Source organism: Microcaecilia unicolor, chromosome 8 (genome assembly GCF_901765095.1).
Source record: "Microcaecilia unicolor chromosome 8, aMicUni1.1, whole genome shotgun sequence".
NCBI classification, from domain to species: domain Eukaryota; kingdom Metazoa; phylum Chordata; class Amphibia; order Gymnophiona; family Siphonopidae; genus Microcaecilia; species Microcaecilia unicolor.
In genome coordinates, this window is record NC_044038.1 from 84,430,301 (window position 1) to 84,718,658 (window position 288,358).

Consider the following 288,358-nt stretch of genomic DNA (forward strand, 5'->3'; position numbering starts at 1 on the left):
TACACGCAGGCCTCTAGGACTTGTTACTTGGCACACCAGTTTACACCTGAAGACTAATCTCTCCGAAAACGTCCTTTATTGGAATAAGCACGTTTACTCACAGTTAATTGCAGATCAGAGGTTGTGCCCCACTGGCAACGAGTCTCCCTGGTACTGAGATTAGCAGTAGGTCAGAGCTGGCAGAATGCTGTACAATGCCCTCTTTCAGCCACATTCAAGGGAAGAACTAAGTTCTGTAGCATGGCTAACACACGGAAGGGATCTAAAACTGGCTTACAAAAATGGCCACTACCTCATGGACTAGCGGAAACAAAACTGGACACACTTTGACCCAGTAGGCAGGGGGAAAAGCACCATGGGAGAAGAGCCTACCAACTACCAACATCGTGAGACTTTAACACAAGCTAATGAAATCACGGAGCCCAATACCCTACACCCACCACAATGCAATGCTGATGTGACCCTGTAGTGCACCCAAGAGCCACATTTGACCCAGGGAAAGGCTCTCAGAGAATACAACACATTCTGCTGTCATGGAGGTGGGTACGGCATTTGAGGCTGGCATAGAGGCTGGAAAAAAGTTTTTAAAGTGGGGTTTTTTTTTGGTGGGGGGAGGGTTAGTGACAACTGGGGGAGTCCAGGGAGGTCATCCCCGATTCCCTCCAGTGGTTATCTGGGCAGTTGGGACACTTTTTTGGGACTTGTTCGTGAAAAAAACTGGTCCAAAAAAAGTGACCCAAAATCACGGTAAAAACGCCTTTTTTTTTCGATTATCAGCTAAAGACGCCCATCTCTCTTTGGCTGATAACCACGCCCCAGTTCCGCCTCCGACATGCCTCTGACACGCCCCCGTCAACTTTATTTGTTTCCGTGATGGAGTGCAGTTGGAAACGCCCAAAATCGGCTTTCGATTATACCGATTTGGGCGCCTTTGCGAGATAAACGTCTATCTCCCGATTTAGGTCGCACTATAGGCGTTTTTCTCTTTCGAAAATAAGCAGGATAGTATTTTATATGCATGGTTTGCTTTTAGAATTCACATTGGGCCCTGTTTGCTAAGGTGCGCTAGCATTTTTGCGCTTACTAAAAACTAGCATGCGCTACCGCTAAAGACACCCATATGAGTTTATGACACTGCACCATTTGAAATGATACACACACTGTTTGATATCGGTCATTTATAAATACATGTAAAAGACTTTACACACAGGTATTGGTTCATTTTCAAATCTCAGTATGTTATGTATTGAATGCCACATTATTGACGTTTTATTATATGTGTCACAAAGCTGTAATATTATTTATTATAATTTAATATTTATGATCACATTATTATTAATATGACTTTAATTACAATTCTTGTTGCTATCAATTCTTACCCCTGCCGCATCCTGAGGATGAAATGTGACCACGTTGGAGCATTGTCTTAGCAAACACAGCACTATTGGTCTGCTTGTTTGTTGACATCTACGTCTGATTGCAGATCATTGCCTCTTTTTTCTGTCGGCTAATTATGCATGCTGATTTTCTTAAAATTTATTTGAATTTTTTTATATTGATTAAAAACTTGAATACAGAGTATCCTGAATCTGACTGGCACACAATTTAGGTAAACTACAGGCCACAAATTCCAGAGTGCTGGAGCTTAACAGCTGTGAACCTACTTGGTGCCTCCTGAAACAGCTGAGGGAAGTAGAAAGACTGTCCCTAAATCCGTTACCGGTATTGTATGTATTTGAATGGTTAATTTAAGGGTGTTTCATGTAAGTCTGATACTTTCATTATTTGACTACCCTATATAACACTAACATATAACCGTTAACGGTTATATGTAAGCCACAATGAGCCTGCAAAAGGTGGGAAAATGTGGGATACAAATGTAACAAATAATAAATAATAATAATATAGTGTTTAAAAATAACCATTACACTATGGAAAACACTTGGTATTTAACTTAAAGTATGATACTTACACTGCACTAATAAGGATAGTGGAAGAACAGCAGATCTCAATCCATCTCTTACATCAGGACCTGCTAAAATGATCCAGGTAACAGTTAAAATGAAACTGAAACAGTACTACATTTATTGTGCAAAAATATATACCTTGTGTAAACATATATAGATGAATATCTGTCATGTATTTGTGTTTCCCTTTCTTTTCTCTGTGCGTATATATGAAGAAATGTCAATGCATAAATAATATTTCATGTATAGGTCTAGAGAGCAACTAGAGGTTTTGATATACTGAAATGTTGCCCAGTTCCTTGCACATATATAATTTTGAGGGGACTCACATCCATAAATTCTTATATCACTAATTACTACTTTTAGAAATATGACAGTTTTGAATCAGGCTTGTGGACATTCTGTAACAATATTATTTATTTATTATATTTGTATCCCGCATTTTCCTACTAAAAGCAGGCTCAATGCGGCTTACATAGTAATAGGTAACACAGAAGTTTGTTATGTAAAGTAGGAAATTAAGTATAACATAATAGAAGGATGGATGGGTAGTAATAGGATGGGTAGGTAGGTAGAGACAGGTGATAGAGAGAGGAGGGTAAGGTGGGAGATAGATTCTGGGTCAATGTCGTTTTCTCTTCAGTATATGTAAGGTAGATGGGTTCATGAGATTAATCTGGGTTTGGGTAGGCTTGTTTGAATAGATGGGTTTTTAGTGCTTTTCTGAATGGTAGGTGGTCATGGATTGCTCGGATAGGTCTAGGGAGAGCTTTCCATAGACGGCTGCCCAGGAAGGAGAAATTGGATCCATAATAAATTTTGTACTTGAGACCTTTACAGCTGGGGTAGTGCAGGTTGAGGTACTTTTGTGAGGATACAGACGTTTCTTGCTGGAAGGTCGACCAGATTTATCATATAGTTCAGAGATTCTCCGTGTATTATCTTGTGGATTAAAGTCTGGGCTTTGAAATTGATACGTTCTTTGATTGGGAGCCAGGGTAGTCTTGCATGGAGAGGAGTTGCACTCTCAAAACGTGATCTGCTGCTGTATTTTGGGCGGTCTGAAGTTTTTTTTAGGATATAGGCTTTGCAGCCTAAGAAAATACTGTTGCAGTAATCAGCATGGGTAAGTACCGTGTATTGCACTAAATTCTGGAATGTTTTCTGGGGTAGATATGGTTTTACACGTTTCAATATCCACATCATTGTGAACATTTTCTTTGTGGTGGATGAGGCGTGATTGTCGAGGGAGAGGTGGCTGTCTAGTGTCACTCCAAGGATTTTCAGGTTTTCAGAAATGGGGATTGTAGTGCCAGAGATGGTGAGATTAGATGGGGGAATTGTGGAGTGCTGAGATGAAAGGATGAGGCACTGTGTTTTTTCTTTGTTCAATTTCATCCTAAAGGCATTGGCCCAGGAGGTTAAGATGTTCATGCCCATGGATATTCTATCACAGATTTCTGTTAGGTTTTATTTAAAGGGAATGAATATAGTAACATCATCAGCATAAATGAAAGGGTTTAGACCATGTCTGAATAGGGCTTTGGCTAGTGGGATCATCATTAGATTGAAGAGTATCGGTGATAAAGGGGATCCTTGAGGTACTCCACAGATAGGTGACCAGGGGGATGAGATATCAGTGGGTGATTTAATTTGATAGGATCTTGAGGTGATGAATCCTTTTATCCAGTTAATAATGTTACCACCGATTCCAAGTTTGTCCAATAGTTTGGTTAGTATGTTGTGATCTACCATGTCAAATGCACTTTTCAAATTGTAGGAGGATGCTGTTTCCAAATGCAATTTCTTGTCTGAATTTGGATATTAGGGTGAGTAGGACAGTTTCTGTGCTGTGGGCTGGACGGAAGCCCGATTGTGACTCATGTAGAATGGAGAATTTTTGTATGTAGTCGTTGATTTGAGAGGTCACCCTGTTTTCCATCAATTTAATTAGTAGAGGAATGGAGGCAATGGGGCGGTAGTTGGTGACATCGCTCGCAGGTTTCTTAGGATTTTTTGGTATTGGTGTAAGCAGTATCTTGCCATGTTCAGTGGGGAATGAACCTTGCTGTAGCAGAAGGTTTAGGTGGGAGGTAAGATCGATGATAAAGCGTTCTGGGGCATTTTTCATTAAGTAGTTGGGGCATGGGTCGAGATGGCAGTGAGATTTGGAAAGTTTGGTGAGTGCCACAGAGACTTCTTTCGTAGTAAGGAGGGTGAAGTTTGTCCATGAACGGTCGGCTGGAATTTCATCTCCATAGGTGTCCAATTCGTCGAGAAAGGAATCAATGTTAGTACAGTCTTGTGGAACTGTGCTGCAAAGATTGGTGATTTTGTTGTTGAAGTAATTTGCCAGCTGGTCAGCCGATGGGCAGTTTGTGGAGGATGATGTGACTGGGTTGGTATTAATAAGATTCTTTATGAGTTGGTATTGTTTTTTTTATGTCTGTACCGCTGGTTAGAATTGTTTGTGTGTAGTAGGATCTTTTTGCTTGTTTGATGGCATTTTTGTATTTCCTGTGTGACTGTTCCCATGCATTGTAGGTGTGTGTATCTCTAGTTTTGTTCCATGCCTTTTCTAGTTTCCTGGTTTGTGATTTTAGGGTTTTTAGTATGTCATTGAACCATGGTGTGAGGTTGCGTCTGTGTAGGGTTTTTGTACATAATGGGGCTATTTCATCCAGTATAGTTTTGCATCTGTTGTCCCATTCAGTGAGGAAGTGATTTGAGTTAGGTTGTGTAGACCAATTGTTGTTATATATTTGTTGCCAAAACCTTTCCTTGTCGATCCGTCCTCTAGTGGTGATTATTTTGGGTCTTGTTTAATAAGCTGACCTTTTTTCCGCCATAATAGGGATAGAGTTGCTTTGTGATGGTCTGACCAGGGGGTGGAGGACCAGTTAATATCAGAAATATGGATTTTCTGGTTTGTGGAGAATTTGTAAGAGATGGTGTCTAGTGAGTGACCTTTGTTGTGGGTAGGTTGTATGGGAGGGAGGTCAAGGTCGCAGAGATGAAGGAGTTCTTTGAATTCTTGAGTGTGGATATAGTTAGGGTCCTCTAGGTGTAGGTTCAGGTCCCCAATCAGTAGTATATTGGAGTTATTGATGCAAGTGTTTGATATGAAATCCATGAGGGTGGATTGGTTGTCGTTCCAGTTAGAAGGAGGTCTGTAGAATAGGATGACGGTTAGGTGGTCATATAACAAGGAGCTGGAAAGTTTGATTGATACAATTTCAAGCTGGGGCACAATGGTTTCAGATAAGGGTTCTGCAGAAAAGCTTGATTTGTATATAAGCGCTATTCCTCCGCCTCTTCTCTCTTTCCTGGTCCAGAGTAAGATTTTATAGCCAGGGGGGGCATAGTTCGAGTATGATGGGGTCTTTTGGGTCCCGGATCCAGGTTTCTGTGATGAATAGGAGGTCCAGATTATCTGACTTAATCCAATCTGTGATAGTTTCAGTTTTATTAACTACTGATCTTGCATTGATATATCCTACACGGGTAGTTTGATATGGTTCATCATCTAGGATTATAGGGTGGATATCGATGATTTGTCTTGTTGCAGATATTTTGGGTTTAGCTGAGATTGTTTTTGTTTTAAGTGTTGTTTGTCTGCTTGATGGTTGGATGTTTTGATTGTTGATGGTACGTGGAGATGCGTTTGGCTTGGTTGGTCTTTTATGGTGGTGGAGGACTGGGATAGCATTGAATTCTGAGGGGGTAGTGGTAAGTGTTGCATGGATGAACGTGAAGGAGAGGATGAAGATGAGTATTTTTAGATCTAGTGAGGTTCCAAGTGAAAGCACTTTCTTACTTTCTCAGGAACTACCTATTGACTACCAACAATGAAGCCCAGGTTGCATTTTTCCTGCTTGAGACATCATCGAGTTTCTGAACCATTGCTCCATGATCTCCTAAACAGGGAAAATGAAGCTTGAGCTTCTGCATCCATGTTTATTGTATAGGAGCCAAAGGAACAATTATATTTATTTCTGGCATCCCAGTGGCTGCCTATTGAAAATGGATAAAATGTTCATGTTCCATTTTTCCTGCCTGTGACATCATTAAGCAATTTCTGGCCCATTGCTTCATGATCTCCTAAACGGGGAAAATGCAGCCTGAGCTTCAGTATCCATGTTTATTTTACAGGAGTCAAAGGAACAATTATATTTATTTTTTGCCTTGCAGTGCTTGCCTATTGAAGATAGATGATATAGTTCAGGTTGTGTTTTCCCTGCTTGTGACATCATTAGGCAATTTCTGGCCCATTGCTTCATGATCTCCTGAGCAGGAGAAATGTAGCTCGAGCTTTTCCATCCATGTACTTAGTGATTTATTTTGCTCTAAATAATATTGATTTGGCTTATATCACTATATTTTACACAACTGGAGCTGTATTCCGGTCCTGCGGGCCTCATTGCATCTCCACGTATGCATGTGTGAGTGCCTAGGTGTGTTTGTGTGTGTATGTGAGTGTGAATGTGTGTGTGAAAGAGTGAAGGCATCTGCTTCTCCAGCAGTGGTGTCTCTATAGAGGAGGCACCTTCAGTACCACTGTTTTCCTCTAGCCAAGTGAGACAGAAGAAGAAGGAGCAGGTGCCTCCAGGTGAATGGGTATGAATGGCCAACAGACAGGGAAATGGACCTTGACGCGGTTCTGTTGCTCACATTTCAGGAAAATGTGCTAATGCATTCCCTATCACTGTAAAGAAGGAAATATTTAATAAAGTCTCACTGACACCTTCTAATGACTTGTTCCGGGAAGTGGAGGATTTTAAATAAAGCTTTTTTACTTTAGGGACATCTATTTTATGGTATCCTTTTTTTTTAAAAAAACTTTCTTTATTAGCAAAGTTTGGAGTCCTTTTAGTAAGCCGCTGTAATATTATTTTCTACCATGGGAAACAGCTTACGGCAAAAGCAGAACTACCTCAGGGCGCCTGGGTGCACCTGGCAGTAGTGCTGTTTTGGTACATGCTATCTTCGTGGTAGCCCTAGCACGCTTTTGTAAAAGGGCCTCAGAGTGCAGTACAACAGCACACATAGAAAAACAAGCAAAAATTCAATAAAACAGCCAGAAAAGTAATATAAGGGCAGTTGTACAGTAAATGCACCCTATTCATTTTTCAAATAGTTCTCCCCTCCCAAATCCTCATCCCACCCGCCCTCTCTCTCCTTACCCCTATACCTGGAATCAAAGCTGCAAATAATTCCCTGAATCACTTCTAAAGAATGCAATACTGTTTAGACTTCTCCTTGCACTGTTGAGCTAAGCACTGACATTGGTACCAATGATTCAATGGAGGTGGCCCTGGTCCTGCCCAGTGTTGTAGAATGACCTTCTTCTCCGAGGACAAGCAGGCTGCTTGTTCTCACTGATGGGTTGACGTCCTCGGCAGCCCCCTCCATCGGAAAGTTTACTAGCAAAGGCCTTTGCTAGTCCTCGCGTGCCCATGCGCACCGCGCATGCGCGGCCGTCTTCCCGCCCGAAACCGGCTCGAGCCGGCCAGTCTTCTTTCGTCCGCACTCGGTACGGTTGTGTTACGCCGTTCATGCCCCAGAGAGTCGACCTCGCGCGTCCTTTTCGACGTGGTTTTGTCCTTTTTTTTCCTTGAAAAGTTCGGGAAGCGCTCCGGTAGTGTTCCGGAAGACCCTTTCGGGTTTTCTGCCCTTCCCGTATTTCTCAGTTTTTGCCCCGTAAGTTTTCTTTCGTTGTCGGGGTAGGCCTCTTTTGGCCTCGGTCGAGATTTTTCTCCCTCTAAATTTTGGTGCTTCAATTTTCGCCATTTCGGCTTTTGATTTCGCCGGCGTGATTTTTCCGCCCATGACATCGAAGCCTTCTAGCGGCTTCAAGAAGTGCACCCAGTGCGCCCGGGTAATCTCGCTCACTGATAGGCACTCTGCGTGTCTTCAGTGTCTAGGGGCCCAGCACCGCCCTCAGAACTGCAGTCTGTGTTCCCTGTTACAAAGGCGGACTCAGGTAGCGAGATTAGCCCAGTGGAACGTTTTGTTCTCGGGCTCTTCGTCGGCATCGGCACCGGAGGCTTCGAGTGCATCGACGTCGTCAGCGTCCGGACCATCTTCCTTGGCTGCCGCTCCATCGACTGCATCGAGGCATCGGACCTCTGCATCGGCGCCGAGGCATCGGGCGACTGTATCGACGTCGGTGGTACCGAGACTTCGTCTGCTGATGTCGTCGGACGGAGGTGCATCGTCAGGAGTGCAGGTGAGGGCTGTCCATTCCCCTGCTGGTGGCGGTGAGCCTTCGGGTGGGTCTCCTCCTACCCTGAGGGCTCCTGCGGTACAGCCCCCCCGGGATCGACCCTCTTCGGTCTCAGCCCCGAGGAAGCGACGGATGGATTCTACGTCCTCCTCGTCGGTGCCGGGGAGCTCCGGTGACATGCTTCGGAAGAAGTCGAAGAAGCATCGACACCGGTCTCCTCCCCATGTCGGCACCGAGAGCTCTGGGTCGCCGAGGGATTCGGCACCCAGCAGGCATCGGCACCGAGAGGACCGCTCACCCTCTGTTCAGGAGGTGTCGATGCGCTCCACTCTGGACAGCCCGGAACAGCCTCCTCGCCCGGAACAGGTTCTGACGTCGACGCCTGCATCGGCCTCCATGCCTTTCTCTGCAGCCGCTCTAAACGAGAGCCTCCGGGCCGTTCTCCCAGAGATTCTGGGAGAGCTGTTGCGCCCTACCCCTCCGGTACCGGCGGTGCTTGCGCCTCCGGTACCGTCGAGCGTGGCACCGGCTGGCCCATCGCCCAGGTTGAGGTCCCCGACGTCGGTACCGCGTGCGGTGCCGACCGCGGCCACCTCCCAGGAAGGCTCCCCGACTACGTCGGCGGAGGGAGCTTCGCCGATGCGGGCGAGGGAGTCTACCTCTCGACGCCCCCACCGTGGACGGGGTTCCACCGAGTCGAGCAGGGCGAGGTTGCAGACATAGGTTTGTGAACTTGTGTCTGACACCGAGGGTGAGGCCTCGTGGGAGGAAGAGGAGGACCCCAGATATTTCTCTGACGAGGAGTCTGAGGGTCTTCCTTCTGATCCCACTCCCTCTCCTGAGAGACAGCTTTCTCCTCCCGAGAGTCTGTCTTTTGCTTCCTTTGTCCGGGAGATGTCTACGGCCATCCCCTTCCCGGTGGTTGTGGAGGACGAGCCCAGGGCTGAAATGTTTGAGCTCCTGGACTATCCTTCTCCACCTAAGGAAGCGTCCACTGTTCCCTTGCACCATGTCCTGAAAAAGACATTGCTTGCGAACTGGACCAAGCCACTAAGTAATCCCCACATTCCCAAGAAGATTGAGTCCCAGTACCGGATCCATGGGGACCCAGAGCTGATGCGCACTCAGTTGCCTCATGACTCTGGAGTTGTGGATCTGGCCCTAAAGAAGGCTAAGAGTTCTAGGGAGCATGCTTCGGCGCACCCGGGCAAAGACCCTAGAACCTTAGACTCCTTTGGGAGGAAGGCCTACCATTCTTCTATGCTCGTGGCCAAGATCCAGTCTTACCAGCTCTACACGAGCATACACATGCGGAACAATGTGCGGCAGTTGGCGGGCTTGGTTGATGCTCTTCCCCCTGAGCAAGCCAAGCCTTTTCAGGAGGTGGTCAGGCAGCTGAAGGCGTGCAGAAAATTCCTGGCCAGAGGAGTTTATGACACTTTTGATGTTGCGTCCAGGGCCGCTGCTCAAGGTGTGGTGATGCGCAGGCTCTCATGGCTGCGTGCCGCCGACCTGGAGAATAGACTCCAGCAGCGGATTGCGGACTCGCCTTGCCGTGCGGACAACATTTTTGGAGAAAAAGTCGAGCAGGTGGTAGAGTCTCTCCACCAACGGGACACCGCATTCGACAAGTTCTCCCGCCGGCAGCCTTCAGCCTCTACCTCTACAGGTAGACGATTTTTCGGGGGAAGGAAGACTGGTCCCTATGCTTCTGGTAAGCGTAGGTACAATCCTCCTTCCCGACAGCCTGCGGCCCAGGCTAAGCCCCAGCGCGCTCGCTCTCGTCAGCAGCGTGCGCCTCAGCAAGGCCCCTCGGCTCCCCAGCAAAAGCAAGGGGCGAGCTTTTGGCTGGCTCCAGCAGAGCATAGCCGACATCCAAGTGTCAGTGCCGGACGACCTACCAGTCGGAGGGAGGTTGAAAGCTTTTTACCAAAGGTGGCCTCTCATAACCTCCGATCAGTGGGTTCTGCAAATAGTCCGGCAAGGATACACCCTCAATTTGGCCTCAAAACCTCCAAATTGTCCACCGGGAGCTCAATCCTACAGCTTCCAGCACAAGCAGGTACTTGCAGAGGAACTCTCCGCCCTTCTCAGCGCCAATGCGGTCGAGCCCGTGCCATCCGGGCAAGAAGGGCTGGGATTCTATTCCATGTACTTCCTTGTGGAAAAGAAAACAGGGGGGATGCGTCCCATCCTAGACCTAAGGGCCCTGAACAAATATCTCGTAAAAGAAAAGTTCAGGATGCTTTCCCTGGGCACCCTTCTCCCCATGATTCAGCAAAACGATTGGCTATGCTCTCTGGACTTGAAGGATGCCTACACACACATCCCGATACTGCCAGCTCACAGACAGTATCTGCGATTTCAGTTGGGCACACGCCACTTCCAGTACTGTGTGCTACCCTTTGGGCTCGCCTCTGCGCCCAGGGTGTTCACAAAGTGCCTAGCTGTGGTAGCAGCGGCACTTCGCAGGCTGGGGGTGCACGTGTTCCCATATCTCGACGATTGGCTGGTGAAGAACACATCCGAGGCAGGAGCCCTGCAGTCCATGCAGATGACTATTCGCCTCCTGGAGCTACTGGGGTTTGTGATAAATTATCCAAAGTCCCATCTTCTCCCAGTGCAGAAACTCGAATTCATAGGAGCTCTGCTGGATTCTCGGACGGCTCGCGCCTATCTCCCAGAGACGAGGGCCAACAACTTGTTGTCCCTCGTCTCGCGGGTGCGAGTGTCCCAGCAGATCACAGCTCGGCAGATGTTGAGATTGCTGGGCCACATGGCCTCCACAGTTCATGTGACTCCCATGGCCCGTCTTCACATGAGATCTGCTCAATGGACCCTAGCCTCCCAGTGGTATCAGGCTGCTGGGGGTCTAGAAGACGTGATCCACCTGTCCACGAGTTTTCTCGAATCCCTGTATTGGTGGACAATCTGGTCCAATTTGACTCTGGGACGTCCTTTCCAAATTCCTCAGCCACAAAAAGTGCTGACAATGGATGCGTCTCTCCTGGGATGGGGAGCTCATGTCGATGGGCATCACACCCAAGGAAGCTGGTCCCTCCAGGAACGTGGTCTACAGATCAATCTCCTGGAGTTGCGAGCGATCTGGAACGCTCTGAAGGCTTTCAGAGATCGGCTGTCCCATCAAATTATCCAAATTCAGACAGACAACCAGGTTGCCATGTACTATGTCAACAAGCAGGGGGGCACCGGATCTCGCCCCCTGTGTCAGGAAGCCGTCAGCATGTGGCTCTGGGCTCGCCGTCTCGGCATGGTGCTCCAAGCCACATATCTGGCAGGCGTAAACAACAGTCTGGCCGACAGACTGAGCCGGATTATGCAACCTCACGAGTGGTCGCTCAACTCCAGAGTGGTACGCCAGATCTTCCAAGCGTGGGGCACCCCCTTGGTGGATCTCTTCGCATCTCGAGTGAACCACAAAGTCCCTCAGTTCTGTTCCAGGCTTCAGGCCCCCGGCAGACTGGCATCGGATGCCTTCCTCCTGGATTGGGGGGAGGGCCTGCTGTATGCTTATCCTCCCATTCCTCTGGTGGGGAAGACTTTGTTGAAACTCAAGCAAGACCGAGGCACCATGATTCTGATTGCTCCTTTTGGCCGCGTCAGATCTGGTTCCCTCTTCTTCTGGAGTTATCCTCCGAAGAACCGTGGAGATTGGAGTGTTTTCCGACCCTCATCACGCAGGACGAAGGGGCTCTTCTACATCCCAGCCTCCGGTCCCTGGCTCTCACGGCCTGGATGTTGAGAGCGTAGACTTTGCCTCTTTGGGTCTGTCAGAGGGTGTCTCCCGCGTCTTGCTTGCTTCCAGGAAAGATTCCACTAAGAGGAGTTACTTCTTTCTGTGGAGGAGGTTTGCCGTCTGGTGTGACAGCAAGGCCCTAGCTCCTCGCTCTTGTCCTACACAGACCCTGCTTGAATACCTTCTGCACTTGTCTGAGTCTGGTCTCAAGACCAACTCTGTAAGAGTTCACCTTAGTGCAATCAGTGCATACCATTACCATGTGGAAGGTAAGCCGATCTCAGGACAGCCTTTAGTTGTTCGCTTCATGAGAGGTTTGCTTTTGTCAAAGCCCCCTGTCAAGCCTCCTACAGTGTCATGGGATCTCAATGTCGTTCTCACCCAGCTGATGAAACCTCCTTTTGAGCCACTGAATTCCTGCCATCTGAAGTACTTGACCTGGAAGGTCATTTTCTTGGTGGCAGTTACTTCAGCTCGTAGAGTCAGTGAGCTTCAAGCCCTGGTAGCCCAGGCCCCTTACACCAAATTTCATCATAACAGAGTAGTCCTCCGCACTCACCCTAAGTTCTTGCCAAAGGTCGTGTCGGAGTTCCATCTGAACCAGTCAATTGTCTTGCCAACATTCTTTCCCCGTCCTCATTCCTGCCCTGCTGAACGCCAGCTGCACACATTGGACTGCAAAAGAGCATTGGCCTTCTATCTGGAGCGGACACAGCCCCACAGACAGTCCGCCCAATTGTTTGTTTCTTTTGATCCCAATAGGAGGGGAGTGGCTGTAGGGAAACGCACCATATCCAATTGGCTAGCAGATTGCATTTCCTTCACTTACGCCCAGGCGGGGCTGGCTCTTGAGGGTCATGTCACGGCTCATAATGTTAGAGCCATGGCTGCGTCGGTAGCCCACTTGAAGTCAGCCTCCATTGAAGAAATTTGCAAAGCTGCGACGTGGTCATCTGTCCACACATTCACATCTCATTACTGCCTGCAGCAGGATACCCGACGCGACAGTCGGTTCGGGCAGTCAGTTCTTCAGAACCTGTTTGGGCTTTAGGATCCAACTCCACCCCCCGAGGGCCCTGTTTGTTCTGTTCCAGGCTGCACTCTCAGTTAGTTGGTAAATTTTTTAGGTCAATCTCTTTAATGTCCTCGCCGTTGCGAGGCCCAATTGACCATGGTTGTTGTTTTGAGTGAGCCTGGGGGCTAGGGATACCCCATCAGTGAGAACAAGCAGCCTGCTTGTCCTCGGAGAAAGCGAATGCTACATACCTGTAGAAGGTATTCTCCGAGGACAGCAGGCTGATTGTTCTCACAAACCCGCCCGCCTCCCCTTTGGAGTTGAGTCTTCCCTTGAAGTGTCTTGTCTTGCTACATACTGGACTGGCCGGCTCGAGCCGGTTTCGGGCGGGAAGACGGCCGCGCATGCGCGGTGCGCATGGGTGCGCGAGGACTAGCAAAGGCCTTTGCTAGTAAACTTTCCGATGGAGGGGGCTGCCGAGGACGTCAACCCATCAGTGAGAACAATCAGCCTGCTGTCCTCGGAGAATACCTTCTACAGGTATGTAGCATTCGCTTTTGCCAGGATAAGGGCCAAAAGGACAAATTATCTTTGAAAATCTAAGGCACCTGAGCCTCCAAGTCAAGATCAAGTCCTAAGTGTAGAGTCTTGTATGACCACTCAAAGGAAGATCCCCCAATACTTTCTCCAAATCCCCAAACACTCCCCCCAAAATCCTTGAAGCTTAGGGCATTCAGAAAAAGAATGAAGAAGACTACCTCAGTGAGTTCAACACTTACCACAAGTATCATTACCTTACAGACCCATGGATTTCCCCTTAAGTTTAGTGACATAAGCTCAATGTAAAAGCTTAAATTGGATCTCATGAAGCTCCCACATTGAGGATAATCTTAAAAGCTGAGAGAAAACTAAGCGACAGCTCCCTCTCGGTCACATCCTCCCCGTCTGTAGACTCCAATACTACTACTACTACTATTTAACATTTCTAAAGCGCTACCAGGATTGCACAGCGCTGTACAATTAACAAAGAAGGACAGTCCCTGCTCAAAGGAGCTTAATACTACTACTATTTAGCATTTCTATAGCGCTACAAAGCATACGCAGCGCTGCACAAACATAGAAGAACGATAGTCCCTGCTCAAAGAGCTTACAATCTAAAGGACAAAAAGTGCAGTCAATCAAGATTGAGGCAATCTAGATTTCCTGGATAGAGGTACAATGGTTAGGTGCTGAAAGTGACATTGAAGAGGTGGGCTTTGAGCAAGGATTTGAAGATGGGTAGGGAGGGGGCTTGACGTATGGGCTCAGGGAGTTTATTCCAAGTATTGGGTGAGGCGAGGCAGAAAGGGCGGAGTCTGGAGTTGGCGGTGGTGGAGAAGAGTACTGAGAGGAGGGAGTTGTCCTGTGAGCGGAGGTTACGGGTAAGAGTGTAGGGGGAGATGAGGGTAGAGAGGTAATGGGGGGCTGCAGATTGAGTGCATTTGTAGGTTAGTAGGAGAAGCTTGAACTGTATGCGGTACCTGATCGGAAGCCAGTGAAGTGACTTGAGGAGAGGGGTGATATGAGCATATCGGTCTAGGCGGATTGAAGGGGGGATAGATGGTTAAGTGGGAGGCCAGTGAGGAGTAGGTTGCAATAGTCAAGGCGAGAGGTAATGAGAGAGTGGATGAGAGTTCGGGTGGTGTGCTCAGAAAGGAAAGGGTGAATTTTGCTGATGTTATAGAGAAAGAAGCGACAGGTCTTGGCTGTCTGCTGGATATGGGCAGAGAAGGAGAGGGAGGAGTCAAAGATGACTCCAAAGTTGCGGGCAGATGAGACGGGGAGGATGAGGGTGTTATCGACTGAAATAGAGAGTGGAGGGAGAGGAGAAGTGGGTTTGGGTGGAAAGACAATGAGCTTGGTTTTGCCATGTTTAGTTTCAGGTGGTGGTTGGACATCCAGGCAGCAATGTCAGATAAGCAGGCCGATACTTTGGCCTGGGTTTCCACAGTGATGTCTGGTGTGGAAAGATAAAGCTGGGTGTCGTCAGCATAAAGATGATATTGGAAACCATGAGATGAGATCAGTGAGCCCAGGGAAGAGGTGTAGATTGAAAAAAGAAGGGGTCCAAGAACAGATCCCTGAGGAACTCCAACAGAGAGCGGGATTGGGGTGGAGGAAGATCCATGAGAATGTACTCTGAAGGTATGGTGGGAGAGATAAGAGGAGAACCAGGAGAGGACAGAGCCCTGGAACCCAAATGAGGATAGTGTAGCAAGAAGTAAATTATGATTGACAGTGTCAAAAGCGGCGGATAGGTCGAGGAGGATGAGGATGGAGTAGTGACCTTTGGATTTGGCAAGGAACAGGTCATTACAGACTTTAGTGAGTGCCGTTTCTGTCGAGTGTAGAGGCCAAAAACTGGATTGAAGTGGATCGAGGATGGCATGAGAGGAGAGAAAATCAAGGCAGTGGCTGTGAACGGCGCATTCAAGTATCTTGGAGAGGAAGGGTAGGAGGGAGATGGGGCGGTAGTTGGAAGGGTAGGTAGGGTCTAGTGATGGTTGTTTGAGGAGTGGTGTGACTACAGCATGCTTGAAGGAGTCAGGGACAGTTGCAGTGGAGAGAGAGAGGTTGAGGATATGACAGATGGGAGGGGGGTAACAGTAGGAGAGATGGTGTTTAGTAAGTTAGTGGGGATGGGATCAGAGGAACAGGTGGTGTATTTCGAGGAGGAAAGAAGGTAGGCGGTTTCCTCTTCGGTGATATCAGGAAAGAGGAGAAGGAGGCCTGGGTTGCTTGGTTGAGGGAGTGGGTTATAGGGTGAAGAGGAAGAGGTGGCTTGGTAGTGAATTCGAGGTTGATCTTCTGCACCTTGTCGCGGAAGTAGTCAGCCAGTGATTGAGGAGAGAGTGAGGGGTGGGGGGTGGGAGCGGAGGGCACTTTGAGGAGGGAGATAAGGGTGGCGAAGAGACGACGACGGTTGGAGCCGAGAGAATTAGTCAATTGGGTGTAATAGTCCTGTTTGGCAAGGAATAGGGAGGACTGGAAGGAGGATAGCATGAATATGTAATGAATGAAGTCGCTATGGGTGCGAGATTTCCTCCAGAGGCGTTCAGCAGATCGGGCGCAAGAGCGAAGGTATCGGATGCAAGGGGTCAGCCAGGGCTGGGGATTAGTACGCCTTGTGGGACAGGAGATGGATGGTGCAAGGGTGTCCAGAGCAGAGGAGAGAGTATCATTGTAAGTAGAGACAGCCTTGTCGACAGACTTGGAGGACATGATGGACGGGAGGAGAGATACTAGAGGATAAGGTGGGAGGGTCGACAGCCTGGAGATTCCTGAAAGTAGTGGTTAGTGTTGGGCGGGACTGAGGGGGAGGGTGATGAAGTGTGAAGGTGATCAGGTGATGATCTGAGAGAGGAAGAGCAGAGGCGCAGAAATTGGAGGGTGAGCAGGTAGAGGAGAGGACGAGGTCAAGACAATGGCCAGTTTGGTGAGTAGGGGTGGTGGAGCTCAGCTGGAGGTTGAAGGAGGATGTCAGAGTGAGGAATTGAGAAGCGTAAGAGTTGGATGGGTCGTCAGCGTGTATGTTAAAGTCTCCAAGAATGAGGGACAGAGATGAGGGTTCAAGAAAAACAGAGAGCCAGGCATCAAAGTCAGTAAGGAAGGAAGAGGGGGACTTATCAGGGGGGCAGTAAATGACTGCAACTCTGAGTGGCAGCGGGTAGAATAGACGGATGGAGTGAACTGCAAAGGATGAGAAGCAGTGAGACTACAGTAGAAGGAGGGGTTGAAAACTACAGGATGGCGAAAGTAGAAACCTGATGCCTCCTCCGTGGCCAACTGGGCGGGGAGTGTGGGAGAAAAGATAGCCTCCATGGCATAGGGCCGCGACTGAGGCAGAGTCGTCGGGGGTGAGCCAGGTTTCAGTTAGGGCGAGCAGTTGAAGGGAACGGGAGATGAAGAGATCATGGGTGAAGGGAAGTTTGTTGCAGACCGAGCGGGCATTCCACAGGGCACACAAGAAGGGGAGGAAAGAGGGGGGAGGAGGGGAATAGAGATGAGATTGGAGACATCCCAGAATCGTTTGCATGGATAGGACGAGAGCTGATGTGGAGGACCAGGATTGGGATTAATGTCCCCAGCGGAGAGCAGGAGAAGGAGTAAGAGAGTATGGAGAAGAGTAGGAGAGGTACGACGACAGCGACGAAGGCGACGAAGGTGAGATGTACTCAGATAGAAAGGAGATGGATGAATAGAAGGAAGGCAATGTTTAAGGTTGAGAGCTGAGAAAAAGGAAGAGGAAAAAAATTTAGATATACGGACAAGCATTAAAATAGGCAATAATTATAAAAATAAAAATGGATTTATTGTAGCAGCACATATATTATTAGAATAAAGGCGGCAACAATAAAAGGATAGCTATGCATAAATGTTAGGTCCATCTTAGAATAATGACTTGTCCTTATTAAAAAGGCCTTGTATCAACAGGAGGGATTTCATAAGAACTGCTTTTCTAATGTAATCATAAGTACGTAAGTACATAAGTATTGCCGTACTGGGAAAGACCAAAGGTCCATCAAGCCCAGCATCGTGTTTCCAATAGTGGCCAATCCAGATCAAAAATACCTGGCAAGATCCCCAAAAAAGTACAAAACATTTTATACTGCTTATCCCAGAAATAGTGGATTTTCCCCAAGTCCATTTAATAATGGTCTATAGACTTTTCCTTTAGGAAGCTGTCCAAACCTTTTTTAAACTCCTCTAAGCTAACCGCCTTTACCACATTCTCTGGCAACGAATTCCAGAGTTTAATTACATGTTGAGTGAAGAAACTTTTTCTCCGATTCGTTTTAAATTTACTGCATTGTAGCTTCATTGCATGCCCCCTAGTCCTAGTATTTTTGGAAAGCATGAACAGACGCTTCACATCTACCTGTTCAACTCCACTCATTATTTTATAGACCTCTATCATATCGTCCCTCAGCTCCTGGGGATTGGGGCAGGAATTCTCTAATAAGCATCCTAATTTAACAATGCAAAACATTTAAATTGTCGTGTTATGTACTAACAATTACAGAATTCTCCAATTCCTTTTAAATCTAGTTCCCATTACTTCTCCTTCTATAATTTACTTTTTAACAGTAAATATGTCAGACAACAAACCAGTGCATATCTGCTTTAGTGTGTGTGGAAGAGGAGAAACAGAGAAATGTAAACACCCTTATACAAAGACCACAATATAACTTAGAATTTAATATCTGTGCTAGAGTCAAACAGCAGTAAAATCTTTAAATCTTTTTGGACAGCAACACTGAAAAACAGCTTTCGGTACAACTGTATTGTTCAACACTTCACTTGAAACAAATAGTATAAGTTATCAAAGCAAGCTAAAGAAAGAGGTCTAATGCTACTGCCATTACCACATTTCAAACAAAAGACCTTTAAGTCAGTTCAGTGTGAGCCTCCCTTTCTCCCCCCTTCCCCAGCTGCAGTCAGTGGAAAATGAAAGCTAAAGCAAGGTTATAAAAGTACTTGGACTTGGACAAAATTCAGTACTTACTTAATATTGGCATTCACACTGATCCAGGCTTAACGGATGTTATAAGCCCTTCAGGTGACTGTGAGGGCTCTGTTACATCAGCATTTGCAGTGGCTCTTTTCATTCACACAATACTTACTCACATATCCAAATGATTTACTCATAAAGTCAGATATAAAGTGACAATATCAATTTGGCCGCAGCTTTAGTCTCCATTACACCAATAACTTAATTATCCATCAGTATTATCCTCTTTTCAGTGCAATAGTTGAATGCAGATCAGCAACTCATACCCATGGAGCTACCTGGTATGGAAATAGTACATATGATTGTGAACAACATAAACCCCATGTGTGTCTTGTGGTGACGCCAAGTCATGTCTCTGCTGAAGGAGGTTCTGTGCAAAAGCTCTAATAATTCTTGTTAGTTATCAGTGCAATACCACATCTTTTGCAGCATGAGCGGTGCAGTGACAGCCTAGCTTCATACCTCCCCCCCACCCCCCCCCCCCCAATAAACTACAGCTAAGCCACAGGCCTCTAATAAACCCTGATGATATTTAGAAAAATATCAAGGCCAAAATTTATTTATTTATTAAGATTTATTTACCACCTTTTTGAAGGAATTCACTCAAGGCAGTGTACATAAGCAATAGACAATTACAGCAGTAAAAACATTCAAACAACAATACAAAGTATGGTATAGTATACTACACTACAATGTCAACACAATGCACAATGAAACATTTTAATAGCATAGGGTGTAAGTAAAGATGGAACATATATAGATAAGATAGAGTAACAGGAGTAAGAAAATAAGGGACTAGTTTAAAGAAAGTTGCAAATGAGGTCAAAAAGGTACTTGAACATTATCTTAGCTAGGGTAGGAGTTGATAAACATGTCCTACTATAGTATGTGCAGCTGCTGTTGTTTACTTCTTCCATTAAAGGCCTGGTTGAAGAGTCAAGCTTTCACCTGCTTTCTGAAGTAAAGATAATCATGTGTTAAGCGAAGCCTTTCAGGGAGTGCATTCAGTTTCAAGTTTATTAGTTATTTACTAGTAAAAAAGGCCCGTTTCTGTTAGAAATGAAACGAGCGCTAGCAAGGTTTTCCTTGGAGTGTATGTTTCAGAAAGAGGGTGTGTGAGAGATGGAGCGTGTGTGTCAGAGAAAGAATGTGAGAGAGAGAGAGACAGTGTATGTGTTTGTGCGAGAGAGAGAGTGTGTGAGAGACAGTGTTTGTGTTTCTGTGTGACACTGTGCGAGAGAGAGGGACAAAGACAGTGAGTGTGTGAGAGTGTATGCGGCAGACAGAGAATGAGTGACTGCGTGTGTGGTGTGAGGAACCCCCTCACCCCCTCCCTCTTCCCCTTGCAGCCAGGCATGTGCAGCGACCCTCCTCTCCCCGTGTTCCCCCTGCAGCCACCCATGTCCAGCATCCCCCTGCAGCCACCCATGCCCATCAACCCTCCTCTCCCCCTGCTGCGTCCTTTCTGTCTCCCCTGCTCCCCCTGCAGGCACGCATGTGCAGCGTCCCTCCTCTCTCCCCTGTGCCCCCTGCAGCCAGCCATGTCCAGCGACCCTTCTGTCATCCTGCCCCCCCTGCAGCTACCCATGTCCAGCGACCCTCCTCTCCTGTGCAGCCACCCATGTCTGAGGACACTCCTCTCCTTTTTCCCTGTTCCTCCCCTGTGGCCAGCCATGTCCATCGACCCACCTGTCCCCCCTGATGACCACCAACCCTTCTGTCCCCCTGCCCGCCCTGCAGTGTCCGTCCTGTATCCCCGTCCCCCTTGCAGGCACCCATGTGGTGTGTGGAGCCCCATCCCTATCTCCCTGTTGCCTGCCCCCCCTGCAGCCACCCATGTGCAGCGACCCTCCCCTCCCCTCCCCCTGCTTCCTTCCAGCCACCCGTGTCCAGCGAGACCCCCCCTTCCCCCCCCAGCCGGCGCAGCACCCAAAGAAAGCCCCTTGTCCCCCCCCTTCGTGCATCACCCGACCCCCCCCCACCATGGCACATCACCAAGCCCCTCCCCCCCTCATCAACCCCCTCGCCACCCACAGTCGCTAATACAAACTGTGTCCGGCGGCTGCTGCTTCTGCTATTCAGCAGCAGCAGCCCGTACATAAAGAAAACCCCCCAAAAAAATCCTCCTAAAACGCACCTCCGTTGAGAAGCATCTCACATTGGCTGAAGTCTCAGCATGCGCTCCTCCTCTCCCCTCTGACGTCTCGGCGTTTCTCCGAGGTCTTCCGGCAGGGGCACTGACGTTGAGGGGAGAGGAGGAGCGGCTGCAGAGACGTCAGCCAATGTGAGATGGTTCTCCACGGAGGTGCGTTTAGGGAGGTTGTTTTTTGTTTGTTTGTTTTCTTTATGTACGGGCTGCTGCTGGTGAATAGAAGCAGCAGCAGCAGCCGCCGGACAGAGTTTGTATTAGCGGTCACGGGTGGCGAGGCGGTCGATGTGGGGGGGAGGGGCTCGGTGAAGCGGCGGGGGAGGGGTTGGGTGATGCGGCGAGGAGGGAAGGGGGGTAGGGGCTTTCTGATGCCCCGTTGCACGGGTTGTTGTGGCGATGCAGCGGGGGGGGGGGCACTTAGAGGTGCACCGTCGAGTGTGTGTGCATGTGTGTTTGTGTGTGTTTGTTTGTGTGTGTGTTTGTGTGTGTGTGTTTGTGTGTGTGTGTGTATGTGTGTGTGTTTGTGTTTCTGTGTGTGTGTGTGTTTCTGTGTGTGTGTGTGTGTTTCTGTGTGTGTTTGTGTTTCTGTGTGTGTGTGTTTGTGTTTCTGTGTGTGTGTTTTTTTTGTATGTTTGTGTTTCTGTGTGTGTATGTGTGTGTGTTTGTGTTTCTGTGTGTATTTTTGTGTGTGTGTGTTTGTGTGGTTGTGTGTTTGCATTTGTGTGTGTGCGTTTGTGTGTGCATTTGCATGTGTGTGTTTGCGTGTGTGTGTGTTTGTGTGTGTGTATGTGTTTCTGTGTGTGTTTGTGTTTCTGTGTGTGTATGTGTGTGTGTTTTGTGTGTTTGCGTGTTTGTGTGTGTGTGTGTTTGCGTGTGTGTGTTTGTGTGTGTGTTGTGTGTTTGTGTGTGTGTTGTGTGTGTGTTGTGTGTGTTTGTGTGTGTGTTTGTGTTTCTTTGTGTGTGTGTGTTTGTGTTTGTGTGTGTGTTTGTGTTTCTGTGTGTGTGTGTTTGATTTCTGTGTGTGTGTGTTTGTGTTTCTGTGTTTGTGTTTTGTGTGTGTTTGTGTGTGCTTTTGTGTGTGTGTGTTTGCGTGTGTGTGTGTTTGCGTGTGTGTGTGTTTGTGTGTGTGTGTTGTGTGTGTGTTTGTGTTTGTGTGTGTGTTTGTGTGTATTGTGTGTGTTTGTGTTTCTGTGTGTGTGTATGTGTTTTTGTGTGTGTGTGTTTGCGTTTCTGTGTTTGTGTTTTGTGTGTGTGTGTGTTTTTGTGTGTGTGTGTTTGTGTGTGTGTTTTGTTTGTGTGTGTGTGTGTTTGTGTTTCTGTGTGTGTGTGTGTGTTTCTGTGTGTGTGTTTGTTTGCGTGTGTGTGTTTGTTTGTGTGTGTGTATGTGTTTCTGTGTGTGTTTGTGTGTTTATGTGTGTGTGTTTGTGTGTGTTTGTGTGTGTGTTTGTGTTTCTGTGTGTGTTTGTGTTTCTGTGTGTGTTTGCGTGTGTGTATGTTTGCGTGTTTGTGTGTGTGTGTTTATGTGTGTGTGTGTGTTTGTGTGTGTTTGTGTGTGTGTTTGTGTTTCTGTGTGTGTTTATGTGTATGTGTGTGTGTGTGTGTTTGTGTTTCTGTGTGTGTTTGTGTGTGTGTGTTTGTGTTTCTGTGTTTGTGTGTTTTGTGTGTGTGTGTTTTTGTGTGTGTGTGTGTGTGTGTGTGTGTTTCTGTGTGTGTGTGTGTGTTTGTGTTTCTGTGTGTGTTTTTGTGTGTGTGTGTTTTTTGTCTGTGTTTGTGTGTGTGTTTGTGTTTCTGTGTGTGTGTTTCTGTGTGTGGTTGTGTTTGTGTGGTTGTGTGTGTGCGTTTGTATTTGTGTGGTTGTGTGTGCGTTTGTGCGTTTGCGTGTTTGTGTGTGTGTGTGTTTATGTGTGTGTGTTTGCGTGTGTGTGTGTGTGTTTGTGTTTCTGTGTTTGTGTGTGTTTCTGTGTGTGTTTGTTTGTGTGTTTCTGTGTGTGTTTGTGTCTGTGTTTCTGTGTGTGTTTGTTTTATGTGTTTCTGTGTGTGTGTGTTTGTGTGTGTGTGGGGGGGGGGGTTGCGGGTGGCTTTTGTGGTCGTGTGGTTGGGGAGGTTGCCAGCAGTCTGTAGCGATTCCTAGGCAGGGGGAGGAGTACGGAAACACTCCCCCTGCCTGGGTTGTTGTTTGTTGGAGGGGGTTGCCAGTTGGTAGGGGTGCCTTTATGGATCCCTTTACTCTCTGTGTTCCGCCCTCGAGGGCGGGGCAGAGAGACATGGTGAGTTGGATGGCTTCACCACCATGAACTTACGAACTGTTTAGGGATTTTGCAGATGACTTCAGCAGGTTGTCTTCAGAATGTTGAGGTAGCGTTTTACGTATAGATGGGGCGTGGCTGAGGGCGGGTCTATGAGTGAGGGTGACTGGTCCTAGCCTATGAAGACTACAGGATTTTTGTACTTCTCTGCCTTGGAGTGAGCTTCTCTGCCTTGGAGTGAGCTTCAGAATGTTCAAGGTGGGATTTATTAATATAGATTATCCCACCCAATGGTAGACCTTCTGGGCAACTTACAATCTAAGATAAGGAGGGAAAGGCAAGAAGCAAAAATAGTAAAAGGTAGACATTTAGACATGAACTACAATATTAAATAGGACAGATGGGGGAGAGTAAAAACATGAGGAAAAAAACTTGTATCTTTGAGAGTTTTCCAAGGTGCCATTTGGAAGATGTTTAATGGTATGCAACATCGAATAGATAGGTTTTTAACTCTTTCTTAAATTTCTCAAGCGATGTTTGTAAGTGAAGGAAAGCTGGAAGACTGTTCCAAAGTTGGGGGCCTTGTACACTAAAAATACTGTGTCTTGTATTCTCGTGAATTATCTCTCAATAGCTTGGGGTGACTAATTGATTTTATTGTGCTGATCTTAGTGTTTAAACGGGGCAGTAAAGAACAAAGTAGCGGAATAGATAGAGGGGGTTGTTCTGTTTGCGATGTTTTGAAGACAAGTAATAAAAGTTTATAGGTAATAGGGTGGCTTACTGGAAGCCACTGGGCTTCCTTGATATGGCATAACGTGGTCATATTCATGTGAATTGGTGAGTAGACGAATAGCAGTGTTTTGAATGTTCTGAAGACGGCGGATGTCTTTGATTCGAAGGGCTTTGTAAAGGGTGTTACAGTAATTGATTTGAGAGATGACTAATGAATGGATCAGTATATTAAGTGCAGTTGGGAGAATTCAAGTACGTAGGTACAAATCAAGGTAAGGTATACACAAAAAGTAGCACATATGAGTTTATCTTGTTGGGCAGACTGGATGGATCATGCAGGTCTTTTTCTGCCGTCATCTACTATGTTACTATCCAGCTTATAATCGAAAGAGAAAAACGCCTATATTTCGACCCAAATTGGGAGATGGGCGTTGTTCTCGCAAAGGCGCCCAAATCAGTATAATCGAAAGCCGATTTTGGGTGTTTCCAACTGCACTCCATCGCAGAAACGAATAAAGTTGACAGGGACGTGTCGGAGGCATGGTGGAGGCGGGACTGGGGCGTGGTTATCAGCCGAGGAGAGATGGGCGTCTTTAACTGATAATCGAAAAAAAAGGCGTTTTTACCGCGATTTTGGGTCACTTTTTTTGGACCCTTTTTTTTCACGAACAAGTCCCAAAAAAGTGCCCCAACTGCCCAGATGACCACTGGAGGGAATCGAGGATGACCTCCCCGGACTCCCCCAGTGGTCACTAACCCCCTCCCATCAAAAAAAAAACCCACTTTAAAAACTTTTTTCCAGCCTGTATGCCAGCCTCAAATGCTGTACCCACCTCCATGACAGCAGAATGTGTTCTATCCTGTGACAGCCTTTCCCTGGGTCAGATGTGGCTCTCGGGTGCACTACAGGGTCACATCAGCATTGCATTGTGGTGGGTGTAGGGTATTGGGCTCCGTGATTTCATTAGCTTCTGTTACAGTCTCACGATGTTGGTAGTTGGTAGGCTCTTCTCCCATGGTGCATTTCCCCCTGCCTACTGGGTCAGAGTGTGCCCTGTTGTGTTTCCGGTAGTCCATGAGGTAGTAGCCATTTTTGTAAGCCAGTTTTAGATCCCTTCCATGTGTTAGCCACGTTAGAGAACTTAGTTCTTACCTTGAATTTGGCTGAAAGAGGGCATTGTACAACATTCTGCCAGCTCTGACCTGCTAATCTCACTACCAGGGAGACTCGTTGCCAGTGGTGGGGCACAACCTCTGATCTGCAGTTAACTGTGAGTAAGCGTGCTTATTCCAATAAAGGACGTTTTCGGAGAGATTAGTCTTCAGGTGTAAACTGGTGTGCCAATGTTATACAGCAGTAACAAGTCCTAGAGGCCTGCGTGTATGCAGGTCCCTGGAGCACTTTTAGTGGGTACCGCAGTGCACTTCAGCCAGGTGGACCCAGGCCCATCCCCCCCCACCTGTAACACTTGTGCTGGTAAATGGGAGGCCTCCAAAACCCACTGTACCCACATGTAGGTGCCCCCTTCACCCCTAAGAGCTATGGTAGTGTTGTACATTTGTGGGTAGTGGGTTTTGGGGGAGGGGGGTTGGGGGCTCAGCACCCGTGGTAAGGGAGCTATGTATGTGGGAGCTTTTTCTGAAGTCCACCACACTGACCTAGGGTGCCCAGTTGGTGTCCTGGCATATCAGGGGTTGAGTGTACTACGAATCGTGGCCCCTCCCATGACCAAATGGCTCGGATTAGGACGTTTTTGAGCTGGGCGTTTTTAGTTTAACGTCCATTTTTTCGAAAATACGGTTTGGCCCGCCCCTTCACGGACCCATTCTCGGAGATAAACGCCCATGGATATAGGCGTTTCCGTTCGATTATGCCCCTCCACGTATGTTATGTATGTATAGGGCGAATTAATTGCATCTTGTAGAAACAGCATCTAATGACCTGAGAGATTTGTGGACCGAATGATAATTTGGAGTCTACAAGTATTCCAAGAATACGGATGGTTTCGACCTGGGATACGGAAATATTAGAAGAATCGGTGTAGGTAAAGTGGGACCAGGTTTATGTTGAAAAAGTATGGTTTGGGATTTATTTGGGTTAAGAGCTAATTGGTGTTGTGTAATCCAATCACTGATCTGAGCAATTTTATGGTTAACAGTAGAAATTTCAGTCGTTGAGCAGGTGTCAAGAGGAACAAGCACCTGAATGTCATCAGCATATACGAATGCAGTCATGTCAAGGGATTGAATAAGAGTCAAAAGAGGAGCCAAAATTTTTTAAATAGTGTTGGAGATAAAATAGACCCCTGTGGTACTCCTGAATTAGGACTGAAAGGGGTGGAAAAGGAGTTTTCATGCAAAACCGTATAGCAACGATTTTGCAAGTATGAGATAAACCAATTTAGCACTGTGCCTGAGATACCAATAGACTGAGCAAAAGAATCCGGTGATCCACCAATTCAAAAGCTGCAGAAAGATCAAGGGATAGAAGTAGAACGGATTTAGTTTGATCTGAAAAGCAATGTATAAAGGATGTGATTCCTTATAGAGTTGCCTCAGTAATGTGATGGTGGCGGAAAGCAGTTTGGTTAGGATGCAAATTTTCTGTTTTAGAAGTGAAATTGACCAATTTGTAAGAATGGGACTTAGAGTAATCAAAGAAAGATCTCTATGTGATCGTGTTGTGGCTGATAAGTGTGGTGTGTTTAAGGAAACAGTGAAACGAATGAGAGAATGGTCTGACCATGGCACTGTAAGAATGGAATTCACACAGACAGAGTGTGTGTAAGTTGGGATAGATAAGATAAGATCTATTATGTGTCCTCCACAGTGAGTGAAAGCAGTGACATGTTGTGTCAATCCATGATCTAGCAAAAAGGTTGAAAGACCTTTTGAGAAGGAAGAAGAGGAATCATTATAATGAATGCTAGACTCCTAGGATAACTGGGTTTGAGTTTAGGCAGAAATCTGTCATCATTGAGTATAAGAGGTCACAGCAGTGGCGTAGCCAGACCTGACATTTTGGGTGGGCCCAGAGCTAATATGGGTGGGCACTATATATATATAAGTGAGAGTAGCATTTCTTGAAATACTCCTAAATAATGCCTTAAAATACACTTGATGAAGGATTTCTAAATAAACAGTCTGCCCAACAGCTGTCCAGCATCAATATAAACCACATACATACTCAAAGCCTATGTAGCAAACTTTAACAACACCAATTCTGAACACACAAATACTAATAACAGTACCTTTAAAAAGGCAGCAGTGAATATACACAACAGCAATACGCGTCTCACTGGAAAAGTCAGACTACTCAGACTGATATAGATCCCAACACAAACCACATGCCAGAAGAATCACTTTGGTCACATGCAGAACACAGACCAACCCTCAACAATTGCCCAGCATCAGCTCTGTCCTTCCCTACTCCTTCATTCCTCCCTGTAGCCCGACATCAGTCCTACCCTTCCCTTCCCCACTCACCTCATCCATCCCTATAACCTGGCATTAGTCCTACCCTTCCTTTCCTACCTCCCCCCCCCCCATCCATCCCCGTAGCCTGGCATCAGCCCTTCCTTTCTCTACACTACCCTCATCTATCCCTATAACCTGGCATCAGCCCCATCCTACCCCCACCCCTCCCTGTAGTCTAGTATCAGCCCTGTCCTACCCCCTACTCATCCCACCATTATGATGTTAAAAAAAAAAAGCATTTACAATTGTATTACTTGCAGTGCTGGGCTGGGCTGGGCTGAGAAAGGCAGGAACAAATCAAACATGTTAAGTATCACATACCATGTAAAATGAGTTTATCTTGCTGGGCAGACTGGATGGACCCTACAGGTCTTTATCTGTTGTCATTAACTATGTTACTTTATAACACCAGGCTTCCCAAAGGCAGATTACAGAAACAATTAAGATGAACAGTTAAGATCAAGAAATAGAATATTCTCACTGAAACTTTGCCATCTGTATTGTATAGAACAGCATAGATAAATGAGCACAAAATACAAAGATTATCACTGCTATTTCTGCCAGCTATAATAATTTTTAAGCTGTTTTACTGATGTTCAATTTTTATTTTATATTTAAATCTAGATATAGGAAGGTTTCAAATAAATTAAAAGCTGTTAAATAAGTAAAAAAGAAAAAAACATCCCACCTCCACCTTTTAAGGCACTGCCTAATGCCTATCCAACCGTAACTGTTTTAGACTTTTTACAGATGGACTACATATTTATTTTGAAAATTCTTTTGCTAAAGTCCGTATAATGGACTAGATAGGAACACCCCATCTCCTGTTTTCTTCAACCTCATTGTCCTGTCCTGTGCCGTGTAGGGGACGGGTCGGGTGATAGCTCCTGCAAGTGCCGCGGAGGTGGAACCCTGCAGCCCACAAAGTCAGCGAGCCAGAGCACACACATGTGCCGTGGGAACGGTCCCTTACCTTACCTCTACTACAGCCACGGCGCCAGCCCAGCAGTCAAAGAAGAAAGAAGAACAGGTCACAGGAGTCAGCTTTGCACAACCAACGAAGATCAAGCGCCGCTGCCGCCGAACAGCTGGGCTGCTGCAGCAAGTGCAGCCTGCAACACACACCGGACCTCCCCCTCCCGTGCTGCCGGCGCCTGCACTGCTTGAAGCCAAGAGAAGGAGCAGAACGTCGTCGAGAGAGCTCATCTCAGCCGCAGCAGCCTTGTGTGGTAAGCTATTTTACTACTACACAAGGCCGCTGCAGCTGAGCTCTCTGGACGACATTCTGCACCTTCTCTTGGCTTCAAGCTGTGCAGGCAGCACAGTGAGGGGCTGGGAGACAGGAGATTGGGAGTGCGCGGACAGCAGGAGGCTGAGTGGCCTGACAAGCGGCAAGCAGGCGCCGCCGCCAACCACCTCCGAATCCGATCCAGCCAGCGTTTGGAAGTGGCACCGCGTGCACTTCAGGAACTAAACTAGCGATTTTTTCCATCCCCCTAGCTACGCCTACGCCACTGACAGGGCAGAACTGAAAGGCTGTGCAGCACTCTCACTGCAGCCTAACCTAACCGGCACCTAGAAGACCAGCACCGGACTGGAGGAGCAGGACAAATTGGGTGGGCCTGAGGTGTGATTGGGTGGGCCTGGGCCCATCCAGGCCCACCTTTAGCTACGCCCCTGGAGTTGAGGGGGGAAGGGGTGATAGAGTAGGAGAAAATCTAAAGGTGGGTGCTATGAAGATGGAATTTAAGTGATTCAAGAGTGGGATGTGTTAGAGTGGAAAAACTAGACAGAGCTAGTTTAGATGAATGAATAACTGCTATACCTTCTCCATGATGACTAGTGCTGTTTCAGACATAATAGTTGTAACCCTGGGGGACCGTTTGATTTAGATAGGCAGCATCGGTGTCAGTGAGTCAGGTTTCTAAGAGGAATAGGAGGTCTAGGGAATAAGAAAGAATTAGGTCATGTATTAAATTATGCTTACGACAGATTGACCAGCAATTGAGCAAGGCAGCTGAGAAGTTGAAGTTGCTAGAGAAGGGAGCGTGTAACATAGAAATTGAAGGGGAAACTGTAGTCAGATAGCATACCTGTCTGGGGATAGAGAGAGAATGTGCTAATGACATAAGACTGGCAGTTAGATAGCCAATGAGGGAGAGCCTAATGTTGCTGAGAGGGGTCGGCTAGTATGCGAAGTCCTGATAAACTGGGGCCATGTACTTCAGGCGCGTACAAAGGAGCATACAAAGGAGCAGGACCTGCTTCTTATGTGTGCTCCCTCGGTGCACCTAATGCAGAATGCACTGCTAATAGTTGTGAAGATAAGCAGGTACAGTGCTAAATTGGTTTATCTCATACTTGCAAAATACTGGCTGAGTGACAGTGATGATGGGCGGGACTTCCGGCAATGTTACCGCCACATTCGCAACAGTAGGGAGACAGGTAAATCAGGCAGCAGAAAAACTCAGCTGAGTGACAGTGATGATGAGTGGGACTGCCAGAGCATGACTCACTTGCGGGTATCACATTGTGATGTTCACTGGAGAGAGTGTGGTTAGGGAAACTCCTTGGGAGGACCTTAGTGACCTTGAAGGTGTATAGAGGAAGATCCTATTCTTCAAGTACTCTGGGCCATTTCCTTTAAGGACCTTGAAGGTCAAACATTAAGTTTTAAATTTGGCTCTGTATTGTACTGGTAGCCAGTGAAGCTTATGCAAAAATGGTGTGATGTGGTCACTTCACCTACAACCTTCTATTAGTCTTGCTGCGCATTCTGAATCAATTGGAGCTGGTGCAAACCCTTTGTAGTCAGACCAGTGTAGAGTGCATTACAATAATCCAGACTTGATGTTATCATGGCATACACAACTGAAACAAGGCTTGCCTTCTCAATGTAAAGAGAGAGGTAGCGTAGTTGGTCCAAGTGATAGAAGCTGCTCTTGAAGGTTGCTTGGATTTAGGGGATCAGAGTAAGTGTTGAATTGAGCTGCATTCCAAGGTTTCTGACTTGTGATTTGAGGGGGAGTTCATATTTCCCAAAAGAAATGTTGATGCCAGATATGCCCCCACTTGTGTTAGGGACCCATAGAAGCTCGTTTTTACTTGGGTTCAGGCAATGTTTGTTGTTTTCAGCCCATTCTTGAATTGATGTTAGCAGTGGCGATCCTAGCCTGCATGACACCCGGGGCGGATTGCCGATGCGCCCCCCCCCCCCCGGGTGCAGCGCGGCCCCTCCCCTGGCGAAATGACACCTCCCCCCCCCGGCGAAATGACACCCCCGGGTGCATGCCGCTGGGGGGGGGGGTGCCGCGGCGTGCGCCTGTTAGCTGAGTTTGCTAACTTCGCTGCAGCTCCCTCTGCCCTGGCCGGAACAGGAAGTAACCTGTTCCGGGGCACAGGGAGCTGCAGCGAAGTTAGCAAACTCAGCTGACAAGCGCGCGCCACGGCACCCCCCCAGCGGCGTGCACCCGGGGCGGACCGCCCCCACCGCCCCCCCCCCCCTTGGTACGCCTCTGGATGTTAGACAGGTAGTCAGTTTATTCAGGGCTGTGAGCAAGACAGTTTCAATGGGTATGAATAGCTGCACATCATCCGCATAGATGTAGAACTGAGTGTCCATTGACTGAATCAGCTTGGCTAGTGGCTTGATATAGATATTGAACAGAATAAGTGACAGTATCAATCCTGTGGTACCCAACAGGTCAGTGCCCATGGTGGTGATGAGGTGCTGCCAAACATTATGGACTGTTGCCTGTCTGATAGATAGGATCTGAACCAGGCAAGTACCGTTCCATTAATACTTGTTTCTGCCAGTCGTGCTAGTATATCATGATCCACAGTGTCAAATGCTGCTGAGAAATCTAGCAGTACTAACACTGAGGTAAATCCCCGTCTCGGTTTCTGCGAAGATCATCTAGTAGGGATACAAGGACTGTTTCTGTTACATAACCAGGTCTGAATCCAGATTGACATGGATCTAGCCAGTTTCTCTCTTCTAGCCAATCATTGAGTTCATCACTGTTAAGGCTTGATGGTACTTTGTCATGTGATTCCTAAAGTTTAGCCTGTCCTCATCCAGGCAAGATTTACGCCATCTCCTTTCCAGTTTTTGTCCTTCGTGGTTAAGGGTCCGAAGTTCTGGAGAAAACCAAGGTGAGCATTTGTGAGGGAGCATAAGACCTTTTTTAGTGGTGCTGTTTTCTCTAAGGTCTTAGCTAAGTATCCTGCTTATTTTCGAAAGAGAAAAACGCCTATAGTGCGACCTAAATCGGGAGATAGACGTTTGACTCGCAAAGGCGCCCAAATCGGGATAATCGAATGCCGATTTTGGGCATTTCCAACTGCACTCCATCGCGGAAACGAATAAAGTGGACGGGGGCATGTCGGAGGCGTGGTGAAGGCGGAACTGGGGCGTGGTTATCAGCCGAGCAGAGATGGGCATCTTTAGCTGATAATCAAAAAAAAAAAGGCGTTTTTACCGTAATTTTGGGTCACTTTTTTTGGACCCTTTTCTTTCACGAACAAGTCCCAAAAAAGTGCTCCAACTGCCCAGATGACCACTGGAGGGAATCGGGGATGGCCTCCCCGGACTCTCCCAGTGGTCACTAACCCCCTCCCACCAAAAAAAACCCACTTTACAAACTTTTTTTCCAGCCTCTATGCCAGCCTCCATGACAACAGAATGTGTTTGATCCTGTCACAGCCTTTCCCTGGGTCAGATGTGACTCTTGGGTGCAGTACAGGGTCACATCAGCATTGCATTGTGGTGGGTGTAGGGTATTGGGCTCCGTGATTTCATTAGCTTGTGTTACAGTCTCACGATGTTGGTAGTTGGTAGGCTCTTCTCCCATGGTGCTTTTCCCCCTGCCTACTGGGTCAGAGTGTGCCCTGTTGTGTTTCCTGTTGTAGTCCATGCGGTAGTGGCCATTTTTGTAAGCCAGTTTTAGTTCCCTTTCACGTGTTAGCCACGTTAGACAACTTAGTTCTTCCCTTGAATGTGGCTGAAAGAGGGCATTGTACAGCATTCTGCCAGCTCTGACCTACTGCTCATCTCAGTACCAGGGAGACTCGTTGCCAGTGGGGCACAACCTCTGATCTGCAGTTAACTGTGAGTAAAGGCGGTTATTCCAATAAAGGACGTTTTCGGAGAGATTAGTCTTCAGGTGTCAACTGGTGTGCCAATGTTATATAGCAGCAACTAGTCCTAGAGGCCTGCGTGTATGCAGGTCCCTGGAGCACTTTTAGTGGGTACCGCAGTGCACTTCAGCCAAGAGGCCCCAGGCCCATCCCCCTCCCCCCCCCACCTGTAACACTTGTGCTGGTAAATGGGAGGCCTCCAAAACCCACTGTACCCACATGTAGGTGCCCCCTTCACCTCTAAGAGCTATGGTAGTGTTGTACATTTGTGGGTAGTGGGTTTTGGGGGAGGGGGGTTGGGAGCTCAGCACCCGTGGTAAGGGAGCTATGCATGTGGGAGCTTTTTCTGAATTCCACCGCACTGACCTAGGGTGCCCAGTTGGTGTCCTGGCATATCAGGGGGGCTAGTGTACTACCAATCGTGGCCCCTCCCATGACCAAATGACTCGGATTAGGTCGTTTTTGAGCTGGGCATTTTTAGTTTCCATTATCGCTAAAAAAAACAAACACCCAGCTCAAAAACGTCCATTTTTTCGAAAATTCGGTTCGGCCCGCCCCTTCATGGACCTGTTCTCGGAGATAAATGCCCATGGAGATAGGCGTTTCCGTTCGATTATGCCCCTCCACGTATTCCAAATATCAACTTGTTATGACACTGTAGTTGTCTTTTCATCCACATGTGGGAATAGTCCAAGGTCTCTAGGAAATACTCAGCAGTCAGCTTTTTCTTGTCTCTGATCCCCTTCCAAACTCTGGGAGGTGCCATTTGTTTCAGGTGGTCACTTAGTGAAAACTTAATTAGAAAAAAGCCTCTCTATGATAGGGGTGTTATCTCCATACCATTATCCCGGTATTCTGGGATATCAACCCCTTTGTAGAATACCAAGCAGGGGCGTAGCTACGGGTGGGCCTGGGTGGGCCCAGGCCCACCCAATTTCAGCCCAGGTCCGCCCAGCGCCAGCCCCAGCACCCATTGCCGGCCACTGCTGCTTTTCCTGTTGAGCAGCAGGGCCGGCGCTACAAAAAGAAGAAGCGCTAACGGCGCTAAGGACGAGAAATGTTTAAAAAAAAAAAAAAGCGCGGCACCGGCAGGCACTGTCTCGGCAGCCTTAAGGCATTGGCTGCTGAGGCATTGGCTGCTGGCTCGCAGGCTCCTCCCGTCTGTGGGAGGAGCCTGCGAGCCAGCAGCCAATGCCTCAGCAGCCAATGCCTTAAGGCTGCCGAGACAGTGCCTGCCGGTGCCGCGCTTTTTTTTTTTTTTTTAAACATTTCTCGTCCTTAGCGCCGTTAGCGCTTCTTCTTTTTTGTAGCGCCGGCCCTGCTGCTCAACAGGAAAAGCAGCAGTGGCCGGCAATGGGGGCTGGCGCTGGCATGCAGGGCGGGCCTCGTCGAAGAAAAGAGGGAAAACATGGAAGGATGGGGAGAAAAAGAGGGAAAACAGATGGAAGGATGGGGAGAAAGAGGGAAAACATGGAAGGATGTGGAGAGAGAAGGGACACTGAACAGAAAAGGGTAGAGTGATACAGAGACACTGGTTAGAAAGAGTGAGAGAGACATTAGATGGAAGGATCAGGAGAGAGGATAGATGGATGGAAGGATGGGGAGAGAAAGAGGGAAGATGCTGGATGGAAGGGTAGGGAGAAAGAGGTGACACTGGACGGAAGGATGCAGAAAGAAAGAGGGGAGACTACTGGAAGGATGGGGAGAGAGAGAGGAGACTGGAAGGATGGGGAGAGAAAGAAGAGAGCTGCTGGATGGAAAAGGAGAGTAGTGAAAGACTGGAGAATAAGAGGAAGGGGCATGGGGAGAACAAGGGTGAGAAAAAGATGAAAAGCCATAAGTAGATGAAGGAAATTAAAGAATGGATAGTAAGAATGAATTAAATCAGGACAGAGAGAGAGAGGCAGAAAATATTGAAGAAAGCAAAGAAAAAGGAGAGAAAAATGAGAAATGGCCAGGAAACCGTGGCAGAAGAGTTAAGCGAAAACGAAGGAAAGCAGAATCTAGAGACTGGGAGCGACACAATGAGAAAAAGTAAATGGCCATACAAGAAAGGTAAAGAAAATAATTTTATTTTTAATTTAGGATAAAGTAATATGGTACCTGTGTTAATGAAGTTTCAGAGACCAATACTTCCTTCCTTAGGTCAGGCGAGGATACCGTAACAGCATTATACTGACCTGAGGCAGGAGGTTTTGGCCTCTGAAAGCTCATTGAAAAGGGTGTTAGGCTATTAAATAAATTTTCTGAAATCTGATGCACTGAAAAGCAGCACTTTACCCTGTGTGACAAATGCATCTGATTAGCGTGACTAAATTTTGCTGGGGGAGGGGGGTAGAGAGAAACTTTTGTGCCCACCCACTTTGGGTTCAGGCCCATCCAAAATTGGCAGTCTGGCTACGCCACTGATACCAAGTTTAGTATGTGACCCTTTTCATGGGTTGGTGAATTGATCACCTGTGTGAATCCTAGTGCTATCATCATGTCCAGGAAGATAGCTGTGATGGTATCTTGGATTTCAATGTGTAGATTGAAATCTCCCATGATCACCATCCTAGGATAATTCAGGGTCACTTGTGTAATCAGATCAAGGAGTTCTTGCACGAATAATGTGTTGTTACGAGGCGATTGGTATACCATGAGCAGCCAGATTGGTTTGGGAAAATCAACCAGTTTGGCCTCCTTGTCTTGCACCACTTCAACCTCATGGACATGTCCTTCAATGTGCTCCACTCTTTCTGTCAATTCCCCCATCTGTATCTCCAATTTTTTCACCACCATGTCCACAATCTCCATTTTGGCGGCACACAACTCTTGCAACACCAAGGTGAGTGCATCGGGGACAGAGTTTGGTGGTTTAGGCTACTGAGGAGCCCCCCTGGGGTATCACTTCAGCCAGCATTGTCTTACCCACAGCCTCCGGCTTAGAGGTCTTCTGGGAGTATAGCTCCTTAATGGACGGGGTACTTTTTCCCTTCAATACTTTTGAAGGGAAGCGGAGCAGAGGAGTAGCCTAGTGGTTAGTTCAGTGGACTTTGATCCTGGGGAACTGAGCTCAATTCCCACTGCAGCTCCTTGTGACTCTGGGCAAGTCACTTAACCCTCCATTGCCCCTGGTACAAAATAAGTACCTGAATATATGTAAACCACTTTGAATGTAGTTGTAAAATAAACCTCAGAAAGGCAGTATATCAAGTCCCATTTCCCTTTTGGCATTTTAGATCTCCACCATAGTGAGAGTCCAAGAATCCCCAGCTTATGCCCAGGAAACTCATACCCATTCAAAGCTCTAAAATGACATTTTCCACATTAGCTGCTTGACACAGGAACTAGCATATGTAACCTTCTCTGGTTTGGGGTCACTTAAATAGGGTACATTCTTCATGGGTGATAGCACTGATCTGCTTATGTCTACTATCCTTGGGTTTAAAGGGGTCTGGGATGGGACCAGCTTGGGCTGGGAGGCTGTTGGACTCTGAGCACAGTCTTCCACTTCCAGTACTACCCTATGCTGAGAATTCCACCTTTCTCCTTCTTTCCACGTTTACCTCTTCTCCTTGGATTTGGGTCTCAAGCAGAAGCTGTGGGTGATCCTCCCTTGAACTCTGGGCCCTGTAAAATCCTATTCTGGTCCAACACAGATGAAGCTGTAGGCTTTCATTCTACTGAACTCTGGCTCTCTTTGTCTCACACCCTAAGATTGCCCACTGACTCTTTGTCATGTATAAAACAGCTGTTGTGCAGTTCATTAGATGTCATGTTGTTTAATATTCTTCATATAATTGTGCATATATTTTTATTGTTAATTTTTTATATAATTTTCTTCATATTGTTTTATTTGTTTTATTCTTACTTTCTGATTTGATTTGTTCCTATATTTCGATCAGGATATATTTCTTAAGGTATATGCTTATAAGTAACAAATTTTTTGGATAAAGAGAAGTTCTGTAACTGTACCGTTTTACAAGTCATATATCATATTATGGAGAGGGGCATAATCGAACGCGAATGCCCATCTCCATGGGCGTTTATCTCCGAGGACGGGTCCGCGAAGGGGCGGGCCAGACTGTATTTTCGAAAAAGATGGGTGTCCCATCTTTTGTTTCGATAATGCATTTGGGTGGATTTGAGCTAGGCGGTATCGGTTTTCAGCGATAATGGAAACCGAAGGCGCCCAGCTCAAAAATGAACAAATCCAAGGCATTTGGTCGTGGGAGGGGCCAGGATTCGTAGTACACTGGTCCCCCTCACATGCCAGGACACCAACCGGGCACCCTAGGGGGCACTTGTAACAATTAAAAAAAAATTAAAATACCTCCCAAGTCCATAGCTCCCTTACCTTGGCTGCTGAGCCCCCCAAATCCCCCCCCAACCCACTGCCTACAACTCTACACCATTACCATAGCACTTATAGCTGAAGGAGGGCACCTAGATGTGGGTACAGTGGGTTTTGGGGGCGGTTTGGAGCGCTCCCATTTAGCAGCACAAGTGTAACAGGTGGGAGGGGGGTGGGCCTGGGTCCACCTGCCTGAAGTCCACTGCAACCACTAACAACTGCTCCAGGGACCTGCATACTGCTGTGATGGAGCTGGGTATGACATTTGAGGCTGGCATACAGACTGGAAAAAAAGTTTTTAAAGTTCTTTTTTTTTGGTGGGAGTCAGGGGAGGTCATCCCCGATTCCCTCCAGTGGTCATCTGGACAGTTGGGGAACTTTTTGGGGACTTGTTCGTGAAAAAAAAGGGTCCAAAAAAGTGACCCAAATTCTGGCTTCTGGCACCCTTCTTTTTTCTATTATTGGCCAAGCGCGCCCATCTCTCCTCAGCCGACAAACACACCCCAGTCCCACCTTCACCACGCCTACGACACACCCCCATCAACTTTGTCCATTCCCATGACAGACTGCAGTTGGAGGCACCCAAAATCGGCTTTCGATTTTACCAATTTGGGGGCTCATGAGAGAAAGGCGCCCATCTCCCAATTTGGGTCGAAATATGGGCGTCTTTCTCTTTTGAAAATAAGCTGGATAGTCTGTTAGGCTCCTGTTTTGCTTCAAAACATTCATGTTATTCTATTGTTATTTTATTCTATTTTATTTTACTTTTCTCAGTAAAAATTAATTGTTTTTTTGTCTTTTAACATCTGTTTATGCATTATAATTGATTTTTATGCATTATGTATGGTTTTTATATGTTTTTAGACTCTTGAGACAGGCCTGTGGCCGAAACACAGATCTGTGTCGAGTCTGCATTAAAGTTTGTACATCATTCAACGCATTTGCCCCAGTTCCTTGAGTCATTGGTCCACTTCCCACTTCTTCTGTGTGTAAAATAAGTGGGAAACATTTAATTCTCCTTTTTTCCCCCTTAGGATACATAAATTGGTACTGTAGGGTGCAGTGGCCTAAGCAATTCCCTGTCACCAAATTTAGTTGGCTAGTCAACAACTCCAACTGCTTTTGGATTTGGTCTGCATTCCATTCAAGTTTTACTTTCAAGTAAAGTCTCTTCCTCCCATTACTTACTGCAAGGAGAACCATTCTAAGTTGTGGAAACTATGGGAGACACAAACAGCTCACTGTGCAATAATTTAGTAGAACCACTAGAGGTCTCTACCATCTAAACAGGGTTGAACCTTAGGAGTCTCTACATTTGTGTAGCAGGCTGTCAAAATATTCTTTCCTGTGCAGTAGCAGGAAGAACATTTCGGGCCCCTATTCCAGAAATGTGCCAATCAAATCCAAAGAGGAGGAGGTCTGTTCTAAGAAAATGGCCAAATCTGATTAAACTTTTGGAAGGAAGTATAAAACTGTGAATTAATGGAGGAGTCTTGTTTCTTTCTCTCTGGAGATGGTCCAATAAAGAGCATGTAGAACCAGAACACCCATCTGAGCCTTAGTTTCCTACTCTAGAACCTAAGGAAGAGGGGAGAAAGAGAGAAGAAAGCACGAGAGTTGCTAGTCTGATTCAATGCTGTTCTCTGGTGTACAGCAGAGGAGAGAAGTGTGTTACCATACAGACTGAACTGATCAGGGATTAAAAGTCTGGTCCACAGCTCCCTCTAAGCTATGGAGTGCTTTGAAGGAGAAAGGTTATGGTTGTCAGGAAAACCTGATCCTGATCTGTCAAAGGGAGCAAAAGAGAGAAGTTGTAGCCATAGGACAGCCCTTGCTAGAAGCAGTGATTATGATGAGTAGTAATACCTCTAAGCAGCAGGGGATAGAACATCCATTCAAGATCTTGTCTACTAACCTGTTCACTAAGGCGAACTACAGGGAGCACTGAACAACTGAGGAAAAACACAGAAATGGAGAAAATGTAAAATGTTGGCAGATAAAGACCATATGGCAACTGGAGATCATAATAGAGTGAGAAGAGCAATACAACCCCTGTTGCCATCCAGAGTGAGAGAGGGAAAGAGGAATTTGGCATAACTATTGTCCAAAAAAAAATCTATGAACCAACAAAGGAGATAAGGGCTTCAGAGAAGCAGTAAGGACACAAAAGGCACCATCACAGGGAGTATGGAGATTTTTTTTTACAAGTCTAAAGTGTGGATGATATTGGAGTTTTAACTGAATGATACAGTTCAAAGGAGAACTAGTTCTTTTGTGAAACTATTGTATTCCTTTTGCAACTACATTAGCTTGTTTTTATGGCCTATTTGCCTTTTATTTTCATAGTCATTCTTTTGTATTGTACATTACCAGAGAGCCCATTAAGAGGGCAGTTCTATAACCTAGGCAATCACATTTATGCACAGATTGCATGTGTAAATATTTAGAATACTAGCATATATGTACATCTGTATGTATTTATGCACTTATTTATGACCCTTAAGCACCATTCTGTGACTACCTGCTTAATTTTCATAGTGCGTATCTCAGGGGCGTAGCTACGGGGGCCTGGGGCCCCGCAAATTATGTCCGGGCCCCTGGTTTGGCTGGTGGGGGTCCCCAACCCCTGCCAGCCAAAGCCTTCTTCAGTGCTGTCTCTGGCGCAGCCGCATTCCTGCCCTACTCTTCTTGTTCCTCCTGTCCTGTGCACGCTGACACTCCTTTATGTGAAACTGAGAAGGAGCGTCAGCGTGCACAGGACAGGAGGAGCAAGAAGAGCAGCGCAGGAACGCGGCTGTGCCGGAGATGGCACTGAAGAAGGCTTCGGCTGGCTGGGGTTGGGAACCCCTGCCATCAAAGGTATCTGCGAGGCGAGGGGGGTGCAAGAAGGCATGAGGCGGTGGCAGGTAGGGGGAGGTGAGGCGAAGCAAGGCGGGGTGGCGGCAGGGCGGCACTCAAAATGTGCCCCCAACCTCGGGCTCTGGCCCCCTCCCACCGTAAGGTCTGGCTACGCCCCTGGGGCTGTACACAGGGGTGGAGCATGGGAAGGACATAGGTGGGGACCGACTTACACATGTAACTTATAGAATAGTATAAATTATATATGTCTCTGCTGCACTTAAGGACCACACATATACCTGCTCAATGGCTGGCAAAAGTTCAAGTGCCTAAATGTTAGGTCATCTATATCGGGTTATGCTAGTATTTTATAACAGAATTTAGGCACATCTCGTCATAAATGCAGTTAATAAATCCCAATAAATAAATACCTTCTGTTATAGAATTGGTTCCTACTGAGCACTCTCAGGGTGCCTAAATGGAGGCTCCCACTTATAGAATTACCCTCTAAATGGAGTTTTTATTTTAAAAGCCATTAAGGCTTCCAGTTTTTTTTTCTGCCATTTATCTTTACTGTGCCTAGTAAACAGAATTCCACCGACTATATTAAGCTCAGTAGCAGGGAACTGTGTGCATTGATGTACATTATTAGCCATAGAACTTACTGTAATAATGGACCTAAATGTGAGAACTTAGAGCCGAGAACCACAGGTCACTACAATAGTATAGCCCTCTCCTACACACAGCTTCTGCAAGTTATCCAGTCTTTTAATAGTGCTTCCCAAATGAGAACAACGTATGAAAATGGTGCCACCTTATTGTGGGGAGATCTTATAAACAATAAATATGCTGAACAAACATTCCAGCTTATTTGATGTGCAGGGGCAATTTTTAAAATGAGTGCATTGTCTGTAGGTCCACACATACTCAGTACCTATAGACCTGCAAAGGACACCCCCCCCCCCAAAAAAAAAATAAAAACTTCAGAAGCCAACTGGCTCTGTGAGTACAATGTGTCCATGAACTTTGCAAATTCAGGGCATTGGTCAATCACAGGGATATGAAAATGAAATGGTCTCACCCCTTTGTAGGCATGAAAAAGAACTCACAGAGAGTGAAAATATATAAGCCTTCAAACTCCCCCATCCTCCCCCACATACACTCACACATTCAAAACTTTGGTTTTTCTGGTAATAGGGAAATGACAGCATTTCCCACTGTACCAGCAGAGAACCACAGCCACTTCACAGCAATGTTGAAAGTTTTAAGCCTGTTACTTGAGGTAGGAAAATAGCTTGTGTTAACATGTCCCCTGACCTCTCCTTGAGAAAGACCCAAAGCCCAAACTTACGCCACTTTCCAACAGTCAAAAATATGATGCAAAAGATAGAACTGGAAATGTAGTAACATTGTGAATGCTGAGGCAGGAATGACCTGGTCACACTTGGGTTACCTAGGGCTATAGGTTATGAGTTACAAGCAAAGCCAGAGCCACCTTTGCCTCATTTACACCTGTGAACCTATCATTCTTCCATTCTTAGAAAGAATTCCAGACCACAGATGTACTATTAAAATGAATAAAATTAGAATTGGTTAACTAGACCTGGAGTCTTCTGCTAACCCTGAGTTAAGCATCTATAGACCATTTCCAAAGAGAGTCCAGTTCACTGGATGAGCTGTTCCACATTTCTGAACAACACATACATTTTTGAAGGTCTTAGCCAGGTGCGTAGCCACAGTTGGGCCTGGGCCCACCCAGTTTGGGGTCAGGCCCACCCAGCAGCAGTGTCCCTAAAGTGTCCCTAAAGAGGCTGCACGGGGGGGGGGGGGGAAGATGGGAGAAATAGGCTGCACAGGGGAGGGAAAATGGGAGAAAGAGGCTGCACGGGGGAGGGAAGATGGGGGGAAAAGGCTGCATGGGGGAGGGAAGATAGGAGAAAGATGCTACATGGGGGAGGGAAGATAGGAGAAAGATGCTGCATGGTGGAGGGAAGATGGGAGAAAGATGCATGGGGGAGGGAAGAGGGGGCAAATACAGCATGGGGGGAGGAGTGGAGGAGTGGCCTAGTGGTTAGGGTGGTGGACTTTGGTCCTGGGGAACTGAGAAACTGAGTTCGATTCCCGGCACAGGCAGCTCCTTGTGACTCTGGGCAAGTCACTTAACCCTCCATTGCCCCATGTAAGCTGCATTGAGCCTGCCATGAGTGGGAAAGTGCGGGGTACAAATTAAAAAAAAAAACATGGGGAAAGATGCTGCACGGGGAGGGAAGCTGGGGTAAGATGCTGCACAGGGGAGGGAAGATGGAGGAAGATGCTGCACAGGGGAGGGAAGATGGAGAAAGATGCTGCATGGGGGTGAGAACATGGGGGAAAGATGCATGGGGGAAGGGAAGATGGGGAAAGATGCTACACAGGGGAGGGAATATGGGGGAAAGATGCTGTACAGAGGGAGGGAAGATGGAGGCAGATGCTGCACAGGGGGAAGGAACCTGGGGGAAAGATGCTGCATGGGGGAGGGAAGATGGGGTAAGATGCTGCCTGGCGGGGGAGGGGAGATGCTGCATGGGGGGAGAAGATGCATGGGGGGAAGAAGGGAGAGATGCAGCAAAGGGGTGAAGGAGTGAGAAGGGGAGAAATCTTGCATATGAGGAGGGGAGAGAGACATGCTGCATAGAAAGGGGATAGGTGGTGAGAGAGGGAGAAATGTTGGACATAGGGGTGGAGGGGAGGAAGAAATGTTGGACATGATGGTAGACAGGAGGAAGGGAGAGATGCTGCATGGGAAGGGGAGAGAGATGTTAGACCCAGAACACAAGGAAGGGGGAGAGAAAGATGTCGGACAGTGGGAATTGGAGGGGGAGATGTTGGACATAGGGGTGGATGAGAGGGAGGGAGAGGTACAGAGAAGGTGGTAAGGGGAGAAAGAAGGGAAAATGCTGGACCATGAGGGAGAGGGCAGGAGGGAAGAGAGAAGGGACAGGAAAATGTCAGGATAGTAGGGTGGGGTGTGGAGGAGAAGAAGAGGGATCAGATGCTGGCAAGAAGGGTGGAGGAAGGAAGATGATGGGAATGGTGGAACCCTGTGGGAGAGGCCAAGGGGGGAGGAGGGGGTAGCAAGGAAATAAATGAGAGGATAGTGATTACAGAGGGTAGAAATATGGTAATGGGGAGTAGATTAAAGATAAAAGAGAGTGTAGAGCTGGGGAAAGAGTGAGATAGGGAATGGGAGAGCTAGAGGGTGAAAGAAGAAGAAGAAGGAAATTTGACAGGTAGTTGAAAAGTAAAAAGGAGAAGAAGGGTGAGAGAGAGGCAGAAAAGAGCTAAAAAGGAATAATCAATATGTCAGAGGCAGGAGTAGTGAGGGAACAGACAGGAGAGAGGAGAAAACACAAATGGACTGCAGCCACTTGAAGAAGAATTAGCAGACAGACAGGAAAGCAGAAAAGAGAAACTGGAACCAGTAAGATGGAAAAATAAAATGTCCAGACAACAAAGGTAGAAACAAAGCATTTTATTTTGAATGTTTTAAATGGAATATGTTAGCTTTTGGAAATGTGCATAGCAAATGTCTTTGTATTGTGTTCAGTAGAAAAGGAAATGCATTTTTGTTTCATGTCTCCAGTGCTGCAGTAATGCTAAGTTTAACTTCTTGGGGTTCCCATTCAATTTTTGTCTAAATATTTTTATTTCTAATCTGTGATCCCTTGTTCTCTATTTGGTGAGGGTCTGTTGGTGTGATAGTAATGGCAGGTGGGAAATTGGAGGGGAGGCAGAGAGGAGAGAGAATTGAGGAGGGGGGGGGGGCTTCCTTTATTTTTCTGACCTGGGCCCAAGCAGGTCTAACACCAGTCCTGGCCCTTGCTGTATAGCTGGTGAGGATCCCCAAGCATCCACAGCTAAGGACCTCCTCCAAAGACGGCCAGAACTCTCTTCTACCAAGCTCTGCAGTTGGCAACTCATCCTTGAGCCATCGACAACTAAGCATGTGTGGGGTGCTGGCATCAGTGGCTTAGGGTCATTGCTGCTGCCTGTCATGCTTGGTAAAGAGAGTTCTGGCCACCTTCAGAGAAAGTCTTCAGCTGTCAGAGCTTGGGGATCCTCATTAGCTAAAGTATTTATATTTTGAGTCGGGGTAGGGCGGGGCAGAGAAAATTTTGTGCCTACCCACTTTGGGCTCAGGCCCACTCAAAACTGGCTCTGGCTACGCCACTGGTCTTAGCCCTACGGAATAAGCAACCATAATGCCCAGTACCAGGCAGATCACCACAATTCTCTAAAAAAACATATTTTTCATATGTAGGGCTCATCTAGATCCCTACTAGAGCAAAGTATTACTTATAGGAAGTATCATTGTGTCACAGCAATCCCTTGGGTGTTGTTGCAATGATAATTTCCACTTTTCTTATTACCCTGTGACCGTTTACATCAGTGTGGCCATTTTAAAGTAGATTTCAAGTGAGCAGGACCTTCTGTTTACCTGTAATTATTTTAATTGGGTTTTAGACAGAGCAGGAGCTGAAAGAGTGGGATCTCCTAATCCTTTTAACTATTTGTAGGAATTTAGAGAAAGAGAAAAAGAGTCACTCATACAAGTGCTCAAGTGCATATGCTGAATTGGATTCTTATCATGTATTAAAGCCAGAAGAATATGTCATTGATCTGTGGGCCCACTTATATTCATATCATCTTGGTTCAGAGAATGATAACAGCAAAGGTTAGTAATTCCTCTGAATTGCTATTTGAGCTGAAGAACCTGAAGTTTTCTATGCTCTGGGAAGGAGGATTGAGATTTACTCCTCTGTTCCTGAAGATAAAGAATAGTCTGAAGGAGATTGTAGGGTCTCTTATTTAGACATCCGTATATGTGTGTTCAGAGGCTGGCAGGATGGGTGAGCTAAATCTGTGTCAAAGGGGAGCCAGCTAGGGAGGGGTGCATGGAAGCCTGCCATGGAGCGGAGGGAAACAAAAAGCTGAGTTAAGTGAGGTGCACAGCAGGCTAAGAGGATGTAATGTGTGGAGCAGGGTGTTCTGCCCTTTCACTCAGGTGATTGGCATGCAGTTTAAACCAGAGTATAGAACATCACTATGAGAAGACTCAGAACTGTTGATCCAAATCTTCTTTAATGCAGTAATCAAACAAGGAAAAACTAACACAGTTCAGATATGCTGGACTAGAGTTTTTGCCTTGCCTCCTAGGAGTGTTCTTCACCAGATCTCTCTCTCAAGCAAAAGAGAAGCTGGGAATAATTCAACAGCACACTGAGAATAATGCTATTTATACTCTTACATGGGTAGAATCTTGATAGTGTCACACTAGCTTGAAGGGGGTCATACAGCAAAATACAGCATAGACAGTTTCAGTTCACAGAGGAGATGCTGCAGCCTAACTCTTACAGACCCGATGGGGAGAGAAAGGGAGGGGACAACTTGCCCAGCAAGCTTAGAGAACAAGGCAAGCCAATAGAAATGGTCCCATAAGGCACAGGGAACTGGACTTGTGCTCTGAAAGAACCTATTACAGGGAACTAGAGGGTTACAGGGATTTATAGTTCAAGGCCATGACCCAATTCCCTACCTCCATGCAAATGGGGACAGAAAGCTATTCAACCTTCCTACCCCAAATATAAGAGGTCACACAATATTTGTGCAGGTGAGGAAGAATTAAAAAGTGCGGTGAGAGTAGAAAGGGGAAACAAAAACAAGGAGGAGAGAGGAGGAAGAAGAAATTAGGGGAATACGAGAGTATGGGGGAGGAGAATAGGGTACAGATGGGCTGAGGGGAGAAAGAGAGAGAGACTGGTGATGACTGGTTAGGAGGAAAGGGTGGTGTGGATGGTCTGAAGGAGTGGAAAGCTTATGGTGTGCACCAGCTGCAGGAGGTGGGTGTGGGGGGAGGAAGGAATTAAGAACCTGACAATAATTTGTGTATGTCCCTAGCTTTAGATTTGGCTACATGAGTCTTCCCCAGTCCACATAATCTGCTCTGCTCTAGACATTTAGATATAGGCTGTTCATTCAAACTCACAACTAGCCATACTTTGCTTTTTCCCTTTTTGCTTGGGGGGGGGGGGGGTAAGATGAGTTCATGAGTTCAGCACCCACAATCATTTTCAAAGCTTGGTTCATATGGGCTATGATGTGGAAGTCAGTGCCTGGGGACCTGAAGCCAAATAACACAAAAACAGGTCAGCAGTGGTTTATATGTGTATATTAGCAGGACCCTTCCTTTGGTAGCTGAAGACGGATTTTCCACAGCAGAGCAAAGGTGAGCAAGCCAAGGGGCACTCGACCCCCACTGGCTGAAGAGGAGGAATTTTGTGCAGCAAGCCTATAAAATTAAAGAGTCCTCTGGCCTGAATTGGAGGTCGCCTCTCCCTGGAGGATCTCTGCTCACTGGTTGCTCAGTGGACCCAACAGAACCCCTCTCCAGTCCTATTGTGGGGCTCAAAATATTTTAAATCCCCAGTCTTGCCCCTTAACTAAGTAAAAGTGAGGGTTGGTCCACACCTTCCAACCATACCCCCAACCACCAGCACCCAACTCTACCACCAGAACTCAGAAAGAAACATAGAAACATGACGGCAGATAAAGGCCAAATGGCTCATCCAGTTTGCCCATCCTCCGTAACCACTAACACTTCCTTTTCTAAAGGGATCCCACGTGCTTGTCTCACGCTTTCTTAAATTCTGACACAGTCCTCATCCACGACCTCCACTGGGAGGCCATTCCACGCTTCTACCACCCTTTCCTTGAACGAATACTTTCTTAAATTCTTCCTAAGCCTATTTCCTCTTACCTTCATCATATGCCCCCTGATTCCAGAGTTTTTCTTCATTTAAAAAAGGCTCACTTCTTGTACATTAATGCCCTTGAGATATTTTAATGTCTCTATCATATCTCCTCTCTCCCTCCTTTCTTCCAGCACATTTATGTTGAGGCTCATAAGCCTGTCCCTATATGTTTTATGTCCAAGACTGCTTACCAATTTTGTAGCTGCCCTCTGGACCAACTCCATCCTGTTTATATCTTTCTGTAGGTGCAGTCTTCAGAATTGCACACAGTACTCTAAATCAAGGGTTTTCAACCCAATCCTCGGGGCATACCCAGCCAGTCAGGGTTTTCAGGATATCCCCACTGACTTTCTGGGTTTGCCCTGAGGACTAGGTTGAAAAGATCTGCTCTAAATGGGGCCTCACCAGAGACTTATACAAGGGCACTATCACCTCTTTGTTTCTGCTTGTCATCCCTCTCCTTATGCACCCAAGCATCCTTCTGGCGATGACCATTGATTTTATATCTGTTGAAAACTTTAAGGCCATCAGACAAAATCACCCTCAAGTCCCGCTTTTCCTTTGTACACAGAAGCACTTCACCCCCTATATTGTACCGTTCCTTTGGATTCTTGTGACCCAAGTGCATGACCCTGCAGTTTTTTGCATTAAGTCTTAGTTGCCAAATATTGGACCATTCCTGAAGCTTCGCTAGTCCTTCCTCAAACTCAAGCGTGTGAAACCATTCTTCCCGAGGGAAACATTTCGCAGCCTGATACAATCAATGGCACTAAGCCATGCAGACTACTGCAATGGAATTTATATGGAATGCAAAGAACAACTCATAAAGAAACTTCAGACCCCTCAAAACACAGCAGCCAGGCTTATATTTGGAAAAACGCGATTCGAAAGCTCTAAACCACTCCGAGAAAAACTACTTTGGCTACCAATCAAAGAACATACTGCTTTCAACATCTGCACCCTGGTCCATAAAATTATCTACGGCGAAGCCCCGGGCTACATGACAGACCTCATAGACCTACCAACAAGAAACACAATCGGAACATACCTAAATCTCCACTACCCAAGCTGCAAAGGACTCAAATACAAATGAACTTATGCATCCAGCTTCTCCTACATAAGCACACAACTGTGAAACGCATTATCAAAAGCCGTGAAAACAATGTACCACCACCAAAACTTCTGGAAATCACTAAAAACTAACCTGTTCAAAAGGCATACTCTATCGACCCAACCTAAATACCTAAACCCTGCAACACAATGTAACCAAAGCTTGTTACAGACTCTGCATAACTCTTCCTCTCTACGATTCCTAATGTGTCTACAACACATGGACCTTAATCGACCACAACAACTCCTTGTAACTGTCTCTCTACCGGAGATGGCAAACACCTCTACTGTACTATGTAAACCACATTGAGCCTGCAAATAGGTGGGAAAATGTGGGATACAAATGTAACAAATAAAATAAATAAATAAATAAAATCCACACCCTCCAGGGTGTCCATCCTGTTGCAGAGTTTGGTATCATCTGCAAAGAGACAAACCTTATCAGACAGTCCTTCTGCAATATCACTCACAGAGATGTTAAAAAAGAGCCGGTCCCAGGACCGATCCCTGCGGCACTCCATTGATAACATTCCTATCTCCAGAACAAGTTCCATTTACCACCACTCTATGTCTTCTTCCGTTCAACCAATTTTTTAATCCAGTATGTTATTCTAGGTCTCATACCGAGGGTACTTAGTTTATTTATGAGTCACCTGTGCAGAACCATGTTAAGATGGTGAAGTAAGGATGAGTGCCCTTATTTGGTCATCTGACCCCTAGTGGAAGGACTGCGAGACTACTATTAGAGGTCAGCTGGCACCATTTTGGTATAGACAGTCACTGGTGCAGGATCAAGAGGGAATTGCTGCTGCTGCCACCATCACCCTCTGGACCCTTCTGTTTTGCTTAGTTAAGGAGCAGGACTTTGAGTGGAGCTACATACATTAAAGGTATGTGACTAGCTTGCTATATTGTTTTTTTCACTTTAGATTTTAGACTTAGTTTTTGCCTTTTCCAAATCTGATGCAAGTTACAATCAGGTACACATATCATTTCCCGTCCAAGTGGATTTATAATCTAAGTTGTATCTGAATCATGATGGAGATTTCTATCTAGAATTTAAGGTGTTACCACATGTGGATCATATGGTTTGTATCATGTGTTTGCAGCATTCACTGCAGTGATATTGTTTGTAATGTCGGATATAAAAATCCCTTGCAATAAAAGTGGTGAAATATTCAAAATGCAAAAAAGAAAAAAGACTGTGTTCCAATATGCTTGGCTTAAGTTAATGACTCACATGACTGACCTGAATTGGCCACTGTTGGAAACAGGATGTTAGTCTTGATGGACCTTTGATCTGTCCCAATGTTGTGTTGCTTTTGTGCTTCTTTATTGATTTAACCACAGTTCTGTGATTTTTGGTTTTTGCTGCTAAAATGAAGTGCTCAGTTTGCATATCAGCTGTGTTACTTTCAGTAGTTTGTGTCAATTTGCCGCCAAAGCCCATATTGTGGTGGACTGTTTGATGGTGGTGTGTTTATATCTGTTTTTAAAAGTATAAGGGATTTACAAGTCCAAATGAAGTTGAGACTCCTGAGGCAGGCGTACAGCGGGCTGAAATGCATTACTGTGTTGACTCTTGAAATTACATTTTTTATGGATTTTATAGATCCCTGTGGACTATATGTTTTTTTAATGTGATTTTCAATAAATATTCCTTGGTTCGTACTTCAAAGGTCATTCTCCTTTTTGTTCTGTTTCTCCTTACTTAGGGTTTTTTTTTTTTTTTAACTAAAGCTTAGCTCGAGTTATCTGCAACAGGGCCCATTTTATTCCTATGGGCCATGCTGCAGATAGCTGGAGCTAAGCTTTATTTATTTATTTATTGCATTTGTATCCCACATTTTCCCACCTCTTTGCAGGCTCAATGTGGCTTACAATATTCATGAATGGTGGAAATACATAAGAAAATAGATATTTAGTATTACAGAAGGATTTTGGGCAGGATGATAATGACAAAACATGGCAGTAGTGTAACAAGCAAATACTGCAAGACAATTCTGGACATATGTGTAGGAGTTCACAGTTGTTGATCTTTTTGGCAGGTAGCTGCTAGCTGTTCATTTCAGAATAGCATCTGTGCCTGTTTCATGATTATGTTCTTTGTGCTAAGAGTTTGAGTGATGTCATGAAAAGCTTAGCCAACTCCGGAGGTCGTCTTGTCGCACATATATATTGAAGCACCAGGAGCAACTCATACTGTTACTATACTTAGGGAGAACTGTTAAGGGGTAGATTAAACAGGCAGTCAGTTTGTACATGTGTATGGTTCATGGTTTTATATTGCATGATACTGAAGATTTAGGATGATTTGCATTGTGTATGTTTTCTTTTACTTGCATATGTGTGTTGTTCATGGTTCTATATTGCACGATACTGAAGATTTAGGATGGTTTGCATTGTGTATGTTTTCTTTTATATGCATATTTGCCTTAATAAAAATGATTTAAATATAATTTAGCTTCTCATATAGTACATCTCTAGGTGCAAGGAGACACGACATGTTTCATAGGTGCACAACAACATCTCATGTATTAATGGTATAGTATGATCAAATGATGTCAGCACCTGCTGCAAAATTATCTATATTAAAGGTTACAGCAGTGCAAGAGAGAAATTGAGAGGCTTAAACATATGGAGCATTGCACCCACAAAAGTCTTGTATTTCTCTTGTAGTCTGTGTCATCCAGTCCTTTTCAGCGACAGACTGTGCTTCTGTGTCCATTACCTGAGCCATCTTGTATCTAGAAGTGAAAAGTTCTGTGACTTCTGTTGTAGTGCACAACCAGACTAATGAACTGCTGCCACCTGTATTCCTCAGTTCCAGATTTGTCTCTTTCAGTCTACCATTATCTACTGATTACCTATACTGACTTTTTTCATCTCTGTTCCCATTTTCTTAACTTTTTGTCCATGTTTTTCACTCTTTTGCTAATAATAGTTTATGGGCTTATCCTCCAGGAACTTGTCCAACTCCCTTTTAAACTAATTTATGTTAACTGCCTTGGCCACATCCTCTGGCAACAAATTCAACAGCTTGATTGTGCATTAAGTAAAAACATACTTTCTCTGATTTGTTTTAAATGTACTAGTTTCATGAAGTGTTCCCTTACTGTTAGTACTATTTGGAGGGGTGAGCAGTTATTTGCTATTTCCATGTTTCATCCCTCTCATGACTTACAGACCTTTATCCTATCTTCTCTCAGCTATCTCTTCTCAAAGTTGAAGAGTACATAAGCACATAAGTATTGCCATACTGGGACAGACCAAAGGTCCATCAAGCCCAGCATCTTGTTTCCAACAGTGGCCAATCCAGGTCACAAATACCTGGCAAGATCCCAAAAAAGTACATAGATAGTTTTTTGACATCCTAAGGTCTTTCTTCTCTGATTATGGAACAACGTGATATGTTGGATGGTCTTATCTGAGTGGATGAAGTGTTAAAGGTAATTAAAGACTTGCCTGCTGGTAAAGCTCCTGGGCTTGATGAGTTGCCAAATGAATTTTATAGAGCCTTTAACGGGGAGCTATCTCCTCTTTTGGTTGAAATTTTGAATGCAGTGCGGGCAGGTGATGTCTTACCGCCCTCCATGATGGAGGCTTGGATAACTGTAATCTTGAAGCCAGGTTCTGATGTGGTGAACTGTGCCTCCTATCACCTTATTTCAATCCTTAACTCTGATGTTAAAATCATAGCTTAAGTTTTGGCTAACCATTTAGCTCGGGTGCTTCCAGATTTTATCCACCCAGATCAGGTGTGTTTTGTTCTGCATAGACATGCAAAGGATAATGTTCGGCGCATGGTTAATTTGTTACATGTTGCTAGAAGGAAAGCTATTTCCTTATGTTTGTTGGGGTTGGATGCTGAAAAGGCTTTTGATTGTGTGGACTGGCCTTTCATGTTCAGTGTTTTAGACAGCATGGGATTTGGGGTAGGTTTCAGAAATTGGATTCAAGCTCTTTATTGGTCCCCTAGAGCTTGTGTGTGAATAAATGGGGGGAATTCTCTTGCGTTTCCTTTATCAAGGGGAATACGGCAGGGGTGTCCCTTTGACCTATGCTATTCGCCTTATTAATGGAAACTTTTTGCTCATCCAGATATCTCCGGGATTTCTGTAGTGGACCAGGAGTATATCATAAAAGTGGTGGTTTGGGGGTTCCTAATCTTTTTTGGTATTATAAAGCGGCTCAGGCTGTGGCTGCTTTTGAATGGTTTCATGCTTCTTCTCAGAAAAGGTGGATAGGACTAGAACAGGCCTCAGTGGGTATGTGCCCCTTGCGTTCTTTAATTTGGCTCCCACGGCGTTATCGTTCTATGTCTAGTGCAGTGTGTCCTTCAATAGTGGCAACTTTTTATTATTGGGATGGTTTATTTGACAAGCCTAATGCCCTTGTTATATAATCCACTGTTTCCACCTAGTCTTGGTGTGGGCCCTTTTTTGAGTTGGTTCTAAGTGGGTTTAGAGACTTGGGGTCAATTTTTTGATGGAGACAAATTTGTATCTTTTCAAACCTTGGTTGACACTTACTCTATTTCTCCCACGCATACTTATGCTTATGTGCTTTTTTTATGTGCAAGTGAAGCATTTCCTTACTTCTTGTGTAATCAAGCCGCTGATGACTAGGGAGGCTTCTTTTTTGGAAAATCTTTGTGAAAATTCAGGAACTACACGGGGTTTTATCTCTTGTTTATATGCTTACTTACGTGGTATGGGGCACCGTCCTGTTGAGCATCATACACATTGGCATCGGGAGCTGGGATTGACATTGGATGATGATGTCTGGTCACGTATGGAACATGCGTTATTAAAGACGTCTGTTTCAGTTCCTTTTAAAGTGAATGCAGTAAAAGTTTTATACCGGTGGTATTTGACTCCTGTTCGCCTGCATCATATGTTTAAGGCAGTTTCGTCTTTATGCTGGAGGGGTTGTGGCCAGAGGGGTACCATGGGTCATCTCTGGTGGACCTGTACTAAGGTACGAGCATTTTGGAAAGTAATTCAATATAGACTCCAGAAATGGCTTTCTAAATCTATTAAGTTGTCACCAGAATTTATTTTGTTTTCAGGAACTCCTCCAGGTCTAACCACATCTCAAGGTGTATTGGTTTGACATGTTATGTCAGCTGCTAGAGTTACGCTAGCTGCTCACTGGAAGTCTCCTCAAGTTCCTTCTTTGATTTTATGGTTGAATAAGCTGTGGTACATTTGTGAAATGGAAAGATTGTGGGCTATAAGTCATCACACTTTGTCTAAGTGGGAGGATATTTGGGTGCCTTTTATAACTCACTGTTCATTTTGAGATTTGGGGATTGGATGGGATGAGAGAGGGAGGATGGTTTTTTTTTTTAAATTTCTTTTGAGGAATGGGAAAGGGAGTACTTATAATAAAATAAAACTTAAAATATGGAAGTTCCTTTTTTGTGTTATTGTGTATTTGGATACTTTAAGAGATTTCCATTGTGTTCTCTTTTTTAAGGATGTTCTGAGAAACATATATGATGTTTTCTCTTTTTTTTTTTTAAAGAGCTGTTATGTTATATTTGCATATGATGTTGTATTTCTTTGAACATCTGCTTTTGTGTTATCTCTTCTTATTCAATAAATACTTCTTTAAATTAAAAAAAAGTACAAAACATTTTATACTGCTTATCCCAGAAATAGTGGCTTTTCCCCAATTCCATTTTAATAATGGTCTATAGACTTTTCCTTTAGGAAGTCGTCCAAACCTTTTTTAAACACCGCTAAGCTAACTGTCATTACCACATTCTGTGGCAATGAATTCCAGAGTTTAATTACACGTTGAGTGAAGAAACATTTTCTCCAATTCGTTCCAAATTTACTACATTGTAGCTTCATCGCATGCCCCCCTAGTCCTAGTATTTTTGGAAAGCGTAAACAGACGCTTCGCATCTACCCGTTCAACTCCACTCATTATTTTATAGCTACGTCATGCAAGGTTCCCAAAACCCACTATCCACAACTGTACACCACTACCATAGCCCTTAAGGGTGATGGGGGGGCACTGTTTCCTCCAGAAATGTAACAGATAGGGGGGGGGTATGGGCCTGGGTCCGCCTGTCTGAAGTGCACTGCAGTATCCACTAAAACTGCTCCAGAGACCTGCATGCTGCTGTCATGGACCTGAGTATGACATCTGAGGCTGGCATAGAGGCTGGCACGACATATTTTTAAAGATGTTTATTGAGGGTGGGAGGGGATTAGTGACCACTGGGGGAGCAACGGGAGGTCATCTCCGATTCTCTCTGGTGGTCATCTGGTCATTTCGGGCACCTTTTTGTGCCTTATTCGTAATAAAAACAGGTCCAGGTGAAAATGTACAAGTGTTCGTCAGGGATGTCCTTGTATTTTCGATTATGCGTCAAGGACGCCCTTATGTGGCTATACCACATGAACTTAATCTCATCTCAACATCATTCTGTATTTGTTTACACCGGAGTCTGCAATTGCATCTCCGGTACTATGTAAGCCACATTGAGCCTGCAAATAGGTTGGAAAATGTGGGATACAAATGTAACAAATAAATAAATAAGTGTTAGGCACGCCCAAGTCCCGCCTTCACTATGCATCTGACACGCCCCCATGAACTTTGGACATCCTTGTGACGAACTTCCGCTAGAGACATCCCAAATCGGGTTTCGATGATACCGATTTGGATGTCCCTGGGAGAAGTACGTCCATCTTCCATTTTATGTCGAACGATGGATGTCCTTCTCTTTCGAAAATGAGCCCATTAGTCTCTCAGCTATGGCATTGCCCTCCTTGAGCACCCTTTTACTCCTCAAACATCTGTTCATCCATCTGATTCTCTCGCAGGCTTCCCAATTTGAATGTGCTCGAAAATGATTTTATTATGAATTTTTGCCTCTGCAGCAAGCTTCTTTTCCAATTCACTTCTAGCCTTCCCTATACGTGCTTTCCATCTAATTTGCCAATGCTTATGCTGCTTCCTATTTTTGTCATTTGGATCCTCATTCTCTCTCTTCCTCTTGTCCTTTTTGTATGTACACTTCTCTCTGGTAAACTTAAACTTGTGGCAACTTCCTATTTTGGGAGGTATTTCTCAATAGTTTCAGAAGCTTGTTCTTACTGTTACAGTACAAAACCATAAAGGGCTCTGGATAGTCATCCATACAGCTGTCTTCCTATTTCTGTAGAGGACCCTGAGAGAACGCCATAGAACGGTAAGAAAATAAAACAGTCCTCAGTGTATCTGTATTTCTTTAGCAATGCTATCATGGTGGTAGCCATGGATGAATGGCTAGGGGGTAGACTTGACATCCACTGGGGTCTCCCTGTGCAGGTTCAAATCCTGCTGACTACAGAGCAGTAAATGTTTGTCTAGACTGTAAGGTCTGTCAAGCAGGGACTCTCTCTTCATGTTCAAGTGTACAGCACTGCAAACATCTAGTAGCATTATAGAAATAATAAGTAGTTTCAAATTTCTGCTGTGGATATCTGAGTAAGCATGGACTCAGATGCAGTTTCCTAAGATACTTTTGATAAATCTGCCTGCATGGATTACCTTTAAATTATCATATTGTTATGAATGCTTGGTAGCATATATGTACCTAAAGAAACATCAGGGAAAGGAGTATTCCAGCCAAGATTGTAGAAGGTACAAGAAATTCAAATGTTTTCTTTAATGTCTTGGTTACAGTGGTGGGATTAGAACTGGGGTTCTCCATTTCATAGTTAACCCCACCCCCTTTTACAAACCCGCGCGGTCATGCCAACACAACCTATTCACTTTGAATGGGCTATATCGGCATAACCGCACCGGCAGCCGCCAGTGCAACTTTGTAAAAGGGGGGGGGGGGGGGGGAGAGGGGAGGTTAGAGAATTTATTAAAAGAAAACCAGCAAATGTTTTGCTGTTGAATAGTGCCATTATAGGGTTAGAAAATGTTTTAATGCAGTCCTCCTGCACTGTTACTGTAGCGCTGTGCAATTTAAACACAAAACTGTACACTTGATTTCATAACAGGTTGCCTAGATCAGAAAGTCACAAAAGATGTCTATTTTACATTTAGTTTAGAAAATAGACTCCCAGAACCAGCTCCGACTGTATACAAATTCTGATGCACACATTTATACCAGCTCTGAAGCTTGTGTTAATGTGTGCATGTCCTCTATATGTGTACCTCTGTATTTTATAAAATAAAGCGCACATCGCAGATCTGCTGCTTCTCTGCTTAAGCTACACCCTGGAAACACACATGGACTTCATAAAAATAGGTGCATCTTATCAGGCAGACTAGTTGGACCATAGAGGTTTTTAAATGCCATAGAGGGGCATAATCGAACCGGCGATCTATTTTGGCGGTGGCGCAACAGCTGGCCGGAACCATATTATCGAAAAAGATGGCCGGTCATCTTTTTTTTTCAATAATACGGTTTAGCCCGGCCAAATGCCTTAGATTTCGCCAGGTTTGAGATCGCCGGTTTTGTTTTTCAGCGATAATGGGAAAAAATGCCGGCCATCTCAAACCCGGCGAAATCCAAGGCATTTGGTCATGGGAGGAGCCAGCATTTGTAGTGCACTGGTCCCCCTGACATGCCAGGACACCAACCGGGCACCATAGGGGGCACGTCTGACAATTAAAAAAAAATATACAAATACCTCCCAGGTCCATAGGTCCTTACCTTGGTGCTGAGCCCCCCAAATCCCCCCCCAACCCACTCCCCACAACTCTACACCATTACCATAGCCCTCATGGGTGAAGGGGGGGCACCTACATGTGGGTACAGTGGGTTTTGGGGGGGGGTTTGGAGGGCTCAGCACTTAGCACCACATGTGTAACTGGTAGGGGGGGGGGGGATGGACCTGGGTCTGCCTGCCTGAAGTGCACTGCACCCATTAAAAACTGCTCCATGGACTTGCATACTGCTGTCAGGGAGCTGGGTATGACATTTGAGGCTGGCAAAAAAGGTTTTTATTTTTATTTTTTTAGTGTGGGAGGGGGGTTGGTGACCACTGGGGGAGTACGGGGAGGTCATCCCCCATTCCCTTCGGTGGTCATCTGGTCAGTTGGGGCACCTTTTTGAGGCTTGGTCGTGAAAATAAAATGACCAAGTAAACCCGGCGAAATACTGCTTAACGCCGCTTTTTTTTCCATTATCCGCGAAAGCCGGCCATGTGGTAGCCACGCCCATGCCCGCCCATGTCCCGCCTTCGCTACGCCGCCAACATGCCCCCTTGAACTTTCGCCGGTGAGGTGACAGGAAAGCAGCAATGGTGTAAAAAAAGCCGCTTTCAATTATACCGATTTTGCCGCTTTTGAGAGATCGCCGGCCATCTCCCGATTTATGACGGGAAATGGCCGGCGATCACTTTCGAAAATAAGCCTGATAGTAACATAGTAAATGATGGCAGATAAAGACCTGTACGGTCCATCCAGTCTACCCAACAAGATAAACTCATTTTACAGGGCACGGACCGCAGAAGTCTGCCCAACACTGTTCTTGTACTAAAAGTTCTGAAACTAACATTGAAGCCCCTTAAAATTTACACTCCAGCCCATCCATATCTATTCAGTCACGATCAGGGCGTAGACCATAGAAGTCTGCCCAGCATCGGTTTTGCTTCCCAATTGCCAGCGTTGTCACCCAATCTCCGCTAAGATTCCGTGGATCCATTCCTTCTAAACAGGATTCCTTTGTGTTTATCCCACGCATGTTTAAATTCCATTACTGTTTTCATTTCCACCACTTTCCACGAGAGGGCATTCCATGTATCCACCACCCTCTCTGTGAAAAAATACTTCCTGACATTACTCCTGAGTCTGCCCCCCTTCAATCTCAATTCATGTCCTCTAATTCTATCGCTTTCCCGTCTCCGGAAAAGGTTTGTTTGCGGATTAATACCTTTCAAATATTTGAACATCTGTATCATGTCACCCCTGTTTTTCCTTTCCTCCAAGGTATACATGTTCAGGTCGGCAAGTCTCTCCTCATATGGTTTGCAACGCAAATCCCACACCATTTTTGTAGCTTTTCTTTGTACCGCTTCCAGTCTTTCTACATCTTTAGCAAGATAAGGCCTCCAACATAGTAAATGCCATCATTTACTAGGTTGCTGTGTTATTATTATCTAAGCTGCAGAGGATTAAAATATATACTAACACATGCTACCAGTTTTTCCTACATGAGCACGCAGCAGTGGAATGCACTACCAACAAATCTGAAAACAACGAAATCACTAACTTTCGCAAATCTCTGAAAACCTATCTCTTCAATAAAGCCTACCAAGAGAACCTATAGCTTAACTACAACACCCCACCTCTCCACCGTACTCTGACTGACGCCTTTCTATAACTGTCTGCTTAGTTCTTCTATGTCGATCTCATTGTAATTCCAACTGTATCTTCTACCCTGGAATGGCGATGCCATAACAGGTCTTTGTAAGCCACATTGAGCCTGCAACTAGGTGGGAAAATGTGGGATACAAGTGCAATAAATAAATAAATAAATTATTCGTGCGTGTATGCTTTCTGCACACATGTGCAGTTTTATAACAGCACTTTTCTGCGTATGTAACAGGCTTTATACACAGGGAAATACTTTGTAAAATTACTCTTGATGAGAGCAATTCAATGACATAGGTGCTAAAATGTACACACTCCATACACATGTAAATGAGTAGAATAATGGCATTTACACCCATATGTGTGCACATAAGCATGTAACTGCCAAAATTCCCACTAAGCGCTGTTCTGTAAATACCTTCCTAACTTTCATAGCATTTAATTGCAAAGGAGATGTACACATCTCTTGGTGGGGGGTCAAACTTAAGAACATAAGTGTTGCCATACTGGGACAGACTGAAGGTCCATCAAGCCCAGTATCCTGTTTCCAACAGTGGCCAATCCAGGTCACAAGTACCTGGATTGGCCAGAACAGCAAAACAGATTTTATGCTACTTATCCTAGAAATAAGCAGTGGATTTTCCCAAGTCCATCTTAATAATGGCTTATGGACTTTCCTTTTAGGAAATGATCCAAACCTTTTTAAAACCCTGCTGTGCTAACTGCTTTTTACCATATTCTATGGCAACAAATTCCAGAGTTTAATTACACATTGAGTGAAGAAATATTTTCTCCGGTTTGTTTTAAATTTACTACTTAGTAGCTTCACTGCACGCCCCCTAGTCCTAGCATTTTTAGAAAGAGTAAGCAAGTGATTCCTTCTACCTGTTACACTCCACTCATTATTTTATAGACCTCTATCATATCTCCCCTCAGCCATCTCTTCTCTAAGCTGAAGAGCCCTAGCTGCTGTGGCCTTTCCTCGTAGAGAAGTCGTCCCATCCCCTTCATCATTTTGGTTGTCCTTCTTCGTACTTTTTCTAACTTTGCTATATCTTTTTTGAGATGTGGTGACCAGAACAGCACACAGTATTTGAGGATATAGAAAAATAAGTGTAAGTTAATGTGTATCTGCATTTCTAAGACACTGACTTACTAGCTGTATGGCTGGTGTAAGTGCTCACTTTGGACTCCTAAGCACATATATATCCAGTTAGACTAGAATTCTATAAAGGAAAGTAGGCAACTGTTCATTCACAGAAAAGTCTCCTGCCAGACTCCCTGTTTTGGAATTGCTCTCAATGTGTCCAAAAATTCACTGTGAACGGGGAATTATTACAGCATCAGAATCAAGTGAATGATTGCTTTTGATCTGGGCATCTTAGGAGACACACAATAAGACAAACTACAGAGATTAATTTCAAATGTACCAAGACATGCAGATCTTATTAGAAACTCCAGCAAAGTAAAGAATACAGAGGCTGCTGCTAATGCCAGAGTCACTTAGAGTGCCAAAGTGCTATAGCAGTGTTCCTTGCTGTAAGACCTGGGGGGGGGGGGGGTCTGTGGCAGCCCCCATTGACCCTTAGTGTGGCCCCTGACTCTTCCCCCCCTCCCAGAATCTTGTTCCTGGCACTACATCTGTATCAGTTCTGTTTTCTACTTCCACCATTCAGTTATCTATAAGCTTGAGCCATGTGTTGCCCTTATCCTCATAAGGCTGAGAGCAGGGCAGGAGGTTGAGCACTGACTTGTTCCAAGTTGATGACACCAAAAGGAAACAGAACAGCTGCTCCAGAGGTGGCACTACCAACAAATCTATGGAGCAAGTATAAGCAGATTAAAACACTGGGGGGGGGGGGGGGGGGTGGGGGACAGCCAGCTTGAAAGAGTTGGGAAACAGGATGGTGAAGGCTGATTACTGGGGACTGGATGGGGATGGGGATGGGGACTATCTGAGGTAGAGCTGGAGAAGAGGAGCAGGGAAATAGGGATAGAGAATGTTTGGGGGAAATGGATTTAGGGAAAGAAAATTTGTGTTAAGTGTGTGGCAGGGGTGGGAGGAGTAGCCTTTATTTTAGATCTTATTTATTTTGTACAGATTACTCAGAATATGCTTGGGCTGCCAGGTTGACTGCCTCAGAACAGCTGTGTCATTGGAGAAGGACCCCCCCCCCCCCCCCAACATTGTCCAGTGTGCCATCTGCTTTGTTCAGCAGTGATCTTGGCTCTTACACTGAAGTTGCTTTAACGGGTCAATCTTTACATCAATATTTGAATCTGCTTTTACTTAACTGCTGTAAGCCACATAGAGCTGAATAATTGATGTTTGGATTATGTGGGATATAAGAACCAAAATAAATAAAGTTTTTTTTGTAACAATGTTTGTTTATCAGGAGAGAAACAGAACAAAAAGAATTAAGCCAGCAGCAACAAGGTCCCTACTAGAAAAACATTGAATTTCAGTAGTCTCTAGCAGTTCCTGTCCTGTGCATTTCTTTGCCTTTCCTTGCAGGTATATGACCTTGCACAGGGGTGGGAGGAATTTTGATGCATCAGGATGCTGCTCGTCTTATTGAAGGTGGCGATTCTGTCTCTGATCTCTCTCAGCACCTTATTCATGCTGATCTGCATTGTGTCGACTTACTGGGTGATACAAATCTTCAAGGATAATGTGACACACTGGGGTCTCTGGATGTTCTGTGACGACTATGCTTGTTATACTGCTACGGGAGGAGGTACATTTTATTTGTATTCATTCATTTATAAAAATTTGTATATACCATTTTCCTAAAAATTCATTCAAAATGGTTTACAAAGCCAACATAAAACAGAGAACAAAAAGAGGTAGAAACCATACGAAATCAAATACGACTCTCACTTTCCCATTTTCAGTAAATAACAACCCCATAAAAAACAACATAAAGTACAATAAAACCTTGTCATACTGCCCATCCCCACCTAATTTAGCATTGATAGAGTAAATATTCTTTAAACATCCTTAATATATAGAAATAAAGCAAAGCAAAATGATGATACCTTTTTTATTGGACTAACTTAATATATTTTTCAATTGGCTTTCAAAGGTAACCGTTCTTCATCAGATCAGAAATGAGCAAATGTTGACAAATATCAGAATATATGAGAAACACAAAAGCATTCCAATGACAGTCTCAGAGGAAAATGGTGGGGTGGGTTAGGTGAGAAACAGGGAGAGCTGAGTGAGTGAGAGAGACAGGGAGGGTGGATGGATGGATGATAAGAGGGTGACAAAGCAGTATATTCTTATGGTTTGTAATTTGATAGAAAACCTAGATTTTTGTTACATCCTGTCTGGTGGGTGTCAAAATATTTCATTATTTTGATTCAAAGGTCTTACGTTCCTGGATTGTCTTAAAATTTCATTTTTTGTATTCTCACCATAAAATTATCAATGTAGTGTTCTGGTTTTGTGAAGTGCTGTCCCACAGAGGTGATATCCTGGTTGGCACTATGATATTTAATATGATATCTGTGTAAATTGATTGTTGTCTTTAGCACCTGGCTTGTCTCTCCAATATAGCACCCTTCTTCACACTTTTTGCATTGAATGATATGTATCCTTGAAATGCTTCTTGAACTGCTGAACATTTACCATCACTTGTAAATCCTATGGGAGTTTATTCCAACCTTCAGGGGCTCTCCCTTGAAATGCTTTTGATCTCCACCACATTTTCCTCATCTCCCTTACTATAGCTATCACTAATATATTCCACTGAGAAGACTGACTGTAAATCCCTTTGCATACCATTACTAGGGATACCATATGTCCGGTTTTTCCCAGACATGTCCTTTTTTTGAGGACACCAGGTGGGTTTTTCCAGCCTGCCAATTTGGGGCCTCAGGGTGTCCTTCCCTCCCATACCTTATCGTGCCCTTGTGGTCTAGTGGCCCCTTCGGGGTAGGAAAGAACCTCACTCTTTCCGATCCAGGCGATGCCGCTCCCGTTTGCTGCCAGTGCCACTTCTAAATGGCTGTCGAGACTTCAAGCCGTGGCCACACGAGACTTCTGCAGAAGTCTTGTGAGGTCACACCGCTTAAAGTCTTGGCAGCCATTTTGAAGAGGTGCCGGCAGCGAGCAGCAGCCACATCACCGGGCAGGAAAGAGTGGTGTCCTTTCCTGCCCCAAAGAGGCCACTAGACCACTAGGGCACAATAAGGTATGGGAGGGAAGGACACCCTAAGGCCTGCCAGCACTAGTGCCAGTGCCAACCAGACTGCCCACTTGCCCTCAAACCCGGACAAATTTCTTCAGGAATTTTTCATGAGGTATTTTGTCAAATGCTTTCTGAAAATCCAGTTATCTCTGTCTACTCTTTTCTATTCAGCATGTCCTCTCTCTAAATATATATATCCTTCCAGTGTCTTTCCTCTTTCTCTCCCTACCCTTCAATCCAGTGTCTTCCCTCTTTATGCCCCCTGCTTCCAGCATTTTCCCTCTCTCTCCCTCCTTTCATCCAGCATTTCTCTGTCTGACCAGCTAGGGTCTCCCCCAGTTCCTCTCCAGCAGATTCTCTCTCTCTCTCCTGCCCTTTTCTATGTCCTCTCTTTCTCTCCCCATCTTTCCACTCATCTCTCTCTCTTTCTCTCTGTACCCCTCTTCCATCCAGTGTCTTCCCTCTTTCTGCCCCCTCCTTCTAGAATATTTCCTTTTTCTCTTTCTCCTTTCATCCAGCATTTCTCCTCACTCTCTCTCCATCTGACCAGCCAGGGTCTCCCCCTTGCTCCCCTTCCTTCTCCCCAGCAGCTTGTCTCTCCCCTTCCCTTTTCCTTGTCTCCTGTTTTTCACCCCATCTTTTCACTCATCTCTCTTTCTCTCTGTACTACTACTACTACTACTTAACATTTCTAGAGCGCTACTAGGGTTACGCAGCGTTGTGCAGTTTAACAAAAAGGACAGTCCCTGCTCAAAAGAGCTTACAATTTAATGGGCGAAATGTCAAATGTCAAGTGGGGGCAGTCTAGATTTCCTGAATAGAGGTATGGTGGTTAGGTGCCGAAGGCGACATTGAAGAGGAGGGCTTTGAGCAAGACTTTGAAGATGGGTAGGGAGGGGGCTTGGCGTATGGGCTCAGGGACTTTATTCCAGGCATGGGGTGAGGTGAGGCAGAAAGGGCGGAGCCTGGAGTTGGCAGTGGAGGTGAAGGGTACTGAAAGGAGGGATTTGTCTTGAGAGCGGAGGTTACGGGTAGGGACGTAAGGGGAGATGAGGGTAGAGAGGTAAGGAGGGGCTGCAGATTGAGTGCATTTGTAGGTTAATAGGAGAAGCTTGAACTGTATGCGGTACCTGATCGGAAGCCAGTGAAGTGACTTGAGGAGAGGGGTGATATGAGTATATCGGTCCAGGCGGACGATAAGACGTGCAGCAGAGTTCTGAACGAACTGAAGGAGGGATAGATGGCAAAGTGGGAGGCCAGTGAGGAGTAGGTTGCAGTAGTCAAGGCGAGAGGTAATGAGAGAATGGATGAGAGTTCGGGTGGTGTGCTCAGAGAGGAAAGGGTGAATTTTGCTAATGTTATAGAGAAAGAAGCAACAGGTCTTGGCAATCTGCTGGATATGCGCAGAGAAGGAGCGGGAGGAGTCGAAGATAACTCCGAGGTTGCGGGCGGATGAGACGGGGACGATGAGGGTGTTATCAACTGAGATAGAGAGTGGAGGGAGAGGAGAAGTGGGTTTGGGAGGGAAGACAATAAGCTCGGTCTTTGCCATGTTTAGTTTCAAGTGGCGGTTGGACATCCAGGCAGCAATGTCGGATAAGCAGGCCGATACTTTGGTCTGGGTTTCTGCAGTGATGTCTGGTGTGGAGAGATAAAGCTGGGTGTCATCAGCATAAAGATGATATTGGAAACCATGAGAGGAGATTAGGGAGCCCAGGGAAGAGGTGTAGATTGAAAAAAGAAAGGGGTCCAAGGACAGATCCCTGAGGAACTCCAACAAAGAGCGGGATGGGGGTGGAGGAAGAACCATGAGAATATACTCTAAAGGTACGGTGGGAGAGATAAGAGGAGAACCAGGAGAGGACAGAGCCCTGGAACCCAAATGAGGACAGTGTGGCGAGAAGTAGGTTGTGATTGACAGTGTCAAAAGCAGCGGATAGGTCGAGGAGGATGAAGATGGAGTAGTGACCTTTGGATTTGGCAAGGAACAGGTCATTGCAGACTTTAGATAGTGCCATTTCTGTTGAGTGTAGGGGGCGAAAGCTGGATTGAAGCGGATCGAGGATGGCATGAGAGGAGAGAAAATGAAGGCAGCGGCTGTGAACGGCGCGTTCAAGTATCTTGGAGAGGAAGGGTAGATGGAGGGACAGGTAGGGTCAAGTGATGGTTTTTTGAGGAGTGGTGTGACTACAGCATGTTTGAAGGTGTCAGGGACAGTTGCAGTGGAGAGAGAGGTTGAGGATATGACAGATGGGCGGTGGTGACAGTAGGAGTGATGGTGTTAAGTAAGTTGGTGGGGATGGGGTCTGAGGAACAGGTGGTGCATTTCGAGGAGGAGAGGAGATGGGTGGTTTCCTCTTCGGTGATATCAGGAAAAGAGGAGAAGGAGGCCTGGGTTGGTTGGTTGAGGGAGTGGGTTATAGGGTGAAGAGGAGGAGATGGTTTGGTGGTGAATTCAAGGTTGATCTTCTGCACCTTGTCGCGGAAGTAGTCAGCCAGTGATTGAGGAGAGAGTGAGGAGGAGGGGGGTGGGAGCGGAGGGCACTTTGAGGAGGGAGTTAAGGGTGGCGAAGAGACGACAAGGGTTAGAGCTGAGGGAATTAGTCAATTGGGTGTAATAGTCCTGTTTGGCGAGGAATAGGGAGGACTGCAAGCAGGATAGCATGAATTTGAAATGAATGAAATCAGTATGGGTGCTAGATTTCCTCCAGAAGCATTCAGCTGATCGGGCGCAGGAGCGAAGGTATCGGGTGCAAGGGGTCAGCCAGGGCTGGGGATTGGTACGCCTTGTGGGACGGGAGATGGACGGTGCAAGGGCATCCAGAGCAGAGGAGAGAGTGGCACTGTAAGTAGAGACAGCCTTGTCTACAGACTCGGAGGACATGATGGAAGGGAGGAGATCAGAGATACTAGAGGATAAGGTGGGAGGGTCAACAGCCTGGAGATTCCTGGAAGTAGTGGTTAGTGTTGGGCGGGACTGAGGGGGATGGTGATGAAGTGTGAAGGTGATCAGGTGGTGGTCCGAGAGAGGAAGAGCTGAGGCGCAGAAATTAGAGGGTGAGCAGGTAGAAGAGAGGACGAGGTCAAGACAGTGGCCAGATTGGTGAGTAGGGGTGGTGGAGCTCAGTTGGAGGTTGAAGGAGGAGGATAGAGTGAGGAACTGAGAAGCGTATGAGTCGGATGGGTTATCAGTGTGTATGTTAAAGTCACCAAGAATGAGGGATGGGGATGAGGGCTCAAGAAAAACGGAAAGCCAAGCATCGAAGTTGGTAAGGAAGGAAGGGAGGGACTTACCAGGGGGGCGGTAAATGACTGCAACTCTGAGTGGCAGCGGGTAGAATAGACGGATAGACTGGACTTCAAAGGATGAGAAGCAGTGAGACTGCGGTAGGAGGGGAGGTTGAAAACTGCAGGAGGGCGAAAGTAGTAGCCCGACGCCGCCACTGCGGCCAACTGGGCAGGGAGAATGAGAGAAAAGATAACCTCCGTGGCAAAGGGCCGTGACTGAGGCAGAGTCGTCAGGGGTGAGCCAGGTCTCAGTTAGGGCGAGCAGTTGAAGGGAATGGGAGATGAAGAGATCATGGGTGAAGGAAAGTTTGTTGCAGACCGAGCGGGCATTCCACAGGGCACATGAGAAGGGGAGGAGGAGGAGGAGGGGAAGGGAATAGAGATGAGATTGGAGATATCGTGGAAACATTTGCATGGATGAGACGAGGACAGGTGTGGGGGACCTGGGTTGGGATTGATGTCTCCCGCGGATAGCAGGAGAAGGAGCAAGAGAGTGCGGAGGAGGGTGGGGGAGGTAGGGTGACAAAGGCGACGAAGACGGGATGCGCTTAGGAGGAATGGGGAGGGGTTCATGGCAGGAAGGAGGTGTTGAAGGTTGAGAGCTAGGAAGGAGGAGGAGGACAGTAGGGATGGTGAGGTGGTGGGGGACAGGGGTGGGTGGGGTATTGCAGTAGTGAGCAGGACGGGAGAGGACATGGATGGGCAGTGAGTTTGTGTGGTATACATGGTGGGAGGGGGAAAAGATTAGGGAGGGACAGGGCAAGGAAGAGAATGTATATGGGGGCCATAAGTAGTGATTGAGGTGTTACGGGTGCCTATGTAGTGAATGAGGTGTTAAGCAACAGGTAGGGCAGGAAAGCCGGACTGGAGGCTTAAAACTGGAACAGCAGGCAACGATTTGGAATAGGAGGTGGGTAGGCTGGTGGGTAGGCAGGGTGAGCAGTCAGTCAGGAGAGTGATGGGCTGGCAAAGTGGCCGGCGGGGAGGCAGGTAGGTAGTTGTGCAGGCTGGGAGGCAGGCAGGTTGTTGATGGGCAGACAAGCAGGCAAGTTGAGGGGCTGACAAGCATGCAGATTGGTTGATTGGCTAGCAGGAGCAGACGGACTAGAACGAGCTGGATCAGGCGGACTGGAAGAAGCAGGAGCAGATGGACTGGAACGAGCTGAATCAGGTGGACTGGAACGAGCTGGATAAGGTGGACTGGAACAAGCAGGGAGAAGCTGGATCAGGCGGACTGGAACAAGCTGGAGCAGATGGACTGGGACAAGCAGGGAGAAGCTGGATCAGGCGGACTTGGACAAGCTGGAGCAGATGGACTAGAATAAGCAGGGAGCAGCTGGAACAGGTGGACTGGAACAAGTTGGAGCAGATGGAATGGAACAAGCAGGGAGAAGCTGGGTCAGGCGGACTAGAATAAGTTGGAGCAGATGGACTGGAACAGGCAGGGAGAAGCTGGATCAGGCAGTCTGTTACAAGCTGGAGCAGATGGACTGGAACAAGCAGGGAGAAGCTGGAGCAGGCGGACTGGAACAAGCTGGAGCAGATGGACTGGAACAAGCAGGGAGAAACTGGATCAGGCGGACTGGAACAGCTGGAGCAGATGGACTGTAACAAGCAGGGAGAAGCTGGATCAGGCGGACTGGAACAGGCTGGAGCAGATGGACTGGAACAAGCAGGGAGAAGCTGGATCAGGCGGACTGGAACAAGCTGGAGCAGATGGACTGGAACAAGCAGGGAGAAGCTGGAGCAGGCGGACTGGAACAGCTGAAGCAGGCAGACTGGAACAAGCTGGAGCAGATGGACTGGAACAAGCAGGGAGAAGCTGGATCAGGCGGACTGAAACAAGCTGGAGCGGATGGACTGGAACAAGCAGGGAGAAGCTGGATCAGGCGGACTGGAACAAGCTGGAGCAGATGGACTGAGCATCAGATTCTGAAAGTGTTTCAGTACCTAGAAGCGTTAGCCTGTACTCCTCTTCCATCCAGTGTCCACACTATTCTTTCTTTTTTTCTCCTCTGCTCTCTCCATTTATCACCTCCTTCCTCCCTCTTGATGCCCTTTCCCCCTTCCCCTACCTTTTCTACCATGTACCCCGTGTTCCATGGCTGCTGCTGCTTCTCCCGATGTCGCAGCAGTGGCCCTGGCAAAACAAGAAAACAAGCGCAGGGGCACAGCAGCCTTCAGGCATGCGCTGTTGGCTCTGCCACCCTCTGCCTCCGCTGATGTCAATTTCCCATTGTGGAGGCAGAGGACCAGCAGAACCGACAGCGCATGCATGAAGGCTGCTACAGCCCTGTGCTTGTTTTTCTTGATTTGCTGTGGTTGCTCATCAAGAGAGAGGCAGTAGAGGCGGCAGTGAATCCCTTGGCGCAGTGTGTCTGAGCGGGAGAGTGGGAGATGACCCACCAAAGCAGGAGTCTCTTGCTGAATGCGGGAGACTTGGCAGGTTTGCATTCAACCTCTCACCAACTGGGAGATAATCATACATGTGACACTCAGTACAAAAGACTGGGTAGCCTCCATCTTGCTACTGGAATGCTAGCTGCATCTTCATAATGATGGGTTGTTAATTAAGGGGCTCATTTTCGAAATAAAAAAAAAAACATCCAAAAAATGGCATAGCAGGCAGATAGACATTTTTCTAGCAGAAAAATATCTAAAGGGTATAGTCAAAAGAAAAAAAAACTCCACAAACTGCTAGTTGTTTACAAGAAAACATTCCCCAAGAGAAAGGCAGTTTCCAGACATCGAGACAGGAAGCCTAGATTTGGGGGCATCTATCTGTGGGGTACTGATACTAGCTGTTTTAAGGCCTTCACTGATGGCAGTGGCTGCACATCACCCCATGACTCATGGCCATATTTTGAGAGTGCTCGAGTGGGGGGAATAGGGAGGTTTCCATAGTGGGGTTGTGGGCCCACTATAATGTAGAGATTTCAGAGGTTCCCAGCTTGGGCCAGAGCAATGTCTCACAGGGCAGCATACCAACCTTTGGAGTAGACAATTGTATATCCAATGAGTGTGGGTTAGGGGGCAACAGAGAACATCCATTTGGGGGGCAACTGATGCTGTGATTGTTGGAATGTATTGTATTTTGCATGCATTGCCTGTCACCTATTATTTCTCTGTGATTACTCTGTGACCTCTGATGTGAATTACTTAGAGAGGTCACACAGCTATGCAACTTCCTGTGGGGGTTAGATGCAGCACATGCAGCACATGGAGCACATGGAGCTCATGATCTCTCCTAACCTGAGAGGATCTATGGTGGTGTGAGCATCCATTACCATCTAAGCACATGGAAGGAGCTGATAATACAAATGTATAGTAATATGTATATATAAGCCTGTCTGATTATAATCTAACTACAAACTGTGAGTAAACAGATGTTTTGTTACTTCAACTTTAAAGTGACTCAGCAGTGAATTATTCAGGGGTGAATGAGAGAGAGATGAAGAAAAAAATTAACATTTCTAAAGCTGAAGCTGTGTGTACTAAAATCTGCTAATTATTTACTACAAATAATCCAACAAAAGGGTTATGGGCCCAGGGCCAGGAATTGAAAAAGAAGAGAAATATTACCAGGCAAAAAAAAAAAAAAAAAAGGCCACATTTTTCTCTTAAGTTTTAAAGGAAAGATTCAGTCTGTCTCTCTCTCCCCCCACACAGCAGACAGAAGGCTAAGAAAATGGCTGAGGGAAGAAATTCACCATTGTTCTATTCTCTCAAGGTGCCTAAATTAACTGAGTTTAATTATCAGAAGTGGGAACTAAGATTCATATGTCTCCTTCGAGCAAAAAGATTAAATATATGCTTAGACCAAGACAGAACAGCTGAAAATATGGCTGAATGGGACAATGCAAACTATTATGTGAAGTGCATGCTTTTGGAAGCTCTCTCAGAGAAACAAGCCATATTAGTGGAGGGAAAAGATACACCAAAGGACATTTTATATAAACTGAGAACTATGTATGCAACTACATATGCAAAGCAGCAACCAATTTGGCTGGCAGAGTTGAATGAAACCAAATTAAGGGATAAAAGTAAATGTAATGATCACATTATGCAGCTTATGTCTTCATTTCAAAAGCTAGAACTTTCTGGAATTCCCATGTGTGATGCATTGAAAAGAGCATTTCTTTTTACCTCACTATCAAAGAAGTTTGATGTTTTTAGGTCTGTAAATGAGGCCATTGAAGGGCAATCTTTTGAACAGACAACATCAAAACTAAGGCAGGAATGCATAATAAATGATTCTGAGGAGATGTGTTCTCAAAGTCAGTCAGAGAGAAATGAAACAAATTTCTTGGCAAAGAACAGAGGAAGGCGGAGCTATGGGAAAACTCCACCCAAGGGCAAGCTGATTTGCTACTCATGTGGAAAGGAGGGACATGTATCTAAATGGTGTAAGGAAACACAAAACACTCCCTCTAGCTCACCTAAGCCAATGGAACTAAAGAATTTTCAAACCAGGAAATGTATGAAGGACAAAGATAAACACAAGGGTTTTCTAATGGCAGAAAAATCTTTGACTATGGTAAATAATAATTCAAATGAAAGTACTTGGATTTTGGATTCAGGGAGCACATGCCATTTAACCAATTGTAAGAATTTCTTTCAGGAAATGTGTCCAGAGGAAGGTATTCTTAAAACTGCAAACGCAGGGACTGCTAAGATCCAAGCAAAAGGCATTGGATTCTTAAAATGCAAAGTGTCTAATGAAGTTAAAGAAATTCCTGTAAGTGATGTCTTGTATATTCCCCAAGCAGTTTGCAATATGCTTAGTGTATCTACATTAGATAAGAAGGGATTTGTGATTCATTTTGAAAACAGTAAGTGCACAATCTCTAAAAATGATGAAGTGTATGCTGAAGCTTTTATGCATAATGATGTTTATAAGCTGAACATTTCAGGTGAAGCCTCACATATGGCGCAAGTAAGGAAGAATGATGGTAAATGTAGTCCGGAAATCTGGCACCGCCGCCTGGGACATCGTGATTTTAAGGTGATCCAGGATCTTTACAGTAAGCAACTAGCCACTGACATTCAAATCAGTGCAGATACTGGTAAAATGGAGAAATGCATAGACTGTGTTACTCAAAAAGGTGTGAGACCCTCATTTCCTGCATACACAGGAAATAGGAGTAATAAAGTACTGGACTTAATACACAGTGACTTATGTGGACCGTTTAATATCCCATCATTGGGAAATAACAGATTTGTGCTAATATTCTTGGATGATTTCTCTAGATACTGTGTGGCCTATTTGCTGAAAGAAAAAAGTCAAGTCACAGACATGCTGAAGAAATACGTAGCCATGGTGAGCAATAAATTTGAAAGAAAACCAAAGGTTCTTCAGACCGACAATGGTGGTGAGTTCATTTCACAAAGCATGCGCACATTTCTAGAACAAGAAGGCATTCAGCATATCACAACAGTAGCTTATACACCAGAACAAAATTCTGTTGCAGAGAGAAAATTTAGGTCACTTGTGGAAATGACCAGATGTATGCTGTCAGATAGCAATCTCCCTAAAAGACTATGGGGGGAAGCCATTCTCACAGCAGTGTACCTACAAAACAGAATGCCAACTAAAGGCGCTGAGCGCACACCACATGAGACATGGCATGGTAGGAAGCCAAACCTTTCACACATAAGAACATTTGGAAGTACAGCATATGCTCATGTACCAAAGCAAAGAAGGCATAAGCTGGATTCCACAACAGAAAGGGGCATTTTAGTTGGCTATACTCCAGGACACAAAGGATATAGAATTTTGAATCTGAAAACTGGCATTGTTGGCATAAGACATGTTACATATTTTGATGAAAACAAAAGGGTTGATAAAGGCTGGATTATCCCAGATGAGCCTTATTATCCAGAATATGAAACTAGAACCATAATAGACATGCCAGTGTATATAAATGCCATACCAAGGCAGATGTCTGAAAGCAACTCACCTGTATCTAACGAGGAACAGGCAGAGGAAGCAGACACAGAAAGGATCATTGAAGAAGACAGTACAGTTGGAGAAGGGGAATCAATTGGAGAAGAACTCTCAGATATAGAGGATGCGGAAAGGTCAGACCAACCTGTTGTCAGACGCTCATCCAGGGAAAACAAAGGTGTTCCACCCCCAAGACTGTCTTACCTAACAAAGTCAGCAGAAGCTCAAGAGCCCTTAACATGGGATGAGATTGAGAAAATGCCAGCAGAAGAAGCTGCTGAATGGCATAAAGCTGCACAAGAAGAAATTGATGCATTGGATAAAAATAATACTTGGATTCTTACAAAATTACCTCCTGGCAAGAAAGCTATAGGATGCAAATGGGTATTCAAGTTAAAAAGGAATGCACAAGGAAAAGTGGAAAGGTATAAAGCCAGATTAGTGGCAAAGGGATATCTTCAAAAATATGGAGAAGATTTTGATGAAGTGTTTGCACCTGTAGTGAAACACACGACAATTAGAACACTTCTGAGCATTGCAGTCTCAAAAGGCATGCAAGTCAACCACGTTGATGTGAAAACAGCGTTTCTTCATGGAGATATAACTGAAGACTTGTACATGGAACAACCAACAGGTTTCATAAATACAAAACAAAGACAGCTAGTGTGTAAATTAAACAAAGGTCTTTATGGATTAAAGCAAAGTGCAGAATGTTGGAATGAAAAATTGCATGAAATATTGACAAATTTAGGATTTAAACAAGGTGAAGCAGATAAATGCTTGTACACTAGGTGCAGAAATGGACAATATGCATACATTTTAGCTTTTGTTGATGATCTGCTCATTGCAAGCAAAAGTGAGCAAGAGTACAAGGACATTGTAAAGTGTTTAAACCAGAATGTTGAGATAAAAGAACTTGGTAATGTGTCATACTATCTTGGTATAGAAATTGAGAAACAAAATGATGGTTCTTATCTTCTAAGCCAGAAGCAGAAAATAAATGAGCTTATTGAAAGTTTAGGTATGCAAGATGCCCAAGTTGTAAGCACTCCCATGATCACTGATTTTCTGAAGGATGAAACAGTAAGAGAACCTTTACCAGATAACATCCAATATAGATCAGCCATAGGTAAGCTTTTATATCTAGCTACCACGTACAGGGCTGATATAGCAAATGCAGTAGGAATTTTGAGCAGAAGGGTCAGCTCACCTACCAAATCAGATTGGACTGCAGTTAAAAGGATGGTAAGGTATTTAAAGGGTACCATTGATTGTAAATTAAAGATTTCAGCCAATAGTAATCCAAAACTAATATGTTACTGTGATTCAGATTGGGCAGGGGATCATTCTGATTATAAATCCACAAGTGGATATGTGTTTATGTATGGAAATGTACAAATTTCATGGGCCAGTCATAAACAAAGTATTGTGAGTCTGTCTTCTACAGAAGCTGAATATGTGGCCGTATCGGAAGCGTGCAGAGAACTGATGTGGATTGAAAAACTTTTGCTGGATTTTGGAATAGCTGAAAAGAGACCAATCCAGATAATGGAAGATAATCAGAGCTGCATCCGACTGTCACAGAATGACAAGGTTCAGTCACGCACCAAGCACATCGCAACGAAATACCACAACGTGCGAGAGTTGGCGAAAGAAGGGGTCATCAGTCTACACTATTGTCACACCAGTGAGATGACAGCTGACATCATGACCAAACCGTTACCCAGAGAACGTTTTGTGAATCTGCGTATAAAGCTTGGACTTTGTATGAATAAATAATTGCATGACAGTTATGCATGAGAAGGGGTTTGTTGGAATGTATTGTATTTTGCATGCATTGCCTGTCACCTATTATTTCTCTGTGATTACTCTGTGACCTCTGATGTGAATTACTTAGAGAGGTCACACAGCTATGCAACTTCCTGTGGGGGTTAGATGCAGCACATGCAGCACATGGAGCACATGGAGCTCATGATCTCTCCTAACCTGAGAGGATCTATGGTGGTGTGAGCATCCATTACCATCTAAGCACATGGAAGGAGCTGATAATACAAATGTATAGTAATATGTATATATAAGCCTGTCTGATTATAATCTAACTACAAACTGTGAGTAAACAGATGTTTTGTTACTTCAACTTTAAAGTGACTCAGCAGTGAATTATTCAGGGGTGAATGAGAGAGAGATGAAGAAAGAAATTAACATTTCTAAAGCTGAAGCTGTGTGTACTAAAATCTGCTAATTATTTACTACAAATAATCCAACAGTGATGGCCCTCTGTGGTCAGTATTCTGTTCTCCTTGAACATTCCTTTGTCAGCTGTGTATTTAGTGCGGAGGTTAGGGCTGTCTTTCCTGAATGGAAAGGATGTGGGTTAGATTCCCACTGTGGGTGTTTGGGGTTACTGCTTTATTTCCCCTGCCATAGCAGCTGCGATGTGCTAGGTAGGTGTGTGTGAGAGGGTGGGCACTTTTGTATTGGTCACTGAAGGATGCTGACCAAAGTACTTCCCCCTCTTCCTTTCCATGTCATCTTATAGATTGGGGGTTGGCTACAGCACATTCTCAAAAAAGATATAGAGGAATTAGAAAAGATTCAGAGAAGAGCAATCTAAATGATAAAGGGGATGGAACTCCTCTTGTATGAGGAAAGGCTAAAGAGGTTAGGGCTCTTCAGCTTGGAAAAGAGACGGATGAGGGGAGATATGATTGAGATCTACAAAATCATGAGTGGTGTAGTAGAAGTAAATCGATTTTTTTTACTCATTCCAAAAGTACAAAGACTAGTGGACACTTGAGGAAGTTACATGGAAATACTTTTAAAACAAATAGGAGGAAATATTTTTTCACTCAACAAATAGTTAAACTCTGGAGCTCTTTGCTGGAGGATGTGTGTTAACAGAGGTTAGCATATCTGTGTTTAAAAAAAGGTTTGGATAAGTTCCTGGAGAAAAAGTCCACAGTCTACTATTGAGTCAGACATAGGGAAGCAACTGCTTGCCCTGGGATTTGTAGTATGGAGTGTTGCCACGATTTGGGTTTCTGCCAGGTGATATGGCTTGGCCACTGTTGGAAACAGACTACTGGGCTAGATAGACCATTGGTCTGACCCAGTATGGTTACTCTTATGTTAAAGTAACATAGTAGATGACGGCAGAAAAAGACCTGCACGGTCCATCCATTCTGCCCAACAAGATAAACTCATATGTGCTACTTTTTGTGTATACCTTACCTTGATTAGTATCTGCCATTTTCAGGGCACAGACCGTAGAAGTCTGCCCAGCACTAGCCCCGCCTCCCAACCACCAGCTCCGCCTCCCACCACCGGCTCTGCCACCCAATCTCTGCTAAGCTTCTGAGGATCCATTCCTTCTGAACAAGATTCCTTTATGTTTATCCCACGCATGTTTGAATTCCGTTACCGTTTTCATCTCCACCACCTCCCGCGGGAGGGCATTGCTCTGTATAGGTGTACAGGGTCTAGGAGATATGTGGGGTTTTTTATTGCTTGTACATACTTTTGTTGAAGTATTGTTTTGTGTTTCTTTTAATAAAAGAGTTCTCCAAATATCCACCACTCTCTCCGTGAAAAAATACTTCCTGACAATTTTCTTGAGTCTGCCCCCCTTCAGTCTCATTTCATGTCCTCTAGTTCTACCGCCTTCCCATCTTATGTAGTAGATATGGGGATTGTGGGCACACTGTAGCAAGGATAGCTGCATACTCAGGCCTTGACCCACCTTTTTTCAGCCCACACACCCCACACTCCATCCATCCATCTTTTTCCAGGCACTCTCCCCTGCTCCCTCTTGCACACACACCACTCCAGCTTGGCAAGAGGAAGTGCTGCACAGCTACACATCAGACTGCTTCCTCTTCCTCTGCCATTCTGGACCCAACTGTGCCTTTGAGCCAAATGGGTATACAGCCGCACAGCTTAAAGGAACCGATAAGGATCAAGGCAGCACAGAAGGCGGAAGCAGTCTGATGTGCAGCTTCTCCTCTTGCCATGCTAGAGTGGTGAGTGTGCAGGGAGGCAGCCAGAAACCGAGAATTTGTGCCATGCTGCATCACAACAGCAGACTGCACTGAATTCTGCTCAGGAAAGACATAATTCTGTGGAGGTGGGAGATTCTGGGTAAATTATGCATTGTACAGTAGTGCAGAATTCCCCCAGGAGTAATCATTGTAAATATTACACTGGGCATCACAACAGCAACACACCATCAGTTGAGAACACAGAACAAACAGGACTGCTGCAGATCTGTACACAGAAACTACATGCTAGCAGAATACCACACCTTGCTCAAATGCACAAAACCCAGACAGACCTTCAACAAATAAGAAACAAAGGACCACAGATTAGTAACATAGGAAGATCACCTGGCGAGTTCGAAGGTGAAGAAGGGGTGGAAAGAAGAGGGAGAGCAATGCCAGACCTCAGGGGAATGGAAAAGGAGGGTGGAGAGAGAAGGAAAAGCAATGCCGGACCGAAGGGGAAGAGGGGGTGGAGAGGCAGAGAGCGATCCCAGACCTCAGGGGAAGGGGAAAGAAGGGTGGAAAGAGGAGGAAAAGTGATACCAGTCCGCAGGGGAAGGAGAAAAGTAAAATATACAAGAGATACTGGAAAGCAGAAGATGGATGGGGGTGGGGAGAGGAGAGATAAAGATGGAGAGAGGGGGAGATGCTGGAGTGCATCATGTAAAAAGGAGAGGGGTCACAGGCTGAAGGAAAGGGCAGGCAGTGGATGGAAGGGGCAGAGAAAGCAGGCAGACACCACGTGGAAAGGGGGAGATGGCAGACACAGGATAGAAGAGAGGGCAACAGTGGATGGACGGGGCAGAGAAAGCAGGCAAACGCTGGATGGAAGGGAGAAAGAAAGAAAGAAAGAGGGCAGACGCTGGATGGAAGGGAGAGAGAAAGAGGGCAGACGCTGGGTGGAAGGGGCAGAGAAAGTGGTCAAATGCTGGATAGAAGGGAGGGAGCAGATTCTGGATAGAAGGGAGAGAGTGAAGAGAAGATGAGGAAAGCAGAAACCAGAGACAACAAAGGTAGAAAAAAGATTTATTATTATTATATTTTATTTTTTGCTTTAGGATAAAGTAGTATTATAGTTGTGGTGGTAAGTAGAAAATGAAAATAAGGTGATCTTTCTATTAGACTACTTTAATGCATTATTGACTAACTTTTAGAGACCAAAGATCAGGACAGGATAACATAACATAACATAACAGCAGTATACTGTACTGACCTGAGGAAGGAGGTTTTGGCCTCTGAAAGCTAATTGAAAAATGTATTAGTCCAATAACATGGTATCATCTTATTTTCAATTTTTTGTTTTATTTCTGTTTGTTAATTTGTAAAGTGGTGATTGGTATTTGTCAGTTTTTTCACATTTACATGTGCTATCTTTATATTGCACAGTACTAGGGGACATGCATCACTGTTTCTGTGGTGTTGCATTGTATGCAGAATCTGACTTATTGGGGGTTCAGTTTAACTTTTGTCTATATATTTCTGTTTTAGTTTGTGGTTACTTATTCTATACTTGGTGAGGATGTATCTGGACATGGTTCTGTGCTGGCAGGATCATTTTTACTAATGTCTTGTGTAGTTTTACAATTGGTGTATTGATGTTCTAGTGCTCACTGCAACATTTAAGATGCTGCCTTTTCCTAGGTGTTCTTCTGTATTTTGGTTGTTTCCCTAGGTACACCCTTGTTGTGTGAGTTGTGGATTATTATTAAAAATATTTTTTTCATACAGAGGAGGGGGGTGGTTTTTTTCGCCTTTCGCCGGCAGCGCTCTGACTGCTACCATTCACACAGGCAGCTCCGCTCCCCCAACCACGTCCATCTGGCCCTGCGTAAACAGGAAGTGCATCAGAGAGGGCCGGATAGATGCAGCAAAGGGGAGTGGAGTGCCTGTGTGAATTGCAGCGCTGCCGAGGAACGAAAAAAGCACACCTTTCTACAAGTAAAAGTTGATTTGTTTTAGTTTTGCTGGTGGTGGGGGTTTGTGTTTTATTTGTTTTATACTTTCTGCATCCAGGATGACAACTCTGACCCAGTATGGTTACCTTTATGTTTTTGCTTTTGGAATTTATGTACAACACTCTAAAATCATGAAAACAGCTGCAAAGGAAAAGTGACTTGTTACTGGAGAATAATGATGCAGCATTGTATTTTAGTATGGTGACTTATTTTGGCTTATCGTGTGTTGTGTGTGTGGTTTTTTTTTCTCTCCTGGGGCTTTAGCTACTTTTAAGAGAGCCTGAAAACTGTGCCAATTTGAATTAGTTATTCACTCACAGATTTGTAAGTTATTGGGAGTGGGGTAGGTGTGCGGTAGGAGTAGGGGCATGGGCAGGGCATATCAGGTGCCCATCCATCCAACCTGTTGGCCCACCCAAAAATTGCCTTCTGGCTACGCCACTGGTCTCCGAGAGACAAAGCCAGGCCTGGGGCAAACAATCTTAAGGGCCTCCTGCACCAACCAAAGTAATTTTATCTTTCAAACATGACCCTACCTCAGCGTGCTCCCCCTCATACCGGTTGTCTGTCTTCTCTCCTGCTGCACTCTCGCTGTGTGCTGGCCAGGACTGGATTAATGTATTAACTCTGAGTCTTCTCTGCCACTGCAGGTCCTTCCTGCCATAGTGCCAGTGGAAACAGGAAGTAGCTACAGTCAGGAGGAGGCAGGATGAGCGAGGCAGGAAGAAGGAAGGGCCTGTAGTAGCAGAGAAGACAAATGCGTTAACTAGGTTAACAAACAGTGAAGCTTTTCCAGGGTACAAATTGATTTACTGTTTTAGATGGAATCAAAAGGGAGGAGGAGTAATGGTACTTTATATGGATTGGCTTACCTTAAAAGTTAAGGAATGTTATTTTCATAGGGGTTTGGCATGTTTTTATTTTGGAATACAATTTAATGATGTAGTACACAGGGATTTTCCAGAGCAGACAAAAAGTAAATCTTCCAGAGCTAGTGGTATATGATCTAGAAAAAAAAAGTAATGTTAATCTCTTTAGAGTGCAAGTCAGTTCAGCATTCCATGATGTAGATATTTTAGACTAAATTCTATGGTAAATCAAATTGGAACTGTAAGTTAACTCATTATAAATACAGTTGCTCTTTTAAAATAAATTAAGGATCAAATTCACTTTTCACTGTGGTTCACAAAAGACCTTAACTATTTGAAGCATGGATGTAGAAAACTGGGAAGTACTTGGCTAAAATCAGGTTCACTTTTAGATAAACAAAAATGGAAAGAGTATTCATAACTATACGTATGAAATTCAAACTGCTAAAAAAATCTTATTATAGAAAACTAATTAATTCAATTGAAAGCAATGCAACCTGTACTTTGTCTTCAATAATAAACTCTTTATTTACATCATCTAGGATTATTGAACCTGAGAAGGACCCATTAGCTTCCCTCCCTCCCTGTCCAGAATTGCCCCTCTGCATCCCTGTCTCTAAGATCCTTCCCTACCAGCATCTCTTCTCTATGTCCCTGTCTCTCCCTCTATTCAGCTATTCTCCTCTCTGTTTCCTTATTCCCCCCCTCTACACACACTGTCTCTCCGTCTTTCTCCCCTGCCTTTGCCCCACGATCTTGAATTTCTCCAAATATTTAATGGAATGGGTTATATTGGATTTTCAGTTTCAGAGAAACAAGACCGCCCCCCCCCTCCCGGCAAAAAAAATTATTCAGTGTATTTTAATGAGAAAAGGAGTTCCAATTTCTGTAACAGAGAAATTTATACAGAGTGAAATGTAGCAGCTAGAAAACAAGAAATAGGCAATTTAAAAGGAGGAATTTCCTACTCTTCCAATCCTTACTGCCACTAACCCCCCCCCCCCCCAAAAAAAAAGCATCCCTTCACAACTGCTCTAGCCCTTCAAAGTGGCCCCACAGCCCAAAAACTATCTTCCCACAATTGCCCCCATATGCAAACAGCCCATTCCCTGAAAATTACCCCCTGTAACTGTCCCACCTCATCCCACAAAACTGCCTATTTTTACTGCCCCATACCTAAGAACTACTGCCTTCAACTGTCACACCACTCCTCATACTGTCCCACCCCCTAAAACTACCCTCTGGAACTATCACACCACCCAGCAAACTGTCCCACCCCCAAAACTAGCCTCCTGCAATTGCCCCATCATCCTGCAAACTAACCAACACCCCAAAAGTACCCTATCCACAACTGACACAACATTTCACAAACTGCCCTCCCACCCCTTGCAACTGCCCCATCCAGAAAACTAGTCCCTCAACTACTCCTACATGCTCTAAACTGCCCTATCCCCTAAAACTTGCCACCCTGCAAGTGCCTTCCACCCTTGCTACCTCTCCCACAGACACAACACATGCCCAGCACATACAACACATACATACATACATACATACATAAAGGGCTGGTATTAGACATGCTGGGGCACAGGGAAGAAATTAAGGAGGGGGACCCCAATCCCCTCTCTTCCCCGCCCCCTCCCTCGATTTCCCTACCCATCAGTATTACCACATATAAAATAACTTTAAATTACTTCTTCACACACAAAACACAGACAGACCTTCACCAAATACAGAACAAAGGATCACAGATTATAAATATGAACACCAAAATGGAACTGGGAACCCCAAGAAGTTAAACTCGGCAAGTACTGCCACACTGGAGAAATAAAAATAGAAATTCACTTCATTTTCTACTGAACAATCAATGGCATAACCACTAAGGGGGAGAGGACTTAGAGCCCCCAAATTAACATATCCCTTGCTGTGGCTGGTGGGGCTCCTCAAGCCTCATCAGCTGATGACCACCTCCTTCCCCTCCTCAGGTCCAGCAACCAGAACTTTCCAAGCTCTGTAGCTAGCAGCAGTATTTCAGAGATGCTGCTCCCCCCCCCCCCCCCAGCACCGTCAGCATTATGAATGGATTCAATTATGACCGTTGTATTGTTTGGTTGAAAAGCTGTGGTCTTGAAGCAGCGTATGTGAAACGGGACCTGTTGATCACAGTTTGATCACGGTCTGGGAAGAAGAAGGTTGTCAACCTGCCTAAGTTAAGTAATTTTTGAAGACTGTATGGCAGAGTAATTTTGTTTGTTAGGAATTTTAAAAAACAAAAAATAATTACAACTAGGAGGTTTTTGTATCGCCAATGATGATGATGAAATTCTAGCCCTTGTCCCGTTATAAATATGGGAGAGGTCTGTTTTGAGGCGTTTTCCTCCTTTTAGAAGGATTTTTTCCTTGCTTATGTACACATAACTGTGTTTCTGTATTTATATGTATTGATATTTGAGGAAACCAGTTCCCCTATAATACCTATAGTTTATCTCTATAATTGAGAACGACATGAGCTAAATCCATATTCAAAATCTAGTATTAGGCATATTGTGAAGTAATACAAAAACTTAAAAGTTACGCAGGACCTATAAAGCTATTCTACTATACCATAATAACACTTACTTCCAGGAGTCATACAAGGGCCTATATAGGAAACATATCAGTGGGCACTAGAATATTAATATACCTACTAAACAAATTGATTCTATACAGACATTTAATGCTGTCGGAATAACTGGCCTCTTTCACAAATGCAGAACACAGGCAGACTCTAACCAAGAATGGAATAAGTAACCACAAACTAAAGGCCCTGTTTACTAAGGCGCATTAGCGTTTTTAATGCACCTACAATTAGCATGCGAGCTAACCGTGTAGGCGCCTATAGGGATATTGTAGGCACATACACGGTTAATGCGCGTACATGATTAACACGCGTTAAAAACATTAACGTGCCTATAATGTGGCTTAGTAAACAGGGCCCTAAAAAAAAATATGTAGACAAAACTTAAACTGAAACCCCATGAAATTGGACTCTGCATATAGTGCAACACCAGAGAAATAGAAACAATGTTTTTCCTTCTGTACTGTACAAAATAAAGATAGGGGATGTAAATTTTAAAAACTGGCACCACTCACTAAATTAAAAATTAAAATATAAAAATAAAAGTAAAATAGAAAATAAGGTGATACCTTTTCATTGGATTAATCTAATAGATTTTTTGACTAGCTTTCAGAAGCCAAAGCTGTGTTCCTCAGGTCAGGATAGTTTACTTGGAGGGACATTTTCAAAAGAAACGTCTAAGTCAGAATTTGGACGTTTTACAAAGACATCCAAATTCTGAGGTGGGGAGAAGGTCATTTTCGAAAAAGATGGACGTCCATCTTTTGTGTTCGAAAATACCATGGACGTCCTTGAATTTGGACGATTTGCGATTTAGAGGTCTTTGATTTTCGAAACAAAGACGTCCAAGTCTAAAACGTCCAAAGTCAAGCCATTTGGATGTGGGAGGAGCCAGCATTTTTAGCAGACTGGTCCCCCTGACATGCCAGGACAGCAATTGGGCACCCTAGGGGGCACTGCATTGAACTTCATAAAATGCTCCCAGGTACATAGCTCCCTTACCTTGTGTGCTGAGCCCCCCCCAAAAAACCCACCACCCCCAACTGTACACCACTATCATAGCCCTTATGGGAGAAGGGGGCACTTATATGTGGGTGCAGTGGGTTTCTGGTGGCTTTTGGAGGGCTCACAGTATCCTGCACAAGTGTAACAGGTAGTGGGGGGATGGGCCTGGGCCCACCTGTCTGAAGTGTACTAAACTACTCCAGGGACCTGCATACTGCTGTCATGGACCTGAATATGACATCTGAGGCTGGCAAGTAATGTTCTTCACCAAACTTTTGGGGGGTGGGAGGGGGTTAGTGACAACTGGGGGTGTAAGGGGAGGTCATCCCTGATTCCCTCCAGTGGTCATCTGGTCATTTGGGGCACCTTTTTGTGCCTTATTTGTAGCAAAAACAGGTCCAGCTCAAAACATCCAAGTTTTAGTGCTGGACGTTTTTGCTTTGTTCCATTATGGCTTAAAGACATCCAAGTCTTAGGAATGCCCAAGTCCCGCCTTGAACACACCTCCAATACGCCCCCTTGAGATTTGGACGTCTTTCCGACGGACGTCCGAGAAAGACGTCCAAAATGCAGTTTCGATTATACCGATTTGGATGTTTCTGTGAGATGGACGTCCAAGTGCTGATTTATGTCACTTTTTGGACGTCCATCTCTTTCAAAAATGAGCCTGTTAGTCAAAAATGTATTTAGTACAATATAAATGTATCTTTATTTTCTGTTAATGTGGGCCAACACAGTTTCCATATTATTTTACCCTAAATTAAAAATAAAATTATTTTTTCTACCTTTGTCTGGGCATTTAATTTTTCTAATTGTGTAGGTTGAAGTCTCTGGTTACTGTTTTCCTATCTTCTCTTAACTCTTTCCAGGGTCTCAAATCCATTTTTCATTTTTTTTCTCTCCCACTGCATCCATCTTTGACACCGATATTTCCCATTCAGCCTTCTTGTATTTTACTGACTCTATCCACTCAGATATCATTCATTCTTAGTATTCAGTCTTCAGTCTTTTTTTTTTTACTGTTTTCTTTTTCCCTCACCCAGGCCCTCCCATTTTAATTCTCTTATAGCTCAGTCTGTCACAAACTCTTCCCTCTCTTCCCCCTGCCTTGCAGCATTTCCTCTTCATGTTTCTCTCCTCACAGCCATACAGCATCTCCCATCTGTGTGTGTCTCTCTCTCTTTTACCCCCCAATCCATACAGCACCTTCCTCTCTATTTTTCTCATCCTCAGCTATACATCTCCTGTTTAGTCTCTCTCTCTTTCTTCTCATCCTTGCAGCATATCCTCTGTGTCCTTCTTCCCTCTCCCCAGTCATATAGCATCTCCTGCCTCTCGCTCTCCCATCCAGAATCTCCTGTCTCTTTCTCCACTTTCTATGTAGCATCCCATCTCTCTCTGACTCAGCCATACAGGATTTTCTGTCCCTGCCATCAGGATCTCCTCTCTCCCCCATGCCCCTGCCATATTCATCCAGGATCTCCTCTCTTTCCCCTCCCCCATCTCAGCCCACCCCCAGCCATCCAAGATCCCTTCTCTCTGCTCCACCTCCTGCCCCATCCATGCAGGATCTCCTCTTTCTCCCCCTCCCCCTGACATATTTATCCAGGATCTCCTCTCTCTCTCCCCCTACCCCAGCCATCTAGGATCTCCTCTGTCTTTTACACCCCCCCCCCCCCATCAATATTGCCCAATGCCCCTCTGATTCTCTCACCTCCTGCCATCCAACATTACCCATCCGTCTCTTTCACCCTTTCACTTTCTTCCCCATCTAACACTGCCCTTACGTCTCTCTCTCTCTCTCATCCTCTAGTAAACACAGCATTGCCCTCTGTCCACCCCCTCCATCCAGCATAGCTTTTTCTCTGCCTCACAGTCCTGTCTTTCTTTTTTCTCCCATCCCCCACCATGCAGCATTGTTCATTTTTCTTCTCCTCACCCACCATCACCCCATCTCTCTCCCCTCCCCCTCCTAATTATCCACTCACTGGTACCTCCAAGGCAGCTGCCTTCTACAGTCTGCGAGCTTCCATTCCCTTCCTTTTCTGATTCATGCCACTGCCTCCCCAATTCGGCTGGAAGCACGCGTTCTTTCATTTTGCTTCCAGCCGAGTCGGAGAAGTAGCAGCACGAATCAGGAAGGGAAAGAAATGGAAGGTTGCTGTTCTAGGCAGTGGTAGGGAGTGTTCTACGCAGTGGTAGGGAGAGGGAGGTAGCAGTTGTAAGCCTCCCCAAGCCTCATATGGGGCACCTATGATTTTTCCCTTTCAGCTATTTCCTCCCTTTTCTGCCTCTGTCCACTCAGATTTTACCCTCTCTCATACCCTTCTTCTTTTTAATTTTAAGCAACCTATCAATTTTCCATCTCCTCTCAGTCCCTAGTTCTCCTATTTTCCATCCCACTCCTTTCCCAGCCTTCTATTTCCTTCCATCTACTACCCACTATCACATTTCTACCTCTGTACTCACCATTCTCCTCTCACTTATCTTCTTGCCCCCTTTTGACTTCTCCCGTATAGTTTCACCATTTTCAGAATCTCCTCTCCCTCTCTCCACTCTTGTAGCCCACCCCAATCTCATTACCTGACATCTCCCTGTGCCTTTCCCTCCACCCCCTAGCATCTTTCTCTCACATCTCTTTTCCCTCCCTCCCGCCCCCCCATGGGTCCATTTCTCCTCCTCTCTCGCCCCACCCCATGGTCCAACATTTCTCCCTTTCTTTTCTGTTCTTCTTCGCTCCCCCCTTGATGTAGTATCTCTTTCCTCCTTTCATCCCATTGTTCAGCATCCATCGCTCCCTTCTACCCCCAGACTCAACATTTCTCTCTCTCTCTTCCCTCCCTTCCTCCCATCCCCAGTTCCAGCATCTTTTTCTTTCTTCCAGAACGCTCTCCCATTCAGCATCTCTCCTTCCTTCCTCACCACTCCGGGTCCACCATCTCTCCCTTTCTCTTCGTAACTACCCTCCCATCTAGTATCTCTCTCCCTCCCTCTGCACCACCCCAAGGCCTCTTTCCAACTTCCCTCCCATTCACTATCTCTGTTCCCCTTCCTCCACACCTCAGGTCCAACTTCTCTCCCTTTCTCTTGCCTCCCTCCATGGTACTGTTCATCATCTCTCTCCCTCTCTTCTGTTTCCAAGCACATTATTTCTTCTCTTTCACCTTTCCCCACCACCCTCGTTCCAGCATCTCCCTCTCTCTTTGAACCCTCGCCCTCAATTTAGTTTAAAAACAGCTGCTCCAGGGTGACCCCATGGGCCACATGCCTGCCCCTTCTCTCCACCCCGTTCCAGCGTCTCCACCTTCCCAGTCTAACTTAAAAATGTTTTTTTCTAGGCAGAGGATTTCTGACGTGGGAGCAATTGAAACACGCTGCCTTTGGTGAAATTTGGCATCCTTGGCACTCTTCCTCTGCTGCTGCAGTTCACCCTACCTCTAACATAACTCCTTGTTTCCACTTGGGCGGACCGCAGCAGCAGAGGAAGAGTGCCAAGGAGGTTGAATTTCGCCAAAGGCAGAGTGTTTTTATTTATTTATTTGTAACACTTATACCCCGCACTTTCCCACTCGCTAGCAGGTTCAATGCTGCTTACATAGTACAACAAGTTTACAAAGTAACATAGAATGGATACAGCTGTAATATAATGAATGAAGAGGTGGTCATTTGGATGTGGGTAGGTGAGAAGGGCAAGGGAGGAGGATGGTAGAGGTAGGGGAGTGGGAGGCAGGTGTGTAATGGGATTATCAAGTTGTTTAGTATGGGAGAATGTGTAGGGAGGGGTTGGAAGAAGGATGTGCTTAGAAAGGATTAAACAGGGGAGCATATTCAAGGTTCTGTTATCATAGTCTAATCCGGGTAGCGTATAGTCAGGTCATTTGTGTAGGCTTGCTTGAAGAGGTAGGTTTTTAGCAGCTTCCGGAAGGGCAGAAGGTCATTGACTATTCGAATGGATCTTGGTAAGGCATTCCAGAGTTAGCTGCCTATGACAGAAAAGTTGGATGCGTAATATGTTTTGTACTTAAGACCTTTGCAATTGAGAAGATGTAAATTGAGATAAGTTCAAGAAGATTTAGAGCCGTTTCTGGCTGGAAGATCAATCAGATTGTGCATGTAGCCAGGGGCTTCTCCGTAGATAATCTTGTGAATTAGCGTGTGGATTTTGAAGTATATTCGTTCAGTAATAGGGAGCCAATGGAGCTTTTCACGGAGAGGTTTTGCACTTTCAAATTGCGACTTACCAAAAATAAGTCTGGCTGCCGTGTTTTAGGCGGTTTGAAGTTTTTTCAGTTTTAATCGCTCCTGCACCGGAAACCCTCTGCCTAGCAAAAAAAAACATTTTAAAGTTAGACTGGGAAGTTAGACTGGGAAGGTGAGGAAGACACCAGACAGAGTGGAGAGACAAGGAAGACATGCTGGCCCACAGGGGCCCTCTGGATCTTTGGGGCCCAGGGCAGCTGCCCTGTTTGTCCCCCCCTAATGCTGACCCTGCATATATATAATTTACTTATTTTTAAAAATTATTTATTTTAATATTAAAATGCAAAAGTGTTGGAAAGAATTCCATGAGCAATTCTCTGCATGCTTTTTCTGCTTGATGAACTTTTCATGAGAACGCTCTTATTTTTATTAAGGGCAAAGAGGCAAGAAAAAAGTATGAGCAATGTCCTGGAAGGATCCCTGTCATCCCCCATTAAAGCAGTAACTGCTCATTGTATATTGCTGCTTGATCAACAATATTTGGCCACTTCCACCCTCACCCTAAACACAAAATCCTAACGTCTAACATTCATGCATGCAAAACTTGGCCTGCTTCTGCTTATACCCAATGACAGAGCTTGTGGGAAACTGTAACGTATAAACCAAAAGTGAATTCATTAGTCTAACTGCAGGATCACTCATATAAGCTACATTGACTGTTTTCTAATGAGCTGCTACACTTATTAGTTCTTTGCACTTATGACTTCTTGTCAAACATTCTACAGGAAATGTTTATTTCAAACTTGCCAAATTAAAGACCCTTTGTCTATAAGGTGTTTTTTCTTTACTCTGTCACATGACTTCTATGAGAACGTCATCTTGAAAGCCCTAAGTATCATCACTTCTAAAACTGCTGTTTCTTTGACTAACTACTAGGTAAGAGCAGGACTTGGGTTTCCTTCTGTTCCCCAAGATCAGTATGAGAAATGACTCTTATTGAACTGAGGTATTTAAACAACCATTTTGAGACACTGATTACGTTTTCCTCTTTGCCATCAGGATACACCAAGACCCTTCTAATTCTTGGGTTGATTATTGGTTCCATTACCATCTTTTTTGCTGGTCTGGAGTTGAAATTTGGAGCTAATGGGACCTTGGGCTGCCTGAAGCTGTTGATTTATATGAATTTTGCTATAGGTAAGGTTTTCGCAGAACTCAAGGGTTCATGGAGGGTCTTTTGGACTGAAAGCATTTAGGGATGGATTGTTAGTAAAGCTGCATTTGATTAAAAATTTTAATTGTGATTAATCATGCAATTAAAGGCGGGACATAGCCAGCAGTTCATGGGGGGGGGGGGGGGGGGGCATAGGGATGGGCTGAGGGGGCACGCATTTCCTCTCCCTCCCCACCCCTACATTAGATACCATACCTTTGCTAGTGGGGATGCCGAAGCCAGTCGAAGAAATCCACTGCCAAAGCATCCCCCTTCCTCCTTGTGCTGCCTCAGGAGTGAGGAAGTCAGCGGGGTGCCTCCAACAAGCTGATGCATGAACTGAGCATTTTTGGAGAGTGCAAGCATTAGTGGCTGGAGGCACCCTGCTGACTTCCTCGCTGCTAAGGCAGTAGGGGGTGAGCAAATTTCTTCGGCTGGCAGGGCTTCATCTACCCCACCAGCCATTGAACAGGTACTGCAGCTTTGGAAGGGGCCTGAGCCCATTCTCTCCTTCTCTCTCATTTGTGCTCCCCTGTGCCTTCACCCATTCTCTCTCTCTCTATCTCTCTCTCTCTCTGTCTCTCATATGCTCCCCCCTGTGCCTTCACCCATTCTGTCTGTCTCATATGTGTCCCCCTGTGCCATCACCCATTCTCTCTCTCTCTCTCTCTTATATGTGCCCTCCTATGCCTTCACCCATTCTTCCTCTCTCTCTCATGTGCCCCCCATGCCTTCACTTATTCTCCCTCTGTGCCCCATGTCTTCACCCATTCTCTCTCTCTCTCTCATATGCCCCCCCATACCTTCACCCATTCTTTCTCTCATGTGCCTCTATGCCTTCACCCATTCTCTCTCTCTCTCTCTCTCTCTCTCTCTCTCTCTCAATTGTGCCTCTCCTCCCCTCCTGTGTTCTCTTTCAATTTCCTCCCTTGTCCACCCACCCGCATGCCTACATGCCCGCCCATACGCCCCTTCGGTCTGGCATCTCTCTCAAACTGCTGGCAGCTTTCCCCTCCCCCCTCTCCTCCTCTCCTAGTTTACCTTTTTAATTGCAGTAAGTCTTCCAAGGAGGTTTAATGTCTTCGCCCTGCAGCGACAGCGTATTGAAACATTGCCTCGGCCTGCACTAGGCCTTTCCTACTGACCTGTCCTGCTCCCTTCAAAACAGGAAGCAGCATCTGAAGGGGGTGGGATGAGTCAGAAAAAAGGCCTGGTGCAGGCCAAGGCAGAGTTTCAATACGCTACTACTGCAGGGCGAAGATTTACTGCGAATAAAAAGGTAAACCAGCAGGGGAGGGGAGAGGAGAGCCGCCAGTGGTTGGGAGGAGAGGAAGAGATGCTAGACTGACTAGACGTGTGGGCCTGTGGGCGGGAAGCAGGGTGGAGGGTGGTTAATTATTAATTGTGGTTAATTTTTAAAATCACAATTAATAATTAACACATTAATCATGGTGTTATGATTAATGTGTAGCCCTAATTTTTAGGGATGTGGATGTGAAGAACCACTCTTTGTTGTCTGCTGGGAGTGCATCGAATCAGGAAATGAGGCTGGTAATATTAGAGGATATGGGGGCATCGCTATGTGATAAAACATATAAGTAAACAATGATGATCATATTTTTGAGATAAAATGTTATTATACTGGGCAGTCTGAGAGCATGTCAAAACGTTTAGCAGAAAGCAGTGATATTTAGTCGCTATCTGGGATACGTTTATCCACTTGGGGAGACTGCGCAAATAGCAGTCCTAACTTAAAACACATAAGTTATCTGTTATCTAAGACTACATCTTCAACAGTCAAGACTGCTGAATATCAAATGGAAATCATCCCCTTCTCTGTATACTGCAATAGTCAGTGTCTTCATTCCTTCGCACCACTGATTTCATAAAATGGCCAGATTCTGTTATAGACTGGTTGTGGTTTTGGGGTGAGTCTCTTTATTTCTCTGGGCCTTAGGTTTATCTCCAGCCCTGCTGCTGTGTTGTCTGCATCTTATTTTTTTTTTTTATTTGACAGTATTTGATATCCCGCCACTCACAAACTATTTGGGTGAACATTCAAAGCGATTTAGGCAGGCAGGAGAGGCTCCTGCCTGCTTTCATTGTTTGTGGCTGGCTAACTGCTGATATTCAGTAACATTTAAATGGGCAGTCCTACTGAATAATAGCACTAAGTGGCCATTTTGGAACCAGACCACACAGTAGCATTATGGGATGAAGTTGAGGAGGACCTGGCAGTTATGTGGATGCCAGCAATATTCAATGCCGGTACCTATAGAGCTAAGCAGGCATATAGGGCAGCACAAAAAAGCAGTCTTAAATATGCCTGCTTAGTTATGTGGGTGCCGGTACTGAATATCAGCCAGCACCTACATACAGTAACTTACGGGTAGTGGCCTGAAGTGTTCTGATCACTTCCCCTCTTTCCCTTCCATCTCCCAGAATATCAATACATTATTCGTATTCGGCAGAATAGTGATTTAAATTCTAGTACAAATAATCCATTAGTGTGCTATATACTACTAAAATACTTGATCTCTGATTTCACGTTGTTATGCTAAAGCTCAATGTCCATTATTCTTATTCAGTATTTGTATTTGGCCGAATAATACATTTTATTATTTGTATTTAGTCGAATATTAAAATATGTAATTCGGTACAGCTCTACTTCTAATCCCCCTTCCCTCCCTTCTACCCCCCCAAGAACATCAACAGTCCTCCCTCCCTCCCTCCCTCCCTCCCCTTTCCCCAGAACATCAACAGACTCCCCCCAGGATCCCCCCAAGCCTACTTGCCTGATCTATGTTAGTCTAGTGGAGAACAAGCAGAAGTGATGCCCACTCGTCCTGCCCATCGTAGCTGCCCCTTGTAAAATACCTGTCACGACCTCTAGCAGCAGCCTCGCAGTACTACCAAAGGTAACTAGCACATGCTGAATTAGCCCTGGATATTCAATGCCAGTGCCCGGACATGGCCTGGCATTGTATATTTGGGGCTAATTCTGATCGCAATGGTCATTGTTTTAAAAAAAAACACTGACTCTCATAGGCTGAATATTGACTGGATTGCTGCTAGGCAGTATACAAAGACAAACTAAAGAAGAGAGAGGGGCAGGAGGGAAGGGTGAGGTAAGAAGAAAGCAGGTCATGTGTTTATGAATTTTGGAAAGAAAAACTAGAGGAGTGGGTAGGGGGATCAAAACCATATGTTTGTTGAAAAAAATGAGAGTTCAAGTCTGAGGACAAGATGTAAGGAGTTCCAGAGTTTAGGTCCAGATTAACTGAAGTCAGAATCACATGACATGTCAAGCCTAAGGCGAAAGGGCAATAGTAAGCAGAGAAGATCGAACTGAAGATGAGGCCATATAGGAGACCAAAAGATTATTGAGATAAAAAGGCATTAGGCATTTTGTAGTCCAGGATGAGGAGCTTGCACTCCATTCACTGGGTAAACCTCCCTTATCTGCACCCTTCTCCTCCACTGCTAACTTCAGACTTTGTTCCTTTTATCTTGCTGCACCATATGCCTGGAATAGACTTCCTGAGCCGGTACATCAAGCTCCATCTCTGGCCGTCTTCAAAGCTAGGTTAAAGGCCGACCTTTTTTATGCATCTTTTAACTCCTAACCCTTACTCATTTGTTCAGCACTCACATTTTATCACTCCCACCTTAGTAATTCCCTTATCTTTTATTTGTCCTGTTTGTCAGTCCTAATTGTAAGCTCTGTCGAGCAGGGACTTTCTATGTTCAGTGTACAGCACTGTGTACATCTAGTAGCACTATAGAAATGATAAGTAGTAGTAGTATGTGCAGAGACTGGCAGCCAGTGCTTGGAGATTGACAGAGGAGACACATTGTTGAAGCGATGGGCATTATGGAGAAGTTTAACCACTGCCTCAAAGGATAAAACCACCTAAGAATAGATGGTTCACAGTAGGCTCAGGCAGACTTTGTCATGTGACACAGAGGCATACACCCTCACAAGTGTTACCCCTACAGAATTCTTTTGCTCCATTAAAGCACTGTGAAGTTCCTAAAAATAGAACTGAGCCAGAAGAAACAGCAAAAGCAAAAGAAATTAAGGTGGAACAAAAAGATATGGAGGGACCCAAAGACAAAAAGCACACCAAAATATCAAATGTTGAAACACATACCAGGAAATGGAAATGGAAAGTGATGACCACAAATGCTCGCAGTCTTGGCAACAAAGTTCATGACCTTCAAGCCCTGATGTTGGAGGCAGACTTAGACATTGTTGCAATCACAGAGACATGGCTCAATGGTTCCCATGAATGGGATGCAAACATACCAGGCTATAATCTATTTAGGAAGGATAGAGAGGGTCGTAAAGGTGGAGGAGTAGCTCTATATGTGAGAAATGATATCACAGCAACCGAAATGACAGGGACCTGGGGTAAGGAAGAAGCGATATGGATCACCTTAAAAAGAGATGATAGAACCTCTGTCCATGTGGGTGTTGTCTATAGACCTCCAACACAATTGGAAGAATTAGATAAAGACCTGATTGCAGATATTCAAAAGTTGGGAAAGAAGAGAGAGGTGCTGTTGCTGGGAGATTTCAATCTGCCGGATGTAGATTGGAAGGTTCCGTCTGCGGAATCGGAAAGAAGTAGAGAGATTGTGGATGCTTTCCAAAGTGCTCTGCTCAGACAAATGGTCATGGAACCCACGAGGGAGGGAGCGACGCTGGATCTGGTGCTCACAAATGCGGATAGCGTGTCAAATGTCCGAGTGGGTGCCCACCTGGGCGGCAGTGACCATCAAACGGTTTGGTTTGATATGACGGCTGAAGAGGAGGGTGGCCACTGAAAACTCAAAGTCCTGGATTTCAAGCATGCTGACTTTAGTAAAATGGGGGAATACCTAAGGAAGGAGCTGATGGGCTGGGAGGACGTATGAGAAGTGGAAGGACAGTGGTCCTGGCTGAAAGAAGCTATAAATAGGGCCACAAACCTTTATGTAAGGAAAGTAAATAAAAGCAAGAGAAAAAGGAAACCGCTATGGTTCTCCAAGCAAGTGGCTGAGAAAATAAAGGCTAAAGAGTTGGCGTTCCAGAAATACAGAAAAACTCAAGACGAGGAACACGGGGAGGAATACCGGAGGAAACTGAAAGAAGCCAAGAGAGAGGTATGTCTGGCGAAAGCGCAAGCGGAAGAACAAATGGCTAGAAAGGTAAGGAGGGGTGACAAAAATTTCTTCAGGTATATTAGTGAAAGGAGAATGACTAAAAAGGGAATTGTGAGACTAAAAGATACTGCAAACCGCTATGTAGATAATGATGAAGAAAAGGCAAATTTGCTAAATAGATACTTTTGTTCTGTTTTTACTGAAGAAAATCCGGAAGAAGAACCACAATGGACTGGCAAAAGTTCATTTGAGAATGGAGTGGATATAGCACCATTCACGGAAGAGAGTGTGTATCAACAACTAGAAAAACTAAAGGTGGACAAAGCCATGGGACCGGATGGGATCCACCCCAGGATATTGAGGGAGCTCAGAGAGGTTCTGACGGGTACTCTTAAAGATTTGTTTAATAAATTCTTAGAAATGGGAGAGGTTCCGAGAGATTGGAGAATGGCGGAGGTGGTCCCTCTTCACAAAAGTGGTGATAGGGAAGAAGCTGGAAACTACAGGCCGGTAAGCCTCACTTCGATTATTGGAAAAGTAATGGAAGCGATGCTGAAGGAAAGGATAGTGAATTTCCTGGAAGAAAATGAGTTGCAAGATCTGAGACAACATGGTTTTACCAAAGGGAAATCGTGCCAAACGAATCTCATTGAATTCTTTGATTGGGTGACAGGAGAATTGAACCGTGGACGTGCTATGGACGTAATCTACTTAGATTTCAGCAAGGCTTTTGACACGGTTCCCCACAGGAGGCTCTTAAATAAACCAGATGGGCTGAAGATAGGACCCAAAGTGGTGAACTGGATTAGGAACTGGTTGACGGACAGGCGCCAGAGGGTGGTGGTGAATGGAGTTCGCTCGGCGGAGGGAAAGGTGAGTAGTGGAGTGCCTCAGGGATCGGTGCTGGGGCCGATTCTGTTCAATATATTTGTGAGTGACATTGCCGAAGGGTTAGAAGGTAAAGTTTGCCTATTTGCGGATGATACTAAGATTTGTAACACAGTGGACACCCCGGAGGGAGTGGAAAACATGAAAAAGGATCTGAAAAAGCTAGAAGAATGGTCTAAGGTTTGGCAATTAAAATTCAATGCGAAGAAATGCAAAGTTATGCACTTAGGGAGTAGAAATCCAAGAGAGGCGTATGTGTTAGGCGGTGAGAGTCTGCTAGGTACGGATGGGGAGAGGGATCTTCGGGTGATAGTATCTCAGGATCTGAAGGCGATGAAACAGTGTGACAAGGCTGTGGCCGTAGCTAGAAGGTTACTAGGCTGTATAGAGAGAGGTGTGACCAGCAGAAGAAAAGAGGTGTTGATGCCCCTGTACAAGTCATTGGTGAGGCCCCACCTGGAGTATTGTGTTCAGTTTTGGAGGCCGTATCTTGCTAAGGATGTAAAAAGAATTGAAGCGGTGCAAAGAAAAGCTACGAGGATGGTATGGGATTTGCGTTACAAGACATATGAGGAGAGACTTGCGGACCTGAACATGTATACCCTGGAGGAAAGATGAAACAGGGGTGATATGATACAGACGTTCAAATATTTGAAAGGTATTAATCCGCAAACAAACCTTTTCCGGAGATGGGAAGGCGGTAGAACGAGAGGGCATGAAATGAGATTGAAGGGGGGCAGACTCAAAAAGAATGTCAGGAAGTATTTTTTCACGGAGAGGGTGGTGGATGCTTGGAATGCCCTCCCGCGGGAGGTGGTGGGGATGAAAATGGTAACGGAATTCAAACATGCGTGGGATAAACATAAAGGAATCCTGTGCAGAAGGAAGGGATCCTCAGGAGCTTAGCCTAGAATGGGTGGCAGAGCCGGTGGTTGGGAGGCGGGGCTAGTGCTGGGCAGACTTATACGGTCTGTGCTGGGGCTGGTGGTTGGGAGGCGGGACTAGTGCTGGGCAGACTTATACGGTCTGTGCCGGGGCTGGTGGATGGGCGGCGGGGATAATGCTGGGCAGACTTATACGGTCTGTGCCAGAGCCGGTGGTGGGAGGCAGGGATAGTGCTGGGCAGACTTATACGGTCTGTGCCAGAGCTGGTGGTGGGAGGCGGGACTGGTAGTTGGGAGGCGGGGATAGTGCTGGGCAGACTTATAGGGTCTGTGCCAGAGCTGGTGGTTGGGAGGCGGGGATAGGGCTGGCCAGACTTATATGGTCTGTGCCCTGAAGAGGACAGTACAAATAAAAAAGTAGCACATATGAATTTATCTTCTTGGGCAGACTGGATGGACCGTGCAGGTCTTTTTCTGCCGTCATCTATTATGTTACTATCCAGCTTATAATCAAAAGTGATCGTCGGTCATCTTCTGCGAAAGTTGAAGGGGGCGTGTTGGTAGATTAGCGAAGGCGGGACATGGGCGGGCATGGACCTGGCTACCAGATGGCCTGCTTTCACCGATAATGGAAAAAAAAAAAGCGGCGTTAAGCAGTATTTCGCCGGGTTTACTTGGTCCTTTTATTTTCAGGACCAAGCCTCAAAAAGGTGCCCCAACTGACCAGATGACCACTGGAGGGAATGGGGGATGACATCCCCATACTCCCCCAGTGGTCACCAACCCCCTTCCATACTAAAAAAATAAAACTAAAAACCTTTTTTGCCAGCCTGTATGCCAGCCTCAAATGCGTACCCACCTCCATGATAGCAGAATGTGTTGTATCCTCCGACAGCCTTTCCCTGGTTGCGATGTTGCTCTCGGGTGAGTGTGACACCTTTTCTGTTAGGTGCCCTGCAGACTCACATTAGCAATGCATTGTGGTGGGTGTAGGGTACTGGGCTCTACTCCCATGGTGCTTTCCCCCCCTGCTAACTGGGTCAGAGTGTGCCCTGTTTTGTTTCCTATTGTAGTCCATGCGGTAGTGGCCATTTTTGTAAGCCAGTTTTAGTTCCCTTTTCTGTGTTACCCACGTTAGAGAACGTAGTTCTTACCTTGAATGGTGCTGAAAGAGGGCATTGTACACCATTGTGCCAGCTCTGACCTACTGCTCATCTTAGTACCAGGGGACTCTTTGCCAGTGGGGCACAACCTCTGATCTGCAGTTAACTGTGAGTAAACGTGCTTATTTCAAGAAAGGACTTTTTCAGAGAGATTAGTCTTCAGGTGTGAACTGGTGTGCCAAAGTTATACAGCAGCAATAAGTCCTAGAGGCTGTATGCAGGTCCCTGGAGCAATTTTAGTGGGTGCAGTACATTTGTGGGTAGTGGGTTTGGGGGGCTCAGCTCCCAAAGTAAGGGAGCTATGCACGTGGGAGCTTTTCTGAAGTCCACCGCAGTGACCCCTAGGGTGGCTGGTTGGTGTCCTGGCATGTCAGTGCACTAAAAATGCCGGCTCCTCCCACGGCCAAATGCCTTGAATTTGGCCGGGGTTTGAGATGGCCGACATAACTTTCCATTATCGCTGAAAAACAAACCCGGCCATCTCAAACCCGGTGAACTCCAAGGCATTTGGCCGGGCTAAACCATATTACTGAAAAAAAAGATGGCCGGCCATCTTTTTCAATAATATGGTTCCAGCCAGCTGTAGCGCCGCCGCCAACATAGATCGCCGGCGATCTATTTAGCCGGCGACGTTCGATTATGCCCCTCTATGTTACTATGTTAACATGTTGAACATGTCTCAAAGCAGAGGGAGGTAGACTAGCGTAGAGAGCATTACAATAATCTATATGATAATGACCAAGGACAGAATGAGAGACAGAAGCCAAAATGTCTTTATGCATCAAATTCTAAGTAAAGCTAAGAATGAGGAATGAAGGACATAGTTGATTTAATTTTTGAAAGATACAGTTCTTGGTATTAATTTGGAATCAAGAGTAACAGTTTCACTGAAGGAGAGCAGGTGACCTCGGCACTCTTCCTCTACAGAGGTGGGAAGAAAGGGGGAATTAGGATTAGGGAAGTGGATCACTTCACATCTGTCAGGGTTAAGGAACAATAAATTATCCTTAAGCCAAGTGGAGACCAACTGGAGACAATTATTAAGATTGTTGAGACTACAGTTTGAGGAGAGGGGTAAGCAATTCATCTGTACTCATGATGTGCTTTAATGCTTAAGCCCAAAATGTGTCACATGAAGGGGTAATTCTATAAGTGAGTGTCTCTTTTTAGGTGCTCTGATGCCACCTGGTGAGAACCTATTCTATCATGGTATCTGGGTGCCCAGTTTCAGTTATAGAATACTAGCATAACCTGGCATAGAGATGCCTTATATTTGTGCATCCTACTCACTCCCCTTACAGAATAGCACTTAGGTGTTTTACCTGCGGGGTATCTACTCCAGTGGCACATAAATGCAGGCCCTCTATTATAAATTTGCCCCCAATAGGTGTATTCAATAAGAACACGCTGCTATTGCACATAAACAGCCCTATTTTAGACAGGATGCAGCAGTTGGAATCGAGATGTCCAGGTCAGAACGTCTCAAGTTTCACTAGTATTTCAGAACAGAACCTGCTGATGTAGAAGTTGTTCTAAAATGGAGAAGTGAATGTTTATCTGCCGAGTATGGGCAGCATAACACCCATTTTAGAAAAAAAACATTGAAAATGTCCACCGGTTGAAAACCAGCAGCAATATACAATTTAGAAATATGTGTGTTTTTCCAGTGCTGTCACGGAGACCAGTTTCCCTTGCAAGTTTGGCTTCTGGGAAGGAGAAAAACCCCTGGGGATTAAGGGAGCAACCTCCCCTTATCCATCCACTACTACTACTATTTACTACTTAGCATCCAGTGGAGTGCTGCTCAACGGCAACTGATTACCAAATACTAAATGTGCTTGGTAGCAGGTATAACTCCTGTTGTCGATCTTTTAGACATTGACATTTATTCCCCTTCTGAAATGGGGAATAAACATGTATTTACCTGCCACACTCTTGTCCCACCCAAAACATGTCCAGATCACGCTTCCTTGCCATTTGCATGCACATAGCTTTGAGACGTGCATATCCCAGCTTTGTAAAATGGGGACTTAGATATTTAAGCAAGGTAAATGTTTAAATGCCATTGAGGGGCATAATCGAACGTGAACGCCCATCTCCATGGGCGTCTATGTCCGAGAACGGGTACGTGAAGGGGCGGGTATGTGAAGGGGCGGGACAGACCGTATTTTTGAAAAAAATGGGCGCCCATCTTTTTTTTTTTCGATAATACGGTTTGTGCCGGGCAAATGCATCGGATTTGTGCGGATTTGAGCTGGGCGGTTTCGTTTTTCAGCGATAAAGGAAACCGAAGGCGCCCAGCTCAAAAATGAACAAATCCAAGGCATTTGGTCATGGGATGGGCCAGGATTCCTAGTGCACTGGTCCCCTTCACATGCCAGGACACCAACCGGGCACCCTAGGGGGCACTTGTAACAATTAAAAAAAAAAAAGTAAAATACCTCCCAAGTCCATAGCTCCCTTCCTTTGGGTGCTGAGCCCCTCAAATCCCCCCAAAATCCACTGCCCACAACTCTACACCATTACCATAGCCCTTATGGCTGAAGGGGGGCACCTAGATGTGGGTACAGTGGGTTTTGGGGGCAGTTTGGAGGGCTCCCATTTACCACCACAAGTGTAACAGGTGGGGGGATGGGCCTGGGTCCACCTGGCTGACGTCCACTACACCCACTAACAACTGCTCCAGGGACCTGCATCCTGCTGTGATGCAGCTGGGTATGGCATTTGAGGCTGGCATACAGGCTGGAAAAAAAAGTTGTTAAAGTTGGGGTTTTTTTGGTGGGGGGGGTTAGTGACCACTGGGAGAGTCAGGGGTGGTCATCCCCGATTCCTCCGGTGGTCATCTGGTCATTTAGGGCACTTTTTTGGGACTTGTTTGTGAAAAAAAGGGTCAAAAAAGTGACCTAAATTTGCGCTAAAAACGCCTTTCTTTTTTCAATTATTGGCCGAGGGTGCCTATCTCTCCTCGGCCAATAAACATGCCCCAGTCCCGCCTTCACCACGCCCCCGACACGCCCCCGTCAACTCCCATTTCCGCGACAGATTGCAGTTGAAGACGCCCAAAATCGGCTTTCGATTATACCGATTTGGGCGCCTTTGCTAGATGGGCGCCCATCTCCCGATTTGGGTCGAAATATGGGCGCCCATCACTTTCGAAAATAAGGCCGATTGTATGCACATCTCAAACACAAATAACCCTTCTAAGATGACCGCCATTGTTGCTGTGGGCATCTGTTTGCGGTAAACAGAATGGCGTTATATGTAAATGAGCAATGTTATATATGGATGGAAAGACTGGATAGGTCATACGGTCTTTATCTACTGTCATTTTCTCTTACCATGTTTCTATAAAAAGCGTTTTCTCTTCTGCATTTCAGCTTTTATTGAATTAATTGGGATGATCCGAGGAAGTTTCATCTTCACTTCTCGTATAAGCTTTTCCTGGAGTTATTACATTGGGTGGGTGGCCGTCGCAATGGCAATTGCTGCTGGTAAGTCAAGCACCATGAAGAGAACACATTAGGGGAAACCAAAAAAAAAAAAAAAAGGAGACTTTGTTCTAAATGAGATCTTTATTCAATTTAGAGGAACAGTTGTACTCAACACAGGCTGTGTAGCAGTAAATAATGTTTACATCAGGAGTCCAATGTTCTGAAACACCACAGATATAAAATAATACAATTATGAAACAAATATACAACATTTATACTGAATAAAGATCTCATTAAGAACCAGGTCTCCTTGATCTTCTTTTGTTTGGGTCACCCCTATTGTGCTCTCTTTAATTATACCTCTGTGGGAAGTTTTTCTTCTCTTTTAAGTCAAGCAGCATATCAGAATGGCGAGATTGCCCTTCAGTTGGTGGGATTTAAGTAGGACATGATAGGATGCATTTCTCTACACATGTCTTGGTTCTTCTGTTGGGCCTGTTATTTTTTTATTCATATTTAATATACCGCTATATCTGAAAACAGGACTAAGCAGTTTACAGACTAAAATGCAGCCAGAAAGGAACAATATTTGGATAGGAAAGCAAGGAACATCAACAATCTGTAGCATTCAAAAACTGTGTATGTGTGTGTGGGGGGGGGGGGGGGGGGAGAAGGTAGGAGTAGGAGAGGAAGAATAGTATGAGAAGAGGGGAAGGAGGGGAAACAAGGATAGGGACACAGTGTTTGGCTATTGGTCACCAAACGCCAGGTCTTAATGGCCATTTTAAATCTGGAAAGGGACAATTTTGTATGAATATCTAAAGGAAGACTATTCCACATAGCAGGGATGACAAAGTAAAAGGTGCTATGTCTGGTGCTCTCATGTATAGCTAATCTGGGCCTGGGTAAAACCATATAATGATCATTCAGTGAGCGTAAAGTACGTTGAGAATAGGGGATGGTGAGGGACGCGAGATAGGGAGGGAGGCCAAGACAGAAGGCTTCGAAGGCCAAGAGAAGAATCTTACACTGTACCTGAAAAGTAACTGGTAACCAGTGATGTTCTTTGAGAAGATGAGAAATTTGATCGTACTTACCAGCATGACAAAGGACCTTAATGGCCATGTTCTGCAATGTTTGTAGTTTCTTTACGGCTACTTGCATGGAACCATCTAAAATGATATAACAATAGTCCAAGTTTGGTAGTGAATAATGAAAGAATCAGAGTGTGGAAAGCATTGTTGTCAAAAAACTTATGAACTGACCAAAGTTGTTTGTGAGTATAGAAACAAGATTTCACAAAGGGAAGAAACATGCAGTGAAAAGGATAGCTGTGAATCTATCAACACGCCTAAGTAATGGAAAGAATTAGCCAGCTTCATATTTGTACCCAAAAGAAGATCTGAAGATGGACAATTATGCCAACTGATGATCCAACATGCAACTGTTTGTCAGGATTGAAGACCATGCAATGCGAAGTGAGCCAATGAAACAAGCCATCCAGACAAGATTGAAGAGGAGTGATGCAGGGATAACAAAAGGAGAGTTTTCATTACATTAAATTTACTTCTGAGAAGCAAACACTAAATACATTACACATTATACCATATAATCTTAAGGCTCTTTATATTAATCTAATATCCCTAGTACTTTAAGAAGTTTTAATTAAACAATTACCAAGATGCAGACAGCAATCCAGCAGGGAGAAGGGTGCTATCCAGTCTTTTGCATTGAGTGTCACATGTATGATTATCTCCCAGTTGGTGAGAGGTTATATGTGTGTGCTCAATGCAAAGAGTTCCTAGCTCTTAGAGAACAAGTCTGTTCTCTTGAGGCTAGAGCAGCAGACTTGGAAGAACTAAGGGACACAGAGAGGTACATAGAGGAGGGCTACAGACATATACGGTCTGTGCTGGGGCTAGTGGTTGGGAGGCGGGACTAGTGCTGGGCAGACTTATACGGTCTGTGCTGGGGCTGGTGGTTGGGCGGCAGGGATAGTGCTGGGCAGACTTATACGGTCTGTGCCAGAGCCGGTGGTGGGAGGCAGGGATAGTGCTGGGCAGACTTATACGGTCTGTGCCAGAGCCGGTGGTAGGAGGCAGGGATAGTGCTGGGCAGACTTATACAGTCTGTGCCAGAGCTGGTGGTTGGGAGGCGGGGTTGGTGGTTGGAAGGCGGGGATAGGGCTGGCCAGACTTATACGGTCTGTGCACTGAAGAGGACAGTACAAATAAAAAAGTAGCACATATGAATTTATCTTCTTGGGCAGACTGGATGGACCGTGCAGGTCTTTTTCTGCCGTCATCTACTATATGTTACAGGGATGTTGTAGAGAAATCCCACCTCCAGTCTGGCAGTCCCTGTGCTACCTTGCAGGAGGGAGTTCGCCTAAAAGGAAAGCATCACCCTGGTGAAGTTGGAAGTAATCCTGTAGCCAGGACCAGCACACCAGGGGATCCAGAGGATGTGTCTCCAGTAGTTTCTGCCCAGAAGGGAAGGGTTAGAATGGCTGTTGTAGTTGGTGATTCGATTATTAGGCATATAGATAGCTGGGTGGCTGGAAGACATGAGGATCACCTGGTCATTTGCCTGCCTGGTGCAAAGGTGGCGGATCTAATGCGTCACTTAGATAAGATTTTAGATAGTGCTGGGGAGGAGTACCAATGACATAGGAAAATGTGGGAGGGGGGATCTGGAAGCTAAATTTAGGCTGTCAGGTAGAAAGCTACAATCCAGATCCTCCAGGGTAGCATTTTCAGAAATGCTTCACGTTCCATGCGCAGGACCCAAGAGACAGGCAGATCACCGAAGTCTCAATGCATGGTTGAAATGATGGTGCAGGGATGAGGGATTTAGATTTGTTAGGAACTGGGAAACATTCTAGGGAAGGGGGAGTCTGTTCCGAAAGGATTAAGGTGGAGTCCATAATTTTGGAACAGGCTCTACCTTAACCGAGATGGCACCAAGCTGCTGGCGCTGACATTAAAAAAGGAGATAGAGCAGCTTTTAAACTAAAATGGAGGGGGGGGGGGGGGGGGGGGGGAAGCTGACAGTCACCCAGGAGTGCATGGTTTGGTGTGGAGTATTCTTGAAGGATACTATTGAAATAGGATCTTTAAGAAATCCCCATAGAGAGGTTTCAATAATGGTGATAGAAAGCCAGGAGTGTTCAATAGGAGAACAGAATAAAGGATGCAAATTATCCCCATTAACTTCAAAGCAGCCTGTAGATGCAAGGAAAAAAGACAATTTGTAGTGTCTATATACAAATGCTAGAAGCCTTAAAAATAAGATAGGATAATTGGAATATATAACAGTAAGGGGTCCTTTTACTAAGGTGCACTGAAAAATGGCCTGGTGTAGTATAGGCACGTGTTTTGGCCGCATGCAGATCATTTTTCAGTGCGTCTGTAAAAAATGCCTTTTTTTTGGGGGGGGGGGGGGGGGGGGGGGAAGAGCCGAAAATGGACATGCGGCAAAATGAAAATTGGCACTTGTCCATTTTGCGTCTGAGACCTTACCGCCAGCCATTGACTTAGCAGTAAGGTCTCATTCGTTAACCTGGTGGTAATAGTCAACGCACATCCAAATGTCAATTACCGCCTGCGCACCAGAAAATAAAAATATTTTCTGACATGGGTATCGGAAGCGCGTCAAAAATGGAATTACCTCCCTGGCCACGCGGTAGCAGGGTGGTAACTCAGAATTGGCACATGTTGAGCATGCGTAGGCAATTATGCGGATTAGTAAAAGGGTCCCTAAATGAAGAGGTAGATATAATAGGCATTTCAGAGACCTGGTGGAAGAAGGACACTGTTAGAAAGGTACAAATTAAATCACAATGACAGAGTGGATCAAATTGGAGACGGGGGGGGGGGGGGGGGGTTGTGCTATATGTTAAAAAAGGAATTGAGTCAAACAAAATAAACATTCTATATGAAACAGATAGCAGCGTGGAATCTTTATAGATAGAAATTCCAGGTGTGAAGGGAGGAGTATACTGATAGGGCTGTACTACCGTCCGCCAGGAGAGAACTAACAGACAGATGAAAATATGTTTATAGAAAGTAAGAAAGCAAGCAAATTGGGCAACATTATAATAATGGATGATTTCAATTATTCTAATATTGACTGGATAAATTTTACATCAGGGAATGTTAGGGAGGTAAAATTTCTAGAATGCTTCTTTGAGCAACTGGTCCAGGAACCAACAAGAGAGGGAGGTATTTTGGATCTAATCCTTAGTGGAATGCAGGGCATAATACGAGCGGTAATGGTGTTGGATCCACTGGGAAACAGTAATCATAACATGATCAAATTTGAGCTGATATCTGGAATGGTCTGTAAGGAAATCTACTGTAGCAGCTTTTAGTTTTTGAAATTGCAACTATGACAAAATGAAAAAAGTGGTTAAATACAAGCTGAAAGGATCCGCTGCAAAGGTTAGCACTTTAAATCAGACGTGAACATTGTTTAAAAGTACCATTGTGAAAGCCAAGACAAGGTGTATTCCACGTATTAACAAAGGTGGAAAAACAGAACAAATGACAGCCAGCAAGGTTAAAAGGTGAGGTGAAAGAGGCTATTAGAGCCAAAAGAACATCCTTCAAAAAATAGAAAAAGGATCCGAATGAAGATGGGATACGTAAACGCCAGATCAGTAGTAAAAAAAACAGAAACCATAACAGACTGGATCACTGCAGACAACCTTGACTTCCTATTCATCATTGAAACCTGGGTCCATAACCTTCAAGACCCTATAATATTAGAATTATGCCCGCCAGGATACAAAATTACACACTGGACAAGAAACGGAAAGAGAGGAGGAGGAATAGCCATAATATACAAATCGGAGTTCAACATCACAAACACAGCTGAATCCATACTGCCACAACTTGAAATCGCTTCCATAAGGATCAGCCACCCAAAATTGCAGGAACACCTTAACGCAGTCATATTTTACAGACCGCCAGGCAACTGGCGAGACTGCCAAACACACTTCATGGACTTCATCTCAAACACCTGTATCTCTTCCTCTAACCTCATCATAATAGGAGATATTAATCTACATCTGGAAGATCTCTCCATAACAAGTACCCAAGACTTCAAAGAGTTCTTACAACTATAGGATCTACAAGGACAAAATACACAACCAACACACAAAAAAGGTCACACATTAGACATCATAACACACAAATTTGACCACGACGCAACTTTTACATTAACAAACACTAATTGGTCACCTACACTGTGGTCAGACCATTACAAAGCACATATCACCCTCCAATGGAGAATGAAAGACTTACCTAATATACAAACACGAAAAACCTACACCACAAGAGGAAAAATAGATCTGTTTAAATTCTGGCAACAAATCTACATCGACGGATGGACAATAAAGACAGACACAATCCAATTCCTCGCAGAATGGAATAACAGATGTAAATTAATACTAGACTACATTGCCCCAATCCAAACCAGAACCTCGCACAGAAAGAACTCAATACCATGGTTCAATGAAGAACTGAAAAAACTCAAAACACAAGTCAGGAAACTAGAACGTGCGTGGAATAAAAAGAAAGATGATCCCACTCTCAACGCTTGGAAGCAACTCCGAAGGAAATATAAATATACCATAAGACAAACCAAAAGACAATACTACAAAACTGAAATTGGCCCAAATTACAAAGACACACACAAACTCTTCCAACTCGTAAATAAATTATTAGATACTACTCCAGTCACCAACAACAGTAAAGACACACCAGGAGCTGACAATCTGGTGAAGTACTTTAAGGAGAAAATCATACAACTACGACTCAAAATACCTGTCAACCCCATCGACTACCCTGCACTCCTAGAATGCCTAGACCCAGACCCTGGAGTTTACCCAGCAGACAGGATCTGGACTGAATTCACAATACTACTGGAAGACCTCATCTTACAAACGCTTAAAAGATTCGCCAAATCTCATTGCAAATTAGACATTTGCCCAAACAACCTCATGAAGTCAGCCCCTCAACAATTTATAACGGACCTAACAAACCACGTAAACTTTATGCTACAAAATGGACTCTTCCCAATGGAGAAAGGTAACATTTTACTCACCCCCATACCCAAGGATGCAAAGAAAAATGCCAACGAACTAACGAACTACAGACCAGTAGCATCCATTCCCTTAATTACCAAAATAACAGAAGGTATGGTGACCAAACAACTTACAGAATATCTAAACAAGTTCTCAATATTACACGTTTCCCAGTCAGGATTCCGGGCCAATCACAGCACTGAAAGTGTATTAGTCACACTTATGACAAAACTCAAACAACTGATTGCAAACGGGAATAACATACTACTGTTACAATTCGACATGTCAAGCGCATTTGATATGGTTGACCATGGAATTTTATTACACATCCTTGAATACTTCGGCATCGGAGGCAACGTTCTCAACTGGTTTAAGGGGTTCCTAACTACACGCTCTTATCAAGTGACATCAAATTCGGCTACATCAGCTACATGGACACCTGAATGCTGTGTTCCACAGGGATCCCCTCTCTCACCGACCATATTCAAACTAATGATGACACCCTTGGCCAGACTACTATCGAATCAGAACTTAAACCCACATATATATGCTGACGATGTAACTATCTTCATCCCATTCAAACAAGATCTAAGAGAAATCTCCAACGAAATCAAGCAAAGCCTACACATCATGAATTCCTGGGCAGATGCATTTCAGCTGAAACTAAACGCAGAAAAAACCCAATGCCTTGTACTCACATCGCAATACAATAAGAATAAATTCACCACCATCAACACACCTAAACTAAACCTACCAGTTTCGGACACCCTAAAAATTCTTGGAGTCACCATTGATCAACACCGAACACTTGAGAATCATGTGACAAACATAACCAAAAAGATGTTTCACTCAATGTGGAAACTAAAAAGAATTAAACCATTTTTTCCAAGGTTCGTCTTCCGTAATCTGGTACAATCACTAGTACTCAGTCATCTGGACTATTGTAATTCACTATACGCTGGTTGCAAAGAGCAAATACTAAAAAAACTCCAGACAGTCCAGAACACAGCAGCCAGGCTAATATTCGGCAAACCAAAATACGATGCGCGACACCCTTACGAGAAAAACTACACTGGCTCCCACTTAAAGAACGCATCACGTTCAAACTTTGTACCCTAGTCCACAAGATCATCCATGGAGACGCTCCAGCCTACATGTCAGACCTAATAGAACTACCACCCAGGAACGCAATAAAATCTTCTCACACATTCCTCAATCTTCACCCTCCCAATTGTAAAGGTCTGAAATACAAATTGTTGCATGCATCTACCTTTTCCTATATGAGCGCACAGCTACCACGCAACTTGAAAACGGTCCATGAACTGGCCAATTTCTGCAAACTACTGAAAACTTATCTCTTTGACAAGATTTATCACAAAGATCAACACATGTAACTGTACAATCTTTAATATATATAGGAATGTCTTATAACGTCTTCTGCTGTAATACAACCATGTACTTCACCACCATGTAACCCAAAACCCTCTATAAACCAAATGTATATTCTTTTCTATTTCCAGTATCCATGACGTATTGTAAGCCACATTGAGCCTGCAAAGAGGTGGGATAATGTGGGATACAAATGCAATAAATAAAATAAGAAACAACATAAACATTGTCAAGCCAGATGCAAAGCATTGATAAAGAAGGATAAAAGAGAATATGAAGAAAAATTTGCCATGGAGACCAAAGCTCATAGTAACACTTTCTTCAGGTATATCAGAAGTAGGAAGCCTGCGAGGGAACCTGTGGAATCGTTAGATCAGGAAGGAGCAAAAGGAGCACTCAGGAAGGACAAGGCCATAGCGGAGAGATTGAATAAATTCTTTGCTTCAGTCTTTATGGAAGAAGATGTAAGAGATCTACCTACATATGAACTTTAATGCAATTCTAATCTGTATTTCTCATTCCGATAATGGTGATCGCCATTACGGCATTATGTAAGCCACATTGAGCCTGCAAATAGGTGGGAAAATGTGGGATACAAATGCAACAAATAAATAAAATAAATAAATAAATACTGGAAATGGTTTTCAGGGGTGACGATGCAGAGGAACTGAAAGAAATCTTAGTGAACTTGGAAGATGTACTGAGCCAAGTTGACAAGTTAAAAAGTGATAAATCACCTGGACCGGATGGTATACACCCCATGGTATTGAAAGAACTCAAACATGAAATTGCTGATCTGCTGCTAGTGATCTGTAACCTGTCGTTAAAATCGTCCATAGTACTTGAAGATTGGAGGGTGGCCAATGTGACACTGATTTTTTAAAAGGGTTCTAGGGGTGATCCAGGAAATTACAGACCAGTAAGCCTTACTTCAGTGCTGGGCAAAATAGTGGACACTATTATAAAGAATATAATTACAGAACACATAGACAAGCATGGTTTAATGGGACAGAGTCAGCATAGATTCAGCCAAGGGACATCTTGCCTCACCAATTTGCTTCATTTCTTTGAAGGCGTGAATAAACATGTTGATAAAGGTAAGCCGGTTGATGTAGTGTATCTAGATTTTCAGAAAGCTTTTGACAAAGTACCTCATGAGACACTCTTGAGAAAATTAAGGAGTCATGGGATAGGAGGCAATGGCCTTCTGTGGTTTAAGAATTGGTTATTGGACAGAAAACAGAGTGTAGGGTTAAATGGCCATTTTCTCAATGGAGGAGAGTGAATAGTGGAGTGCCACAGGGATCTTTACTGTGCTATTTAACATATTTATAAATGCTATTTAACAAAGTGCTGTTTAAGATATTTATAAATGATCTGGAAATCGAAACAAGTGAGGTGATTAAATTTGCAGATGACACAAAACTATTAAAAGTTGTCAAAACACATGTGGATTGTGAAAAATTGCAGGAAGACCTTAGGAAACTGGAAGACTGGGCATCCAAATGGCAGATTAAATTTAATGTAGACAAATGCAAAGTGATGCACATTGGGAAGAATAATCCAAATCATAGTTATCTAATGCTAGGGTCCACTTTAGGAGTCAGCTCTCTTGAAAAAAGGCCTAGATGTCATTGTAGACAATATGCTGAAATCTTCTGCCCAGTGTCCGGTGGTGGCCAAAAATGCAAACAGAATTATAGGCATTATTAGGAGAAGAATGCAAAATAAGACCAAAAATAATATGCCTCTGTATCGCTCCATGGTGCGACCTCACCTTGAGTGTTGCGTTCAATTCTGGTCACCATATCTCAGAAAAGATATAGCGGAATTAGAAAAGGTTCAAAGAAGAGGGACCAAAATAATATAGGGGATGGAACTACTCCCATATGTGGAAATGCTGAAGGGCTCTTCAGGTTGGAAAAGAGATGGCTGGGAGAGGGGGAGGTCTACAAAATCCTCAGTGGTGTGGATTGGGTAGAGTTGAATCGATTTTTCACTCATTCAAAAAGTACAAAGACCAGGGAACACTCAATGAAATTGCATGGAAATACATTTAAAACAAATAGGAGGAAATATTTTTCACTCAAAGAATAGTTAAGCTCTGGAACTCATTGCTGGAGAATGTGGTAACGGTGGTTAGTGTATCTGCATTTAAAAAAGGTTTCAACAAGTTCCTGGAGGAAAAGTCCATAGTCTGTTATTGAGATGGACATGGGAGAAGCCACTGCTTGCCCCGCGATTGGTAGCATGGAATGGTGCTACTAATTGGGTTTTTTCCAGGTACTTGTAACCTGGATTGGCCACAGGATACTGGGCTAGATGGACCATTGGTCTGACCCAGTATGGCTATTCTTATGTTCTTATGTTATCAGTATAGTAAAGCAGAAGAATGGCATCAGCATAGATATACATAGGGGTAGAGAAACTTTGAATAATTGAAGCTAATGGGCTAAGGAACAAGTTAAATACTACTACTACTTATCATTTCTAAAGCGCTACTAGACGTGTGCAGCGCTGTACACTTGAACATGAAGAGACAGTCCCTGCTCGACAGAGCTTACAATCTAATTAGGACAAACAAGAGATAAGGGAATATTAAAGAGAGGATGATAAAATAAGGGTTCTGAACAAGTGAATAAGGGTTAGGAGTTAAAAGCAGCATCAAGAAGGTGGGCTTTTAGCTTAGATTTGAAGACGGCCAGAGATGGAGCTTGACGCATAGGAGCCAACTTTTCAAATTTATTGTGGGTGCTAAGCCCAGTGGAAATAATCCTTCCTTGGACACATAAAGGAATATACTCAATATTGGGGGTGCTCAAGCACCCATAGCACCCACAGAGTCGGCTCCTATGGGACGTACTGGCTCAGGAAGTCTATTCCAGGCATATGGTACAGCAAGATAAAAGGAACGGAGTCTGGAGTTAGCAGTGGAGGAGAAAGGTGCAGATAAGAGAGATTTACCCAGTGAATGGAGTTCCCGGGGAGGAATATAGGGAGAGATGAGAGTGGAGAGGTACTGAGGAGCTGCAGAGTGAATGCACTTATAGGTCAATAAGAGGAGTTTGAACTGTATGTGGAAACGGATAGGAAGCCAGTGAAGTGACTTGAGGAGAGGGCTAATATGAGCATAATGACACTGGTGGTATATTAGTCGTGCAGCAGAATTTTGAACAGATTGAAGAGGAGAGAGATGGCTAAGTGGGAGACCTGTGAGAAGCAAGTTGCAATAGTTTAAGCAAGAGGTGATAAGAGTGTGGATGAGGGTTCTGGTAGTGTGCTCAGAAAGGAAAGGGCAAATTTTGGTGATATTATAGAGAAAGAAACAACAGGTTTTAGCAGTCTGCTGAATATATGCAGAGAAGGAGAGGGAGGAGTCGAAGATGACCCCAAGGTTACGAGCTGATGAGACAGGAATGATGACAGTGATCCACAGAAATAGAGAATGGGGGAGGAGGAGAGGTTGGTTTAGGGGAAAAGATGAGAAGCTCAGTCTTGGTCATGTTTAGTTTCAGATGGCGCTGAGACATCCAGGCAGCGATGTCAGACAGGCAGGCTGATACTTTGGCCTGGATTTTGGCAGAGATTTCTGGTGTGGAGAGGTAGATCTGGGAGTCATCAGCATAAAGATGATACTGAAAACCATGGGATGAGATCAGAGTACCAAGGGAAGAAGTATAGATGGAGAAAAGAAGAGGTCCCAGGACAGATACCTGAGGTACACCAACTGACAGTGGGATAGAAGTAGAGGAGGATCCACTAGAGTATACACTAAAGGTACGCTGGGAGAAATAAGAAGAAAACTAGGAAAGAACAGAGCCCTGAAATCCAAGTGAGGACAGCTTATCAAGGAGTAGGCTGTGATCAACAGATAGATCGAGCAGAATGGGGATAGAATAGAGACCTTTGGATCTGGCCAGGAATAGATCATTGGAGACTTTAGCAAGCACTGTTTCAGTTGAATGGAGGGGGCGAAAGCCAGATTGAAGTGGATCAAGAATAGCTTGAGATGAAAGAAAGTCAAGGCAACGGCGGTGAACAGAATGTTCAAGTATCTTGGATAGGAAAGGGAGGAGGGGCGATAGTTGGAAGGACAGGTAGGGTCCAATGAAGGTTTTTTAAGGAGTGGTGTGACTACGGCATGTTTGAAGGCATCAGGAACAGTCGCATTGGACAGTGAAAGATTGAGGATATGACAGATAAAAGAGATAACAGTATGAGAGATAGTGTTAAGTAGATGGGTGGGAATAGGAGGAACAGGTTACTTCCTGTTCCGGGGCAGAGGGAGCATAAAAACGAAGAGCCAGCAGGCGCGCGGCACCCTCCCCCCAGCGGCGTGCACCCGGGGGGGGGTTGTTTCGCTGGGGGGGGGGGGCATCGCGCTGTTCCGGGGGGGGGGGGCATCGGCGATCCGCCCCAGGTGTCAGCCCCCCTAGGAACGCCACTGCTGGCAAGTACAGTTTCCGAGCTATTGTGAGCTCTGTAACCTGATAGTCTAGGTTGTTTTGCAAGAATCTTTTCAGCAAAAGAAGAAAGCTATTGAAAAACAGCCTATTCAAAAACCTTGGAAAGAAATCACAAGTTGGACATTGGGTGGGAGTGGCCGAGAATTGAGGGATCAAGAGATGACTTTTTCAGGATTGGATAAACCAAAGCTGATTCCAGGACATTGGAAATTCGCCAGAACAGAGGCTGAAATTGATTAGAGAGAGAATCGATGGATGCTAAGTTAGTGACTGCCATTCATAAAAACCTGACTGACGTGAATAAATTACTGCATTATGACAGTAGAGCTTTAAAATAAATTTGCCATACAGCCAATTTTTAAGAGTGAAATGGCTATTTTCTGATAATGCCACATATGAGAGACAAGTAATAGACTTAAAGTCCAGATTTCTTGAAAGAGCATACCCCATGTAATGTGTTAATGAGCAACTGGTGTGGCTGCACAGGGCCTCGTGCTCCCAGGGACCCCATGCTGCTGACTAGAGGCCTGCATGAGAATGGGGTTTGTTTTTTTCCCCTCTGTTTCCTCTCTCTCGCAGCAAATCCTGCATGGATACCTTCCCTTCCCATGATTCTGGTGCCACCCAGAGGCTCCTGCCCAGTTAAACCCCACTCAGCGAGCTGGCAGCCGATATTTAGCAGCATTTAACTGGTTACTGCCGCTGAATGTATCCGTTAACCGACCATCCCTTAATCAGATAGGTTAGGGGGTGGGCCAGAGGTGGAGATAGCGCACAGCACCAACTTGCAGTGATTTTCAGTCCGCTAACTGGCTAAATAACTGCATAAAGGAGTCCTTTTACCAGGCTGCAGTAAAAAGGACCCTGTAGTAGCGGTGGGGGCTGTTTATGCTGCACACCAGGGCCCTTTTTACTGCAGCAGGTAAAAAGCCCCTAAAAAAGTCATTGTCATGCAGTAAGATAATTTTTACTGCTTGGCCATGCTGGGAGAGCACTCATTCAGGTGGCGGTAAGGGCTCCTGCAGTAACTGGGGAGTACACGGCGCTGCCCGATTACTGCCAAGTTAGCACAGCGCTAGAAATTACAAAATTATTTTCTATAGCGCCGGAAATGACATGCGCTTCAGGCAGAAATATTGCTGGCAGCCGCGTTGGGCCAGTGGTAGTTCCGGGTTGCCATACGGTGAGCCCGTTGCTGCATAGCAACCTTTTAGTAAAGGGGCCCCAAAGTTAGGACAGCAAAACAACAGTCCTAACCTTATGCACTGAATTAATCAGGCATCTATCAATATCGGCTAGTGCCCAGTTAACTTCCAGGTCAGCAGATATACCCGGATATTCAGTGCCAGGATCCATGTATACCCCGGCATTGAATATCCCAGATTAGGCAATGCAGATAAAGAGCAGACCATACAAAGATGATAAGGTAGTAAGCAATGTATTAAACCAGAAGGGATAAAAAAACAGTGCCCTATTTTTTATCCCTTCTGCTTTAATAAATTATGTACTACCTTACCATCTGGTTTGTGTGGTTTGCTCTTCATGTGCATTGCCTGAGCATTCGCAGATCCCTGCCTCTTATAGTTTCAGGTTTATTAAAAATTTGATATACTGTTAAATAATGGATATATAAAGGAAAGAAAGGACGGAAAGAGAGGGAATTCCATTTCAGATAGGACAGTGAGAGAGGGACAAGAGCTGGGTAATAAAGGATTATAATCCTGAGGTATGCAAGGCTCATCCGGCAGGATCCAGAGGGAGGTTTTAAGAGCTGAGCTCTTATATTAATCGTAGTTGAGAAGGAAGAGTATTCCAAACAGTTAAGCCGATGATGCTAAATGCTTTAGAACGGATTGAATCAAAACGTAATTGCTGGAGTGATGGAGTAGTAACAGATTTGATTGAGATGACCATAGTGCTCTAGATTGGGTATATGGAATTAAGTAACGAGAGAGATGTAATAGTGTGCCAGAATTGTGAATTTTGTGACTTAAAGTAAGAGTTTTAAATGTGATTCAATGAGCGACCGGAAGCAAGCGTTTATCTTGAAGAAGAGTAACTTGGTAAAATTTCTTATGTGCAGTGATTAGGTTCACAGCAGTATTTTGTACCAGTTGTAGTCATTTTAATTCCATATGTTTAAGTCCATGATAGAGGATATTGCAGTAATCTAGGTTTGTGATGAGCAGGGAATGGATAAATAATCTGTTTCTTTTGTAAAAAGATGACAAATAGAAGCGATTGGTTGGAGTTTATAGAAGCAACGTTGTACTACTGTGGCTATATGTAGATGGTACAAGAGTGTCGAATCAAAAATAACTCCCAACAATTTTGAGGGAGGATTGAAATGTAACAGGAGAGCCTGCAATAGAGACTAGGGGTGGGGAATTCAGGGAGTCTGTTTGAGAAAGTAATAGGGCTCATGTTTTCTCAGACTTATGTTTTAAATTTGCAGTTGAAAGCCAGTTAGCTATGGTCGAAATTTTAGAGTTAAGATCAGTAAGGGCTATTGGTCCTTCATTGACCAGTGAGGCAATAATCTGGGTATCATCCAAATTATGTAGGGAGATACATACGGAGATAAACTGAGGGACTGAATAACAGTGAGAAGTGGAACCAATATTGAAAAGAGTGGGGGGTGGGGGGGGGGGGGGTCAGAAACTTGAGGAACGCTGCAGTCTAATTTGTAATGGTAGACATAATAGGATCTGTTATGTAAGTAGTCTTGGAACCAGATATATACTGTGTTTTTTAATACCAGATCAGATAGACATTGTAAAAGAATAGAGTGATCTCTCAGATCAAAAGCTGCTGATAGATCTAGTGAAAGAAGCATGATAGTCTTGTTTTGGTCTAGCTGATGGATAATAGTCATTGTCAGACCTAACAAGAATGTTTCAGGTGCTGATATCCAGGGTTAGTTCAACCTGCAGCTGGATGCAGTTTATTCTCAATTCCCTCCCTAACAATTTCTAATATTTTCTTTGCTTTTCTGGCTACTGGCGCAAACTGAACAGAAGGATTGTGACCATCCGTCTTATTGAGAAGGTGGTCAAAAATAACAATCATTTACCCAAAGATAGTGGTTGGAAAAGTTACAGAAAGATGCAAAAAATATGATAGACAATGGCCTTCTTTCACAATTCAAGTGCCTCATAAGCAACCACAGTATCTGACGGTCTACATGCAGCCCAAAAAATGCCAGAGACACAACAGTACTTAAACACAGTTACATATTCACAGTGGTAATTTTCAGCAGCAACGGTCAATATAGAAATTTAACCACCAGCGGTAGCATTTTTTTCCCTTCTTTATTTATTACATTTATATTTTACTTCAAGTACAATTCTTGAAACGGAAAAGATGACCACATATCATTATTAATTCCTCAGGAAATTAGTTATTCCGATCTTATTCCAAAGCTTGATCTATTACTCATCTATAGTCCATAATTGGGAGGCATTACACAATACTAAGGAAAACAAAAAGTAATATCTTCATTATAGAAAAAGGGGGCTGAGAGCCCAGTGGTACTAATGCTTATTATGGAGTAGAAGTTGTTACATTCCTTGGTTGTGACATAGGTGATTTAACTAGCTTAGATTCCAAAAAAAGAATTTAACTGTTTTGAATCAAAAAATACATATTTGATAGAATTTAACTTTAAGACACATTTACAGGGAAAGTTCAGCCAAAATAAAGCGCCCAATTGCAAAGCTTTCGGGCGTAATTTAAGAAACTCTTGTCTTTTCTTTTGTGTAGTCTTAGAGACATATGGATACATTCTTATTTTACAATCCAGGAAATTTTGTTCTCTATGAAGGAAATATTGTTTCAGTATCCAGTCTCTATCAGGTTGTAATATGAACGTTACTTTAAGTGTTGCTGTTGTCAATCCCACATTATCATCTTCAAGTATTTGTGTTAAATTCATATCTAAAATCTCTACTGGCACATCTACTCTTTCTCCATGTTCTAAGTCTTTCTTTACAAAAGGCAACAAGTGATAAATTTTTGATATAGGAGGATGTGACTGTTCAGAAATTTTCAAAACCTCCATTAAATATTTTTTAAAAGTAAGAAGAGGTGAGATTGAAAGTTGTTTTGGAAAGTTTATAAGCCTAAGGGTATTTTATTGTTGATAATTTTCCAAAATTTCAATCCTGTTTTGCAGGTAAAAACTTTCTTTAATCATGTTAACTTGAATTTGTTGACAATTTTGTATTATCTTAGAGTTATTTTCAATATCTTTATCCATACTTGCTAAACTGTTGGTTTAAAGAAATAACCTTTTATGAAAAGGAGGCTTTCAGGCCCACCAGAGCCTCCCATATAGTGTCTAAAGTTATAGTCTCGGGTTTCTTAGGCAGAAAGGACTTACTTGGTAAGCCTAATTGAGGGGTGGAATCCACCGATAGCTGTCTCTCCAGTGCCACAAGATTTTCTCCAAAGACATTCTCTCCTCCTTCACCCGCCATTTCCAACACAGGGATAGTCGGCGTGTCTGCTCTCGGGCTGGCACCCGCACCTGGAGACTCCGTCGATTTTTGATTACCTGGTGACTCTTGGTCCGTTCTTGGAGCTTCCACCGGCATAGGAGGGGGATTCCGCGTTTCGGGACTGAACGATGTCTCTGCTTCCAGCCGGGAGTGTGGCAAACCTCTCCCCAGACTCTCCAGCAACGGAGTTCCCGTTTATGCTCCTGGGGCCAAGAAGCGATCCAGCGTCTCCACCACAGGCAGGACAGGCGCCGTGGGACTGGCGCGTTGTCTGCCTCTCCTTTTGGGCATTGATAGTTTAGGAAACACGATATTTCAATAGGTTGGAAAAGGTAAGTCAGGAGCAGCTTCTCTTTACGCCTCACTTGGCCGCCATCTTGCCTCCCAGCTGTAGCATTTAAACCAGTGCTTTCCAATCTTTTTGTGGCTGTGGTCCTATGATTGTGACCAACTAAAATTGTGTTACCCACTGGAGGAGCAGAACAATGGTGCACCTATAGAGAGCCCACAAAGGTTGTGACCCCAATGGCAGGTTTTGTGTGGGGTCCTGACCCACAGTTTGGGAAGCTCTGATTTAAATATGTTCTGTATATACTGCAGTGAGTGTTGGCACCAGTGTCCATTTAGAGGTATCAATAGATATCAAACAAAATAAAACATGGAAAAGAAAATAAGATGATACCTTTTTTATTGGACATAACTTAATACATTTCTTGATTAGCTTTCGAAGGTTGCCCTTCTTCCTCAGATCGGAAATAAGCAAATGTGCTAGCTGACAGTGTATATAAGTGAAAACATTCAAGCATTACTATGACAGTCTGACAGAGTGGGAGGAGGGGGGTGGGTAGGAAGTATGCATGAGGACATCAAAGCATATCATTGATATTCTAACAGGGTGGGTGTGGATAGGTGAGGTATAAACTAACCTTCTAATTCTATAACAGGTCACTTAAATATAAGCAGCATTTGCACACTTAAATTTATAGTATACTGGCATTCATACAGGTAAGTGTACACTTACACATGTAAATAACACTAGTGCATCTAAGTGCTATTCTATAATTATGTGGCTAGCATGTAATTGTTAGGGAGTGTTCACAGGGGAGGGGAATGAGCTGGGTAAAGGCAGGGTTGATGTTTTAGTGTGTAACTTATAGAATACTGTAAATTGTGAACGTAAATAGACTTGGCGTATGTGTTAGTGTTAAAGGTGGGAATTCATCAGGCAGTGTTACGGTCTTTGTTTGGGCGTTAGGGCCTTAACATACGTTAAGTGAATTAATGCACGCTAAATGCTAAGAAACCCATAGGTATAAAGTGGACTTCTTAGCTAGTATTCTGTAACAGAAAGTACCTACCTAAGTTCCATTGTAGAAAAGGCATACTACCCATTTAAATCTGCTGCCTAAATGATAATGCTCAGTTCTAGAATTGCCCCCTAAGGGGTCAATATTCAAAGCAATTTAACCAGGCAGGAGATGCTTTTGGTTGGTTAAATCGCTTGTGCAGACCTATCCATGGATATTCAGCAGCACTTAACTGTTCAGTGCCGCCAAATACTGGCACTAACTGCTAAAACCTTAGCCAATTATTTTGTGGACAGTCTGGGGCAGAATTGGCACATACGCGATTAAGTGCTCATATTCAGCACTTAGGGATCATTATACTAAGGCATGCTAACTGATTTATTGTGCACTAACAATTAGCGCATGCTAAATGATAAGATGCCCATAGGAATATAATGCAACTTCCACGGTATTCCAAATATCCTTAAAGGAGGGGGTTCCTCATGTATAACTCTTTCTATCACCCAACTCCACTTATATTTTTAACAGTACTTATATAATCTTTAAAGGACATACAGATTAGGATCTATCAGATTTGCATGTTACCACCATTTTGGCTTTTTAATTGTGAGCCATGCACTATCTTATGGTGGGCATGTATTCGTCATTCGATCCATATTTTTCTTATATATATTTTTTAAGGAACTTTTTTTTTAGCTTCAAACAACTTAATTCAATATTCAAAATTTGCAAAATTGTACTTAGCTTTTAAAATGAGCTCTCTTCTTCTTAATTTCTATTAAGTTTCAATCATGACAACTATTCATCTCGGCGACATCTAATCCGACATGAATTCATGTTTCGCACATAGTGCTGTATTAAGGTTCCATCTTCTAAGAACAAAGCAATAAACCAGTCTCTTCTTAATATTGTTATATATCTAAAAAAATTCTTTAGTTATCACTAAATCCCAGATCTTTCAGTACCTCAATCAAAGCAGGAAACATGTCCGTCACTCTCTCAGTGTTTCAAAATGGCCGCGGCGTTTTACTCTCTTATATTTAAGTTTACGTCAATTATTCAACAGCTGATTTTACGCAACTTGCCATCCCCAGAGCCCGGGCTGAAACTCCACCCCTTCTATTTAGATTACTGACATCTATTTGATCTCCTGAATTAGCCCATTAGGGCTTACTGAATTCAAAGAAAAAATCCATGATTGTTCTTTATAATTTAGAATTCTTTGTATATTACCACCCTCACACCCTGCTCTTACATGGTCTATCACTCTCCATTTAATATCTGAAATTTCATGCTTATGTTCTATCCAATGTTGGCCAAGCGGAGCTTCCATTTTACCAGTCAAAATGCAAGATTTATGTTCATTTAAACGGATCTTTATAGGTCGTTTACTCCTACCTACATATACCTTATCACAGGGGCATACGATCACATAAACTACCATCATTGTCATACAGCTAGTTGAAATGTATGAATTAACAATTTTTTTTTGTTTGTGGATCTATCCAACTCACTCCAGATATCATTTGGGTACACCATTGGCAGCGTCCACAGCATTGATGTTGCGGAATTTCATCTTTCTCTCTCAAATTCCTCTTCTTCTTCTTTGAAAGTAGTTCTCCTATATTCTTCATTCTAGAGAACGCTATTAAAGGTTTTTCCGTGAACATCCCGTCTTGTTGCAAAATATGCCAATTTGACATGATTGAATGGACAACAAATTTAGCCAAAGAGGAAAATGGTAGTATGCAAATCACCTTTTCTTCTTCATCCTCTTGTTCCTTTCGTTCTTGGAGGAGTAAATTTCTCTGTGCAAAACGAGCACGTAAATACGCTCTTTTAAGTGTTTTATCCGGATAACCCTGCTCTTTAAATCTGGCTCTCAATATTTCTGCTTGTATCTTAAATTCAGACATAGAAGAGCATAGACGTCTTAATCTGAGGAATTGTCCAATAGGTAGATTATTTCGTAAATGAAACGGATGAAAACTCTCAATCTTTAAAAGATCCGACAACATCAACTTCAAATATGTTTGAATACCAGGATCCATGATCTGTGGACACCATTTAGATTTTAACTTCAAGACAGATATATCTATCCCCAATGCATGGCTTTGAAAGAATTTTTTTATTTGTAGTAATCTAATAAACCGATAGATCGCCACTCTTGTTTTAAACGGGTCATATACCGTTGCCGGTACAAACCCCAATCCCAAATTAAGGATAGTTTTATGGTTATTAAAAAGAATTATTTTTGGAATAATGATATATATTATTTACAACATCATGGAGTGGCGATGGGGGCATCTTTGGCCCCCTCGGTGGCAGCATTATATATGGAGGCTTTTGAAGAGAAATTGATATATGTATCAGCAAGATTTGCCTCAGTTAGCTTGTGGAAAAGATTTCTGGATGATGTTTTTCTGGTCTGGACTGGATCAGAGGCATCACTAGTTGAATTTGTTGAATGGATGAATTCCTTGAATGTGAATATACAATTCACTGCTCATTATGACCAGAAATGTATAGACTTTTTAGATATTCATATTCAAAAATCTATTGGAAAAATTACCACTACTATCTATAGAAAGGAGACAGATCGAAATAACTATCTACACTTCAAGAGTTTTCATCCATTTCATTTACAAAATAATCTACCTATTGGACAATTCCTCAGATTAAGACGTCTATGCTTTTCTATGTCTGAATTTAAGATACAAGCAGAAATATTGAGAGCCAGATTTAAAGAGGGGGATTATCCGGATAAAACACTTAAAAGAGCGTATTTACGTGCTCGTTTTGCACAGAGAAATTTACTCCTCCAAGAACGAATGGAACAAGAGGATGAAGAAGAAAAGGTGATCAGTGTACTACCATTTTCCTCTTTGGCTAAATTTGTTGTCCATTCAATCATGTCAAATTGGCATATTTTGCAACTAGATGAGATGTTCCCGGAAAAACCTTTAATAGCGTTCTCTAGAACGAAGAATATAGGAGAACTACTTTCAAAGAAGAAGAAGAGGAATTTGTGGACGCTGCCAATGGTGTACCCAAACGATATCTGGAGTGAGTTGGATAGATCCACAAACAAAAAAAATTGTTAATTCATACATTTCAACTAGCTGTATGACAATGATGGTAGTTTATGTGATCGTATGCCCCTGTGATAAGGTATATGTAGGTAGGAGTAAACAACCTATAAAGATCCATTTAAACGAACATAAATCTCACATTTTGACTGGTAAAATGGAAGCTCCGCTTGTCCAACATTGGATAGAACATAAGCATGAAATTTCAGATATTAAATGGAGAGTGATAGACCATGTAAGAGCAGGGTGTGAGGGTGGTAATATACAAAGAATTCTAAATTATAAAGAACAATCATGGATTTTTTCTTTGAATTCAGTAAGCCCTAATGGGCTAATTCAGGAGATCAAATAGATGTCAGTAATCTAAATAGAAGGGGTGGAGTTTCAGCCCGGGCTCTGGGGATGGCAAGTTGCGTAAAATCAGCTGTTGAATAATTGACGTAAACTTAAATATAAGAGAGTAAAACGCCGCGGCCATTTTGAAACACTGAGAGAGCGACGGACATGTTTCCTGCTTTGATTGAGGTACTGAAAGATCTGGGATTTAGTGATGGCTAAAGAATTTTTTTAGATATATAACAATATTAAGAAGAGACTGATTTATTGCTTTGTTCTTAGGAGATGGAACTATGTGTGAAACATGAATTCATGTCGGATTAGATGTCTCCGAGATGAATAGTTGTCATGAATGAAACTTAATAAAAATTAAGAAGAAGAGAGTTCATTTTAAAAGCTAAGTACAATTTTGCAAATTTTGAATATTGAATTAAGTTGTTTGAAGCTAAAAAAAGTTCCTTAAAAAATATATAAGAAAAATATGGATCGAATGACGAATACATGCCCACCATAAGATAGTGCATGGCTCACAATTAAAAAGCCAAAATGGTAGTAGCATGCAAATCTGATAGATCCTAATCTGTATGTCCTTTAAAGATTATATAAGTACTGTTAAAAATATAAGTGGAGTTGGTTGATAGAAAGAGTTATACATAGGAATATAATGGGCATCTTTTCATTTAGCGCACGCTAATCATTAATCACCTAAGTTAACCAGACAAATTGGACCACAAAGCTCAATCTTATGTTTGTTTGGTTTCACTTTGTTTGGCCCAGCATTGAATATCTGGGCATAACGCTGCCAGCAGCCAAAAAAAAATGCTAACTGTCAATGGCTGAATATTTATCCCTAAATGTGTAGCTTATCCAGATAGTGGATAAATATTTTTGCTATAGGGATAGTCTTCAGTTATTATTATTATTTGTTACATTTGTATCCCACATTTTCCCACCTATTTGCAGGCTCAATGTGGCTTACATAGTACCGTAGAGACGATCGCCAATACCGGTTTTAACAAATACAAAGTGAGATTGTGGTAAAGTAAAGTTCATGTGTGACAGACACATTGGGGAATCGTAAGAAGGAAGAGTTATGTCCAGTATGAGCTTTGGGTTTGTTGTGTTGCTGGGTTAAGGCATTTAAGTTGGATCGTTAGGGTATGCCTTTTTGAACAAGTTCGTTTTTAGTAATTTCCGGAAGTTCAGGTGGTCATATGTTGTTTTCACGGCTTTTGGTATTGCGTTCCATAGTTGTGTGCTTATATAGGAGAAGCTGGATGCATAAGTTGATTTGTATTTGAGTCCTTTGCAGCTTGGGTGATAGAGATTTAGGTATGTTCGTGTTGATCTTGATGTGTTTCTGGTTGGTAGGTCTATGAGCAGGGCCGTGCCAAGGGTCTCTGGTGCCCCCCTGCAGACTACCAGTTGGCGCCGCCGCCCCCCACCCCCCCGCACCTGCGTGGCTCCAAGGCAGCGATTCCCCTCTCTCCCTGAGCCCTACCCTCCCACCCATCCATGCCCATCTGTCCCCTGCCCCCGCCATTCATCCCGATCAAGCAATTCCCCTCTCTCCCTTCCATGAACCCTGCCCTCCCATCTATGCTCCTCTCTCCCCTGCCCTCCCGCTCCCATGTAGGAACTGCCCGCCCTCTTCTCCCCCCCAAGATCCCTTTCCTTTTTTTTTTCTTTTAAATTTACCTTCCTCCGGCAGCGCAGCGTCAGTGAAGGAGGCGGCGCTCCCAGTCCCGACGTCTCTAGCCTTCCATTGGTTTGCTCAGTGTTCCGCCTTCTTCTGACGTCAATATAAGGCTAGAGACGTCGGGACTGGGAGCGCCGCCTCCTTCACTGACGCTGCGCTGCCGGAGGAAGGTAAATTTAAAAGAAAAAAAAAGGAAAGGGATCTTGGGGGGGAGAAGAGGGTGGGCAGTTCCTACATGGGAGCGGGAGGGGAAAGGTAAGCATGCAGCGGCGGCGCCCCCCAGAAGATGGCGCCCCCCTGCGGCGCTTACCCCGCTTACCGCATCGGCACGGCCCTGTCTATGAGGTCTGTATTGTATCCCGGGGCTTCTCCGTAGATGATTTTGTGAACCAGGGTGCAGATTTTGAATACGATACGTTCTTTGATTGGGAGCCAGTGCAGTTTTTCTCGTAGGGGTTTGGCGCTTTCAAATTTCATTTTTCCAAATATAAGTCTGGCTGCTGTGTTTTGAGCAGTTTGGAGTTTCTTTCTGATTTGTTATTTGCATCCCGCATAGATTCCATTGAAGTAGTCTAGATGGCTTAGTACCATAGATTGTACAAAGCTGCGAAATATTTCCCTCGGGAAAAAAGGTTTCACTCGTTTGAGCTTCCACATTGAGTGGAACATTTTCTTCATTGTAGTTTTCACTTGGCTCTCTAGTGTGAGGTTTTGGTCGATTGTGACTCTGAGAATTTTCAGGCTGTCTGAGATAGGGAGGGTGTAGTCTGAGGTGGTTATGTTGGTGGGTTTGTTCGTGTTATATTGGGAAGAGAGGATGAGACTATGAGGCTTATTTTCAAAGCACTTAGCCTCCCAAAGTTCCATAGAAACCTATGGAACTTAGCCTCCCAAAGTGCTTTGAAAATATGCCTATATGTGTTTTTTCTGTGTTAAGTTTTAGTTGAAATACATTTGCCCTCATATGAGTTCATGATGTTCAGGCTGAGTTTGATTTCTTTGGTGATTTCTGTAAGGTCATGTTTGTATGGGATGTGTATTGTGACATCGTCTGCGGTACACAAATGCAACTGACCATTTATACTTAGGTATTAAAAATTAAGAATAGTTTTGTGTTTCTTTATCAAACATTTTTTCAATTTATTATTATAGTGCTTCTATGTTGCTCATATTGCTGTTTTCAAACATATTCATATGTACATTTACATTATCATCCACAATACAATGGTTGTTATGTAGGCAACTAAATATTGTTAATGATGATGAGAAGTTATAAGTCCCGTTGTGCTGTGTTATATTGGTCAAACTGCAAATAATGTCCAAAAGCTTTTTCCAACAATCTATATAAAAAAGTTCTCACAGCTTATATAGATTGTTGGAAAAAGCTTTTGGACATTATTTGCAGTTTCACCAGTGAATTTCATTGAATTTGGTTTATGATGGATATATATGGACACAACACAAAGGGACTTATAACTTCTCATCATCACATGAACTTGTGTTAATGAAACAATGGTTTCATATTATTTGAAAAAGACATGGATAATGTAGGTTTAAAAAGGATAAAAGACTTGATATTATTATCATTAACAATATTTAGTTGCCTACATAACAATTGCATGCCATACAGGGCATTAGCTATTCCTCCCTGATGCTCAGCGGGCAGTGTTTCAAACAAGGACATTGCTCCCACGGCAAACCCTACACCAGCTCAGAGCTGGTATTAGAATTTGCCAGACATTGGGGAGGAATGGGAGACCCTATCCAGCATGCATTTGCATGCTCACAGGCCCCCCCAGACACAGGCTGGAGGTTCAGTGGACCTTCAGACCCCACTACCTGCCCTGGACACAGGGGGCTGGAGGTCCACTGGACCTCTAAACCCCCTACCCCCCCAGCATTAAAGGAGATTACCTGGCAGTCCAATGGGACCCTACTAGCCACCCCCCCGATGGCCTAGTGCCCCCCAAACCCCCCTCCCATACCTGGAAGCAGGAGGAGGGAGTAGCACGTCCTTCTCCTGCAAGCGCTGCCTCAAAATGGAGTACCCTGCCTTGCCCAGTGCATCCTGGGATGTGCTGGGTGGGGCTTCACTACCATATATGGGAGAAATTCCCTTATATGGTATTGAAGCCCTGCCTAGCACATAGTCTGTTATTGAGATGGACATAGGGGAAGCCACTGCTTGCCCTGGGATTGGTGGCATGGAATGGTGCTACTAATTTGGTTTCTGTCAGGTACTTCTGACCTGGATTGGCCACTGCTGGAAGCAGGATACTGACCCAGTATGGCTATTCTTATGTTCTCCTCAGCTACCAGGAGTACCAGGCAAATACTGACTATAATCAGAGAAGAAACTAAGGAATCTAACACTGATGTTATCCACCTGGGAACAAATGACCTGAACAATAATACCCCATTTACAGTGCAGAGAGCTTTTCAGGAGCTGGGGGAGGGGTTAAAACTTTTGGTACAAACAGTAGCTTTTTTTGAAATACTACCTACTTTTAGAAAGGGAGATAAAAGTTTACAAAATACCGAGAATTTCAATAGGTGGCTCAAAGCCTGGTGTCATCAAGAAGGTTTTAGGTACAGAAGAGAATGGAGGGGAAGGCGGTAGAACTAGAGGATATGAAATGAGATTGAAGGGGGGCAGACTCAAGAAAAATGTCAGGAAGTATTTTTTCACGGAGAGAGTGGTGGATGCTTGGAATGCCCTCCCACGGGAGGTGGTGGAGAGGAAAACAGTAACGGAATTCAAACATGCGTGGGATAAACATAAAGGAATCCTGCTCAGAAAGGAAGGGATCCCCAGAAGCTTAGCCAGTGGTGGGAGGCAGGGCTGGTGGTTGGGAGGTGGGGATAGTGCTGGGCAGACTTATACGGTCTGTGCCAGAGCCGGTGGTGGGAGGCGGGGCTGGTGGTTGGGAGGCGGGGATAGTGCTGGGCAAACTTATACGGTCTGTGCCCTGAAAAAGACAGGTACAAATCAAAGTAAGGTATACACAAAAAATGGCACATGTGAGTTTATCTTGTTGGGCAGACTGGGTGGACCGTGCAGGTCTTTTTCTGCCGTCATCTACCATGTTACACGTTACATGTAAAAACAAAAGAATATGTTGTAACAATGGGCTGCATCTCACTGTTGCAGGAAAAAAAATTCTTTGTGAGAAATTCAGACAATATGTTTCTAGGCATTTAAACTAGAAGACGAGGGTGGCACTTCCAGAAGTTACCACCCAACTAAAGCTAAAGACAAGGCTTGGCAATAGTAATGAATGCAATGAAAACAACACTCTTAGCAAATCACTTCTTACCAACACAGCAGGAAGTGAGACTAAACAAAAACTAAACAGAAGATGAGACTGCCACTGAAATGTAGTTGAAAAGTGATGACCACAAATGTTTGCAGTCTGAGCAACAAAGTTCATAATCTGCAAGCCCTGATGTTAGAGACAGACTTAGACATTGTTGCTATCATGGAGACATGGTTCAATGATTCCCATGAATGGGATGCAAACATACCAGGCTACAATCTATTTAGGAAGAACAGATATGGTCGTAAAGGTAGAGGAGTAGCTCTTTATTTGAGAAATGATATCATATTGACTGAAATGCCAGGAGCCTGGGGAAAGGAAGAGGTGATATGGATCACCTTGAAAAGAGATCATTGAACCTCTGTTCACTTGAGTGTTGTCTACAGACCTCTGACACAATTGGAGGAACTAGATAAAGATCTGGTTACAAATATCCAAAAGTTTGGAAAGGAAAGAGAGGTACGGTTGCTGGGAGTTTCAACCTGCTGGATGCAGACTGGAAAGTTCCATCTGCGGAATCAGAAAGAAGTAGAGAGATTGTAGATGCCTTTCAGTGCTCTGCTAAGACAAATGGTGGCAGAACCCACGAGGGAAGGAGCGAAATTGGATCTGTTGCTCACAAATGGGGAAAATGTGTCTAATATCTGAATGGGTGCCCATCTGGGCAGGAATGATCATCAAACAATTTGGTTCGATATAACAGCTAAAGTGGAGGGCAGACACTCAAAACTCAGTCCTGGATTTCAAACATGCTAACTTCAATAAAATGGGGGAATACCTGAAGAAAGAGCTGATTGGCTGGGAGGACATACACGAAGTGGAAAGGCAGTGGTCCAGGCTGAAAGGCGCTATAAATGTGGCTACTAACCTTTAGGTAAGGAGAGTAAGTAAAATCAAGAGAAAAAGGAAACTGATATGGTTCTTCAAGGAAGTGGCTGAGAAAATAAAGGTTAAAAGAGTTGGCATTCATGAAATACAGAAAAACTCAAGAACAGGAACACAGAGAGGAATACCGGATGAAACTGAAGGAAGCCAAGAGAGATATACGTTTGGCAAAAGCGTAAGCGGAAGAACAAATGACTGGAAATAGAAGGAGGGTCGACAAGAATTTTTTCAGGTATATTAGTGAAAGGAGGAAGACTAAAAATGGAATTGTGAGACTCAAAGATGCTGTGAATCGCTATGTGGATAATGATGAGGAAATGCAAATGTGCTAAACAAATACTGTTCATGGAAGAAAATCCTGCAGAAGGACCACGATTGACTGGCAAAGGTACATATGAGAATATATAGCACCATTCATGGTTTATGAACAACTTGAAAATTTTAAGGTGGACAAAGCCATGGGACTGGATGGGATCTATCACAGGATATTGAGGGAGCTGAAAGAGGTTATTTTTTTTTGTTACATTTGTACCCTGTGCTTTCCCACTCATGGCAGGCTCAATGTGGCTTACATGGGGCAATGGAAGGTTAAATGACTTGCCCAGATTCACAAGGAGCTGCCTCTGCCTGATGTGGGAATTGAACTCAGTTCCTCAGGACCAAAGTCCACCACCCTAACCAGTAGGCCACTCCTCCACTCAGGTTCTGGTGGGTCCTCTTAAAGATTTGTTTAATAAATCCTTGGAGATGGGGGAGGTTCCTTGGCATTGAAGAAGAGTTGATGTAGTTCCTCTTCACAAAAGTTGTGACAGAGAAGAAGCTGGAAACTACAGGCTGCTAAGCCTCACTTCAGTTATTGGAAAAGTAATAGAAGCAATGCTGAAGGAAAGGATAGTGATTTTCCTGGAATCCATTAGGTTACAAGATCCGAGACAACATGGTTTTACCAAAGGTAAATCGTGGCAAACAAATCTGACTAAATTCTTTGACTAGGTGACCAGAGAATTGGTTCGAGGATGTGTGTTAGATGTAATCTACTTAGATTTCAGCAAAGCCTTTGACAGAGTTCCTCATAGGAGGTTCTTTAATAAACTTGACAGGCTGAAGTTAGGACCCAAAGTGGTGAACTGGATTAGGAACTGGTTGACAGAGAGATGTCATAGGGTGGTGGATAATGGAATTCACTCACAGGAAGGAAAGGTGAGTAGTGAAGTGCCTCAACGATCAGTGCTGGGGATGATTTTGTTCAATATATTTGTGAGCAACATTGCCAAAAGGTTAGAAGATAAGGTTTACCTTTTTGCATATGATACCAAGATTTGTAACTGAGTGGACACCCCGGAGGGAGTGGAAAACATGAAAAACGATCTGCAAAAGTTAGAAGAATGGTCTAATGTTTGGCAATTAAAATTCAATGCAAAGAAGTGCAGAGTAACACACTTAGGGAGTAGAAATCCAAGGGAGATGTATGTGCTAGATGGTGAGAGGCTGATATGCACAGACAGGGAGAGAGACCTTGGGGTGACAGTATCTGAGGATCTGAAGGCAACAAAACAGTCGAACAAGGCAGTGGCTGTAGCCATGCTAGGCTGTATAGAGAGAGGTATAACCAGCAGAAGAAAAGAGGTGTTGATGCCCCTGTACAAGTCATTGTTGAGGCCGCAACGGGATTATTATGTTCAGTTTTGGAGGCCATATCTTGTTAAAGATGTAAGAAGACTTGAAGTGGTCTACAGGAAGGCAACAAAAATTATATGGGGCTTGCACCAAAAAACATATGAGAAGAAACTGGAAGACCTGAATATGCATACCCTAGAGGAGAGGAGGGATAGGGGAGACATGATTCAGATGTTTAAATCCTTGAAAGGTATTAATATAGAAACAAATATTTTCTAGAGAAAGGAAAATGGTAAAACTAGAGGACATGAATTGAGGTAGTGGGGTGGTAGACTTAGGAGTAATGACAGAAAATTCTTTTTCATTGAGAGGATGGTTGATGTCTTGGATGACCTCCCGAAGGAGGTGGTGGAGAAAAAAAACTGTGGTGGAATTCAAAAAGGCTTGGGATGAACACAGAGGATCTCTGAATAAAAAAATGAATGGTATATAAAACAAAACTTAATTGCATATGTGTTTCATGTCATGTGGTGCTTAGATAGCAACTCTGGCTGTATCAACAAAGTCAGGTGCTGGGCTGGCTTATACTGTCTTAGTCCCCCAGTTTAGGATGGGCTGGAGAGAGCTTTGACGGAAACTCCAGTACTTTGGAATGTAAGGACAGTGCCAGGCAGACTTTTACGGTCTGTGTTTTGCAAAAGACAAGATGGATTCGGGTAGGCTAGAGTGGGCATTAACGACAACTTTAACAGCAACCCTCGACGTCTCTTTGCCACACTGAACTCTCTCCTCAAAGTGCCTTCACCTCCAACTCCCCCTTCACTTTCCCCCTAGACTCTGGCTGAATACTTTCATGATAAGGTTCAGAAGATTAAACTTGAATTCTCAACCAGGTCACCTCCACCTTCCCTTAGTCCATTCTCTCAACCATCCAACCCCTGCCTCCTTTTCTTCCTTTTCTGAAATCACTGAAGAGGAAACTACACCTTTTATTTCCTCCTCGAAACTAACTACCTGTTCCTCTGATCCTATTCCCACCCATCTACTTAACACTATCCAGCTTATAATCGAACGAGAAAAACGCCCAAGTTCCGACCTAAATCGGGAGATGGGCGTTTATCTCACAAAAACGAATAACGCGGTATAATCAAAAGCCGAATTTGGGACGCTTTCAACTGCACTCCGTCGCGGATGCGGACAAAGTGGACGGGGGCGTGTCGAAGGCGTGTCAAAGGCGGAACTGGGGCGTGGTTATCACCCGAACAGAGATGGGCGCCCTTCGCCGATAATGGATGCGTTTGTAGCTAGAATTTAGGGCACTTTTCCTGGACCCTGTTTTTTCACGAATAAGGCCCCAAAAAGTGCCCTAAATGACCAGATTACCCCCAGAGGGAATCGGGGATGACCTCCCCTGACTCCCCCAGTGGTCACTAACCCCCTCCCACCACAAAAAAATGATGTTTCACAACTTTTTATTTTCACCCTCAAATGTCATACCCTCCTCCCAGGCAGCAGTATGCAGGTCCCTGGAGCAGTTGTTAGGGGGTGCAGTGGACGTCAGGCAGGTGGACCCAGGCCCATCCCCCCTACCTGTTACAATTGTGCTGCTTAATGCTTATTAGTCGTCCAACCCCCCCAAACCCACTGTACCCACATGTAGGTGCCCCTCTTCACCCCTTAGGGCTATAGTAATGGTGTAGACTTGTGGGCAGTGGGTTTTGAGGGGGATTTGGGGGGCTCAACACACAATGGAAGGGTGCTATGCACCTGGGAGCTCTTTTACCTGTTTTTTTGTTTTTGTAAAAGTGCCCCCTAGGGTGCCCGGTTGGTGTCCTGGCATGTGAGGGGGACCAGTGCACTACGAATCCTGGCCCCTCCCACGAACAAATGCCTTGGATTTATTCATTTTTGAGCTGGGCACTTTCCTTTTCCACTATCGCTGAAAAGCAAAAACGCCCAGCTCACACATTGGCGAATAAAACATGGGCGTCTATTTTTTATCGATAATACGGTTCGGTCCGCCCCTTCACGGACCCGTTCTCGGAGATTAACGCCCATGGAGATAGGCGTTTCTGTTCCATTATGCCCCTCCACGTCTCCTACTGTCATCCCTTTTATCTGTCATATCTTCAATCTTTCACTTTCCACTGCGACTGTTCCTAATGCCTTCAAACATGCCTTAGTCACACCACTCCATAAAAAACCTTCATTGGATCCTACCTGTCCTTCCAACTATCGCCCCATCTCCCTCCTTCCTTTCCTATCCAAGATACTTGAATGTGCTGTTCACCACCGTTGCCTTGACTTTCTTTCATCTCAAGCTATTCTTGATCCACTTCAATCTGGCTTTTGCCCCCTTCATTCAACTGAAACAGCGCTTGCTAAAGTCTCCAATGATCTGTTCCTGGCCAGATCCAAAGGTCTCTATTCTATCCTCCTCCTTCTCAATCTATCTGCTGCTTTTGACACTGTTGATCACAGTCTACTCCTTGATACGCTGTCCTCACTTGGATTTCAGGGCTCTGTTCTTTCCTGGTTTTCTTCCTTTCTCTCTCAGCGTACCTTTAGTGTATACTCTAGTGGATCCTCCTCTACTTCTATCCCACTGTCAGTTGGTGTACTTCAGGGATCTGTCCTGGGACCTGTTCTTTTCTCCATCTATACTTCTTCCCTTGGTACTCTGATCTCATCCCATGGTTTTCAGTATCATCTTTACACTGATGACTCCCAGAGCTACCTCTCCACACCAGAAATCTGAGCTGAAATCCAGGCCAAAGTATCAGCCTGCCTGTATGACATTGCTGCCTGGATGTCTCAGCGCCATCTGAAACTAAACATGACCAAGACTGAGCTTCTCATCTTTCCCCCTAAACCAACCTCTCCTCCTCCCTCATTCTCTATTTCTGTGGATAACACTCTTATCCTTCCTGTCTCATCAGCTTGTAATCTTGGGGTCATCTTCGACTCCTCCCTCTCCATCGCTGCACATATTCAGCAGACTGCTAAAACCTGTTATTTCTTTCTCTATAATATCACCAAAATTCGCCCTTTCCTTTCTGAGCACACTACCAGAACCCTCATCCACACTCTTATTACCTCTCGCTTAGACTATTGCAACTTGCTTCTCACAGGTCTCCCACTTAGCCATCTCTCTCCTCTTCATTCTGTTCAAAATTCTGCTGCACGACTAATCTTCCACCAGTGTCGTTATGCTCATATTAGCCCTCTCCTCAAGTCACTTCACTGGCTTCCTATCCGTTTTTGCATACAGTTCAAACTCCTCTTATTGACCTATAAGTGCATTCACTCTGCAGCTCCTCAGTACCTCTCCACTCTCATCTCTCCCTACATTCCTCCCTGGGAATTCTGTTCACTGGGTAAATCTCTCATCTGCGCCCTTCTCCTCCACCGCTAACTCCAGACTCCGTTCCTTTTATCTTGCTGCACCATATGCCTGGAATAGACTTCCTGAGCCGGTACGTCAAGCTCCATCTCTGGTCATCTTCAAAAGCCCACCTTTTTGATGCTGCTTTTAACTCCTAACCCTTATTCACTTGTTCAGAACCCTTATTTTATCATCCTCACTTTAATATTCCCTTATCTCTTGTTTGTCCTGTTTGTCTATCCTAATTAGATTGAAATAATGGGTGATTTCAATTACCCCGATATTGACTGGGTAAATGTAACATCGGGACACGCTAGGGAGGTAAAACTCCTTGATGAAATCAAGGACAGCTTTATGGAGCAGCTGGTACAGGAACTGACGAGAGAAGGAAAAATTCTAGGCCTAGTCCTTAGTGGAGCGCATGATCTGGTGCGGGAGGTAACGGTGCTGGGGCCGTTTGATAACAGTGATCATAATATGATTGGATTTGTTATTATCTTTGAAGTAAGTATACATAGGAAATCAAATATGTTAGCGTTTAACTTTAAAAAAGGAGACTATGATAAAATGAGAAGAACGGTGAAAAGAAAACTTAGAGGAGCGACTGTGAGGGTCAAAAATTTACCCTGGATGCTGTTCAAAAACACCATCCTGGAAGCCCAGGCCAAATATATTCCGCATATTAAAAAAGGAGGACGGAAGACCAAACGACAGCCGGTGTGGTTAAATAGTGAGGTGAAGGAAGCTATTAGAGCTAAAAGAAAATCCTTCAGAAAATGGAAGACGGAACCGACTGAAAATAATAAGAAACGGCATAAGGAATGTCAATTCAAATGCAAAGCGCTGATAAGGAAAGCTAAGAGGGACTTCGAAAAAAAGATTGCGTTGGAGGCAAAAACACATAGTAAAATTTTTTTTAGGTATGTTAAAAGCAGGAAGCCGGCAAAAGAATCAGTTGGACCACTAGATGACCGAGGAGTAAAAGGGGCGGTCAGGGAAGACAAAGCCATAGCAGAGAGATTAAATGAACTCTTTGCTTCGGTCTTCACCGAGGAAGCTTTGGGTGGGATACCGGTGCCGGAAATGGTATTCGAAGCTGACGAGTCAGAGAAACTTAATGAATTCTCTGTAAACCTGGAGGATGTAATGGGGCAGTTCTACAAACTGAAGAGTAGCAAATCTCCTGGACCGGATGGTATTCATCCTAGAGTACTGATAGAATTGAAAAATGAGCTTGCGGAGCTATTGTTAGAAATATGTAATTTATCCTTAAAATCGAGCGTGGTACCAGAAGATTGGAGGGTGGCCAATGTAATGCCGATTTTTAAAAAAGGTTCCAGATGAGATCAGGGAAATTATAGATCGGTGAGTCTGACGTTGGTGGTGGGCAAAATGGTAGAGACTATTATTAAGAACAAAATTACAGAGCATATTCAAAAGCATGGATTAATGAGACAAAGTCAACATGGATTTAGTGAAGGGAAATCTTGCCTCACCAATCTATTACATTTCTTTGAAGGGGTGAACAAACATGTGAATAAAGGGGAGAGTGGAGGAGTGGCCTAGTGGTTAGGGTGGTGGAATTTGGTCCTGGGGAACTGAGTTTGATTCCCACTTCAGGCACAGGCAGCTCCTTATGACTCTGGGCAAGTCACTTAACCCTCCATTGCCCCATGCAAGCCACATTGAGCTTGCCATGAGTGGGAAAGTGCAGGGTACAAATGTAACAAAAAAAATATTGTGTATCTGGATTTTCAGAAGGTGTTTGACAAAGTACCTCATGAAAGACTCCAGAGGAAATTGGAGAGTCATGGGATAGGAGGTAGTGTTCTATTGTGGATTAAAAACTGGTTAAAAGATAGAAAACAGAGAGAAGGGTAAAATAGTTAGTATTCTCAATGGAGAAGGGTAGTTAGTGTGGTTCCCCAGGGCTCTATGCTGGGACTGCTGCTTTTTAACAGATTTATAAATGACCTAGAGATGGGAGTAACTGGTGAGGTAATTAAATTTGCTGAGGACACAAAGTTATTCAAAGTTGTTAAATCGCGACAGGATTGTGAAAAATTACAAGAGGGCCTTACGAGACTGGGAGACTGGACGTCTAAATGGCAGATGACGTTTAATGTGAGCAAGTGCAAAGTGATGCATGTGGGAAAGAGGAATCCGACTTATAGCTGTGTCATGCGAGGTTTCTCGTTAGGAGTTACAGACCAAGAAAGGGATCTAGGTGTCGTTGTTGATGATACGTTGAAACCTTCTGCTCAGTGTGCTGCTGTGGCTAAGAAAGCAAATAGAATGTTAGGCATTATTAGGAAAGGAATGGAAAACTAAAATGAGGATGTTATAATGCCTTTGTATCGCTCCATGGTGCAACCGCACCTCGAATACTGTGTTCAATTCTGGTCGCCGCATCTCAAAAAAGATATAGTGGAATTAGAAAAGGTGCAGAGAAGGGCGACGAAAATGATAAAGGGGACGGGACGACTTCCCTATGAGGAAAGACTAAAGGGCTAGGGCTCTTCAGCTTGGAGAAAAGGCGGCTGAGGGGAGATATGATAGAGGTCTATAAAATAATGAATGGAGTTGAATGGGTAGATGTGAAGCGTCTGTTCACGCTTTCCAAAAATACTAGAACTAGGGGGCATGCAATGAAGCTACAATGTAGTAAATTTAAAACGAATCGGACAAAATGTTTCTTCACTCAATGTGTAATTAAACTCTGGAATTCGTTGCCAGAGAATGTGGTAAAGGCGGTTAGATTAGCAGAGTTTAAAAAAGGTTTGGACGACTTTCTAAAGGAAAAGTCCATAGACCGTTATTATCCACTATTTCTGGGATAAGCAGTATAAAATGTTTCGTACATTTTTGGGATCTTGCCTGGTGTTTGTGACCTGGATAGGCCACTGTTGGAAACAGGATGCTGGGCTCGATGGACCTTTGGTCCTTCCCAGTGTGGCAATACTTATGAACTTATGTAAGCTCTGTTGAGCAGTGACTGTCTCTTCATGTTCAAGTGTACAGCGCTGCGTATGTCTAGTGGCGCTATTGAAATGATAAGTAGTAGTAGTAGTAGTTGGAACATAAGGACAGAGCCGGGGGGACTTCTGTGGTCTATGTCCCAGAAACACCAAAGAAAACCATGACCAAGTATATAATATCACGTTCATTTTTGATTGAATCTTGAATTGATAATAAGTGTGACAGTTGGGCACACTAGATGGACCATTCAGGTCTTTATCTGCCGTCACTTACTATATTTCTATGTTTGGAACAGTGTGGGGAAATTAATCATTAAGCATCAGTGGCGTAATGTGGATGTTGCTGGCCCAATTAAATGACAGTGCCCCAAATAAGCAAAACTTTTTCTGGTTGTAATCTTGATTTTTTTTTTTTTTTTTGTTCTCCAGGGTTTGGACCAAATAAACGGATACCCTGATTAACTGGTGCCCCATTTAACTGGAATCCACTGTATTTACACCCCAGTACTGTCTGTATACCTTTGTAAAATCCACTGATAGTGGAGTTATATCTGTACTAGCCACTGGTAAATGTATAATTTTATTTAGAAATTGGCCGTGTTTCTTAGGCCATACTGCTTCCATTACACAAAGACACTCCCTGAAGACTAATTTTGGGGACAAAAGTCACTCAGGGGCAGTTTAAACATTGGAAGAAGGTTGGGTGGTTTCCTTGTGATTATCTGTTTATTGAACTTGCTGGTTACCAATGGATTTTTTTCACAGCCTAATTACTGCAGAGTGAGTGTGGCATGAAAAGCACAGGACATGCTTGTTGTTTTCATTCTCTGTCTCCCTTCCTTTCTTCTTCCATTTACCTTTTTACACTGCTTTTCTCTTCTTTTCTTTCATCATCAATAACTTTCACTCACTGTTTATTTCCCTCTTCCTGCAGATTGCTCCTTTTCCCTCTTGCTATTTCAGACCCTTGGTTATTTCTCTAGCTTTATTTCTTTTTCTTTCATCCTTCCTTTCCTAATTGCTGTCATGTTTCTCTTTCCCTCTGCAGGAGGAATCAGTGTGGTTAATCATCTCTTAGAGCCGGTGGAACCTGCAGCTATTGTCAACATGGAGCAAGGTGTGATTTCAGTGCCATCATCTGGAAGAGAGTCGGAGATACTTCCACAGGCAGAGGTGCCACCTGCTTCTGAGTTGCCACCATCTTATGATGAGCTATCAGCGTCTCAGCCACACCCACAAGACATGAACAGTGTTGCAACCATCACCCCGGGAACAGTGGCCTAAAGCGTGGTGTGTTCCTCTTTCACAGGCAACCAGAGAACACTTAAAATAGGGGCACACATTCAGAATATGCTGAATTGTAAAATCAGAGCATATAGCGGCCTTACTCTGGTTCTAGCCACTGCTTTTCCCCTCTGTTTCATTACCTTGAGATCACCATATATGAGCACACTAAGGTGTTTTCTGCTTCTTGGTGTGCTTCAGTGCCTCGGTGCTCATCACATACCAGGCCTTTGGATTTCCATACACCACATGTATGATTCTGCACTCTGTTTTTCTGAAACTCAACCACTCTCTAAAATTTCATAGATGACTCCTCATTTTGTGGCCTCAGTGGCATTCAGTGATGCTCCTCAAGGACACTCCTATTGAATATATAATGAGCTAGTTTCCATGCATACCTCCCCCACTGTATGGAAATCTATCTCATTAATAGTCAGTAGGTGTATCCAGAAATACTTGATTAGTTTGAGCCGGAAGTGAACAACACCGACCTATTGAATGGTGTCCACGATACTGCAAATCTTAGTGTCATTGGCAGAAAGTCTAACTTTTTTGACTAACCCTTTTATTTTATTTATTTATTTGTTGCATTTGTATCCCACATTTTTCCACCTCTTTGCAAGTACATAAGTACATACATAAGTAATGCCATACTGGGAAAAGACCAAGGGTCCATCGAGCCCAGCATCCTGTCCACGACAGCGGCCAATCCAGGCCAAGGGCACCTGGCAAGCTTCCCAAACGTACAAACATTCTATACAAGTTATTCCTGGAATTGTGGATTTTTCCCAAGTGCATTTAGTAGCGGTTTATGGACTTGTCCTTTAGGAAACCGTCCAATCCCTTTTTAAACTCTGCTAAGCTAACCGCCTTCACCACTTTCTCCGGCAATGAATTCCAGAGTTTAATTATACGTTGGATGAAGAAAAATTTTCTCCAGTTTGTTTTAAATTTGCTACACTTTAGTTTCATCGCATGCCCCCTAGTCCTAGTATTTTCGGAAAGCGTGAACAGACGCTTCACATCCACCTGTTCCACTTCACTCATTATTTTATATACCTCTATCATGTCTCCCCTCAGCCGTCTCTTCTCCAAGCTGAATAGCCCTAGACTCCTTAATCTTTCTTCATAGGGAAGTCGTCCCATCCCCGCTATCATTTTAGTCACCCTTCGCTGCACCTTTTCCAATTCTACTATATCTTTCTTGAGATGCGGCGACCAGAATTGAACACAATACTCAAGGTGCGGTCGCACCATGGAGCGATACAACGGCATTATAACATCCTCACACCTGTTTTCCATACCGTTCCTAATAATACCCAACATTCTATTCGCTTTCCTAGCCACAGCAGCACACTGAGCAGCAGGTTTCAGTGTATTATCGACGACGACACCCAGATCCCTTTCTTGGTCCGTAACTCCTAACGTGGAACCTTGCAAGATATAGCTATAATTTGGGTTCTTTTTTCCCACATGCATCACCTTGCACTTGCTCACATTAAACGTCATCTGCCATTTAGCCGCCCAGTCTCCCAGTCTCGTAAGGTCCTCTTGTAATTTTTCACAATCCTGTCGTGATTTAACAACTTTGAATAACTTTGTGTCATCAGCAAATTTAATTACCTCGCTAGTTACTCCCATCTCTAAATCATTTATAAATATATTAAAAAGCAGCGGTCCTAGCACAGACCCCTGAGGAACCCCACTAACTACCCTTCTCCATTGTGAATACTGACCATTTAACCCCACTCTCTGTTTCCTATCCTTCAACCAGTTTTTAATCCACAATAGGACATTTCCTCCTATCCCATGACCCTCCAATTTCCTCTGGAGCCTTTCATGAGGTACCTTGTCAAACGCCTTTTGAAAATCCAGATACACAATATCAACCGGTTCTCCTTTGTCCACATGTTTGTTTACTCCTTCAAAGAATTGAAGTAAATTGGTCAGGCAAGATTTCCCCACACAAAAGCCATGCTGACTCGGTCTCAGTAATCCATGTCCTCGGATGTGCTCTGTAATTTTGTTTTTAATAATAGCCTCTACCATTTTCCCCGGCACTGACGTCAGACTCACCGGTCTATAATTTCCCGGATCTCCCCTGGAGCCTTTTTAAAAAATCGGCGTTACATTGGCCACCCTCCAATTCTTCCGGTACCACGCTCGATTTCAAGGATAAGTTGCATATCACTAGCAGTAGCTCCGCAAGCTCATTTTTCAGTTCTATCAGTACTCTAGGATGAATACCATCCGGTCCAGGAGATTTGCTACTCTTCAGTTTGCTGAACTGCCCCATTACGTCCTCCAGGTTTACCGTGAAGTCAGTAAGTTTCTCCGACTCGTCCGCTTGAAATACCGTTTCCGACACCAGTATCCCACCCAAATCTTCCTCGGTGAAGACCGAAGCAAAGAATTCATTCAGTCTCTCCGCTACGTCTTTGTCTTCCTTGATCGTCCCTTTTACCCCTCGGTCATCCAGCAGCCCAACCGATTCTTTTGCCGGCTTACAATACATTATGAATGGTGGCAATGTATAACAAAATAGACATTTAGTATAGAGAAGGATCTTGGGTACATTATAAAGAAAAAAAAACATGATAGTAGTATAGCAAGCAGATATTATAAGATAATTCTGGGTGCATGTGGAGGAGTTCAGATTTATTGATCTTTGTGGTATGCCTTGTTAAAGAGATGGGTCTTCAGTAGTTTGCGGAAGTTAGTTAGTTCATAAATTGTTTTTAAGTTCCATGGTAGCGCGTTCCAGAATTGTGTGCTCAGGTATGAAAAGGTTGACGCATGCGTTAGTTTGTATTTTAGACCTTTACAGTTGGGGAAGTGAAGATTAAGGAATGTGCGGGATGATCTTTTAGCATTCCTGGGTGGTACGTCTATCAGGTCCGACAGTGTTACTTATCAGATTATTGAAAGAATCATTCTCAGGACTGAACTGTGACATAATGCTTCTGTGTGCAGCCCTCAGGACACTTTCAGGAGATTCACAATAAATATGCTTTGTTTGATTTTGCGCACAGTACACACAATATATGCAAACCTATTTCATGCAAATTCATTGCGGATTTCCTGAAAACCAGACTGGTTAGGAGTGTCCTGAGCACCAGGTTGAGAATTACCACTCTGAGACTTTCCACTAATAACATCTCTTTCATTGGAGAGAGCTCCATTTGATACCCTATTACTAAGCTGCGTAGGCGCCTACGCACATACAACGTGCGTTAATTTGGAACTACCGCCTGGCTACCGCATGGCCTGGGTGGTAATTCCATTTTTTACGTGCATCCGCTACGTGCGCCCAAAATTATTTTTTATTTTCTAATGCACGGGGCTAACCGGGTGGTAATTAGCAGTGTATGCGAGCTGACGTTTACCGCCCAGTTAATGTGTGAGACCTTACCGCTAAGTCAATGGGTGGCGGTAAAGTCTCTGACCCAAAACGGATACGCGCCAATTTTTATTTTGCCGCACGTCCATTTTCGGCCCCCCCCCCTCAAAAAACCTTTTTTACAGGTACGCTGAAAAATGGATCTGCATGCATCCAAAAGACGTGCCTACACTAGCGCAGGCCATTTTTCAGTGCACCTTAGTAAAAGGGCCCCTTAGCCAGTTCTGAACCCAGTCTAAAACCTTGGGGCCCAGCCTTAGTTAATTCACGAGCCTCCTATGCAGAACATTAGTACTGGAGAGAAGCAGAAATTAGCTCTGCCCATAGCCCAATTTCAAAGAATAGTCAGCACATTAAATCACTTTCTCTTCACAAGCTTATGTGTACAATAAACAGCTGTGCTACTTTGCAGTATAGATTCATAACTGGCTTCATGTCTACAGCACTGATATAATTTTCAGTTCTCCACTGTTCTCAGGGTCTTAGGATAGAAGCAGGTTATAGAAAAGTTACAGCCTCTCATTCAAGCAGCCACGGGAGAGGGGGATGCTTTGGGCTCTGGGTCCCCCTAATTTGGGCTCGGGCACCCTCCAACCTATCAAAGTCCCACCAGCCAAAGAAATACAGTGCCCGAGCTGCTCCCCTCCTCCTTGCACTGCTTCTAAGTCCACAATGTGCTCCCTGCGGCTCATGCAAGGACTTCTCGCACATGCTGCAAGGACTGCACTTTCTCTTCCCTCTGCTAGTTGCATTGGCAGATGAAACATCTCACCAATGGTAGTCCTTCTGTTTAGTTTCTCCTGTCTGATTAATACAATGTAAACTTTTCTTTACTCTGCTCCTCAACTGCAGCAACCTCAGAGGTTTCCCTAGGGTGCTGACTTGGGGGGAGGAAACTGCTGTTTTAGTAACATAAGAAGCACATTTAAGAGGCTTGAGGAGGCTAAAAAATAATTTGATTGAAGCACCCACTTCTAACCAAAAGGTACATCAACTGGTGTGAGAATGGAAGCCAAATTTTACTGTTGCAGGGTCCAGGGACTGGAAATGCATTTTTAGTTATGTGGTAATGTGGACAAGGGTGGGCCCAGAGACCAGGTAAGACAGAGCCACACAGCAATCGCAGGTGAAAGAAAATACTGTTTATTATAAGAATCAGGTAGGGGTCCTGTGCCATTCACAAATAGGGCAGAGGAAATAAACACAAAAATGCTCTTTAAATGAAACAAGGTTCTCTAGTGGCCTGCTCATGCAGGGTCTTGGCATACATTGCTGTTTCTCAGCATGGTAGTACACTTTACTTGTCTCTCGCCTGGTTCTCCAGAGTTACCAATATAGTCTCTAGCAGTTACTTGGGTCAAAATCCAAAGTTGCAAGATTCCAAATTTGGCCTACCTGACTGTAGCAGTTGCAGTTCAAACATAGATGGTAGAGGCAAATACAGTTGAGCATTGTTGCTTCCCTCTGGGACTTCTTAACCTAGCTGTGCTCTGGGCTTTTATCTTACTGGACCATACCCTCCAGGCTCCACTCCTCCTGTATCACTTTCCCTTTGGACAGAACTATGGATTTTAGGGTGGTACTGACCAGGGGCGTATCTGGAATCCGGCGGTAGGGGGGGCCAGAGCCAGAGAGGGGGGGCACATTTTTGCCTCCCCCCCCCCCCCGCCGCCGCCGCCGCCTCTCTCCACCCCCTCCCCGCCGTCAACCCTCCCCCGCTGCTTACTTTTGCTGGCGGGGTCCGACCCGCAATCTCCATATTTCGGCTTCCTCCGTGGCCATGTGCTTCCAGGAAGTAACGCTGCAGCGCTGATTCGTTGAATCTAGTTCGGCGTCTGACGTGCTGGGACGTCAGACGCCGAACTGGATTCAACGAATCAGCGCTGCAGCGTTACTTCCTGGAAGCACATGGCCACGGAGGAAGCCGAAATATGGAGATTGCGGGTCGGACCCCGCCAGCAAAAGTAAGCAGCGGGGGAGGGTTGACGGCGGGGAGGGGGGCCAGGGCGAAATCTGCGGGGGCCCAGGCCCCTGTGGCCCCACGCAGATACGCCCCTGGTACTGACATTGTGAGGGTGTATCCTTAAGGGGAACTGACAGTGTCCTATAGACTCTCTCACAAGCTAGTATGGTGTAGATGGAAACACTGGCAGGATAGTTAGAAAAGAAAGGTGGGAGTGTATTCTGAGCATATGCACCAGCTAGAGCCCACCCAACTCCAGCTCAAGGGAGAGAATGAGATACAACCAGCCTGAAGAAGAAATAAAGATATAGAATGTAGAACTGATGTGATGTTGTGAAGCACTTCTCCACTTTGCATACTTGTAGTAAGTTTTGTTATATTGTTTCTGTTTTTCTTTATTTTATTGTGTATTGTATGAAAATTTAATAAAAAAAATTGAAATATAGAATGCAGAACTGAAGGGCAGAAGACCCTGTACCAGCATTCAGTAACAATCTACTGCAAATACCAGGGAGCAGTAAGATGGTAGGAGCAAACCCTGCACTAACACTCAGCAGCACCTTCCTGCAGATACTGGGGAGCACCAGCATTCAGTAACACCCTCTTGAACATATTGGGCACAGTAATATGGCAGGAGCAGACCCTGCACCAGCACTCAGTATCTCTCTCCTGCATAGGGTTACCTACAGATATCGGGGAGCACCAGCACTCAGTAACACTCTCCTGCACATACTGGAGAGCAACAGTACACAGTAACACCCTCCTGCAGATACTGGAGAGAAGCAGTACTCAGGAACATCCTCCTGCCGATACTAACGAGCACCAGCACTCAGTAACACCCTCCTGCGGATAATGGGGAGCAGTAAGATGGTAGGAGCAGACCATGCACCAGCACTCAGTGTGTCCCTCCTGCATAGGGTTACCATATTTTCAGAGACAAAAAAGAGGACACAACAAAATAAAATGCCGCCCCACCCTCTCTTTGCCCCACTCTGCTGCACAGTCACATTGATCCTCAAGAAAGCCAGATTCTATAAGCAGTGAAAGTACCCCCTTCACCCCTACCCCCTCTCCTGCTCATTTCTTTTCTTACCGGCTGCAGCTGCCTACCTGACTCGATATCTCCCTAAGGCTCCATCCCCAGCGGTTCCGGCTCTGTCAGAAGGGAACCTCCCCCCTGTGACACACTTCCTGCCTGCTGCCTTTCCCGCATCAGAGCTTGGCTGTGACTGTGAGCCTGAGTGTTGCAGCACACGGCGGCTCTTTTCAATCAGTGGCCGACACCGACCAAGCCAAGGAGAGAGGCAGTGGATCAAGTAAGCAAGCGGGTAAGGACTATTTGGGTCTCTTAGTGCTAAATTGCTTTGTTGAACAGAAGACTGGTGAGGGGATAGGGTGATGATGCTGGATGATGAAGGGAGGAGAGAGAGATGGGGAGACATGGGCAATGTTGGATGGTGGTGGGGGGCAAGACAGTAGGGCAGTTTTGGATTAGGGCAGAGAGAGAGAGGTTTTATAAGTCAAAATAAAAATAAATATTTTGTTTCATGCAGATCTATTTTGTTTAAACATAGCTACATGGGCTATAAGCCCTTAATGCAGTCCATTGGTTTTCTTAAATTTTGTTCTTGTGATGACTTATACTTTGCCAAAGTTGAAAACTCTTATCTCTATCTGGTCATTAATAAAAGGAGCTTATTGTGAACACTATCCACCCTAACAGGTAGTTTTGTGGCTGTATATGAGGAATTGTGATATTATGATCTCTTGTTTCATATTGTTGACAGTCTGTGTTTGCTGCATGGGTGGTATATTGGGGTATTAGGGTCTGCCCAGTGTAATATTTACAGTGATGCCTTTTCACGCATAATGTTACTTCACTAATGCAACCATTTCATTTTGGGGTTTTCTGTGGATGGAAATAGAGTTTTTAATAATTGATAACATTTTTGAATAGTATACATTGGTTAATATATGCATTGAACAACCACTTTATTCTTTGACATATGATGCACATCTAATATCTAAATTTAATAAAAGGTATTAATTGTGACTATTTTACTTTTACTTATTTTTTTTCTGTGTGTTGCAGGATAATTATGAATATAAGCCTCACCCCTGGTACCACCCCTAACCCCACCCCCTTTAGCCTCCCCAAACAGTTGGGCCACCGACTGCCTATGATCCTATCCTGCAGTGCTGGTAACCAAAGAGGGGCCTATTCTGCACTGTTGGCCACTGAAGAGGGAAGTGGAGAAACAGAATACTAACTGAGGACACTAAATAAAAGGAGAATATTCATTTGGGACAATAGAAGAGTAGTAGAATAATATTGGATGCATTAGAAGAAGAGTAAGCAAAGAATATTGCTTGAGAGCAGTTAAAGAATAGCAGGTAAATATTGGTTGGGGCCAGTAGAAGAGCAGAAGGTGAACATGCCAATATTGGCAGGTTAAGATTAGAAGGTGACTATTGGTTAGGTGTCTATTGGTATGGAAGAATGTTAGTTAATAACAGTACAACAGTTATGAGATAATATTGGTTGCGACAAGTGGAACAGTAAGAAAAAAATATCATTGGAGAGCAGGGTGTCTGGAAAATATTGGTTGGTGTCAGTAGAAAAATTAAGAAAAGTTGATGCAAGAAGGGCAGCAGGAGAATATTAGTTGAGTCAGTGGAAAAGTTATGGGAGAATATTGGTTTGATGCATTGAAGAGTAGCAGGAGAGTATTGGATGAGGGCATTTGAAGAGCAGTAGAAGAGTATTCACTAGGATGAATGCAAGAGTAAAAGCTGATCACGCACTAATCATTTAGCGCATGGCAATGTAGCTACCCTAACTCTCTGCCGCCTCAACCGATCTCACCTTGAAAAAATACATTTTATGTATTACCATGTAGGTAGCATGCACAATCGAAATTACCGTGGGATGCAGGATTTGTAGTCTGGGGCAACCTAGCCTTGTGCTCTCTCAATGAAATTCTAGACCCTTAGGCCCCTCCTTCTGAGATTTATTTATTTTATTTATTTATTGCATTTGTATCCCACATTTTCCCACCTATTTACGGGTTCAGTGTGGCTTACAATACATTGTGAGTCATGGAATTACATTGGTTACAATATGGTTATGGGTTATATTGAGAAGAGTTATGGGAAGACAGTCGAAGTCATACATGTTTTGGGAAAACAAGTCAAAGTCAAACATAGTTTGGGAATGGAACAGTAGAATGTAACAATGGGGAAGTGATCGGCGATAGAACAATGGCGAGAGAACATTAGGGTATAACAGTTCCATCTGTGGGTAGGGTTTTAAGTGTGGTGAGATTAAGGGGAAGAGAGATCAGAAGAGAGTGTATTGCCCTATCTCTGTTAGTGCGTAAGGACTTCATATGTTTTGATTCTTGCCATAGCTTTTCTCGAAGAGGTGAGTTTTCAATAGTTTGCGGAAGTGGGTTAATTCATAAATCATTTTCAGGTTGCGTGGTAGTGTATTCCAGAATTTCGTGCTTGTGTAAGAGAAGGTTGAGGCATGCAGTGCTTTGTATTTTATGCCTTTGCACTTAGGGTAGTGGAGATTGAGGAAAGTTCGGGATCTGGTAATTAACTCAAAATTATGACCATGTCAATTATACCACTCTACCAAAATCCTGTAAAAACACATAAAAGTGTAAAAGTATGTAGGTATTTGAAAGATTGCTTTAATAGAGATGCTTTCATATCTGCTAAGGAGTAAAACTAATGCATATAGCAGTGGTTCCCAAACCTGGTCCTGGAGGCACCACAGCTAGTCAGGTTTTCAGGATACCCAAAACAAATATTCATGAGAGAGATTTGCATGCACTGACTCCACTACATGCAAATCTGTCTCATGAATATTGATTGTGGATATACTAAAATTTTGGATGGGGTGCCTCCAGGATCAGGTTTGGGAACCACTGGCCTATAGTACCATTTGAGTCAAGTATTGACAAAGGCAGAGGGTGTTAGACTGTCAAGCGGCTGAGCCATCCTAGATATCTGTACACTATATAAGGCTGTATGGCACCTGAGGACGGAATAGATGATGTATGGCAACATGGTTGTGTGTCTGTGTTACTTGTCTGTTAAATAAAAAGTTTGAAAAAAGTAAGCTTGTGTAGATTTCAGGACCAGGATTTCAGCTGTTCTTTGCTGCACCTTGAAACTGCAGCTATAAGTGACCTTCTAATAGTTAAGCCAGCCCTGTCTGGTTCTCAGCCCACTGCTCTAGTCATTAGGCTACTCCACGCCAGGAGCAGGTGAAGAGCAATGGGAGAATATTGATTGTGATCAGCAGAGAAAGGCCACCAGAGAATAGCAATAGGTTACAATAGGTGAGAAGAAGGAGAATATTGATTTGGAGAATACAAGAGTAGAAGGAGAATACAGGATGGGTTATCAGAACAGTAAAATATTGGTTGGACACAGTAGAGGGATTATGGGAAAATATTTATTGGGGAAAGTAAAAGAATATAAAGAGCAAATTTGGTTGCTAACAGAAGGGTTATGGGGCATCATTGGTTGGTGGAAGCAAAAGCATCAAACATAATATGCAAAACAAGGGGAACAGACTCCCCATACTTAAATATCAACATACAAAGCAGTTAGGATAATGATAAAACATACCAAGGAATCATAACTCAGCACTGAAAACATATTTCTGCAAATCTGGCAAACCGACTGACTCTGCTCAAGTTCTAATCGTGTACCTAGTACTGTGAGTATATTATTTTAATTTGTTGTGTATGTCACCACCATGAACAAATCATACCATTTTACTGCAAAACCACAAATGATAATGGCATAAACTTATCTGGCAAGTAATTCAACTCCCATTGTCAAAGTATTTTGGCAATGTCCTTGCCTACACAGGGGACCAAAAAAAGCTGATCATTTGAAAATCACCCAGAAGTGGACACCATGAGGTCATATTGAAATGCTTTAAAACTATTTACCTATATTCAATGGTGACTGTAGCTAGCTCCAGAGATAGTTGGCAATGTTCAGTCACTCTCTGGATAGCTAAGCAGTTTTAGCTAGGACAATCCTTTTGCTGACATAACTTTATTCTTACAGCTGTCCACAGAATGGCTGAATACTGCTGATTATCCCTAGAGCTAGCGGTGCAAAAGAGCACATCACACTAGGAAAGTTCCTTTAATAAAACATTATTCATGTGAGGTCTAAGAAAGCCCAACACTGGCCATGTTTCACTCACACAAGGGCTGCGTCAGGGGCTTTAGTAACTTCCCAAGGGAAGTATTCCGCAAACTAGTGCAATCGCTAGTACCAAGCCACCTGGATTACTGTAACTCCATTTTCGCAGGATGCAAAGAAAAAACCCATTAAGAAACTCCAGACTGCCCAAAATACCACAGCTAGACTCATATTCGGAAAGGCGAAGTAAGAGAGCGCCAAACCCCTCAGAGAAAAATTACATTGGCTTCCACTAAAAGATCGAATTACATTCAAGGTTTGCACCTTAACCCATAAAATCATCCATGGAGAAGCTCCATCATACATGTCAGACCTAATTGACTTACCTGCACAAAACATCAAAAGTTCATCACGTACCTTCTTAAACCTCCACTACTCCAATTGTAGAGGACTCAAATACAAATCACTACACGCATCTACCTTCACATACCTCTGCACAAAATCATGGAATAAACTACTGAATGCTATAAAAACAACACAGGACTTGACAACCTTCCAGAAGTTATTGAAGATGCACCTGTTCGAAGAGACTTACAATAAAAATCCTCCTTAATGACTTGACTCCATTCTATATCTAAACCAACTAATACTGATCCCTTCTAATTTGATTATGTTAATCACATTATCATTATGTTAATCACATTATATCTTACCTGTTTTATTTTGTGTTATGTAAATAATTCTACTGACCTATCTACCTAATTTCTTACACAGTAATATGTTAAATTAGACCTTACTTCTTACTCTGTTTATACCTTTTGCAACATAGTGTAAGCCACATTGAGCCTGCAAATAGGTGGGAAAATGTGGGGTACAAATGCAGCAAATAAATAAATAACAGACAAAACAGACAATTGTTAGTAATAAGTAATAAATAATCATAAAAACTTGAATTTAGTAATAGACAGAAACATAGAATCATGACAGCAGATAAAAGCCAAATGGCTCATCCAGTTTGTCCTTCCTCAGTAACCACTAACTCCTCCTTTTCCTAAGGGATCCCACATGCCTATCCTATGCTTTCTTAAATTCTGACACAGTCCTCATCTCCACGCCCTCCACCGGGAGGCCATTCCATGCATCCACCATCCTTTCCGTGAAAGAGTACTTTCTTAGATTTTTCCTAAGCCTATTTCGTCTTAACTTCATCCTATGCCCTCTCATTCCAGAATTTTCCTTCATTTGGAAAAGGCTCACCTTCCTGTACATTAACTCCTTTGAGATATTTACACATGCCTATCATATCCCCTCTCTCCCGCCTCTCTTCCAGTGTATACCTGTTGAGGTTCATAAGCCTGTCCCTATATGTTTTATGACAGAGACTGCTTACCAATTTTGCAGCTGCCCTCTGGACTGACTCCATCTTGTTTATATCTTTCTGTAGGTGCAGTTTCCAGAATTGCATGCAGTACTCTAAACGGGGCCTCACCAGAGACTTGTACAAGAGCAATATCACCTCTTTTTTCCTGCTGGTCATCCCTCTCTTTATGCACCCCAGCATCTTTCTGGCTTTGACCGTCACCTTTTCTACATGTTTGTCCACCTTAAGGTCATCAGACACAATCACCCCCAAGCCCCGCTCTTCTTTTGTACACAGAAGCACTTCACCCCCTATATTGTACCATTCCCTTGGATTTTTGTAACCCAAGTGAATGACCCTGCATTTCTTAGCATTAAATCTTAGTTGCCAATTATTGGACCATTTTTCAAGCTTCACTAGATCCTTCCTTATGTCATCCTCACCCTCTGGGGTGTCCATCCTATTACAGAGCTTGGTATCATCCACAAAGAGATAAACCTTACCAGACAGTCCTTCTGCAATATCACTCACAAAGATATGAAAAAGGGCCAGCCCGAGGACCGATCCCTGTGGTACACCATTGATAACATCCCTTTTCTCAGAGCAAGCTCCATTTACCACTACCGTCTGCTCCTTCCATTTAACCAGTTTTTAACCCAGTCAGTCACTTTACGTCCCATACCAAGGTCACTAAGGGGTCCTTTTACTAAGGTGCACTGAAAAATGGCCTGCGCTAGTGTCGGCATGTGTTTTGGATGTGCACAGGTCCATTTTCCAGTATGCCTGTAAAAAGGCTTTTTGGGGGGGTTGAAAATGGACATGCGGAAAATAAAAATTGGCATGCGTCCATTTTGGGTCTGACACCTTACCGCTACCCATTGACTTAGCAGTAAAGTCTCACACGTTGACCGAGTGATAATCATCAGTGTGCACTGCCAATTAATGCCTGGTAGAAAATAAAAAATATTTTCCAACGTGCGTATCGGACGCATGTAAAATATGGAATTACCACCGGGGCATGTGGTAGCCGGGTGGTAGTTCCAAATTAATGCACATTGGATGCACGTAGGCGTCTATGCACCTTAGTAAAAGGGCCCCTATTTATCAGTCGCATGTGCGGAACCGTGTCAGAAACTTTGCTAAAATCCAAGTACACCACATCTAGCACTCCTTCCACATCCAACTGTTTGGTTACCCAGTCAAAGAAATCAATTAGATTTGTCTGACATGACCTGCCTCTAGTAAAGCCATGCTGCTTCGGGTTCTGCAGTCCATTTGATTTGAGAAACCTCACGATCCTCCGCTTTAGAAGTATTTCCATTAGTTTACTCAGCACCGAGGTCAGACTGACAGGTCTGTAATTCCCAACCTCCTCCTTATTTCCGCTCTTGTGCAGAGGGATCACATCCGCCTTTCTCCAGTCCTCCAGGACTACTCCAGATGCTAAGGAAGCATTGAAGAGGTCAGACAGCGGAGCTGCCAGAACATCTCCGAGTTTCTTGAGTACCTTTGGATGTATCCCATCAGGTCCCATCGCTTTGACTACTTTTAGTTTAGCTAGCTCCTCATGAACACAGTCTTCTGAGAATTGGTCTTGGTCTACCCACATAATCATCCCCTTTAGCATTTGTTTTCTGCGGTCTTACCCCCAGCCTTTCATCCATGAACACAGAATAGAAATAAGTGTTAAGCAGTTTAGCTTTATACTTATCAGCTTCTACATATTTCTCCCCCTTAGCGTTGAGCCTCACAATGCTATTTTATCACTTCTTCCTGTCACTTACATATCTGAAAAATGTCTTGTCCCCCTTTTTTGCTGTATCGACTATCTTTTCTTCTATTTGTCTATGGAGCAGCTGGTGCAGGAGCCGACGAGAGAAGGAAAAATTCTAGACTTGGTCCTTAGTGGAGCACATGATCTGGTGAGGAACGTTATGTTACTGGGGCCTCTTGATAACAGTGATCATAATATGATCAGTTTTGATATCGACCTTGAAGTAACTGTACACAGAAAGTCAAATATGTTAGCGTTTAACTTTAAAAAAAGAGACTATGATAAAATGAGAAGACCGGTAAAAAAAAAACTTAGGGGGGCAACTGAGAGAGTAAAAACTGTACAACAGGCGTGGACACTGTTCAAAAATACCATCCTGGAGGCCCAGGCCATACATATTCCGCAAATTAGAAAAGAAAGACAGAAGTCCAAAAGACAGCTGGCCTGGTTGAAAAGTGAGGTGAAGGAAGCTATTAGGGCTAAAAGAAACGCCTTCAGAAAATGGAAGAAGGAACCGTCTGAAAATAACAAGAAGCAGCATAAGGAGTGTCAAAGCAAATGCAAGGCGCAGATAAAGAAGGCCAAGAGGGATTACGAAAAAAAGATAGCATTAGAGGCAAAAAAACATAGTAAAAATTTTTTTCGGTATATTAAAAGCAGGAAGCCGGCAAAAGAATCGGTTGGGCCGCTGGATGACCGAGGGGTAAAAGGGGCGATCAAGGAAGACAAAGATGTAGTGGAGAGACTGAATGAATTCTTTGCTTCGGTCTTCACCGAGGAAGATTTGAGTGGGATACCAGTGTCGGAAATGGTATTTCAAGCGGAGTGGGAGAAACTTACTGACTTCACGGTAAACCTGGAGGACGTAATGGGGCAGTTCAGCAAACTGAAGAGTGGCAAATCTCCTGGACCAGATGGTATTCATCCTAGAGTACTGATAGAACTGAAAAATGAGCTTGCGGAGCTACTGCTAGTGATATGCAACTTATCCTTAAAATCGAGCGTGGTACCGGAAGATTGGAGGGTGGCCAATGTAACGCCGATTTTTAAAAAAGGCTCCAGGGGAGATCCGGGAAATTATAGAACGGCGAGTCTGACGTCAGTGCCGGGGAAAATGGTAGAGGCTATTATTAAAAACAAAATTACAGAGCACATCCGAGGACATGGATTACTGAGACCGAGTCAGCATGGCTTTTGTGAGGGGAAATCTTGCCTGACCAATTTACTTCAATTCTTTGAAGGAGTAAACAAACATGTGGACAAAAGGGAACCAGTTGATATTGTGTATCTGGATTTTCAAAAGGCGTTTGACAAGGTACCTCATGAAAGGCTACAGAGGAAATTGGAGGGTCATGGGATAGGAGGAAATGTCCTACTGTGGATTAAAAACTGGTTGAAGGATAGGAAACAGAGAGTGGGGTTAAATGGTCAGTATTCACAATGGAGAAGGGTAGTTAGTGGGGTTCCTCAGGGGTCTGTGCTAGGACCGCTGCTTTTTAATATATTTATAAATGATTTAGAGATGGGAGTAACTAGCGAGGTAATTAAATTTGCTGATGACACAAAGTTATTCAAAGTTGTTAAATCGCGACAGGATTGTGAAAAATTACAAGAGGACCTTACGAGACTGGGAGACTGGGCGGCTAAATGGCAGATGACGTTTAATGTGAGCAAGTGCAAGGTGATGCATGTGGGAAAAAAGAACCCGAATTATAGCTACGTCATGCAAGGTTCCACGTTAGGAGTTACGGACCAAGAAAGGGATCTGGGTGTCGTCGTCAATAATACGCTGAAACCTGTTCAGTGTGCTGCTGCGACTAGGAAAGCGAATAGAATGTTGGTATTATTAGGAAAGGTATGGAAAACAGGTGTGAGGATGCTATAATGCCGTTGTATCGCTCCATGGTGCGACCGCACCTTGAGTATTGTGTTCAATTCTGGTCGCCGCATCTCAAGAAAGATATAGTAGAATTGGAAAAGGTGCAGCGAAGGGCGACTAAAATGATAGCGGGGATGGGACGACTTCCCTATGAAGAAAGATTAAGGAGGCTAGGGCTATTCAGCTTGGAGAAGAGACGGCTGAGGGGAGACATGATAGAGGTATATAAAATAATGAGTGGAGTGGAACAGGAGGATATGAAGCGTCTGTTCATGCTTTCCAAAAATACTAGGGGGCGTGCGATGAAACTACAGTGTAGTAAATTTAAAACAAATCGGAGAAAATTTTTCTTCACCCAACGTATAATTAAACTCTGGAATTCGTTGCCGGAGAAAGTGGTGAAGGCGGTTAGCTTAGCAGAGTTTAAAAAGGGGTTGGATGGTTTCCTAAAGGACAAGTCCATAAACCGCTACTAAATGGACTGGGGAAAAATCCACAATTCCAGGAATAACATGTATAGAATGTTTGTACGTTTGGGAAGCTTGCCAGGTGCCCTTGGCCTGGATTGGCCGCTGTTGTGGACAGGATGCTGGGCTCGATGGACCCTTGGTCTTTTCCCAGTGTGGCATTACTTAACTTTTCCAGGTATTTTTGCCTGTCTTCCTCTTTCTGAGTCCTCTTGTAACTTATGCAGGCTAATCTTCTTCCCCTTTCCTTTTCAGCTACTGCTTTTGAGAACTAGAGTGACCTTCTTTTCCTCTTACTTTTATGTAATTTTCTAACATAAAGGTTAGTCTCCTTTAAAATAGCTCCTTTCTGTTTTGCCCGCTGCTGTTCTACTTCCTTCAGTTCTTCTCATTCAACTCTTCCTTGAGAAATTCCCCCATCTCAGCAAAGTTATTTCTTTTGAAATCTAGGACCGTCAATCTCAAATAAGCCCTCTCCTCCTTTGTCTTTATATCGAACCATACCATTCGCTGATCACTAGATGCCAAATGATCTCCCACTGTAACATTAGAAACAGTGTCCTCATTTGTAAGCACTATGTCTAGAATAGCTCCATACCACATCAGTTTTGTCACCCACTGCTTAAACAATTTTTCCTGTAGAGAATCCAAGACCTCTTTGCTTTTAGATGACCCTGCAGCAGGGACTCTCCAATCGACGTCCGGTATATTAAAATTCCCTATCAGTAGTACATCCCCTTTCTTAGTTATCTTGTGGATATCTTCAATTAAGTCTCTGTCCATTTCTTCTGACTGTGCAGGTGACATTTTCCTTTTCCTCTTACCAGTTTAATCCACAGCGCTTCTTCCTTACCTCATATGTCCTGCAGTTCTGTCCCTTTAATATTATTCTTAACATATAATGCCACTCCATCCTTTTTCCTACCCTGTTCTTCCTGAATAGCCAGGTATAACTATATCCCAGTCATGGTTCTCCGTGAACCATGTCTCCATGACAGCCACTAAATCCAAGTCAGCTTCTATCATTGTAGCCTCTAGATCTAGATATTTGTTTCCCATAGTACAGGCATTGGTATATAAGGCTCTCCAGATGTTACCCTTTTTTTCCCTTGCTATAAGGGTATTTGATGTCTTACCTTTCTGAGGATTATCAATGACTTTGGGGCTTATCTCACCCATCCCCAGCAAATTTAGTTTAAAGCCATCTTTAGTGTCTGTTACTGAAGACACTTTCTAGCTCATTTTCAAAAGAGAAAAACATCCAAAAAGTGGCATAAGTCCGCATTTGGATGTTTTTCTCACACAAACGTCCAAATCAGTATTTTCGAAACCTAGTTTTAGACGTTTTTCTCTGAAGTCTGTCAGAAGTGTGTCTAAATCTCAAGGGGGCATGCCAGGGGTGTGTTCAGGGTAGAACTTGGGCATTCCTAAGACTTGGACGTTTTTCAGCCATAATGGAACAAAACAAGACCATCCAGGACTAAAACTTAGACATTTTGAGTTGAAAAAAAGACTGAAAGGAGCAGCTCGCAGAGTAAAAAACTTGCATCAGGCGTGGATGCTGTTTAAAAACACCATCCTGGAGGTTCAGGACAAATATATTCCACGTATTAGAAAAAAGGGAAAAAAGACTAAACGTCAGCCGGCGTGGCTAAACAGTATGATAAAGGAAATAATTAGAGCCAAAAAACAATCCTTCAGAAAGTGGAGAAGAGAACCAACTGAAAGTAACAGGATAGATCATAAGGAATGCCAAGCCAAATGCAAAGCGGAGATAAGGAGGGCAAAAAAGGACTTTGAGAAGAAATTAGCGTTGGAAGCAAAAATACATAGTAAAAATTTTTTTAGATACATTAAAAGCAGGAAACCGGCCAAAGAGTCGGTTGGGCCGCTGGACGAAAATGGTGTTAAAGGGGCGATCAAGGAGGACAAAGCCGTAGCGGAGAAATTAAATGAATTCTTTGCTTCGGTCTTCACCGAGGAGGATTTGGGGGGGACACCGGTGCCGGAAAGAATATTTGAAGCGGGGGAGTCGGAGAAAACTAAACAAATTCTCTGTAACCTTGGAGGATGTAATGGGTCAGTTCAGCAAGCTGAAGAGTAGTAAATCACCGGGACCTGATGGTATTCATCCCAGAGTATTAATAGAACTAAAAAATGAACTTGCGGAGCTACTGTTAGAAATATGCAATCTGTCCCTAAAATCGAGTGTAGTACCGGAAGACTGGAGGGTAGCCAATGTTACTCCGATTTTTAAGAAGGGTTCCAGAGGAGATCCGGGAAATTATAGACCGGTGAGTCTGACGTCGGTGCCGGGCAAGATGGTGGAGGCTATTATTAAGAATAAAATTGCAGAGCATATACAAAAACATGGACTGATGAGACAAAGTCAACACGGATTTAGTGAAGGGAAGTCTTGCCTCACCAATCTAATGCATTTTTTTGAGGGGGTAAGCAAACATGTGGACAATGGGGAGCCGGTTGATATTGTATATCTGGATTTTCAGAAGGCGTTTGACAAAGTGCCGCACGAAAGACTCCTGAAGAAATTGCAGAGTCATGGAATCGGAGGTAGGGTATTATTATGGATTAAGAACTGGTTGAAAGATAGGAAGCAGAGAGTAGGATTGCGTGGCCAGTATTCTCAGTGGAGGAGGGTAGTTAGTGGGGTCCCGCAGGGGTCTGTGCTGGGTCCGTTGCTTTTTAATGTATTTATAAATGACCTAGAGATGGGAATAACTAGTGAGGTAATTAAATTCACCGATGACACAAAATTATTCAGGGTCGTCAAGTCGCAGGAGGAATGTGAACGATTACAGGAGGACCTTGCGAGACTGGGAGAATGGGCGTGCAAGTGGCAGATGAAGTTCAATGTTGACAAGTGCAAAGTGATGCATGTGGGTAAGAGGAACCCGAATTATAGCTACGTCTTGCAAGGTTCCGCGTTAGGAGTTACGGATCAAGAAAGGGATCTGGGTGTCGTCGTCGATGATACGCTGAAACCTTCTGCTCAGTGTGCTGCTGCGGCTAGGAAAGCGAATAGAATGTTGGGTGTTATTAGGAAGGGTATGGAGTCCAGGTGTGCGGATGTTATAATGCCGTTGTATCGCTCCATGGTGCGACTGCACCTGGAGTATTGTGTTCAGTACTGGTCTCCGTATCTCAAAAAAGATATAGTAGAATTGGAAAAGGTACAGCGAAGGGCGACGAAAATGATAGTGGGGATGGGACGACTTTCCTACGAAGAGAGGCTGAGAAGGCTAGGGCTTTTCAGCTTGGAGAAGAGACGGCTGAGGGGAGATATGATAGAAGTGTATAAAATAATGAGTGGAATGGATCGGGTGGATGTGAAGCGACTGTTCACGCTATCCAAAAATACTAGGACTAGAGGGCATGAGTTGAAGCTACAGTGTGGTAAATTTAAAACGAATCGGAGAAAATTTTTCTTCACCCAACGTGTAATTAGACTCTGGAATTCGTTGCCGGAGAACGTGGTACGGGCGGTTAGCTTGACGGAGTTTAAAAAGGGGTTAGATAGATTCCTAAAGGACAAGTCCATAGACCGCTATTAAATGGACTTGGAAAAATTCCGCATTTTTAGGTATAACTTGTCTGGAATGTTTTTACGTTTGGGGAGCGTGCCAGGTGCCCTTGACCTGGATTGGCCACTGTCGGTGACAGGATGCTGGGCTAGATGGACCTTTGGTCTTTCCCAGTATGGCACTACTTATGTACTTATGTACTTATGACCTGGTTTTGTAATGAATAAGGCACAAAAAGGTGCCCTAAATAACCAGATGACCACTGGAGGGAATCAGGAATGACCTCTCCTTATTCCCCCAGTGGTCACTAATCCCCTCCCACCCTCAAAAAATGTGATGAAAAACTTTACTTGCCAGCTTCTGTGCCACCCTGAGATGTTATACTCAGGTCCATCAGAATAGCATGCAGGTCTCTGGAGTAGTCTAGTGGTGGGTGCAGTGCACTGCAGACAGATGGACCCAGGCTCTTACCTTCCCCTACCTGTTACACTTGTGGAGGAAACTGTGAGCCCTCTAAAACTCACCAGAAATCCACTTTACCCACATATAGGTGCCCCCATCACCCGTAAGGGCCAGGGGTATAGCTATGGGTGGGCCTGGATGGGCCCAGGCCCACCCAATTTCAGCTCTGGCCCACCCACCCAAGCGCACAGACACTGCCCGCCCACTTTTCCTCCAAGCCCGCGCCAGCACCAGCTCCCATTGCCGGCCACTGCTGCTTTTCTATTGAGCAGCAGGGCCGGCGCTACAAAAAGAAGAAGCGCTCAGCTCACTAACGACAAAAAAAGTTGAAAAAAAAAAAGCGCGGCACCTCCGCAGGCAGCCTTGAGGCATTGGCTGCTGGCTCTGCAGGCTCCTCCTGTCTCTTACATCACTGCCCCTGCGTCGCTCCAGGGGCAGTGACGTAAGAGACGGGAGGAGCCTGCAGAGCCAGCAGCCAATGCCTCAAGGCTGCCTGCGGAGGTGCCGCGCTTTTTTTTTCAACTTTTTTTGTCGTTAGCACTCAGCTCAGTCAGCTGAGTGCTTCTTCTTTTTTGTAGTGCCGGCCCTGCTGCTCAATAGGAAAAGCAGCAGTGCCCGGTAATGGGAGCTAGGGCTGGCACTGGCGGGCCTGAATCGGGAGAGGGAAAAAGCAGATGGAAGGATGGGGAGAGAAAGAGGGAAAAAGCAGATGGAAGGATGGGAGAGAATGAGGGAAAAAGCAGATGGAAGGATGGGGAGAGAAAGAGGGAAAAAGCAGATGGAAGGATGGGGAGAGAATGAGGGGAAAACAGATGGAAGGATGGGGAGAGAAAGGGAAAACAGATGGATGGGGAGAGAGACACTGGATGGAAGGATGGGGAGAAAAAGAGGGGAGATGGATGAAAGGATGCAGAGAGAAAGGGGAGAGACTAGAAGGATGTGGAGAGAGAAGGGACACTGAACAGAAAAGGGTAGAGAGATAGAGAGACACTGGTTAGAAGGAGGTAGAGAGAGACATTAGATGGAAGGATCAGGAGAGAGGGTAGATGGGTGGAAGGATGGGGAGAGAAAGAGGGAGACGCTGGATGGAAGGGTAGGGAGAAAGAGGGAAGACGCTGGATGGAAGGGTAGGGAGAAAGAGGTGACGCTGGATGGAAGAATGCAGAAAGAAAGAGGGGAGACTACTGGAAGGATGGGGAGAGAAAGAAGAGAGCTGCTGGATGGAAGAGGAGAGTAGTGAAAGACTGGAGAATAAGATGAAGGGGCATGGGGAGAACAAGGGTGAGAAAAAGATGAAAAGCCATAAGTATATGAAGGAAATTAAAGAATGGATAGTAAGAATGAATTAAATCTGGACAGAGAGAGAGAGAGAGAGGCAGAAAAATATTGAAGAAAGCAAAGAAAAGGAGAGAAAAATGAGAAATGGCCAGGAAACCGTGGCAGAAGAGTTAAGCGAAAACGAAGGAAAGCAGAATCTAGAGACTGGGAGCAACACAATGAGAAAAAGTAAATGGCCATACAACAAAGGTAAAGAAAATAAATTTATTTTTAATTTAGGATAAAATAATATGGTACCTTTGTTAATAAAGTTTCAGAGACCAATACTTCATTCCTTAGGTCAGGAGAGGATACCGTAACAGCATTAAACTGACCTTAGGCAGGAGGTATTGTCCTCTGAAAGCTCATTGAAAAGGGTGTTAGGCTATTAAATAAATTGTCTGAAATCTGATGCACTGAAAAGCAGCACTTTACCCTGTGTGACAAATGCATCTGAGTAGTGTGACTAAAGTTTGCTGGGGGAGGGGGGTAGAGAGTAAATTTTGTGCCCACCCACTTTGGGTTCAGGCCCACCCAAAATTGGCAGTCTGGCTACGCCACTGGTAAGGGCTATGATAGTGGTGTACAGTTGAAGGTAGTGGGTTTTGGGGGGCTCAGCAGACAAGGTAAGGGAGCAATGGTCAGATGTGTACCTGGGAGCATTTTAAAAAGTCCACTGCAGTGCCCCCAAGGGTGCCCTATTGCTTTCCTGGGATGTCACGTTTCCATTATTTGACCTGATGCCAAGCTTTCTATTTTTTTTATAACATCTGAGCCTTGTGTCTATTGTTTATCTATAGTGTTGGACTTTGAATTCAGATCTATAGATTAAAAGAAGGTCTCATTACATATATCTAATTACCAGAGTGCTATTTTTCCATACTTCATAGCAAGAATATACATTCCTTAATTACCTGTACCAATGCAACTGAAGCTTTTACCTCCTCAGTGCATGTAAATGGTTTCATCCCTGTGTGGATTCTCTGATGCCATGTGAGGCTTTCTTTCCAACCAAAACCTTTACCACACTCAGAACATGTAAATGGTTTTACTCCTGTGTGTATTCTCTGGTGCATTGTGCAGTTTACCTTCTGACCACACTCTATACATGCAAATGGTTTCTCTCCCATGTGAATCTCTGATGGACTTTGAGATTTACATTACCACCAAAGCTTTTACCACACTTAGAACATGTGAATGGTTTCACTCTATTGTGGATTTTCTTGTGTATTGTGAGATCTGCCTTCTGCCTAAAGCCTTTACCACACTCAGGGCATGTATATTGTTTTACTGCAACATGGATTCTCTGGTGGACTTTCTACATGCAACTGTTTTAACTTCTGAATGGATTCTATGTGATGGACACTAGCACCACAGTCAGAACAAGCACTAGTCTCTCATTTTTCTGAAAGTTTTGATAATTTGAAATATTAGTCTTCCTACAAAATAATTTTTCAGATGTAATAGAACTGACTGATTCTACAGCAGTTTGAACTTTTTTTATCCTCTATGAATGCTTTCCTGTGACTGAAACTTTTCTTATGGTCTGTATCCTAATGGCTTGATTTTTTTGGACATTTTTTGTTTGAAAACAAGCCAAAAAACAAAACGTCCAAATCACAAAACGTTTTTCAAAACAGTATTTAAAAAAAAAAAAAGATAAACTTTTTTTTGTTGTTGTTGAACATGACCTTCTTTCTTGTTCAGATTTTGGACATTTTTTGTAAAATGTCCAAATTCAGACTTAAGACATCAGATCAAAAATGCCCCTCCATGTCTCTTCATTGAAAGATGGACACCATCACTGCTCAGTAGCTCTTGGAAAATCAGCCCGTGGTCAAGGTAACTGAAGCACTTCCATTGGCAGCATTCATGCAGCCACACATTTAGCTGCAGGCTGTAAATTTCCCTCATTCGGCCTTTACCTTTGACAGGAAGGATAGATGAATACCACAACATGTATAAACTAATAAATAAATGCATATAAATCCATATAGAAACATCAATAAATAGATAAATAAATAAAATGAAAAAGAACATGTATTAAAAATATGTAAATCAAGGACACCATACCTAAAAGGTGTTTAAAAGCCACTCCACCATCTTAGTAAAACTACAAAAAGTTAAGAGGAATGATGGTCACTAACCATACAGCATTTTAAATAGGTCATAAAAACCATGAAAAGCATGTCATGGAAAACATACCAGTACTAACTAAAAGATGGCAGCCTCACATAGGAGGTCTTTTTACAAAGGCGCACTAGCGTTTTTAGCATACACTAAAAATAAGCACACGCTAAACATTACAGTCACCTATATATTTCTATGGGTGTTGCTAGCATTTAGTGAACACTAAAACCGCTAGTGCTATATTTATAGCTAAATTTGTGAAGTGGGTTTTCAGTGATTTTAATTAGGTATTAATAAGCATTTTTTGCTTTTATTTTTATTTTCTGTCTGCAATTTTTAGAAAATATTTTGGTGCCTTTTTTAGTAAACAATTCTTAAATAAGTTGTAAACTTTTGATATATAGTTTTAGCAAACACAATTGGTGAAATACAACATGTTTATAATGCTTTAGATTTAGTTTTTTTTGTTTGATTTTTATTGCCTCTATGAATGAGGTCTTGTGACCTAGGCCCTGGATTTATTTCAAGGCACATTTCATTGTGAAGCACTGAAGTGCTGTATGTATTCCTGCTAAACAGATTATAGGCTGCCATCTTTTCGTTAGTACTGGTAAGATTTCCATGGCATGCTTTTCATGGTTTTTATGACCTATTTAAAATGATGAGTGGTTAGCGACTATCATTCCTCTAACTTTTTGTAGTTTTACTAAGAAGGTGAAATGGCTTTTATACACCTCTTAGGTAAGGTGTCCTTGTTTTACACATTTTTAATACATGTTTTTTCATTTTATTTATTTATTTATATTTTCTATATGGATTTATATGCATTTATTTATTAGTTTGTTCATTTGTGGTATTCTAATATTACTAAATTCAAGTTTTCATGATTATTTATTATTTACTTATTACTAAAAATTGTCTATTTTGTCTGTTACTAGTTACTAAAGCCCCTGTCACAGCCCATGCATGGGTGAAACACAGCCAGTGTTGGGCTTTCTTAGACCTCAAATGAATAAAGTTTTTTAAAGGAACTTTCCTAGTGTGATCTGCTCTTTTGCACCGCCATCTTGGATCTTGTGGATCGCTTGCCCTGTTGTTTTCTTGGACTTTCCCTAGAACTAGACAGAATTAGAGAGCTGCACAGGACAGAAATTTCACCCATCCCCAATGGAATCTAACCCATACCTACTAAGAGCCATTCCATCCCCACTTATCCCCACAATTAATCTCCTCCATCCCCACCTGTACCTGCAGGAATCAGTGCTATTACTTACTTGCTACCAACCGCTCCTGTGGTTTTTTGGATGGTATTCACTGTTCAACTAATGGAGTGATCCAAGCCTCAGGCTGATGCTCCAGCTGTCTCTCTGGGCATTCCAAGCCTCATTCTGGCACTCCAACTGCCTCTGTCCCTATGTTCCAAGCCTCATTCTGGTGCTCCAATTACCTCTCTCAATGTATTCCAAACCTCATTCTGGACTCACCAGAGAGTTTGACTACAATCCCACAGCAACGTCTTCCATCCCTGCGGAAATTCAACACAACTATTTATATCCCCACAGGAATCCCGTTGCAACTTCTTTCATACCCACAGAATCCTGCAGGTTCTGTGGGATTACCACAATCCCCATTCCTGTGCAGCTGCCTTGGCAGAATGTCTTTACTCTGCTCTTGCTCTTTCCTGATGTTATTTGAATAGCGTCTCTGAATATTGGTGGACAGGGCATACATGTCCCCAGTTTTTGGCTTGTTTCTGTGATGAAGCCACCCTCTTCACACTTTTACACTCATAGGGAAGCATAACTGTGAGCCTTTTATTTAGAATGTCTTTTCTATGTAGGGATCTGTGATATGTGCTGGCATAACTTGCACTATAGTGTCTTGTAAGGTTTTATGCCATTTTCTTCTATTTAGGATTCTGTTTGGAATTTACATCTAAGTTTTTGTTTTCAATTAGGTGGTTGGCAGAAGGTTAGATGGAGGAAGGGGAAGACAATGGACACAGGGGGGTGTAATCCGCACAGATTGGCATGTACAACTATAGCTGTCTTATTTGGCAGATTGAATAATCATACAGTTCTTTATCTGTCATCATATAATTTCATTTACTATGTGTGTTGGTATTTCATCCTCCAGAAATAGGAGTTGAAAACCATTTATAATCTTCCTTAGATTTTCTAGTTCTCTATTATAGGGTCAGGGTCATGGATTTAGTATATTGTCTTTCTGTGGTACAGCCAAAGCAGTTTACATGTATTATAAGCAGGTACTTTATGTTAGCACAATCAGTGCACATACCATGGTTTTCCCTAGGTGTTCTGAGCGAGTATACAGTTTTCTTGGAGATGATTTTGGGGTGATAGTGCTTTTGTTTAAAGGATTCTGTTACAGCTTTAAGGTATTTATTTCTGTCTTGTGTATCAGAGTAAATCTGGAGGTATCTTCTAGCTTCTAACTTTCCACCAACCACCTAGCCTGAAATAAAAATGTCTCAGGATTAAACTCTAAACAGAATCTGCAAAATTGTTCAAGACCCCTCGATGCAAGTTTTGCAAGCATGTATCTCAGGATCCTGCAGCTACCCAAAAGACATTCAAAATAAAAAGCTCATGGCCATGTTTCTCTATGAAGGTAGTACATATGATCCAATGCAAAAAATAGAGAAACAAGCCAAAGATTTAGGACATATCAATCTTCATAGATGTGACAATCTATTACAAAACAAGCAAACAGAAGAGAAGCACATGGGCCTTCAAAATTGGGTTGGCATCAAAGTAATGCTTTATTAGAAGTCCCTTTAATGATCAAAAATGGCTACATGAAAGTCCTCTTAATCCAAATAGTGTAAAACTTCAACATATAGCGAACCTCACAGGTCCACTTCTTATACAAATTGAAAGGGGGAAAAAAGGACCTCAGACATTGCAAGATATTTTAATATCCACTCTTCATTGTGGCTACACAATACATCTTTAGCAGTGACTCAATCATTGGTCCAAAAAACCCCGAAGTGAAAATTCAGTGATGACAATGTTCCTTCAATTAATGTGCAATTTCACTGTGCAATGTTCATTCTTTTTCTTTTTTTCTTTCCACAGTTCAAAAATGTACTTTAAGCATTATGAGGATTGAATTAGCATGGCACTTATCTTAAATGGAAGATCCTGACAGGCACCTGTTTTGTCAATTGTTTCTTCAGAGGATCTTCTAAAACATAAAAACAACAGAACTGTGTACAATTAAAAACCTGTGCATCACAGCCATCGCTTGAATACTATGTCCTCTTAGCTTATAGATCAAAACATAGTGCCGGACTTTAAAAGAACGCCAACTTACATTGAAAGATTGGTGTGAGTTAGCATTCTTTTATAGACAGGTGCCATTTTTTATCTATAAGCTAAGAGGGCATGATGGCTCTACAGTAACTCTGATGCACAGATTTGTAACAGTATGCAGATCCGTTGTTGTTATTTTTTAGATAATTAATGCAGAAGATCTTCTGAAGAAACAATTGGCGAAACAGGTGCCTGTCAGGATCTTCCGTTTAAGATGAGTACCATGCTAATTCAATCATCATAATGCTTAATGTACATTTTTGAATTGTGGAAAGAAAAAAAGAAAAATAATGAGCATTGCACTGTGAAATTGCACATTAATTGAAGGAACATTGTCATCACTGAATTTTCACTTCAGGATTTTTTGGACCAATGATCGAATCACCGCTAAAGATGTATTGTGTAGCCACAATGAAGAGTGGATGTTAAAACATCTTGCGATGTCTGAGGTCCTTTTTTTCCCCTTTCAATTTGAACTTGTGTAAGAAGTGGACCTGTGGGGTTCTTAATTAGAAGACCTGACACAGTCTGTGTTTTGGCAAAACACCTGCATCAGGAGTCTTAATAGTTGTGAGTTTTTTGTGTAACAAAGTGAGTCAGGTAGAGAATTTGCAATAACAATAAACCACATACAGTAGTGTGTAAATAATAACGCTGATACTAAACACGCAGTAGCTTGACTAAATTGTCTCACAGCATGTAGTGTCCAGTTTAGTCAAGCTACAGTGTATTTAGTATTGACGTAATTATTTAGACACCACTGTATGTGGTTTATTGTTATTGGAAATTCTCTACTTGACTCACTTTGGTACACGTGGAGGGGCATAATTGAATGGGGACGCCCATCTCTAAGGGCGCCCATCTCTAAGGACGTCCCGGCGAAGGGGCGGGGCATCCTGTATTATCGAAACAAGATGGGCATCCATCTTTCGTTTCGATAATACGGTCGGGGATGCCCAAATCTACACATTTAGGTCGACCTAAGAGATGGTCGACCTAAATGTTGAGATGGTCGACCTTAGAGGTGGGCGACCTCGGTTTTCTCCGATAATGGAAACCGAGGATGCCCATCTCAAAAAGGACCAAATCCAAGACATTTGGTCATGGGAGGAGCCAGCATTTGTAGTGCACTGGTCCCCTCACATGCCAGAACTCCAACGGGGCACCCTAGGGAGCACTGCAGTGGACTTCACAAATTGCTCCCAGGTGCATAGCTCCCTTACCTTGTTTGCTGAGCCCCCCCAAAACCCACTCCCCAAAACTGTACACCACTACCATAGCCCTTAGAGATGAAGGGGGGCACCTACATGTGGGTACAGTGGGTTTTGGGTGGGTTTTGTAGGGCTCCCATATACCACCACAAGTGTAACAGGTAGGGGGGATGGGCCTGGGTCCGCCTGTCTGAAGTGCACTGCACCCACTAAAAACTGCTCCAGGGACCTGCATACTGCTGTGATGGAGCTGGGTATGACATTTGAGGCTGGCATAGAGGCTGGAAAAAATGTTTTTTAATTTGGTTTTTTTTTTTGGGTGGGAAGGGGTTGGTGACCACTGGGGGAGTAAGGGGAAGTCATCCCCGATTCCCTCCGGTGGTCATCTGGTCAGTTCGGGCAACTTTTCAAGGCTTGGTCGTGAAAAAAAAGGGACCAAGTCAGCCAAATGCTCGTCAGGGACGCCGTTCTTTTTTCCATTATCGGCCGAGGACACCCATCTCTTAAGCACGCCCCTGTCCTGCCTTCGGTACGCTGCCAAAAAGCCCCCAGGAACTTTGGTCATCCCCGCGATGGAAAGCAGTTGAGGACGCCGAAAATCAGCTTTCGATTATGCTGATTTGGGCGACCCTGAGAGAAGGATGCCCACCTCCTGATTTGTGTCGAAAGATAGGCACCCTTCTCTTTCTAAAATGCCCCTGAAAGAATTCACAACTATTAAGACCCCTGATGCAGGCTTTTCACTGAAATGCATACTGTGTCGGGTCTTCTAATAGAACATCGCTTTGATGCCAACCCAATTCTGAAGTCCCATTGTGCTTTTTATGTTCAATCTATTACAACACCAATCAGATTGAGAGCTCAGTAAGTGAATATTTCTCAAAGGATGGTCACTCCCTTAATGACCTTATAGTTCATAGTTCACCTTTATTTACTATGCCACAAATAATACAAATATCTAAGCAGTTTACATTAAAATTTTAAAAAGAGTGAGGGGAGAAAAGCGGAAAACAAACAATAGGAGGCCTAGGTTACTTTTCTCTATAAATAAGAGGGGGGGGGGGAGTTTATAAAGGAATCAGACTAGCATTAAAGTAAGATACGAAAGGAAGGGAGGGAGTGTAAAATGACAAAACTATGGAAGTGATGCCATAATGGGGTAAAAATCATTAGGAATTAGGCAAGGGTATTTGGTTATGGTAGTTGCTAACCTACGGTGAAATATTGTGCTTTTAGTAAGGTCTTAGATTTTTTTAAATGATAATTTGGAGCGAAAATCTAAAGGCAAAGAGTTTCATAGAGTCACAATACAGGTGTTTACAGGAAACTGCAAGAGCACACAGAAACACGAAACTTTCAAAATTTGAATGATTAAATACTATGGGCTTGATATTAAAAGCAATTTAAGTGGGAAGATGAGGCTCTAACCAGCCATTTTGAAAGCGGGTAGGAGAGGACTAATACAGGGGAGGAGTTGAGGAGGGGCTGGCAGTTGTATGGGTGTCAGCAATATTAAGGGCCAGTGCCCACATAGCTAACTGAGCATTTAGGACCACATAAATAGCAGTCCTAACTTTGCCTGATTAGCTATGCATTGAATATTGCCCAGCACCCTCCCTCCCCTCTGACAAAAAAATGGCCTCCTCTGATAGCCCCCCCTTCCAGGCCTACCTTTCCATTTCCTGGTGGTCTAGTGGTCTTCGGGGAAGGAGTGATGTCCAGTTGCTCCTGCCCTGGCCACCACCAGTGTCAAAATGGCTGCCACAACTTCTAGCAGCAGTCTCACGGTACTACTGCACCAGCACAAGACTGCCGCTAGAGGTCATAGCAGCCATTTTTACAGTGGAGCCAGTCTGGACAGGAGCTACTGGGCATTGTTCCTGCCCTGAAGACCACTTCACCACCAGGGAATTGAAAAGTAGGCCCTGGGGAAGGGGGTACCAGAGGGAGACATTGTTAATTGGGGGGGAGGGAGGGAATCGGAATAGGGAATGGGCATAGTGCTATATTGTGGGACCTGCATAAATGTCTCATGTGGGTCCCAGCTGAATATTGGCTGGGACTACATAAGTCCTCGCAGCCAAGGAGAAATCCAGTCAAACCTAGATATTCAAAGCAGGTGCCTAGTCATGGCCCATCATTGAATATCCAGGTCTAATTCAGCCAGTGATGGTCAGAACATAAAAACTGCTGACCATCAGTGGCTGAATATCAACTAATTTCAGACAGACACAAAAGGAATCAATAGAGACATTGGTTTTCCCACCCATTATCATATACAGGGCCTTCGAGCTTCCTCCACCCACTTTCACTAAGCTGTAGTAACATACGCAGACAAGCCAGTTAGTCTGTTTCAGCTGTCATCCACAATGTTACTATATTAGGTCTGATCACTCTTGTTAGAATATGTGACAGATTTATAGAGAGAAACTTTTACTTAAATCCAGCACTCAGCATCACCTTTCTTGTGTACCTCAGTGTTTTATTTTTCAGGAACATTATAATCATATCAACAGATACATAGCACTGAAATCAGAGAACAAGGCTGCACATAATAATAATAATAATCATAGTATTTTGTAGTTCTGTACCACCTTTCCAATTTGAGCTAAAGGTGGCTTACAACAGACTTTTCAGGTGCAATAAATCCCTGCTCTGAGAAGCTTACACTCTAAGTGAATACCTGAGGCAAAGGGAAATACAAGGAATATCTGTGGGTGAAACAGGATTTGGATCCTGGTTTCTTTGCTCTGGAGCCCGCTACTCCTCCTACACAACATGTGAGATCATTTCGACAGGCCCCATTTGGCTCTGCAGTGCTGACTTTTATTGTGGTTCTGCCTTGAAAGCAAGCATGACGACAACAGCTTGAGAGAGAGAAGGAGAGGAAAGAGTTAAACATGGAGAAAACCAGGGTCCTCGCCCGATCCACATCAGCCATGAGAAATTGAGTCAGTTTTGACTGTGCTCCATTGCATCTATGGATTTGCGGTTTCATTTTCTCAAGGAATGGTAGGACCTACAATGCATTGATGTAATGGGGCAAAATTAGGACTGGATCAATCTCTCAGGGTTGACCAGAGTTAGTTGGTAGCCCTAAAGACAATCCTGCTCCAGGCATCACATGGATGCATGCAGAGAGCTATTGATAGGCTCCCCACCCCCGACCCTACAGTTCCATTTGAGTTTTTCAGATGTGTCCTCATCTGCCCTCATCTGTGAAGTTAATTTTCTTTCCAGTCTGACCAACTTCCTGTTATTCCTAAATGATGCACAATCTGAATGTAATTTCACTCTATCAACTGAAACCTGATGAATTCAACCTTTAGAAGGATCTTGGTGTGTGAGCATAACCAGAGTTAGGTATCTAGCTCCCTTGGGATGAAAACTGTCCCAGGTAGAGTAAAGTATAGCTGTACAGTTTCACAATGTAGCTTATGTAATGACATTTAAAATAGATGTTATCTAGAATTGGGGGGGGGGGGGAGCTGGGATCGTGTCAAAAGAGTAAACCCTTCATGTATAATTCCATTTTCCAATTATAATTCTGTACATCACTCCCATGTAGCCCCTCAGAAACAGCAGGTGTAAAATATGTGTGTAATGGGCCAGATTCTATACATGGCATTCAAAAATGAGTATCGACTACACAAAGACTCCAGTATTTTTTTCTTGGGCGGCGTCTGTGGCTCAGCCCTAAGGGAGTTTCAATCCGGCATGCAGCCACTGGAGGTGTAGAACAAATTTGATGGTGGTTCCTCCTGAGGAAGATTTGTAAAATGCGGTCCTGCATTGAGGAGCCGGCATAACATGAAACAGATATGGAGGACTGTTGAGTTAGTCACCGAGCACACAGCACCTGTATTGTGATGCATACTAATGACTGGAGGTGGCGTATTTGAACAGCCAACGGAGGTTTAACGGACATACAGAGTTTGTCCATGAAAAACAGTCATCCAGCGTTTATGTGGAAACATTTTCACTGCGTCCATGCGGAAGGCGTGGCGTTTGTAGGAAAAGGACCATTTTGCTGGCAGGACTGAGTTTTGATTATTTGAGTATGATATAATGTATAAGCATGGCAAAACATATGCATAATACGAAACAGTATAAGTATGCAGCTTAAAATGTAAAATCAACTGTTTTGTATTTAAATTAAATACAGGTGTGCAAGGTGAGCGGAGGAGTGAATGTGTGAGGTTTTAATAGTAGACAGCAGTGCTAGTGAGGTTAGTGGGCATTGCAATACAATAAAATGTTTTTGTGATAAAGAAAAAATACTGGAGTCTTTGTGTAGTCGATATTAAAAGTGACTCTGGAATTAAAAGAGTTATCCCCTGATTAGTAATTTTGGATTCAAAAATGAGTACCAGAAAAGATCAGCACATAGCACGATTCTAGGATGTGCACCCTCTACAGAACTATGCTTAGGGCCGATTCCCACACCTTAACTTTGGACGCCAGACTTAGACCTGCTGAAAACCAGGTGTAGGTGCTGGCATCCAAGTTGGGTGTGCTGACCCATTATTCACTAACAACACACGCAACCTTTCGGAACACTCCTGAAACAGCCATGCCCCTCCCATGGCCATGCTCCCTTTTCACTTGCATACTATGGGATTTGGGTGCCTGGCATTATAGAATCATATATCAGGCAAAACACCGACAGTCAAGTACACTTTCAAAGAAATTTATAAATCAACTATTTCAATAAGTTGTATATGACCTCAGCAATACAACTCAATGGTCTCTTCTTTACCAACGAGCTTTACGCATTATAGTCTTCATTGGTCAGTTTTTCTACATTAAAAAAAAATCAATTTTCAAATCTTATCAGGAGTGGCCTAGTGGTTAGGGTGGTGGACTTTGGTCTTGAGGAACTGAGTTCAATTCCCACTTCAGGCACAAGCAGCTCCTTGTGACTCTGGGCAAGTCACTTAATCCTCCATTGCCCCAGGTACAAATAACTACCTGTATACAATATGTAAGCCGCATTGAGCCTGCCATGAGTGGGAAAGTGTGGGGTACAAATGTAACAACAAATATATATATATATTCATCTGTTTTAGAAAGGAAGTTGGCTAGGGAATATTGTTCTGAAATGGCACATGTTTCCAAGTTGCTGTATCCAGGAACCCCCTTAAATAGCCAGACCCAACCGTCTTCCATTTATTCCACAGTCTTTGATGATTGGGTCTGGCTACTTAAGGGGGTTCCTTGATACAGCAACTGTGAAACATGTGCAATGTTGGAACAATATCCCCTAGCCTAGCCAACTTCCTTTCTAAATCAGATGAGTATATATTTTTCTGAGAAGTTTTGAAAATAGATTTTTTATGAAGATAGAAAAACTGACCAATGATGACTATAATGCGTAATGCTCGTTGGTAAAGAAAAGACCATTAAGTTGCATTCCTGAGGTCATATACAAACTTATTGAAATAGCTGATTTATAAATTTCTTTGAAAGCTTACTTGACTGTGGGTGTTTTGCCTAATATATGGTTATCAGGCTCATTTTCAAAAGAGATGGACGTCCAAAAAGTGACATAAATCAGCATTTGGACGTCCATCACACAGAAACGACCAAATAGGTATAATCAAAACCTCATTTTGGACATCTTTCTCCTAAGTCCGTCAGAAGGACGTCCAAATCTCAAAGGGGTGTATTGGGGGCGTGTTCAAGGCAGGACTTGGGCGTTCCTAAGACTTGGACGTCTTTCAGCCATGATGGAGCAAAGCAAAAACATCCAGCACTAAAACAGACATTTTGAGCTAGACCTGTTTTTTTTTTTTTTTTTTTAACTCTTGTTTATGGGCACCTATGTAAAAGATACAAGTTATAACTGTAATGCTCAAAGTACAATAAAAAAACAGGTTCAGATATCCAAATTATATATACAGTGCCCATTATGATCAATAAATGAACTCCCACTCCCTCAACCCAATCACCTCCCCCATCCCCCCTTCCCCACCCCCCTCAAAAATTCAAGATCCTACTTCGTGTGACTGGAGTGAGAGAATCCCAAAAGGGAGACCATAGTCTTGCAATACTTATCACCTCTCTTGGAGGCTAAGTCTAGAACTCCCCTTTTTTCTAGAGAGCAGAAATATATCATAGATGATCGCCAATGTAACACTGTTGGTGGATCTGGATTCAACTACATCCACAAAATCACCCTCTTTGCCATCAAGATGGTTCTCTTTAGGAAAGCCTTTAGACCCCAGGGCATCGAGCCCTGAATCTTAAATTGTCAAATAATCTTCCTGGGGTAGACTGCCAAGTGATATTCCAAATATGTGAGACGTGTTTGTTCAAATCTGTCCAAAGCATATGGCCCAAATTAGCATCTCCATGGGCACACTCTAGACAGGTATCATTATCTCTCATTGTAGCTTGAAAGGCTCTGTGTGGAGATATGTGTAACCGAAAGATAAATTTATATTGTAGCTCCCACCAGTTAGCATTCTCTGTCATGCTGTACATGGACATTAAGCAAGTGTCCACTTGTTCCGGTTTCAGATTCAATCTCAGTTCCTGATTCCAATGTTGGGTCACCATACAGTAATCATACTGCTTAATTTAGTCTCGTAAGTGGCTATGGAAATATTTCAGATGTACTCTCGACTGGGCATCTAGTCCCAGCATTACATTAAAGCTTTCCCAAGATTCCAGGATCAATGAGTTAGAAGGCAAAGAATTAACATAATGGCGTATTTGAAAATAAGCAAACACATCCCTGTGTTCCAGTTCAAATTCCTCACATAATGTTTCAAAAGGCTTGATAGCTCCTTGCTCCGACACTACATGAAATAAATAATGAATCTCTCGGGAGGCCCACTTACGAAAAAATGGGGAGGAACTACCTGCTGGAAATGCCAGGTTACCCTGGACGGGAAGCAAAGGAGACACCTCTCTATTCAAGTTGTGAAATTTGCATAACCAATGCCACACCTGGCTTAATGGTCAAAAAATAAAATTATAGGGTTCTAATGAGGTAAGCTTGTCTGCAGAGGCATGTAGCCAATATGCGAAATTTAGGGAACCAAATAGGGAGGTTTCTGTGGGAGTACAAGAAAAATATTGAGTGGCGCGGAACCATTCAGAGAGGTGATGCATACAACTAGCTATTGAAAACAAATGAAGATCTAGAAGCCCCAAGCCCCCCTTAATACGAGGAAGCATTACCCTAAATATCGTCACACGGGCTCGCTTCCCCTGCCACAAAAATAAATTTAGCTTTTTTCACAGCCACCTCTCATCTCTATAGTGTAATATAAGAGGTAACAATTGAAATATATAAATCCATTTTGAAAAAAGAATCATGTTATATAGTGCTATCCACCATAGTAAAGTTATCGGTCGTGCCTGCCACTCTTGTAAAATTTCAGTCGCTCACAGCCTTAAGGGCCCCAGATTGTCAGGATAAAGTCGAGATAGGTCAGCGGGAATATGGACACCCAAAAACTTAACCGCATTCTGTGCCCACTGGAAGGGAAAAGAACCTTCCCACTCCTCTCTGAACTCAGGTTGTATTGGTAATGCCATTGATTTCTATAAATTCAAGGAAAGAGAAAAAACCAAATTCATCTATCGCCACTAACAACTGAGGAATGGATGTATTCGGCTGGGTGAGAGTGAGAAACATATCATCAGCAAAGGCCAAGACCTTTACTGGTTGGGCAGGCAGTGCTACACCAGCAATGTCTGGGTCCGCCAAAATTGTTCTCAATCGCGGTTCTAGATATAGTAAAAATAAGAGCAGCGAAAGGGGGCATCCCTGTCATGTGCCCATCTGAACTTCAAAAGGAGGAGATTTAATCCCATTTACCAACAAACAGGCAGATGTACCTCGGCACAGCGTTTCCACAGCCTCAATAAACCATCCCCCCAATCCGACATATGTGAGAACTTGGAATAAGTAATCCCAATGAACTTTGTCAAACGCCTTTTCCGCGTCTAGACTGACTAATAATAGAGGCTCATTAGAAGATTGATTATGGACAATGGAAAAGAGAACTTTCCGGACGTTTAGAGTGGCGTGTCTACCCCGAACAAAACCTACCTGATGATTTCCCACCAGGGAAGGAATGTGTTGAGCCAATCGATCTGCTAACACCCGTGCTAACATTTTTAAGTCAACATTTAACAATGAGATTGGCCTGTAAGATTCTACCTGGTCACACGGTTTGCCCGGCTTTGGGATGAGAGTAATAATGGCCTCTTTTTCGCTCGGGGAGAAAAATCCTCGTTTGACCACAGAGTCATAATAAGAGATTAAAGGGCCACATATTTGGTGGGATAGGATTTTGTAGTATTCATTTGAGAAACCATCCGGGCCAGGAGCAGACCTCAGTGGAAGGGATTTAATTACTCTTTGTAGTTCTTGCGCTCGGATAGGTAAAGATATCTGATTTTGGACCGCCTGGGTTAAGTGTGGCAGACCCGCATCTGCTAAATAATCCTGGACCAAAGGTCCCTGCTCTCTCCGTTCCGAAGAATACTTTGTTTTGAAATAAGCGTGGAATGCAGCTACTATCTCATCTACTTGAGTTGTGTGTGCCCCTGTAGACATTGTGAGACAGGGGATAAATTGGCGAGGTGTCCACATCCTGGCCACCTGAGCCAATAGCTTTCCTGATTTATTGCCAAAGCATTGAAATTGGAGACGTCGGATGAGAAAATGTTTTTTTGGTCTGTTTATGAATAAGAGAATTTAAAGCCACTAATGCTGCTGACATGTTCTCTCTATTGCCCTGAGTAGGATTGGAGAGAGTTTTCTTAGCCGCCCGATAAGGATACCCACCGCCAAACGTTTAGCCTGGGCGCTCATAAACGCTATTACTTCTCCCCGAATTACTGCTTTGGAGGCTTCCCAGAATATTATCGGGGACTCACAAGACTCTGCATTCGTATCTTCATAGAATTTCCATCATTCTCTAATATGCTGTAAGAAAACCTTATCCTGGAACAGATAGGAGAGAAATCACCAAAACTGAGAAGCTGGTCCCCCAGGGTTGAGTTTCAAATCTACCCAAATCAGAGTATGATCAGATATCTCCACTGGTCCTATAAAGGCTGAACTAATTCTGAAAAAACAAACCTGAGAAAGGAGAATGTAGTCTATACGTGACCAAGATTGGTGGGCTTTAGATTGATGAGTGTAATCTCGTGTAGTAGGGTGCAGCAGACGCCAAGGGCTCACCAGTTGTAAGGTTTTACACAGTGATGGAAGCCCCCTTCCCCCTCCCACAGCTGGGCAAGCCTTGGGGGATGATCTATCTAGAGTTGGGTCCAATACCTGATTAAAGTCACCCGCCCACACCCAAGGGGCATCGGTATATTGGAGTCCCAATGCTGAGAGTGACTGGAAAAATTGAGGACAATAAGTGTTAGAGCCATAGACCACACACAGATAAAATGTTTGGCCTTGGAAATTAAGTTGAATCAATACTATTCGTCCCTCTGAATCTTTATACACTAACCTTGACTGATATGGTAAGCCCTTCTTCAGGAAAATGGCTACTCTACTCCGCCTATTCCCAGAAGATGAAAAATAGCATTCCCCAACCCACTGCTGGAGCAGCTTCATATGCTCAATATCTGACAATTTGGTTTCCTGAAGACAAGCAATGGCAGCACTATGGTGCTTAAGTTGAGATAATATCTTGTATCGCGTCACAGGAGATGAGATTCCAGAAACGTTCCAAGATACTACACGAAGTTTGGAATTGCCAATCACCTCTCTGGATAAGAAAAACACAAAGCTATCCAAACCAGATCAAAAAATTCCCCAGAAGCCCAGCCTCCCTCCAGGGATATGCCCCCACCTGTCAAAGCGAGGAACCACTAGACCCTGTCCCCCAACCTATAACAAACCTGAATTTGTATAATCATACTCTCACTCACTCCATACCCTCCAAGCCCTCCCAATACCCAACCCTCCCGTTCCCTCCCCTGCCCTTCCTCCCAACCTCCCCTCTTGTCCCCAACTCCACCCCTTCGAACAGGAAAAGTGTTGTGATCTCAACAAGGGAACAGACCACGGGTCATTCACAATGCCATAAAGAGGGAACTCCCTCCCTTTGTTTCAAAAGAACAGTGTTAAACATTTCACTCTTAAATCGTACAAGAACCAGAAACATGTTAGACTATAAAGATCCCTTTCCACTCCCAGCTTAAATATCTTCCAGATAAGAGAGTGGCAACCTCAAATACTCCATAGGTCAACAGTGTTCATACCAGCTCTCATGGTCCCTGCAAAGATTACATTCAGGATCGGGCCTCCTCGGGAGCATTAAAAGAGTGCCAATGGTGGTTATGTTTTTTTTTTTGTTACATTTGTACCCTGTGCTTTCCCACTCATGGCAGGCTCAATGTGGCTTACATGGGGCAATGGAAGGTTAAGTGACTTGCCCAGAGACACAAGGAGCTGCCTGTACCTGAAGTGGGAATTGAACTCAGTTCCTCAGGACCAAAGTTCACCACCCTAACCAGTAGGCCACTCCTCCACTCTGTAGTGTGGCTGGGTATTGTAGAGCAAACCGCATATGCATAATTACCAATTGGGCGCAAACTGTAGAAAAAGCCCATCTCTTAGTTGACAGAGCTGTCGAATAGTCTTGGAATATCCAGATTTGGTGGCCGTCAAACTCCGACTTGCTTTTATATTGGCGAAGAATCTGGGCCTTTTGAGAATAGCAATGAAACTTTGCTCACTATTCTTGGTCTATCCTCAGCCGTGCGAGACGGTCCCACGCGATGTACTCTGTCCAAGTGAATTACTCCCTGAACCCCCGCTGATGGAAATTTTTCCAGCAGCCAGGCTTCTAACCATGATAGTAATGCAGATTCCTGGATAGATTCTGGAAACCCGATGAAACGAAGGTTCTCCCGCCTCGCTCTATTTTCCAGATCCTCAATCTTCAATTGTTGGGCGTGGGTCAAGCCTCCAAACGCTCCATACTTTCACTATGGGCCTATAACATATCCTCCATGTTGGAGACTCGACATTCGAGTTCTCCCATCCCGTGAGTCAGCTCCGAGGTAGTTTGGTCCATCCTTGTGATTTGCTCTGAAAGTTGTGCAAATCTGGAATCCAGCGCCCTCACCACCGCCTCTGTAAGCTCAGGAATGAAATCTGAGGGGGACTGCGCAGACGGAGGGGAAGCTGCCATTTTGTCATCTCCCGGGCACGTTCGATCCTGGCCCCATCTGGGTGATTTAGATGACATTTGTTTTTCCGTTCTGGTCAGAAATTTGTCCATATACTCCGATCTGGTAAGAGAATCAATATTTACTCAAATCGCTGTTGTTAGAGTGAAATAAGAGGATGAAGGAAGAGGTTCCCAGAGCAGCCCGCTTCAAGCATGTCTGCTGCTGCTCACAGCATCATGTGACTCCCCCAGCTAGACCAGTTTTTATTATGAATAAGGCACAAAAAGGTGCCCCAAATGACCACTGGAGGGAATCAGGGATGACCTCCCATCAATTCCCCAGTGGTCACTAACCCCCTCCCACTCCCAAAACGTGTGTTAAAGAACATTACTTGCCAGCCTCTATGCCAGCGTCAGATGTCATACTCAGGTCCATGACAGCAGCATGCAGATCCCTGAAGTAGTTTAGTAGTAGGTGCAGTGCGCTTCAGACAGGTGGACCCAGGCCCATACCCCCATCACCTGTTACAGTTGTGTAGGAAACTGTGAGCCCTCCAAAACCCACCAGAAACCCACTGTACCCACAAAGAGGTGCCCCCTTCACCCGTAAGGGCTATGGTAGTGGTGTACAGTTGGAGGTAGTGGGTTTTGGGGGGCTCAGCACAAAAGGTAAGAGAGCTGCGTACCTGGGAGCATTTTATGAAGTCCACTGCAGTGCCCCCTGCCACCCCGATTGCTGTCCTGGGATGTAAGGGGGACCAGTCTACTAAAAATGCTAGCTCCTCCTACATTCCAATGGCTTGACTTTGGACGTTTTAGACTTGGACGTTTTTTTCCGAAAATGACCAAAAATCAAAGATGTCCAAATCATAGGACGTCCATGGTATTTTCAAACACAAAAGATGGACGTTCATCTTTTTCGAAAATGACCTTCTCCCCGCTTCGAATTTGGACGGCTTTGTAAAACGTCCAAATTCTGATTTAGACGTTTCTTTCGAAAATGCCCCTCGATGTAACCAGCACCCACCAACTTATTACTGCTTGGAGCAGTTTCATGGCATTATAGAATAGCAAGCAGCCAGATGTGCACGCAAATCCCAATGGGTGTCAATTAACATCAATAATTGGTTGTTAGCATCCAGTTATTAATGGCTCATTAGCCAATTAAGATATGTGCGCAACTCAGCAGCATGTTCAAATTTGTGTGCCCCAATCTGGGCGAAATATAGAATCCAGGGGAATGTACGTGGTGAGCAATATTTGCAAAAAAGAAATTTTTTCTTCAAAAATGTACTTAAACACAAACCTCCCGATATTTAAAAACAAATGGCCGTTAAAGTAGCACTTAGGCAGCTATCCATCGATATTCAGCTCTGGTTAGCTGGCTATCTGGCACTGAATATTTCCTGTTAGTGGCTTAAAGAAAGCCGGTTATATCATGCGACATAACCGGCTATCTGTCAATTTTTAAAGGCAGACCAGCCAAGTTTGACAGCCATATTTGGCCACCACAGTAGGTAGAAGAACTTTGGCCGGTTTGATTTTAACCAGCAAGCGCTGAATATCAGCTTGGCCTCTTAAAGTTGGACCGGCCAAAGTTAAACCGGATATTCAATGTTGGTCACTGGAAATGGCCCAACATTGAATATCAGGATTTAATGCAGACCATGGGAGACAGCCCAGCTATCTCCCGTGGTCTGAATATTGTGTGGAAACACTTTTGTTAGAGATGTGCTTTCATTTGAAAGTAAATAGGAAATCTGAACAAAGTATGTGATATGCAAAAAAAAGCTGGGCTCCTAATTATAGATGCCTACATTTGCACTATATTTTTAGCCATACTTAGAAGCCTCTGGGGGTGGGTGGGATTGATATTCAGTGGGATTTAATTGGATATGAGCATTTAACTGGATTGTGCCACTAAATATCAGTACAGATTGTTGCAACAGTATCTGGTTAGTGACGAGGTGGAATAGGGGTAGAGCCGGGAGTTACCTGGTTAGTGACAATTTTCAGTTCGTTAACCAAGTAATAACCTGAATAAAGTTAGGTCATCAAAAGCCCCCGACCTATATGTCAGGCCTTATAGACTTGCCTACCAGGAATGCAAAGAGATCAGCAGGCACATTCCTCAATCTCCATTACCCTAACCGCAAAGGACTAAAATATAAATCCACATACGCGACCAGTTTCTCATACATCTGCACGCAGCTATGGAACCCACTACCGAAGGCCATAAAAATAAAGCAAGACCTAACTATCTTCCGAAGGCTACTGAAAACAGATCTGTTCAAGAAGGCATACCATAAACATCCATCTTAAACACCAAAAAATAAGACTTTACACGACATAGACATAATTGAAATCTTATCACTTGACTGATCACCCTCCTTACCACTAATGAATAAGCATAACCACTTCAATCTCTATGCCGAATATGGTCTCTCCATAGTTGATGACCTAAAGAATGATACAACCCAATTTCGTACTCAGGAACGTTCATGTATTACCATAATTTATTCTTCCTTAACATATATATGCACATGATATATATCTATACCATGATCTGTTCACGTATGTTATGTTACATGTATGTTACCATGTATGTATGCAACTTAACACATTACCATTTGTAATCCTGTTACCTGGAAATGGCAACCAAATGTAAGCCACATTGAGCCTGCAAATTGTTGGGAAAATGTGGGATACAAATGCTACAAATAAATAAATAAAAAGGTGGGTAGTTTTCCAGTACTGGTGTGAATTTTAGCTGGTACCTGGATAAGTACATAAGTATTGCCACACTGGGACAGACCAAAGGTCCATCAAGCCCAGTATCCTGTTTCCAACAGTGGCCAATCCAGGTCACAAATACCTGGCAAGATCCCAGAAAAGCTCAATACATTTTATAATGCTTATCCCAGAAATAAGCAGTGGATTTTCCCAAGTCAATTTAATAATGGTCTATGGACTTTTCCTTTAGGAAGCCGTCCAGAACCTTTTTAGACCCCGCTAAGCTAACTGCCTTTACCACATTCTCTGGCAACGAATTCCAGAGTTTAATTACACGTTGAGTGAAGAAAAATATTCTCAGATTCGTATTAAATTTACTATTTTCTATCTTCATCGCATACCCCCTAGTCCTAGTATTTTTGGAAAGAATAAACAAACGGTTCACGTCTACCCATTCCACTCAACTCATTATTTTATAGACCTCTATCATATCTCCCCTCAGCTGTCTGTTCTCCAAGCTGAAGAGCCCTAGATGCTTCAGCCTTTCCTCATAGGGAAGTTGCCCTAGACGCTTCAGCCTTTCCTCATAGGGAAGTTGTCCCATCCCCTTTATCATTTTCATCGCCCTTCTCTGTACCTTTTCTAATTCCACTATATCATTTTTGACATGCGGTGACCAGAATTGAACACAATATTCGAAGTGTGGTCTCACCATGGACCAATACAAAGGCATTATAACATCCTCACTTTTGTTTTCCATTCTTTTCCTAATAATACTTAACATTCTATTTGCTTTCCTAGCCGCCGCAGCACACTGAGGAGAGCATTTCAACATATCATCAACAACGACGTCAAGATCCCTTTCTTGGTCAGTGACTCCCAACATGGAACCTTGCATTACATAGCTATAGTTCGGGTTCCTCTTTCCCACATGCATCACTTTGCACTTGCTCACATTAAACGTCATCTACCATTTAGACGTCCAGTCTCGTAAGGTCCTCTTGCAATTTTTCACAATCCTCTCGCAATTTAACAACATTGAATAACTTTGTGTTGTCAGCAAATGTAATTACCTCACTGGTTACTCCCATCTCTAAATCATTTATAAATATGTTAAAAAGCAGCAGTCCCGGCACAAACCCCTGAGGAACTCCACTATCTACCCTTCTCCATTGAGAATACTGACCATTTAACCCTACTCTCTGTTTTCTAACCTTTAACCAGTTTTTAATCCACAATAGGACACTACCTCCTATCCCATGACTCTCTAATTTCCTCTGGAGTCTTTCATGAGGTAATTTGTCAAATGCCTTTTGATAATCCAGATACACAATTGGGCTCATTTTCAAAAGAGAAGGACGCCCATCTTTCGACACAAATTGGAAGATGGATGTCCTTCTCCCAGGGCCGTCCAAATCGGTATAATCGAAAGCCGATTTTGGACATCCCCAACTGCTTTCCGTCGCAGGGATGGCCAAAATTCACGGGGGTGTGTCGGAGGCATAGCAAAGGCGGGACTTGGGCGTGCCTAACACTTGGTCGTCCTTGACCCATAATGGATAAAAGAAGGACGTCCCTGACGAACACTTGGACGACTTTACCTGGTCGTGTTTTTCTTATGACCAAGGCACAAAAAGGTGCCTGAAATGACCAGATGACCACCAGAGGGAGTCGGGGATGACCTCTCCTTACTCCCCCAGTGGTCACTAACCCCCTCCCACCCTTAAAAACCAACTTTCAAAATATGTCGTGCCAGCCACTGTGATAAAGTCACCTCCAGGATAGTGGGGTTAAGGCAGTTTCAGTCTGAAATACAAGTCCCAGAAGGTATTGCAGGCAAGGAGCCAGAGGGGGAGATGAAGAACCCGGACTGGACTCCTAGCTGCAATCAGGGAAGTGTTGAATAAAAGCATGAAAGATGGGGAGTGGAAGGCTCCATGATTACAACAAGCTGTTTCAACACTAAAACCTCCTGGGACATGAGAAAAGAATGTGGCAGTAACACATCAGCCAAAGGCACGGCTCCAGAAAGTCTGTGGGATAAGGGAAAACAGATACAGCATATGTTCTGCTTTAAATTAAGGATTTATGCTATGGTACAGCCTGCATACAGCATGCACGTGATGTCAGGAGAAGATTATTCATAAAACAGTATATAAGCAGGGTAGAACAAAGAGGTAGCAAGCATTCTGATTTCTTTGCTGTATATTGCTTGTTTGTGTAGATATGCTTCCAGTGCAGAAATGCTTCCTGAATACCCAATTGATGGTATTCAGTAAAATTGTAAACTAAAAAAGTGAATAAACTTTTTATATTAAATAGGAAATTCGTCTGGCCTTTTCTACAAAAGTGGCGACCGCGGCAGGACAGAAGATTTATGCTGCACACGGAAAAGAGAAGGCGAGACGAATGACAAATTAAGTGTTTGTTGTTAATGAAGTTTTTTACAGGATTTTGAGAGCAAGCGTTGTTTAAGCCTGATTTCTGTGCACCACGGAAGTGGGAGTGATCAACCTACTGAAGTGGACATACGGGCGACGACTCCTGGGCTTGCTAAAAAGAAACGAGAAGACGCGTGAGTAAGCTTACATTGTGGACTTATTAGTGGTATATTTGTTTAGCTTTGTAGTTTTCTTTTTTGTATATTTTCTTTGTTTAAGTGCATTAGTATATTTTTGTAGGTTGTGGCTTTATAGGAGAAATTTTAATAGTCAGAATAAAATGGAAGGGAAAGGGGCAGATAAGAAAGAAAAGCCCCCTGTATATACTTTGTATTTAGATTTAGATAGTTCAAAAAAATGTACCCCTTTGCAGCATGTCATAGAATTATTCCCGTTAGAAAAAAAACAGATTGAAGAGACACATGAGAAATGGGTCAAATATGATGCAAAAGATTCTTTTTTGAGCTGGTCTCAGTATGGATCGTTTGATCGTCCAAAATTATTATCTCTCCTGAAATACATACAAGAAAATAAAAATAAGCAGAAAAGTTTAGAGAAGCATCTTACAATTTGGAATTTATTTTCTGTAGCAGCAGATCTTTTTCATGCTGATGTAGATAGGATACAACAAGAGGCAGAAATGTATAAAAGAAATAATCCCCCGTCGTATGAATCTAGCAGGGACACGTTGTGCCCCCTAAGGGCGACTGATAAAATGAAGGAATCAAAGCCAAAGTGCCCTGTGCCATGCGCTGGGTATTCGGCTCTTGATGACCCCCCCAGTGATTCAGAAAGTGAAAAGAGAGGGGATAATGAGGACAGCGATGTGGGGACTAGGGAACAGAAAAGAGAAGTAAAACGAGTAAGACAAAAAGAAAAGGGGAAAGGTAGCACAGAGGAAGGCAAATATCCCGATTTGAAAACTCTGGCTACGTCTGAAATGTATGATTTGGCCACATGGTGTCATTGTTTGTCTATGTAGATGATATTCTACTATCTGCTGAGACTGAAGCAGAATGCCTAGAATGGACTAGAAAATTATTTTTGTTGTTAGGAGAGTTAGGATATAAATGTAATAAGGAGAAATGTGTTGTAGCTCAGTCTACTGTCACCTTTTTAGGACAAAATGTTTCAGCAGAACATAAGGTCATTATACCAGAAGTTATATCTATTTTAAATGAAACCCCGGTACCACAAACAGTTACCCAGTTACGTGCTGTTTTGGGAATGTTAAATTACTGCAGACAATGGATACCAAATTATACACAAAAAGTAATGAGACTTTATAAACATTTGAAACTGCCCGCAGCTACACCAAAGAATACACTAATTGTGTTGGAAGAGCAGGATAAGATAGTACTGGCTAAGATTGTGAGGGATTTGTTATCCCCAGGACCTTTAGCAGTAATAGATATACAATCACCTGTGCATCTGTGGGTAAAAGACATGGGAAACAGTTGGGCAGCTATGATTAATCAAAATAATGAGGTAAATACACCAGTAGCTTTTTTATCAGGCTCTTTTAATCATGTGGAAAAGGGAATGAAAGAAATACCAAAGTTATTGACAGCTATTGTGGCAGCAGTAGGCAAATGGAGAGCACAAATGCCTTTTGTGCCTATTGTAATACATACCAACCACACGATTAAAATGCTGTTGAGCCCTAGCCAGACGGCATTGACAGCCACTAGATTTGGAAAATATCAAGCAGTACTTTTAGGACAAGATATAAGAATAATACCATTAACTAAAGAACAGAGAAATAAGATAGATCTGCTTTTTCCTGTCGATCTAGAGGGTGAGATCGATACTATAAAAATCCCTACATTTCACTGTCTTACTTTTGAACCCTTATCTGATGGGTTGATATGGTTTACAGATGGAGCTTGTGAAAGGACTGTTGCAGGCTTTGCCTGCGTGCAGGTAGATGAGAATCTAAGAAAGATAATGCAAGTACAATATAAAACCCCTCCTGACCATACTGCACAGCATGCTGAACTTTTGGCCGTTATTACGGCCTTACAACAAACTGATATGACTCAAAATGTCACCATATATACTGATAGTGGTTACGTTGCAAGTTCACTACAGTATCATATATTAAAATGGCAACGTAGGGGGATGATAACCAGTGCAGGTAAAAATTTACAACATTACACATATTGGAAATTGCTGTTTGAAATTTTGGCAAGAAGGGAACGTGAAGGTAGAAAAACGGCAGTTGTGTGGACCCCGGCCCACACTGAAAGGCCAACCTTTGAGGCACTAGGTAATGCAATGGCTGATGCAGCAGCAACGGAGGTGGTTAAGCAAAGTGAGAAGATTTTGTATAATACTAGACAGACACAGGAAGGGCCACTTACGAATGTAGATAAGATTGAAATGTGGCAGCCAGAGGGACAGGAAAGTGAAAAATGGTTGAAGAAGGGATGTATGCAATTGGGAAGTGAATGGTTTAATGAGGAAGAAGGATTACCTTGCATGCCAATGAGCCAGGCGATTAAGGTATTGACTGGGTGGCATGCAACCATGCATTGGAATAAGGAAACAATGAAACAACAATTTGAGCAAAGATTTTGGACTTTGAAAATTGATAACTTGATTCAACAGGTTGTGCAGAATTGCATGGTATGTAATATTAACATACCTAAAAGAGGTCCTAAAATATCGCCTGGGACACTTCCAATACCAGAAGGCCCAGCAAAAGAATGGTACATTGATTACACTGATATGATTGTTCCAGTGCAGGGAAAAAGATATTTGTTAGTTTGGGTGGATGCTTTCTCAAGGTGGATAGAAGCATTTCCATGTAAAAGGGAGACAGCACATGAGGTGGTACAATGCCTGGTAACTCATATTATGCCAAGACATGGGTGTCCGTCTAGAATAATTTCTGATAACGGGACACATTTCAATAACAGTATTTTGAAAGAAATGGAAACGATTATGGGTTTAACACACAGGAAAGTATCAGTGTATCGCCCCACCTCCAATGGTTTGGTAGAGCGCTACAATGGTATTTTAAAAATAAAATTGAGAATCTTATTAAAATCTCTCAATAAAGAAATGGTGGGAAAATTATATACATGGCTTGATGTATTGCCATTAGCATTAATGACAATAAGGGCCCAACCTAATGGGCGTACAAAATTGACTCCATTCCAAATTCAGACAGGACGTCATTTCTTCCCGATGCAGACAGCAAGTACTGATAGCACAGCTCAGTACTGGCAAAAGCTACAACCGATGTTGAACCTGACAAGTGATATGATCCGAACAAATGTAGCATCACAGGCAGGGACTACTAATGATGTTTGTGCTTTTAAAGTAGGTGATCTAGTACTACGAAAGAACTTTACACATAAAACGTGGAAGGATCCTGTGTATGTAGGGCCTTTTGCTATCACGGCCCTTACTCAGACCGCTGCCCGTCTGGAAGGTCATACTTCTTGGATACATTTATCAGATATTCGACGAACCAATAATATTGAAGTGGACAAAGAATAAACAAACATCATGTCCCTAAACATGATGGTATTGGGATGTTGTTGTTTTGTTGTTGTTTGTTAATGGACAATGAACACATATGAGAATAGACTTGTTACAGCAGCCAAGATGTTGAATTTGACTGATTGTATCATATGTGCCCACCGACTGACATCATCCTTGTCCTTGCCAGCCATGATATATGGGACTACAATGATAAAATCATGTCTGTTATCCCAATAATACCTGTGTAAAGGATGATGGAAACCTTCATTGGACAAATGAGACTATTCATAAGCAAGCCTTGCTTAAGGACAAGTATCCACAGGCATCATTTTGGTGTCTAATCAATAGTATGACAACTGAAAACATTCCCCCGATAAAGTGCAATTACACGCACAATGTTGTAACAGGTAATTGGTCTATAGGAGGAAGTACAATGAGTATAAATGTCACAGCCACCAAAGAAAAGTGTGGCAATAAAACAAGCTGCAATAAGACTTTAACTCAATGGTATGTAACAACTGATTTAATGAATGTTATGCTTTTAATTTGTGTAATTCTTAATGCCACATCAGCTAATACAATTGGGCATTATCCTTATAATTGTTCTTATATGAAAAGTAAGAATGACAGGTATCTGTGGTGTGACTATAAGTTATAGTACAATTGAATCTGTTTAATGCTGTGTAACATGTGTATTAGCATGTTTGCAAAGATGTGCCAGGATGCTTTTAAAATGACAATGGTAACTGAAATCAAGAATGAATAGAACTTTAATATGTCAGCAGAAATATTGAAAGATGTATGATAAAGATGATGAAAAGACAGAGCTTGCAGGCACAGCATATCATAAATAACAAGGGGGAGGAGATTTAGAAGGGAGGTAAAAAGAAACAGACTGGAGCTGAAACAGATGTGTGAGTCCTGAAACAATCAGTCCTCAAGGGAGGATTTGTTGAATAAAAGCATGAAAGATGGGGAGTGGAAGGCTCCATGATAACAACAAGCTGTTTCAACACTAAAACCTCCTGGGACATGAGAAAAGAATGTGGCAGTAACACATCAGCCAAAGGCACGGCTCCAGAAAGTCTGTGGGATAAGGGAAAACAGATACAGCATATGTTCTGCTTTAAATTAAGGATTTATGGTATGGTACAGCCTGCATACAGCATGCACGTGATGTCAGGAGAAGATTATTCATAAAACAGTATATAAGCAGGGTAGAACAAAGAGGTAGCAAGCATTCTGATTTCTTTGCCTGTATATAGCATTCTGATTTCTTTGCTGTATATTGCTTGTTTGTGTAGATATGCTTCCAGTGCAGAAATGCTTCCTGAATACCCAATTGATGGTATTCAGTAAAATTGTAAACTAAAAAAGTGAATAAACTTTTTATATTAAATAGGAAATTCGTCTGGCCTTTTCTACAGAAGACATGGGTGTAAGCCGGCAGGTTGTGTAGAGTGGCTGCCACTAGGCGGAAAGAGAGTTAGGAAACCCTGTGTGCAGGAGCTTATCATTGGTCTCATTAGTCTAATGCTTAACTCAGCTGGTTTGGGTGTGAGAAAGCTAATGGAAGGAGAATGATTGGTGGTGGTAGCTGAAGCCAGGGATTGATTAGGCAGGTGGGAAGGAGTCCCAGGGGTGTTCAGTTCAGTTCAGGAGAGAGGAGCTGAAGGAGAGAAGCAGTTGCAGGCTGAAAATCCTTGGGCAGGGAGGTCCCTAAAGTACTGAAGCAGGCTGAGATTCCTTGGGTGAGAGGAAGTCCCAAAAGTATTGAATTCACTGTGAAGCTGATGCAGGGGAAACCCCTTGGGTAGAAGGAGTCCCTAAAATATTGAACTCTCCTGAAGGTAAAGAGGATAGAAGGTAGAAACTGCTGCTTGGTGACTGAACTGTGATGATGAACTGAAAGAGCTGTTTGTCTTGGGAACTGAATTATTGTTTATTGTGCACTGGATAAAGAGCCCAGACTGGAGCCTATAAGCCTGTATTGAATCCTGGTATGGGCTATGCTGCTGTTGGAACTGGGTACTAGAAACCTGCATGGAATAAAAGTCCTTAAGATTGAAGTTACTGGTGGACATCTATTTCTTCATTGTACCGAGAGCCTGTGGCTGGAGGAGATTGTTCTATCCTTGGCTGCACAAGAGAGGTACCTGGTTACACCTCAGATGTCATACTCTGGTCCATGACAGCAGTATGCAGGTCCCTGGAGCAGTTTTAGTGGGTACTGCTGTGCACTTTAGACAGGCGGACCCAGGTCCATCCCCCCCCCCCCCCACCTGTTATGTTTGTGGAGGAAACAGTGAGCCCCCCAAAACCCACCAGAAACCCACTGTACTCACTTCTAGGTGCCCCCTTTCACCCGTAAGGGCTATGGTAGTAATGTACAGTTGGGGGTAGTGGGTTCGGGGGATTGGGGGGCTCAGCACACAAGGTAAGGGAGCTATGTACCTGGGAGCAATTTCTGAAGTCCACTGCAGTGCCCCCTAGGGTGCCCGGTTGATGTCCTGGCATGTCTGGGAGACCAGTGCACTAGAAATGCTGGCTCCTCCCACGACCAAAATGGCTTGGATTTGGTCATTTCTGAGATGGATGTCCTTGGTTTCCCTTATCTCCAAAAATCAGAAATGACCAAGTCTAGGGACGACCAAATTTCATGATTTGGACATCCCTGATCGTATTATCGAAACAAAAGATGGACGTCCATCTTCTTTCGAAAATACGGGTTTCCCCGCCCCTGGATGGGGATGTTCTGCGAGGATGTCCTCATGAAATCTTGGACATCCCTTTCGAAAATGCCCCTCCACATCAACCAGCTCACATTTATCCACATGTTTGTTCACCCCTTCAAAGAAATGTAATAGATTGGTGAGGCAAGATTTCAGTTCACTAAATCCATGTTGGCTTTGTCTCATTAATCTATACTTTTGAATGCTGTGTAATTTTGTTTTTTATAATAGTCTCTACCATTTTGCCTGGCACTGACATCAGGCTCACCGGTCTATAATTTCTCGGATCCCCTCTGGAACCTTTTTTTAATATAGCAGCGGTACATGGGCTACCCTCCAATCTTCCGGTACCATGCTTGATTTTAAAGATAATTTACTTTTTACTAACAATAGTTCCGCCAGTTCATTTTTCAATTCTATCAGTACTCTTGGATGAATACCATCTAGTCTAGGAGATTTGCTGCACTTCAGTTTGTCAAATTGCCCCATTACATCCTCTAGGTTTATATAGATTTCATTCAGTTTCTCCGACTCATCCCAAATCTTCCTCGGTGAAGACCGAAACAAAGAATTAATTTAATCTCTCTGCTATGGCTTTGTATTCCCTGATCGCCCCTTTTACCCCTCGGTCATCAAGTGGTCCAACCGATTCTTTTCCCGGCTTCTTGCTTTTAATATACCTAAAAAAACTTTTACTATGTGTTTTTGCCTCTAACGCAATCTTTTTTTCAAAGTCCCTCTTTGCCTTCCTTATCAGCGCTTTGCATTTGACTTGACATTCCTTATGCTGTTTCTTATTATTTTCAGTCAGTTCCTTCTTCCATTTTCTGAAGGGTTTTCTTTTAGCTCTAATAGCTTCCTTTTCACATCACTTTTAAACCATGCCAGCTGTCATTTGGTCTTCCTCCCTCCTTTTTTAATACATGGAATATATTTGGCCTGGGCTTCCAGGATGGTATTTTTTAACAGCATCCACGCCTGATGTAAATTTTTGACCTTCTTCACCCGCTCCTCTAAGTTTTTTTTCACCATTCTTCTCATTTTATCACTTTATCTCCTTTTTGAAAGTTAAATGCCAACGTATTGGATATCCTGTGTATACTTACTCCAAAGCTAATATCAAATCTGATCATATTATGATCACTGTTATCAAACGGCCCCATCACCATTACCTCCTGCACCAGACCATGCGATCTACTACAGACTAGGTCTAGAATTTTTCCTTCTCTTGTCGGCTCCTGTACCAGCTGCTCCATAAAGCAATCCTTGATTTCGTCAAGGAATTTTACCTCCCTAGCATGCCCCAATGTTACATTTCCCCATTCAATATCTGGGTAATTGAAATCACCCATTATTATGGTGTTGCCTAGTTTGTTAGCCTCCCTAATTTCTGATATCATTTCTACATCCTTCTGTTCATCCCAGCCAGGCGGACGGTAGTACACTCCTATCACTATTGTTTTCCCCTTTACACATGGAATTTCAATCCACAGGGATTCCAAGATGTGTTTTGTTTCCTGTAGAATTTTCAATCTATTTGATTCAAGGCCCTCCTTAACATACAATGCTATCCCTCCACCAATTCGATCCACCCTATAACTATGATATAATTTGTACCCCGGTATGACAGTGTCCCACTGGTTATCCTCCATACACCAGGTCTCAGAGATTCCTATTATATTAGTGCAATATATTCTAACTCTCCCATCTTATTTCTTAGGCTTCTGGTATTTGCATATAGACATTTCAAACTATGTTTGTTGTTCCTATTTACATCATGCTCAGTGCTTGACTGTATTAAATTGCAATCTTTTGTCTGATTTTTATTTTTATTTAAGGACACCTGATGTACTACGGTCTCTTTTACAAGCTCACTATCGGGATACCCTATCTGCCCTGTTTTGGTGATATCTTTAAACCAGGGCCAGTTTTAGCAAGTGCGGGGCCCTGAGCAGACCAATTTGATGGGGTCCCATCCTAGCTCCATCCCTCCGAGCTCCAGGACCATCCCCCTTCCCTCTGAGCTCTCTCTGAGCTCCAGGACCATCCCCCTCCCTCCCTCTGAGCTCCAAGGCCCGCCTCCCTCCCTCCCAACTCCAAGGCTCCCCTCCCTCTGAGGCCTCCCTCCGAGCTCCAGGGGCCTCCCGCCCTCCCTCCAAATTTTAAAAATCATCTTATCTCGTTGGGTTACAGCAGCAGGCAGCAGCAGTGAAAGCGTGCAAGCTCGGCGCTTCAGGAGCCTTCCTTTCTCTCTCTCAGCTCTGGTCCTGACTCCCGCCCTCATTTCCTGTTTCCGCAAGGGCAGGAGGGCAGACCCAGAGCTGAGAGAGGGAAGGGAAGGCTCCTGAAGCGCCGAGCAGCTCGCACGCTTTTCACTGCTGCCGCCTGCCGCCGTAACCCCGATGAGGTAACTTAGATGACTTTTAAAATTCAGAGGGAGGGGGACTGGAACTTGGGCGGTTGGGGCGGAGTTCAGGCGTGTCGTGCGGGGCCCCCTGGAGCGCAAGGCCCTATGCGGTCGCCTTGGTCGCCTCGCCAAAGACTGGCCCTGCTTTAAACGATACCTTATTCTGAACCATGCGCTTTTGAGTGACTGTCAGCCTCCCCCCCCTCCCCCCCGTTTCTAGTTTAAAAGATGCTCTATCTCCTTTTTAAATGCCGATGCCAGCAGCCTGGTTCCACCCTGGTTAAGGTGGAACCCATCCTTTCGGAATAGGTTCCCCCTTCCCCAGAATGTTGCCCAGTTCCAAACAAATCTAAAACCCTCCTCCCTGCACCATCGTCTCATCCATGCATTGAGACTCCGGCAGCTGGCCAGTAGGGATGGACAGCCAGAAATTTTTTGTCTCATGTCGTTTCCCATGTCTTTTCCAGAAATGTTCATTTTATCCATCTTTGTTTGGCCTTTTTTTTATCATGGGAGCAAAGTCATTGAGTGCGCGGTCTTTTGGAAGAGTATGTGGTCTTTTCCTGATAATGCACTCATGCTCAATGGTTTGAATGGGTGCACTGTTAGGAAAAGAATGCACCCTCTTTGGAAACAGAGGGGGTCTTTTACTAAAGACAGACCTACCAAGTCTCCTGCATTGAGCATGAGACTCCCGCTTTGGTGGGTCATCTCCCGCTGAAAGGGATGGTCCTGTGAGACACTGATTCTGCCGCACTCCTCCAGCATTTTCCCTTCCTACTGCTGCCGCAACTCCCCCCCCCCCCCCCAAACTGGCATCTCCTCTTTTCCTTCTTCCCTCCCTCAACCCTCTTCCCCTGAGTGCTACCTTTAATTTGTTTCAAAACCTGCCGGGCAGTGGTAGCAATTCACAGGCGCTGTCCTGCCACCAGCCAACAATCTCTCTCTACTGCAGTGGCTCAGCTCTCTCTGAGGTAACTTCCTGTTTCCGCTGGGGTGGGCTGCACAGCAGAGAGAGAAGATGTCAGCCTGCTGCAGGGCAATTCCTGTGAACTGCTGCCACCGTCGGCAAGTTTTGAAACAAATTAAAGGTAGGCTTGGGGGAAGAAGGTTGAGGGAGGAAGAGAGGAGAAATAACAACTGGCTATCACTAAAACAGCTTAGAAAATTATTGCAGCTGGTAGAGAAACAGCAGTTATAAACTGTATTTTGTGCTCAGTTTTCTACACTGTTCTATACAATACAGATGGTCAAATTTTAGTGAGGATATCCTGTTTCTTGATGGGTTCATCTTAACTGTTGTTCTAATCTGCCTTGGGAAGCCTGGTGTCATAGGCGCCCCATATAAGAGGCTTGGGGAGGCTAAGCCTCCCCAGCCCAGCTGTGACCTTCTCCGCCAGCTTTCTCCTCAAAATTGTATCTTCCGCCTCCGTCTCCCGCCCTCCCGGCTGAGCCCACCCTCAACTCCCCGACATGCCTTCCATTCCGTTCTCGACACAGCCACCCTACATTTAAACCTGTTATTTTAAGTCGTAGCGCAGCTCGAGTCCAGTCTTTCCCTTCCCGTTCAGTGTCCCGCCTTCCTCTGATGAGGTATTTCCTGTTTCCGCGAGGGCGGGACATTGAGTGGGAAGGGAAAGGTTGAAGGCGAACCGCCGCTGGCCTTTGCAGGAAGAAATCCCTTTGTACAGCAGCATCCTCATAGGGCCCTAGTGAGGCTATGCGAGACTGAACCCAGCAGAACCCCGGTGAACCCGCGCTGTGTGCAGGACTCTTCAGATACCCATGAATGCTTCACAGAGGGCTAAGTACAGCCGTTTTCGGGACGATGCTATAACTTCGGTAGAGGACACCACTCTGTATGTCAAAGACTCGTCTTTTTCCTCGACTTGTTCTCTAAACTCTGATTTACCTGTTGGAAATCACCCTTCAGGGAATGAAGACAGTTCCAGCAGCACCCTGACTTTGTTAACTAAAATGGCCAATATTAAGCTGTCGAACCCCGCTGGTCTGCTCAGTCCACTCTATGACATTTTCCCCTGGGCTCCAAAGAAGTGCCAAGAGTGAAGTTAAGGGAAAGAAGTGCATCCCCAAGCAGCTTGCCTTTGCCTGAAATCAGTTTCATGAGCTGCACGCGCCTGCTTCTGAACCGGCACAGGACTTTGATGCAAATCGGAAAGCTCAGGATGACCTTAGGCTGCCAGAGGCAGAGGAGACAGCCTCTATAAAGCAGCAGGAGAAGACCCTGCACAATACTGAAAGCATTCTGGAGGCTGGCATGACCTATTACGTTTGGGTAAGTTTTCCTTCCACGTTTCCATGCTGTCAAATAACAATATAGGACTATCTGTAGAAATCTGAGAGGAAATGTTAAAAACCTTAGGTGCAGTTTACAAAGCCTATTTATGTATGGAAATTGTCATAAATGTATTTTAGAAAAGGTGTTACTTGTAGGGAAATGTGGCAGCATAGAAAAATATCACATAGGTACCTTGGATCATTTCTACTTTAAAATAACAGGTTTTAAATGCAAGATGGCTGCGGCAGGAACGGAATGTGGGCTGTCGGGGAGCTGAGGACAGGCAGGTGGGGCTGGGTTACATCTCAAACTGGGGGGCTGAAAAGGGGGGCTGGGGCAAGTCACCGGATATGGATGGGAGGGGAGCACAGGGCAGGGGCAAAGGAAAATCGTTGGACAGGGATGGGGGGGGGGCGAGGGGAGGGCAGAGGAGAATCGCTGGACATGAATGGGAGGGAAGGACAGGGGAGAGAAGAGAAATCACTGGACATGTAGGGGAGGGCAGGGGAGAGAGGAGACTTGCTAGATATGGAAGGATGGAGGGGCCAGGGGAGAGAGGAGATTTGCTAGATATGAATGGAGGGCAGGGGAGAGAGAAAAGTTGCTGGACATGGATGGCTGAATGGAGGGGAGGGGAGAGAGGAATGTTATGCACATGGAACATGGATGAATGGAGGAGAGGGGAGAGAGGAAGGATATGCACATGGAACATGGATGGAAGGGAGGAAAGAGAGGAGAAATGCTGGACATTGACGGAGGGGAAGAAAGACAGAGGAAGTAAATACACATGAATGGAGGGGAGGGAAGTGAGGAGAAATGCTGAATATGGATGGAAGGGAAACTGCTGAATTTAAGGACTGGATCAGAATGCCTTGAGGGCAGATGCTGCAACTGGAGGAAGGATAGGGACAGAGCTACAGATGGTAGGCAGGAACGCATAAGGACACAGGAGGATGGTGGACATGGTGAGTGCAAAAATATCATAAAACAGAAGACACTGGGACCAAAGCGAATAGAAAAACTAAATGCTCAAAGGTAGAAAAAAGTATTTTATTCAGAATTTATTAATTGGAATATGTCAGCTTTTGGAAATGTGCATCTGTGATATTTTGCACGTAAGTTTCAATTTCTCTAGTATTGCTGCATGCAGAGTCTGATTTCTTGAGGTAACTTTCCTGTTCAATATTTTGCCTTCATATCTTTTGATTTCTAGTTCTTTTTGTCATATCTGTTGTCATGTGTTTTTCATGTGTGTTCAAGGTGCAGTATTCTGCTAGCGTGTACTATTTGCAGCCCCCCAGGGACATGGAAGAGAGCAGGGGAGAGCTAGAGAGAGATGGGGAGAGAAAGAGGGGCCATGGAAAAGAGCAGGGGAGAGCCAGGGACATGGAAAAGAGCAGGGGAGAGCCAGAGAGAAGATGCTGGATGGAAGAGGGGTACAGAGAGAGAAAGAGAGAGATGAGTGAAAAGATGGGGAGAGAAAGAGGAGACATGGGCAGGAGAGAGAGAGAAGCTGCTGGGGAGAAACTGGGAGAGACGCTAGCTGTCAGACGGAGAAATGCTGAATGAAAGGAGGGAGAAAGAGGGAAATGCTGGAAGGAGGGGGCAGAAAGAGGGAAGACACTGGACGGAAGGGTAGGGAGGGAAAGAGGAAAGACACTGGAAGGATGGGGAGAGAGAGGACATGCTGAATGGAAAAGCATTGAGAGAGAGAACTGTTTAGAAGGAAGGGGAGTTACATGGAGACAATGGATGGAAGGAGAGGGAGACAATGGACGGAAGGATTGGGAGAGGGTAATGGGTAGAAGGATGGAGAGAGAAAGAGGGATGACACTGGATGGAAGGGTAGAAGAGAAAGAAGGAAGGTGCTGGACATGGATGGAGGGGAGGGAAGAGAGGAGAAATCTGGACACAGATGGAGTGGAGGGCAGGGAAGAGAGGAGAAATGTTGGACAAGGATGGAGGGAAGGAAAGACAAAGGAAGGAGATGCACACGGATGGAGTGGAAGGGAGAGAGGAGAAATGCTTGACATGGATGGAGGGGGGGAAGACAGAGGAAGTGCATGCACATGGATGGAGGGGAGGGGAGAAATGCTGGATATGGATGGAGGAGAAATTGCTGAATGGATGGAGGGGAGGGGAGAAATGCTGGATATGGATGGAGGAGAAATTGCTGAATTTAAGGGCTGGCTCAGAACACTTTGAGAGCAGATGCTGAAACTGGAGAAGGGATAGGGACAGGGCTACAGATGGTAGACAGGACATATAAGGACACAGGATGATGGACATGTTGATAGAAAAAATATCAAATGGAAAGAAGACACTGGGACCAAAGCGAATAGAAAAACTAAATGATCAGACAACAAAGGTAGAAAAAAGTATTTTATTCAGAATTTATTAACTGGAATATGTCAGCTTTTGGAAATGTGCATCTGTGATATTTTGCATGTAAGTTTCAATTTTTCTAGTATTGCTGCATGCTGAGTCTGACTTCTTGAGGTAACTTTCCAGTTCAGTATTTTGCCTTCATATCTGTTGTGTCATGTGTTTTTCATGTGTGAAAAAGGTGCAGTATTCTGCTAGCTTGTAGTATTTTCAGCCCTTTTTGTTTTTGTTTTTTTTTTTGTTTCACTAGGTTGTGTACTGGTGTTTTAGAGCCCGGTGTAATTATAGTGCTGCCTTTCCATGCATAAGGTTGTAGCTCGTCCTGTCTTTGGAATTAGTGCTGTTATGGTTTGGTGAGGTTATATGAGTGTGTTTTTGCACAAGTTTGTGTATAGTGTTTTACAGTTGAGCGATTGTGGTTAGTATATGCTTTGAGCAACAACTTTATTCTTTGACATATGATACATATCTAATATCTAAATTGAATAAAAGGTATTAATTGTGACTTTTATTTTTACTTATTTTTTTCTGTGTGTTGTCAATTGTGGCTATAAGCTCTGCCCCTGGCTCCACCCCCAACCCCGCCCCCTTTAGCCTCCCCAAACAGTTGGGCCACCGACCGCCTATGCTTCTACTCATTTTTGTTTGTTAACAGCATGTGCAAATGACAGCCCATCCCTACTGGCCGGCACCTGGATTATTCAGTGCTGGTGCTTGGATTAGGCCTGACACTGAATACCAAGTCAAATTCAGCTGGCGGTAGTCAGTAAAAATTCTGACCACTATTAGCATAAACACATTGGGCCTAATATTCAAATGATTTAGGCTTCTAATTCTGAGAGTTATGCTCATAAATTGGCTTCTTTGAAAATTTAGTAGGGCTGAGTGCATAAATTTATACTGAAATTTTCATTAAAATCTTACATTTAGGAACATAAAAAGTGGGTGGGAACAGGGGCAGATTTAGGGAGCTGAAAAGAAGTTTGGATTAGCACTGATTTTCAGTATTTGGCTCATAAATTGGGCTCTTAAATCTAGGCAAATGAATGCCATGTCTTAAATTTATGAGCTTAACTTTTAAGCTCCTAAATTGAGATGAATTTTGAGCTGGAAACTTATATTGCTAAATTCGGCTAAAAATAGGGTGCAAATGTAGGAGCTTTAGGAGCTCAATATTTTCTGAATATTGGGCCCTTAATATTCATGATGGCATAAATGTAGCTTTACTTTCAATTTGTTTATTAAGTTTTAAACATTTAACAAGAATATACTTGTTATTGAAATACAGCCATAATACAATTTATACAGAAATAATAACATTCCTTAACCCTAGAACGCATATTGGGGGCCTTTTAGGCCCCCATGCTTACATTTTTGCTATTATCTGCAAAATTACTTTAGTTAGATTTTTGAAACTCAAGGTATTACTCAAGTATGTCATTGTTGATAATATCCAGTTGTTCATATAATTTTTTTTCATAGGCATTATGGTGTAACAATGCTTGTTTGGTGAAAACTACATCTGTACGAATTGGGGGCCTTTTAGGCCCCCGCTGTTTTTATCATGTTCTCAGAAGTGTTTGTGTCTCAAGTTACTTTATTTGTACTCAGTAATGCTGGTGGAGGGGCCAGGGTGTGGATAATAACATGTGAGGATGTCATGTGATTTTTGGAGGGAGTGATAAGGCCATGATATCACCTCAGGTCCTCTGAACACTGAGGACAGTATACACTGTGAGCTAATTGCTGAAGGACCTGTGATAAGATAAGCTGTTGAGAGGAAATCTAGTCAGCAATGGCACAGTCTTCCTCCAAGTGTCTGACTGACCAAGAGATTGAAGCGATTATGTTTCAAAGCGATGATGAAAGTGAACTATCTTTGTCTGATGAAGAATATCTGCCACCAGCTAATCAAACATCCTCATCCAGTGATTCTTCTGATGATGAAGAAGTGAATCTAGTGGATCCTCAAGAAGTGATAAGTAGAACATCCAAAACGAATGTTTTTTGGGACAGTAATCCTACATTAGTCGGACGTACTCCAATACCCAATATTGTGAGACAGGCTCAAGGAGCTGTGGGAAGTCCCAGTTACTTTACCCCTAAAGATGTATTCTGTACTTATTTTTCTGACAATATTGCAGAAGAGGTCCTATTATGTTCAAACCTAGAAGGAAGACGTATCGCTTCAGCAAAAAATAAGTCCTGGAAAAATATCTCAAAAGAGGAACTTTATGCATATATTGGACTTTTCCTGCTGGCAGGGAGTCAAAAATCGTATGATGTCCCAATACGAGAATTATTTCTGGACCCACTTTCTGATCCACACTATAAGGCGACAATGTCAGTGGGCAGATATGAGGAAATTAGAAGGATCATTCGCTTTGATGATAAGCGAACTCGTGCAGCGAGGTTTGAAACAGACAAATTAGCCCCTATCAGTTATATCTGGAACATATTTATCAAAAATTGCACAAAACTTTACAATCCTAGTACTAATGTTACTGTAGATGAGCAACTTGTACCGTTCAGAGGACGCTGCAAATTCATACAATACATGCCCAGCAAGCCAGACAAGTATGGTATAAAAATCTTCTGGATGTGTGATTCTGCAAATTATTATGGCATAAATGGCGTAATCTACTGTGGCAAAGAGGTTGGTGCACCAGTACAGAAGGATCTGGGGTCTGAAATAGTCAAAACTCTTGCTGTTCCAATATTCAATTCAGGTAGAAACATCACCATGGACAATTATTTCACCAATGTTGAACTAGGCAATTTTCTGCTTGCAAAAGCTATTACACTTGTTGGTACTATAAAGCAAAACAGACGAGAAATTCCAGCAGCACTCAAACACAATCGTCAGCGAGCACTTTATGAGAGTGTCTTTGGATTCAATAACAAAGCGACTTTGGTATCTTACAAGGCAAAGAAGGAGAAATCTGTAATTTTACTCAGTACCATGCATCACGATTGCAGTGTTGACAGCAATAACCAAAAATTGAAACCAGAAATCATCCTGCATTACAATGCAACAAAAGGAGGTGTAGATAAAATGGATGAGATGGTGGGAGAATATTCGTGTAAGAGGCAAACAAAACGATGGCCTGTAGTACTATTTTCAAATATGCTTGATGTAGCAGCCCTAAATTCATTCATTATTTATACAGAAACTCATCCTGAATTTCATGCACAGAGGAAGGACAGGAGACGCTTATTCTTGAAGGACCTTTGTCATGAACTTGTAATACCTCACATGATAGAGCGAAGCGACTTGAAATGCTTGCCAAAGAAAACTAAAGAAGCAATGAAACGGTGTGGCGTACAGTTTCAGATTACTCCAGAGCCAGGAGAAAGAAAACGAAAGCGTTGTTTCATGTGTCCAAGAAACATAGAGAGGAAAACTGAGCGATATTGTTCCACTTGTAAGGAAACTGTTTGCAAAGAACACTCTTCTGAAAAAATAACATGTCAGAATTGTTAGGAAGACTAATATAATAGAAAAGAAAGTTAGAATAAAAATGTAGCTGCAGCTAGTTTGCTATAGATTTCTATGCATTTTTGTGTGTTTTCATGTCTTTGCGTGAAATTTGGGAAAAAAAAGATTTTTTGGTGTTTTCTGTGAAAACTTATAATTAAAATGTTGTCCACTATTCATATTTTATTGAGCAATTTTGAAATAAACTTGTGAAAGTTATTTAAGTGTGTTTTTCTACATTATGTGCATGGGGGCCTAAAAGGCCCCCATGACGTTAATATGTATATTTTTAACGTCATGCGTTCTAGGGTTAAAGAAAACGTCTTACAAAAGTAAAACCTACTTCAAAAAAAATAATAATCTGAATTCTTAATCAATATAGTAATTTTTGCTTCCTTAGACCTCATTATTGGAGGAGACGAAAAGAGTTATGGGGAACATATAACAATAATTCACAAAAATAATAAGGTGGCGTAATATTCCCTTAATATTACAATTGTTTAGAATCCAGAAAAGATTTAAGGGCATCAGGTGAAAAAAATGAATATTTAACCTGACCCAGTCTTACAAGGCACTTGCATGGATAGGCCAGGAAAAACATCTCTCCTATCTCAATAGTTCTTGATTTCAATGCCAAAAAGGCTTTCCTTCTCTGCTGAGTCGATTTTGTAACATCAGGAAAAATCTGTACTTTAATACCCCCAAAACAGGTTTTTAAATTCTTAAAGTACTGTTTCATTATGTTGTTTAAGTCCTGTTCAAATATTAAGGACACTATCAATGTAGACCTTTCTGTTGTCTCGTCAAGTGTTTGTTCAAGTATAGCTGAAATACTTCCAGGGTCTATATTCGTAGGTTGAGCTTCTTGATTTTTCCCAATCTCTCCTTTAGGAATAGAAATATAATATACCTTATTAACAGGCGGCATAGCTTCCAGAGGCATTTTCAACACCTCATTCAAATAACTCTTGAATAGATCTAGGGGAGTAATCCCTAGGAGTTTGGGAAAGTTCAATAAACGTAGATTTAACCTTCTATTAAAGTTTTCAACTTGTTCCATTCGTCTCCGAAGTTCAACATTATCTTTCACCACATTTATTTTAAATTCTTGTAAAGAATCTACATTCTTTTGAATAACAGTCATTTTTTCAGCTATTTCTTCTTTTATCAGGTCTACCTTTGCATTTAACTCACCAAATCTCTTATTAAAGTTACTGACTTCTCCCGATGTTTGTTGTAATGTCATATCCATCCTGTTCAGCTTTACTCAAATCATTTCAAGATTTACCTCCTGCGTTCTCTTTGAGGTTCCTACGACCTCTGTTCCCAGCGTCTTCTGTGGGACTTCCCGACCCTCACCGTGGATCTCACCCGATACACTTCCGGTAGGGCGTTGATCCACATCGGTACTCGCCATCGACGCTGGGCAAGGAGGTTTACTAGTAGATGGTGGAGAGAGAGATACATCCTCTCCCATCGGGACCTCCACTTCCCCAAGGAGCCCCGCTATGGGATCCACATCTCTGCTTGTTTGGGAAATCGGCCCGAAAAAACGCTCTAGTCCCGTCCTAGTCGATGAAGGAGTCGAGGTAGGTGGGGGAACTATCCTCGTCAACCCCTTCCTTTTAGTATGGGGCATATTGTCAACAACAATTTTTCTCTGAGGCTGGTTCTCGGAGCGATCTTCCGCGCTGCCTGTTACGCCGCCATCTTGAATCGTCTCATGTAGCTTTAAATATGGCAACAGATCTTTATATAAGGAAAGTAAACAAAAACAAGAAAAACAGGAAGTCTATATGGTTCTCCAAACAAGTGGCTGAAAAAATAAGGGCTAAAGAGGCTTTGTTCAAGAAATACAAAAGAATGCAATACGAGGATCATGGAAAAGTTTACTGGATTAAACTCAAAGAAGCGAAGAGGGAAATACAGCTAGTGAAAGTGCAGGCAGAAGGAAAAAAAATGGCTAAAAATGTGAAGAGAGGTGACAAGTCCTTTTTTAGATATACTAGGGAAAGGAGAAAAACCAGGAATGGAATTATAAGACTGAAAGATACTGAGAATGGCTATGTGGAATGTGATGATGATAAAGTGAACATGCTAGACAGCTACTTCCGTTCGGTGCTCATGGAAGAAAATCCTGAAGAAGGACCACAATTGATGAGGGTATATCTGGGAATGGAGTGGATATTACACTGTTCACAGAATAATGTATTTATAAACAACTTGAAAATCAGAAAGTGGACAAAGCTATGGAGCCGGATGGGATACATCCCAGGGTACTGAAGGAACTGGTAGAACCTCTTAAGGATTTATTTAATAGATCTTTAGAAACAGGAGAGGTTCCATGGGATTGGAGACAAACTGATGTGGTCCTTCTTCACAATAGCGGAGACAGGAAAGAAGTGAGAAGCCTCATGTCAGTAGTATGAAAAATAATGGAGTTGCTGCAGAAGGAAAAGATAATTAACTTTCTAGAATCCACTGGGTTGCAGGATCCAAGGAAACATAGCTTTACCAAAGGAAAATTCTGCCAAACAAGTCTGATCGATTTGTTTCACTGAGTGACCAAAGAACTGGATAAGGGACATACTCTAGATGTAATCTACTTGGATCTCAGCAAAGCCTTTGATATGGTTCCTCACAGAAGACTCATGAATAAACTGAGGACTTAACTTATGACCCAAAGTGGTGAACTGGATTGGGAACTGATTGACCGACAGGTGACTGCGGGTGGTGGTAAATGGAATCTATTTGGAAGAAAGGAATGTGAGTAGTGGTATGCCTCAGAGGCCGGTACTGGGGCCAATTCTGTTTAATATACTTGTGAGAGACATTGCTGAAGGGCTAGAAGGAAAAGTTTGCCTTTTTGCAGATGACACTAAGATAGCCAATAGTGTGGCTATCCCGGAGGGAGTAGAAACCATAAGAAGAGATCTCCAAAAATTAGAATGGTCAAAGGTCTAGCAGTTAAAATTTAATGCCAAGAAGTGCAGAGTGATGCACTTAGGGTGCAGAAATCCAAAGCAGATTTACAAGATAGGAGGTGCGATACAAGATAGGAGGCAAGAGATTAATAAGCACAGCTCAGGAGACTTGGGGTGATGGTGTCTGAGGATCTCAAGGTGAGAAAATGATGTGACAAGGCAGTGGCCACAGCCAGGATGCTAGACTGCATACAGAGGGGTATAACCAGCAGAAGAAAGGAGGTGTTGGGTGCCCCTGTACAAGTCGTTGGTGAAGCCCCACTTTGAGTATTTTGTTCAGTTTTGGAGGTCGTATCTTGACGTGAAAAGACTTGAAGTGGTTCAGAGAAAAGCAACAAAAATGGTATGGGGTTTGTGTCACTAGACGTATGAGGAGAGAATTGAGGACCTGAATATGTATACCCTGGAGGAAAGGAGAGACAGGTGTGCTATGATATAGACATTCAAATATTTGAAAGGTATTAATCTACAAGCAAACCTTTTCCAGAGATGGGAAGGTGGTAGAACTAGAAGACAAGAACTGAGGTTGCAGGTTGGCTGACTCATGATTATTGTCAAGAAGTATTTTTTCACGGAGAGGGCGGTAGATACCTGGAATGGCCTCCTGTGGGAGATGGTAGAGATGAAAATGATAATGAAATTCAAAGATGCGTGGGATAAATGCAATGAAATCCTTTATATAAGGCATGGAACCAAACAAGCTTAGCATTAATTAGATGTCAATACCAGTAATTGGGAAGCAAAGCCAGTGCTGGGCAGATTTCTATGATCTGGGCCCTGCTCGTGGGTTGACAGAGTTGCATGGGCTATAGTGGGACTTCGATGACAACTTCAGTAGTTGGAGAACAAGGCTAGTGCCAGACAGACTTCTACAGTCTGTGCCCTGAAAATGGCAAAGACATATCAAGATCAAGTATGCATATGTAGTATCACATCACACCTTAAACTATGAGTTTATCTTGTTGAACAGACTGGACTGACTGTGCAAGTCTTTATCTGCCATCATCTACTATGTTACTATTTTACATAACAGTAATTCAATAAGTAGGTGCCTCCTTTTAGGCTCTGTGATGCTGCATAGTGAGAGTCTATTCTATTATGGCATCTGGGCACCCAGATTTCATTACCAAATATTGGCATAACCCGGCATTAGTGTGCCTTACATTTAGGTGCATGTACTTACACCAGCCATAGGCCTGGTATAACATAGCATGCCTAAATGTGGCAAGGGTAGTTGTAGGTTACTGTATTCTGTAAGTTACACATGTAGCTGGGAGCCCCACCCATGTCTTGCCCATGCTCCTTCACATTTACACCCCCTTGCAGTTGCACACTAGAGCATTTACACTTATAGAAAAGTGTTTAGGGCATGTACGCACACAAGTGTTAGCTTTCCCTGCACTTACACTTGCAAAGGGGTGCATATCTATCAGTGGCATATTTATTCCAGGTGCGTGTGTTGCATATACACCCCCTGTCAGACCTCTCCCTCCCCTGTGCCTTAAAATCATCTCCCTCCAGTTTTCGCTCAGCTAGTGGCAGCGGCACTTGTAGGCTGGCTGCGGCCTGCACCTGGAGTTTCTCTCTGAACCGTCCCACCCCTTCTGACGCAACTTCCTGTTTTGTGAAGGATGGGACAATTCAGAGAGAAAGTCCCGGTGCAGGCTGCAGGCAGCCTATGAGTGCCACTGCTGCTGCTTAGGCGAAGACTGGAGTGCAGTGGAGGTGATTTTAAGGTACCAGGGGATGGGAGGGGGAGGGGGGAGAGAGGCACCCCCTGTTAAAAATTCTAGGCTACACAACTGGTATCTATAAGCACCTAGTTATACAATTGTTCTTATTAAGCAGAAGGTGTTATAATGAGGGGCTACTGGAAATAACAATTAAATACAGGGCTTCCCAAATCTGTCCTGAGGACCCCACAGCCAGTGAGTATGCATGACTTTCATTGTATGCAAATTATTTAATGCATATTCATTATGGATATCTTAACTGGTTCTGGGGTCCCTAATACAGGTTTGGGAAGCTTTGATTTAGAACGACTTTATAAGTTAAGGAAGCTATAATAGGATTCAGGTGAATATAATGGACTGTAGCTGTGCACTGGGAGGGATGGGACTTACCCGCAGTTATACTCAGTAATGCTGCAAACCATCCCAATCCGAAAGCCCAGCCATACATGAAACCAGATAGAGAATTGATGGTCCCTGTGAAGACAGCCATTCCAAGGAACGTGAAGATCGCTGGAATAAAAAGCCCAGAGGTGGAGGAACATTTCAGTGTATTTTCCAGGTCACTGCCAAAAATAATTTCATATTCTCTCTGTTATAGCCTTACAAAACATATTATAGCATTAGGAGGTAATTCTGTAAAGGTCACTTAAAGTGTGTGTGCTAATTCTATAAAGACAATTAGCCACTTCATTGCAGTTATAGAATTCTAGTGTAAGTCTGCATTTATGTGCTTAACTTCTGGCGCAAGCACTACACTAGCCCAATGGCAAGGGTAAGTGCTCATGCCTAAATTGGCAGTTACACACATAACTGACAGTATTCTTAAAGCTTAGTGCATAACTGCTTGGCACACCCCTGCCCCACCCCCACTCCTTTCACAGTTACACATTATAGAATTTAGGTGCTAGCATTATAAAATAAAAATTAATTCCAATAATCACCGATTATTATTGTGACAATCCACACCTAATTAGGCAATTAACCAGGGCATAATCGAACGTTGCCGGCCAAATAGGTCGCCGGCGATCTATTGTGGCGGCGGTGCTACAGTTGGCCGGAACCAGTATTATCGAAAAAGATGGCCGGCCATTTTTTTTCGATAATACGGTTTAGCCCGGCCAAATGGCTTGGATTTCGCCGGGTTTGAGATGGCCGGGTTTGTTTTTCAGCGATAATGGAAAAAAATACCGCCGATCTCCAACCCGGCGAAATCCAAGCCATTTGGTCGTGGGAGGAGCCAGCATTTGTAGCGCACTGGTCCTCCTGACATGCTAGGACACCAACTGGGCACCCTAGACATGTGGGTACAGTGGGTTTTGGAGGGCTGCCATTACCAGTACAAGTGTTACAGGTAGGGGCGGGATGGGTCTGGGTCCACCTGCCTTAAGTGCACTGCGGTACCCACTAAAAGTGCTCCAGGGACAGGACTTGTTGCTGCTGTATAAGCTTGCCACACCAGTTGACACCTGAAGACTAATCTCTTTGAAAAAGTCCTTTATTTGAATAAGCACGTTTACTCACAGTTAACTGCAGATCAGAGGTTGTGCCCCACTGGCAAAGAGTCTCCCTGGTACTGAGATTAGCAGTAGGTCAGAGCTGGCAGAATGCTGTACAATGCCCTCTTTCAGCCACATTCAAGGTAATAACTAAGTTTTCTAACGTGGCTAACACATGAAAGGGACCTAAAACTGGCTTACAAACATGGCCACTACCTCATGGACTAACGGAAGTAAAACAGGGCACACTCTGACCCAGTTAGCAGGGGGAAAAGCAGCATGGGAGTATAGCCCAGTACCCTACACTCACCACAATGCATTGCTGATGTGACTCTGCAGTGCACCTAACAGAAAAGGTGTCACACTCACAACCAGGGAAAGGCTGTCGGAGGATAGAACACATTCTGCTGTCATGGAAGTGGGTACAGCATTTGAGGCTGGCATACAGGCTGGCAAAAAAGGTTTTTAATTTTATTTTTTTAGTGTGGGAGGGGGTTGGTGACCACTTCCTTATCAAGGCCCTCCCAGATGATGTCAACCCCCATTCCCTTCTGTGGTCATCTGGTCAGTTGTGGCACCTTTTTGAGGCATGGTCATGAAAATAAAAGGACCAAGTAAACCCAGCGAAATACTGCTTATCGCCGGGTTTTTTTTCCATTATCGGCGAAAGCCGGCCATCTGGTAGCCACGCCCATGCCCGCCCATGTCCCGCCTTCGCTTAGCTGGCGACACGCCCCTTTGAACTTTCACCGGCGAGGCGACGGAAAAGCAGCGATGCTGTCAAAAACACAGCTTTCGATTATACCAATTTCACCGCTTTTCCGAGATTGCCGGCCATCTCCCGATTTATGTTGGGAAATGGCCGGCGATCACTTTCGATTATAAGCTGGTAAGTTACATAAGTAACTGAAAGCATTCTATAACCTGCTATGTGCACAAAATTATACAATGAGGGAGCTAATGTTTCAAAATATTATTTAGTATTTTAATTTGAAGAATGAAACAGACGAAGGAACAGAAAATGATGCATTAAATATAGCACCACAGTGTGTTTTGGCAAAGCAGGACCCTTTGGTACCTCCAGCCTGCCCACTTGCCCTGGCACATGCTCCTCTAGCTCTGAACATCATTCTTCCTTGTCCTCACTACCACCCTCTCAACTAAAGAGGTCTCTCAGCTGTTAATTGTACAAGCTGAACTGCCTACAGGAAGTCACTCAGGGTTGCCCAACCTCAGTCCTTGAGGGCCGCAATCCAGTCGGGTTTTCAGGATTTGCCCTATGAATGTACATGCATATCTCCATTGTATGCAAATAGATCTCATGCATATTTGTTGTGGAAATCCTGAAAACCCAATTGGGCAAGGGCTGAGGTTGGATACCCTGCTCTACATCTTTCTTGTGTTAAAGTTATACCTGGCAGTGAATCAAGTACTGTTGCCACTCTGCACTAGTCAAGCTTGCCACTTCTCTCTGAGTGCATGAAGCAGCTGAGTTGCAGTAGAGATATGCTGGATTTTTCATCTTACAAGAAAACAAAATATCCATCACCGTCCTCCAATCATTCCTCATTCCATGTCCTCTATACCATCAATCAGCCCCCATCTACCATTCCTCAACTCATGCCCTCTGCTGGATAACTGTCCATCATTCCTTATCTCCAAGGACACATCACTGCCTTCCTCTCCCCCACCTCCTCCCAAGGCACTTTTGGTGTCACACAGCTCCCCTGTCCAAACTTTGGATTTAGTCCCTCAATTTCCATTTCCACCAGTGAATCTCCAATTCCAGTCCATTTCCGCTTCCCTACCAATGAGCCTCCAATTCCATTTTATTTCCCCTCCCAATCAGTGAACCTCCAGTTCCATTTTATTTCCCCTCCCCTCACTAATGAACCTCCAATTCCATTTCATTTTCCCTCCTATCACCAGTGAACCTCCAGTTTATATTCTTATAATTCTCCCTGGACTTCAGATCTCACAGTCACCCAGTTGAAGTGGCATCACGGTGATGTTACTAATCCGGTCTTCATGTCCCTAGGCTCTCACCCTACTGTATATACTGAAAATACTGTAACCGTCCTCTTCCCACCTCAGTTTTATTTAGTTTGCGGTTGCAGTAGGACCCACGTTGCCTTTCAGTCCCTTCAAGCTTTATTATTCTATTTTTAGTCCCTTTGTTTTAGTTTTTCAATTTATTTATTTAAAATATTAACTAGGCAGTTTACAAGAAAAACAAACACAATAATATGACAAAATCACATAAAAAAACATAATCCACATATAAATCCTTCATCTTTATGAAATACAGAAACACTAAATCAAAACCCTAGCTAGGCCTGTGCAAATAAAAATGCCTTAAGCTGTTTCTTAAAAATGTCAAACTTCTGCAGCAGACGAAGTCTGAGCGATAAATTATTGCACCCACTGGGGCCAGCATAAGATAATAATGTCTTAGCTATAACAGAGGAGCGCAGAGCATAACACTCGTGTAGGCTTATAACATTGCAATAACTTCCGAAAATATTCAGGAACTGAATCACGCAAAGTCTTAAAAACCAATGATAACAATTTAAAATGAAGTCTACATGCAACTGGCAACCGATGAAGAGCTTTCATTGCACCCATAACAGATTCAAAATGTCCTAAACCAAAAATCATGCATACCACAGTATGGTGAACCACCTGCAGTGCATTAATTCTGACCCCTGTAATGCCCAGTAAAAGGCTATTACAGTAATCTAATTTTTGTGAGCACTAAACTCTGAACTACATCTTGAAAGTCATACCTTGGCAACAATGGTTTTAATTTACTCAAGTCTTTAAGCTGAAAAAAGCATGTTTGTACCAATTTCGAGATTTGCACTTGCATAGACAACTGTGAATCAGTGATAACACCCAAACTTGTAACCTGGTTCTTAACTGGAATCTGCATCCCTTCAAACACAACAGGATTATAAACCATTTCCTTACTTGATCCAGTCACCAAGGTTACCTCTGTTTTCAATAAATTCAAGGATAAACAATTGTCATGCATCCACATCTTAATTTTTCTCAAAAACAACCAATTTCTCCCATCCTACAGAAAAATCTTTATCCATAGGGAAAAAAATTGTATATCATCTGCATATAATTTATACTCAACCTGCAACTCACACAATAAAGTGGAGCTAAATACAATTTAAATAGCAATGCCAATAAGGCAAATCCTTGAAGAACTCCTATATCCACAGCCAAAACCTGTGAGACAGAATCTTCCCAACTCATCTGCATGTTTTCTTTGACCATAAAGTATTGGATTGATGGTAATGTAAATCCCTCTGGTCTTGTGGTCCCTGTCACTCCTAACTGATGCCACGATGATCCAATTCCCTTCACTGTTCCGAACAGTGCTGAAAAATTAGTACCGGAACAGCACGGGGAATATACTACTTTGGATATCTCTATATATAAAAGGCATCTCCAACTTTCTAATTGACGCCTCCAGCCGGAAACTTGAGGTGGCATAGATATCCGGTTTAGCAAGTACACAAATGAAAAGAGAGTACTAAAACAAGCTGAGCGAGATAATTGTTTTCTCAGGCACCTGGAGTGGTTGCCCTGGGTGATTAACAAGGTCAGCTGGGGTCCAGAGCTTCTTGCAAGTAAAGCAATTAACTCTGCCCTGAACTCTGCCCTGGGTGATTAGCAAGGTCAGCTGGGGTGCATAGCTCCTTGCAACTAAAACAATTAACTCCTCCCAGACTCTTAGGAGCTTGCTGTCAGGTTCTCTCTGTCAGGTTCTCAGGTTCAGAGCCCGTGGGGCCGGGCTCTGGAACAACCATGAGCCCTTGGGCTGCTGATGAGGAGCGACAGCAGCAGGCAAAACCCACCAACCAACGCTGGGCAAGCACACCGGCACCGGCAGGGACTGCAGGCACCGCCCAGCGAGCCGGAACACACGGACTGGAATCCCCCGGACTGGAGGACACAGGACTGGAACACTGGACTGGAATCCCCCAGACTGGAGGACACCGGACTGGAACACACCGGACTGGAGCACCCTGGACTGGTCCGTACAGCTTCACCTGCACTTAGCCACTGCCCCCCAAGGGTTGAGCTCCTAGCACTAAAAGGGAAGATAGGGGAGCCACAAGGGAAAAACAGGGAAGCTAAACACGTAAGCCAAAAGTGCTTCCAAAGCACCAAACACAAACAGCAAAGACTGCACTGCTCCCAGCAGCACAAACACCAGAAGTACTTCTAACAGCCAAATCTGCAGTGTTCCTAACAACACCAAACCCTGAAGTATTTCTATCAGCAACAGAGCTTCCAAAGCCCTACACACAGCAATGCTTCCAAAGCACCAAGAGGGAAAAGCAGGGTAACCACAAGGGAAAAGCAGGAAAGCTAAACACACAGTCACAAGTGCACACTGCACTAACACTAACCTGGACCTAAAGCAAGTAGCAAAAGCAAATGCTGCAAAGGCCCTGAAGGGAAGAACACCACTTCCTTATCAAGGCCCTCCCAGATGATGTCACACTCCCTAGAGCCAGGCAGACAGCACACTGAAACCCAGAGAGGCCCAACACACACCAATGCAGCACCATGAAGCACTTGAAGCCAGTACACCCAAAGAGAGGTAGAGCTAACTCAGTCCACACACACAGCTGTAGTAAAGTGAAACAATTAGAGTCATGCTGCTGGAAGCTGCCAGCATAGAGAGAGAGAGCTAGCTCAGAAAGGACAGACAAAAGAAACAGAAGCCAGCTAAGAAGCTGACCCCCAGGAAAAAGGTAAGTTTGAGAGGGGTTCTGATCACAATCATAACACTTGCCTTTACTCAGCCAGGCTGCAGTCATTGCCATACACTCTAAACCAAACAAACCTAGCAGCTGCTGCTCCACATTGTCGTTTTTAAATTGTTGCTCCATCAGAAACAAGTCTACAGCTGTTTCAACTGGGAGGGAAGGTGGCCCTGGAACTGGGAGGGTGGGGACTCTGAAACTCTGAGGGACGGAAGGTGGGGGGACCCTGAAACTCGGACGGACCCTGGGACTGGGAGGGGGGACGACTCTGGAACTGGGAGGGAGGGAGGGGATGACCATGGAACTCGGAGGGAGGGAGGGGGACCCTGCAACTGGGAGGGAGGAGGGAGTGATGGGCCCCTGGCACACACTCTGATTCTCATTCCCTCTCTCTCACACAGTCAATCTCACACACACTCTCTCAAACATACACATTCCGAGGAAAACCTTGCTAGCGCCCGTTTCATTTGTCAGAAACGGGCCTTTTTTACTAGTATAATATATATTATGTATGTTTATGTAATTTCTGTATTTTTCTTTAGAGCCTTGATGCAGGCCTGTTGGGCTGAAACACTAATCGTGTTGGGTCTCTTTCAATGTTCGTGAAGATTTTTGAATTAAAGGTCTTTGAACACCATCTGCGAGAGACTCCTCTCCTTTTTTCCTCTACTGTTTTATACGTGGTATACCCTATCTGTGGAGGTTTTCCTCTGTTGTTGTGATTATCCAATTTATCAAACATCAAATAGTTACTTCGCTTTGTTTTGGGCAAAAACTCCTATCAGTACCAGGTACTTCCATTTGGTCTGACTTCAGCACCACCAGTGTTCACAAAATGTGTGGTCAAAGCAGTGGCCCATCTTCATCATAGCGGACTAGTCATATTTCCATATTTGGACAACTAGTTAATTCTAAGCCAAACATTGCAGGATGCCTTTCATGCATTACAGATTACTGTTCGTCTCCTAAACAGCCTAGGTTTTCTTATAAACATCGGAATGTCACATTTGCAGCCTGTGCAACAACTGAAGTATATAGGAGCTCACAACATCACGCTGGTACCTCTTGCAGAATTACCACTGTCAAGAGCACAGTCCCTCATCTTATTAGTACCGCATATTTAAACCATGCATGTTTCGATGGCCAGAGTCTTTCTCACATTGTAGGGCCCATGATGGCAACACTCCTTGTTCTGCCCCTGGCAAGACTTCACATGAGACAGTTGCTGTGGCACATAAGGGATCGGTGGTCACACTAACTGAAAATCAAAATGCCAATTATTCTTCACCTGAAATGATCACTTCAGTGGTCGACTGTCCAAGAAAACCTTATGGTAGAGGTACATCACCAAATATCTCAGATATGGTTCAAGGTGACCGAGTCAGACCAACGTACCGAACGATGCTTTCCAAATATCCTGGAGTCAAGACCGCCTGTATCCATATCGTCCAATACCTTTCTTAGCATACAATTTATAAAAGACACAATGGGATTCAGTACAGAGGACCTTCATCGCACCCTACTGGCCCAGGCAATCATGGCTTCCGATAGTGCTCAACATACACCACTTTCTTACTGAAAGAGATGACTTTGAACACACAGACTCAAGCCCACCCAATTCTTCAGTCCTTGACTTTAGTAGTCTGGCTTCCTCGTCTTTCTCATTCAAGCATACACTATTTTCTCCAGGTGTTTTGGAGGTTCTTCTTCCGTCTAGGAAAGATTGCAAGAACAGATCATGTGCATGTGTGTGGCATCAATTTTCTGTGTGATGTGCCTCTTTTGCCTATGGTCCTCTAACCTGTGGGTTCTCTGAAGTCCTTGCTTATAAACTGATTTTATCAAATAGTGGATTGTCTTTTCAACTTAGATTTCTAAGGTAGACAGCATTTTTTCTGATTACCATCACATCAGCAAGACATATCGGTGAGATTCAGACACTAGTTCACTATCAGGCTCATTTTTGAAAGAGATGGATATCCAAAAAGTGACATAAATTGGCATTTGGGCGTCCATCTCTCAGAAACATCCAAATCAGTATATTCGAAACCCGATTTTGGACGTCTTTCTCCAAAGTCCGTCAGAAGGACGTCCAAATCTCAAGGGGGAGTATCAGGGGCGTGTTTGAGGCGGGACTTGGGCATTCGCCTAGGACTTGGACGTCTTTGAGCCATAATGGAAAAAAGCAAAGACGTCCAGGACTAAAACTTCGATGTTTTCAGCAGTGGCGTTCCTAGGGCGGCTGACACCCGGGGCGGATCGCCGATGCGCCCCCCCCCCAGGTGGATCGCCGATGGGCCCCCCCCCCCCGGCGAAATGACACCTCCCCCCGCGAAACGACACCTCCCCCCGGCGAAACGACACCCTCCCCCGGGTGCATTTTTAACCTGCTGGGGGGGTACCGCGCGCCTGTTGGCTTCGCTCTTTCCATGCTCCTTCTGCCCCGGAACAGGAAGTAACCTGTTCCGGGGCAGAGGGAGCATGGAACGAGTGGAGCCGACAGGAGCGTGGCACCCCCCCCCCCCAGCAGCGTGCACCCGGGGCGGACTGCACCCACCGCCCCCCCTAGGAACGCCACTGGTTTTCAGCTAGACCTGTTTTTATTACGAATAAGGCACAAAAAGGTGCCCAAAATGACCAGATGACCACTGAAGGGAATCAGGAATGACTTCCCCTGACTCTCCCAGTGGTCACTAACCCCATCCCAACCCCCCAATTGTGATGAACAACATTACTTGCCAGCCTCTATGCCAGCCTCAGATGTCATACTCAGGTGCATTACAGCAGCATGCAGGTCCCTGGAGTAGTTTAGTAGTAGGTGCAGTGCACTTCAGACAGGTGGACCTAGGCCCATACCCCCACCACCTGTTACACTTGTGGAGGAAACGGCAAGCCCTCCAAAACCTTTCTCCATGTGGATCTCTGATGCCCAATCTCTTCCCTATACACCCTGCCCTGAGGACATCAGAGCTCCAGACACTCTGTGAAAAGAAGTTTATGAGAGCAAGGACCAGACTAGTACTATCAGTGCCTCTGATATCAACCCCAGAGACTCTATCTGTTGCGACACTGCCGTGACACTATCTGGTTAGTGCTTACCCAATTAGAGGCGATTTTCTGTCTGTTAACTAGAAGAGTGCCTGGCTTAATTTAGGATAGCAAGAAGGTTGTACTAACTTTAGCTGGCCAGTTATCCATGTACTGGTTTGAGTATTGGCCAGTATTCAGATAACTTCTGGCAGCCAACCAGTCCCTGGATATTCTTTGCTGCTGCTCAGATTAATTCTGGCATTGAATATCCAGCTGTAATTTGGCTGCCAACTGAATATTGACTGGCATCTCGCAAAATACTCCTAAAGAAAGTTATTTATTTAGCAGATTTATATCCCACATTTGACAACAAGAAACCCAAAAGACAAATGCAAAAATCCACACCACCCCAATATAAATAAGAACACGAGAAGAGCAGGATCAGTACATAGGAGAGAGTCAGAAGTTGCTCCCTGATCTTCTCCCATTCATGCTCCTTTCCAGTATGGGGAAGACTGGATTATATCACAAAAGATTTGCAGAATAACCACATCTTTCCTTCAAACCTAAACTGAAAATGGTTAACGTGTCTTATGCCCGGGGCAGATGACTGAAAGAGGAGTGCCTGGGGGTTTCAAGCCCTGCAAAATGACAAAGTTGTGTCAATTAAACTTGCCCCTGCTTATCCCAACAATCATTAATCAGATTACACTTGGACAAATGGCAGAATTCTAAAGTATTTCCATCTTTTGCCAAGAGTTGAACACAGGCCACGTCACTGATCTGCCTAGCACTTACTACACCTATGCCCACCTTGTGATAGTGCCATGAGCCTTTCACACTCATTAAGCACTAGTGTCTAGAAGATAACCTAATGTTTATGAAAGTGGTTGTCAAAAGTACCTGCAGAAATGCACAGGTTGGCTGCATGCTTCATTTTACCAACCGATGGAAAAGCAGTGTTAAACCACAGTGCCATAGCCAGAAGGACAAGAGCCACTACCCAGAGGATGAAGGCAATGAGGATGAAGGCTCGAACTGCATAATAACCTTAGAGAGAACAAGAGATAAAGGAGGTGAAACAGACTGGCAGGCATTAGCAGAGGATTGTGTTCCACTAGCAGAGGATAGCTTAGTCCATCTTACCCCCTCCAATCTCAATTGTTGATGAACAAACTTGAGATCTGCAAACAACCCAGAGGCCGAAATAAACTCCATGTCCGTATGCCCAATTAGGAGAAGCCAGGATCACCAGCACAAATAAAGTGCTCAGCACTGTGAGGATAAACCCAGGCAAACGCCAGACAGACATCTTCTAATGCTGGAAGTCGGACTGATAGCCAAACTATCACCTGTGAGGAATAAAACAAGATGAAAGCAATGGCTAGAGAAATTCCAGATTCTGCAAGTCAAGTTGGGGGCTATTTAAAAAGGATGTCTTCAACTTTTACTGGCCATGTAAGAGGTCATGCTGATGTTGAATAAGAAGAATGCTTTATCCGTGACCAAGTAACTCCCTGTTTCTGATCCTGCTTCATACTGAGAAGGGTGTGTGATGAAAGAGAAGCTCCCTGCCTCTGAACTACACAGATACACTGCAGTGGTCTCTGATTCTGGGAATAGTGTGTCAGTGAGAGACAAGCTCCCTGCCTCTGAAGTGCACAGACACACTGCACTGTGCTCTGATACTGGGAATTCTGTGCAAGTGAGAAAGGTACCCTGTGTATACAGACATATTGCACTGAGTTCTGATATTGGGAATAGTGTGTCAATTTGGGGAGCTTGAGCCCAAAGTGGGAGGCACATTTTGTCCCGTCACTCTGCTGCTCTCGGGCCCCCACTGCAACCCCACATACCTGGCCTACGGGAGTCCCCAAGCCCCGCCAGCAGAAGCCTTCCTCTAGCGCTGTTTGCTGCCACACTGCCTGCTCTGCTTCCCCCCCCCCCCCCCCCCCGTGGTGTGCATAACTAAAACCGAGCATGCGTGCGGGGGGTGGGGAAGCAGAGCAGACAGCGTGGTGGTGAACAGCGCTGGCAGAAGGCTTCTGCTTGTGGAGCTTGGGGACCCCACCAGCCAAACCAGCAGACCTTGGGGGCCCAGGCAGTCAAGGCCCCTCCCCCCATGGCTACACCATTGATATGTCAGTGAGAGAGAAGCTCCCTGCTTCTTTGATACAGTTGTTTTCGTGTGTTCTGTATATACACACACACTTGTCCGGCAAGGATAAAGTAACTGAACATTTCTCCATGAAAGAAAATTGCACACTGAAGCCTGGTTTTGCATAAGTCATCTAAGAAGAGAAAGGGATGTACAGGTTGGGACAGTTAAAACTTGCAATGTAGTTTTTTGCAAAGGTTCGCTGAATGTGGAGTCTTTTGTAAAATATGTTCAAGGTTGCAGTCAAAACACGTATTTTTGGTGGTATACAGAATGAGAATGGCCGCTTACTATATATATATATTTATATATACTGTGTATGTAAAGAGCGACATTGCTCAGAGATCTGTACTTGTAAGTGGTGGAGTTTACAAAACAGGATATTGCAGGGGAGCGAGCTAAGGAGTAGAGGTCCAAAATTTTAACTGCTGTGTGAAGTAAGCATAATTGCCACCTCAATCATTCTCCAAAGCACAGGTCTTAATATGCAGTTTGCTGACAGCCCCCTGCCTGGACACAGCTCTAAATGCTAATGGGAAATCTTTTTAATATGCATGTGCATTTATGTTGCCCAAAACATGTTCCCCTTCAAACAGGTTCATGCTGCGAGTATTCATGTATATGTAGCAGCTTATTAAAAATCACTATTTATATGTGTAAACCAGGCTTTTACACAAGTACAAATTATGTATAGTCCTTCTGAAATGACCTCCTCTGAGTCTTGACTTCCTAATGCCCTTATTTTTTTTTATCCCACTCATCTGCTTGATTTCAGAAGTATCACTCTCTAACACTACTCAAATATCCCTGCAGTCTGCTTAGGGTGATGGGAAATGTGTGATCTCTTTCCCCAGCTCTCCAAAGACACACCCATTCATTCCTAAAAACACATCCCCATATTCTAATCACAAACACACTCTGATACCTGTTCTTTTCCTCTTCACACTCACCCTGAGACCCCGTCTCCTCCAAACACATACAACCTGGTACCTCTGTCCCTGCTTCTAAAACACACACAAACCCCAGTGTCTAGCAGGGACGTAGCCAGACAACAAATTTTGGGTGGACCTAGGCAAGAAGTGGGTGGGCACCAAGTGTTCTCCCCCCTTCCAACCACCACCAAAAAAAATATTTCAGCTGGTGGGAAAATGCTTCTTTCCACCTTGGCAGTATGCAGCAGGCATGCGCTGAAAACTGAGCGTGTGCAGGTGCCAGTATTGTGGAGAGTTGCATTTTTGTTACCATCAGTGGGAAGTGTTCGGCTGGCTGAGCTTGAGATCCCCATCAGCTACCGCTAAATGTGTGCTATTGTTGGGTGGGCCTGAGCACTAAATGGGTGGGCCCCGGCCCACCCAGGCCCAGCTGTGGCTACGCCACTGGTGTCTAGTTCTAAGTGATTATAAGATATTCATGATTTATTGCAGCTAATGGTGGTACTATAACTGCTCTGTGTACAAGACATGTGCAGAGTGCTAATTTAATAAGAAAAAGCATCTTGCCCTCGGATTTTATATATAGTGCCTGTATTTGGCCACAGATCCAAGATCTGTGCGCAGACTAATCAGTTAACAAGTCATTAACAATTATTGGCATGAATTGGCACTAATTTGGACCTGGCTATCTGCTATTCTATAATGCTGTGTACTCAAAGTGTCTCATATGCAACCCAAAAGGGGGTGTGGCCAGGAGCAGGTCATGGGCAGGTCAGGTGCAGTGTTATAGAATACCAGGGTTAAATGCCCAACTTGTGCATCAGGATTTACATCAGGTTTCAGCAGGTGTAAGTCCTCACATCCAAAGTTGGGCATGGGAATCTCGCTAAGTGCTATTCTATTAAGGGCGCTCAGGTCGGAGCACTCATTATAGAATAGCACTCGCCACAGATTTTTCCTGGCATCTAATTTTGAGCATCATTTACTTAATCTGGCCCACTCCATCTACAATGGGAAAAAGGAGCAAGTTCCAAAATGTTCTGGGTCATCGACTTGGCATGACCTGACAATGTCAGCGCAGCAGGTGCAGCATTCTTTTAGGGGAAATTTTCAAACTGTCCACTGGGGGAAAGTCAGTTTACACTTTTCACTTGCTAGCTTTGCACCAATTTTGAAAACTAAAATCCACCTTTATTTTGCCCTTGAAACTTGACATGTGTGCAAAATATGTGGCCAATTACACCTGCCTTTTTGTGGGTGTATTTTTCGCTGGAAATGGGTACAAGAAGATTTGAAAATGTTGTGCATGCATATATTTCTCCTCCTCTGGTTTGGGAACATGCTCCCCAAGGAATGCCATTTGTTTCTGTAGCTACAAATACACATATAGAGTGGGGGACTAGCTGAATGATTAGTGATAAAAGGGCCCTGTGCTAGCGGCGAGGGCCATTTTCGCCGTGCACTGAGGCCCTTTTTACCACAGCAGGTAAAAAGGCCAAAAAAAGACATGGCCATGCGGTAAGATTGCTATTACCGTGTGGCCATGTGGGGGGAGCACTTACTGCCACCCACTGAAGTGACGGTAAGGGCTCCCATGCTAACCCGGCAGTAACCAGGTAGCATGCGGCGTTGCCCGATTACCGCTGGGTAAACCCCTGTGGAAATATATTTTTAATATTTCCGCTAGCGCCGGATTGGCCAGGTTCAATTCCCACTGTAGCTCCTTATGACTCTGGGCAAGTCATTTAAACTTCGCACTTTGTCCCAGGTACAAAATAAGTGTCTGTATATAATATATAAACAGCTTTGATTGTAACCACAAAAAAAAGTGGTATATCAAATCCCATCCCTTTTTCCTATCTAGTGGATGGAGGCCTGCCTGCACTTTTAGCCATATTTATCAAGAGGAATTTTCAGTCAGTTGAGCTGATTACTCCAGGTAAGACGTATTTTACCCAGGTAAATTTTCTTTGAAAATTCTCATTCTTTAAATAAAACAATTCTTACAACAAAAGGAAGAACATAGGGAGGATACAATTGGGTTCAGAGCAAAGATTTGTTTAAGGGTCTGGTTGCAACACCACTCCTGAAATCTGCATAATGGATTGGCCATTTTGAAAAAATATCATAGAAACATAGAAAGCTAAATATATATTTTTGTATGTGCTCAAATGAATAAAAATATTCAAATACATCCCCAGGCAGGTTATATGATATATTTATATATCTATTATGACACTTAAGGGGTCACAGGAGCAGTCATGTGGTGAACAGGGATTGGGGTTAGCCCGACTAAAGCCCAGGTACAAGGATTTCTGCCTGGGACAGCAGCAAGGGAGTGCTTATACTATAGGAGAATGCTGTGTGTCTGGGATCAATGGGGGAGGGGCAAATAGACTTCCAGAACTCCGCTAGAGCCTGGGGAATGGTGCTAGGTCTTCTGGGAGTTGTAGTCTAGCCCTATTCCTCATAGAAAAGGGCTGATGATGTCATCTCCCTGAGACAGAAGGGCAAGGTTCAGAAAGCACCTGGCAATCCTTAGCCCTAGAAAAAGGAGAAACAGGAAAAGAGAAAGAAGGGAGAATGGAGAATGGAACTCCCTAAGAGATGGTCAGTGAGAGTGCAAGTGGGCTACCTATCCCGGGCAGTGAGGACACCAAAGCACCAACTGGACCAGAATTGAGTGTTCCCTAAAATATGTTGGGATATTTGTTTGTTGAGCAAGATGCACTGAGTAGGGTTACCATATTTGGTCCCCTAAAAGAGGACACATGCCCTGCCCCTGCCACCCCCACCCCCACCCCTTTCACACACCCCACCCCCATCACATATCGCTCCACCCCTTTCACCCAGCCCCCTCTTTCCTGCCTGGAGCGCTGCCCTGCATACTGTTCCCCTTGCTGACGGTCCCAGCGCCGATTCAAAATGGCCGCCGAGAGTTGAAGCGGCCTCGCTAATACTACCTGCTATATTAGTGAATGTATTAACCTGGATAATGCTGGGCTAACTGCTGCTTTTGTTAAGTCTGTGTTTTATTTTGGAAGAAGTATAATAAACTTGGCATTGTTTAATGCTGAAAGAGTTGTTTCTCTGAACTTGTGTTATGGGAAAGGAATTATCAGTACCACGGCCAGCGTGCCTATGACACTATCTATTTATTTATTGGGATTTATTAACCGACTTTATGAAAAGATTCACTCAAGGTGGTATACAGCAGTAGGTTATTCCAATACATCTTAATTTGTGTATGGGGAAGCACAGTTTTAAGGAACACACATAGTTGCAAGTTATGTGGAGACTTTATAAACTACGTGAGTGAATTTTCAAAGGGGAACTGCCCACATTTTGTCCCTTGCCAAATAAACTGCAAGATAACTGTTTAAAAGTGACTGAAATACTTGCACTGTGTGTGCTGGTGGGGAGCGCCTCTTTACAATGCCAATAAAAGTATACTAGGAGTGAAGAGCAGCCTAGGGGGTTAAAGCACTGAGGCTAAGAACCAGGGAAGCCAGGGTTCAAATCCCACTACTGGTCTTTGTGATATTGGGTATATCACTGGAGGGCCCTTTTACAAAGCGGCAGTAAGCCCAACGCAGGCTTACCATGAGCTCTTCCGGCCCTGAACACATGCCATTTCTGGGGGAAAAAGAAAAACCCTGGAAATGGCTTGTGTGGTGGTAACCCAGCAGTAACTGGGCATCGTGCGGGAGCCCTTATTGTCACCTCAGTGGATGGCAGTAAGGGCTCCTCGCCCCATAGCCACGCAGTAAGAGTTCTCTTACTGCATAGCCATTTGTGTCTGGGGGCTTTTTATCTGCTGCGGTAAAAAGGGCCCTTTCCCTCACATCTTTGTAAAAGGACCCCTTAATCCTCTATTACCTCAGGTGCAGAATTATATCACAAGCCCTCCAGGGACTGGGTGGTGCCTGAATGTAACTCACCTTGAGCTATCACTGAAATGGTGTTTGTTAAATCCAATTGTGTTATCTCATAGGACAATTTACTCTAGTAGGTAAGGCTGGATTATGCCCAAAAGCTTGGCAGAACAGCCACATCTTTACTTTAAATGCAAACTAAAATCGGTTACACTCATTTCTCAGTAGGTGTCTTTGAAATTTGACCTCAATATCTTTTAGCTAAGGTATTCTGTCATGACAGATCCAGTGCAGATGTCATGCAAACCAAATTAGAACAGAGTAAAACTGCATCCTAAACCATAAAACTGGGGTACACATGCCACAAAATTATAATGAATTACAAAACTGTCCATTTTAAACAAAAGGCATCTCTTTATAAAATAACTCAAGGCTCACTTTGCTGATTGTCTGATTCTATCAATTTGGTTCCCCAAAGGATAGAAAGTCACTTACCAAGGTGAATAGAGAAATAGACAGCCCTTCAGCACTGGTAGTCCTGTGCCCTTCTGCTGCCAGGGCTCTTTCAGGCTTTCTATTTAAGAGAAGCACAGGCAAACTTGTAAGCTGTAAAGGAAGCCAGGAGGTGGACTGCAGGGGGACCAGTCATCAAAGGCAGGGAAGAAGCATCACTTCTCATTCTTTGTCTTTGCTCTTGGCTAAGCAATGATGTGGACAGCAGAAATATATATATTTTTACTATAGCTGGTTGGTTAGTACCTCAAAGAATCCCGTAGGAAGACTATTTGACTGGCATTTAATAGGCACTGTAAATGATTGGTCCTATATTCAGCCGCTGCAGTCAGGATGTTTTTAAATTCCAGCCAAGGATATGTAGATATGCACTGCTGGTATCCGGATTGTAGCCATCACTGAATCTCAGGACAGAGTTGTGAGTGCCGTTGCTACCTGGAGATTTATCTGGTTACAGTTAGAACAGCCTTTTTTTCTATCCTAACTTTATCCAGATATATTTGGGTAAGAGACTGAGTATCACTGCCAATTGGTTAATGAAGGGCTCTGCCCTCACTTTGTACATAGACTGCTCTGGATAGTGCCGAGGCATATATGTCCAGACATCCAGGTCGGTATTCAAAGCCATTCATCTGGATAACAGCCAACATGATCTCGAAAAGCTCCATAGCTGGCACTGGTCACAGATTTTCCGTGGCACTATCTGGAAGTGCTGTTGCATACCCACGACTGGTGCCAGCTAAGCCATTTTTCCAGATTACAGCAGCTGTTCTCCAGATGAATTGCTTTGAATACTGACCCAGAAGTCTTTTATAGCATAAACACAGGAAAAATTAATCTTCTCTAAAGCTCAGAATGTTGTCTCAACGTTGAAAGGCCATGATCATTCCTTGATACAGAAGAAACTGCAGCATTTAGCTGAAACATTGGTGGCTTTCAAGCAGAAAATTGAAGAAAGCTTGATCATTCCTAAGGATTTATAATATTCTGAACTATATTTTTGTCATATCACAATTTGAGGACCCCGACATAGGCACAATATGCCAAAACACTGTCCGTGTCGGGCTCTGTGAATACTGTTGAGATCTACAATAAACTTTCAAAATCTGGTGGAATCCCAAGTTGTTCATTATCTCCTCTTCTGGTCATCACTGCTTCCTTTTCCTGTCTTTTATAGCATAAACACATATTGCCACTTAGACCTCTTATTGTCATAGCATGTAGCTTCTAGTTTGTGCAGTAGCCGACAGGTAGGTATTGTGGAAAAAGGCTGAACATTCTGTGACAGTTTCTGAAATGTGACCTCTGTCCATAAATAAGTAGAGGCTGCTTTCTGCCTATTTAGAGGAGTGTGGTGGCCGTGTTAGTCCACTCTTAAGGTTATCAATAGAAATCAAACAAAATAAAACATGGAAAAGAAAATAAGATGATACCTATTTAGAAAATGTTTTCCAGGGTTTCTTTCAATAGAAATGAGCTGTAGGGAGTGGCCAGCTATAAGAACTAATTTAGCATTTGCCTTGTGATTTTCAGATACTCTGGCTCATTTCAGGGACAGGGGAACATCTTTGTGGTTGGTGGGGCCAAACAAACCAACCTCTGGCCCTGCCCCAGGCTGTGTCATTGTGATGCTGTGTTGGGCAACACGTGGTAGGGCTATGGTCCCAGAGGTCCACGTCATTCCACTGCCCTAAAGCTTACTTGATTTCAGTCTTCTGTGGACATCTGGGTTCAATACTCTAGCCAGAGCTAATGGAAGGGTGGTGGGCACCCTAGATGAACCCTGAGCATTACACCCCCAATTCAATTAACTTTCAGGCCCTTAGCCTGCAGTTCTTCCAAGACTTTGATAATTAAACTCAACAGTCATGAACATCACACAAGTGTCCAATAAAAATGCAGGTTAAGATATGTGCTGATGGTTCTTTGGGTTTGTGTGGCTGTCAGGATCTACTTGAATGCAACTGCTCTTTGCTGCTGCCCTAGGCAACTGCCTATGTGCCTAATTTTTGGGCCAGCCCTGATTGTTGCTAAGTATTTTTTTTTAATATTCTGCTTTTTCAAATTACCTGAAGTATACAAACTTGTATTTTGTTATCTGTGTATTTTTGAGAGATCTTAATGAATTTAATTATCAAAGACAGAAAATGAGTCTGGACAAAAGGGCTTTTTCTGCTTTGAAGTCTTTCCACTTTATCTATCATCCACCTGCCTTGGAGCCTGCTTTTCTAAATAGTCATGAGTAGATCAGCTATTCAATTCAATGAACTGATAATCTGAGGGATATGGGGTTTCTATGCAATAAACTACATATGAGTGTTCCACAAATAAACCCATTGACACAATGACAATTGTTTGGTAGAATTCCTGTGGAGTTTTAATCCTAAAGCAGTTAGAACTTTTCCCATCTGCAGTTCTCTGCACTTGAAAAGAGGTACCGTATTTTTTGGACTATAAGACGCATTTTTCCCCAAAAATTTGGGAGGAAAATGTGGGTGCATCTTATAGTCCGAATGTAGCGTACCTGCTCGCTGTGGGGGGGGGGGGGGTGGCAGTGGAGCGGGGTCACAGGAGGCAGGAGCAGGGTTGCCACTGCAGGAACTCGGTGGCGTCAGGAGTGGGGTGATGCTGCAGGCCCTGGGCTGGGAGGAGGGGGTGTCCCAGCGGTGCGAAACAAGGGGGGCAGGAGTGGAGTCCCCGCTGCGACATACTATAGTGCTAGGGAGGAGGGTACAAGCGGTGCAGGCACGTTAGGAGAAGAAAGCCTGCGGCACCCGTGCATGCCTCCATCACGTGACTGGTATGTCCTCCATTAACATTAACATAGGCAAATTCCACTACAGTGCCACACATGTTATGCAAAACTGCTGTCCCCATACAAGAGTGTTGTACAACCTGTGGTCCTCCAGCAGATCTCCCGCATAACAGTGCATCAGCAGCAGATCTCCCCATAACAGTGTGTCATCCACTGATGTTCTCAGCTACAGTGCCCCCATAACTATGAAGGACACAGTGCTGATAGTTCTGCCATTACTGTATTTTGTTGCAGAAAGATACAATAGTGTACCGTAGTTTGCTGCTGAATCTACCGTAATTGTGGAAAGATGTCAAAGCAGAAAAGGATTTCATATAAAATCCCTTTTAAACTGGAGGTAGTGAAGTATGCCAAAGAACATGGTAACAGAGCAGCGGAGAGACACTTTGGGCCACCTCCAACTGAAAAAATGATACAGGAATGGAGGAAACAGGAGGATCAGCTGCAAAAAACGGACAAAACGAAACAATGTTTTCATGGGCATGCTGCAAAATGGCCACAGAAGTGGATATGAAAGATTGGATCACACGTCACAGGAACAATGGGTTTTCAGTATCTACAAAAATGATCATATATGAAGCCAAACATCTTGCTACAGAGAAAGGCATTGATTCACTGGATCACCATCATGGTGCCACAGATTTATGAAGAGATGTGGCCTTGCTATGCGCACCAAAAGTAGGATTATACAAAAAATGCCTATAGAATATGAATCCCAGATTGTGTCTTTTCACAAATTTGTACTGGATGCAAGAAAGAAAAATGGATTTGAAATAAGCAAGTCCCGTTAACCTTTGATGTTCCATCAAACAAGACTGTTGATGTGAAAGGTACCAAAACCATAACCGTGAAAACCTCAGGGCATGAGAAAACCCATTACACGGTTATGTTGTCCTGCTGTGCAGATGGCACCAAACTGCCACCAACGCTAATTTTCAAGATAAAAACCATGCTAAAAGAGGCAATCCCAAGAGGAGTTATTGTTATTGTTCATGTTCATGACAAAGGATGGATGGACGAAAATGGCATGAAGATATGGATAGAAAAAGTGTGGTTCAAACGTCCTGGAGGGCTTCTGAAAAAGCCTGCTCTATTAGTGCTTGACCAGTTTTAGGGCACATTCTACAAAATGAACCCTTAACGACACAATTCACCACCCAACTCATTCAAGTATCAAAATGCAATTCCTACACCACCCTATCTAACACCTACTTCTCTAATTACTCATATATCTTCTGCTTATACTAATTGTATACAAGATCCTGTCATGACTATGTCATAACTACACTCTGTAAGCCACATTGAGCCTGCAAACAGGTGTGATAATGTGGGGTACAAATGTAATAAATAATATCACTGAAGCCACAAAAAAGAGATCTAAAGAAGAGAAAACCCATCTAGCCGTAATTCCTGGGGGTCTTACCAGCCAGTTGCAACCTTTGGATGTTTCCATCAACAAGCCATTTAAAGTTTTCATGAGAGAAGAGTGGAATAAATGGATGGCTGCTGGAAATCATGATCTGACACCAACTGGATGAATGAAGAGGCCCACTTTCACCCAAGTTTGTGATGGGTGAAAACCTCATGGCAGTCAGTTAAGGATGAAACAGTTGTGAGGTCCTTCAAAAAATGTGGCATCAGCAATGTCTTAGACGGCTCTGAAAATGACATCCTCTATGAACAGAGTGAAGACAGTGATGCTAGTGATTCTGAGGAACTGAGCCTCATAAATGTGGACAGTGGTGACGAGGAGTTCTTGGGGTTCCCTGATGATTAGAGGAGTTTCTGTACTTAAAGCTTAAAGTCAGTAATAATGGTTGTTAATGCTGCTGTTGAGTTCTGTTTACATATACATTGGTTAAATATTATGTTATTAATGTTATTAAATATTTTACCACACTTTTTGCTTCAAAATTTTGTTTTCCTATTTTCCTCCTCTAAAACCTAGGTGCATCTTATGGTCCGGTGCGTCTTATAGTCCGAAAAATACGGTAATTGTATAAAGGATTAGTGACAGGTATATGAACACAGAAACAGCTTAAAGGATTCCTAAACAGAAAGAGAATGAAATCAAAATAGCTGTGCATAAGCGGCAAAATCAGTAGTTGGGAAGCAAGGCTAGTGCCAGGCAGACTTCTACGGTCTGTTTCCCAATTATGGCTACATAGATCTGGTTGTGCAGGCGCGGGCTTCGACGGCAACTCCTGTAGTATAAAATTAAGCCAGCTCCGGGCAGACTTCTATGGTCTGTGTCCTGAAAATGGCAAGGACAGCTCAAGTATGCATATGTTCGACAGACTGGATGGACCATGCAGATTTTTGTCTGTCGTCATCTACTATGCTACTAGGAGGGGCACCTCTGGATTTCATGAGCAGTTCTCTAACCACCAGGCCATTCCTCCACTCAGTAGCCCCTCAGTATCATATCTATGTTATTCAATGTTCTAATGTATGCTTATTAAGGCCCCCTTTTATCAAGCCATGCTAGTGGCTGCCGGTACGCTAATGCCAACAAAGCCCATTCAAAGTGTTTAAAATGGCCTAAGTGTTCCATTGCTAGTATGCTAACATCATATTTGTGTTCTTTGAATGTTCTATTGTGTGCTTATTAGTTGTTACATTGGTATTATGCTGACATCATATTATATCTGTGTTATTTGAATGTTCTATTCTGTTTATTATGGCATTGTTTGTATTGTACTGACATTTATCATATTTCTGTTATGAGTGTTCTACAGTGCTATTAAATGTGTATGTTTTTGATATTCTTTCATGTTAGTCTTATTACTAGGTTTCAATTTGCTGTTTCCAAGTTTACCTCATTGTTTGCATTTATGCTTATATTTGGTCATTTTACTATTATTATGCTGTTACTGAAATTGTAAGTTTTATGTTAAAACTGTCCCTGCTGTACATCACCTTGGGTGAATCTCTTCAAAAAGGTGGTTAATAAATCCTAATAAATAAATAAAATAAATTAACAGTATCAAAAGCCTGACTAAAGTTTAGATAGGCTATGTTCTGATCCACTATTTGTGTCACCTCATTAAAGAACGCAATCAAGTTTCTCTGGAAGGACCAATAACTAGCTATGAGACGAAAATAAGAAAAGTACTAATGATGCAAATGAAGGATATAGGAGATTATGAGCCCACTAGGGACATAGACAGTACCTGCATATAATCTGTAAAGCACTGCGTATGTGTAGTAGCATTATAGAAATGATACATAGTAGTAGGAGGAGGAAGACACTGGAAGTCCATGCACCCTATGGGTAAGGAGACCTATGCTTTTATTATTTGTTGCATTTGTATCCCACATTTTCCCACCTATTTGCAGGCTCAGTGTGGCTTACATTATGCCATAATGGTGATCGCCATTTCCGGATCTGAGAAATACAAAGTGGTAATGCATTAAAGTTCATAAATTATAGAGTAGATTGCAAGGTGGTATTGCATTAAAATTCATAAGTGATAGAGTAAATTATAGAGTAAGTTGGACGGTCGGGTTTAGAAAGATCATTTCCAGCATGGGAAATAAGTGGTAGTGCATAACGCATAACGTTCATTATTGACCGAGTACATGAAGCAGTCAAGTGTAGGGAGTTCGGTTTTGTTTGGTGCTGGTAGAGTTTCTTTGGCTAGTATTTAGGATGGGTCAGTGTGATATGCCTTTTTGAACAGGTTAGTTTTCAGTAATTTTCGGAAGATTGTTAAGTTGTGCATTGTTTTTATGACATTTGGTAGTGCATTCCATAGTTGCGCACTTTTGTAGGAGAAGCTGGATGCATAAGTTGATTTATATTTGAGTCCTTTGCAACTGGGGTAGTGGAGATTCAAGAATGTGCGTGCTGACCTTTTGTGTTCCTGGTTGGAAGGTCTATGAGGTCTAACATATAGGTCGGGGCTTCTCCGTGAACGATTTTGTGGATCAGGGTGCTGTTATGTCTGGGAATGTGAGCCCTTGTGCCCCGACTGAGCACGGCGAAGATGGAGTGACACCGCAGTCGGTCAGGCAGCCAGACAATCCCTAGCTTCACCTGGGAAGCAACCGCCATTCCCCGGGAGTTGAGCCCCCAGGTGCAGGCGGCCACCAGGACTTCCAGAACCGGCGGGGTTGCACGGCCACTGACCCGACATGCAGGGAGAGGAGACACCGTCCAGGAGTAAAGGAATCAGCAGTGAATAGTCAGAGAAACAGTCCGAGGTCTAGGCAGGCAGCAACACAGCGCATAGTCAGACAACAATCCAGGGTCTGGTACACAGGAATCACAGGAACAAAGACAGCCGGCTGTAGAACACAGACGTAGACCACGACCTCTAAGCACTAGAAGCCGAAGCATGGAAGGACTGGTGGCAGGGCTTTAAATAGTGTAGGAATTAGGCTCAAACATGTGCAGCTGTTCCAAGATGGCTGCCCCCATCAGAGGAGATGCTCTACACCCAAATATGGGCTTCCTTCCTGAAGCTGCCCAACTTCAAGATGGCTGCCACAACCTGAGACGCCCATCTCCAAGATGGCTGCCCTATCCCACATCCAAGATGGCTGCCGCATCCTCGAATGCCCATATCCCGTGCAAGCAGGCTGCTCCTCTGGAGGAGTGTAACAGAATGTAACAGGTGCAGACTTTGAATGCAATTCGTTCTTTTAGTGGGAGCCAGTGTAGTTTTTCTTTTAGGGGTTTGACACTTTCTTATTTCGTTTTTCCAAATATGAGTCTGGCTGCTGTGTTTTGGGCAGTTTGGAGTTTCTTAATGATTTGTTCTTTGCATCTGGTGTAGAAGGCATTGCAGTAATCTAGGTGGCTTAGCACCATTGATTGTACTAGGTTGTGGAATATTTCCCTAAAGGTTCACTCTTTTGAGTTTCCACATTGAATGGATCATTTTCTTTGTTGTATTTTTCGCATGACTTTCTAGTGTGAGATTTCAGTCAATTGTAACTCTGAGAATTTTCAGGCTGTCCGAAACAGGAAGGGTATAGTCTGGGGTGTTTATAGTGGGTTTGTTTGTGTTATATTGTGAAGAGAGGATGACACGTTATTTCCGCGTTAAGCTTTAGTTGGAATGCATCCGCCCATGAGTTCATTATTTGAAGACTGTGTTTGATTTCAGTTGTGATTTCTGTTATATCATGTTGAAACGGGATGTAGATCGTGACATCGTCTGCATAGAGGTAAGGATTGAAGCCTTGGTTGGATAGCGATTTGGCTAGGGGTGTCATCATTAGGTTAAAATGGGTTGGTGAGAGAGGTGATCCTTGGGGTACTCTGCATTCAGATTTCCATGGCGATGATGTATTTGAATTTGATATCACTTGGTATGTTCTTGCAGTTAGGAAGCCATTGATCCATCTGAGTACATTTCCTCCAATACCGAAGTGTTCTAGGATGTTCATTAGTATTTTGTGGCTAACCATGTCAGTTAGTGGAGTGGAGGAGTGGCCTAGTGGTTAGGGTGGTGGACTTTGGTCCTGAGGAACTGAATTCAATTCCCACTTCAAGCACAGGCAGCTCCTTGTGACTCTGGGCAAGTCACTTAACCCTCCATTGCCCCATGTAAGCCGCATTGAGCCTGCCATGAGTGGGAAAGTGTGGGGTACAAATGTAACAAAAACAAACGCACTGGACATGTCGAACTGTAAGAGAAGAACATTATTGCCAGTTGCAATTGTTTGTTTGAATTTGGTTAGGAGAGTGATTAGTACTGTTTCGGTGCTGTGATTGGATCGAAATCCTGATTGTGATTCATGTAGTATAGAGAATTTGTTTAAATAGTCGTTAAGTTGCTTGGTTACCATGCTTTCCATTAGTTTGACTGCCAGAGGGATGGATGCTACCGGGCGGTAGTTGGTTATGTCACTTGCTTTTTTCTTTGAATCTTTAGGTATTGGGGTGAGTAGTATATTTCCTTTATCCTTAGGGAAGAGTCCATATTGTAGCATGTAGTTTAGATGTGACGTGAGGTCTGTTATGAAGCATTGAGGGGCGGATTTTATTAGGTTGTTGGGGCATAGGTCCAGTTTGCAGTTGGATTTGGCGAATCTGTTGATTGCTTGGGTGACAGTTTTATTCCTAACCTTGTGAGTCCTAAAAAAATTGACTAAATCTTGTCCTTGGGTGGATTGATATCAGTACTTTCAGCTGCATAAATTGGATCTGTTCCATCAACAGATCATTCAGAGTTTTGAGGGGATATTGAGATAACCTAGGAGCAAAATGAAATTTTTTTCAGGTGGAGGGGGGGAACTGAATGACAAAATCTCAGTTAACAAATTGTAAGAAGTCCTCAGAAATCACACACAGGAATATTTGGCTGGTAATGATAATGGCTGGTGATAGTTTGGGACACTTCTGAAGCCACCATGAGAAGCAATTTAATTAAGTTGGAGGCAGTAAAGAAAAACAACTTACTGTTGCAAATTGAAACCATACTAAGGAAGCAAATCAAGTGGAAGCCAAAGACAAATGAACAGGCATGAAAAGAGTTCAACAGGAAGTACCTGAAATCAAAAGGAAGTTGAGTATAGAACAGTAGAAAAAAGACCACTGACCTTTTGAGAGCCAACCAGCTTTATTATGAAAAGGGTAATGCAGCAGATAGATTACTGACAGACAACTATGGTATGTATTAAAGATCAAATTGACATAAAATATAGCCTCACCATTTGTTCAGTTTTACTGGTCCAAGCCCACAGCAATGGTTTACTTCATCTTGTGACTTGCCTACTTACTACAGGCCAATCTCTCCCCAAAACTTCTCCTCTAGCTCTTGCTACCAGCAAGTTGCAGACCCAAGCCTCTGTCTACCTGAGTGCAAGACTCCAGTTAGCTAGCAAAATCCATAACAAGGCCTCTATCTACCTGGCACCTCAGGAGCTTAGTCAAGATCGGGAGGCGGGGCTGGTGGTTGGGAGGCGGGGAAAGTGCTGGGCAGACTTATACGGTCTGTGCCAGAGCTGGTGTTGGGAGGCGGGGCTGGTGGTTGGGAGGTGGGGATAGTGCTAGGCAGACTTATACGGTCTGTGCCAGAGCCGGTGGTTGGGAGGCGGGGATGGTGGTTGGGAGGCGGGGATAGTGCTGGGCAGACTTATACGGTCTGTGCCCTGAAGAGCACAGGTACAAATCAAAGTAGGGTATACACAAAAAGTAGCACATATGAGTTATCTTGTTGGGCAGACTGGATGGACTGTGCAGGTCTTTTTCTGCAGTCATCTACTATGTTACTATGTTACTTGCCTTCCCAGAGGCCCTACCTCAATGCTTACCCCCAGGGTGGCTTTTGCCTATAGGCAAAAGGGGCAGTTGCACCAGACCCTAGCATGAGCTTGCTGTAACTGATTCAGACTTTCTATTTTTTACATCCATGATATGATAAGTGGTAAAATGGGACTGCCTCATTAGTAGGCAGATGATCAGAAGCAAAACGTGGAAGCTAGAGGCCATTAGCGCCAAACTAGTGCCTGCATTTGCCCTGTCCCAGGATCAGAGCCAACAAGCATGTGAAACAATGAGCTCACTGGCTCTGATTGCTAATTGCGTGCAAATGCATGCAACAGGGTCTCCCGCATTCCTCACAGATGATCAGTGGTCAGCGTGCCAAACAAGGGCACTGCACTCGTGACAAACCCTACGTCAGCTCGGACCTGGCATTAGGGTTTGCTAAGCAAGTAGGAAGAATGGGGGAAACTGTCAAGTGTAGCCCTGGTGGTCCAGAGGATCTCAGAGATCCCCCAAACCTCCTGATCCTTCGTCCCCTAAACACAAAGCCCCCCCCCCCCAACACCAAAAATACCCTGGTGGTCCAGTGGGACCATCAACAGCCCCCCCCCCCCCAATGCTAGCCCAGGTGGTCTAGCGGTGGGGTCCCCACTAACCCAAACTCCTCCCCTCATACCTTAAGGTTGAAGGAGGGACTAGCACTCCCTCCCTCCTTTGGGTAGCACCTCAAAATGACAGTGCCCTGCCCTGCCCAGTGCATTCTGGGATGCACTGAGCCAGGCTTATATTCCTATAAGGATGTTCTGACAGTGGATGAGCACCTTTCACCAAAACTAAGTTTTTTGCTTGTGTGATTTTTCTTTTTAATCCACGTTTTTGGTTCCATTAAAACTGAAGACAAGTGGAGTTTTAACAATCTGTTTTGGAAGGGTTTTTTAATGCCTATGAAGAGTATTGACCCTGTTGAAATCTTGCCACCTCTAAAAGAAAAATATAGGGTGGAGGTAGGACACTGAGGCTTGTTCCCTTTCAATTATTTGATTGTACTCCATCATGTGGGTTGATTTGATTAAGCGTAAAAATATTTAATGTAAATATATTCATTTTACTTTGTATATTTATAGCATAATTGCAATACAAAATTTGAGCCTTTGATGGATAAAACATGAATAAAGCATGGTGAAATTTAAATGTAATGCTGCAGAATTGATGAACCATGATAAAACATGAATATGACACACAGGTATTAATTTTACCTGACCAATCTTTACCAGGCATAATGGAAGTCATATATAAAAAAAATATATAAAAAATATCGACACCCCAGATTCTACTCTCCCTATCTCAGACAGCCTGAAAATCCTTGGCGTTATAATGGACTACAACCTAACACTGGCGAGCCAAGTGAAATCCACAGCAAAGAAAATGTTCCACTCAATGTGGAAACTCAAACGCGTGAAACAATTCTTCCCGAGGGAAACTTTTCGCAACCTGATACAATCAATGGTAATAAGCCACTTAGATTACTGCAATGGAATCTATGAAGGATGCAAAGAACAAACCTTAAAGAAATGTCAGATCGCTCAAAACACGGCAGCTAGGCTCATATTTGGAAAAACGCGATTTGAAAGTGCAAAACCCCTCCGCGAAAAATTACACTGGCTCCCAATCAAAGAACGCATTGCCTTTAAAATCTGCACCCTGGTTCACAAAATTATCTCCGGCGAAGCCCCTGAATACATGAAGACTTAATCGACTTGCCAACCAGAAACACATCTGAATCAGCACGAACATATCTAAATCTACACTACCCAAGCTGTAAAGGACTTAAACACATCCAGCTTTTCCTACATAAGCACACAACTGTGGAATGCGTTAAAGCCTTGAAAATGACGTACGACAACCTAAACTTCCAGAAAATACTAAAAACTACCCTGTTTAAAAAGGCATACCCTACCGATCCAACCTAAATGCCTGAACTTGGCTACACAAGAAAACTAAAGCACGTAATGAACATAATACAACTCTTCTGCTCTATGATTCCTAATGTGGCTCTACCACATGAACTTTATCTTACCACAATATCACATTGTATTTGTTCACACCGGAGTCTGCAAACGCCTCTCCGGTACTATGTAAGCCACATTGAGCCTACAAATAGGTAGGAAAATGTGGTATGCAAATGTAACAAATAAATAAATAAATAAAATAAATATTCACACAAGAACATACAAACCAACATGTAAACTCGATGGCCCACCTGAGCATGCAACCATTGGCCAACACTCAGCACTAAGATGTTGGGAGCGAAAAAACGAATGCAAGAATAAAAAAGTGGGTTTTCAAAAGAAATTTAAAGCATGAGAAAGACAATTCAGAGCATAGAACAGAAGGGAGGTCATTCCAAAGTTTTGATGCCAGAAAGTAGAACGCAGTGCAATGAGTAGATTCATAGTGAGTCTGTTCTGGTGATCGTATACAGCTGCCTCACCACTCCATGGTGGTCAAATCCACTCTGAAATGGGCCAGAAGTTCTCAGTCTCATACCTCAGTGCCCCCTGGATGAGAGGCCAAGACTTTGGATTCGTTTGGGAGAAAGACTTTTTAGGCCTCAATGCTCATTGCCCATATCCAGTTCTACGAGCTCTACATGAGCCTTTACTTAGAGTCTTCCCTGTGCAGACCAGTTTGTTGGGCCCCCCCAGTCCCTCCTGCCCCACCCCCACCTAGCCCAGCTCCAGCCCCCAACTTAACTTACCCCCCTTTTCAGCCCCTGAGTTTCAGGTCCCAACCTGTTTTACCCCAGCCCCATCTGTGCCCTCAGTTTTCCTCAGCTGCTTTCCTTCCAGCCGCCCTGCGTTTAAAAAGTTGCAGCGGCAGCAAAAATGCAGGCTCGCTGCTAGCCTTTAAGCCTTCCCCTTCTTTCTCAGCGTGCACTGTGCCGCCTTCGCGGAAACCAGAAACAGGAAATTGCATCAGTGCACGCTGAGAGAGAAGGGGAAGGCTTAAAGGCTAGCAGCTAGCTTAAAGGTGAACCTCCTTTTTCACTGCTGCTGCCGCCGCTGCAACTTTTTAATGCAGGGTGGCTGAAAGCAGCTGAGTGACGATATGGCAGGGAGCGACAGGAAGCGCCGTGGGGCCCCTGGAGGCGCGAGGCCCTGTGCGACCGCTCCTGTCGCTCCTGCCTAAGACCGGCTCTGCTCTCTGGCATGGGTGTGGGGATGTGCAGACTCTCGTAGCTGCATGTCTCTGACCTCAAGCCAGCGGTTCAAGAGAGATTGGCAGGTGTGCTGTGCCGAATGGACAATTTGTTTGGAGAGAAGGTGGAAGAGGTCGCTGACCTAATTAAGAAACATATGGACACCATCCATATTCTGTCTTGGTATCTTCCATCTGCATCTTCTTCAACAAGAAGATTTTCTAGCGGGCCTAGGCGATGACCCTACTACTCTCAAAGGAGTAGGTTCCCGCCTCTCGTTCGCTCTGCTCAGGCGACTCAGGCCCATGAAACAGAAAGAATGTTTTAAAAACCCTAATGAAGTGAAAAGTCCAGAAATCACAGGAAATGAAATTAAATAAAAATGTTTGGCATGCACATCCCTACAGAATAGACTGCTGTCATTCACTGTCATCCACTGGCTCTTCAACCCAATAAAATTAGCTGACATCTATATTTTGAGTCCTGGCTCACAAGAGTATCGGGCAGTAGGATGTGGTGTGTGCTAGAGAGGAGAGTAGGGGGAAGGGAGTGAGAGAAAATCATATTTGGGGAATGAATGATGGCTGGGGAGAAAGGGAGAGGTAGAGGGTCATGTCAGAAGGGAAGGAGTTAAAAGAAGATCAAAAGGGGGGCAGGTTAGTGGAAGGAAAAAGTGAAAGAGAGACAGGCTCATGTGGGCAGGGACAGGGTGAGGGTTGTGGAAATTTGGAACAGTGTGTGCCCTGAAGACCAAGTAAACTGGAAAGTGAGCTGTGAAATAAAAAAGGTTGAGAACACTCTCCTCAAGCTCACTGGTTAGGGAACCAAGTTCATTCATTTTGATAAATCAATTTATGAAAAAGTTGTGAAAGAAACATCTTGTTGAGTCTTACAGCAGCACACATCATTCTGCTTTTGTTGAGGTCAGGAGGTCACTGTTCCTTGCTTGTGGCATCAACTATGTTATATGACCCAAGATTCGGGACAGGAATACTTGGTGTACAAAAATAATTCATTGTATACAAAGACTGTACACTGTTAGCTGCAGACTTAAAGAGTAAAGAGCAAGCTGGAGACTGAAACCACCTGCTATCCCAGCAAAGGACCTACACAACATTTCCCAATGACAAATATGACTGTTAGGAAATGATGAAAGACATAAGAGGAATCTGCAAGAGGAAGTGTCCTATATCCTGCAAGGTATGAGTTTCCAAACTACTGGGCAATCTCATTCTCTTCAGGGACTCTTTCTGCACAGCCTTCCTCTCTGTTCTGTCTCTTTCAAGGAGTCATCATGCTTCCCTTCTGATTCTCATGAATGGCCTCTTTCGATGCTCATTGCAGGAGGGCTAATGTGTAAAATAAATAAATCTCCTCGTCGTCATCGAGCCTTTCCCTCACTGTGTCCCGCCCTTGCGGAAATAGGAAGTTAACTCAGAGGAGGGCGGGACACAGTGAGGGAAGGTTCAACGACGACGAGGAGATTTACTTCTTTTACAAGCAGGGCAGACGCGAAGCGCTGCCTGCGACTCCGCTTCACAAATTTTTTTTAAAGGCAGGATGGGAGCAGCGGGAGCGGAGTACCCCCCCTCCCCCACACACACACCTGCTGACACCTGGGGCGGACCGCCTCCACCGCCCCGCCCTTGCTACGCCACTGCCTAGAACATGGTTCTGCCATTTCTTTTTAGACTCTAGGACAACAGGGTTGTTCTGCTCCAATCCTTCTCTTCCTGCCTGCAGAGAAGAGGAGGGGAGGGGCTGAGGCTAGAAAAGAACAGAGAAAAGGCACTCTTCTCTATAGATCAGCTCCCTTTTCCTATTGCTACAGCCCCTTGCCCACCCATTCCCTTCTCTAGCTCCTCAGTTCTACTTCCTTTTTGCCTACAAATTAGGGGGCCCCTTTACAAAGCTGCAGGAGGGCTAATGTGCGGGTAGCATGCGCCAATTCGGCACTGGTGCATGCGCCCAGCGGTAATTCTGAGTTTGGTGTACGCTGAATCCCACGGTAGAAAATATTTTTCTATTTTCTACTGCGGGGGGTGTTCCCGGCAGTAATTGGCAGTGCAGCCACATTGGCACATGCTGCATGGTTACCGTGCGGGTAGCACTTGAGCCCTTACCACTAGGTCAATGGCAGGCGGTAAGGGCTCAGGCCGTAAATAGGCGCATGCTAGTTTTAATATTTGCGCACACCCGTTTCCCGGCCCATTAAAAATGGCCCTTTTCCCAGCCGCGGTAAAAAGTGGCCTAGTATGCGCCAAAAAGATGTGCCCATACTACCACAGGCCACTTTTTACCATAGCTTTGTAAAAGGACTCCTAAGCTCTGGTGTAACTGTCATACTAAGAAGTTTCACACGCTCTTGTTTGCAGTGTTCATATCTCATATGTCCATTGGCTAGTCTTTCCCGGTAGTCTTGTCTGCATAGCTCTTGCCTTTTTGGACTACATATTCTAGTTGTTTCCAACATTTTAATTACTAGTTTTAAGCAATGCAGGCATGTGAAGTGCTGTAAGGTCTCCTTTCTGTTTTTTATTTGTAATTTCAACCTTTATTGGTCTTTATAGTCAGAGAGACACATTACTTACACACACAACACGATATTAAACACATTAACAAGAAGTTCTTTGCACTCAACATCAGTTATGCATCGGCACTGATATAGTTAAGACACTAGATAAGACAATTGTCAGTGTTAAAAGACCAGCTATGGTTCACATACATCAAAATGTTCTTCTTCCTGCCAGCAGGGCTTTTTTTGAGGGGGTACTTGGGGGTACTGAGTACCGGCACCTTTTCCATTGTCTGCTAAAATTGACCCATGGTCCTCGTATTTTAATGAAAGAGCTCAGGCTCTACGCACTAATTCTGCTTTGTCACAGATTCTGTGACTGGTTGCAGGGGGCTTGGATATTGTGGGGTGGGTCCCTCAGTGATCACCCTACCCCTGAAGGGTGGCCTGGCATTTGAGTAGCGGCACCTTTTCGCTAGAAAAAACGCACTGCCTACCAGTAACACCATCCTTCATCTACCCAATTGGGCTTCCCTAGCCTCATGTGAAATCATTCAGTGGTTTCCAAACCTGGTCCTGGAGGCACCCCAGCCAGTCACGTTTTCAGGATATCCACAATGAATATTCATGAGAGAGATTTGCATGCACAGCCTCCACTGCATGCAAATCTGTCTTACAAATACAAATTTTGTAACCTCGATCATATCTCCCCTCAGCCGTCTCTTTTCCAAGCTGAAGAGCCCTAAACTCTTTAGCCTATGAGAGGAGTTACATTCCCTTTATCATTTTGGCTACTCTATTTTGAAACTTTTCTAATTCTGCTATGTCTTTTTTGAGATATAGCAACCAGAGCTGAACGCAATACTCAAGGTGTGGTTGCATCATGGAAAGATATGTATGACACTGACACATAGCACACACACACATGCACAATGATTTTAAAGACTCAAGTATACTATTTATATTACTAGACAGCACTAATTCTGTGACACAACAAATATTTATTTATTAATGTTACAATTTTTTACCCGTTTACACCTAAGCGGCTTACATGAATACATACAAAACCATCAAAATACAAAACAAGAATAAACAAAAACTGATTGCTGTAAACCCCACCTTCCTCAAAATAGTTCCATCCCATGAATTACCTCAGATAAGCTGCAATCTCTCTCACCCATGCTGCACAGTAATATAGTGTAGCTCACCTCTATCAGAAAAAAGCCTGCAAAAAATAAGTCTGGTCTGCCTAACAATCACATTCATTCACAATTCTAGATTAAATCAATATTGAACATAATATTATATACTTGATCATGGTCTTTCGTTGTCAATTCTGGGACATAGACCATAGAAGCTCACAAGGCTCTGCCCTTATGTTCCAACTACTGGAATTGCCGTCAAAGCCTATCCAAATCTGTCTTGTCATTTGTGGGACACAGACCGTAAAAGTCTGCCCGGCACTGTCCTCACGTTCCAAATTACTGGAGATTCCGTCCAAGCTCTCTCCAGCCCATCCTAAACCGGATTGCTATATGCGGCACTCAGACCGTATAAGCCAGCCCAGCACCAGTATCCAGATACCAGTCTATGATGATTATCCAAACAGTGTTGGAGAGCCGGAGGTTATCTGAATAGCAGCAATACTTTTGCTGTCCTAACTTTACCTGTTATCAGTGGAGGAGTGGCCTAGTGGTTAGGGTGGTGGACTTTGGTCCTGGGGAACTGAGTTTGATTCCCACTTCAGGCACAGGCAGCTCCTTGTGACTCTGGGCAAGTCACTTAACCCTCCATTGCCCCATGTAAGCCACATTGAGCCTGCCATGAATGGGAAAGCGCGGGGTACAAATGTAATAAAAAATAAAAATATTGCTATTAATCAGATAACTTCCTTTATATCTATAGCTATATATCTAAATAGACTACTTGAAATTCCAACAGCAAAAGAGATTTATAAGATTTTCAGGGATCAATATTCAAAAGCGTGTGTCTGGTTAGCAGGTGCTGTTAACTGGATAAGCACTAGCTAACCAAACAGTGCCACTGAATATGTCCTTGGACCACCTCTGCACTATTCAGACAATGCTGGAGAGCTGGAGGTTATCTGGTTAACAGCGATGTGATATACAGACTGCTAACGGATAAAGTTAGGACAGCAAAAGTATCACTGCTATCCAGAGAACCTCAGGCTCTCCAACACTGTCTGGATATTCAGCATGGACTGGCATCTGGATACTAGAGCTGAATATCCCATGTAATTTTAACTGCAGTAGTTGATGTTTTAAAAAACACTGACTGTCATGGTGTAAAGTGTGGTCTCTCAGTGATCATTCCTATATGAGGGCATGAGATACCAATTAATTGAGGGACCCTTTTACTAAGCCATGGCAAAAAGTGGCCTGCGGCACTGTGAGTGTGTCTTTTGTGCATGCGCCAGGCCAGGTTTTACCGCGTCTTGGAAAGGGGCCTTTTTTTAAGGGGTCAGAAAATGTACATGTGGCAAAATAAAAACCAGTACACCTCTATTTTCGGCCTGAGACCTTACCGCCACCCATTGACAGCGTGTACATACTGCCATTTACTGCTGGGTAAGTACCACGTGGTAGAAAATAGAAAGTATTTTGTACCACGTGTTCTTGGCACATACCAAATTCAGAATTATCACATGGGGTACATGGTAGCCAGACAGTAATGCCGATTTGGCGCACGCTGGACGTGCATAGGCCCTTACACACCTTTTTAAAATGGCTCCTGATATTGCAAACAGACAGGGCCAGTGTTAGATGGGTGCAAGCAGGGAAACTACCCTGGGATCCCATAAAATAGGGGGCCCCAAACTGAACCAAAACTAAAGAAATTTTGGGACCCCTTCTCAACTATGTGCCCTGGACTCCCTCAGCTGTAGCACTGGCCCTGGAAACAGATTATCACTTTTTCCAAACACGGAGTATAAATATGGCTGTGAGACAGTCTATAGGATGCTGCCACTTTCCATTAAAGATACACCCTCACGGTGTCAGAACTGCCTTAAAACTCATAGTCCCGCCCAAATGGGAAATGGCACAGGAAGGATGGAGCCAGGAGGACATGGTCCAGGAAGTATAAAATCTCAGGGCCCAGCTATTTTAAGAATGCCCAGAGGGAAGCAGCAATACTTGACTGCAAATGCCTCCACCATGTATCTGTGAACTGCAGTCGTGACAGTCAGGTAGGCCAAGTTTGACTTGGAACCTTGCAGACTGGTACCTTGTCCTGACTGAACGCAGGCCAGCCTCTGCGAACTGCAAAACGATTGAACTGATCTCTGGAGAGCTAGACCAGAGCCCAGCAGCATATTCTGCTTTGCTGAGAGACGTTAGTACACACCATGGCCCTGCAGGAGCAGGCCACAAAAGGTCACTCATATCTAAGGACTAGTTATGTGTTTACTTTTCTTCCCCCACCTGTGAATTGAATAGGATCCCTACCTGACACTGTAAATAAATATCATTTTGTTTTTGGTTCACTTTAACCCGCTATGTGACTCTGGTTTATCCTGGTTCTAGGGCCCACCCTCATTCACATTACCACAATGGCTTTTACTGGAGGTAGTGAAATATAGATGACTGAAAGTTAAGAGAAGTAAAAATTAATTCTTACCTGATAATTTTCTTTCCATTTGTCCCAACAGATCAATCCAGAGACTTGTGGGTTGTGTCCCTCTACCAGCAGGTGGAGATAGAGAGAACCTCCGAGGTTTGCTGTATGTGGACCTGTGCAGCCAAGTAAACCTCAATATGAACGATACCAAAGCAGTGGAATGGAAACAATAGAAAACTCTCCTGACATTGTCAAACCAAATGCCCAACATACTTCCAACACTTCTAAATTTATTTGTTTTTATTATTTAATCAAACGAAGGAACATTCAGAACAATGAAACCCAAAAAAACTAACCAACTGAAACAAAACCGCAGACAGTAAATTCATGGGGGGCCTCTGGATTGATCTGTTGGGACTAATGGAAAGAAAATTATCAGGTAAGAATTAATTTTTCCTTTCATAGCGTCCCACAGATCAATCCAGAGACTTGTGGGATATATCCAAGCAGTTCTCAAGTAGGGCAGGACACCCCCAATCCGGCAGAAATCACCCACGAGCCAAACACCGCATCCTGCCAGGCTGCCACATCCACCCGATAATGACGAGTGAACGTATGGACCGAAGCCCATGTATTGGCTCTGCAGATATCTTCCAGAGAAACCAAACGGGACTCTGCATAGGAGGAAGCCTGAGCTCGCGTACAATGAGCACGAATTTGAGCAGGGGCTTGCTTGCCCAATACCACGTAGGCCGAAGTGATGGCCTCCCGCACCCAACAGGCTATGGTGGCCTTGGAAGTCATATGACCTTTCTTACTGCCTCCAAAAAGGATGACGAGATGGTCAGAAAGACAAAATTCATTCATCACCTCCAAATACCTGATAAGAGCCCGTCTCACGTCGAGGCAGTGAAGAGCCCGGAATTGCTCGGGGTAATCTTCCCGGCAAAAAGTCAGCAAATGCAGAGACTGCCTCAAATGGAAACGAGAAACCACCTTGGGCAAAAACGAAGGAACTGTCCTAATTGATACCCCCACCTCCGTAAAACGCAGGAAGGGGTCTCTGCAAGAAAGAGCCTACAACTCTGAAATTCTCCAAGATGAAGTAATGGCTACTAGGAAAATCACCTTCAAGGTAAGATCCTTAACCATAATCCCCGATAAGGATTCGAAAGGAGGACGCTGAAGCGCTTTGAGAACTAGATTAATGTTCCAGGATGGCAGAACTGGCACGTGCAAAGGACACAACCGTTTTGCGCCACTCAAAAAACGAACCACATCCGGGTGGGAGGTGATCGACGCCCCCTGAAGCCAGCCTCTAAAGCATGCCAGAGCTGCCACCTGCACCTAAAGAGAACTCAATGAGAGTGATTTCTGTACACCCTCCTGAAGAAATGCGTGAGGATAACCGAAGCCGCTGACAATCCCGAACTCACACACCACAAATCGAAGGTACGCCACACCCTAGCATAAGCTATCGAGGTGGATTTTTTTTTCTGAGCCTGAAACATTGTAGCGATAACCGTGTCCGGATACTCTTTCCTTCTCAACTTCGCCCTTTCAAGGGCCAGGCCGTAAGACCAAAGGGGGAGGGATCCTCCATCATGACTGGTCCCTGCAGCAAGAGACCGTCCTGCGCCTGGAGCCGGAGAGGACGATCGAACAGAAGCCTGACCATATCCACATACCAGGGACGTCTGGGCCAATCCAGGGCCACCAGGATCACTCGACCGGGATGACTGGCAATGCGAGTCAGTAACCTGTCCACCATAGGCCGCGGGGGAAAGGCATAGAGCAGGACCCTGGGCCAAGGTTGTAGAAGAGCATCGATGCATTCTGAGCCCAGCTCTCTACCCCTGCTGAAGAAACGGGGAACCTTTGCATTGAATGCAGTGGCCATTAAGTCCATCACCGGCATCCCCCAATGGGCAGCTATCTGATCGAAGGCCAGAGGGGAGAGAGTCCACTCCCTTGGCGCCAACTGGTGGTGACTGAGAAAGTCTGCTTGCACATTCTGTGACCCCGCTATATGAGCCGCCATCAAGAGAGAGAGATGAGTCTCTGCCCAACGGCAGATCAGGGCCACCTCGCGCGCTAGTGGTGCACTCCTGGTGCCACCCTGATGGTTCACGTAGGCAACCGCTGTCGCATTGTCCGAGAGAACTCAAACTGGGCAACCAGGGACAAGAGACAGAAACTCCCGAAGGGCCAGACGAATTGCCCGCAACTCCAAGCGGTTGATGGACCAAGACACCTCTGTCGAGGTCCAAATGCCTTGGGCCGTCTGTTGGAGGCAATGAGCCCCCCAACCAGACAGCGATGCATCCGTGGTCACGATCTTCCATTCTGGGGTTTTCAAAGGAATGCCCGACACCAGATTCTTTTAAATGAACCACCAGTGCATGATGGTGTGCAGACGAGTCGAACATGGCACCTGAACCTCGTAATCCTCCAAGAGAGGAGACCAACGGCTCAGAAGGTGCCACTGCAGGGGGCGCATGTGAGCTCTGGCCCACTTTATGACGTCCAAGGTGGAGGCCATGGAACCCAGAACTTGTACATAGTCCCAAGCCCACGGGTTCGGAGTTTGGAACAGAGCTCGCAACTGACCCTGCAATCGCTGTGCTCGAGCTGAAGGAAGAGAAACTATCCCGGTTTGGGTATTGAAGCACACTCCCAAGTATTCCACCATCTGTATGGTGTACAGCACTGCATATGCCTTGTAGCGGTATAGAAGTGATAAGTAGTAGTAGTAGTAGTCTGGGAGGGCGCAAAGCTACACTTTGGGAAGTTGATCACCCAACCAAGAGATTGAAGCAACTCGACCTTGCTGTCGGTTGCCTGTTGACTCTCCTCGAAAGAAGATGCCTGCACAAGCCAGTCATCTAGATAAGGATGGACTTGAATCCCTTCCTTTCTGAGATAGGCCGCCACTATGACAAGGACCTTGGAAAAAGTCCGAGGTGCTGTGGCTAGGCCGAAGGGTATCGCTTTGAATTGAAAATGATGACCGAGCACTGCAAAGCGAAGAAAACGCCCTTGGAGAGGCCAAATTGGAATGTGTAAATAGGCCTTTTTGAGATCGAGAGACGTCAAAAACTCCCCTGGCTGTACCGCTGTGATCACCGAACGGAGGGTTTCCATATGGAAATGCCGAACCCGTAAAGACCTGTTGATGCACTTGAGATCTAGGACGGGCCGCCAAGAACCGCCTTATTTTGGCACCAGAAAATAAATAGAGTATCGACCACACCCTCTTTCTGCTGAGGGTACAGGCTGGACGGCTCCCAGTCATTGTAAGTTGAGGAGGGTGTGACGAACTGCCCACACCTTGGCGGGAGATTTGCAAAGAGATTCCAGAAACGAGTCTACTATCAGATGAGCCAATTCCAACTTGTAGCCGTCTCTGATAACCTCCAAGACCCATCCGTCGGATGTTACCCTGGTCCACTCCACCAAGAATAGGGACAGCCTACCCCCAATAACCGCCTGGAGGTGGACCAGGGCCCCATCATTGGGCGGACCTGGCTGCGGGCTGGTTTCTGTTACCGGAAAGGAAGGCCCGCCTGTCACCTCGAAAGGGAAGAAGTCTCTGAGAAGACCTTGCTCTCTGAAAAGAGGCCCTGGACGGTAACTACATGTATCCCTAAACTTAGGTCTAGGTCCCGCCAGTCGCACAAATTTGGACCTGTCCTCCAGGAGGCGCTGGCCCTTAGAGTCACCGAGGTCCTTCACAATCTGTTCTAGGTCTGTCCCAAACAAAAGCTTTCCCCTAAAAGGAAGCCTTGCCAGCCATGACTTAGAGACCACGTCTGCAGCCCAATGTCGCAACCACAGCCAGAGACGCACGGTGACCGCTAGGGAAACCTCCTTCGCCGAAGCCCTCAAAAGATCATAAAGAAGATCTGCAAGGAAGGCTAAACCAGACTCTAAGGCCAGCAAAACAGCCATGAGGTCCTCCGGAGAGGAGGCTTTCTGTACCCACGATAAGCATGCCCGCACTGCATAGGAGCCACAAACTGAAGCTTGCAGAGAAAAGGCCGCTACTTCAAAAGACAGCTTCAAGCAAGTCTCCAACTTACGATCCTGAGGGTCCTTGAGCGCCGTGCCACCCTCCACAGGGAGAGTGGTTTTCTTAGTGACCGCTGTAATTAATGAATCTGCCGTAGGAGCCTTCAGCAAGTCTAAGTCAGTAGCAGGTAGTGCGTAAAGATGCAACATAGCTCTAGCAACCTTAAGCCCACTGTCCGGCGTATCCCATTGCGCCAAAATAAGGATTTTCATGGCCTCATGTACATGAAAGGAACGAGGTGGGCATTTAGTTCCAGATATAATAGAGGGCACCGGACCTGTTCCCCCTGACGATTCAGGGGGTGAAATGGCCAAAACCTCAAAAGCTCTAATAATCAGGGAGGGAAGCTCTTCCCTGCAAAAAAGGCGGGCAGCCGTTGCGTCATCCCATTCCTCAGAAGGCAGGGTGACCTCATCTGCCAAATCCAATGATTCTGAGGGAGAGCCCAGAGGTAAAACCGGGCCATCTTTGTCAGATAGCTCCTTGGTATCCAAAATCTCCACCCGGGGACGTGTTGGCAGGAAAGACTGAGAGGCTGCAGCAACCGAAGTTTGCTGAGGAAGAGACAGGGCTGCCTGAAGAGAAGCTCATGACTTCTGCAGAAGAAAGTCATTTTGCATTAGTAAAACAAAATCCGGGGAAAAAGGAACTGAAAAGGACTCCCCTGCTCCCTCTAAATTGCTTTCTTCCATCGGAGCCTGTGCCACAGAAGCACGCTGTGCCTCCTGTCTGTCAACCGCCATGTGCAGAGCTGGTCGCGCCTGAGAGGAAAAAATGGCGCCTGCCAACGCGCGCTGCACTAACTGCCCCAAGGAAACCGCCAAAACTATCCCCTATTCTTCTGACTCACCTGACGCCTGAGGGGAACCCCCGTCGCGCTGAACACCTGCTGTGGGCTGACGGCGGCATGACTCACACTGCCCCGATACTGCTATCCGGCTCCCACACCGGGAGCAGCGCTTAGCCGCCTCAGAAGGCACTGACATGCTCCACAAACGCCTGCCCCTCAAACAGACTCAGGAGCCCGTCTAGCTCCTCCGTATGATTAAACAAAAACAAAGTCTCTTAAAGAGACGCTTATCTTTTTTTTTTTTTTACTCAGGAGAGAAAGGCAACACCCGATCAGGCCCACAGCCCCGGGCGATGGAGGAAAGGTAGGGGGAGACTGGGAGGGACCTGGTACCTCCAGGTGTACACCAGAAGCTACAAACAGCCACTCAACCCCTGACTGTGCTAAACTAGGCCCAAAGGACACCACAGCATCTTGGAGTAGCAGCAGACTGAGCTGAAGTGAGAGGTTTTCATTTGCTTCAACATTTATTTTTGATGTTATCGATTATTTTGTTAGTTTGTATAATTACTTTGTATGGTTTTATTATGCCTATGGAATAAATGGTAAGTCATATTATGGCATACAAGATTTGTATAAATAAAATTAATGAATATATCCATATATATTCCACACCTCCTCTATCACACAAGATACACGACAGTTACTGAGAACTCACTACTAAGATCACTTATAAAATACACAACACAATAATAAATTGGTTTGAACTGACTCTACACTTACGCCATACAATTGGTGCAAATGTTTAATAACAAAGGTATGGAGGGGCATTTTCGATATGACATCTAAGTCCGATTTTGGATGTTTTGCAGAAAACATCCAAAAATCAAATGGTGAATATAGTGATTTTCGAATCAGAAAAATTGCTATATGTTTTTGTGATCAGTATGTCTATCTTTTTGGATCATATTTGGAAAAAAAGATGACCAAGGGGAAAATGCACAAAAACAAGACATTGGGATTCTTAGTAGACTGGCCAGACACAGACATCCCAGCAGAGCAGTGAGACTCCCTAGGGGGCTCTGCAGTGGACTTCACATTAAAAGTCCCAGGTACACATCTCACCATTATGCCCTTATATTGCAGGGGAGCCCTCCAAAACCTAACAAAAACCTAGTATGCCCAACTGTACACCACTACAATAGCCCTTTTGGCTGCAAGTGTCACTTATATGTGGGTACAGTAGGTTTTTGGTGAGTTTTGGATGGCTCACACTTTCCACCACAAGTGTAATAGCTAGAGTGGGATATGGGCCTGGGTCCCCTTCTCTACAGTGCACTGCACCGACCACTAGGTTACTCCAGGGATCTGCTTGCTGCTCTAATAGGACTGGCTATAACATGAGGCTGTCATAGAGACTGGTAAGTTTCTTATACATCTTTGGGGGTGGGAGGGGGTCAATTACCACTGGGAGAGTGGGGGGGGGGGGGGGGAAGTCATGCCTTAATCCCTCCAGTGGTCATTTAGGGTACCTCTTTGTGACTTAGTCGTGATTGAAACAGGTGTTGACTAAAACGTCTAACTTTTAGACCTGGATATTTTTGCTATTTTTCCAATATAGCAGAAAGACATTCAAATTTTAGGAATGCCAAAATCCCACCCCAACACACCATGACAAGCTCCCTTGTGATTTGGATGTACTGCATATGAACTGCATAAAAAACATCATAAAAATGGATTTCAAAAATAGTAATTTGTACGTTTTGTAAAAAAAAAAGTCCATCTGCTACTTTGTGCTGCTTTTTGGATTTTTTTCTGTTTTGAAAATGAGTCCCTAAATGTAACAAAAACTGGACTTACCTTCATTTTTTTCCTATCTGGGATATTGATGGGTGAACCATGCTGCTAGGACCCTCTCCTTCCTTCCTTGTGTTTCTTGCTACTCATGGATTCTTTGCTTCTTTTTTCTACTAGTCAGTGATTAAGCATTTCACAGTCTATGTACAGTAAAAGAGAAATAGCCAAGCACAAAGCAGATGTCAGAAAAAGCAGCTCTCATCAAAGGTAGGATACCTAAAGTGAAGCACAGAAAGGAGATACAACACAGAAAGGGAAAATGAAGTGTGTTACTAAGAAATGGAGAAAGAGACAGAGACAACCATATGGAAGATCTGTAACCATGCACGTTACACTTGCTGTAAAATGGAAACAAGTCTTATTATGATAGAGAAGACATGGACATGCCCAACATGGACTGCCATAACCCCACACTACCCACAAGAATATCTACCAAATGCAGATCCACATAGTGGAATAGATAGAACTTCGCCAGACATAGTACCAAGGCTTAATGTAGAGACAAAAATGAAGTGGAACTGTGGACTGGGGGAGGGGCGAGTAAGGCCAGGACTGGGTGTGAACTGTTACTCTTAAAAAATATCTTCACATGTCCATAAACAGGTGCTACTTGCCCTTTCTCCACCTTATCCTCATGGGCAAAGATGGTTGGAAGTTGGGTGCTGGTGGGGCGGGGGTTGGAGGATCACTAGGGTAAATAGGAGGAGGAGGACGGTAAAGAGAACAGGTCCTCTCCTTCTACCCTCCTCCTCCTTTCTAAACTTGTGATCCTGGTCCTCCATCAAAAGATTCTCCCACAACCCCCAGTGATCTCTCCAGTGGATCTAGAGATCCCAAGTCTTAGCCCCAATCCATGATAGTCCTTGAATACCCCGTAATAGTTACTAAGTCCCCTTCCCTGGAAAATTGCCTTTGTCAAGAAATCTCCTCTCCCTCCTGACCAGTAAGACAAATGCCTCTGCTTTGAGCCAGAAACATCTGACTCTCCTCAGCCTTGGCGAATGGGGGCAGACTGACTGCACTGACTGCTATCATCAGTCTCCTCGTGTCAGGTCAACTAGCAAAAAACTGTTGACAATCCCAAGCTTCTTGGTAGTTTATTTGTCTTTCTGTTATTGTGTGTGCTTTGACCCTCTCTTCTGCTGTTGTTCTATGCTGTGTGTCTGCTTTAGGATCACTTCCTTCTCTCTCAGCCACAACCATTAGCCAAAATTAGGTGGTTAGGGTGACAATTTTTGGTGCAGCAAAAAGCAGCCTCAGTCAAAGCACAATAATAAGTCCTGACAGCCACACAAACTCAACCATCAGTGCCTACATTTACCTGCAAAACAAAGTTAAATATTTAAAAGCTTGCCCCCAGATTCTATATATGGCATCCAAAGTTAGGCGTGGAATTCCATGTGCAGTATGTGTTTCTGTGTGTAACTTAATAGGTTAATTGGCTCTTAATTGGTACTAAGTATAAATCAATTAACCTTAATTGGAGCTAATTAGTAGTTATGCATGGAAATGCCTTTCACCCTATTCTATAACCCTCATGCCTAATTTCCATCGTGACCATGGCCAAGGAAGGGGCATGGGCAGATCACAGGTGTACCTGGAAATTAGGCACAGGTTATAGAATACCATCATTATCATGCCTAACTGCTGGGCCAGCATTTATATCAGTCTTTGGCTGGCATAAATGGAATGTGGACTTAAGCTAGTATTCTATAAAGGCCGTTGTGCACAGAACTACCATTATAAAATTCACGCTTTAGCATGCATCATCCCAGCACCTAACTTTGGGCAACCTTTACTGAATTCCCCCCCCCCCCCCCCCCCCCCCCCCCCATGATGTCCAATTATGTATTTTTATAGAATTGCTGTAAGGTGATCATGATTGTAGAGTGCAATTATCTAAATCTTAGAAGGGTGAAATGATGGCCTAGGGCCCAAAATATTAAATGAGGGGGGGGTGTAAAACTAAAGTTCACATAGGGTGCTCAATACTCTTGCACCAGCCCTGAAAATAGGAGAGGGGCTGAACTATAGAGCAAAGTGACTGCTCTGTCTGCTGCAGGCTCACCCGCTCTTCTCCTCTTCTCTGCAGGCTGCCTGCAAGGGAAGGTTTGGAAAGGAACATCTTTCTCCCCCCACTGCTGAGGCTCTAGAGTCTAAAAAGATGTGTCAGAACTGCATTCAGTGGTGTTCCTTCCAAAATTAAGTCCTGCATAGCACTGGAAAGTAAAACTGACTTTGCTCCACATCATTCACAAAACAGCTGTCGCAAGATGTAGACAAGCAAGCACATGAAATCATACTTTCAGTCATGTATGCACATACCATCCAGCAGCAATGCTAACAAACCAACTTCTGTAAACTACTAAAGACCCATCTCTTCGACAAGATATACCACAAAGATCAAATCATGTGAAACTCCCACTTATATCCAGAAATGTTAATAATGCCCTCTATTATATTACTATCATGTATTCCATTACATACAATCCAACATCCTTCTGTAACACCAAATGTCTATTCTCTTCTCATTTCCATTGTCCATGATGTATTGTAAGCCACATTGCGCCTGCAAAGAGGTGGGAAAATGTGGGATACAAATGCAATAAATAAATAAACAAGCCATCAGGCTCAAGAAAAGGATCCACTGCATTTGAGACAACTACAGTCCTTGAGAACCACAACCTAGTCAAGTTTTCAAGATTTTCATCATGAACATGCATGAGATTGATTTGCATGCATTGCTTCCATTATATGCAAATAGATCTAAATGCATATTCCTTGTGGAAATCTCAGAAACCCGACTGAGTTGTGGCCCTAGAGGACACTGGTTGCCTACTCCTGCTTTAACCCTTCCTGCACTGGAGTAACTGGAGTTACCAGGAGGGAGGGTACACTGGCACCGATATTTTCAGATGGTCTTTTTGCATTCTGAAAGGCACAAGGAGAAACAGGGGTGACATGATAGAGATGTTCGAATATTTGAACAATATTAATCTGCAAACAAACCTTTTCCTGAGATCGGAAGGTTGTAGAACTAGAGGACATGAATTGAGGCTGAAGGGGAGCAGACTCAGGAGTAATGTCAGGAAGTACTTTTTCACGGAAAGGGTGGTAGATACGTGGAATGCCCTCCCGCAGGAGGTGGTGGAGATGAAAACGGTAATGGAATTCAAACATGCGTTGGCTAAACACAAAGGAATCCTGTTTAGAAGGAATGGATCTACGGAATCTTAACAGAGATTGTGTGGCAACGCCGGTAATTGGGAACAAAACCAGTGCTGGGTAGACTTCTATGGTTTACGCCCTGATCGTAACTGAATAGATAGGGATGGGTTGGCGTGTAAATTTTAAAGGGCTTCGATGTTAGCTTCAGAACTTTTAGTAGAAGAACAGTGCTGGGCAGACTTCTACGGTCTGTGCCTTGAGAATGGCAAGGACAAATCAAACTCGGGTATACATATAAAGTATCACATACCATGTAAAATGAGTTTATCTTGTTGGGCACACTGGATGGACTGCTCAGGACTTTATCTGCTGTCATTTACTATGTTACTATATTACAAATATTCAACTAGCTGGTAGAGAACAAAGATCAATTCTGTATCAATCCGTATAGCACTCACAGCTTAATAGAAGCACATAGAGGACACATCAACCATGTAGCCATCAAGTATTCTAGAGCAGCACTTACCAAAATGTGGAGGTCTTGTGCACCAATAAATGTACAGGAGCACAAGCTCGTTATGCGGTCCATGCAGGGGTGTGCTGGTAAATTTTTAACAACATGCTCTTTCTCTGGACGTAGCCAACTCTGCAGTTGGAAGGGCCAGGGGGGGGAGGGGGGGAGCAACACTTGCCTCTCTCTCCTCCATCCCTTCGTGCAGGAACTCTAGGCATACCTTTGCTGGCAGCCAATAAATGGACTGCCACCACTCCCAACGTCCTGCTCTGAGCAGCATGCTGGAACTTCTCTAACATGCTCGAGAAGTCCCAGCCTGCTGCCCAGAGCTGGAAACAAGGAGCGGGCAGCAGCAGTAGTCTATTTACTTGGCTGGCAGGGCACAGCATCCCCACCAGCAAAGTAAAAGATAATTCAGCAGGGGGCCCAGGCCCACATTTTGGGAGCCAGTTGTTAAAGTAGCCATGGAGGGCCCTACTTTAACAACCGGCTCCCAAAATTCTTAAAAACTTAACAACCGGCTCTTGCGAGCCTGCTCCAGCACACCACTGGGTCCATGTAAAGTTATTGCCATAGCTCAGAACAAATCATGTAATAGTAACATCTTCATCTTCCAGTGTGTTAGCACAAATGCAGTGCAGTACTGCAATTTAAAGGGGCCACATCATTTTTGCGATGCAACTGGTACAGCTCATGGAGTTAAAGATATATGTATAAAGGGCAGGTGTGTATAAGCGGGACAAGAGCTGAGGTAGATTCTTTTACAACTGATTTATTAAGGTGGATATGGTTATAATGTACACATCAAAGGCTCAGCAAGAAGTATTCTCTTTTAGGATTAGGAATCCTTTAGGATGCATCGAGCTTCGCAGAAGAGAATCGTTCATTTCAGACCAAATTTTGATGAGCTGAGCAAGAGAGAAAGCCTTACCAGCCATAAGTACAATGATTTTGAATCCTTACTTTGACAATTTGGTTGCAAATGTGAATGTGATCACTATTCTGTTTTATCTGACTATTGGTGACCTGTTCCAGAGGAAGGAGCTTTTGAACTCCAAAGGCACCTGCAACCCAGATAGGTCCCACTGAGCAGGGCCATGCACGAATGTTCAGTGGCATTATTGGAAAATACCGGGAAAAATCACTACAGATAGCACCAGGGCAAGTCCATGGTTGGAGCCTGGGTAGAGCTGGGAGTTATCTGGAGACCAGCAATATTCAGCATCAGTATCTAGATAATTAAGTGGATAACTTCAGACAGCAATGGTAGCTCTAAGTTATCCAGTAAATTATCTGGATGATAATGTTGAATATCACTGTTATCTAGATTAGCCCATTAGTGCCAAATGTTCCCATATTTGTTTCCACATATGGGAACATTGGGCACTAATGGGTTAAGAGTGGTGGTCACTGGCATACCTCAATAATCATCTATAACTTCAAACACTGCAGCCAACATTTAAATGACAACCACGGGGTCTGAATATTTACCAGTGTGATTTTATTTTGCCAATAAATAACCCAGTGCATCCTGGATAAACTGTACATGCAGTGCATTAACTAAGTGAATAGAGAATGAGCATATTTTGTCCTGGTTAGGCTGATTTTGAAAAGACCCTGTGGGTTTGCAGGATTCCTCCTTGCACACATCCTGCTCTTGCTGTAATCAGCACTGGGTAACTGTTTAACCAAGTTTCTCCTCTCCAGCTATAATTTCTTGGACCCCTGTTCCTTATTACGGTATAATAAGTTTTGAAAAACGATTTCTCCACCAATTACTTAATGTAATCTCATTTTCACTTCTCTAACTGAACTGTCATCCCCTGCCTTACTCAAAGGTTAGACTTCCTTTATATCATGAATGGCTGCATTGACGATAAGACCCTTAGGTGGCAATGTTAGCTGGATCTAGGAGATCTTCTCTCCTCTGAGATGAGACAGGGGTTCTGGCTCTGAATCCAAAGAATCCTGCCCCCATACTGAAATACCCCAACATACAACAACCCCCTTATCTGTTTTCCACTCCACAGGTAATTTCACCTCATCACCCATGCATACAATCCCCTATCCCACATGTAACACATCTCCCATACCCCTGACATTCAGTATCTGCCTCATGTCCCCCATATGCAACTTCTACCTACTTCTCTTCGCCACCTGCAGTCTCTTTCTTCTCTGATATTTTTAGAATCTGTTCAAGGAGGAGTAAAACTACCTCTCAGTCAAACCCCAATCCAGTAGAGATACTGAGCCAGTCCTGGCTTTTAAATCTTCCATCCCTGTGCATTTGTGGATTTGTAGTCCTGCTTACGTAATATATAATGTGAGACTATGATTCCCAGAATGCTTGGAACTGGGAGTTATAAAACCAGGATTAGCTCTAACCATCCCAGATAGATTGGCACTAGTTGAGTCTTTTCAGAGGTGTTCACCTCTACTGCAAACAAGGTCATTAGGAGAACCACCCAGCTAAGGTTGTAAGATCAGGAGAATGGCAATTCCCAAACTGCTTCCCAAGGAAGTTAACGGTGACACGACACCAGTATAGATGGCCACCTCTAGGAACACGAAGAAAGCTGGGAGGGGGAGAATGAAAAGAACAGAAATGAGGAAAGTTGTGACCCATGAGAAAATGGAGGGTAATGTTCCAGAATCCTGGAAAATAGGGAGACCCTTCAGTCCCAACAGACATTAAGTACTTCTGACTAATGTCACTCACATTGACTCTTCCTATCAGCCTCATATAGTTCTATGTATCCCTTCCTGCCCAGTGCAGCCAAACCCTCATTCTTCCTGGGATTGCTGTTATTGATTCAAGAGTGTGTGTTATTTTCATTGTTGTAAATTCTATTGTGACACTTAGTGGCTGAACCATGTTGTTTGCTACTTGTTGCTCTGTATACTGCGAACTAGTGGTAGAGAAGCGCAGCAATACCTTTTGCCATGAGACAGTGGCATCATGTGGCTAAATTTTAAAATGTATCTCTTATAATGATAGTAACATGTAATGGTTAGATATATTATCACACTTGGTTTCATTTTATTATTCCTTCCAAAACAACAGAATATTTGGGTACTACTTTATTCAAACTGTCCCTCTCATCTCTTCCTTGTGTCACCCTCCTGTTACTCCCTTCTCATTTCTCACTCCTTTATGATTCTTCCCTCCACCATGAGCCTTTCTCTTTTCACAAACCTTTTCTCAGTCTATCTTTCCTCCAGATACCCTGCTCTCTGTTTTCTTCTCCTCATTCCTCTTCTCTTCTTATAGGTCTTCCACTCTCCCTCCCCTTCCTTTCCACTCTATCAGTTCCTCCATCTAGAGAATGACACAGGGATAAAATTTGTCCTAGTCCCCGTGGTTTCTGTCTACATCTCCACCCCGTCCCATCCGCACAGGCCCTGTCTCCGTCCCTACCCTGTCCCCGCAGTTTCTGTCCCTGCACCCCCCCCCCCCCCCCCATCCACATGGGCTCTGTTTTCATCTGCAGAAGCCTCGAACACTTATGATTTTATATTTGAATCTTTTTATTAAAGTATAAAAAGGAACAATATACTGTGCAACTGTTGTGTATAAATTACAAATAGAAAACAATAACAATAAGCAACTATAATAAACCCTCCCACCTCCACCACCCTCTACCCTTCCAACCCCAACAATAGCTGACTTCTACAACCCCAAGGAATCCTAATCTACCCTGTTAAAATGACCAGGGGTACAAAATACAACCCGTTCTGTATGCCCTAGAGGGGAGAAATATGCCCTATGAAGCACTGTTATGTTTTAATCTGTGGATGAATAAAAAGTCATCAACAATCTCAGGTTTCAGTCTAGCTCTCCTGTATTCCACAGTTCCTCCTGCAATAGAAGATGTCTTTTTAGAAGATGTGCTGGTAGAAGGATGTACAGGATCCCCCATGCAAATTTTGCTAGCTGTGGCCAGCATGTTTGCTTGTTTTTCAAAAAAATAAAAATATTGTTGTCCGCATCAATCAAACATAAATAACAGTCCAGTTGATTAACAGGCTTCAAAGTAGCAGGGGCGTAGCCACGAGCGGGCCTGGATAGGCCCAGGCCCAGCCACTCTTGCTCAAGGCCCACCCTAACTAGCCCCAACCCAACATCCCTCGCTGCCTTTTCTCCCGCAGCTCCGGGTCTGGCCGTCCGGGAGTGTTGCCTGCCTCAAATTCTGCTCCTCTCCACCGCTGCCTTGGTCCCTGCAGCATTCTTTTTTTGGCTCAGCGGCGGCAGCGCTGTGATTCACACAGGCAGCTTCACTCCCCTTTGCCGCATCCATTCGGCCCTCTTTGATGCACTTCCTGCTTACGTTGGGATGGATGCCTGTGTGAATCGCAGAGCTGCCTGTTTAAATCGCAGTGCTGCCGGCGATGGACCAAAAATAATAAGGCTGCAGGGACCAAGGCAGTGGCGGGGAGGAAAAGAATTTGAGTCAGGCAACGCTCCCGGATGGCTGGACCCGGAGCCGCAGGAGAAAAGGCAGCGAGGGTGTTGGATTGGGGCAGGATGGATTGGAGGAAGGCAGAAGTGCTGGACTTGGGGGGGGGAGGACAGGGGCTGGAGGGAAGGGATAGTGCTGCCGGACTTGTGGGAGGAAGGGGATTGGAGGGAAGGGAAGAGCTGCTGGATGTGGGAGGAAGAGGAGGAGGGGATCTGAATGGAAGGGAGAGAGTTGCTGGAGGTGGGAGGAAAAGGAGGAGGGGATCTGGATGGAAGGGAGAGAGCTGCTGGACAAGGGAGGAAGAAGAAGAAGGGACTGGAGGGAAGAGAGAGAGCTGCTGGACAAGGGAGGAAGAGGGGGCTGGAGGGACACCTGCTGGACTCAGAGAAAGAGGAGGAGGAGACTGGATGGAAGAGAGAGAGCTGCTGAAGGAAGAAGAGGAGGGGATCTGGATGGAAGGGAGAGAGCTGCTGGACTTCAGAGGAAGAGGGGGCTGGAGGGAAGGAAGACAGCAGGTGAACTAGAAAAAAGAGGAGGAGAAGACAAAGGCTTCAGAGGAAACCATAAACAAAACCATTTGCTTGTTATCAGATGTATATCTGCCCCCTCCCATCAGCTATCAGACAGGAAGACACCAGGACATGTGCAGAAAGGAAAGACTTATAACGTGATCATGTGAACAGACTACATTAACAATAATGCTTTGCAATTACCCACAGTCCAGTGCAAACCAGGACGCAAGTGCTGAGATTTATGTGATCATGTTTTCCTGCAACTTGCAATGTATAAAAGACAGAAGCTGTTCCACACAGAGACAGATTTTCTTCTCCTCTGCTGAAGCCCTGCTACTGCTACAGACTCTCTCTCTCTCCTCTTACCTCATGGTGCTCATCAATCAGCTGGACCACAGCATGCTTTGTAACAAGGACTTTCTTGTAAGTTAACCTGATTTAAACCTGTTGCCTTGCTTTATTTTAAGCACAAATTCTATGTTCTAAGATTCTTAAAACTACCTTTTGTTTGCAACATTGATTACATTAACCGTATTATAAATAAACCCCTTTTCTGAAGCTAAATATATGGTCTTTTCCTGTTCTTTGCACATGTTCTTAGACCTGACAATGAAGGTTAATGTAATCTAATAAATATAGCATTTAATTCCTCTAATTCATTGCAATGGTAAATCTTATTACCGTATAGGTAATTGGTGGAGAAATAACCAAAATATATATCCTAAAACTTATAATACAGCACCTGTTCTTAAAATATAAATATTAGCGAATGCTCAGAGCAATTTCCCCAAGTTAAATATTATTTCTTGTAACAGATGTATTGATATTTTAGGGCTCCACTGTAATATTTAGGGCATATTTGGGAGAAGCATATGTGTGTTGGTGGACCGTGGCTCAGTGGAGGATGAAGAGTGCACCCTCTTATATTTCCCCTAGCTCTCAATCAGGCTTGTTGTACGTGCAGGACATCAGAAACAGAAGGAATAGGAAGCCTTTTGCGAGGAGGACCTCGGCTGGCGGGGGGTTGGGGGTCCCCCGCCAGCAAAGGTAGGTGGTTGTCGGCGGGAAGGGGGGGTCAAGCGGGTTGTCGGCAGGGGGGTCCAGGGCCCACTGTACGGGGGCCCAGGCCCCCATGCCCCACATAGCTACGCCACTGGCTTAAACTAGAGCGAAAGGGGTCATGATAGGAGGCATGAGAAATGAGACTCAGGAGTAACTTAGGGTCCTGTTTACTAAGCTGCGTTATAGGTGTGTTAACATTTTTAATGCACGTTAACCATATACGTGCGTTAACTGTGTATGCGCCTACAATACCCCTATAGGCGCCTACATGGTTAACGCGTGCACTAATTGTAGGTGCATTAAAAATGCTACAGCGCCTTAGTAAACAGGGCCCTTAGTGTAATATTTATCCCTTAAAAATGATGGGTTCATGGAATAACCTTCTATTGAGGGTGGTAAAGGCAAAACAGTAACAGAATTCCTACCTTTCTGAACGGCTCCCTGGAAGCTTTACATGGTAACTAGGTACTAACATTTATTTGTGCATTATAAGAGTAATTCTATAAAATGGGTATTAACATTTATGCACCAATTATGCATATACATGATCAGAATAATGCACATATGCTTGTAAATGCCAAAATTCCACCTGATCGCTATTGTAAAAATACATGCATATCCTACATAAGGTGTATTTTACAGGTTAGGATACTCATAGACAGACAGGCTCATTTTCGAAAGAGATGGACATCCACCTTTTGACATAAATTAGCACTTGGACGTCTGTCTCTCAGAGACGTCTAAATCGGTATACTCGAAACCCGATTTTGGACGTCTAGTCCGTCGCAAGGACGTCCAAATCTGAGGGGGGCGTATCGGAGGCATGGTGAAAACGCTTGGGCGTGCCTAAGACTTGGACGTCTTTGAGTCATAATGGAAAAAAAGCACAGACGTCCCAAGACTAAAACTTGGATGTTTTCACCCGGACCTGTTTTTATTATGAATAAGGCACAAAAAGGAGCCCAAAATGACCAGATGACCACCGGAGGGTCTGGGGCTGAAAAGGGGGGCTCTAATGTAAGGCATGTGGATGAAGAGGACTGGAACTGGGGGCTGAAAGGGAGGGTAGGTGGGATAAGGGGGCTAGTACTGAAACTGAGGGCTGAAAAGGGGCAGGGGCTGAAACTGTGGGGACTGGGGGCTGAAAAGGGGACAGGGAGAGGTGGCTGGAGCCAAAGCTCGGGACTGATGGGAGAAAAGGGCTGGGGTTGACACTGGGGACTGGGGGCTGAAAAGGGGACAGGGAGAAAAGGGCTGGGGCTGAAACTGGGGCTGAAAAGTGGGGGGGCAGGTGGAGATGTGGGCTGGGGCTAGAACTAGGGGCAGGTGGGATAATGGGGTTGGAACTGGGGGCCAAAAAGAGGCAGCAGAGAGAGAGAGAGAGGGGACAGACCCTGGATGGAAAGGGGAGCGAGAGGGAGGGCAGACCCTGGATGGATGGGAGAGGGAGGGCAAAAGGTGGATTGAAGGGGCAGAGAGAAAGGGCAGATTTGGATGGAAGGGATAGAAAGGGCAGACAGTGGATGGAAAGGGCATGGAGAGAGGGCAGACACTGGATGGCAGAGAGAGAGCGAAGACAGATGCTGGTTGGAAAGGAAGACAGTGAAAAGATGAGGAAAGCAGAAACCAGAGACAACAAACTGTAAATAAAATATATATTTTTATTTTTTTGCTTTAGGATAAAGTAGTATTGTAGATGTGTTAATAAATGTTTATAAATAGAACATGTAAATAAGGTAATTTTTTTTTTAATTTTAAAAGTTTTTTATTTAACACTGCATAAACAAAAACAGTACAATCTTCATCAACATCCTTACAATGATATGTGTTTTCTCCCCACCATCCCCCCTCCCCTTCCCTCCATCCCTCTCCCCCCTCCCCCCTCTATCCTTCTCAAGGCTGTCCCCCCTGTATATCAGTAGCGTTGTTCCATACATGTTCCAAGTGTGTCCATTCTGTAGCATCTGGCTTATATCTCCCACTCCTCGATCCGTCAACTTTTCCAAATCTGCTAATATCTGGAGTCTCATCTTCCATTCTGGGATTGTGGGCCCTACATGTTGTTTCCAATGTGCTGCGATCTCCAACTTAGCTGCTGCTAGGCATAGCCTTTTAAACCACCTTTGCCATTTCTTGCCTCTTTTATTTCACCATCCCAACAAACACCATTTCGGCTCGTTAGGAAACTGAGTATCCAGGATTAATGTCAAGTATGCAGTTATGTCCTCCCAGAAAGTCTGTAAGCTCGAACAAGTCCACCATATATGAAGAAAATTTCCCAATTCTACTCCACATCTCCAGCATTGGTCAGATGCACTAGGGTACATGCGTTTCACTCTATCCGGTGTAAAGTACCATCTACTTAATACCTTATATGCATTTTCTTTTATTAAAACGCACACTGAGGCTTTTTTCACTTCCATGCATATCCGTTCCCATTCTTTCTCACTTATTTCACTATTCAACTCATGTTCCCAAGCTCTCTTATATGGTAACTTGAATAAGGTTCCCCCTCTGATATATCGATAGAGTTTAGAAATACCCCTTCCCCCTGTTTCCAGGGTATCCCACATATTTTCCAACATCTCTCTACCTCGGGAATCAGACTTAAGCCAACCCTGGTTGCTAATATAATGTCTGACCTGCAGGTATGCATAATAATCCTTCTCCGGGAGTTCATACTTCCTTTGTAGCTTCCGAAATTCTTTCATTTTCTCATCAGATATAAGATCCCGGAACTTCCGCAGACCCTTTCTATTCCACTCATTAAATACTCCCCCCTCTTGTCCCACAGGGAACTCAGCTTCTTGTGTAATAAACGCCATGGTGGATGTTCCCCCACCTCTCCTCAGTTTGCGCTTCATTATATCCCACATTCTTTCCAGATGAGCTATGAAGGGGTTCTGATTCCTACATTTAGGAGTGTGCATAGGTCTAGACCCCCACAGACCCCCCTCTAAGTTCATGAAGGGACATAATCGAAAGCAAACGCCCATCTCCATGGGCGCCTATATCCGTGGGCGCCTATTTCCGTGAACGGGACAAACCGTATCATCTTTTTTCCGATAATACGGGTTGTGCGGGGCAAATGCCTAGGAGTTGGCCGCTTTTCAGCTGGGCGCTATCATTTTTCAGCGATAATGGAAATCGAAGGCGCCCATCTCAAAAACGAACAAATCCAAGGCATTGGGTCGTGGGAGGGGCCAGGATTCGTAGTGCACTGGTCCCCCTCACATGCCAGGACACCAACTGGGCACCCTAGGGGGCACTTATACAAATTAACAAAAAACAGTAAAAGAACTCCCAGGTGCATAGCACCCTTCCCTTGTGTGCTGAGCCCCCCAAATCCCCCCAAAACCCACTGCCCACAAGTCTACACCATTACCATAGCCCTAAGGGGTGAAGGGGGGCACCTACATGTGGGTACAGTGGGTTTGGGGGGGGTTTGGAGGGCTCAGCATTAACCAGCACAAGTGTAACAGGTAGGGGGGGATGGGCCTGGGTCCGCCTGCCTGAAGTCCACTGCACCCACTAACAACTGCTCCAGGGACCTGCATACTGCTGTGATGGAGCTGGGTAATACATTTGAGGCTGGGATACAGACTGGGAAAAAAAGTTGTTAAAGTTCTTTTTTTTTGGTGGGAGGGGGTTAGTGACCACTGGGGAGTCAGGGGAGGTCATCCCTGATTCCCTCCGGTGGTCATCTGGTCATTTAGGGCACTTTTTTGGGACTTGTTTGTGAAAAAAAGGGTCGAAAAAAGTGCCCTAAATTCTCGCTAAAAACGGCTATTTTTTTTTCATTATCGGCGAAAGCCGCCCATTTCTGTTCGGTTGATAACCACGCCCCAGTCCCGCCTTCACCACGCCTCTAACACGCCCCATCAACTTTGGCTGTTTCAAGACGGAGTGCAGTTGAAGACGCCCAAAATCAGCTTTCGATTATACCGATTTGGCCGCCCACGGGAGAAAGACGCCCATCTCCCGATTTGGGTCGAAATATGGGCGTCTTTCTCTTTCGAAAATAAGGCGGATTGTGTTTCAAAATTCTGTTCTAAGAGTGTCACTTGTGACTTCCGCCCTTTACTCCATTCTGCAACCTGCTTTAACTGTGCTGCTTGGAAATACCAGGTGATATTCGGTAGCCCTCGCCCTCCTTGTTCCACTCCTCCCCACATTATCTTTTTTGATAGCCTAGCCTGTTTCCTCCCCCCCCCCCCCCCCCCTCAGATAAATTTGGATATATTTGTTTGTATTGTAGATCCCCTATGGGTGAGGTTTATAAAGGAGGGTGGTACAATAATAAAATCACGGTGTAGGGTCCCACACTAAACACTCACCACTTAGGGAAGGTACAAAGAAAGATGGGGAAATTCTGTATTCGGTATATTATACAGTGTGCAATTCAAGATGTTAAACAAATTTCCCTAGATGTTACAACATTTTAATGATGACAATATTGCACACTAAATTTTGGATTTAAATAATTTATTCCACAAGATGGTTTTGAAGTGCAATGAATGTTTTATAACAACAAGTAAATTCAGCTCACAATAACCTTCAACTCTTGTATAATTTCAGGAAAACATATGCTGTGAAGCGATCAATTTCTGTTCAAACCACAACTTAACACATCAGATAAGTACATTAATCAATTTTTCCTCTCTTTACCTAAAATTTCACCAGTTTTCATACACTTAAGTAAGGGAATTGATTCTTTGTGTTCAATTCTTTGTTCCAGAACCCAAATTTCTACTTAAAGTGACTCAGACGGTTTATGGACTACTCTCAGCAATCAGGTAAGTACCCATATTTATACATAGTCCCTTAAATTACTGGAATAGATGGTGGCTGGAACACTTAGCTGCTCCGTGGACCTTTCTTGTATGATGCTAACTTTTGTCTTTCTTGGTAGTTGGTGCACTTGTCGCTCCTGCGTCGATGCTCCTGCGTTGGTACCTGTGCTATAATTAACTGAAAGAATTTGAAACCCTATCTCCCTATTTGACCAGAATTCTGTAAGGGTTTTTGTTATTTTCAAAAACTGTGGCCAACATGTCTAGATTAAATCAACAGATAATTAATGTTCCCTATTGCAAGACCTGCCTTGTTACTTTTCCCTGCCTAATGAGGAACACTCTTCTGTTTATACGGTTGATCACCCTTTATAACCAGTCACACCTTTCACAAAACAGTACAGAAAGGGAATTCAATCTCACTCTCACATTACACAATTTCCCCACACTAGTGCCTTTATCAATAGTGGCCCAGTTAAGGAAAACAATTCCCTCTAAACTCAAGTTAGCAAATCTTCACTGCAAACCAGTGTACCATGGTTACAGCTTTGCTCCTTGACAAATAAATAAAGCACTCCAGCTTTTACACAATCACAGTTACCAGTCACATTCACTAGTCACCAACAAACAGTTTGTAGCTGGTTTTAAAATCAGGCAAGCTTTTTTCCTCTTTTTTTTGTATAACCCCTTGACAAGTCAACATATGTGCACACACTCAGAATGCTTCTGTCCCACTGGGTTACTCTTTTAAGGGTCCTGTCTGGAATTCACCATACACATGCACTCACCAATCTTCCTATGGAATCAGACATTTCTCTCTTCCAGTCATCAGCTGCCCTGCAATGCAACACAATTTTTTCCTCACACTCTCTCACTGAATTACTGTCAATTTCTCTCTCTCAGACCAGGACACTCATCACACAGGTCTGACTCCTTCAGCTTCTTCAGTAAAGTTCCTCTCCTTGTATCCAGGGTTGCCATATAAAAAAAAAAAATTCCCACACAAAACCGCTCAAAACCCGCCCAAAAACCGCACACACCCCATCCCCGACGTCATCACCCCGCCCCTTCCGTCATCACCCCCACCCCCGCTGTCATCAACCCCGCCCCTTCTGTCATCACCCCGCCCCCGCCGTCATCAGCCCCACCCCTTCCGTCATCACCCCGCCCCCGCCGTCATCAGCCCCGCCCCCACCATCATCGCCCACCATCATCGCCCCGCCCAATACGTCAACAAACCCCGCCGAAAACGTCACAAATCCCGCCTCTGTCGCCATTAGCCCCACCCGCGCCGGCTGAAAAACCGCCCCAAAACCCGCACAGAAAAAAGAAAACAAGCCCAAAAAACCGCAACCCGACGCGGGCAAAAGTTTCCCGTGGCGGGTTGCGGAAAACCGCCCAATTGGGCGGGAAAACCACCCATCTGGCAACCCTGGCTGTCTCTGTTGTGTCCTGCCTACAAGGAAACAGTAAGTTTCATCAGGAGGCAGGACGCAGAAGAGATCCCTGGACTGGCCAGAGAAGGCAACCTGTCTTCTTAACTACAAAGTAAAAATATTCAAATCGTGACCATCACCTCAGGAATAGCACACACATTCCTTCCACTACTAGACACCTTGTTTAAATCAGATGGGCTTTTGTTTGTGTGGTGACTCTAAAGGATGTGAAGAACACTAGTCTGGAGCATTTTTACTTGGGTGACAAGTGCCACCAAACCTTGCCCTAGAGTCTACTTTCAAATAGGGATAGACACTTCGTGAAATAACACAAACCACTGCAAAAAGCCACCAAAAAACTTATACTGAAAACTTACCACACCATATCAGCCCTAACCCACCTATGAAAAGACGGTGCTATAAATATTACAGTGGAACCTAGAGAAGTGTTTCCCTAGGTGGTCCTGGAGTACCCCCCCCCCCCCTTGCCATTCATGTTTTCAGACTATCCACAATGAATCTGCATGAAAAAGATTTGCATGTAATGGAGACAGTACATAGTAACATAGTAACATAGTAGATGACGGCAGAAAAAGACCTGCATAGTCCATCCAGTCTGCCCAACAAGATAAACTCATATGTGTATACCTTACCTTGATTTGTACCTGCCTTTTTCAGGGCACAGACCGTACAAGTCTGCCCAGCAGTATTTCCCGCCTCCCAACCACCAGTCCCGCCTCCCATCACCGGCTCTGGCACAGACCGTATAAGTCTGCCCTCCACTATCCTCGCCTCCCAACCACCATCCTCTCTTCCCCCACCTGCTCCGCCACCCAATTTTGGCTAAGCTTCTGAGGATCCATTCCTACTGCACAGGATTCCTTTATGCATATCCCACGCATGTTTGAATTCCGTTACCATTTTCATCTCCACCACCTCCTGCGGGAGGGCATTCCAAGCATCCACCACCCTCTCCGTGAAAAAATACTTCCTGACATCTTTTTTGAGTCTGCCCCCCTTCAATCTCATTTCATGTCCTCTCGTTCTACCGCCTTCCCATCTCCGGAAAAGATTTTTTTGCGGATTAATACCTTTCAAGTATTTGAAAATCTGTATCATATCACCCCTGTTCCTCCTTTCCTCCAGGGTATACATGTTCAGGTCAGCAAGTCTCTCTTCATACGTCTTGGAACGCAAATGCCATACCATTCTCGTAGCTTTTCTTTGCACCGCTTACATTTTTTTAACATTCTTCGCAAGGTACGGCCTCCAAAACTGAACACAATACTCCAGGTAGGGCCTCACCAATGACTTGTACAGGGGCATCAACACTTCCTTTCTTCTGCTGATCACACCTCTCTCTATACAGCCTAGCAACCTTCTCACTACGGCCACCGCCTTGTCACACTGTTTCGTCGCCTTCAAATCCTCGGATACTATCACCCCAAGATCCCTCTCCCCGTCCGTACCTATCAGACTCTCGCTCCCTAACACATAAGTCTCTCATGGGTTTCTACTCCCTAAATGCATCACTTTGCATTTCTTCGCATTGAATTTTAATTGCCAAAACCTTAGACCATTCTTCTAGCTTCCTCAGATCCCTTTTCATGCTTTCCACTCCCTCCCGGGTGTCCACTCTGTTGCAAATCTTAGTATCATCCGCAAATAGGCAAACTTTACCTTCTAACCCTTCGGCAATGTCACTCACAAATATTTTGAACAGAAACCGGCCCCAGCACCGATCCCTGAGGCACTCCACTACTCACCTTTCCCTCCTCTAAGCGAACTCCATTTACCACCACCCTCTATCGTCTGTCCCTCAACCAGTTCACCACTTCGGGACCTATCTTCAGCCCATCTAGTTTATTTAAGAGCCTCCTGTGGGGAACCGTGTCAAAATCTTTGCTAAAATCTAAGTAGATTACGTCTATAGCACGTTGATGATTCAATTCTCCAGTTACCCAATCAAAGAATTCAATGAGATTCGTTTGGCACGATTTCCCTCTGGTAAAACCATGTTGTCTCGGATCTTGCAATTTATTGGCTTCTAGGAAATTCACTATCCTTTCCTTCAGCATGGCTTCCATTACTTTTCCAATAACCGAAGTGAGGCTTACCGGCCTGTAGTTAACAGCTTCTTCCCTATCACCACTTTTGTGAAGAGGTACCACCTCCGCCGTTCTCCAGTCCCTCGGAACCTCTCCCGTCTCCAAGGATTTATTAAACAAATCTTTAAGAGGATCCGCCAGAACCTCTCTGAGCTCCCTCAATATTCTGGGGTGGATCCCGTCCGGTCCCATGGCTTTGTCCACTTTTAGCTTTCCAAGTTGTTGATACACACTCTCTTCCGTGAACGGTGCTATATCCATTCCATTCTCAGATGTACTTTTGCCAGTCCCTCGCGGTCCTTCTCCAGGATTTTCTTCAGTGAAAACAGAACAAAAGTATCTATTTAGCAAATTTGCTTTTTCTTCTCATTATCTACATAGCGGTTCACTGTATCTTTTAGTCTCACAATTCCCTTTTTAGTTATTCTTCTTTCACTAATATACCTGAAGAAATTTTTGTCACCCCTCCTTACATTTCTAGCCATTTGTTCTTCTGCTTGCGCCTTCGCCAGACATACCTCTCTCTTGGCTTCTTTCAGTTTCATCCGGTATTCCTCCCCGTGTTCCTCTTCTTGAGATTTTCTATATTTCTGGAACGCTAACTCTTTAGCCTTTATTTTCTCAGCCACTTGCTTGGAGAACCATAACGGTTTCCTTTTTCTCTTGCTTTTATTTACTCTCCTTACATAAATGTCTGTGGCCCTATTTATTAATTTATTACTTGTTTCAGCCTGGACCACTGCCCTTCCACTTCATGTTCATCCTCCCAGCCCATCATCTCCTTCCTCAGGTATTCCCCCATTTTACTAAAGTCAGCACGCTTGAAATCCAGGACTTTGAGTTTAGAGTGGCCGCCCTCCACTTCAGCCGTTATATCAAACCAAACCGTTTGATGGTCACTGCTTCCCAGGTGTGCACCCACTCGGACATTTGACACACTATCCCCATTTGTGAGCACCAGATCCAGCATCGCTCCCTCCCTCGTGGGTTCTGTCACCATCTGTCTGAGCAGAGCACTATGGAAAGCATCCACGATCTCTCTACTTCTTTCCGATTTGGCAGACGGAACCTTCCAATCTACATCCAGCAGATTGAAATCTCCCATCAACAGAACCTCTTTTTTCTTTCCTAATTTTTGAATATCTGCGATCAGATCTTTATCTAGTTCCTCTAATTGTGTCGGGGGTCTGTAGACAACACTCACGTGGACAGAGGTTCTATCCTCTCTTTTTAAGGTGATCCATATCGCTTCTTCTTTTCCCCAGGTCACTGTCATTTCAGTCACCATGATATCATTCCTCACATACAGAGCTACTCCTCCACCTTTACAACCCTCTCTATCTTTCCTAAATAGATTATAGCCTGGTATGCTTGCATCCCATTCGTGGGAACCGTTGAGCCATGTCTCTGTGATTGCAACAACATCTAAGTCTGCCTCCAACATCAGGGCTTGAAGGTCATGAACTCTATTGCTTAGACTACGAGCATTTGTGGCCATCGCTTTCTATCTATATCTCTTGGTATGTGTTTCATCATTAGTGATTTGGGGGTGTCTTTTCACTTTGGGTACCTTCATGTCTTTTTGTTCCAACTCTATTGCTTTTTCCTCTGCCTCAGTTCTATTTTCAGGAGCATTACAGTGCTGTAATGGAGCAAAAGAATTCTTTAGTGGCAACACTTGTGCGGGCGGATGCTTCTGTGTCATATGACGAAGTCTGCCTGAGCCTACTGTGAACCATCTGTTCTTATGTGGTTTTATTCTTTGAAGGAATGGTGAGAAGCTATTTTTCTGTGCAGTCCTAGAAGCTGCTTTAATTGTATCCAATTCTTGCATTAGTTTACTGAGCTCTTGTTTAAAACTAGATAGCTGAAGACAGATAGGGCAAGCTTTAAGTCTCCAGATGATTGGCCTTGAAACTAAAGTACCACAATTATTGCAGAGAATAAAAGTCATCCTGATTGGTTGAAATGGGTATGAACAGGTGTACTTAGTTGGGATTAACAGTCTGTAAGACTGCCTGTGTATGATTGAGTAAAGTTAACGAGGTTTGGTTTGTCTATAAATGAGTGGAAAACCCTGGGGTGGGTGGAATTATAAGTCCCAATGGGTCAACTAAATGCTGTTATCAAGGCAATTCTCTGGATGGGACCAGAATTGGTACAGTCTGGTCAAAGAATTTTCAAATGATTTAACTTTCAAAATTGCCCTAGAATATAAAAAAACTTTCCTTGTTGTAATATAAATCCAGATATTCCCAATAATTATATCAGTTTCAACAATGTAAAATGCACTTTAGAGCCTCAATACAATGCAATGCAGCCTCCCTCTCTATCAGAGCTTGGCAAGAAGAGAAAGAAAGAAAATAAGAGGTTTCACAGGGCAAAATTAATTAATTAAGCAATAAGCATTAAATTAAAGAGAATATCAGGTATCTCACCTATAGCCAGAAAGTTGAGAAGTTTGGAATTTAAAAGGTCAGAATTTGCTTTACTTTGGAGGAGTTTGCTTCAGGTACAGACAGACAGGTCAGCACCTGAGGAAAGTTGCAAATGGTTTGACCCCTATTCAGAGCTCAACCCTTACCTCCTGTTGTTTAATGATTAAATCCCAATGGGTCAGCTAAATGCTGTTATCAAGGCAATTCTCTGGATGGGACCAGAATTGGTACAGTCTGGTCAAAGAATTTTCAAATGATTTAACTTTCAAAACTGCCCTATAGCTAGAAAGTTGAGAAGTTTGGAATTTAAAAGGTCAGAATTTGCTTTACTTTGTAGGAGTTTGCTTCAGGTACAGACAGACAGGTCAGCACCTGAGGAAAGTTGCAAATCAATGTCATGTGTATCTATTGTGGATATCCTGAAAACCTGAGTGGAAGGGGGTACTCCAGGACCAACTTAGGAAACAATGCCATACAACACAAAACTTACCACACCATTACAGCCCTAACCCACCTATGAAATGACAGTGCTAAATATATTACGCTGGGCTCTGGAGCATCAATTAACCTACTATTGGGAAACTGGAACAAACTGCACTGTTACACATTCCTACATAAATGCTACATGCTTGCAGAATCTTTCACCTCAGTCACACATGCAGAACATGGACAGACCCTCTTCTATATAATATAAACCAATGCTCCATCTAGCCCAGTATCCTGTTTCCAACAGTGGCCAACTCAGGTAACAAGCACCTGGCAGAAACCCAAATTGTGACAATATTTCATAATACCAATCTAATACAGAATAGGGAGCCACAAAAAGAAAACAGAAAACACTATCACCACCACCAACAAAAATTTAAATAGAGACCCCCCCCCCCCTTCTCTCTGCCCAAGGAAGCCAGACTCTATAAACAGTGCAAGGAAAGCACGTTTGGGCCAGTGAAGATTAACTCAAAATAACCTGGTCCTTAGCTGGGCCCTAATATTACCATATTAAAAATGCGACCATACCATGCTTCTGTGGCTATGTTCCACTAATGTTAAACTAACTGGATTTCTTGAAAGGATTATATACATTTAGGATGCATGACTAGGGACACAAACATACACTTATTTATTCAATAGCACAATTCCTTATGTACGGCCACAAAACAACTTTTTAGGGTGGATCGTATTCCTATCATCATCGACCAAATAGAGGTAAGAGTTTTTAGTTTTGGCACAGGATAAGTCATCATCACAAGAATAAAATATAAGAAAACCAATGGACTGCATTAGGGGCTTATAGCCCATTTATGTTTAAGCAAAAGAGATCTGCAGGAAAAAAAATATTTAATTTTATTTTGACTTATAAACCACTTGTCCCTGAAACATGCACAAACAACAGAATAATCCATTTGTGTGCCTAAAAGGCTGCGCGGGGGAGTGAAAACAAATTAATCAAACTGTCTGGCTTCCTTGCATACAGTGGACTAGATGGCTCACTTTCACTTTGATCTAATAATTGAAATTGGCCAGCTTTTTCTCCCTTCTCCACCCCCCCCCCCCCCCCCGCGACTTACATCTTTCTCCACTGCCCCGCGTCTTACACCTCTCTCCCTCTCTTCAGCTCGCTCTCTCCCGTCTGCATGGTCATTTTGACTGAAGCGTTAGCGTTCTTCTTCTACCACCGGCGATTGACACAGCCAGCCAGCCAGCGTCGGGGCCTCTCCTGAGGCGCGTCCCACCTCTGCGGAAATAGGAAGTTGCATTACAGTAGGCGGGACGCGCCTCAGAAGAGGCCCCGACGCTGGCTGGCTGTGTCAATCGCCGGCGGTAGAAGAAGAACGCTAACGCTTCAGTCAAAATGACCATGCAGACAGGAGAGAGTGGCAGAAGAGACAGAAGACGCACGACTCGTGCGGGAGGGGGCAGAGAAGATATTGGTTTGCATGTGGCATAGGCGCCATTTTTCGTAAAAATCTGTTTAGGGGAGCAACCGCTCCCCCTGCGCCCCACCTAGCTACGCCACTGTCTACAGTATCCTATTCAATTCAAAAGCCAGGATGCCCACCGGCAAGGTTTGAAAGAGAAACAGCATCCGGGGGACTAAGTTCATTTTGACCACCGCTATTCTGCCCCACCAGGATAGCAGTCCATTTTTCCACCTACTCATGTCTTTCCGTAGTTCTCTAAACAATGGATCATAATTTAGCCCATACAGTTGTGCCAAATCCCAAGGGAGCTGTATGCTCCCGTGGATAGAACGTTGAAATCTTCCACTCAATGTGCTGCGGCGGCTAAGAAGGTGAACAGAATGTTGAGTATTATTAGAAAAGGGATGGAAAACAAGCATGAGGATGTTATAATGCCGTTATATCGCTCCATGATGCGTCCGCACCTGAAGTATTGTATTCAGTTCTGGTCGCCTCATCTCAAAAAAGATATAAAGGAATTGGAGAAGGTGCAGAGAAGGGCGACGAAAATGATAAAAGGGATGGGGCGACTACCTTATGAGGAGAGGTTAAGACAGCTAGGACTCTTTAGCCTGGAGAAAAGGCGGCTGAGGGGTGATATGATAGAGGTCTACAAAATAATGAGTGGGGTAGAGTGGACAGATGTGAAGCATTTGTTTACACTTTCTAACAATAATAGAACTAGGGGACACAAGATGAAATTAGCATGTGGTAGGTTTAAAACAAATTGGAGAAAGTTTTTCTTTCCTCAGCTTGTGGTTAGACTCTGGAACTCATTGCCGGAGAAGGTAGTGACAGCAGCTGGCCTTGCTGAGTTTAAAGGGGGTCTGGACAGATTCCTGAAGGAAAAGTCCATTGATCGTTATTAAATTCTGGGGTTTTGCCAGGTTCTTGGGGCCTGGATTGGCCGCTGTCGGAGACAGAGTGCTGGGCTTGATGGACCTTTGGTCTTTTCCCAGCGTGGCAGTGCTTATGTACTTATGTACCTGAAACTAGCCTTCACCTTTTTAAAGGAAAAACCTCTGAATAGGCCTTCCAATTCTGAATCCGGTACCGTTATCCCCAATACTTCCGACTTGTCATAATTAACTTTGAAACCAGACAACTCCCCAAATGCTTTGAGCTCTCTACAAATGTATGATAATGCCTCCTTTGGATTCCGCACATAGAAAAGAATGTCATCTGCGAACAGTGCTATCTTGTGTTCTCTTTCTCCTATTCGCAATCCCTGTATTTGTGTTGTTTCTCTAATCTTTTGTGCTAATGGTTCTATCGCTATGGCAAAGAGCAATGGTGAAAGGGGACAGCCCTGTCGAGTACCCCTCTGTACACAGACTTGTTCTGAATACCTCCCGTTTACTTTTATCCTGGCCACCGGTGCGGCATACAGTCCCTTCAACCATCTCAAAATTCCTGGACTAAACCCCATTGTCTCAAGTACTGCCCATAGATAATTCCACTCCACCCTATCAAAAGCTTTCTCCGCATCTGTTGTAAGTAATGCAAAAGCCTCATCCCGCCGCTGGGCCTCCCAAATAATACTCAATGAATGTCTAATATTATCGACCACCTGTCTTTGGGAAATAAAGCCCGATTGATCCACAAGGATTATCTGAGGCAAGAATTTATTTATCCTCACCGCCATCACCTTAGCCAGAATCTTGATATCCACATTTATTAGGGATATTGGTCTATAAGAACCACAAACTGATGGGTCTCGCCCAGGTTTTGGAATGACTGATATCCCCGCCATATGCATGCTTACTGGTAACCTCCCTAATGTGAAGCATTCATTGCCTACCCTCACCAATAGGGGGCCTAGTAGCGATCCAAATAATTTATAAAATTTTGCCATGTATCCATCTAATCCCGGTGCTTTGCCCCCCTTCAAACCCTTTATTATCCCCTCTACCTCATCTAGTGTTATGGGTCTATCTAACCTTTCTCTTTGAACTTCCGTCAATTTTTGAAGATGCAACCCAGATAAATAAGGTTTTGCCATCTCTAGTGCATCCGGATCAGACTGGCTTTGTGCCGGGAAGATATGCCTCCACTAACATATTAAGAGCCCTAAGTGTTATTCAAGCAGAAGGGAACCAATTGGGAGATAATGTAATCGCCAGCCTAGACGCAGAAAAAGCGTTTGACAAGATCTTATGGGATTACCTCTTTTGGGTGCTGCCGCAATTTGGAATATACGGGGAGTTCTTGCAGGGGGTAAGGGCTTTATATAAGAACCCCACAGCGCCAATAATGGTGAATAATGAACTATCCCCCTCATTTGAGTTGCAGAGAGGTGCACGCCAAGGCTGCCCTTTATCGCCTATGCTCTTTGTGTTGGCCTTGGACCCATTAGCGTTTTGTTGCCCCATCTATGGAGCTTATATTTATATACCAAGATGTCCCTCGCTGCTCTTTTGTTCAAGATGCTATTAATCTGACTTTTCAGCTCTCTAAAGACTGCTTGTTGCTCTACATCTCTCCGTGCCAATTTAATCCGAGTGGCCTGCAATAACCCCAATTTTTCTAGTAGTTCCCCATCTCTCTTTTTCCTGGTTCTCGTCGTATATTCTATAATTTTGCCCCTGATCACCGATTTTCCTGCCTCCCATAGCGTTATTGGGCTGTCGACTGGGGATGCGTTATCTATTAGGTATTGCTTCCATTCTTGTTGAAGAAACTCCTGGAATTCAGCTTCCTGGTATAAAGTGGGGTTCATTCTCCAACTGGCTTTTTTCCCACCCCCACTGAAATTACAATTTACCCAGACCTAGTGCAGGGGGTAACGATACGAGGGCCGCTTGATAACAGTGATCATAATATGATCGGTTTTGATATTGGCATTGAAGGAAGTGAAACTAGGAAATCAAGTACGCTAGCGTTTAACTATAGAAAAGGTGATTACGACAAAATGAGAAAAATGGTGAAAAAAAGACTGAAAGGAGCAGCTCGCAGAGTAAAAAACTTGCATCAGGCGTGGATGCTGTTTAAAAACACCATCCTGGAGGTTCAGGACAAATATATTCCACGTATTAGAAAAAAGGGAAAAAAGACTAAACGTCAGCCGGCGTGGCTAAACAGTAAGATAAAGGAAATCATTAGAGCCAAAAAACAATCCTTCAGAAAGTGGAGAAGAGAACCAACTGAAAGTAACAGGATAGATCATAAGGAATGCCAAGCCAAATGCAAAGCGGAGATAAGGAGGGCAAAAAAGGACTTTGAGAAGAAATTAGCGTTGGAAGCAAAAATACATAGTAAAAATTTTTTTAGATACATTAAAAGCAGGAAACCGGCCAAAGAGTCGGTTGGGCCGCTGGACGAAAATGGTGTAAAAGGGGCGATCAAGGAGGACAAAGCCGTAGCGGAGAAATTAAATGAATTCTTTGCTTCGGTCTTCACCGAGGAGGATTTGGGGGGGACACCGGTGCCGGAAAGAATATTTGAAGCGGGGGAGTCGGAGAAACTAAACAAATTCTCTGTAACCTTGGAGGATGTAATGGGTCAGTTCAGCAAGCTGAAGAGTAGTAAATCACCGGGACCTGATGGTATTCATCCCAGAGTATTAATAGAACTAAAAAATGAACTTGCGGAGCTACTGTTAGAAATATGCAATCTGTCCCTAAAATCGAGTGTAGTACCGGAAGACTGGAGGGTAGCCAATGTTACTCCGATTTTTAAGAAGGGTTCCAGAGGAGATCCGGGAAATTATAGACCGGTGAGTCTGACGTCGGTGCCGGGCAAGATGGTGGAGGCTATTATTAAGAATAAAATTGCAGAGCATATACAAAAACATGGACTGATGAGACAAAGTCAGCACGGATTTAGTGAAGGGAAGTCTTGCCTCACCAATCTAATGCATTTTTTTGAGGGGGTAAGCAAACATGTGGACAATGGGGAGCCGGTTGATATTGTATATCTGGATTTTCAGAAGGCGTTTGACAAAGTGCCGCACGAAAGACTCCTGAAGAAATTGCAGAGTCATGGAATCGGAGGTAGGGTATTATTATGGATTAAGAACTGGTTGAAAGATAGGAAGCAGAGAGTAGGATTGCGTGGCCAGTATTCTCAGTGGAGGAGGGTAGTTAGTGGGGTCCCGCAGGGGTCTGTGCTGGGTCCGTTGCTTTTTAATGTATTTATAAATGACCTAGAGATGGGAATAACTAGTGAGGTAATTAAATTCGCCGATGACACAAAATTATTCAGGGTCGTCAAGTCGCAGGAGGAATGTGAACGATTACAGGAGGACCTTGCGAGACTGGGAGAATGGGCGTGCAAGTGGCAGATGAAGTTCAATGTTGACAAGTGCAAAGTGATGCATGTGGGTAAGAGGAACCCGAATTATAGCTACGTCTTGCAAGGTTCCGCGTTAGGAGTTACGGATCAAGAAAGGGATCTGGGTGTCGTCGTCGATGATACGCTGAAACCTTCTGCTCAGTGTGCTGCTGCGGCTAGGAAAGCGAATAGAATGTTGGGTATTATTAGGAAGGGTATGGAGTCCAGGTGTGCGGATGTTATAATGCCGTTGTATCGCTCCATGGTGCGACCGCACCTGGAGTATTGTGTTCAGTACTGGTCTCCGTATCTCAAAAAAGATATAGTAGAATTGGAAAAGGTACAGCGAAGGGCGACGAAAATGATAGTGGGGATGGGACGACTTTCCTATGAAGAGAGGCTGAGAAGGCTAGGGCTTTTCAGCTTGGAGAAGAGACGGCTGAGGGGAGATATGATAGAAGTGTATAAAATAATGAGTGGAATGGATCGGGTGGATGTGAAGCGACTGTTCACGCTATCCAAAAATACTAGGACTAGAGGGCATGAGTTGAAGCTACAGTGTGGTAAATTTAAAACGAATCGGAGAAAATTTTTCTTCACCCAACGTGTAATTAGACTCTGGAATTCGTTGCCGGAGAACGTGGTACGGGCGGTTAGCTTGACGGAGTTTAAAAAGGGGTTAGATAGATTCCTAAAGGACAAGTCCATAGACCGCTATTAAATGGACTTGGATTGGCCACTGTCGGTGACAGGATGCTGGGCTAGATGGACCTTTGGTCTTTCCCAGTATGGCACTACTTATGTACTTATGTACTTATGTACTTAAAATCAGGCAGAACCGGGAGCTGTAGGGAATTAAGAGAGGGCAGGAAGAATACAAAACCAACCTCTTCACAGATGACATGTTGATATTTTGGGGGAGAGGCCAATAAGAGGATCCCTATACTAATCAATCTTATCCAACAATTCGGCACTTTTTCAGGTTTAAGTATTAATTTTGATAAATCAGAGGCTATGGCACTGTCCAGCAATTGTGCAAGTAAGAACTGTCCAGATTTCCCTCTGGCCTGGACGCAGGGTCCTATGAAATACCTGGGAGTGTACCTGCATTTAGATTTCAAGATAATATACCAGAAAAATGTTAAAGACAAGCTGGAAGCAATTAAACGCTTATGTGGGCAGTGGAAAGATTTACCAGTATCATTTATGGGCAGGATTGCGCTTGTTAAAATGGTGATATTCCCCAAAATTCTGTATGCCCTGCAAATGATGCCCTTGTGGGTACATAGTAAGGATGAGGGGGTATACAGGGGAGCAATAATATCCTTCATTTGGGGAGGTAAAAGAGCCAGGATAAGGTATAATAAATTAATGAGGGCGCGCAACGAAGGGGGAGTCAATTTACCGGATCTCAGGCTTTATAACGTAGCGGTGCTCCTAAGGTGGATACACGAGCTGCACTCGGGACATTTTGTCTTTGCGCCGCCGGAAGTGTGGAAGAGTGCCACCCAGCCTTGCTCAGTGTTCAACATCTTGCAGGTTAGGAATTCTCAGGTTAGGCTTACCCCTCTCATGAGACCGTTAAAGCTGGCATGGGAGTGGTGGCGTCGTAGAATAGGAGACACAGAGGGCCTTCACCATTCATAGAATTGCAGGATAATCCAGGATTCCCAGAAGGAATGGGGACCACACATATTAAGGAATGGGTAAAAAGAGGATACAGGCATGTAGTGGGGGAGGGGGGAGCTCAGGTTCTCCCCTTTGCAGATTGCCAGGAACGTTGGCATATCCCACAGAAGTAATTTTTTTCATACCTACAAATTAGACATTATGTATCTTCGCTGCGAAGCACAGCGGCCAAGCTCCCAACATTTACTGCACTAGATGTGGTGTTCAAACAGGTACCGAAGGGGAGTAATAAGCTTTCACAGTGGTATCACTTAGGGAAAACTTGGAGGCCAGCAACTATGGTCGATGTACTGGTGGGGCAGTGGAATAAAACGGTAGACGCGGAAGTCTCGAACAAAGAGTTACAGGCATGTTTCGAATTAGCCTACAAAATAACACCCAGTGTGAGCTGTCATGAAGCTCAATTTAAGATATTACATCAGGCATATATTATGAGGAGCAGGGGTAAAGCAATGGGGCTATGGGATTCTGAGGATTGTGAAAAGTGTATGAACCAAAAGGGCACCTTAGCACATCACTTTGTGGAATGCGGGCACCTAAAGGGTTTTTGGGATGGAGTGCTGAAGCATTTAGAAGAAGTGATAGAGCAACCCATAGAATGGAACTATAGGATTTTACTAATGGGATTAAAGTCTGACTTGAGCACACAGGGGCTAACTTTGTACCATTGTAGGTTTGTTCTTTTGGCATTAGTGCTGGCAAAAAAAGTTATCTTACAGCACTGGAGGGACAAGAACCCTCCCCCTCTCAACAAGTGGTACACGAGTATGAAACAAATGGCAGGCTGGGAGGGGGGAGGTCAGCTTGAATATGAGTGGAGTAGGCCGCCACCAAACAGACATGTATGGCAAAGGAGTTATCAGTGTTTAACACAGCTTCCCAACAGGGAGATATAAGTTGTGAAGGGGCGCCCGGGGGGCACCATAAAGCAGTTGTAGTCGCAGGAAGGGGAGAGGGGAGGGGGCAGGGGGGGCTAGGGGAGAAGGAAGGGGGGATAAAAAGAAAATTAAGAGAGCAGACATGAACGTATATGCATGGAAAGAAGCATATGGAGAGGGTGAACTATTGCATTGGTAATGTGGATACAGGTCTGGGGTATTAACGATTGTTAAATGAATAGTGGGTGCTTAAGAGTTCCTGTTAAATGTTTAATATTCTGTGCTAAATATGTTATGTATTGCTATGGTAAGGTAATAGGAACTTCAGATGATGTATGCTCCACATTGGTAGTGTGCCAATGAGCAGACAAGTGGTTGTATGATGGATGTCTGTTACTCTAATCAATAAAAACATAAAAAAAAAAAAGAATAAAACATAGTCACCCATCTGATAACCGGAAAGATAAAGAAGAACTGCAGGTTATAGTCCACCATCATAGTCCCAATTCAGGTGTTCCCTTACCGCTCGGCTCCCACTTCGTCCACAGCTTGACCCGTGGTCCCCCGTTCTCTGCGTGGCGTTATCCAATCGCTGCGATTTTTGGAAACTCCTTCCTTGCTTGTCCTTGAAATTGATGTCTGTACCTCTGGTAAATCCGTGCACCCCAATGCTCCTAAAATCTTCCAAGCACCTTCCGGCTGCTGCAATTTCTGCGTTTGGCTTCCCACTGTAACCAGGAGTCCCCTCAGATATAGCCAGCGGTAACGCAAACCCATTTTCTGCAGGTAGCGCGTTATGTCCTTATATTCCCTTCGTTTTTGCAGGGTACCCTTCGCTAAATCCTGAAAAATCTGTACCTTAGCATTCTTCCATGTGGAGTGGAGGAGTGGCCTAGTGGTTAGGGTGGTGGACTTTGGTCCTGGGGAACTGAGTTCAATTCCCACTTCAGGCACAGGCAGCTCCTTGTGAATCTGGGCAAGTCACTTAACCCTCCATTGCCCCATGTAAGCCACATTGAGCCTGCCATGAGTGGGAAAGCACGGGGTACAAATGTAACAAAACAAACTTTGCCCATTGTCTGAACCTTTCGCCATATGGATTCTTTCATCTGGAAGTCATGATAAAAGACAACTATATCTCTGGGGTTACCCCCTCGCTGTGGGCCTAAACTGTGATATGCTCTATCAATCTTTATTTTAGACTGTTCCTGTGCTTCCTGAGACTCCATTCCATGATGCAAAATGAATTCGCTGATCTCTTGCACAACCTTTTTTGCATCTTTATACTGCTCTTATTCTGGAATCCCTTTGAGACTCAAGTTGCACCTCCTGGAGTGGTTCTCAAGATCCTCCACCTGTTGCTCAAGGTCCAGTCTCATTTGTCACTCCCGATTAAAATTCTTATTCAATCCCTGCAGTTCTCCTGCCACCGTCTCGATTCTCTCCTCCGTCTCAGTCACTCTGATACCGATGTCTTTCACTTCCTCTCTCAGCTCCGTAACCACTGCCTGAATGCTTTTCCTGGTGTTTATCATTTCAAATTTTAGCTCCTTAAACCAGCGGACTATTTCACTCTTTTCAATATCTCCTGCTCTCGTGCTCTGTTCCTCAGGGTCATTTTCCGACTCCGTGTCTTCCGGCGCCATTTTGGCTCCTCGTGAGGATAGCGCTGGACCGACTTTGCTCGTTGTTCCAGTCTGTTGCCCCGCGAATTTGTATTTCGCCAATTTTTTCCTGGCTGCCATAATCGATAGCGACCTGTTTTCTTTAATAGGAGGGATCGCTCAAGCCCTCGCCCGGAGTTCACCTTGCCTTTTTTTCACCCACTCCAGCGGAGCTCCGCAATTAAGCTGCCATCTTGCAACGGTGACGTCACTTCCTCCCCAAATAAGGTAATCTTTTTATTGGACTACTTTTAATACATATTGACTAACTTTCAGAGAACAAACCCCCCTTCCTCAGATCAGGATAGGATACTGTAACAGCACTATACTGTATTGACCTGAGGAAGAAGGTTTTGGCCTCTGAAAGCTAAATGTATTAGTCGAATAAAATGGTATTATTTTATTTTCTATATTTGTTTTATTTCAATTTGTTAATTTGTAAAGTGGTGATTGGTATTTGTTAGTTTTTTCAAATTTACATCTGCTGTCTTTATAGTGACAATGTTTCTGTGGTGTTGCATTGTATGCAGAGTCTGGCATCTTGGGGGTTCAGATTAATTTTTGTCTAAATAGCAAGTTTATGATTACTTATTCTATAATGGATTAGGGTGTATCTGTATTTGTGAAAAAGACATGGCTTTCAGTTGGCATTGACTGTGCAGGATCAACGATCTGTACTATTCTGTCTGGTTTCGTTTTACAATAGGTGAATTGATCTAGTGCTCACTGTAGTGTTTAAGATGCTTTCCTTTTCCTTGTGTGACTTGTAGAAATTACTGCTTATGGTATGCTAGAATTGCTCTATAGGTCCTGAGTGTTTTGTATGCTCGGTATGCCTAGTACTGGATTTTTGAGGGGGAGTGCTAAAAAGTGATCAGCCCCGGGTGTCAACTACCCTAGGTATGCCACTGGTTATGTGTGAATATAGCCAATTATGCTAGTATCCTATAAAGGAAAGTAGACACCTATGTTCATTTATGAACTAGGCTCCTAGCTTGTACTGCATGCCCTCCAACCTCTAAAGGGGTAACTCTGTAACTGTGCACCACAAATTTGGCGCCCAGATGCAGTACGCTGAGCGCTAATTCTACAACAGCATCTCGGTAACTCAAATTCCTTTCTAGAATATAGCATAAGTATGTATCTGCGGGTCTATATTTAAGGACACCCACTTATACCATGACAATAGCAGGCATAAATGCGAGTGGGATTGGAGAACGGCAGAGGTGGTCCCTCTTCACAAAAGTGGTGATAGGGAAGAAGCTGGAAACTACAGGCCGGTAAGTCTCACTTCAATTATTGGAAAAGTAATGGAAGCGATGCTGAAGCAAAGGATAGTGAATTTCTTTGGAAGCCAATAAGTTGCAAGATCCACGACAACATGGTTTTACCAAAGGGAAATCGTGCCAAATGAATCTCATTGAATTCTTTGACTGGGTGACCGGAGAATTAAATCAAGGACATGCTATGGACGTAATCTACTTAGATTTCAGTAAAGCTTTTGACACGGTTCCCCACAGGAGGCTCTTGAATAAACTAGATGGGCTGAAGATAGGACCCGAAGTGGTGAACTGGATTAGGAACTGGTTGACGGGCAGACGCCAGAGTGTGGTGGTAAATGGAGTTTGCTCGGAGGAGAGAAAGGTCAGTAGTGGAGTGCCTCAGGGATCGGTGCTGGGGCCGATTCTATTCAATATATTTGTGAGTGATATTGCCGAAGGGTTATAAGCAGTGGTGTGCTGGAGCGGGCTCTCACAGGCTCGCGAGAGCCGTTTGTAAAGTTTTTAAGAATTTTGGGAACCGGTTGTTAAAGTAGGCCTCCCCATGGCTACTTTAACAACTGACTCCCAAAATGTAGGCTTGGGCCCCCTCCTGAATTCTCTTTTACTTTGCTGGCAGTGATGCTGGCCCCACTACCCAAGTAAATAGACTGCTGCTGCTCCCTGTTTCTGACTCTGAGCATCAGGCTGGGACTTTTCATGCAAGCGCAAGAAGGTTCCATCATGCTGCTCAGAGCCAAAAACAAGCAGCAGAGAATGGTGGCAGTCCATTTATTGGCTGGTGGGGCTCAGCAAAGGTATGCCTAGCGTGCCCGCACAAGGGAGGGAAGAGAGAGGCATGTATGCCCCCCCCCCCCCCCCAAAAACAAATTTTCAGGGCCGGCTATGCCCGGAGAGAGAGCCCGTTGTTAAAAATTTACCAGCACACCCCTGGTTAGAAGGTAAAGTTTGCCTTTTTGCGGATGACACCAAGATTTGCAACAGAGTGGACACTCTGGAGGTAGTGGAAAGCAATGAAAAAAGATCTGTGGAAGCTAGAAGAATGGTCTAAGGTTTGGCAATTAAAATTCAATGCAAAGAAATGCAAAGTGATGCACTTACTACTACTACTTAACATTTCTATAGCGTGACTAGGGTTACGCAGCGCTGTACAGTTTAACAAAGAAGGACAGTCCCTGCTCCAAGGAGCTTACAATCTAAAGGACGAAATGTCAAGTTGGGGTAGTCTAGATTTCCTCAATGGAGGTGTAATGGTTATGTGCCGAAGGCGACATCGAAGAGGTGGGCTTTGAGTAAGGACTTGAAGATGGGCAGGGAGGGGGCTTGACGTATGGGCTCAGGGAGTTTATTCCAAGCATAGGGTGAGGCGAGGCAGAAAGGACGGAGCCTGGAGTTGGCAGTGGTGGAGAAGGGTACTGAGAGGAGGGATTTGACCTGTGAGCGGAGGTTGCAGGTAGGAGCGTAAGGGGAGATGAGGGTAGAGAGGTAGTGAGGGACTGCAGATCGAGTGCATTTGTAGGTAAGTAGGAGAAGCTTGAACTGTATGGAGTAGAAATCCACGGGAGACGTATGTGTTAGGCGGGGAGAGTCTGATAGGTACAGACGGGGAGAGGGATCTTGGGGTGATAGTATCTGAGGACCTGAAGGAGACGAAACAGTGTGACAAGGCGCAGTGGCGTACCAAGGGGGGGGGGTGCAGTGGGGGTGGTCCACCCCGGGTGCACGCCGCTGGGGGGGTGCCACGCGCCTGTTGGCTCTTCGTTTTCATGCTCCCTTTGCCCCAGAACAGGTTACTTCCTGTTCCAGGGCAGAGGGAGCATGAAAACGAAGAGCCGGCAGGCACGCGGCACCTGCCCCAGCGGCGTGCACCCGGGGGGGGGGGGTCTTTTGCCGGGGGATCGGGGGGTTTTTTGCTGGTGGGGGGCGCTGCACCCAGGGGGCGGGGCGCATCGGTGATCCGACCCGGGTGTCAGCCCCCCTTGGAACACCACTGACAAGGTGGTGGCCGTAGCTAGAAGATTGCTAGGCTGTATAGAGAGAGGTGTGACCAGCAGAAGAAAAGAGGTTTTAATACCCCTGTATAAGATGCTGGTGAGGCCCCACCTGGAGTTTTGTGTTCAGTTTTGGAGGCCGTATCTTGTGAAGGATGTTAAAAAAATGGAAGCGGTGCAAAGAAAAGCTACGAGAATGGTATGGGATTTTCGTTACAAGACGTATGAGGAGAGACTTGTTGACCTGAACATGTATACTCTGGAGGAAAGGAGAAACAGGGGTGATATGATACAGACATTCAAATATTTGAAAGGTATTAATCCGCACACGAACCTTTTCCGGAGAGGGGAAGGCAGTAGAACATGAGATGAAATTGAAAGGGGGCAGACTCCAGAAAGATGTCAGGAAGTATTTTTTCACGGAGAGAGTGATGGATGCTTGGAATGCCCTCCCGCGGGAGGTGGTGGAGAGGAAAACGGTAACGGAATTCAAACATGCGTGGGATAAATATAAAGGAATCCTGCTCAGAAGGAAGGGATCCCCAGAAGCTTAGCTGGTTGTGGGAGGCGGGGCTGGTGGTTGGGAGGTGGGGATAGTGCTGGGCAGACTTATACGGTCTGTGCCCTGAAAAAGACAGGTACAAATCAAGGTAAGGTATACACAAAAAATGGCACATGTGAATTTATCTTGTTGGGCAGACTGGGTGGACCGTGCAGGTCTTTTTCTGCCGTCATCTACTATGTTACTATATATATATATATATATATATATATATATATATATATATATATATATATATATATATATATATATGTTAACTCCGATTCTGTTCAATATATTTGTGAGTGACATTGCTGAAGGGTTAAAAGGTAAAGTTTGTCTTTTTGCGGATGATACTAAGATTTGTAACAGAGTGGACACCCGGGAGGGAGTGGAAAACATGAAAAAGGATCTGAGGAAGCTAGAAGAATGGTCTAAGGTTTGGCAATTAAAATTCAATGTGAAGAAATGCAAAGTGATGCACTTAGGGAGTAGAAATCCACGGGAGGCGTATGTGTTAGGTGGTGAGAGTCTGATAGGTACCGACGGGGAGAGGGATCTTGGGGTGATAGTATCTGAGGATCTGAAGGCGACGAAACAGTGTGACAAGGCGGTGGCCGTAACTAGAAGGTTGCTATGCTGTATAGAGAGGGAAGTGACCGGCAGAAGAAAAGAGGTTTTAATGCCCCTGTATAACTCGTTGGTGAGGCCCCACCTCGAGTATTGTGTTCAGTTCTGGAGGCCATATCTTGCTAAGGATGTAAAAAGAATTGAAGCAGTGCAAAGAAAAGCTACGAGAATGGTATGGGATTTGCGTTACAAGACGTATGAGAAGAGACTTGCGGACCTGAACATGTATACCCTGGAGGAAAGGAGAAACAGGGGCGATATGATACAGATGTTCAAATATCTGAAAGGTATTAATCCGCAAACAAACCTTTTCTGGAGATGGGAAGGCGGTAGAACTAGAGGGCATGAAATGAGATTGAAGGGTGGGCAGACTCAAGAAAAATGTCAGGAAGTATTTTTTCACGGAGAGAGTGGTGGATGCTTGGAATGCTCTCCCGCGGGAGGTGGTGGAGAGGAAAACGGTAACGGAATTCAAACATGCGTGGGATAAACATAAAGGAATCCTGTTCCGATGGAATGGATCCTCAGAAGCTTAGCTGAGATTGGGTGGCAGAGCCGGTGGTGGGAGGTGGGGCTGGTGGTTGGGAGGCGGGGATAGTGCTGGGCAGACTTATACGGTCTGTGCCATGAAAACAACAGATACAAATCAAGGTAAGGTATACACAAAAAGTAGCACATATGACTTTATCTTGTTGGGCAGACTGGATGGACCATGCAGGTCTTTTTCTGCCGCCATCTACTATGTTACTATGTTAGCATGTAACTCTGTATGTTATGCATGTAAATGTTGGATACACTCATGCTGTGCCCATGTGGCTCCTTGCATTTACACGCTAAGGTTATAGAACACTGCTTAACATCTAATTTATTTAGTTGGATTTATTAACCACCTTTATGAAGAAATTCACCCAAGGTGGTGCTCAGTAAGTACAGTTTAACATCAGACTTGCAGCAAAGCAATAGTAAAATGTATAAGTATAAACATACTGTAAATACAGTAAATATAGCAAATTTAAACCTAATATTAGGACTACCATGAAACAGGATCAAATATACACACATTTAACAGCACTGAAATTAAAATAACAGAGATTTAATATTATGTAAGCATAATACTAATGAAATATCTAATAAGCACACAGAACATTCAAATAACATTTTTGTGATACTATTGGATTTCTACAATACTGCTTATCATAATAGCTGAGGGGCCAAACTTGGACATATAGATGGGAACAAGATGCATGATACAGAGTCAGTTGGGATAAATAAATGGGTGGCTAAACTAAAGGCAAGTTCTTGGTACAGTTAATCAAGACATAAGGAACTGGTTTAAGTTACAGTGTGTGTAGCAAGCTAGTCCAGGTGCAGAATGGGTGTATAGTCAGTCAATTCTTGAGAGAAGACCCAAGCTTTTACCTGCTTCCTAAAGTAGAGGTAGTTTCAAGTTATACATAGCCCCTCTGGGAGTAAATTCCAGAGCATGGGGACTACTCCTGAGAAGGCTGGCTGGTGAATATCACATTGTACAAGTTCCTTTGATGAAGGGACAGATAGTGATGATCCTTGAGAGGATCTTAGAGGTCTGAAAAGTGTGTAGAGGGCTATCCTATTTAAACACTCTGGACTGCCCTTCCCCATGTTTAAACTTGTACAGCGCTGCGTAACCCTAGTAGCGCTTTAGAAATGCTAAGTAGTAGTAGTATCCTATTTAAACACTCTGGCTCATTTTGTCTGAGGGCCTTGAAAATCAAATATAGAGTTTTAAATTTAGCCCTGTAAGATACCGGTAGTCAGTTTAGTTTTTGCAGGAAGGGTGTGATGTGGTCACACCATTTGCGACCTTCTATCAGTTGTGCTGCAGCATTCTGAATTAGTTGGAACTGATACAAACTCTTTTTGGTTTGACCAGTATGCAGGGCATTACAAAAGTCTAGTTGTGATGTTATCATAGCATGGACCACTTAATGTGTTCAATTCTGGTCGCCGCATCTCAAGAAAGATATAGTAGAATTGGAAAAGGTGCAGCGAAGGGCGACTAAAATGATAGCGGGGATGGGACGACTTCCCTATGAAGAAAGACTAAGGAGGCTAGGGCTATTCAGCTTGGAGAAGAGACGGCTGAGGGGAGACATGATAGAGGTATATAAAATAATGAGTGGAGTGGAACAGGTGGATGTGAAGCGTCTGTTCACGCTTTCCAAATATACTAGGACTAGGGGGCATGCGATTAAACTACAGTGTACTAAATTTAAAACAAATCGGAGAAAATTTTTCTTCACCCAACGTGTAATTAAACTCTGGAATTCATTGCCGGAAAATGTGGTGAAGGCACTTAGCTTAGCAGAGTTTTAAAAGGGGTTGGACGGTTTCCTAAAGGACAAGTCCATAAACCGCTACTAAACGGACTTGGAAAAATCCAAAATCCCAGGAATAACATGTATAGAATGTTTGTACGTTTGGGAAGCTTGCCAGGTGCCCTTGGCCTGGATTGGCCGCTGTCGTGGACAAGATGCTGGGCTCGATGGACCCTTGGTGTTTTCCCAGTATGGCATTACTTATGTACTTATGTAACTGTAACAGTCACAAACGTTAAGTGACTGTATTCTACAGCTAACGCACATACTTGGCACGAAAATGTAGGGACCAATTTATAGAATGAAGAGCTTAATGTCCTGGACATTTAGGCAGTGAGTGAGAACAATCCCTCCTCCCCCCCCCCCCCCCCCATATTGAAAACTATTTAACCTGCCAGGAATGGTTCCTGGCCAGTTAAGTAGGATTGAAGCACCTAACTATTGATATTCAGCGAAAATATCCCCATTAGCAGTTACCCGCTAACCGGCTATATCTCATGACATATTAAGCGGTCAAAATAGGCTGCTTAAATAGCAGGCCTATCTTCGACCGCTAAAATGTTAACCAGGTAGCACTGAATATCGGCATAGACAGTTAACGTTTTAGCAGTCAAAATAAACCCAAATATTCAATTTATGCACACATTGAATGGGCACACATTCCCACTTGTTTCCAAGCTGGTATATATGAACATGGGTTCATTATAGCCCTGGTTTCTGCTGAATTTCAGGGGCAATAGATATACACCTTTGTGTCTGTATAGACCTCAGAGAGCGTGCTCATTCTCTCGAGGCTAGAGTAGCAGACTTGGTAGAAATGAGGGAGATAGAGAAATACATAGACGAGGCCTACAGGGATGTTGTAGAGAAGTCCCACCTCCATTCAGATAGCCTCTGTGCTGCCTTGGAGGAGCGAGGTCTCCCAGAAGGTGAAGTAGGAAGTACTCCTGTAGCCAGGACCTGCACACCAGGGGATTTACTGTCCTCTCGCACCGAGGATATGTCTCCAGTTACTGCCCAGAAGGGAAAGGATAGGACAGATGTTGCAGTTGGTGATTCAATCATTAGACATATAGATAGCTGGGTGGCTGGTAGATGGGAAGATCGCCTGGTGACTTGCCTGCCTGGCACGAAGGTGGCGGAGCTCACACATCACCTAGACAGGATTTTAGATAGTGCTGGGGAAAAGCTGGCTGTCTTGGTATATGTGGCTACCAATGACATAGGAAAATGTGGGAGAGAGAGGTTCTGGAAGCCAAATTTAGGCTCTTAGGAAGAAAGCTCAAATCCAGATCCTCTAGGGTGACGCTTTCTGAAATACTACGTGTTCCACGCGCAAGGCCCAAGAGACAGGTAGAGCTCCTGAGTCTTAATGCGTGGATGAGACAATGGTGCAAGGAGGAGGGTTTTAGGCTTGTCAGGAACTGGGCAACATTCTGGGGAAGGGGGAACCTATTCTGAAAGAATGGGCTCCACCTTAACCTGGATGGGACCGGGCTGCTGGCATCATCATTTAAAAAAGAGAGCAGCTTTAAAACTAGAAACCAGGGGAAGGCCGACAGTCGCACAAAAGCGTATGGTTCGGAATAAGGTATCTTGCAAAGATATCGCCCAAACAGGGAAGACAGGGCAATTTTGAAAGTTAAATCATTTGAAAATTCTTTGACCAGACTGTACCAATTCTGATCCCATCCAGAGAATTGCCTTGATAACAGCATTTAGCTGACCCATTGGGATTTAATCATTACACAACAGGAGGTAAGGGTTGGGCTCTGAATAGGGGTCAAACCATTTGTAACTTTCCTCAGGTGCTGACCTGTCTATCTGTACCTGAAGCAAACTCCTCCAAAGTAAAGCAAATTCTGACCTTTTAAATTCCAAACTTCTCAACTTTCTGGCTATAGGTGAAATACCTGATATTCTCTTTAATTTAATGCTTATTGCTTAATTAATTAATTTTGCCCTGTGAAACCTCTTATTTTCTTTCTTTCTCTTCCTGCCAAGCTCTGATAGAGAGGGAGGCTGCATTGCATTGTATTGAGGCTCTAAAGTGCATTTTACATTGTTGAAACTGATATAATTATTGGGAATATCTGGATTTATATTACAACAAGGAAAGTTTTTTTATATTCTAGGGCAATTTTGAAAGTTAAATCATTTGAAAATTCTTTGACCAGACTGTACCAATTCTGGTCCCATCCAGAGAATTGCCTTGATAACAGCATTTAGTTGACCCATTGGGACTTATAATTCCACCCACCCCATGGTTTTCCACTCATTTATAGACAAACCAAACCTCGTTAACTTTACTCAATCATACACAGGCAGTCTTACAGACTGTTAACCCCAACTAAGTACACCTGTTCATACCCATTTCAACCAATCAGGATGACTTTTATTCTCTGCAATAATTGTGGTGCTTTAGTTTCAAGGCCAATCATCTGGAGACTTAAAGCTTGCCCTATCTGTCTTCAGCTGTCTAGTTTTAAACAAGAGCTCAGTAAAGTAATGCAAGAATTGGATACAATTAAAGCAGCTTCTAGGACTGCACAGAAAAATAGCTTCTCACCACTCCCTCAAAGAATAAAACCACATAAGAACAGATGGTTCACAGTAGGTTCAGGCAGACTTCGTCATGTGACACAGAAGCATCCGCCCACACAAGTGTTGCCACTAAAGAATTCTTTTGCTCCATTACAGCACTGTAATGCTCCTGAAAATAGAACTGAGGCAGAGGAAAAAGCAATAGAGTTGGAACAAAAAGACATGAAGGTACCCAAAGTGAAAAGACACCCCCAAATCACTAATGTTGAAACACATACCAAGAAATATAGATGGAAAGCGATGGCCACAAATGCTCGTAGTCTAAGCAATAAAGTTCATGACCTTCAAGCCCTGATGTTGGAGGCAGACTTAGATGTTGTTGCAATCACAGAGACATGGCTCAACGGTTCCCACGAATGGGATGCAAGCATACCAGGCTATAATCTATTTAGGAAGGATAGAGAGGGTCATAAAGGTGGAGGAGTAGCTCTGTATGTGAGGAATGATATCATGGCAACTGAAATGACAGGGACCTGGGGAAAAGAAGAAGTGATATGGATCACCTTAAAAAGAGAGGATAGAACCTCTGTTCACGTGGGTGTTGTCTACAGACCCCCGACACAATTAGAGGAACTAGATAAAGATCTGATTGCAGATATTCAAAAATTAGGAAAGAAAAAAGAGGTTCTGTTGATGGGAGATTTCAATCTGCCGGATGTAGATTGGAAGGTTCCGTCTGCCAAATCGGAAAGAAGTAGAGAGATCGTGGATGCTTTCCAAAGTGCTCTGCTCAGACAGATGGTGACAGAACTCACGAGGGAGGGAGCGATGCTGGATCTGGTGCTCACAAATGGGGATAGTGTGTCAAATGTCCGAGTGGGTGCACACCTGGGAAGCAGTGACCATCAAACGGTTTGGTTTGATATAACGGCTGAAGTGGAGGGCGGCCACTCTAAACTCAAAGTCCTGGATTTCAAGCATGCTGACTTTAGTAAAATGGGGGAATACCTGAGGAAGGAGATGATGGGCTAGGAGGACGAACATGAAGTGGAAGGGCAGTGGTCCAGGCTGAAAGAAGTAATAAATAGGGCCACAGACCTTTATGTAAGGAGAGTAAATAAAAGCAAGAGAAAAAGGAAACCGTTATGGTTCTCCAAGCAAGTGGCTGAGAAAATAAAGGCTAAAGAGTTAGCATTCCAGAAATATAGAAAATCTCAAGAAGAGGAACACGGTGAGGAATACCGGATGAAACTGAAAGAAGCCAAGAGAGAGGTACGTCTGGCGAAGGCGCAAGCGTAAGAACAAATGGCTAGAAATGTAAGGAGGGGCGACAAAACTTTCTTCAGGTATATTAGTGAAAGAAGAATGACTAAAAAGGGAATTGTGAGACTAAAAGATACTGCGAACCGCTATGTAGATAATGATGAAGAAAAAGCCAATTTGCTAAATAGATACTTTTGTTCTGTTTTCACTGAAGAAAATCCTGGAGAAGGACCGCGAGGGCCTGGCAAAAGTACACCTGAGAATGGAATGGCTATAGCACCGTTCATGGAAGAGAGTGTGTATCAACAACTTGGAAAGCTAAAGGTGGACAAAGCCATGGGACCGAACGGGATCCACCCCAGAATATTGAGGGAGCTCAGAGAGGTTCTGGCGGGTCCTCTTAAAGATTTGTTTAATAAATCCTTGGAGACGAGAGAGGTTCCGAGGGACTGGAGAACGGCGGAGGTGGTCCCTCTTCACAAAAGTGGTGATAGGGAAGAAGCTGGAAACTACAGGCCGGTAAGCCTCACTTTGGTTATTGGAAAAGTAATGGAAGCCATGCTGAAGGAAAGGATAGTGAATTTCCTAGAAGCCAATAAGTTGCAAGATCCGAGACAACATGGTTTTACCAGAGGGAAATCGTGCCAAACGAATCTCATTGAATTCTTTGATTGGGTAACTGGAGAATTGAATCATCGACGTGCTATAGACGTAATCTACTTAGATTTTAGCAAAGCTTTTGACACGGTTCCCCACAGGAGGCTCTTAAATAAACTAGATGGGCTGAAGATAGGTCCCGAAGTGGTGAACTGGATTAGGAACTGGTTGACGGACAGACGACAGAGGGTGGTGGTAAATGGAGTTCGCTCGGAGGAAGGAAAGGTGAGTAGTGGAGTGCCTCAGGGATCGGTGCTGGGGCCGATTCTGTTCAATATATTTGTGAGTGACATTGCCGTAGGGTTAGAAGGTAAAGTTTGCCTATTTGCGGATGATACTAAGATTTGCAACAGAGTGGACACCCGGGAGGGAGTGGAAAGCATGAAAAGGGATCTGAGGAAGCTAGAAGAATGGTCTAAGGTTTGGCAATTAAAATTCAATGCGAAGAAATGGAAAGTGATGCATTTAGGGAGTAGAAACCCATGAGAGACTTATGTGTTAGGCGGTGAGAGTCTGATAGGTACTGAGGGGGAGAGGGATCTTGGGGTGATAGTATCCGAGGATCTGAAGGCGACGAAACAGTGTGACAAGGCGGTGGCCGCAGCGAGAAGGTTGCTAGGCTGTATAGAAAAAGGTGTGATCAGCAGAAGAAAGGAAATGTTGATGCCCCTGTACAAGTCGTTGGTGAGGCCCCACCTGGAGTTTTGTGTTCAGTTTTGGAGGCCGTACCTTGCGAAGGATGTTAAAAAAATGGAAGCGGTGCAAAGAAAAGCTACGAGAATGGTATGGGATTTGCATTCCCCAAGACGTATGAGCAAAGACTTGCTGACCTGAACATGTATACCCTGGAGGAAAGGAGGAACAGGGGTGATATGATACATACGTTCAAATACTTGAAAGGTATTAATCCGCAAAAAAATCTTTTCCGGAGATGGGAAGGCGGTAGAACGAGAGGACATGAAATGAGATTGAAGGGGGGCAGACTCAAAATAGATGTCAGGAAGTATTTTTTCACGGAGAGGGTGGTGGATGCTTAGAATGCCCTCCCGCGGGAGGTGGTGGAGATGAAAACGGTAACGGAATTCAAACATGCGTGGGATATGCATAAAGGAATTCTGTGCAGTAGGAATGGATCCTCAGAAGCTTAGCCAAAATTGGGTTGCGGAGCAGGTGGGGGAAGAGAGGTTGGTGGTTGGGAGGCGAGGATAGTGGAGGGCAGACTTATACGGTCTGTGCCAGAGCTGGTGATGGGAGGCAGGACTGGTGGTTGGGAGGCGGGAAATACTGCTGGGCAGACTTGTACGGTCTGTGCCCTTAAAAAGGCAGGTACAAATCAAGGTAAGGTATACACATATGAGTTTATCTTGTTGGGCAGACTGGATGGACCATGCAGGTCTTTTTCTGCCGTCATCTACTATGTTACTATGTTACTATGTTATGACAGGGTTTCTTGATAATGAGGTTGCAAAAATACTGTAGTGGATTCAATGTCCTTAAATGAAAATAATAAAAACAAGACAAAAGATAGTAAAATAGTTCAACATGATGTGATAAGGAATAACAAGTCTACCTTGAAGTGTCTATATGCAAATGCTAGGAGCCTAAGACATAAGATGGGAGAATTGGAATATATTGCACTGAATGAAGAAATAGACATAATAGGCATCTCTGAGACCTTGTGGAAGGAGGATAACCAGTGAGACACTGTCATACCGGGGTACAAATTATATCATAGTGATAGGGTGGACTGGATTGGAGGAGGAGTAGCATTGCACGTTAACAAGAGGCTTGAATCAAATAGATTGAAAATTCAGCAGGAAACAAAAGACCTCTTGGAATCATTGTGGATTGAAATTCCATGTGCAAAGGGGAAAAGGACAGCGATAGGGGTGTACTACTGTCGGCCCGACCAGGATGAGCAGACAAACGTAGTCATGTTAAAGGAAATTAGGGAGGCAAATAAATTAGGCAGCGCAATAATAATGGGTGATTTTAATTACCCTGCAAATTATGGAACTTGTAGAATATGATCACCACAATTCTGAAGATTCTACAATGACTCAAAAGTGTTCAAGGGTGAATATAGACTCCCAATTATGAAAGTTAGGGAGAAAAAAGACCTCAGTGAAACCGGACACTCCTCTTTTTAAAGGACATGCCTTTTAGTTAGAGAGGGGACCTCCTTAATCATCAGTCTCAAAAAAACTCCACATAAACTCCTTTCATACTATCCACCTTATAATTGAAAGAGAAAAACGCCTAGATTTCGACCCAAATCGGGAGATAGACGTTTATCTCACAAAAACGAATAAATCGGTATAATGGAAAGCCAATTTTGGACGTTTTCAACTGTACTCCATCGCGGAAGCGTACAAAGTTGACGGGGGCGTGTCGGAGGCATGGCGAAGGTGGAACTGGGGCGTGGTTATCGGCAGAGGAGAGATGGACGCCTTTCGCTGATAATGGAAAAAAAGTATGCGTTTGTAGCTAGAATTTAGGGCACTTTTCCTGGACCTTGTTTTTTCCACGAATAAGGCCCCATAAAGTGCCCTAAATGACCAGATTACCCCCAGAGGGAATCGGGGATGACCTCCCCTGACTCCCC

General features: G+C 44.1%; 2 protein-coding genes across 2 annotated transcripts; one reads left to right on the forward strand and one right to left on the reverse strand.

Annotated features, from left to right (window-relative positions):
* Positions 1-54,445: 54,445 nt before the first annotated feature.
* LOC115476040 (lens fiber membrane intrinsic protein-like) lies at positions 54,446-135,146 on the forward strand. The gene is made up of 5 exons (XM_030212160.1): positions 54,446-54,544; positions 60,182-60,404; positions 86,837-86,974; positions 98,451-98,564; positions 134,608-135,146. The coding sequence occupies exons 2-5, from the start codon at positions 60,227-60,229 to the stop codon at positions 134,841-134,843; spliced, it is 666 nt and encodes a 221-aa protein (XP_030068020.1). The 5' UTR covers positions 54,446-54,544; positions 60,182-60,226; the 3' UTR covers positions 134,844-135,146.
* A 28,619-nt stretch (positions 135,147-163,765) lies between these two features.
* On the reverse strand, positions 163,766-217,568 carry LOC115476502 (lens fiber membrane intrinsic protein-like). Its single transcript, XM_030212903.1, has 5 exons — positions 217,472-217,568; positions 211,158-211,363; positions 210,915-211,061; positions 201,089-201,208; positions 163,766-165,725 (listed from the first exon to the last, which is right to left on the reverse strand). Exons 2-5 carry the CDS (start codon positions 211,321-211,323, stop codon positions 165,685-165,687), a joined length of 474 nt encoding a protein of 157 aa, XP_030068763.1. The 5' UTR covers positions 211,324-211,363; positions 217,472-217,568; the 3' UTR covers positions 163,766-165,684.
* Between the last annotated feature and the right edge of the window lie 70,790 nt (positions 217,569-288,358).

Bases quoted from the DNA above. Each gene is read 5' to 3' on its own strand.
- LOC115476502 (XM_030212903.1), bottom strand. From the start codon at position 211,323: ATGTCTGTCTGGCGTTTGCCTGGGTTTATCCTCACAGTGCTGAGCACT. The intron at 201,209-210,914 runs GTACTTTTGACA...TTTTTATTCCAG, and splicing joins CAACCTGTGCATTTCTGCAG to CGATCTTCACGTTCCTTGGA. The intron at 165,726-201,088 runs GTAAGTCCCATC...CTCTCTCTCAAG, and splicing joins ATTACTGAGTATAACTGCGG to CTGTTGTCGTCATGCTTGCT.
- LOC115476040 (XM_030212160.1), top strand. From the start codon at position 60,227: ATGCTGCTCGTCTTATTGAAGGTGGCGATTCTGTCTCTGATCTCTCTC. The intron at 86,975-98,450 runs GTAAGGTTTTCG...TCTGCATTTCAG, and splicing joins TTATATGAATTTTGCTATAG to CTTTTATTGAATTAATTGGG. The intron at 98,565-134,607 runs GTAAGTCAAGCA...TTCCCTCTGCAG, and splicing joins CGCAATGGCAATTGCTGCTG to GAGGAATCAGTGTGGTTAAT.